Source organism: Melozone crissalis, unplaced genomic scaffold, assembly GCF_028551555.1.
Source record: "Melozone crissalis strain CALT ecotype California unplaced genomic scaffold, PUWL_Pcris_2 ptg000033l_1, whole genome shotgun sequence".
Taxonomy (NCBI): domain Eukaryota; kingdom Metazoa; phylum Chordata; class Aves; order Passeriformes; family Passerellidae; genus Melozone; species Melozone crissalis.
This window is the reverse complement of record NW_026535811.1, coordinates 6,986,455-7,241,170: the sequence shown is the minus strand read 5'-3', so window position 1 is coordinate 7,241,170 and position 254,716 is coordinate 6,986,455. Positions and strand designations below refer to the sequence as shown.

Genomic DNA, 254,716 nt, shown 5'->3' with positions numbered 1-254,716 from the left:
TTGTCCTGTTGTAGTTGACACTCTTCCAGTTGCTGAGGTGGAAACTTCAATCGTGAAGAAGGGGTGACATTAGAAATAAATTCACAAAGCAGTGAATTGAGAAAAATGAAATTCTGATGTAGATATTATGTTATGGTTTAAAGTGTGCTTGCAAAACTAAAGAGTTTTCTCGTGGTTTGAAACTGCATCATAAAAAAATATGTGCTGAGCCATTGACTGTGTGTTTTGTTCTTCTTACCTTCCTCCATTACATCACAACTGAAGAAAATAAAGAAAGAAACCCAAACCAGATCCCAAATCCCACCCACATAGATGGGTTTCACTTCATCTGCAGTGCTCCAGAGCCAGAGAACAAACATCTCTTCTTCTCATTCATGCACTTCTGAGATGGCATCACCTTTCTACACGTAGTGTTGCAATTATTGCCAGGGAAAATTAAGGAATTCTACATCTCCAAACATCAATTGAGTTTCCCAGAGCTCAGAGGGACACAGGCAGCTTTCTAGAAGGACTCCACAATTTCTGGAAGAATTGCAACAAAACTAGCCTTTTAAGAAAGCATTTGTAATTTTTGTTGTCATGTTCTAGCAGAAATAATTTTTCAATCGGCTTATTTTTAGGTTTTTTCATTTGCCAACTATTCTAGGGAGGAACAGCCACAATAATAGGTCTATGGTCTTATTGTGTACAATTTCCATAGCTTTCCTAGCACTAAAGACACCAGTTAGGAAGGAACATGAGAACTCATGTACAAAATCAAAAGGCTTTTCCCTCAGAGTGACAATTCTGGGTGACAGTTCTTAGATGCTGAACAACCCACTGTCAAAAAGGGCATTTTTCCTGGTTCTGTTTGAGTTCCCTTAATAGTCTCCAGCCCTATTCATTGTACAAATCACCAACCCTCAAGGCAGTCTGCTCTCAAGGAAGATAGAATAGAATTTTTGTAGCACCTCACTGCAATCTTCCATCGCTCTCAGATGATGCTGGAGGACATGGAATCCTTTGGAACATTCCATACACTGAAATGGCTTTCCAGGATGTGCATGGATAGAGACAAAAATCCAACTGTTCAGATTGTGCAAGTGAGAATTACTCCTCCAGGAAAGGCACAGCACCTTTCACACCCCAGCCATGTGTGTTGAATATAAGATTCACACAAATGTCACAGTCATACCTTAGGCTACAACGGAGTGTTCCTGCTCAAAGCAGGGCCTGCTTGCTTCTGACTCCTCTTTGTAATTGAAAACCTCTTAGAAATGGACAGGGGATGTACAGGAACACTACAGAGCAGTAGAGGTTTGGCTGAATGTGAGTTTCTCACATCAAAAATTCCACGTGCTGGCAGTAACTCTCCCTCACCCTCTTCCCCCGTGATCCAACTCCTCCAAGGCCTCTCTAAAAGTGACAGTGCTGGCAATCCTACATTTTCCACAGCTGGGAATACAAACTATGAAATGGGGGATGAAATGAAATGGGGGATGTGTGATTGTACCCTCAATCCCATTAGAAGTTCAACTTTCCACCTAAGTATACATTGATCATGCCAATAAAATATTGGGAACTTTTCTATTATTAGTCTCCTCATATTAAATATATTAAAGTTTATAAGGCTCTGAGAGATTTTGTGATGAATGCTGCTCAAGAATTGCAGCACACCCAGACAGATCATCTAAACACATGTAAGTGATATTCATTTATGGAAGTTTTTTGTAAGAACTGAAAAGGGCCCCCTTGGTTAATGACATTGTTCCATCTTCTTCTGTTTCTTCATAGATTCAGGGTAGAAAAGTATTCCTTTTCCCTTTTGGTGCTTGTTGCTAGAGGTGTCATGATAATCAGACTAATCTTGGGACCAATTTTCAATTCCTAGCAGCTCAGCAAACTAAAATGCCCAGGCAATTTATTCTCTATATATTGTCAGCTAGGTAACACTTGATTTCTCATTTCATGGCTGCATTTTATTGTTTTCCACTGAAATCCAGCATGTGTGTTTTCAACAGATTATCTCCACAATCACTTTCTTTTTGCTATGGAAATGATCTTAAAATTGTTCTTTGATAGGAGAGAAGAGTTCACAAGGCCACACTGTACAAAAGCTTGAATCGTGCAATTATCATTTGTAAAGAGAAACTGTTATCAAAGTAACTGCAGGGGACACCTCCAGGACTCCTCTTAGAGCCAGGAAATTTGAAACATAGATTTCTCTAACATGAATTTCACTCCAAAGCCTTCTGAATAATTCATGGGAGCTGATTTAATGCCACAGTTAAGTCTGGCACTGAGGATGGAGACTGGGGGGGTTCTGCCACAGATGGAGGATTTCACCAGTTCCTCCAGGGCTGGGGTCTCATCGCTGGGGTTTGTACCCAGGTGCCTTTGGTTTGGGAGAGTCCATCCCCTGAGATCCATTCCCTTGTAGGGGAAGGCTGGGGGAGAGGTGAGTCCTTCCCTGATTCCTGATTCCTGATTGTGCCCAGGCTGCTGGGGAGGCAAAGGGGAGCAGGAGCCCCCATCCCTCTGTCCCCATCCCAGCCAATGGCCATCAGAACCTGAGCCTCTGGCTTTCCTATGGAGCATGAAATGGCTGGGATAACAGGGGTTATCTGTTCTTTAAAGGAAAAGGTACCTTGGCATGAGAGAGCACCATTTTGTTCTTCACTCACTAAATGAGAGGAGATCTTAATTGCTAGGAAATGGTAATTTACACATCAGTAAGAGGAGGACCTGGTGTTTATCATGTGAGCAATACTGAAAGAGGGAGTCTGGCTTTAACTATAATCTCCAGAGTCCACAGACAGGAAAATCAGCTGAAGGGATATTTGCAGATTGTACTTTTCCTTTGTAAAAGTAAAGGATTCAGAGACAATTGTGTTCTGACAACTGCAGTTGGCAAATTCCTGCTGTCTCCCAACCTGGGATGAATGGGAGAACTAAATCTATGTGGGACCCCCCACCTACCTCTGGGGATGTTTTGAGCAAAGCTGACTTCCATGAACTCAGGATTTCAACCCACAGGGCTCTGGTCTCTTAGGGTGCTAAAGCTGTCCAGGCCTCCCATTCCCATTATGAGCCTGCAAAACAAATGCCATTTGGTGTTGGCTGGATTTTTAAAAAAGACTGTGAGGAAATAGTAAACAACCCTTTATAGGACTTGCCAGTATTTAATCCCAAGGAACTTTTCTAATGCCAGGTGCTCCTTTGTTTTTTTTTACAGACAGTGAAACTAACACATATGTATTTTGAACAAAGTCAGAAGGTGGCAAAATACTGTGGTTTTGTTCATTCCCAAGTTCTTCCCCTATCAAAACAGGGTGCTGATGTACAGAACAAAGTTGCTGAGCAATGAGCATAAGTATGTCTGAGTTTCAATACAACTAGGAGGGCTAGGAGGTTCTCACACAGATGTAAAGCTGATGAGGTGCAATACAAAACTATGATAGTTTTGTCCTTGGCAATCTCATTTTGCTGAAAAGTCTGAATTCTTGTTAATCATTCTCTGTGTAATATGCCAGATTTTATATTTAAATGGGAGTCATAGGTGGTTATGACTTACAGACATTCAAAAGCCACATGTTGTCTTTATGACACTTGAGGAACAGGAGAAAACACACAGCTGTGCCATCAGAAATTGGTCCTAACCCACCTTGTTCTAAAGCCTCTATTTTTCACATTTTAATCACTGCCTAATGCTGCAGATGACACCTACTGGGCAAAGGAAGGCCTGGCACAGCCAGCACTCCACAGCCCCTGAATATTTGGTTATTTCCTGAGACAAGAACAAATCCTCCTCACCCTCTGTGATTTTGTTGCACTCCTCACACAGGCTGGCAATGCCCAGCTGCCAAGAGGAAGGACAGGAGCACAACTCGCTAAACCTTGTGGGATAAATGTGATTGTGTTTAGGTTCTCCTGAGACTATTATTTCTACTGCAATCTAAATATTCCCTCTGTTTCATTTGCTCTGTACAGAAGCCCAGAGCATTAGGGAAAACTCCACTTATCTTTTTGAACACTGGCAAATTTTCTTTTGCTCTACAGGCAGATACGATGAAATGTGTTTAATACATGCCATTACCAAGCTGTTAAACAACAGTTAAACCTAAATAGCAGATTGTTGGAGTTCATGAAGCACAAGCAATATTCACAGCATAGTTAGAAAGAAAACTGAAAATTCTCCCCTTATGCTGGCTAATAATTCACATTGGGACTAATAACAGACTTCCAATGTATAAAAATATTTGGTGTATTATCCAAGTTGTTGTTCTTACTGCATTCCAAAGAAATCTGAAATTTCTATCAGCTGAATCTGCAAAAGCAATGCAGTCCAAACATTGGGGGTACTCAAAGCTAGTATATATTCTGCATTATGCACTCACCAATATAACTCCACTGATTAAAATTCCAAGAATTTGGAGGAAAATTCCAAGAACTTAGACAACTTATATACAATTATTTAGACAACTTATATACCTATTATTTAGACAACTTATATACAATTATAGTTTTCTACTTAAGCTTCTGGTACTCCAGACCTTCCCCAGCACCATTCTCTTCTCTGGACCTGGTTTAGGGGTGATTATGGTGATGCTGGGTTGATGGTGGGACTTGATCCTGAAGGTTTCTTCCAACCTTGATAATTCTGTGATTCATGGATATCCAAGGAGTGAAGCAGGCACTACACCACCTAATGAGCTTAAACTGCAAAATACAGAGGCTAAAACAGTCAATTACTGCTACATTTTCAAAATATAGCAACATCACCATCTCTTTGGTTTCTCAGTTAAAATGCTGAGAGGAACTCTGCAAAACACTTTCAAAAGAAAATTACTAGATATTAAAACACTCCCACAAACAGAGTGAAATTTGAGTTTCTACCACCCACTGCCAGCTACTTTGTGGATGTGCAAACTGCCTGTATCTGCTCTATGAGGCTGAATCATCTGATCCCATCCAACATCTCCAGCCACCTCCAAGCTTTACTGAAGGTAATTCCACTTTTCAATTGGACAAGTGGTTGAGACAAAACAATAACTCAGAGCAGTTCATTATAGCTTGCATTTGGTTTTAAATTTGCTCCTTTGGTTACAGATCTGGTGTCACTACAGGACACAAAACAACGTGAGTGCACACATTGCTGCTCTCAAGGTGAAAAGAGGAAATTTATTTTCTGACTCCAACACTTATAGTTTTCTAAAAGTCACAGTGGATTGGAGGGTGACAGTGCCACCTCTCCAATGACACTGGACTAACTAACAGTCTATCAAATTTCTCTTCTACTACAAAAGAATGCAAAACAATAATTTATTTACAGAAAGTGTGTGAGAAAGTTTGTTACAAGAATGTAAACATCAGAAGGCTTGGAAAAATCTTAAATAATCAGGATGACAGATCTAAAGCACAGCCCATGGGCCCCAGACCTAGTCCCTTTTCTAGTTGGTCCAGGTTTGACAATTTGAATTCAGCAAGTTCTTGCAATGGTTCTTCCAGGAAAGTCATCCATCCACATCAGGCATGACTTCAGGGACAGAACTAATCAGCAGGTAGGGAAAATTTAAGATTCTCTACAGATTTTCTTGCTTCTTTAGCCTTAAAGTGTCATGGAAAAATACAATTATAGTTTTCTACTAAATTGTTTTTGGCTTCAGACCTGGGTGCCTGTAGACCTCAGAGTGCTTTGCCAAGCCATCTTCTTTGCAAGGAGACTTCTTTGCTTTCCCTCTTGCTCCTGGATGCCCATTCCTGCCATGGCACCTCAGCCCACTCCAAGGAGCCCCTACGAACCTTCTCTAGCAGCTGGTGGCTGTAAAGCAGAGATGGGCTGGCTGATTTATACCTTTCACACTGGGCTCATTACTGGCAAAATCACTACTAATCCAAAGTGAAAGAACTTGGACCTATGTTTGAAATTCAAGTCTGTTACTTCTTACAAGTTGTGCTGTCTTGCTGGAGCACTCTTGGGCTAGAAGGAAGCAAAGTGGTTGAGACTGCAGAGAAAATAGAGATTTTTTTTCCTTCTTTCACAAGCCTGTATCACACTTGGAGTGTTTAAAACCTCTATCTAGTGATTACAATTCATCCCACTTCATCAAATTGCTACAAGTACCTCTTGCACTACTCAAGACTTAACTCATGGAAGAATTAAATTGCCTTTTATCTGTAAGGCAGGAGGTTGATGCCTGCAGGTAAAAACTGGGATTAGTGTTTAAGTATAAATTGTGGAAGCTTGTGTAGCACACCAATCTGCAATGAATAGAAATTTCTAGCTCTGAGAATGTTTCATGTTCCCTTGACCTTTCCAAATGCAAATATTCCCTGAGACATTAAGGAAGAAAACCTATGGATCAGCAAAAAATGCAGATGTGAGCACTAGCATCACTTGACATAATAAGGCCTACTCCAAAAGAATGCTAAATTCTGCTGCCCAATTACAGAAAATACTGTGTGCTACTTTTGCACACCTCATTAACATATCAAGTGCTCAGCTCTTAAGAAGTGCATTAAGATGATGTATCTATTACTGGAACAAAGTCTCTTACACAATCCATAACACTGAGGAGAGATATCAGTTGCTAAAATAATGGTAAATGACATGAGGATTTCCTTAATAGCTTTAGAGTTCAGCTAGTAAATGAACATGTGGGTATTATGGCAACTGCTGGTATATCAATGTGTTTATCCTTTAATCTTGCTATTTGTTAGTATTTAGACAGAAAAAGGGATTAAATGCACTTGTTTCTGAAATACACTGTTGGCTAAAATATGGCCAACATGGCTGTAGCCTAAGAAGAGCTGCTGAATGCCAATTACCTCACTGGATTCCTCACAGGAATATGGATATCATGATAATCATCAAAATTAACAGACTTGCCTAAAAGGAGAAGAAGCAGAATGGGTGTTCAATGATTTGTTTTCCTTTTTCTTCAAACTGCTCCTTGAAAACTGTTTCACACAACATTTTGAGCAGAAAGTCTCTTGGCCTTCTGCTGCTGGTAACTCCTGATATTTTAGTTTTGCATTTTTCATTTGCATAGAGTTTTATTAATTTTCCTAAAAGAGGTTCTCCCCATAAAGGCAGTTCATAAAATGACTTCACAATGCAGTCAGTGACTTTCAAAATTACTTCACAACATTTCATAAATTATTAGGTAAAATTATATTTCTTTGCCATAACCAGAGGCAAGACAACACAGGGACTCTGTAACTACAGTAAAGTGCATAGACTCAATAATTTTTAACATTTTAAAAATATATCTTGTAATATATATTAATAATAATATATTTTAATATATCTTTTTTGACTCAAACCTCATTAGCTGTTACAGATTTTTTACAGCTCTGGTGTGACATCCAGAGGTGATTTGCTATTCAGTGAGCATTAAGTGCCTATTGCTTTCTCTCAGGTTTCTCTACTAGTGCTCTTATTGTTTTATGTTAGACATGGCTTTGATTAATTAATTGTAAATTACATTTCTGCTTCACCAAAACCAGGATGAACAAAGCATTCACATTGCCACTGGCAATGGTGTGATCACAGCTTACCCTGACTGCAGATTTTCTGCACATCTTTGATATTCTGGATGCTGGCTGACCTCCTGAAGAGGCCCTCTACTAAAAGTCCTGAAAAATAATTTAAAAATTAAACAACTATAAAACAAATTTTTAAATTAATCTGTTTTAAGGTGTTCTGGTGCAGATCATTGCTCCTTCCACCTCTCTGGAAGCCTTTGGGACTCAACACTGCCTGTCCATGGTATTTTGAAATACCTGATTCTCGTCTTGAGGCAGTTCTGAATTATTTATCATTAATCTTCTGAAAAATGTCTATAACATTGTGGAACAACTGAAATCTGACTTCATCTAGAGAAGAAAAATGTTGAAAAAGGATCTCATTGGACCTCAGTTTTCAAGGTAAGTTATTTATCTCAATTATACAGAATCGGAGGGGGCAAAGAACTGCTACTTTTCTTGAGGCTTGTGGTATTTCTTGCTTTTTGAGTTTGGCAAACTCTCATTTGCCTCTCCCTTTCCTTCTTTCCAGTTTGTGCTGTTCCTCACAGCCAGCACATAATGTAATTTCACTCACATGTTGTCTGAATTGGAAATTCCGACTGGAAGCAGAGTAATCTAAAATATTAGCTTGTGCTGCTCTGACAAAACATAAAATTGCAGTTTTGAGAAGGTTGGCAAACTACCCACAGCCTTGGAGGCACTGCTGGATGTTTCTGTATATGAGTGAGGAAGACCAGATAGACTTTTATTATTTTCATGCAGGTAAATTGCCAGACTGGAATCTGAAACATTTGAATATTTCAACTAAAGCACACGTGGATTTGTTTGCACGATCAAGAATCTTTACTTTGTTCTAGAATAAATGAGTCATATATTAACGAAGGATACTCAGTCATTCTTGAAAATTCTCTCAGATGTATTTCATGCATGAAAAGTCAGTAAATTATAACAAAATTCCTTAATGAACCCATCATCTAGTATTGTTCACATGAATTTAGGTCAGTACACTGAAAGAACTGATAACATATCACTGAAATACATTTTCATAGACAAGTTTTGGGGACTTTTGCCAAGGACCCCAGGCTCTGTTTGAAAGCATCCACTGACTGGATTTAGAGCTTTGGCTGGAGTTCAGCTGAATTCAGCTCCCAGTTACTTCCCAGGAATATATCCCCTTGCCTGTTGAATTGAATGTTAAAATTTTAGCCCATGCACTCGCTTCTGGAAGGAGTTTGACATTTCAAACTACCATATCTAAGCTTCTTACCATGTGTGGTCACCAAAGGAACCAGGTATGATATATTTGACCCCCGGCTTTATTCTCCATCAGATTTTGTTTCACTTAAATAAATTTACAGCAAATAACATCGCTGTAGTGAAACTGTTCCATCAGATTTATAATACAGTCTGTCTAAAAAGACAGTTTGGGAAGCAGCAGCTGGGAACTGCTACCTTATCAAGGCTCTGTTCTCAGCAATTTTTTCCTGAGAATTTGCAGAATTTTATGCTGGTTGTCACTGGCTAGAGGTGTTCTTCACAAACAGCTCTTTCAGAAAACAGATATCCATAAACACTTCCAGTTTGCTTTCCAGGAACTGGGTTAATAATTAATGTTTTTATCTGATGTGAATCTCGCTGTAAGGAGTAATGTAATAAATATCAATTATTAACAGGTTTATACATTTATTGGCTAAGCTTTCTAGAGTCTTATTAAAGACATTTGTTTGTAGCACAGACAACAGCTGTACTTGTCTGGCTCTGCCTCCCATCAATGCTGCTGTAATGGCAAATAACACTGAGTTCTTGCTGGTTGTGTTTTGGGAGAGGGAAAAGCAACTTTTATCTTCATCTGCAAAAACTGGGACACAGCAATATCTGTGCTTCTTCCAGAGCTCAGGTGAAATTGAATCAGTGCACAGCAATTTGTTTGATCACAGGTGGCAACAAGCCAACAGCCAAAGTAAGTACACCCAGTGCTTTTTACATTTGTGGGCAACCCAGCCAAATGACAGGTCACACAATTAAGTGTAGCTTAGTGCAATTCTTAGGCAAAAAAAAGAAAATATTCTTCTCCAGTAAATGAACCACAACAGCAAGAGTTACATCTTTTTTTTTTTTTTGCCTTTCTGTGAGTACAAGATGCTCAGACCATAAATAAGAAATTAGAGCAAATCTTAAATCAATCTGTGGTTCTAACTTCAGTCTCTGTTAAACAGAAATAGGAGTCAACACCAATTGTGGCCTTGATGGGGGAAAACAATGAGCCTGGGCACGCTGATGAGCTGGGATGAACATGAAGGAATTTTGGAAGGAAGGAAGGAATTTTGGAAGGAATTTAGGAAGGAAGGAATTTAGGAATTTAGGAAGGAATTTAGGAAGGAATTTAGGAAGGAATTTAGGAATTTAGGAATTTAGGAAGGAATTTAGGAATTTAGGAAGGAAGGAAGGAAGGAATTTAGGAAGGGAAGGGAAGGGAAGGGAAGGGAAGGGAAGGGAAGGGAAGGGAAGGGAAGGGAAGGGGAGGGGGGAAGGAAGGAAGGAAGGAAGGAAGGAAAGGAAGGAAGGAAGGAAGGAAGGAAGGAAGGAAGGAAGGAAGGAAGGAAGGAAGGAAGGAAGGAAGGAAGGAAGGAAGGAAGGAAGGAAAGGAAGGAAAGGAAGGAAAGGAAGGAAAGGAAGGAAAGGAAGGGAAGGAAAGGAAGGAAAGGAAGGAAGGGACCTGATGCCTCTCCTTGGATATTCCACTGTGATGGGTCACTACACAGCCTGATAATCCTGGAAATACTTTCTCCAACCCTGAATCTGCCTTTTCAGACACTGGGGGGAAAACAACCCAGATCTTTGAACTACCAATAATTAAGCCAACATAACTTACACAGACTAAAATAAAATTAATCACGGTGTCCTCCTTTTTGCAGACAAAATGCATGCTAAAACCACCTGAGTCATAGGATGAGAAAACAAAATTGACTGAAGGCAATCCTGATCATTACAGCTCAAAGCACTCATTTTTGTCCTATCAAGAAATAATTTTGAAGCAGTCTATTTAATTTATGTTAGCAATGTTCTTCAATCAAATCCTGTTTTCAGCATGACTCCTTACAGCTGGCTACTGCCCCCTGCCCTTCACCAGAAAAACAGATATAGAGATCAATGGACTTTTACCACCCTGCACTAAACTCCTCAGACCAAAAGGAGTGACATTTTATTCTAAATATTAAGTGATAGACAGAAAAATGTAGCTCATGGCTTCCAAAGAAGCCACCTATATTCAATAAAAAGTGATGCTGCAATTGAGAATGCAACTGAGTAATTATTGAAGTGTCAGTAATCATCAATGACAACAAGCAGGCACTTCATTCCACACTGAAATAAGATGGCTTTCAGCAGAGCAGACAAAATTTCACAGTGCCATGACACAACTGTGCCACACTCAGCATTTATTCACTGGTGCTAAAAATGCTTAGCTCACCTTGCTAAGCATTTTTAGCAACAGTAAAATTGCTTTTTGCAATTTTACTTGCCCCCATCAGTTGTCCCACAAAAATGACACAGAAAATCAAAACTGATAAAGATAAATTAAAGCAATGCATGCTGGCACATTGCTGGAAACTTGTCAAAGAAAGGCAGACAAGAAAATTACATTATTTTTCTTTCAATCATCCTTGATTTGAGCGTTGCTGGCATCAAAAACCTTCGTTGATTCGTCTGCTTTCAGAAGAGAAATGGCAAAGAGGGAGCATCTGAATCCCTTCTGTCCCAAACTGGGTTTGGAAATGTTTCTTACAGTTGTAAGATTTAAGTAAGTAAGATGTAAGTAAGTTAAGTAAGATGTAAGATGTAATTTGGGGTCCTGCCAAGTCTTACAAAGTGTCCATCCTGATTTGGAAGTGGTTTTCATTCCCACTAATACATGTCTAAACCAAGACATCTTCTTTCAGATTTCCTAGTTCTAGTAAGGTTTTTTTTTTTTTTAATCAGAACTGATTTATTTTTAATACAAGGACTGCTGAGTTTATAGCATATTTTAATTGTCACTGTTTCTTCTTAAAAGTGGCATTAACTTTCCTGTTTAAGAAAAATTTGATTTTTTTTTTTCTAAGCTAGGATAGCAGCAGAAGTTTGAGGAGGAGATTGCACAGCCTCCCTTTTCCTTGCATTCTGTGCAATGAATGCAGAGCAAGAGGGTGGGATGTCTGCAGCCCATAAAGGTGATTTGCACTGCAAGAAAGTGCACAGCAGGGGCAGAGGGCAAGGAAAAAGAGCCCCAGCCCTGCTGAAAAGCTGAGCAGCAGCAAAATCCAAATTGTGTTTGTATTTGTGTCCTTGCAGCTTAGAAATGCACAGTCTATACTGCCTTTGCATGTAGGAATGAATGGTCTCAGTTCACACTTGGAATCTCTGCAAATAATTTACTTGTAATGCCTGATGTGTTGGTTTTGCATGGCTTGGTTATCAAATTTTAGAAATTTTAGTAATAATCTATGCTTTTAAATTTTTTAAAGCATGTTGTTTATACCTTTGAGAATACTCTCTAAAACTTGAAATACATTAATTATTATTATTATATAAATATATAATGTTATACATATATAAAATATAATCCAATATATTATACAATAATCTATATTATTATATATTATTATATAATATATTGAGTTATATATATTTATTATTATTATTATTATTATTATTATTATTATTATTACTACTACTACTATTATTCAACGTTTGCATACAAGCAGATACAAATGACAGTGTGTCAATGTTTGAAATAGTCTTGAGTGACATCCCTGGTTGTTGTAACCTATTTGACATCTTCATGCAGGTCTGAACAGTGCAGTTTATTCATGTATTCAATCAAATAAAAATCCCACAAAAGCAGATAGCTCACCTCCAGATGTTGGGGGGTTTGCAAACAAAATACAGATTTTGTTGTGCAGTTATATCCTCCATAGCATGGCTTTACCAAAACAGTTGGTCATGAAGAGCAGGAACAACACCAGGTCAGAAACACTTAAGAACTGTTCTGAAAAGGGAGTGGATGTTTAATGGAGCGATGTAATTTCTCAGGGCATTATAGGGATAAGATGGGTATGTAGCCATGATATTTTATGAAAAAATCCTTTTGCTAGGATTTTTTCTCCTGAGAAGCTGGGAGGCCTCAGGAACAAAATGTAAACAATAATTATCTGGTGCTGTGGAATGCAACAGGTGCATCTGTGATTGGCTCATGTGGTTGTTTCTAATTAATGGCCAATCACAGTCAGCTGGCTCGGACTCTCTGAGAGTCAGGAGCTTTTGTTATCTTTCCTTTCTATTCCTTTCCTTGCTAGCCTTCTGAAGAAATCCTGAAAAAAAAGAATAGAAGGAATCCTTTCTTCTATTGTTTTAGTATAAATATTGTATATATATCATAAAATAATAAATCAGCCTTCTGAAACATGGAGTCAACATTCTCGTCTCTTCCCTCATCCTGGGACCCCTGCAAATTTCCACAATGTTACATACAAAAAAATCATACTTAGTGCAAGTCAAGCCTTGCATTTATAAACCAGATGGTTTTGATGCTGTGCATGGAAAAAACCATGTCCTCTGGTGTGCTGGTTAATATCAAGATACAAATGTGCTTTCCTTACAAGGTAAACCTGTTTGGCCTAAGTCATCACATGGGTTCAGGATCATACCACACCCTTCTGTCTGAAATTAAGAGAACTACTCTGGTTTGGTGCAGAAGATGAACTTAATGAGATGATGATTTTCTTTCAGATACTCAGAACTCATTTAAGGATACCAATTCTTCTCTATGGAAGTTAAAAAACCTAAATAGGGAATTTTAAAATTCAGTATTAAAAGCATTTTTCACTCTAAAGTGAAGCTGGAATGAAAGTGGTGAAATGGCTATATTTTATTCCATTCTTGAAGAAAACAACCTGAAAATTACAGAAATTAAGAAATTTCAGCTTGTTGTGTTTATTGTAATACTGTCTGAGGCATGAGCTATAACAGTTATTGTTTCTAAACCACAAACTGATGTAGATGAATCTCTGCAAACAGGAAATTCTTTAGTGTCTGTAAAAGCACTGAGGGGTTTACTACTGAGATCCAATGAGAGCAATCTTGGTCAGAAAGGTCTAGCTATACAGTCAGATAATTATAAATGTCAGATAAATGTAAACTGGGTCCAAGCTGCTCAAGAAATACAAGTCTGAGTGGTGCAGAATGGACCCAAGGGATGCCACAGGGCCACTGATATTTCAAGAACTCCTAGCTCTGCTGATGAAGCAGGATTTTTGCAGAAGCTTCTGTGGTTTAACTCCGAGTTTCCAAAGCTGATTTCAAGCACACAGATGTGAAAATGTATCAATGGATAAAGAGTGGAACTACTGCACCTTGGGTGAAAACCAAATCCCACCTCCTGCCAACGCTGCAAGCCTGAAAACTCTGCCAAAATCAAAGGAAAGAGGGCAATGACAGTGAATTTCTGTCACTTTCAGACAAACTGAAGCTTTCACTGTGCTTGTGGCCACATCTGGAGTGCAAAGAATGCTGCCAGTCCCCCTGCCAGGGCTGTCAGCATCCCACAAGGTCAGCACTGGCTGGAGATGGCACAGCTGAGATATTCCAGATTCACAGGAAGAGTTAAAATCACAGCAGACAGCAGGCACAACAGATACCTGCACACCTATAATCAAGTGCAAAGAAATGCATGTCTGTCACCCACTGCTTGACAGCCCTGGCATGACAGGCACTTGGCTTTCAGCTGGCTGAGAATGTCAAAAAATGCTGCACCTGACAAGGAATCTCTCTGCAGAAATCTGGTTTGTGGAAAACTCTTTGTGATAGGGAATATCACAGCTCTGAGCAAACCTGGGCTTGGCTGGAAAATAACAACAGGAACAGAGCCCTGGGCCCTCCTTCCTGAGGGCACAGAAGGATTGAGAGCTGGGGAAAAGAATTAGATATTTCAGCTAAGAAGTGCTTGAACTGGAGTGTGTATGGGTGGCCAGCACTGCTATGCCACTGATTTCTGAAGATGCAGAAAGCAGGACAAGAAATCTCATCCCATCAGAGTCCATCCCTCCCAAGCTGTTACTGATACTACACTGAATGGATGAAATTTCAGCCAAAGGTTTGGAGAAAATTCAAGGATGATTGCTGCTTTCAGCATGGAACAACATTCCATTTCATCTAAACATTTCATCTGGGAGAAATTCTGCAGTGACAAAGATGAGCCAACCCTGGAGATTTTTAACCATAACCATCATGACTAGTTTAGGTTTTTTTTCCTCTACTGCACATTTGGTGTTGCTGCTTCAGAAAACTGTGAGTATCTGAGCTGAGTCAGCAATTGTTGAGGGAGAAGAATGAGAAATTTGTGCAGCAAAACTCCCAGAAAGAACAAAAGCAAGACACAGAGGTTTTATGTCAGATCAGTGCAAGAATAACTAGTTATTGGTCACTAACACAACATAATGATGGCCATAAACACTGCTGTACCTACAGGCAACATGAACTGTTTAGAAAAGGGGAGTTTTCTTTGTTGTAAACAAACACAGAAATTTTGCTTTAAAAACAGCCAAATTTCACAAACCATGTTCACAATGTGACTATCCCAGACATTTGACCAAATAAATTCTACAATGTATGCAATATATACAACCCACTTACAGAAAAGAAAAGACTAACAGCAAGGAATTCATTTAATTCAGATAATCCTAAAGTATGGCCTTTTATACATTAGAAATTATCATTATTTGTTGCTGCTTGCAAGTATAATCTTTAGATGAGGCCATCCAACATCTTGTTCTTACACATTGGCAAGGCACCATTAATTTCAGTACAAAACAGCTCTGGGCCTGCTGGAGCAATGATTCTCTGCAGCAGCATAATGACATGATAATGGCCAGAAGAAAAAAATATTTATTAGAAAGAAGATCTCTGCAGCAGCATAATGACATGGTAATGGCCAGGAGAAATATTTATGGCTTGACTTGTAAGACCAAGTCCCACTGCAATGTTCCCCATCATCACAGACCTCTGAGAGCTGAACCAAAGGCTTTGGGTACCCCATAAAAAAACCTCATGAGAGAAGCTTCTGCCACCAGGGCCAAGCTCATGACTTACCCAGAGAAGCAACACAGTGCAGCCCCATTAATAAACTAATATTACTAATAAACCACACCAGGAAGGAAGCTCTAGGGTCTCTTTGCACATCAAATCAACTTGAAATCCTCAGTGAAATTATATCTCCCAGTAAGGCACTGAAAAATTGCAGGGGATGGGAGATGAGGTCAGTTCCTGATGCCAGTCAGGAAAAGCCTGCAGAAAATCAAGGTGAGGGGAAAAAAACTGCACATTAATTTTAGCTTTTCTAAAAGGGGAGTTCTAACATATTCCTTGTGTGTCAAAGGATTTTATTTCACGTACTTAAACCCTAAACACTCAGAGCAGCTTTTATTAAAATTAGTCAAAAGCCTAACTCACTTAAATGGGAGCATCATCAAGACTTTAATGTGTTTGGAAGCTGTTACATCTTTATTATTGACAATTTAAGCTCATGGAACCCATTCTCAGCCTCTCTAAAGTTGCACTGATTGCATTTTCTTTCTTACAGCTGCTCACTCCAGAGGAACCAAACAGCAACCCAGCAGCTTTTTTAAAATGTTCTCTAATTATTATTGTTAGCCATAAATGTGTTTCCAGCTTCAGTGTATAAATAGCAAACTGATTATTTACAGCACTTGCTCCTGTTCAGAACTAGTATATCTGTCAGGGAGGTAAAACAAATAACTAGGCTATAATTTGTAATAATAAACCTTACACATCACTTTTTTCTGGGGGGAAAAAGGTACAGGTGTACAGTTTCTGCACTTCTACCATTTCCTACCATTCCATTTTCTATGGAATTCCAGTTTCCCTTGAAGGAAAGGTGGTGTTCTCAGTAAAATTAACAAGGTTGTCAAAAATAGAATAGGCTCTTCTCTGACAGTCACATGCAAAGGATTTGCTGCGTTTGTGCAGCACTGGGGTGAGCTGGGCTCTGTATTTTCAGAGCATTTCACATTGTGGGACACAGATTTCACTTTACCGGACCTCAAGTGACATAAAATGCTTGGAACATTACTTCAATTAATGCAAATCAGACCAGCTCAAAGATCAGTGAAATGAGACCTCTGTCCTCTGTTTTGGATCCTGCCAAGCAATCCATGTTTCTCCAGGAAATCCATGTGTTGCAGGATGGTGGGATGAGCTGCAGTGCCTTGTGATGGATACCACAAACTGCCACTGGGGATCAGGCAGTGCTCCAGGCCATTTCAAACATGATATTTTCTTATTCTTTCTGCTTAAGTGATGACCAGAACAGAGCATTTCTGCAGTGCTCAGTACAGGTGCTGGACACGATTCACAGATCTCGGTTGTATCGCGGCAATATCAGATTCCAGAGAGATCTGTCCAGGGAGAAGAACCTCTCACTGCAGGACTCATGATCAATTACAGCAGAATGTTACACACCCACAGACTCATTTCTAGACAGCAGTTACCCAGAAAAGGCCTTCACACACAGATTATCAGCCAATAATACCCAATGACATTTCAGTACTTCCTCTCTCTTCGCTTTTCCTCTCCCTTTCATTTTCTCCCTGCTGAGGCCCACGGAGGTTTGATTTAGAATGCATTCCTCCTCCCTGGTCATCCATACACAGAAAGATGATGACCAAAAAGAAAGCACTGAAATGTTTATGATAACAATTTAACAAGAAAAAGCTGCACAGTTGTGAAAATTTTGGATGTTTCCTCTTTTTCCCATCCATGGCATCAGACAGAAAAAGAAAACATTTCCTGTCTTCTTATAAAAGATATTTAATTTTAGATTTAAAAACTAATCAGTTTCTAATTATTATTATTATTATTATTAATGTTTTATTAATTATATATTATTATTTAATTATTATATATTTAACCAATATAATTTAATTAATTAATATTATTTATTTACTATTATTTAATTAACATAATTTATTATTTATTTAATAAAGATTTATTATTATTTATTATTTTAACAGTGTGAAATAATAGTATAAAATAATATTATTTATAATCTTATCTAGTATTATGATATTATAATATATAATATTTATATTATTATAATATATAATATTAATAAATATTATAATATATAATATATCATAATAAATATTATTTATTATTATTATTATTTTAATTAATGTCAACAGCTAGTCAAGGTCAACCCTGTGTGCTGTATTTGAGCTCAGCTGTGCCCTTCCTTGATGAGAGAGGCAATCAGGTGCAGCAATAAGGCTTTATTATTTTATTTTATCAGAGCTTGCTGAACATACAGCACAGGACAAGGTTTTGGCTTGGCTACCCATAATCTAAACATGTCCAAAATGCTTTCAGACTGTCAGCATCCACCAGCAACAGAAATCTCATATTTTAGGAATTTTATGGCTTACTATTGCAGGCTGACTCCAAATTGCTGGGTAGGCAGAGGTGGCCATGGTGGAGGAACCTTAACCACAGGTGGAAGTTTTCCCCTCTGTTTCCTCCAAAGATCTTCATCATGTCTGCAAAAATAAAAAACAAGATTTCAGTGATATTCTATGCACCTCAGATGACAGACTGTATATGTGAACAGCCACAGGTATTGCCCATGATGTGATCTCCTGACAATAGAGTATATGCTGCAGGTCTTACAGAACCTTGTCCTTCAGAATTTCAGCAGGAGAAATTTTTTAAGCAGTATTTGTGGTGGGATACTTATGCAAGACATAGAAGAGTCTCTTTGCTTCAGCCAGTGGAGTACAGTAATAAATGTGTCCAAAAAATAGAATCACACTATAATTTAACAGCAAAATCCAAACATTTTTGCTCCTCAAATTACAACTCCCTTTTCTTTGGCAACCATGCAATCCAATTTATTACCTCAGAGCTCTAAGGTATTTTCTGTTATCCCATATTTACACAAAAGGTGTGTAAAAAGCCACCAGGCATCAGTAACAGTCATAATCAAAGCTTCCAGTTACTTTCATTCAGCAGTGACATAAAATTACTTTCTGTCAGCACATCAAAGCATTTCCATGTAAAGCATCGTGTTAGAAAGAGTTATTGATACTAATACTGGTGCTTCACCATCCCAGCCCTGTGCAGCTCTTTTCATCTCCCATCCACTCAAATCCTTCCCTAACACACACAAATAAACTCCACATAAACATAATGGACCTACTAACAATAGATACACACAAAAAGTTTAAAATCAATCAACACTTTGCTGATTGGGAATGCTCTTCATAAAAGGAAGTCAATCTGTTACAATATGTAAGGAAAGAGGTCAGGATTTCAGTTTTTTCCCAAGAAAATTGTATGACGTATGGATTGGTTCTGCTAACACTCACACAGAAGTAGCAATTATATTAAGAAAATGCTCAATGACGGAGATGGATTTTTTTCCAAATTTTTTAGTAGAAAACTAAAACCTGATGCACTTCAGTATATCTCTGATGGCAATGCAGCTTTCAGAATTAATCCAACCCAGCACAAACAGGTAAATTACACTGAAGAAATAGATTCTTCTTGGAATACAGTGATCAGGATGCAACCCCACCTGAGAAAAAAGTGGGGCAATGTATATTAAATTTGCCACATACCAGATGGCTTCTTGAGGGATATTTAACTGGTCATATTTGAGATGCTGTCCAAGGTCACCTAAATAGTTCAAGTAGGTGATCTTTTTCCCAAACTTGTGGCTGAAAAAAAAAACAAATTAAAAAATCATGAAGTAGTATAAAAATTAGCATGGGAGGAACATTTATGAAAGGTTTCTCTTCTAAATCTACAGAAACACAAGTGCTGATGCAACTCAAAATTCAAAATTAGACTGTAATTGAAGCAGCAGGAGACCTAAGATATATTTCATTTCATATGATCAAACACATACAGTGCATGCCTGAGAGTCTGATTTGAATAAAAACAACTGACTTCCATCTGAATGTTTTGTGATTTGCACAGATATGAAAAACATTGCTTTAAAAGGCACTGGAAACTGGGTTTCACACAGCATTAGAAAGCTCACTAAAGGAACTGTTAACCTTCAAGAAAATGTTATCCAGCCAACAGAACAATGTGTTTGTACTATGTAGGTATTCCACTCTGCAAAAAGACAAAATAATGGGGATGTAGAGATAAACTACAGAATAGTTAAGCAACAAGGAAAATTTTCAAAGCATTGATAGTGCATAGCCTTGAAGTGCTGACCATCAGCTTTACCCATTTTGAAAAGGGCTGGATATCTTCTAGGAAACAACAAGAATACTATTTATTTTCTACAAGTTGTGCAAAATAGACTTCCAAATTAGTTAATTCTATTAATTCCATTAATTCCATTAGTTAGGTCTTGAGTTTCAGCCAGCATACACGACTACACGAGCCAAGGTGCTCAAACAAGGATCAGGGACATGTTTTACATATGATCTGAAATAATGTCTTATTTTTCCACAACACAAAATATCTGGACTGTAATGAAATATCAAGAAAAATAGTAGGTGCTGATGGTAAAAAGTGTACTTTGCTGCAATTTACTTTCATAATAAAATTGGGGGAAAGCTCTGGATGGATGAGTTTATCCCTGGATTGTCCAATCCTCGTGCACATCCTCCCTCTAGTGGCACATGGAACAAACAGTCCTGCCCTGAATTCAGCCAACAGGAATTTGGGGAATTTGAGGAATATTTGAGGAATATCAGTCTGTGCATGCGCAATTTCAGAGCTCTCCAGAGTGCCCCTTATCCAAAACAGCCCAAACTTCCAACATCTTTCCTAAGCCACAGCTGGGCACACAACTCTGTAACGAATCACCTCTGGTTATAGAGGACGTGTCACAGAACCCACAATGTGTAAAAAAGTTCATGGGCAATTAGGAATAAATGCTGCTCATCACTACTGCCACCTAAATGTATATTATTTTCATAGCAGGTTCTGCTAGCTCACAGAAATACGATCTTCCTACAGTTATCTTGCCCTTTGGAGAAAATGCTCTTGACTTAACACATTACCTTCTTGCCAGTTTCTTTTGGGACTGGAAAGAAGATCAATGAACTTCAGGAATTTGAAAAATTTCGATTATTTACATTTTCTTAAATACTCCCAAATAAAAGTATGTTAAATACTTCATTATATTCTTCTTGAATATATTTGTCTTTCCCTTGTTTGCATTATGAGGACTGAGTTTGTGAATAATTTTCCTTAAATTTAATTTGAATCCCTTAAAATTAATTTAAAGAACTACACTATGCATCCCATCTTGAAATAACACTGCATGTTTTATAAGCAGATTGCTGTGTGTTCATTCCTTTACAGTACAGTTTAAGATGATTTTCATTGCCTTTCTCCTACAATTGAGAACAGAGGATGGCCTATTACACAGCTCAATGACTCAAATAAAGCAATGATGGAGCAGTGCAATCTAGCTGCATTTCTTGCTGTGTCAGATTTCAAATTTCTCATGTTATTCTCAATGATATCTTCTTATTCTGCGCCAGCCCCAACTATTGCTCTTAATTGTGTGTAAGTGATTTCCATTCAATAGAGCAGATAGCTCCACGTGCCATTTACTGGGCTGTGACTATCTGCAAGCATGAAGAACACTTTGAATATTTTCCCTTTGCATAGAAAAGCCCTTCGATTCTCACTCTGTGCTCCCAGTCTCATTTATCTAATTCCCTCAGCATACTGTGAATCTTAGACTGCAAGTACCTTGCAAAAAGGATTGACACTGCAATTAATGTAATGCTGTTTTGATCCCTGATTTAAGTATTAGTGGCATTTTAATGGGAAAAAAGTAGTAGTGACAGTCAATCAAGACTCTTTTTAAAGAGTTTGAAATTAAAATATACCTAAACAGATATTGTTACAAACAGAGTGTCTTGGGGTTTATTTACAGCATGTAAATTCCTTGTTACATTACATCCAGAAAACATGTATTTTTAAAAATAACAGAGTGTTTTGGAGGCATATAATAACCAGTATTTTTCTACAGTCAATTACCTGTTCCAAGACCATAACAGAATTGCAGTGACATTACAAAAGCTTTACCAAATCAATTCTTTAAGTGACTTCATCACAAAATACCTAGCAATCAGGGCCTCCTGTTTTCCTGCAGCTTTTTCTCAGAATTCAACATCTGAATCTAATTCAGAAGGGACAGGGAAAGGGAGGCTGGGATTGAGCCAGGCTGGGCAGGATTTGGAAGAGCCTTGCTCTGGGCTTCAGCCTGGCATCTTCAAAAAATCAAGGGGGAAAAAAATATAAATGCATATCTTTCCAAACTGTGAGCCCCTGATGCCTTGGTTCACATTGCTCCACTCAATGAACACCTTCAGCAGTGCCATGCAATGCTCTGGGCTTCTCACAATCTCTGCTGCTCACAGTGACCCCAAGACGGGTTAGAAAGTCTCTATTCCCAGCCCAGTGCTCGAAGAAGGAGTCAGAACTATTCTGTTCTCATTCTCAGGGTTGTTTGTTGTATTTTATCTATAAAATCCTTTCTCTGACCTGCCAAGCTCTGTCTGGCAGGTTGGGTTGAAGCACTCTGCCCGTCCTTGGGGTGGTGTTATCTTTTTATACTAAAAACTACATGTACAATATTTACCCTAACTTTCCAATACCTATCACCTATGTTAGACAGTCTGTCTCTACTCTAAACCAATCCAAAAGTGCCAACATCACCCAGAGATGGAGGCCAAGAAGAAGAAAGAGAAAGGCTGGACATGCCCAGATTTCTCCATCTTGCCTCCCAAACTTCCATTCTAAATCCCCAAAAATCCATTTTTGCACCCTGTAATAAATTCACTGTCATTCTACTCAAGCTCTTTCGACTTGTAATTCTTCATACAAAGGTTGGTAATTGTTTTTCCATGGGTCAGGATCAAAGGTGCAGGGGTCTTGGGCTCTGTGCCAAGGTCTCTGAGCCCTGGGCAGGGGCTCGAGTCCCCCAGGGCATCCCGAGGAATTTCCTGGGTTCCAACGTGTGCCCATTCCACACTTGTGTGCTTGGAGAATGGCTCCCACTTGTGCCACAACATGTCATGATGGTGATGCTCCAACAGCCCAAACTTGCACAAGGAATATCCGGCAGTAATTCACAAAAGGTGCATGGATAAAATGAATTTCAACCCTAATGGCTTTAGGAGGGTTCGCATCAGTACGGGAGCTGTAACTCATACTGGATTGCTCCAACAAACATTACAGAATGTGGGTGAAACCTCTCATTTACTGAAGATGCTCTATGAAATCACTTGTAATGCTACACAGATACAATTTGAAATACTATCCAAATATTTACCTGTTTCAGCTAATTTCTCACAGTCTCAGACATGTTTCCCCTTAGGAACAAGTAATGCAAACCTTTGCAAACAGATTCTTGAGGGACTGAATGATCCTTGGGTCAGCCCTGTAAAAATAAACAGAGGAAGTTATCATGACAGTGTCGCACATTTTATGCACTACACAAACAGCAAAAGAAAACAAAAAACTCACCTCAGAAATCCAATAGTCCAGTTGTTGTAGAGGAAAAACCCCATTGATATTTGGCTACCATTTTCTTACTACAAGAGTGTTATAAAACTATTTTTAAACTGCAATTAAAAAAAAAATAAAAGCTATGAATTAATAATAAAAAGTTTGAATAAACAGAACTCTTTTTGTTTTGGAGGAGTTGTTCCTCAAAGTACTTATGTATTAGACACCTTTAATGACAAATATCAGAATTTCCAACTAATTCACTCCTGAAAACAACTTAAAACTTTTTTTTTTCATGTAGATGATGATATACACTCTGTACCCTCACACCAAGTCACTTCTCTATAGCAATTCAAAGCTTTATTACAGGAAACATTCTATACCTCATATTTCACATGAAAGAGCTTAATAAAATTTAAAGACAGCTTTAACACACAAAAAAACTAAAAAAACACCTGTTGCTGTGTTTAAATGCTGCTTTTCTTTGTCAAGGCTCTGTGCTTTGCAGACGGAGTACTAAGGAACACACTCAAAATTATAAGCAGTACCAAAAAACAAGATTTAGAGGATCTGTTTTCCCAAGCAGTTGCTCCAAAAAGCAAAATTAGTACTTCCAAGTACTTCCAAGTACTTCCCTTACACTAAAAACCCAGACTCAGGTGTGGAGGTGAGAAAGAAATGGAACTTTTATGCCTCTGCCAAAACATCAGATTTTGTATTGATCCCTCCAATCACTCAAACTGGGAAATTATTTTGGACCAAAAGAAGTCCAGGCAGTTTGCATTCTTGCTGCAGGTTCTACCACTTAGACAATTTTTATAAACTTACCAATAATTTTGTAACAATCTTACTTATTCCTTGTTGAAATTAATTAGCTCCACTTACAGGAAACTCAATTTAAAAGTCCATACACACAGGAGAAGATTCCACTGAGTAAAAAAAAAAAAATTCCATTTTCCACTGAGTAATTATATTTGTTTAAAAAAAGCAATTCCGGGTCACATTTGTATTGTTATTAAAAATGAATAGTGATTGATATTCCAATGAGTACTTAATTTTTATTATTGGTAGATATTGATATTTAGATATTTCTGACAGTTAGCAACTGGTGTGATAATGTATTTTTTTTTATTTAGCAACTAATCTGTAGCAGGTATTGTAGATGATTTAGTAAGTGAGATGGTTTGCTCATAAGTACTTGGTGTATTATCTGCTTATCTGCACCTGTGATGGCCAGGAATAAATGGTGCATAAATATCTACTTTGAATGAACAAATTTTAGAAGTGTTTATAAAGCCAAGCCACAAAATTAGGAAATAAGGATAAAATAAGGATAAAATAAGGAAATCTGACTTTTTCTATCTTATCTTAATATTTTCTCATTATATTTTTTCCTAAACAAAATGTTTACATTTGTCAGGAATTTAAGGACTTTGAGAAGCTTTCAAGGACCTGTGAATTTGTGCTATCAGAACAAACAAAACCAATGTCCAATATATCTGAGCTTCATGGACTTCATCCCAACCATTTCCAAAAGCTCTTGCAAGGAAATGAGCTTTACCTTCCTGTTTACACCAGGCCTTTCCAGTCTGTTGAATTTAAACCATAAATGCAATCATAAGTCATAAAAATTAGGCTATATCATTGCCACTAGGATGCTTGTCAGATAATGTGAGTAATTAAGGTTTCAATGAATTTAATTGGGGCAGCTTGGAAAAAAACCAAACAGAAACCACTGCTTCTTCCAGCAGGACCCATCTTTATACACAGATTGCAATATTTATGTGTTTGTACTATGGGAAAGTTTAAAGGAAGTTTTGGAACATGCAGGAGGAAAGACAAAACAAGGCACAGCACCAGGCACTCATTAGAGCAGAGTTTCTGCCCTTGTGGCCATCACTCAAACATGCCACCTCTCACATCTGGAAAGTAAATAAAAATCATTCACACATGGTTGTAGTCATTGCTCTGGTATGCAATGACTACAGTGATACTAAGGTCCTTAATTTGTAAAGCTTTACCTACACACAATCAATTTATAATACAAGGAAAAAAGCCATCTCCTTCAGCCCCTGCTTGAAGGGAAAAAAAATAAATACAATCCTTCAATACATAGCATGGGACAAAATACAATTTCTCCTTCATAACTGCTAATTCTATAGCTAGAAGTAGTGGCTCAGTCCAGAGAGAGCACATTTAAAAATCTGAAATCGGGTTTCCCCTGAAACCTGCTGGAAAACACCTGGCTTCTGAACAGCCCAGTTACTGCACAAGAGAGAGCAACTCTGAGAGTGTTTAAACATTAACAAATCTTTAGCACAAAAAGTTGCTATGCAGCTAGAAATTATTTACATGGAATCAAAGAATAAGGGAAGTGGGGAAGAAGCCATCTGCCTGGTTTTCAGCTTATTGCTCCCTTGGAACAACAATTAGAAAGTTTCCAGTTGGGAGGCAAACTTAGTGTAGTACCCTCAGACACTGATTTCCTGTTGACTGCAGCATTCTCTGAGACACAATATAATCTCCTTTACAGTCACATATCACATATCACTGTTTTATATATATATATACACACTTTTTTTTATATATATATATACACACACACCTTTTTATATATATATATATATATATATACACTGTTATATATGTATATGTGTGTATATACGTATATATATGTATGTGTGGATATAGATATAGATATAGATATAGATATAGATATAGATATAGATGTATGTGTGTATATATATATATATATATATATATATATATATATAAAACATATATTTCCATGCTACATATCACTGTTCTAGTAAAGGGATTTAGTGCCTTCCCCAGCCCCACCCTAACAGGAAAGTAATTGAAGGGAAAAAAAAAAAAGTCCAAAAAATAGAAATTTGGAAGTATTTTACAAAATCTTACAGAGTGTATTCCTCCTGAGGCAAGGTTCTTACTCCCTGACATCCCTAAAGGATTATTGCTTGAGCAAGCAGGAGCAGGCAGGCACACACAGAGCTGCCTGCTAATGAACTCCCATGCACAGAGGCTCCAAAGGCACGAGGAGATTCCTGCAGCATTTGTCAGGCACAGGCATCATTAATGCCAATTCTTTTTGTGCACTCAGCTGTCAGATATGCTCTTCATCACGTGTAAATAGTGTGGTTTCTCTTCATTTTTTCCCCCTTTTTTCCTTGCCTTTCACTGATATTCTTTGTTACCTTTAAACAGCTTGACACAGCTCACCAGTGTAACATCAGTCTGCAATTTACATTTTGATAGGACGAGAATTTTGTGTAAAGCCAGAGTCTGCTAAGGGGTATCAGATAAAAAACCAGGCAAATGGCTTTCAGGAGATTATTTTATTATTTATAATACTGCAGGAAATTTGCTATGGAATCTATAAACACAGCAACACATGAGCTGAGTGCATAATGTACTTGTGAAAATGTTTTGAAAACATTCTCCTTGTCTTCCCCCAGGCTGTCTGCCCTAAACAGTATTTTTCCTCAGTGCATTTCCTACACAATGTCTACCAAGCCCCAAGTCTAAATTTCTCATTATGACTTGGTTTCAGCTATTTGGCATAGTTTCTTTTCATGTTCTTTACTGATCTGCCATTCTTTGCTGGCAATGAATTGGTGAAAATCAGCAAATAGATACTGATACTGACAGCAAAAGCACACACAGGTTCTTTGGGCCTCTCTCTGCTGAAATAATTTGACAACTAGAAAAAAAAAAAAAACCAAAGAATTTGAATGCTGATGCCACACAGGTTGGGAAGTTGATGTTTGAAATTAAAGGATTGTTACTTTGAAAATTTCAATGCAATTTTACTGTTGGGGTTCAGGATTCTTCCTTTCCCTTTCTCTCAAGGAATTTTCCCCCATACATGATACTAGGAGACAATAAGTAGGTACTTAGAGAGACAAAAGGATTGGCACAGGTCAGGGGAGAAAAATATTTAGAAATATTCCTGCAACCATTTAGCATTTATCGTGTGCAGATGATATTTTCTTATCACCTACACTTGTTCATCTGGTACAGTACAAGCACATGAGGTTAAAAAAAAAAGTTCCTAATGTATAACTAGTTGACAAAAAGCCTTATGTAAGCTTGCTCTGTCAGTAGGACAAGATTACCTGGATAAGTGGTTGCAATAAATACACTGCACCATTTTTTGGATTCAGCAAAACTGGTCATTGACTAAACAAAAATTATTGTAATGTAATCATAATAAACACTAATGAACGGTCATCTATGGAACTTGCTCTCCAAATTAGTTCTGCACTACACACTAATGTGGCAGAATTACATTGGGCAGAACTCCTGTTTAACTAGCTTCCATCCCAAGGGATTACACACTTTCAGCTGCAGAAAAGTACATTTTTAAAAGTACATTGTGGGTTTTAATTAAATTCCTCTGACAAGTTACTGGACAAAGAGTTGGTGTATTGTGTTAAAAAGGGTTCTTTTAATGGCATAATTATTCACTGGGGATTCCTCTGGGTGGAATAAATGAGGGCTTTTAAAATAAATTCCTGTTCTTATATTTATGCAACACAGGTCAAGGTTTCTAGTTCTTGCCAAAATACCCAGGCTTACCATCCAAGCTGAAAAAACAAAACAGTTTTGTAAAGTACCAGAGTTCCAAAGCCATTCTATCTTTAAATACTGAACAGTAACAGGAAAGATATGTTGAGTCTGTGAACAAAAACACTTTAATCTTGCCTATTTCTCATACAACAGGTAATACATTATTTCATAATAATTCAATGCCTGATTAAAATTAAGAATGGACACATTAAATTAATATTCTGAATCTTTTCTAGTTCTTCTTAGGGATGTGTTAAAAGATACCATGGAGCATTTCAAGATGCAGCATCCAATCCACTGGATCCTCAGCATGCACATTACCCTGTGTCACAGCTGGTCTGTGGCTGGGCAATTAATTTGGTTGTAAATAAGAAACTCAGCCATAAACAGGCTCCATGAACAGGTCCCTGGGTGAACAATGATAGGATTGATTCAAACCTAAATAGGGATTTCACCCAATCATGTTCCATCCTAAGCTGCAGATATCCCACTGCTCAAAGAGCTGGGCTGATATGAGGTTTCCTTGGGCCAGGTCTCATCAGCTCCTGGAGATCCATTTCACACCCAAGATAGCTCAGCCACCTTAGAAGGCATAAAATCAGCAGGATGGCTTCTGTGGCAGTATTGGAGACAGAGAAGTTTTAATACGAGGCAAAATAACAAAACTCTTTACAGAGAAAACCTGAGCTAGGTGCAAGAGGTTCTTGCTCCTGGTGAAACACCTCACAAAAACAATTAGTTCCTTTGTTCTCTTCTTTTTCTAGTAAATTTATGGGACTTTTTGGCTTCTGTCCAATTGGCTATCCTTCAGTTTGAGGTGAAGTCCCCCCAGGTCTTACGAGGTGCCTTCTTTGCTAATTGAGGAGAGAAACTTCTGGGCTTTTTTCCTTTTTAAGGAGCCAAGGGACAGTTTTGTCACTCCATCAACAAGGGGCACATTCCTCTACTGGGCTGTGTTAAAGCCAGACCAATCAGTGATTTAAACTAAGGTGTTTCAAACCCCTGTATAAGCAAGACCTCCACACTAAACCATTGCTATCATGTAGATTTCTAAGAGTTTGTGTCATTTGTATGTCTCCAAAAATCAACCCCCACTGTAGCAATTGTGCATTTATAGACCTCACTTTGCATTTCTTCTAATAAATTTCATGTAGTTTCTCTTTCTGCAGACTCATCCAGTTCTTTCCATGAGGCATTCCAAACCTTTTCTGTTGTAACAGCAGGTCTAAAGTTTATGTTGTCAGCAAATTTCATTAGCTCACACACGTTTTTTGCCAAGGTCACTAGTAAAATTTTAGCCAAGATTAGTTCTGAGACTGGTCCCTGTGGAACCACATTAGTAACCTCCTCCCACCAAGACTCTCCCTTTCAGCACATGCTACTGTCCTCACTTTTCATTTCTTACATTCATCCACATCTCTCCATCTTAATTAATATTTTCTTGCATGGCAACCTCTCAAATGTTTTATTGAAGTCCAGATAGATTTCATCTACTGTATTTACATTGTCCAAGAGAATGATTTATCAGCCTTTATCATACTGGCTTAGCCTGGGATATTCTATCTTTGTGGGAGTACTGCTGCATTTTAACTAGGTTTTCATGTACTTCCACATCTTTAATTAGTTTTCCTTCAGTGTTTGTTCCAAAGCTTTGTGCACTAATGGAGTCAGATAAAGAGTCTGTAGCTGTTTGGATCAGTCCATTTTCTCACTACATGCAAATCCCACACAAAATCTCTGTACTTTTCAGTTTCTTGGGCCACTGTGGCACTAGGACTGACCTGAAATTAAAATAATTCACAGCATGGCTGTGGTTTATTTTAGACTAACCCCTCAGGCCCAAAAGTCAAATGTGTGGGTTTTATTTCAAAGTCTACCTCACAGGTTTCTTCTGTAAAACTACACATTGCCTGGTTCCCAGATTCCCTTACAATCACACCTTTGAGATTTTATGTATGCAATCTGAATGCTCTGGCCTTGCTTTGCACAGACCTTTTCCATTTTAAACACATTTCTTTATGCTTTCATTTTTATTGTATTAACATTTTGCAACTTAAAAAGAGCCACTGAAGAATGCTTGTTCTTCTTTCCTTCTCATGCATATGTCCAGTGAATGGACTTAGAATAAATCTCATTGATTTAAAACAAAACCATTTTGCTCATCTTCAGTTGCAGCCAGCTGCCACCTCAAAGCAAAATGTAGATGTGAAGTTCATGGCTAAATAAAGTGTTAAATTCATCCTACAGAACTCAGAGAGGGGTTTTTTCTAGCATTAGTTTGATTTTTAAAGAGATTTTTTTCCATGGACTTGGCCACTTCCTTAATTAGCTCCCAAATGACACAAGGCTGAATGGAGAAGATGGAGAAGACCATGGTGAGATCCTTGCTGAAAGTGACATTAAATTTCTCAAAGCAATAGCAAAAATGGGAGAGGTGGGGAAGCAAGTCCAGATTTTTTGCTGGACCAATGCACTTCTACAATCTTTAGGCAGCATCAAACTCTCCCCTTTGCACCTCATCCCCTTTGCATTTATTTGTATGTCTGAGTAAACAGCTTGTTCAGAGGTGACTTTATGTGAACCCCATACTGTGGCAGTGGCCTCTGTTTGTAAGAGGAGATTCTCCAGAAATTGGGAAGAGGAAGCTCCTGGTTTCATTCAATCAGGGCAGAGATGGCTCTGAGGACCACAGGATTGTTGCTGGAAGATCTCAGTGCCAACTCAGATGTTCACCTCAATGAACACAATGTCTGTGAAGGATGTGAGATGTGGGATATGGGGCAATAATTATTAGAGTCATTACAGATGGGTAATGAGATGATTGGTTCATGCCTTTAGGGGATGAATATTGTGTGGAAAATAAAAGAAAGGACATTATTAGTATCAGAACAGAACAGAGAACAAAATTTCCCAGATCAGTTTCCAATGCAAATACAACAGCAAACAGTAGAATCAGCACATATGGCTGTAGATTTTTATTAATTGGTTAATAGCTCCAATAACATAGTTGCCTACACATGAGAGTTATGTAGAGTTCAGTCACCATATGGAACTTGAACAAGATGATAATGGGCAACAAAGTGAGAACAATCTCATCCATTTTCCATATGGCTTCTGTTGACTTCTATCTATTACACTGAAACTTCTCTGTACACTATTATGGAATAATGTGTTTGGCTATTCAAAATTATGTATTTAATTAGGAGTCCAAGTTTGCACCAATGTCCCAGAAGACTTATAAAGAGAACTCAAACTGGATTTTCCTAATGTGGTTTTTTATTTCTATATCAGTGTCATAAGCGAAACCTTATTCCACTAACAGGAAAACCCTTCCACTTTAATGAAACAAGTTCTTTTGTTAGACTACAACTATTGCAGGATTGCATGTTTTCTTGCACAAAGGCTGATGGCACCAAATACAAACATATCTATTTACACATTCTTCTATCAGCACCATTGCAATTGCATATACAACATATATTATTTTCCTCTCTAGCAAGACAAATGGTATTAGATTCTTGTTCTACTGTGAAAGGGATAGAAAGACATAGATGCTTTGAGGAATTCACGTGAGAGAAGCAAACCATTATTGACAAAAGCCTGATACTTTTCTTGCTTTCAGCTTCAACATATGTATAATTTGGAGCCAATAATTAATGGTTTGGATTTTTCAGACAGATGTGCTAGGTACACCTTTAGGAAACCAGACAGAGAAGATGGTCCTTGCAGAGTGAATTGTTGATGTAAAGAAAGTGCTTTTCCAAGTGACACGGGGGTGCCATCAAAGCACAGTGGCTTTCAGGTCCCAGACTCGGTGAGGTGGGAGAAGAGCTGAGGAGCAAACAGAAAGAAGAGCCTTCCACCTAGTGGAAGCTGATATTTCAGCAGCTGATTCAGAGCTGCCTGCAGTTTTCACTGCGAGCTCTGTCTCACAAGCACCACGGACAGAGCCCCCCGTGCCCCTCAGTGCAGAGGGACAGGCTGGGATGCTGCACTGAGACACTCCAGCCCCAAACACCTTCCCACCTCCCCCGCCATGCTCAAAACTTCTGTTCAATAGTGTTCAAGTCTAAATTACTTCAGAAATGACGTGTGAGGAGCGTGGCATTGCCTTTGTATTTCATCCTAAAATAGGAAAGGGATTTGGACTGCAATGCCTGTTTGAGCTGGGAGCTTCCCTTAGGAACATGAGAAGAGCCCAGGGGCTGGATATTGAACCACATCTACATACACTAACAGAGACCTCTCATGACTGGTTTAATGCTGCTGCCCACTATTTTTCTCATTTTGGCTGGAGTGTTACTGGTTTTTTAGCTGGATCAAAGCCATTTTGATGTCCGACGTGCAAAGTTTGGGAAAGCAATAGAAAATAGGGCAGCAGGCTATTTTAGGATTTACTTACTATCTTGCAAAGGGGTTTTACATCCTCCTACCACTGAAAAATGAAGTAAGACAACAAAACTTCTTGGAGAATGGCCTGCAGTAGAGAATGAAGGAGGCATCACTGCTAGCACTGAATCCCATAAGTAATTTCCAACTTGAATGATTAGCACCAGTGCCCTTCACAGAATTAATTTTCACTCAGGTCTGTTGCCTCTCTTATTTTCATGTCAAAAGAAAGTAGGGGTGTGTAGCATTCATGCTCTCTGAAAAATCCCTTTACCCAGGATTTTTCTCCTGGGAAGCTGAGAAGCCTCAGAGAAAAAGGAAAACAATTCTTATCTCATTTGCTTCTGCTCTGTTTTGCTGCTTTGGAATGTGTTTGGAGATTGTTTACCCACAGGTGATTGTTTCATTGGATTCTGCTGTGAGTTGTTTTCACACATTGGCCAATCAGGGCCAAGCTGTGTCAGGACACTGGAAAGAGTCACAAGTTTTCATTGTTATCTTTTTAGCACTCTGCCTGTATCCTTTCTGTATTCTTTAGTATAGTTTAGTATTGCATTCTTTAATATAATATAGTATTATAAAGTAATAAATTAGCCTTCTGAGAACATGGAGTCAGATTCATCATTCCTTCCTGCCACGGGGCACCCTGCAAATACAATAGGGGTGCTTCTTTCCTCAGTGATCTTGTACACCTGAAGTGAGCACCTGCCAAGGATCATCTCCACCTGGAGAGGCAGGAAAAACAAACCTTGATCTACACCAAATCAAACATCACTGGGCCTTTTCCTCTCTCCCATCAATGTCAGTCTTCTGAACAAAAAACAGCAAAGGATTGAATGTTTCATCTCCCTAAACAGATTTGTAAACCACAGCAGCAAGCCCATCAGGTGCTGAGGTTTGAAGTCTCCCATTTGCCTTTTTTTCCTCCATTGAGTAGAGGTAGTTAGTGAACTCCAGGGAAATTGCAAACTTTTAAAGAAAGGGCTTATTTCACCATCTGAAATTCACAGAAGCATTAAGTCATTATTCAGATAAAAAGCTGCTCTTATCCATTAACATATTTTTGTTAACAACAAAAAAAGCAAGATACTGATATAAGGGAAGATACACACACTCTTATTTATATGGTAATAGAATGGTCAGGGAGCTTGCCTAAGATGTGGTCTAAGTCAATTAAACCATGATGTGACACTGGGAAATCTTCTCCTCTTCCTAAGATGTTATGGGCAAAGAGGCATTGAAAGAGACTTTATGACTGAAAATCATCTTTTATAGCCAAAGGGCTCATGAGGAAGAAGGAGCCTTTGGGGCAGCAAAATAATTGCAGTTACAGGGTCTGGCAGAGGGGTGGTGGGAGTCTGGGGTTGGTACGTTTCATTCATAGAAGGATTGAGAAATCAGTGAGAAATAACAGGGAGTCAGAGAAGATAAAATAATGTCATAAAAGAACTGAACACTGGAAAGGATGAGTTTATCTTTTTTCATGAACTTTTGCATTTTACATGCACATTCTTCCTCTAAGCCTTTGTAAGCAGCCCCAGACATCTGCCAAGACAGAAGAAAATGAAACTAACCTCTTTTTCCCACCTCAGCCATGTGAGAGAGATTTTTCTTTTTTTACCCCTCCTGATTTTACTCCAGGCTTTCCTGAACGACTTCCTTTTCTCATTCCTCATGTGTGCCCTGCTGCATTCCTCTTGTTCATTCGTGCATCTCATTGCACTGCACACCTTGCACCACACAGAGCTTGCCAAAGTGATGGTGCATATTTCAAGGGTGACAAAATAAGCCATTCATTTAAATAACACACGAAAGCTTGTGCTGAATATTCCCAAACACATCAGTGCTTGGCAGATAATCATTCTCCTCCACAGTCTCTTTGTAAGGATGTACCAAGTGAAAATTATTCCAAACAGACTGTAAATGCAAACAGAGTTGTGTTTGAAAGCCAGCAAAGTCAAGGCAGATGGATAACATATAGTTTGGAGCTCCTGTAGTTACAAGACCCTGTGGATCAATTTTTGGAATCCCTGGTTCCATTATGAATTCCACAAGCAACATTCTGCTCCTGGATGTTAACATGCTGAATGCAGCAAGGAATCAGTTTACACAAGTCCCTGTGGAGAGGGCAGTGATATTACAAGCATCTGTTACACTCCCAGCAGCTTTGTGCTGCCTTTTCTTTTAGGGGTTATTGCTATGAGCAATCACTGCACACGAAAAAGCCAAAAGCCATTGGAAATAAAGCTGGAAGAATTAAAAGAAAGGTGCATAGTGCTTAGAAAATCTTTGAAAATCTCTGTACTTATGCAGAAACTTTCTTCAGAAAGGCCCAAAACTACAAGGGGAATTCTACATATTCTTTAGATGATATTACTCAATCTCTGGGCTACAGTTTTTATTTCTTTATATGCATTGGAGGAACTCAAGCCTTCAGCTTTTTTCTGCTGGGATCTGTAGAAGAGAAGGAAACCAGGAGCCCAAGAAAGCACAATCCCAGAAACATGTAGAAATAAAGCAGCATGGCAGGGGCAGGTTAGGTTCTTTTACTAGAGGGTCTTGCAGAGAGTACAGGTCAAGTACTATTTTCTAGCTCATCCTAGCAAAAATCTCCAATTCAATACAGTTATGATCAAATAACTTATAAAAAGCTTTTTGGCTTAAAGGAAGGCTCATTTGTGTGTCATTAATATTCCTTATCCTGTATGTATGCCTGCATATTTCTGTATGATAGCAATTTATTTTTCTAAGGTATAAAATACGCACATTTCTGCTTGGGAAAAATCATTCTATCTGAGATGTCCAAAAATCCCCATTTCTAGAAATAGTGCTACAGCAGCTCCTGCCCAGGAGCTTTGTCAAAAGGAGAGCATTGATACATTGGCTATCTTGCCATCTCAAAGTGAACATCCAGTGCTGCTTGTGCTTTTACCCAGCAGCTGAAACCTTCAGAGAAGTGAATTCCCTTCTTGGAAACTTAGGTCAAAATCAGTAGTGCTTCCATTTTCCAGGAATTGCTGCTACCCCTGTAAACCACCTTGAGAAAACACTGAAACCTGAAGAACAGATCTAAAGCCTATTTAAGTAACTCATCATCACTTATATTTAGACAGAGCCCCCTGTACTGAGTTCACCCATCTTTCAAGTAATTAAGGTAACTATTAACAGAAAAGGCTTTGTAATTATTTAATCCTGAAGTGTATCTATTCTGCACAGGCCCATGTGAAATACTGGGTTTGTCCCATTCATTTATGCCAACATTTTGTCTCTCATTAATGGTTTTAAAAGACCAGGCTGTCTCTGAATCTCTTTTTCTGTGCTTAAGATGAAATGTGACTTGCTAAGGACTCCATAGCTTGTGGGAGAGGGCTGGGATGGTTTCAACACACAAAATTTTGCTATAGCATTTTGAGACAGATTTTTTTTTTTTTCTGTCTTCAGTAAAAATGCTTCTGTGCAAGATCCACTCAGTGAATGCAAAGTGAGCTGCTAGCAACCAACACCACACAGAGAGCACCTCTGTGGCTGGAAACATAACACAAAAATCCAAGATACAAATTTAGAAACACTACACAATTCTGTCCATGTTTTATGTCAAAGCAGCAATCTGGAAATCCAGAGCCTGACACACATTAAAGGCCTGTACTCTGTTTTTTTTGTTTTTTATTTCATGTATGTGGGTGAACTGTAATCACATCTACTTGCTTTGAGAACAACAAAACATAATCTGCTGCTCTCAGCACTGAAGCTCATTGAATTTCCTCTCATGCACATGCATTCACATACCCCAGCCTGACAAAGCAGAATTTACAGTGTTAAACAAAAAGATAAGGGCAATTGAACTGATCTCAGTGTTTAAATATGCCATAACATTTTGATGTCTGTAAACCTTGTAAAACAAAGCTGAAAAAAAATTAAGAGCACTGAATTCAGCAATATACACTGGGCTAAAAAAGGCTCAGCTGGTATTTCCTGAATGTAAGGCCACTGGGGCTGTGGTTGTGGAGGAGGAAAAAAACGTGTGGGAGTGAGTGGGAAGGAAGCATTATTTAGCTGCAAGACAAGAACATATAGGAAACTCTCTCAAGTGGTAGGAAACCATTCAAATTAAACTAATAATACCAATCTAGTTCATAAATATGTGACCCTGAGTCCTTCTGTCTTAATTTTCTTCGCATTTTTTTGCTGTTGCATTTTTAGCTTTCCTGTCTGTAGTCAGGTCCCAATACTGCAGTGAAATATATTGCAAATTCTATATTTATCTTTGTGCTTCCCATAAACTCAGCACAGATATTTTACCACATCTCTTTCAATTTAGAGAGTTTACCCATTTCCTTTTATGAGACAGAGAGATTACTTAGGACACAAATTTCTCTATATTACAAAATTGAGGCTGTGCACAGCTACTACTTTTTAAATTTTATGTTTCTTTGTTTACTTCATGTTATCTTAGCAGTTTCACTTTTTATGCCATGTAAGACAGATTTAATGTAAAGCTTGTAATTTAATGTAAAGTTCATCCTTGTCTATCCCTGTCACCACTGTTGCTCATTTCCAACAAGGTCTGAGACAAGATATGACTTGGTCCTAAGTGTAGGACACAGCAATCTTCTCCCATTCCCAGGACAATGGAGGACCTGTGATTCTGAGATCTTTCTAAGGGTTTCCTTCAATGGGTAGACACAGAGCCAATATTTCACTCAGCTGTGTCACTTAGCAGTGCAAAGGAAAGCAGCATCCCAGACTGACTCCACAGGGATGTTGCTTGGTGTGGAGAGAGCTGCCTTTGGCCCCTTCCTCCTCAGAGCCCTTGGTGGAATAGAAAACAAGAAAGCCTGCAGAAGGAAAGGTGAATAGGGGAGTCTCACTTCAGGGGTGGTCTCCTGAAAGCAAAAAAACACTGGAATTTAGCTTGAGTTTAGGGTAAAACCATCTTTTTCTGAGTGGAGATTCAGACAACCAGAGCTGGTTCTTGCAGAGTTCCCACTCTGCTTTTAGCAGCAAGTGCAGACTCCAGATGGCTTCACACAGTTTTACCTACAGGCATGTTCAGTGTTCAGAAAAGAAACAGCACTTCAGCCAAAGTTCCAAGAATCAGATCCTCTGATTTGTTGTGAGAGACAAGAGGAGGCTCTTACTATGAATATTTGTCCTGTGTGTTCCATAACAACATTTCAGAAGGAGATGTCAGCCATGTGCAAACCCCAGAACAAGGAGAGCACGGGACCAGCAGTTCCCTTGCAGGATGAAGCCTTCCTGCACTCGTAGAGCATCCCTTGTATATTTGTGTTTGTATATTCACATACATATTTTGAAAGAAAGTTCTTCTCTTAATGCTTTTGAGCAGGAGCACCTGCATTTAATGAAGATTGTCCCATGACATCCCTTGAATGACACAACACCATTAATGGTGAGCAAACAGTTTTTACAGGAGACAATGGTATCTTTTCAATACATTTACTTCCAAGAAGAGACCATCTTTTTCTTTGAATCCTGAGCAATGGCATTTCCCACGGCTCTGTTTCCCCATGCACTTGGAAGAGCTGGCTTTTCCCCTGTTGAGCTGTATCAGTTGGTTGGTGACCAAGACACATTGACGTTGTTCAGAGCCACCAGCAGCCTCGTGGCAACCCTCTGCAACTCTTCCTCCTTCGCTGCCTTCCCAACAGACATCAACAGCTTCATTGTCTGCAGTGAGGTCTGCACCTGGCTGTCCAGTATCCTCAGGAGCAGATCCTCGATGTCACTGTTGGGCAGGTGTCCCTGCTGATGGCCGCTGGCTGTCACCTCTGGGGCTTCTGTGCCCAAGGGCATTGGTTCTGTGCTCACAGGGAGGGACGTGGGGGTCACAGGTGCCTCTGTCTCGGGGCTGGGGTGAGCTGTGGGAGGCGTGGGGGGAGCTGGCAGGGGCTCAAAGCTGCTGGGTGGCATGGCACCACTGCTCACGATGGGGCTGGCTCCTGCTTGGATGCTTTGTGTCTCTGGGCGTCCTGGGCACACGATCCTCTGTGGGGGAGAAAACATTCCTCTGGAGAGCCTTAGGAGCAGGCACCCGTGCACAGCCCCATTCTGTGGGTTTAGCTCTCACTGCACAATCTCATCTTTCCCATTCCCTACTCAGATGAACCCAGGAAAGCAAAATAAACCTTCAAAAACTCTTGGGATTCACAGCTCTCTTTGCTCTCTTCTTCTGGCCTACATGAATCCCCCTTTCTTCTGGAGAAACCTAGATTGTCTCAACTTGTTTGGGAATGAGAGCTGGGGAAGAGGGTTGAGGTGGTCCTCAAAGGTTCATTTTCTTGAAGAATGCCTTCTGGGAAGTCTCCTTTATGGCAAGGGGCTGCAGGTGCCATCTGTGTCAGCTAATCAGCTTGGTGTGAGTGCCCACACACACACTCTTCTATCATCTTCCCTGTCTTTTAGCTTTTTGTCTTCCCACTTACTCATATTCAGGGCTCTCTCTTTTGCCCATAAATTGCCCAGAGCACACCACAGTGTTCAGGAAACAGCTAAATAACTCACCTTAAGGAAATATTGTTTCATAATACAGCGATAAAGAGAAAAGGTGCAGAAGTTGAGGAAGGAAGGATTTTCTGGCAGTTCAGAGCATATAGGCCCTAGAAAGAGGCAAATAAAGACACAGATCCAGTGACAGACTCCAGCGCTGGCATCCCCCTTTGCAATAAGCTCCTTGTGGGGTGACATCCCTCCATGAAAACCCCCCATATGGAGACCTTTTGAGAAACTCCACTGCTTCTTGGTCATCTTCATGACCCAAGGGATGAGAGGAGGTTGGTCCTAGGGATTGGTCCTAGGGAATCCATTGGATTCTTGTGGATCCAATGAAATGTGAGAGAGGCTGCCCATGAGCACGTGCCTTCTCCTCACTCCAGGACTGCTACCCACCTCTCTCCCCTCCCTTCTCCTCCCCAGATCCTGAGTGTTTCCCAGTGATGAGGGCCATGCAGGACTCCTGTCCTTGGGAATCATGGCTGGCTTTACCTGGAGGGATGGCTCCGTGGTTTTCATACTCATCCAGCCTCTGGACGAGTGAGTTCTTGCAGCCGTACAGCTCGCGGAGCTCGCAGGCGGTTCTGGCTTGGATGGTGATCCTCAGGAAGTGGAAGAACTGGTGGTATTCCTGGTCAGAGAGGGGTGTTCCTGGCTCCTGTGCCTTTGTGCCCCGAGGGCCAGCTATGCAGCCCCAGCCCAAGAGCACTGGTGGGAAACAGAGTGCAGGGAGTCAGAGGGAGAAGGAAACGATAACCACGACATGTTTGGAAGAGCTGGAGGACTGAATCCACATCTCTGTCGCCTTTTCTGGGTGCAGGATCCAGCACATAGAAAATGCATTTACAAGCTAGACATGGAAGATCCAGACCTGTGGAAAAGTTGCTTCACCCCTGTTGAAAGGAGTGACAGTACATGGCTGAGGGACCTTCACCAAAGCTCTGGAGATTCAAATCTTGAACTGGGAGAAATGTCTTGGAAGTCATGGCTGAAACTGAGACTATTGCTCTGTTGTTGGGGCTGAAGCAAGTACACAGTTTCCTTCCAAGATTTTTAGCCTCTGCAAACTCTCTTCCTCTGGCTAAAGAGGTCTTTAACCAAGGTCCTCTCTCAGACCTCTTTCTCCTGCTTCCCCTGTTGTTTTACTGGGCCGTCTTCCCTCTTAGCTTCGTGGGTTAGCTCCAGACCTGTGCCTTAGTGCTTTAATGCACCCAGCTGTCCCTGTCACAGCATCTCCACCTCTGCTCCAGCCTGTGCCCACCGCATCCAGATCTGACTCCTGTCTGGCTCTTGGGTCACTCTGTGGCCCTCTTTGATGAATAAATACCAACTCCAGGGTGAAAATTGACAAAATGATAAGACCATGGATCTTTGCGCCTGAGGCACTGGAGGATGCTTCATCCCTTCCTTTTGAGGAGTAATGGGGAGAGTGCAGAGCAGCTGGGTTGGCCGCCCTTCCCCACAGCTGGGTTTGGAGGAGGGACACGTCCTACTCACCAGACAAAGCCAGATAAGCCCACAAGGCCGTCATGGCACTGGGAGCAGTGCCTGTGACAGTTGGGGCCCACGTGCACGGCTGGAGCTGTCACCTGTGCTGCTCTGCCACTGATGTCACAGACACCTGCGTTCCGAACACTCCATCCTGCGCTGCTCCTGCTCCCTCCCTGCTGCCCCCTCCCCCAGGCACGGCTTGGGCATGGACAGGTGTGTGTGACTCTTTCCTTCTGCTCACTGCCAGCCCTGGAAAATCCATCTGGAAAGAGGCAGTCAAACAGCCATTTTTGTGAAGCACAGGGCAGGAAATTCTGCCTTTGGGCTGCTGTTGTTGATAATGTGTGAGCAGCTCAAAATCTTGTCTCTTGCCCAGATCTGTGTGTGCTTGGCTGATCCATTAAGACAGAATCCACAAAGGGCTCCAGACCATGGTAGAAAACACTAGGAAGAAAGGTGATGGAGAGAAAATGGTTTGAGGAATCGATAGTTTTCTTACACAAAACTCATCAGGAGGTGTTTTTGGTCTGGAAGAGCAGCAGGATGAACATCTAGATACCTGTGGGAAGGCAGTGAGCTGTCAGAGGACATCTGGTTGACCTGTGTGTGCCACCTGAGCTGGCCCTGGTTATTATGGCCCCAGTGTGCATGGCAGGACAGACAGTGACCCTGACTCATATTTCTGGGCATCATTTTCTAGTAACCTAGACCATTTTCATCATGGTCTAGGTTACTTTCAGCTCCTAAATACTTATCCTCCTGTAATCCCACCCTACAGCACTGCTGCCATGACAGGTATTTATTATGTCTGTTTTCCTTCCTCTGATCAGGACCTGCAGTCCCCAGCTTGGCTCTAACCTTTTGGATAAATGAAGAGAAGCAGGTTTGTGACCAGAAGCAGCCCAGCACTGAGCCAGTAGAGAAAATGCTCACAAGGTGAGAAATTGCATGGAGCATGTCTGGGAAGGGAAGAGCTGAATGCTGAAAATTTGGGGTGTACCATGCTGCTCACTCCACACTCACTCTGCCCCTTCACTAAACAGATTCTGCTTCCAGGAAGATCTGTAGAATATGGCAAAGTCCTGTGGTATCTCAATACCCTTTCAAAAAGACCCTGTCCAAAATGAAATCAATCTTGTGTATTTTTCAGCGAAGAATATACTCATAATGGTAAAAAACATAAACCAAAGTATGGCTTTTTCTTCTTTTTGTGCTGACAATATTTGAGAATACTTGAGTCAGTTTGCTGCTTTGAGGTGCTTTGTTTGTACTGCAAATGTTTTTCAGCCCTGAGTGTTGTGAACAAAACTTTGGGGATTGGTATAACCAGTGTAGTGGGGTCTTCCAAAATCTGTAGATCATCTGAAACAAGGGGGTTTGGTCTGCTGCATCACACCCTGTTCCATGTGACAGGATGATGCTCAGTGCTGTCCATTGTACCTCACACTCTAACATGAATTTCCAACATGTATCTCCAAATAAGTATACCTATGAAAAACCAGGAGCCTCCAAATGTTTCAGTCCAAAGGTTAATAAACTAGTTTATAATTTTACTCAGTTGTCTATCTGTTCTGTAGATAAAATCTAGATACGAATTGCTGCAGAGATTTCTTTTTAAGGAAAAGGGCTATGGCTGGAAGGAAGAAAGGGAATAAATAGTCTGAACATAAATCTGTTTGTCTTTCCTTTCTATTTTCGAAATCTTACATGAGACAAGGAATTCCTACCTCATGATAGCTAGGTAACACAAAACCAATGGCTGTTCCCAGAAATCCTGGATGCAGAAGTGCTTCCAGTTGAAGGGAAGTCTATAGCTTCTCCCAGATTTGTTGTTGCTGATTTGAAACTCCTTCCAACATCAGACATCAACAAAACTAGGACAAAAATATGGCCTTATATTATTTGACCCCCCCAAAAAGGACTTGCCCCAGATGGCCTAGTCTGAACCAGTACACGATGAGTTCTCACTGCTGGTCCAGAGACTGATTGCAGTTGTCTTGTTCTTTTTATGCTGCTCTTCCTTAGGTGGCTGCTGTTTCCAGAGTATGAACATACGCAGTTCAAATACAGGACTGAGTATTACATAAACCCCTTCTATATGGCAGTGTTTTATTACTGTGCACTTCCATCTGGGAAAAACGCCGATCACTTGTTTTTAAAATTTTAAAAGTTTAATAATAATATAATGGTTATAAAAATAGCAGTAAAATCAGAGTAATAATAATATGGACGATTTGGATTAGGACACTATGAGGCAATAAAAACAAAGAGTTACAGATGTCTGGGTACCTTTTTCTGGGCAAAATAAGCCTGAAAAAGGACACACATTAACAGAGGATTAACCCTTAATAGCAATAGCCTGTTGTATATTCATACACCTCATACATGATGCATAAATTCCATTCAAATACAGGATTCTGTCTGGTCAGTGTCAGCTTCTTCCTCTTAATCCTAATGGTGTCTTAAAGGCTGAGCGAGGTGGGAAGAAGTTCGTTTCTTCTGATAATGGAGCAATAAATTCTTTTTCTCTGAAAGATTTAGGTGTCCTGTGGCTGCTATCTTGCTGCAAGTCCTTTCCTTAAAAAAAAAAAAAAGTATCTTACATAGCATGGTTTTTATTTTAACACTCCGTTATAATCCAAAACCATATTTAACACACTATTCAAGAAAATTAACAGAGCATAACTTTCTAACATAACACACATAATATTCATTTTAATATTTGCGAAAAGCCAATCATAAAATACGCATTTTTCACACATCCTAAATAAAACCTTCTCGGGTTTTTTTTTTGGGGGGGGGGTTTATTTTTTTGGTTTTGGTTTTGGTTTTTTTCCTCTGAAATGTAATTTTGTGTCCGCGTGCGATGGGAGGGGATGGGGAAGGGGATGACAGCTCGGGGAGGGCTCTGTGCACAGAGGCAGGGCAGGGCGGTCCTTCCGCCGCGTCACGGGAAGGGGCGGCCGCGGCCGCGGCGCCCGGTTCGAAGCGGGCGGGATGGAGAGCGGGGCGGCGGCGGCAGTGGGCTCTGTGCCGGGCCGGTTCCCGTTCCCCTACACTCCGTACCGCATCCAGGAGCAGTTCATGGAGGCGCTGTACGCCGCGCTGGAGGCCGGCCGGGTCGGCATCTTCGAGAGCCCCACGGGCACGGTGAGGCGGCGGGGCCGGGCGGGGCCGCGGCGGCGGCGGCGGCAGCGCTGCTCACCTTGCCGGCTCTCCGTGACAGGGAAAATCGCTGAGCCTCATCTGCGGGGCCCTGGCCTGGCTGCGGGACTGGGAGGAGAAGCGGCGGCAGGAGGAGGAGCAGCTGCTGGCCCTCGGGCAGGACGGGCTGAGCCCGCAGCAGGCGCGGCCGGGCAGCGCGGACACGGCCGGGCAGCCGGACTGGGTCACGGCCTTCGTGCAGAGGAAGGAGGAGCGGGACAAGGTGGACAGACTGAAGGTGGGGATGCGCTCTGTGTAGAGGACGGGGTAAATAACGAGGAAAGGATCGGGAGGGCTGATATCACAAAGTCACGGCATGGCTGGGAGGAAGGGTCACCTAGAACATCCTCTCTGCTCGAGCAGAGTCCCTGGAGCGCGGTACCCAGTGTTCAGGCGGCTTTCTAGCATCTCCCGGGAGGGGAACTCCAGCAGCTCTCTGGGCAAACTGTTCCTGCATCCTGGATGGAGAGTGGAGAACACGTGCAGCAAATTTGGTGGTGTGTCTTTGCCTGCAGGTTGCCCAAGACAGGAAACTATTGCTTTGTGTTGCTTTGAGCAGAGTAACACTCGGTAGGTGAACACTGCTGGAGAACGGAACCTTGTCCTGTCCCTGTCTCAGAAATTTTGTTTCCCTTAGTATTTTTTCTATGCCCAGAGCATAATTAGTGATACCAAGGGTTGAGGACTAAATCCACTTAATCCTGCCTACACTCTCCTATTTTTGTAGGAAGAGCAGATCAGAAGGAAAAAGCGAGAAGAGCGTCTTGATAAAATTCGGCAAAATGTTCAGTTAAAATATGCAGCAAAGAGGAAGGTGAGTTACTCCACAGAGACCAAAACTTTCTGTTTTGGTTACCTTCAGTGTTGTTTATGCAGCAAAGAGGAAGGTGAGTTATTCCACAGAGATCAAAACTTTTGGTTTTGGTTACCTTCAGTGTTGTTCATATTTGCTTATGCGTGACTTCACACTGACTTTTCCAACCCACCTGTTTGAGGGGCTCTTTGTATGAGGTTTCTGAAATTGGTCATCCAAAATTATTTGTTAAATTTTCTTTTAAAAGACAGATGTGAAAAACAATTTGTGCACCAGTAATTTCCTGCTACAGTTTTTGTGTGTGGGCAGAAATGATGTGTGTTCTGATTGCCTTCTGGCTTTCTGCTTTTCTTTTAAAAGCTGTAATACTCAGAGGCTTTTTTTGCAAAGATCTCAGTTTTATGAACATGTTTGAACAGTACCTCTGGAATAAAAATTATATTAAAGTTCACAGATACATATTTCCTCTCATTTAGGTGCATGAACTGGCCTCAGTACTCTTGATGGTTTTTGATTATATGAGTTATCCTTCCCAGAAATACTCAGTTCAGGTCCCCAAATAGATTTATTAGGCTGCCAGGCTATTAATTTCTAGTGTGCTCTGTCTCAAATACTTTGTCATGTTTTGGTCAACTCCTGTCAAAAGGAAATGACAGAAATAGTAAAGAATAGCAAATAAAAACCAAATGGAACAAAGAACTTGTCTCTTAAAAGAGAATGAAGAGCATGTGAAATGAGAAGCATGATGAAAAGCAAGAAAGCAACTGAGAGAAATATTATGGAGATTTAGAAAAGTGACTGATTCATCTTTTCTGTAGTGCTTACTAACTGCATTTTCTGTTTATTCCATGGTAACAAAATGCTCATTGACATTGGAAGATACTGTTTTGAGATGGAAAAATGAACCTTTCTTTGTCATGACACAAAAGTTAATCAGAAAACTGTTCAACAGTTCAACTGGATTTTTTGTAGAGAGACTTGTGTTAGAGTAACAGTCATACAACTGGAGAAAAATCTGGAAGACAAATCTTGTTCTAAGCCAGATGCTGAGCTGATTCTAGCTTTGAGTTAAATGTGCACAGAGTGTTTGATTATGTCCTTACATGTTTGTTTGTTCAGGTTTATTTACACACTATTTTCTCTCAGGCAGGCATCTTTTATGGACCACTTTAAGCAACTAACACTGGATTACATGAACATTACATCCCCATTTCATTGAGGATCTGTTAGTTCAGCAGGCCTTTTGCAGAGAAGGTCCTTCATGTTTCCCCTTCATAACCATCTGTGTGGGCAGGTCTTTGGTTTTGGTAACAGCTGATTTCTGTAGGGCTGAACAGCTTCAGCCTTCTGTGAGGGACTGTGCTGTCTTCTGCCCTGTTCATGCCATAAAGCAGCCCCTGTGCCACTCTTTTTATATGGGAAATGCTGTGTCTTTGTGTTCTTCCAGAGATGTGAGGAGGATGAGGCAAAGCGCCTTCTTCAGCTCAGCAAGGAGGCTCTTTCTCAGGGAGCTGGAGAGGATGCTCTAGACCAGCTGGATCACAATGAAGAGGAGCTGATTCTTGCTGAATATGAGAGTGATGATGAAAAGAAAGTGGTATCTGGGTAAGGACAGGGAATGAGGGGATTCCATGCTAAGGACACATTTTCTATCTAATTTTTGTCTTGCCCTGATTAAAGAAGTTGGGCAGATTTTATTAAAAAGTGTTTCTCACCTTTTCAAACAGTGTAAGATGGTGGTTGTTCTGGGGTTTTATTTAATTGGTGGTTTGGGGGGGATTTTAGTTTGGTTTGTTTTGGTTTTTATAAACTTGTTAGACCGATGAGTGACTTGAAATGCTTTCTGAGAAAGTGCATCTTAAAATGTGTAGCAGTGCCCTGCCTTTATCCATGCCCAGCTTCCCAAAGAGTGCCTCTGGATGCTGAGTGAATGACTGGAGATCAAGTTCCTTGCATGAGAAAAGCAGAATAGAACTCAGGACACCAGAGGAAGCTGTCAGTTCTGCAGATTAGCACTGGCATTTTTTTGATACTCTAAAGGCAGAGATGTTCACATTTCTGAAGATGGAGCTTTGGCATGAAAATCCCCTGCACACTTTTCTCTCTCATGCATTTGCTTTATGCAGAAAGCCAGAAGCCATACTTCAGCACAAAAAATCAAACACATTTAAATTACAAATTTACTAATTCATGTCTAGACATATTCTTCTGCCTTAAAAATTGAAGAACACTTAACTACTTTTTTTATATGTAAGTAGTTTATCAAACATTGAACTGCTGTTATCTTTGAGGAGCTCAATGGTAGCTGAATGCTTTCCTGAAGCCCTTCTTTATGCAATATCTGGAGGGTGGTAAATTGCTTCTAATGGGAAAGCTTTACAAAAATAAATAAATAATGTCACCAAAGAATAGTATAGCACTGATTAGCTTATGCCTGAGGCTTAGAGCCCCTCAATCAAAAGAAAAAGAAATTCTTGGACTTGGAAAAAAGGCACAACCCAGGAGAGATTTTTCCTTTAAAGAGAAAGGCTTGACTTGACTATGCATACTTACACTGTTCTTAAAAAGTTTAAATTTTTACCAGATGAGATGAGTTCTGAGGCTCTTTTTGAGATGACTTAATCATCTCTCTTGAGACCTCACTCCTCTGGTGGAGCATAATTTGTTTCTTACTGTCAGAGGTCTGCTGAAAGGAAACTGAACTTTCTCTTTTCTTAGGCTGGAAGAAGATGATGATGATGATTTGGAAGAGGAGCATGTGACTAAGGTGAGAGGAGGAAATTAAATAGTGCCACTTCATAGGATAGTGTAGGAGTGAGCAGAATGATGGCTTCCTTGCACCTTTCCAACAGTCAGGCAGTACAGAAGGATTTAGGAGCTAGCTTCCAAAACCTGCCAGGTCTGTTGATAAAGACAGCTAGTTCTGCTGTGCTCATCTCCTTCTGGACTACACTGCCTGCCTAAGCAACTTGCTGTGCTAACACTGCTTCATTTTTTGCTGCAATAAATAGTTTTTTATTACTCTCCCATGGCGAGTCCTTGTTTTATAGAGATCTTGGAAAATTAAATGGCAACAAAAGCAAATGCAGAGGAGAAAAAAAAGATGGGGCTTTTGGCCTCAGCAGTTTTAAGCACGTGCCTTGTGCTTTTGAAGGCTTGAGCAAGGTGAACCCTGCTGAAGTGCTTGGCTGCTTCCTCATAGGATTGGTCATAGGTAGGGATTGGCTTTCACATTGTTCTTGTCTTCCCTTTGTTGTTGCTCACTGCAGATCTACTACTGCAGCCGCACCCACTCCCAGCTGTCCCAGTTTGTGCGGGAGGTGCAGAAAAGTCCTTTTGGCAAAGACACACGTCTGGTCTCCTTGGGATCCAGGCAGGTACGTGCTGCTGCTGTTCCCAGGGACCCAGAGCACACTGCCAGGAGCTGTGGGGATCTGCTGCCACAGAAGTCACCTTGGGGTCAGGCTGAGTTTCTTGTTGAAAAACTAAGGCAGTCATGGGTCGCAACACAGATCTGTGTGATGTGCATTTTTCTGTGAACTCTGTTTTGGTCATTTACCCTTTGATGTAAATACAAGAATGTTTTAACTTTTCCAATATGGAATGTTACAGATGTCTGAGTCTCTGAGAAGGTGCTCCTCTTAGTAAACTAGTACTTCTGACAGCATTTTTCAGAAGCTGTTGTGTAGCAGTGAGCCCTCTTTGTCTCGTTTTTTCCTCCTAAGTTTCTGTGAGTTTTGAACATATTTGTACAGTTAGTATGTACAATATCTAACTGTTAGACTTCATTTTTGGAATCTGGCCTGGGATTGCTTTAATGAAAAGCTTTCATTTTACAGCAGGGGTAATACAGGGGGCACTCAGCTGTGAATTTACTCCCTTCCTCTTCCTCTGTTTGCACGTGCCAGAATCTGTGTGTGAATGAGGAGGTGCGGCGCCTGGGCGCGCTCCAGCTCATCAATGACCGCTGCATGGAGATGCAGAAGAACAAACATGGTGAGGATGCTCCTGTCACTGTCATATTTTCTGAAAAATCCCTTCGCCAGGATTTCTTCTCCTGGGAAGCTGAGAAGCCTCAGAGAAAAAGGAAAATAATAATTATCTGATTCGCTTCTCCTGTTTTTTGCTGCTTTGGAATGTGTTTGGAGATTGTTTACCACCTGGTCATTGTGTGATTGGTTTCATGTGAATTGTTTTAACTTAAGGACACAGCCAGCTGTGTCGAGGCTCTGGAGAGAGTCACAAGTTCTTCAGTAGTATCTTGTTAAGCCTTTTGTAAGTATCCTTTCTCTATTCTTTAGGATAGTTTAGTATAGCATTCTTTAATATAACATAGTAACATAAAATAATAAATTAATCTTCTAAGAACATGGAGTCAGATTCATCTTTCCTCTGCATGATAGGGGACTCTGAAAATACCACATGCTCCCAGCCTGGGGAAGCAATTCCTTATAAAGGTGTTGTGAGAGTGTGGAGACAGTGGGCACTGCCAGTCAGTTCTAGCAAGAGTGCTAGAAGCTTGAAAGTGACAGGTTGGAGGAACAGGAATCCTTGGTGCTTTTCTTGACTTCCAGGCTATGCTGAGATCAGGATAAATTTTCTGAATGTCTTAAGCTGGTCAGGACTTCTGCACAGAAAGATACTTGTGTTTGTTAACTCAATGCTAGAAATGTTGGAAGATGTCACATGCTAAATGTAACTGGCAAGAGTAGTGTCCACTATGGAGATGGAAAAGTTACTGCTGAATAATTTTAAAATAGGTGATAGGTCAGGAATACACAGGATAGAGCTTGCTTTGAAATCCATGAGGTTCTGCAAAATGGTTATTTTAGGCTGTTGTGTGTGTTGCTCATAGCTTTCTTTTGATTTCTGCTGTTAGAAAAGAAGAGCAATGAGGAGAATGAGGGGAAGAAGAGACGTGTGAGTCGCACCGTGTGCCCGTTTTATTCCTTTGAGCAAATGCAGTTCCTCCGTGATGAAGTTCTGGTGGAAGTGAAGGATATTGAGCAGCTCGTGTCCTTGGGAAGGGAGGCCAAAGCCTGCCCATATTATGGGAGTCGATTTGCTATCCCTGCTGCTCAGGTAAGACATAACAGGCTTAGTGGCATTAATGCCAGGCACTCTATGAATGAACTGGTGGGCTGCTCCCTCTAGCACTGTTACTTAGATTGGGGGAGTCTGTAAACAGGCTGTGTTTCTGTCAGCTCTAGTTTTGCCCAGAAAGCAAAGGAAAATAAGAATTCCCATCAGAAGTTCATAAGGATGCTGTATGTCTCAGTACTTTGAAATACTTGAGCAGTTCAGCAAGTGTGAGGCAATACTGACATACAGGTGTACTCTTAGCTCTTACACCACTCTTCTTCCTTGCTGGGTTCTCTCTGAAGAGTTCCAGTGCTCCAAAGGAGATTTAGAAGGTAACCTGAGCCCGTATGCAATTGTAGCATAATCATTTCTCTTCAGCTCACATCCCAGTGCCCCTCTCAAGCATGTGCTCCTGGTTTTGTTCTTACTTTTCCCATAAGAAGAGTAAGTCACTTGGCTAAATGCTGCATGGCCCTCTAATACAGGCTGTTAATGAGTGGTTGTAGAATGCCTCAATTTTGTAAGGATGAGAGCTGGAATCAGGGCAGTGTGTGCCTCTCCTGTAGCTGGTGGTGCTGCCCTATCAGATGCTTCTGCATGAGCCTACCAGGAACGCTGCTGGCATCAAGCTGAAGGACCAGGTTGTGATCATTGACGAGGCTCACAACCTCATAGACACCATCACCTGCATCCACAGTGCCGAGGTCAGCGGCTCTCAGGTGAGTCACAGCCTGGCCTGCTCATGCTAATTGTGCTAAAGAGCACAATTCCAGAGTGCTCTTTCTTCTCTCCTTTATGACAGCAGCCTCTGCTTTCTGTTTGTGCAGCTGTGCTGTGCCCACTCCCAGCTGTCGCAGTACATGGAGCGGTACAGGTGAGGATTTTGGGGGAAAACAGCACAGGGAAGGGCTGGGGATGCCTTGGCTTGCCCCATGGCTGCAGGGCCTTGCTTGCTTTTCCCAAGTGGAAAGTTACTGCATTAAGAGTTCTGCAGGTGAAAAGACACTTGATTCATTATCTCTGTCTAGAATCCATCTAAGTCAGACTCCCAGGGCTGGGATAAAGCAGTGAGAAGGGGATATCCCGAGGATTCTGTTTTCCCCTTATACACTCAGTTCCTTTCCCAATAACTCCCTCCAATCACTTCTACTTTGTGATGCAGAGTTTCAAAAGATTCAGTCTTTCATGCCTCTCCCTTAGTCTTCCATTGTGAATTATGGTAGGAGCAGGAAGCTCTGAGGAGGAGGAAGCTGTGTGTGGGTTTTGGCTCTGCACCTCGCCATCCCTGCAGTGGCTGATTGTTGTGTTCAGTGATAATAACTCTGAATGTTTGGAGCATTATTGCAACAGGGTCTTAAGGCATCACTGCCATTTAATAAACCAGCTATAATTAATATGCAAGGAGAAGTGCAATGGTAGGAACAGTGGGGGGAGCATGGATAAATGCTTTGGGATGACCATGGCAGGATATCCAGATGACTGTGCCCTGTCACAAACAGGGAGAGTGAACTTGGAAGAAATCTTAGTTCCTGACTCTCCAAAATGAAGAAGAGTTGTTCCTGCAGCTCATCTGCTTTGGTTAGTCCCTGAAGAGGTTTTGGGGCTTAAATGTGTCTCATGTTTCATAGGAAACGTTTGAAGGCAAAGAACTTGATGTACATTAAGCAGATCCTGTATTTACTGGAGCAGTTTGTGGCTATGCTGGGAGGTAAGCAAACCTTTTGTGTCTCCAGGGATACTGATAAAGTCTGAGCTAGTTAGTACTTCCTCAGGACACTGTCCCCCTTCCTCCTCTGCAGAGACTGCAGGGAAGTGTTGCTTATGTATAGGTTCAGATGCCAGTAGTTTTATTTTGCAGGCTGTTTTGTACATGGGCAAGTTGACTGATGTCTGCTGGAACTCTTTGTTTCACTAGCTTAGGAGCAGCAGATAACATTGTGAGTTGGTAGAGGCAGTTTCCTTTGTGTGGTTTTGAGATCCAGTTGAAGTGAGGATGATGTAAAATGCCAAGTGAGGAATACAGCAGATTTATATATAACAGATTTATCACAGTGTAACACAAGAACTGCATGAAATAAATCTCCAGGTCATCTGGTAGCAAGGCCTCTGTGTGTCGGCATGCATCTGCAGAATGAATCTTTCCTGAGTGATGCCTTTCCTTTGTGAGAAAATATTTTGCTTTGATTTTAGGTCCACAGGAATTTGCAGGGCTTGCTCCTTTTCTCCAATGATCTGTTTCCTAGATCTTAGGAATGTGGGTGGTGTTCCTTAGGATGCAGCAGCACACTTGTTCTGCAGTGTAGGGTGACTCTAGGGCAAATTAAAACTGAGCGAGAGCTGCTGTTTTGTCTGCAAAGATACATTTTGCAGATGTGTAGTTACTTCTTGGGTTTTTTGTGCACTGTACCCATCAAGCTCAGTCTTTAGTTTCCTGCTTAATTTTGAGATAGATTCAAGCCTTCCTGAACTGGTTTCATGCTTTACAGGTAATGTGAACCAGAATCCTGGAAGTCAGGCAGTTCCCCAAACAGGTAAGACTGGAGTGAACTCCTGGGGTTTGCAGCTATCAGTCAGGGACATGGGTGTGGGCAGTAAGGGGTGCAGGCCCAGCAGCAGCCAATAATTTCTTTTCCCCTTCTCTCTCTTTTCTTTCAGGGACAGTACTAAAATCCATCAATGACTTTCTGTTTCAAAGCCAGATTGACAATATCAACCTCTTTAAGGTAATGCAAACATTGAGGCACAGGTGGTGGTGACTTGTTTGAGATTATTGTGTGAGAGCTGGAAGCAGAGGCAAAGCCCGTGCTTTCTAACTGTCTGTAAGGCAAAGCTACACTATAAGGGGTGTCATGCAGAAAATTTGCTACTCCAGTAACCTAACCTTCCCTCTTGAACCTCCAAACACAGCACTTTTAACAGTGTGTGTTTTCGCTCTGGAATGCCATTGTAATAATAATTTCTCACATTGTAATAAACTCTGGTCTGGCTGGTGGTGCCCACAAAGATCTGTGCAGCTCTCCCCAGAAGCACAGCAAGTGACAGCCTTGCTGGGCAGGGGTCAAGGACAGCAGGGTGGAGAAGGGGTGCTGAATGCCAGCTCATTTTCCTGTCCTCCTCCAACAGGTTCAGCGCTACTGTGAGAAGAGCCTCATCAGCAGGAAGGTACTTGCCCTGGGGTTTCATGGTCAGCAGTGCTCCAATGCTGCTTCACACCTGCACTTTGAGATGGAGGATGCAGCAGCTGGGTGGGAGCTTGTCTTCTCCATCCTGTTCTGCAAACAAACTGGTTCCTTTAAAAAATACTGTATGGGCAGGTTAACTCTTGCTTATCCAGAAAAGAAAAATACAGTGTGGTTTACCGCAGTCTTCCAGTGGGTGCCAATTCTGTGCTGCTTGGCCTCAAATTTGCCAGGCAGGCAGGCTGCATTGCACTGGAAGAACAGACATCAGAAACTTGTTTTGCTTTTCAGTGGGTGTAGGAAGGTAATGGGAGCTGATACATTCTGATTAGGCTGGTTTGTGAACACCTACTGAGGAATTTCATTTGTGGCAGACCAGCAAACCTGCCTTTATCTTCTCTGATTCCTGCTGTTGGTAGTCTTAAGTATTTCTGGCTTTTGTTTGGCAGCTTTTTGGGTTTGTGGAGCGATATGGGGGCCCTGCCTCAGCTGTGAAGACCAACAAGGAGAACCAGAAGGTGGCTGGTTTGCAGGACTTTCTTCTGACCCTTCAGCAGGGATCTATTAAGGAGGGTGAGTTCAGGCATCCTCTCCTTGTGCATCTGTGGGCAGAGTGAGGATGTGGAACCTGCATCTCTGCATGAGGAAAGGGAGGAGGCAGATGTGCAGAATGAGGGCCTGAAGAAGGTGTCCTGCATGGGTGTTTTTTAACAGGTCTCACTAGCTGACCTAGGCAACTGTACATTGGATTAGTGAGGTCCCTTTCAAGCTGCATGATGTAATTCCATGTTCACACCACATGCACTCAAGCTTTGCACTTCTGTGACCTGGCTCTGGGACCTGAGCTACTGTGTATAGTAGCTTTGCTTAGTGGTGCCATCCACAATAGTCAGATTTTTCTTTTTTTTTTTTTAATTTAGCAATGAGATGGAATTTGGATTTTCCCCTTGAATGGGTATTTATTCTCTGCCTGCATATATAGGCCAGGTATTGTGTTCCTGTAGAGCATATTTTGTGCTTAACCCTTGTCTTTACAAGTGTGGCCTAAGTTGCCTTGCCTGCCTCTCCTTTCTTTTTTGGGCCAGCAGGTACCCAGAGCCCTCCTGTGGAGGCTGAGCACGACCAGCTCAGAGCTGCCTCTCCACTGATGCAGATTGAAGGATTCCTCTCAGCCCTCACAAATGCAAACCAAGATGGCAGAGTCATTCTCAACAAGCAAGGTACTGGAAAGGGAGAGCTGGGGAGGGGTGGCATGAGTCAGTCACAAGCAGGGTGCTTCACTGGCACTGAGGGAGGAGATACGAGTCTCTGGGGAACCTGGAACCTGCATTTGTGCCATCTGTGATGCAGACTGGCAGGCTTGGTCTGTCTGAGGATGCTTATGATCCCAAGGGAATTTTTAGCCAAGGGCATTGGGGCCAGGGTTTGCAGAGGTCTGCTCCCACTTTGGATGTCAAGTTTTGTCCTGCAGTTTACTGCATCTGTTGTACAACTCCAGGGAGATTAGGAAGCAGAAGGTCACCTCCAGGCTGGCATTACCTGCTGCTGCCTCTGTCTGTGTTGAACAGCTAGTCTTTACTTTGAGAGGTGGGTACCTGCCAGAGTGCCCAGGTCAGGAGGGAGAATCTCTTATATCTCTGAGTATGTGTCACAGCTCGCTCCTGAATGCTCCCCTCTCCTTTTCCCAGGCACAGTTGCTCAGAGCAGCCTCAAATTCCTCTTGCTGAATCCAGCTGTCCACTTTGCCAGGGTTGTGGAAGAATGCCGTGCTGTCATCATTGCTGGGGGCACCATGCAGCCGGTGAGGGAATGGGGATGCTGTGCTGGGCTCTCGGCAGGTCGGGGGTGCTGTCTGCGAGCCGGGGTGGAAAGAGCAGCCCGGCTGAGCTGGTGTTAGGTTGGAGCTAGCACGGGGAGCAGTGGGAGGAGCTCGTGATCCATCCTGGCTCTGCAGGGCCAGGGATCCCACAGGGATGGTGCCACGGGAGCTTTGCAGAGTCGGCGCCGCTGTGTGCGGGCAGAGGGCGCTGCCGCTCCTCGGCTTGACCTGCGGTGCTGCTGCTGCTGGTGTAGAGGTTTTGGGACGCTGGTACTTCACTTGCCTTTGTTCTGTGGCTCTTAGGTGGCTGATTTCCGAGAGCAGCTGCTGTGCTGTGCTGGCGTGGACCCTGCCCGGATCGTGGAGTTCTCCTGTGGTGAGTGTGCCGGGCTGGCAGGGAGGGCTCAGCAGTGCCAGGGCTGCAGTTTGCTTTTAACACTATTCTGTCAGCACTCAGAGCAATGTGGCATCTTTCCTAAAAACCAGGGCAGCAAAGGGGTGTGAGTTCCCTTTCACTCTGAGCTTCCCCTGTGGTCTTGACTGGTATTAGGAGGCAGTGTGCCATGCTTTCCTCCCAGGGGCTGAGGGGATGGAAGTTGGAGCAGCTGAGTGACTTAGGCACTTTGGCTGAGCCAGGCAAATGTTTGCCTCTGTCACTAGAATGCAATTCAAGCTCTTCAGCTCGTGGGGTTTGTGCCAGCAGCAGTGATGTTGACTCTCCCTATTTGTTTTTGTCCCCAGGACATGTGATTCCTCCAGAAAATATTTTACCCATCATTCTCTGCAGTGGTCCTTCCAACCAGCAGCTGGAGTTCACTTACCAGACCAGAGACCTGCCTCAGATGGTCAGTTTGTCCTTTGTTCCCTTCCTTGGGATCTCTGTTTTGCTTCACATGCTTGTATTTCAGAGCAGGGTACACTCTGTGTTTAAGAGGGGGGCTGAGCCAAAGCCGTGGCAAAGGAAATCCCAAACCACAGAAGCAGCTGCAGGTGTTTTGGCACATCTGCCTTCTTCCTGTGGCAGGCCAGTGGGCACCCAAGGCTGGACACTAGGTCTGCTCTGCCCCTGCTCAATCTCAGGCAGATGTGCTAACCAGCTCTCAGTGTCTGTTCTAATGGGACAGCTTCCATGCACTGAGGCAAACCTTCCTTTCCTGAATGACCACGGCTCCACAGCCAGAACAGAAACCCTGGGCTAGGGAAGAAGGCCAAGCAGTGAAGAGCTTTTTAGTGATGCCCAGCTCCCCATGGGAGTTCTCACAGACCTGGCATATTTCCCACATTTTTTCCTCCCCTAAGGCATGTCATAAGGAAGGTGTGATCCCTGAGCAGAGAACTGGAGCAGCATTAGCTGGACTCCTGCCAGCTGCAATATGCTCTGGTCTCTCTTGCAGATGGATGAGACAGGTCGAATCCTTTGCAACCTGTGCAATGTGATCCCTGGAGGTGTGGTGTGCTTCTTCCCCTCCTATGAGTATGAGAAGCAGGTGTATGGACACTGGGAGAAGACAGGGCTGCTCTCCCGCCTGGCAGCCAGGAAAAAGGTGATGTGCAGCCAGGGCAGTTGGGACTTTCCATGGAGGTGTCAAAACCCAAATAATTCCAAATGCATTATGGACCTCTCTCTGAGTTGTTCCCATGGTGTGTGCACAGAGCAGAATGGATGTTTATCCAGCTAATCCCTCCAGGAATGAATAAATTACACTTCCTGGGTGGCTGAGCACTGAGCTGCAGTCTAAATGAGATTGATTGCAGCTATACATCCTTGAAGTGCACACTCTGTGCAGTGGCCATGGGGGCAGACAGTCTTTGCTATCCATAGCCAGCAGACTTGTTCTCTTGTGGCTGGGAGGGGCTGTTCAGGTTGAGCTCCTACAGGGAATTTGTTTTCCCCAGGCTCATCTGTGTGTCCCTTGAGCACAGACCAACACAGCCAAGGGCTAGGCAGAGTGAGATAACAGTGCAATTCATAAGACAAATGGCATTTTGCTGTCTGCCAGAAGTAGAGATGAGAACTGGAAGACAAGCAGTGGTGACTCCTGTTGAAGGAGCAATGAGAAACATTAAATAGGGAGATCACTGCAAATATAAAGTCTTTCCAATGACTCTCACAGGTATTTGACAGTTGAATACTGAAAGTCAGGCAGTTCAGGTTGTGGTGCAGGGATCTTGGATCATGTGCCAGGGGAAGGAAAAATTACATATACCCTGGCTGTGACTTGTGTGTACCAAAAGCTAAACAACTTACCACAGTCTCACAAATTTCACAGCCTTGGTGATTCTTGGCATTCTGGCACATGGGGCAGCTTGTAGCTTTTTGGTTGGAATCACTGTGCTTCATTTTCTCTGTTTGTAGAGTTACAAACTCTGTGTGCCTTTCAGCTGTGTCCTGTCAGGGTCCCAATGCTCTGCCTGGTTCCTCCAAGACTTTGGGCCACTCGCAGTTTGTTCCAAATTTCAACTCCAAATTGTTCTTATTTTGCCTTTGCAGTCTCCAGAAAATTGGATATGCATTAGCAAGGCCATTGGGTCTAAGTGCAGCAAGTGAGACTTTCAACTGCCCACACACAAGATCAAATCTTAGCAGGGGAAGGTTCAAGGCTTTCCTGAGGTTGCTGTGGTGAGATCACACTGAGATTATATACAAATCACACAGGGAAAGTTAATTTAAATCAAAAGCTTACACAGCTACCTTTCAATAAGTTAGTTTTGACTTATATTTGTAATTGACAGTTATTTTTCTACTGAAAGACTGATTTTGACTGGTAACATTTTATATTACTTCTTGCTAACCAAAGGAAAACACATTCTGTAGATTCTTTACTGTTACAGAGAAGACAGATGTTGGACCTCTTGTTTACTAGGAAAACTACTTGTTTTAGGCCAAGCACCTATAAAATACAGCTTAATTAACTGCAGAGGTTTTCAGTAACTAATTAGGTGTGCTAGAATAACATAAAGATATACTACTTTATTTATGCTTTGCATGAAAAGCTAATTTATTCACTCTGGGCAAGGGGAGTCCCTGCTTGGAATTAATTGATGATTCAAATTGATTGGTCCTGTCCCTGTCCTCCAAGGTCTTACAGCTTGACCCCAGAGGGTCTTGATTCAAAGGTGCAAGAGGTGCTCATTGCTTTTTTGCCTCTCAGCTCTAGGATGACTTGTAACTTCTTTCAGTATTGAACAAATCTCCCAAAGCTGAAAGGGAATGTTGGAGGGCCAGAAGCAGCTGCTGCTCCCTTCAGAGCCCAGCTGAAAAGAGCTGTACTGCATTTCCAGGGTGAAGGAAAGTTAGTTAAGTTAGTTTTTCAGGCAATTTCCCCTTGCATGACCTCAGTTCCATATGTTATTTAATGGCATGGGGGTAAAATTATTTGCTTTCTTTAAACTGTTTGCTTCCTGTTGCTGAACTGATGAACTGTGCCTGACAGATCTTTCAGGAGCCTAAGAAAGCCAACCAGGTGGAGCAGGTGCTGGTGGAATATGCCAAATGCATAAAGGTAAGCTGAGCAGGCAGGCTGGTGGGAGTGTGGCAGCCCAGCAGGTGTGGGAATGCTGCAAAGGAGGGCACTTTTAACAGGGAAAGAAGGCTCCAGCCTAGGTGTGGGAGTGTTTCTGAAGCACAGAAATGTTCCCTGCTCTGGTTTAAGTTGCTGTCCCTCTCCTGCAGCGCTGCAGCCAGGCAGGAGGACAGATGACAGGGGCCCTGCTGCTTTCTGTAGTTGGAGGCAAAATGAGTGAAGGGATCAATTTCTCTGATGACTTGGGAAGGTAAGGTGACTGCTCCTTGGAAAGCCACCTCTGGCTTGTGCTGGAGTGACTCCAGGCATGATGGGCACATCAGTACCTGCATGGATAGAAAATCCTGGGGAATGTGTGATTTAACTGATGCTTAAAGGAACAGGAGGGGCTGCTGGGTGGTGTAAAACCCTCCTGTCCAGGCCACTCTTCTGTGAGTAATGCAGTTAGGCTTGCTGTGCTGGATAATCCTTGTTCTGGCACCCTGAATCGCTCTGCAACTCTGTTCAGCACGTGCTTGTCGGACTGCTGTGCTTTATTGTTGCCTTTGGTTTGCAGGGCTGGCTGTCTTTCAGGGGTGCAGTGACCTCTAATTTATCAGTCTATTGGCAGAGTGCCCTAGGATGAAACATTAAGAATAATGCAGTCCTCCCCTGCAGGTGTGTGATTATGGTGGGAATGCCTTACCCCAACATTAAATCTCCAGAACTCCAGGAAAAAATGACCTGGCTTGATAAAACAATGGTAAGAGCCACTTACACCTCTGTCTCTTTCAATTCTGCTTTATAGTACTAATGTCCCAGCACATGAGCCCCAGAGCTGCCTTCAGAGGTTTTATTTTCCTTGAGCTTGCCCTCATTTCCCAGACAGTGTGGTACTGAGAGCACAGCCTTCTCCAGGCTGCTCCTGGACAGGTGGCCCTAAACACAGAGGAAGTTTGGTGGAGGGAAATGCCACCAGGACTTGCTGGCAGCTCTGAGCTCCAAGGGGAGCAAAGGCCCTTCAACCCACAGGGGGTGGCAGGGTGCTAGAAGCTGCTTGCAGGATCATTTGTCCTTTCTCATTGCTCACTGGAGGTGCTGTTCCTCGGGACAAGATCTCTGCCTTCAAGGGCACCTTGGTTTGGCTATTTGTGAACGCTCAGCACAGTTTTCTGACTGCAGCCTTTCTTCTCTTCCTCCTTACTCTCCACTTGGGGTCTGCCTGGCTACCTGCTCACCCTGCAGGGGTGAAAGTATTTACCTCACTTTCTCAGCAAAATTCCTCAATTTGATTTACATCTGCCTTGTGTTCAGACTCGCCTATTTCTTCTTTCCAGCCCAGAGCTGGTGGCCAGGCACCGAGCAGAGTGCTGATTGAAAACCTGTGCATGAAGGCAGTAAACCAGTCAATAGGTAATTCATCCTTCCTTGGACAGGCTGGGGGATACCAAACACACTGGAGGAGGAGGGTAGGAAAAAGGATGCATTACAGATGATGGGAACAAACAATTGAGTGGGCCATTCATTGTTTATTTTTATCCTGTGGACAGGCAGAGCCATTCGCCACCAGAAGGACTTTGCAAGCATCGTGCTCCTGGACCACAGGTACGCACGCCCTGCCATCTTCAACAAACTGCCCCAGTGGATCAGGGAGAGGACCCAGGTGAAACCTGCCTTTGGATCAGCGTTTGCTGAGCTAAGAAAGGTCAGAACTCCTTGTATTTTGTGTACTGTTCCCCATTGTCCTCATCTGGACCTTTTTAGAGCTTTCCCTTTAGAGTAAGGCTGAGGACAAACTGCCTGGTTCTGTGTGTTCCCAGTTCCATCGAAGCAAGCTGGATGCTTTGTGATGTGGAGCAGAGAACAGATGGTATTCATCATTATGACTTAAACCTCTGAAGACTAGGTAAAGTAACACAAGTTGCTGCTTTTCTGTACCATGGACTTCGTAAAATCTCTGCCTTCTGCCTCCTTTGTGGATATTTGCTGTTCAGTATCTGAATGCTATGATGGTGAGAGAGCCTTCAGCACCACAGTCAGGAGGGAAACTGCTTGTAAGTCTGAGGCAGGTGAAGAGAGTAGCAGCAGGCACCTACTTGTTTACAGCTGTTAAGGTTTTATTTAAATTGATTAAATACTTTCAGTAAAAACACTCAAGTATGGCGAGTATTATTTAAGTACACTTAAGTATGGGGAGTAATTATTTTGACTGAACACATGGTTTTATCCCATCAACCACCAAGTGTAGGAGGCCTGACTGACCAATGCCATCATTGAGCTTTTCACAGGAATTGTGAACTAGCAGGCCACTAATTTATGTCATATTGGAATAACGCAGAGTGGTAATGGAGCAGCTGTGGGTAAGATTTTTTCTCACCCTCTTTCTGCCTTGCTTCAAGCAGCCAATAGATTGAAGCAGTTCATTCTTACAAGGGGAATAAAGATATGGCCACAATACAGCACTTCTCCTCTGATCATGTTTAAGCACAGGATTGCTTTGCTCTTTTTAACCCCTAAGCTTCTAAATTCAAAGTAACTTCTTGAATTTAACTTTCCTGGGGGTCTTTTCAGGGTTATGGATCAGTGCTGGAGGGCAGCAATAACACCAGGGACAGCCACATAATCCCTCAGCTGTTCCCAGCTACCTCTGTCATCCTGAGCAAGTCTCATCCCAAGAGCCCTGTTTGCTTCTTTTCCAGTTTCAGCAGCTGGATGCCACCTCTCCAGGCTCTTCACAAGGAAGAAAATACTCATGGCACAGAGCTGTTACCCACTCCCTGTATGTTAATTAGCCCCACAGGGAAGGAAACAGCTGCCTCTGAGAAACTTCCATTGTGAGTCACCTGCCCCTTGAGCAGGTCCAAACCCTGTGGTCTGCACAAGCTCTGCCTTCAGGGAGGGGAGCACCTGCTTCTAGCAGCTGGTGCCCTCCAGCCTGTGGTGCTGGGCTGTGAGGCTGGACAGCTGGGCTTTCCTTTTACACACTCTTAATTAATGACACTTCCCACTTTTACCAAAGTGAAGGCAGTAAGGACCTCCTTCCTTCAACTTCATGGAAATTTTTCAGGCAGCAATAGTTCCACACTAATACTCAATGGAGCCCATCTATGACTCCCAGTCATCCTCATCCTCCTCACCCACGGGCTGCTGTGGGGGTGGCAGGGGTGGTATTGAGTCCGACATGCGAGCAAAGGCGCCGGCAGGACTGCCAGGAGCATCCGTGTTCCCAGAGGCTCCTGGGCCTTTCCCTGAAATACCTGGGAGGGAAGGAAACCACAGTGAGTCACACCTGGGGACTAGAGACCAAAGAGATTCAGCAAAGTGGGGGGAAAGCCATGCTCTCACCACCCAGGTAACCAGAAGAGCCAAGATGTTTAATGCCAAGGTTTAACTACAGCTCCCCTGAGCAAGTCCCTGCTGTTGACTGCCCAGCACTGAGGTATGACCTTTGATCTAAATGCCCCAGAAACCTCCCATGGCACCTCAAGTGCCCGTATGGGCAGTGGGCTCAGCTGCCCAAGCACTGGATTAGAAAAGACACTGCTGTCCCTTCTGCACAGGCTTTCTGGGTCCATCCTCTGAAACATATAAACCCCTCCAGTGCCTCCAGCTGGACTTGAGGTGGAAATTCCTCTGCTCATTCTCTGTAAAGACACTCCCAGCTGTATTGTGGTACCCTGCCCAGGAAAATCTCTGTTCCTGTGTCCAAGGCTGTGGCTGACACAGCCTGGGTACCAGGGAGTGCTCTCCCTGTTTCCTGGGGGAAGGAGCCCACACTGCAGGACAGTACCTTTGCGCCTCAGCACCAGCTTGTTGAACAGGTCTGACATCAAATCTCCACCTTGTCCCGTAGCTCTCACTGAAACAGAGCAGAACAAGTCAGTGAAGAAAGATTAGTCTGAGCTAAGCACTATGGCAAAAGCATTTCCCTGCAACACTGCCTTCAGATCAAAGAGAAAACTCCAAACCTCTAATTTTGTATGACACCCCAAAACTACAGTCCATTTTCAGGTCAGGAAAACACTAGGCACTGCTAGCAGGGTTAATGGCATCTCCTGGGGAAAACCAAGAGTGGAATTCATTGAGGAATGAATTGAATTAATTCCATTGAGTGGCATTCACCTCGGCCAAGGTTCCTTAACTGGTTCAGCCCTGTCCCCCAGGGTTTCATTTGTGTGCCTGCTCCTGTGCATCACATGTGAAACTTCCCCACAAGCCCTGGGACAGATGCCCTTTGGACCAGTGGGGTTTAGCAAGTGCACAGAGCTCTGGCTGAGTGGTGAACACCTGAGACCTCCATCAGCCTGTGAGGAGACAACTCCTTTCTGCTCTGTGAGTTCACTGTGCTCCTGCCTTGCCTGCTTGCCCCCAGACCCAACACCTCCCCACCTGGAGAATGAAAAGAAGTTCTGCCAAAGAGTCTCAGCACCTTGTTCTTGTTCCTTCTGCTTCTTTTTCTCCAGCTTCCTCTCCTTGACGCTGCGAAGGTTGGCCTTCCCAATGCCCCCGGCCTGGCGGATGGACTCCAAGAGACTGGCACGGCCAGTGGAGGGGTTCACCACCTCCTTTGGGGCTCCTTGGACTGAAGCTGCAGGGACAGGAAGGACAGACAGCATCAGGGTCAGTGCATCAGCTACAGGCCCAGCCAAATTCCCATGGCAAGGGCTACTCCAGTACCTTGACAGCATCTCATCCCACTGCACATCCTCCCCTGCTGGAATGCTGGGAAGGCCCCCAAGGACACAGGTGAAGGGAAGGAGGCTGTGCAGCTGTGGAGGAGCCCAGCCTTACCTGCAGGCACTGTGCTGCTGCTCTCCTCACTCCCTGCCTGAGCTGCTTCCAAGGGTGCCATGGGCTGGGGCAGGGGCGGTGGAGGAGGCACCGGAGTTGGCACAACAGGAGGCGGAGGGGGAGGTGGAGGGGGAGGAGGTGGCAAGAGCTTAGCGTCTTGGAGATCTGAAATATTAAAGAAATTGTATCTGAAGAGTCCCAGTTTCAGCTCAGAGCTTCACACACCTCAGCAGCAACAGATCAGAGTCCTCAGCACCTGCAGCAGAGCGCTCCTGCCCTGTGCTCCATCTTTTAACAGCAGGCAGGGCCAAGGCAAGAGTCTGAGATTCCCCTACTCTCCCTCCCCAGCTGCATCCCACTTGCACAAGGGCATCCCACCAGGCTCACACACACTGTGCTCTCTCCTCCCTAGCTATGCAGAGAGAGGGGGAGGGAGGTAAAGGGGCTACAGTCAGGCCAGAACTTGAGCAGGTTGCAGCTTTCCCTCAGGCCTAAACCAGAAGTGCAACGTCCATCATCCATCTTAAAATTTCTACCAAGGGACTTTCTGCCTCATTTCTACTTTCTAGCAATCCCTGCCTTCCTCCTACATGGGGTCCTGAGATCAGAGATTGAAAATACCTGGTTGCAAAGGCTCCACAGACTCAGTGTTGAAAGTGGGCAGCTCTGGAATTGCACTGCTGGGGGCAGAGGGTGCAATGCCAGGGCCCAGGTCAGCGCTGTACATGAGGTCTGCAGCAATGCCAGGCAGGTCTGGCAGGTAGGAGGGCACATCAATCTCAGGGACCTGGCCCAGATCTGGCACATAGAAGTAATTTTCAGCGACCTAAAGAAACCCAGAGCAACAAGGTAAGGCAGTGACTATGTGCTTGCAGCAAACAGGGGCACTGCAGGGAACAATTCGGGCAGCAGCCAGAGCTGGGCTGGGGTACCTGGGTACATCAGCTACCCCTACAGCTCTGTGCTTAGAGGTTACCTCCTGCAGACCAGGCTTGGGGAAGGCAGACTGCAGGAGGAGGAAGTGCAGGACCCTTCTTAGTTTCACAGTAACAAGTGAACTCTGAAGGGTTCACACACTAATTGCTGCAGTCTAAATAACCAGTCCCTTCTCCTCCAGAAGAGGGTGGTGTCTGAACCATTTCAAAGATTAAAATGCACAACCCAGTAGTTACAGGGGTCTGCTTTTGTGTTTAACACACAGGCAACACAGTAGTGATGGTGCACGGTGAATAAAGAGTTCACTATATACATTATATCATTATATACATTATATCCTCCAGTCCTACATGATGAGCAAATGATTCCCAGGCTCCTTTTCCCAGTCCCAGCAAAGCCGGTACAGCCCAGTTATGGCCTTTATAAGGTGCCAGGTACCAGTCACATGTTGGGGCAACTGGGTTGGTGCACTGCCTGCCCCTTGTGTACACCAAGCACAGCCCTTTGCTCAGTCTGGCTGGCCTTCTGTTTGCACCAGTGGGCACCCCTTCCCAGCAGGAATGATGGGGATCCCACTTCACCCCAGGGACCTTCTAGCAGTGGCACATCACCCTCAGACTCTGAGGCTCAGGAGGTGGCACAAGGGAGCTGATATCCCATCCCATTACTCTCCTTTCACCACTCAACAAAGGCTTGAGCAGAGAGAAATGCCTGCCAAGTGTGAGGCTTTTGTCTCACTCATCAAGCTCACACCAGGAGCTCAAGCACAAAACCAGGCAAGGTCCTTCTGATAAATGAATACTCTGCAGCCCTGTAAGGGGCTTTTGTCCTACCTGCTCACCACCCCATCAAAGTCCTTTCTTTTCAGAGAGCTGAGCACAACCCTCTGGAATGTAAGCAGCTGCCTCTCACCTGTCGGTCTAGCTGTCCCCTTTTGGTGATGGAGAGAGGTGCATCAAAGAGCTTCTCTTCTGTCTCTGTTTCTAGAGCCACATGGGTCTTGGTCACTGCTCCAGCCAGGGGATCCAGGAACACATACTTCTTGTACCTAAGGGCAGAAAACAAGGATTTTAGTGAGAGCCAAGGCCAGAAGAAACAATGTACACAAGAGGGCCTTGGAGGCAGAGACCTGACTTCACTCATAAAGATGGAACATGTTGGGCCTTTCAGGTTCCTTCTTTTAGCTCCATTTTCCTGCCTTTTCCCTCCACAACCAGGAGGCAAGCAGCTCCCCACCCTGCCAGTGCAGCCTCCAGACTAATTCTACAGCAAAGTCCCACTGTAGTGCCACCAGAACCAAGCTCTCCCCTTTTCACCACCTGGCCTGAAACCGTCCTACAGCCTGCAGCAGGACACCAGTGATTTTTCACTCAGGGTCCAGGGGACAGACAAAAAGGAGAAATGATCCATGGCTCAGGAGAAGAAAGACAAGGTCAGCAGCTGAAAGCTCAAGAAGAGCCTAAAGTAGTTCTTCAGTAAGAGCAGAAAGAAGAACCATGATGTGAGTGGAAAAGGGAACTGCAGTGAGGGAGGTGGTGGAGACATTAAAGCAGCAAAAGCAATAAAGTAATGCTGTGAGGAGTTGTCAGGAGAAGCAGCAGTACCTAAGCTGGCACACAGGGCAGAGAAGAGCAGGCATATCTCAAGGCTGGAAAGAAATTAGATTAACAACAGGAAGACCTAAGCAAAAGAAAGTGTAAAGTTCGGTTGAATCAGATGAGTAGAAGATCAGGTATGGACAAACTAACTGCTTCCACCCAAGGCAAAGAGCAGGGAAGGTTCCCAGCTGGAAGCCAGCAGAGATGTATCAAACCCTCTCCTATCAAGAGCCTGATAGGTACCATCCCCAGGAAAGCAAGCAGGTACTGCAATGCCTGAGGAAGGGAAAGCTCCTCTGAGGACAAGCAGGGGCAGGTGAGCAGCACAGCACTGCTCCAGCTCTCACAGGTTCTCGGTGGTATTGAAGAGTAGCAGGGAGCTGAGGGAGCTGATGTTCCTGGGAAGGCTGCCCAGGCCTTCTTCTGCATCGTCCTCCTCGTGAATTTTGGTGCTCACGCACACAGGGAAATACTTGAGCTTTTCCTGCAAGAAGACAGACAAAAGGTGGTGAGACACTAGAACCATGGCTGCTGAGGCAGCTCTCCCCAGCCACCACACCCCACACTGCTGGATGCACTGCATGGTCTGGGAACCCTGCTGCTCCCTCTCTATCTCCCTTTGAGCTAGGAAGTACATGGACAACATCGCAACCCCACAATCATGACAAGTGTTGGCAGTTCAGACTGGCAGCAAGTGCTTTTGGTGCTGTGGATGGGTCATGCTGAACACACTCTGGCAAATATCCACCAGAGTAAAACCACCTCTCTGGCTCTGTAGTCAGAGGCAGGGATCAAGCACCACAGCCTAAAAGGCTTTTGTTACAGTGTCTCCAATTACCACACATTTTCACGCAGGCAGAGTTCCCCACACATCTCTATTACCTCCCCTCTGTTGCCTTCACTTGATGTTTTAAGAGCTGTGATTGCACAGGTGGGGTAGGCAGGAAGGCAAAGGAAAAAGAGGTTAGGAAAGAACAGAGTGCCTGCACTAGGCAAGAGATCAGGCAGAAAGGAGTGCACAGGCTGGAACGTGTGCCAGATGGTTTTGCAAAGCCTGAGGGATTTGCAGGAGTTTTCAACTCTAATGAACTGAAATCTTCTCTCTCTCAGTTCTAAAACTTCATGCATAATATATGGAGCTCCCTTTCGAAAAGGACTTATTACATCTGAGCTGCCTGACTTTTATAGAGCACAGGGGTTGCCATCCCACATCAGAGCAGTGCTTCAGCTGCCGTGACAGTGCCCGCTGCCACATGCTCTGGGGATGAAGCTCAGTGCCCACAGCACTCTGCTCCAGAGGGAGCAAAGGCATCAGTTCCTGAACAGAGACACTTTGGGATGAACAAACCTCCACCTCAGACCCCTCTGCAGACCCCTCCTCAGCCCCTTCACAATTCTTTCTTCACAAGTAAGGCAAGCAGCAGCTACAAGGTAGTCAGTGTTCATACCAGGAGAAACCAGAGCACTCTGCCAGGTTAAGCAACTCGCCACACCTGTGGTTTTCTTCTGCCACCACTCCAGACACTGCCCACAGCTTCCTACTGCCTCACTGCTTCCAGCATCCCTGCACCACCCCATTCTCTGAGTCCCTTTCCCCTCCTTGTACTTGTATGGGAGAAATGGAGACCACTGGTGGTTCAGTTTTAAGACCACATCTCAGGGACAGAAGCAGTTCCTGTTGATTGAAATTTCAGTCTTGAATCTGGTAGCCAGAAATCCAAGGAAATGGCTTAGTCACAGTTCAGTTAATCCACTAAGAGTTTATATGATGCTCTGAGACTATAAAATGCTATAAGAAAGGACCTGTAAGGTTTTGATTTAATTCAGGTTCCAACTTGTGAAAAATACATTGAAGTTAACACCTTCTATTTTTTAATGGAAGCAAATAGGCAAAAAAATATAAATTCTTATTTAGAGATTGTAGAAGCAGAGACTCAAAAATGAAAGTTCTTTTGATCATTAATATTCATTTCCCAATGTTTAATTTTTTAAGCATGAGGGAGTACTGACTCTTTTTGCCAGAACTCTTCAGACACACTTAGCCTTCAAGTCATTTATATATCTTTTTAATTCTCTCTTTGTATACTTCAGTTGGCACTGGAAGATTGTGCATCACTTTAAGGGTGTAGTGAGAAAATAACCATTACCTACATTTACTTACAAACCTCATCTAAGGAATTTATAAAAGCACTAAGCATGAGTATTCTGAAATGTGAAATATAATCCTTTTAATTTAAATGCCATCAAAGTGCTGGTCTTACTCAAGTACCTAGATACGCTCTGAAATTTGGAACTTCCACACACTGCCAAAAATATCCTGCAACTGTGAATTCCACAAGTTAAGGTGCCATTTAAAAATTAGTTTTCTTATAGGAACATTAAGTTCTTAAGCCAAAGTTTGGCAACCTTGACATACTAAAGTCATGGAGGTTGCTTGAAAGTTCAAACATCCCAACCTGGGGTCTGGCACCTGGCAGGATCACACCCCCAAGGACATTTTCAGGCATTTTTCTTCTAAAGAACCTACAGTTAAAAATATTTAAAGTCATTCTGGTTCTTCATTTAATTAAACACACACTACTACAAATGGAATTCGTGGATGTACCAGAAATCCCATTCCCCTCACACCAATGGAGTGCTGAGGCCAGCTGGGAAAGTATTTCAAGATGAGCAAGTGACAAAAACCTGGTTTAGGCTCCACATGCCTATGGTGGCTCTGGGAGAGGCAGAATTCACAAGGACATGCCAAGTTACTGACACTTTTGAAGCTTAGCAAGGTTACTCCAGCAGTGGGTGGCAACTTTTGCTTGGACATCTTCCCATGTGCAGCACCCAGACACAGCTCCCACCACAAAGGGAAGCCCCACAGCCAGCTCCCTGCTGAGCCCTGCCTTGCTGCTACCCCTGCACTGTGCAAAGCAGAGGGATTTCCAGGCTTACCACTAGCACTGTGTTTCTGGCACTCTTACCCATCAGTGCTTACCTTACCTAAACAGCATCCTCTAAACAAATGAGTTTTCACTTGCTTGGGGTTGAGGGGGCAAGAAGAAAATCCAAGGGGGAAGCATTTAAAATCAACTGCAGACCCACACACATTTCCAACTCAGTTGCTTACCCCCCACAGCAAAAACCCTAAAGGCTGAGCACAGGCTGCCACCATTTCCCCTCAGACTGACATCAGCAGAGTTTGCTTTCCTGATGAGGTGCTGTGTGCACGTGGAGTTTAGCAAAGACCACTGTGACTGCTCACAGCAAAGAGGCTTCTCTTTCATCAGAACTGAAAACAGGCAGTGAGCCCCTGCTGAAAGCCCTGAATAATTGAGGAAAGCCTAAATGCAAACATTAGACTTCTCCCTGTCACATTTCATTACTGCAAGGCTCTGTGCTCAGCTATGGCTGAGAAGGGCCTGTCCCCCTGGAATGTGGTCAGAGCTTGGCCATGCTGAGCCTCACTCAGCACATCAGCCCCTCCATCCTTCACCACTGACAGCAGCATCCCCACCCCACAGAGGAGCTCGTGTGTGTGAGCTTGGCAAGAGTGAACACTGCTGCATGAGGCAGACTCAGCAAAGCCAGAGAAAGATGAACAGTTCCAAAAGAGGATCAAAAGATGGGTCACAGGAGGGGAGCAACAAACATCCCCCAGGGCCTGAAACAAAGCCCCTGTGGTGATGGCAGCTTTAGTCACAAGGGCAGAACATGGCAGTGGTACAGACTGACTGGGACTGGAAGAGATGGCATCCCAGGCACATGGCTGTGGGGAATGGCATGTGCACCATTTGCTCTTTGTGGGATACAGCATTTTAACAGCTGATGTTCTTCTCAACCCCTTCCCTGTGCAAGGGGCTGTACTTCAGCACCAGCCCTTCAGGGTGGGAGCCCATCTCCCTGCCTGCTCCCTGCCTTCCTCTGCTCCCCTCCACTCCAGAGGGATGTGGCCACCAGCCAGACAGACTCACTGGCCCTGGCAGACACCAGCCTGTCCCATGCAGCTCTGCCTGTGCCACTGCCAGGACTGGAAGGAAGCAGGAACCCTGCTCATGTTTGCCAGCTCTCCATTTGGCCAGCAATACTGCTTCCTTGGCCTGGCTGAAATATTCATAACTACCTCTCTGTGTGAAGTCTCAACTCCATTAACACTCAGGGAAGTTTAGCATGATAAATTATTCAGTGGCAGCTTTATTTTTGGCCAAGTCACACAAGGATGAGGAAGGAAGTCTCTTTAGGGGTGGAGAGCAGGGAAGTTGTCAAACTGATCCTTAACCTGCTAGGAACAGCACATCTGCTACTCCTGACACAGCACATACACAGCAACTTTTAAACTTTAAGCACAGCAGCTCTTCCTCCTGTCCTTCCAACCCAGGGACAATGCCCAAATGCAACGATTTCCTGGGGCAGAAAAATGTTCTAATGAATGTCTCCTTTTTCTCCTGACACACTCACAAGCCTTCTTACCTTCCTCCTCTCACCAGAAGTTATATCAGAGCCTTCAGAAACTATTTCTGAAACAACTCTGAGCTTGATCCCAGCTGCTCACTATGCACAGCCAAAGCCTTGAGCCCAGGCAGCAGCACCCACCAACACCACTGCAGGAAACAGCAGCATTTCAGGAAATGGAACTGCTCCAGACACTTGGCAGTGCACAGCCACCCAAACTCTTGTACTGACATGGCCCTCTCCAACTGGCACCTCCAGAAGCTTCCCAGTCTGACCTCACACCCTCCCCACTGACAGGCCAAATGAAAATATGTTCTACTCCTAGCTTATGTCCCAAAGCCCTGGCCCACTTTATCAAAGAGATTAACAGCCTCCAGGTTCTCTTTGCTTGTCCTTCCCAAGGTCTGTTCTCCTCCTTACCTGCAGAGCTTTTTCATCCAGCATTTGGTGTTTGCTCTGAATCTTGTGTCTTGGCCATTTCTGTTTAGCTGGGTCTTCTGCACCAGCAAAAATTGAACTGTACTCCTGCAGCCGTTCAGGGGCTGGATACTTGGCACTGGAAAACACCTATGGAGAAACAAGGAGGGACTAAAAAACCCCAACAAGTAGGCAATCCTACAAGGCAGACACACATGGAGAGGAGCAAACATGCAAACTGAGCTGCCAGTGGACAGCCTTGGAGTCAACAGGTTCCTAAGGGCTATGTGCATAGACCCAAATATGTACAGGCTGCCACTTCTGAAACTGGAATTCCAGAGCTTTTCTCTCTCTATAAAAGGACTAGGAGATCACTGGTAAAAAGGCTTCCACTGGCAGGAAAGGAGTTGGAAATACTGTATAAAATGGAGCAAGAATGGGGAAAGAAGGATTTTCACCAGTTTTACATGGCTCAATGGGATTAAGGTGCACTAAAGGGAGTCTCTCTGACAGCAGCTTTCATTCAAGTGTCTATGAGCCTGAACTGAAGGAGTTAGTTAGGCTTAGCTCAGCACATTCTTTTCTCTTTCTCAGGAAGCAGCTGGGACAGAAACCTATACAGGCTACATAAAGCCTGGAGCTGTGTGGCTCATGGGTCTAAAATTCATCCATGGGCCAATCAGGAATGGGATTCTCACCACAATCCTGCCCAGCAGTAAGGCATGGAGAGGTGAGTGGGCAGCAGCTGCAGCAGCTGAGCACCTTTTCTTCTCCAGAGCTTATATCAGGAGCAAAGAAAGAAGGAAGAGAAGAGGCCATGGAGCCTCCACTGCAGTCACTACCTTAATAGCCTTCTTGCTGCCCTTTATCTTCTCAATCTTGGCCTGGGCGAGGGTGACTCTCTCCCCAATCGCCCGCAGCTGTGCCCGGCTGGCCTCCACCCGCTGAGAGATCCTGGGAAGGAGGCAAGAACACTTGTTGAGCTGAACAATCAGTGGTTCTTTTCAAAACAGCACTTCCCAGCCCCTCAGAGAAGGCTGTGAATCTCAGGGGAGCGGGTTGTTTCACAGTGAAAACAGTGATGGTTGAGCCATGCTTGTATCCATCCCATTGAGAGCCTTAGGTACTCCAACATGAATAGGATTAATCCATGACTCACAGCGTGATGTTCCTGTGGCTGTTTGGGGCACAGAAAGATGGAAAACACAGGGATCGTTTAATTATTGCTAAGCAGATCTTAGAGTCAAGGCCTCTTCTGCCTCTCTTCCCACCACAGGGAGATGGGAGGGAATACAGTCAGGACACCTGATCCCAAGTGACCCAAAGGATGTTCCAGACCACATGGCATCATGCTCAGCCTATAAACTAGGGAGAAAATTGGCTGGGGTCTCCTGCTTGAGGACTAACAAGCTTCATCAAGCTGGTGGTGAGCAATTGTTTTTATTTGCATCACATGGCTTTCTTGTGTTGCATTTCTCTCTATCTTTCATTATTTTCCTTTACATCATCATCATTATTATTATTATATAATTTAACTGTTTTTATCTCAACCCATACCACTAGATCATCATCAGAATGCTTTGGGATGCTGGGAACAGGCATCAGCTACAGCTAATGATGGAGTCACCTTCTCAGAGGCCTCCTTCCCTATTCATAACCAGCAGATTCTCCTCAGCTACAAGGGTAAAAGCTGAAAAGTCTTCTGAACTTTTACCCCAGTTCCACTGGATCATTCTGTGCCTGTGAAAAGCAATCTCAAGCATTGTCTTTAAATTTCACTAAGAATCTCTCTTTGCTTTTGAGGAGAGAGCTCTCATGCTCTTTTCCTGCTCTAATTCCCTTCAGTAAAGAATTTGAGATCAGCAGTGATCCATGATTCCCAATTCCAAACCATTCCAAAACCATGTTTTCCAGTATTTTCACTTTAGGCAGCATATTCTCTATTATAGTATAGAAATATAACCTCCCCTCAATGCAGATAGTGAGAAACAGCAAGAACAAGCAGCCTGTTCTCCTTGTACCATTCTAAAAAACACCCCTCACTTTCTCTAAATTTGAAGTATTTCTGTTTGTTTATAGCCATGCTCTCCTCTTCCTGGAGGTATGAAAAATTCCTCCTTATGCATATGGCATGATAGCACACAGCCTGTTTCTACCTTATTCTGCTTGGAGTGGGAGATGAGCAAAATTGAACCTCATGAGATTCTCCCTCTCAGAATTACTCTCCATTACCCCATTTTATTTTAAACACAGTCTAACAGCTTGTATTTTGTACCAACACTGAGTACAAATCTGTTCATGATTTCCTTCCCACACCCTCCCTCTGCCTCAGTGGAGTAACTTCATATCAGTTTTACACTTGATAGGTTCTCAGAGTAGTTTCGGTTGTTCCTTTCAGTCTGCATTTCCTAGCACCTGTCTGCAGCAAATTTCATGTGTCACAGGGCTGTCCCATTGCCTCGTTTTGTTCAAGTGTGAGATGCCTCTGAAGGACCTAAATCTTTCCTAACTGCTCTCACCAGCAGATTTTTCCCACCTCACAGTTCACCTCTTTTCTAGAGGTTTCATAATAGTATTGACTGACACTATTTCCAGTACTGCTCTCTAGAGGTATCTGACTATTTTTGCTTCCTTCAAAGCTGAAAAAACTGAGTCATTTATTTCTGCTTTGCTGCTCTCCCTCAAATCAATGATGCAATTTTCTCTCTCACCTGAGAGTAGACCTCTCTCCTAGAAGAACTCCACAAAGCTTTCTTGAAGCTCCAAATAAAAGCGAGGTACCAATTGCCTTTTAGCCAGTACCCTGCTGACTTCCAGACACAATTTTCAGCATCTGACAAGGCACATGTTTCTCTCCCAGAAGGAAGTGCTAAGCAAATAGTTATGCAAGCTCAGGTCTGGAAACCAGTAAGTGTTCTTCTCCCTTTCACTTCAGGAATATGAGTGGGTCCAGTGAGGCAAACACCTCCCTCACTCCCTTTCCTGCCCCACATTATCTCCAGTGTTTTACCAGGTACCAACCTCTTCCCTTCCCTCACTCAAAGAAAAAGAAAAGAGAGGAGACATCCAACCCCACTGCCCACCAAATGCCTGTTCCCAGCATAAGCTGGGGAAATTGTCCAGTGCCAGCTTAGGGGTTTCATACCATGATGGATTTTCTCTGAGGCACCCTGTACATTCTCCTGTTATCTCCTCTCAAGGATTTGAGGCCAAATCCCACTGACCTTATAGGATCTGCAAAAAACCTTCACCTGAGGTGGTACAGATGCAGGCCCACAACACAGAAGGAATACATATCAGTCTACAGATTAATTTATTTGTTGCTGAACAAGATAACTTTGAAATAAAAATTAAACCCCCTCAGTCCAACCAATCCAAATTCCATGTACAGGCTCCTAGAAGTGCATGACTGTTAGCATGAACAGCTCAAGATACAGCTGTAGGTGTTAGTTAGAAGAGATCATACACCATATACCTTACCAGAAAAAATACATGGAGAAAACCTTCTCATGTTTGATCAACTATTTCTACTGCTGTGGAAACTGAATTTACTCAAGGGACACAACCAGTTTTTGTAAAGAAAGGGAACGGGAAGGAAGGGGTGAAGGGATATGGCTGAGGATTTCAGGGGCAGTGCTGGAGGAAAGGTGGCATTCAGATCTTAACTTCCATTAAAGGGAAGACAAGGACAATTAGGACAAGAGGGATTAAATGTTAATAAAATGGCCCAATACTGCCTCTCAAAACCACCATGAGCATCTGAACCCAGCCCATGCCTATTTCTTAGTCATTGCTGTGCTATTTTGCTCTCAGTGCTCTTTTCTGCTTGAGAAACACCTTCAGTTAAATTCAACATGACTCTGGAGTTGCTGAGGAGCAGGAGGCTGCAGCCCCTCCCTTTCAGCAGCATGTGCTTCATTCAGGACAAGTGAAAGGTCTGTGAAAAAGGACAATACATCACCTACCTTCAAATGCTGGGCATTGAGCCAAATGAACCTTCCCCTCCCAGTGTTTTTCTTTGGGGAAGCAATACACATGGCAGATTAAATCTATCTCCTGGATTATCTCTTAATCCATACAGACTTTTATTTTTTGATCTAAGCAGATATTAAAGCCAACCTTTCAGCTGCTTTGATTCAAGCTTTCACTTTCTCTTGTCCCTCTGAAATATTTTTGCCCTCAAGCCCTCTGCACTTCACCCCCAACTTAGCTCTTGTTTCTCCTTTGTCCTAAAATCCTCATCCTGCTGTGTTTAAGCCACTCTCCATTTTACAGGCAATTTTCTCCAACACCCACAGCAAGTTCCAGGAACACTTCCTCCCAGTTCTTGGGAATCTCTTGAGGGCCTCTCTTGCTGCCCCCCTATCCTCTGTCCCATCTGCAACCACAGAGCAGATCTTTCCTCTTACTCTGTTATAAGTCTTCTGATAAATCTCACATTCAGGTGGCTACTGAAAGACTTCCTCTGCTGTTTCTGTGTATTCATGACGGAAAATTCACTGTTTCCTTACTCCCACAGGAAAAAGATTTGAGGCATTAGGAATCTGGCATCCAGGACACTGGATACTGCCATTATTGCCAGCACTGGCAATAATGCTACATTTGTATGCAAGTCTCCAAGCACTTCACAGTGCCAACCAAAAAAATGGTGATTTTTATCATCTGTATCTGCTAAGGATCAGAGAGCAACAGAAAAAAAGTTTAAAATCCGAGAAGGTTTAAAGATAGGCCAACAGATTCCAAGACTGATGTCTGAGAAAGAATTCAGCTGCAAGGAAGCATCACAGCAGCCAGAGACCCTTTGCTTTCAATGTTGAACACCCATGTCACCCAAAAGTGACAGGGATGACAAAACTTCTGAAATGGCAGAGAGGACAGGCAAGCTGCACACCAAGGTGAACGAGAAAGGTTAGGCAACAGAGGCTGGAGCAAACCTCTCCAGAATACCAAAGAACTTCATTTTCATGTCTGAAGTATAAAAGTAAGTGATCAACCAAGGAGAAAGAACATTACAGAGCAGAATAAGAAATGAAGTTGCACAGGAGGATAAGGCAGACGAAGTATTAAATTACTTTTTCCTTAAATGAGGACTGTACACATCACAGAAAATCAGGCTTCTCATCACCTCCCAGCCCAAGCTCCAAGCCTTAGAGATAGCAGGGTGATGCTTGGCATTGCTGTTCTAAACTTCAGGGTACATATAGTAAATTTATTCTATAAAACCTTGGCTTCTCGCCTAAAAGTCAAGCTACTTTTTTTTTTTTTTTTTTTTGCTAAATGACGTATGCTTTTATTAAATTTCTCCCTTACTGCAGGAGGCATGAATAAGAAGGGATTGAGTTTATGGTTGTTGTATTTAATTTTGTTCTCAGACACTCCAAGCAGCAGGTACTGGAGCAGGGTAACAAGGAAAGAAAGTGTCAAAATGAACACTGTGAGAAGCCCACGCCAACTCAGTGCTTCTGCCCCTGCAGCTGGCAACATCTCAGGATCAAGATGGGGAGAGGGAAGGAAAGTCTGCTAAGACACTTATGGGTCACAGTGATCCAGGGGAGCATTCAAAATCAGCTCACAAAGCCAATTCACCTCGAAAGTTTGAAAGGCAAAAAGGAAAAATACATGCTCTTATGAAGAGCCAAGCACATTCAACCACTCACCGAAAGATCAACTTGTTTGCTTTCTGCTCTTCTCTCTCCATATTTAAGCAGTTTCTAAAGTCTTACTTCTTATCTGAGTAAGTGCAATCAGAAACTGTCATCACACACCATCTCTGACAGAAAGAAGTCCCAAGTGAGGCTGTGTAATCAACGTTCCTTCCTCCATTAAGGGTTTGGGTATTATACTAATTAATGTTTATCTCACTCTGATTGCTCCTCGAGCCTGATTTGCAGGTGTTCCAGCATTTGCATATTGCCCTGTTCCTGTGATGCTGAAAGGTCTTGCAGATTTGAGAGTGATCAAGGTTGCCAGGTTATCCTCAGCAGGATCCAGCATATATCACTCTCCACAGGTCATGTTCTCACACAAAAACCATTTTGATTTTTAATCTCTTATTTCAGAAGGCACTCCCACTACCGTGAAATAGGTTTATGTAAAAACTGGAAACTGAGGATTTTCACCTACCATCACAGCACCCTTCTCCCTCTCTTCCCCTGCAGCTTGCTCTCCTCTCCAGAAAAGCAGCTTCCCTTTTTTCCTTTGTAGAAAAAGGTCACAAACAAGTTCCTCTTTTAACCTTCCAAGCTTTTTACTTGTCTCATACCACTGACTGGTCTGAAAGCAGATGCACTTTTGTTTCTTTAGAAGAAATATATATTAAATAGAAAGTCAGTGTATACTATGCAGAAAATCTGTTTGCATATAAAGTACACCATTATATTTTTAAACTATACAGGCTACTTTTGGTCAATCTACTCCTCCATTAACAGTGTTGATATACATCTACAGCACAAGTTCTACCATCACAGTGACAACTTTGGAGAAAGATGACTTTAGGAACTCCATTTCTTCTAAAAGAAGCAATGGAGAAAACAGTTCTTTACCAGTGCTGCTGGAGTTTCACAGGTGACCTTCTGAGTTCCTCCACTGGCAGTGGAATTGCTTCCCAAAGCAGCAGCCACAGGAAGAGTCTTGAGATATCAGGCAGCTGATGATACTACAGAATCACAGAATCATAGAATAGCTTGGCTTGGAAGTGACCCACTCACCTTCAGATGATCAAGGTGGTCAGAGCCTTGGCCAACCTGGTCTTGAATATTCTGAGCAACCTGTTCTGGTGTTTCACCAGCCTCATCACAGAACATGTCTTCATTATTTTTAGTCTGAATCTAGCCTCTTAATTTAAAACCAGTACAAGCTAAGAAGTTTGTCCTCATCTTTCTTATGAGCCCCTCAGGTACTGACAGGCTGCAATGAGGTCTTCTCCAAGTCATCTCTTCTCCAGGCTGAACAACCCCAGCTCTCTCAGCCCTTCCTCAGAGGAGAGGAGTTGTAGTAACTGATCCTGGTACTGCAACCAGGAGAAGTTACTAGGGAAGTATAGTTTGTTATCTTTAGAGTTTCCACTCATCCTTGAAAAAATTTCTGAAGTATTTACTCACTGAAGCTTAATCTTTTGTAGTAATAGCCTTAAGTGTTTTCAGTTTTGTTCTTCCTTTTTTTTAATCACTTGTCAAAGGAGGGCTAATCCTGTTTGGACAGAATTTTACAAGACTGTCAAAAATAAATTTTGTTTCCATATTGCTTGAAGTAATAGATCATACTTGGCAGATAGCTTGAGAAGGTGTTTTGGCACCTTGTAACCTTAAATTAATCAACTGTGTGTACACAAAGATTAGGTTTCTCATTCTCCCATCAAAGCTCCATTCTCAGGCTAGCCAAAGATCTTCCTCCTTGTTCCCATTGAAAGGAAAATGTGCATCACTACAGAGTCACAGCAAACATAAGCAGTGGAGAAATGCCCAGGTGACCCTGTTGTGAACTATATCTGGGGTAGGGAGAGCAAATGTCTTTGAAAAGATCAGAGATTCCTCTGGATCACTGTGGGTACCATGTCTGATGCTACACAGACAATATTTCTGTTACACAGCTCACTCTTATTTGACATTATGCTCCAGTTTCCCTACCAGCAACAGTTACAGCAGGCAGATCAGCCTGTTCTGAAACTTCTGATCTGTGCCCTCTCTCAGGTGGGGCTGCAAGAGAAATTCATAAGCCACCATCCAGAAATACTTCTGTGTTTCTTTCCACAGAGCTTCACCCGAAGGCAGCAACAGCAGGAGAGGAGCACTGACAGCAGCCACCCCAGCCCTTTTAGGCTGTGCCTCACTTGACCAAAGATCCATCACCATCATCATGTGGCAGGAATGACATTTGCAGAGCCTTCCTCCCCCCTGGCCAGGCAGCCAGGAAGTTTCTCTTTATTCCTAGCTTTCCCCATACTTTCCAAATGATTTAAATCAGTTTTCTTAAGGTAAGTAGTACTCAGTTACACAAATGTAACAAAACACAAAGAAGAGATCGTCTCTAAAGGTCTTCCCCTGATGTAAGGCTGAAAATATCAGGAAAGCTGAGCTCCCACTCCTTTTTTGGGATGGAGGTTTCTCATACTGTGACAGCACACAGCACAAACACTGCTCTCAGTCTGTTCATCTCACCAAAACAAGTCATTGTCATCAAGAATAGGAATGCTGAGCAAAACATGCCTGCCTCCAGAGCAGAAAATGATTCCTGGTGATAGCAGTTCCCATTCTCACTGTTCTCCAAGAAAAGCACTGCTTTTCTTTGCATTTAATCAAATACCCTCAGAACTTCATAGCTTTTCACCCAAAGATCTCCAAGCAATTTCCAAGTGTTAATTAAGTCTTGGTTGCTTGTGAAACCAAGAGTGGAATAATTTGTTCCCTGGAACAAAAAAAAACCTAGGCAAATTCACAGTACAGTCTCAGCAGATCAGATTTTCAGTCCATTATTCACTAACTCCAACAATTTTGCATTAATTCACAGGACTTAACACATATTTTTCAGTAGCTGCTTAATTTTCCATTTTACTGAGTTTAAGGCCACCTGTGCAGGTTCATCTGCCCTTTTCAATGTCTTGCCATTGCCAAATCCATCCCACTGTTTCTCACCAGAATAAACTACAGCCAGCAAGAACTGACACAAAACACTGACAATTCTCTCACCACCACCATTTCTTTGTTGTGATCCAAAATCCAGCCTTTACCCACATTTAAGACAAATGTTTACAAGTAAAGGTTTTTGCATTGACTTGAAATTTTCTCCACCTCCAAGCAGCTGATGACAATCACATGAAATTTTACTTGCAGGTCACAAGTTGAACCCTTCAGTCTCCTTTTCAATAAAATATATCTAAAAGCTGTCATTTACAAGCTAGTGCTTACTCTATAAAAACTGCTGTCTTGCTCAACTGGACTTGAATATTCAGGAGAAGGAAAGCCCAACCAAGAAAAAGGACTTGCTACCATAAAATGTCTGTTTAAAGACAACTACACTTCATGTCTTCTCAGAACTCTTACTTCCTTTCTGACTTTGATCACATAATAAGGGTCTGCCTCTGTGGTCTTCCCTCACTGTGCAGACCTGTTGAAGTTGTAATCAGATACTTGGTAAATGACCAAACTGGCTTTTGAAGCATGACTTGGAATAAGCAGATCATTATTCTGTTTTGCACTAAGTTTCTGCTTATCACATTGCTGTGATCCCTGTAATTTTCAAGAGCTTATATCTCAGTGAAAATTCTTCTATTTCTTTGCACTCATTGCTTCTGCTCAGCAGTGACCCTCTTCAGCATCCTGCCAGAACTAGTGGGGATTCCCAAGATCCACCCAAAATTTTGCTACAATTAAAACAGTCCAACTTCATAAGACAGACTTTCTCACAAAAAGTTACCAGCCCTTTGCCAGTTATAAATTTTCCTCGCTAATTTAGCTTTTCCCTTTCTTACCTTTCCTTTCAAAGTGAACTTCTTTAACAGATCTTCCTTCCAAACAGGCCTCCTTCTCTTAAAGGAAAGATTTCTTCACATATTTTTTGTAAATGAAGTTTTTTATTTAATATTTACTCTTCAGAAACAGATATTGTTTAGTGTTACTTCTTCATTTTCCTACAATCAGTTGCAGTCACACTCAAATCTCAAAAGTCACCTTCTGTGATATGCCCATCAACAAGCTAATTTGAGTGTGCTTCTTTAACAAATTAGAACAATTCTTTGAGTTACACCTCATTTCCTCAGTGATAACAGCACTTTCTTACTTTCTTGAGGGATTTCTAGTTACTCTAGTTATTCTTTCCCCAAAAACTTTGGGCCACAAGCAGAGATGCTCCTTACAGCATCAAAAAGCAGAGATCTCTCTGCTTGCACTGACAGCTGCTCTGTATTTCAATGAAACAGTCTGAGGCACATCAGTGATCAGACACCTTTAGAATTGGTCTAGACACATGATATCATTTCCCCCATTGTCATTTTAAAAATCATCTTTCCCATGCACTAACTCACAATTAGTCATTAAGAATGGAAACACTATCTTCACAGTAATACCAGAACAAATTCATACAGTGTGCCTTCCAAACCTCCTTCCCCACCCCAAAACTGCCAGAACTGTAAATTCATACACTTTAATAGCTTAAGTCCAGGATGTCACTCTCAAAAGTATTGTTGAAGCAAAACCGAACTACCCAGTCACTGGGACAAAACAACAGAGAGAACTGCACTGTGGAGACACCATGAACTTTCCTTGATTTTTGGTACTGTACTACTGGAATGTTATATTTATATATGTGTATATATGTTGGAATGTTATATATATATATGGTCACAGATAACCAGAAGGCTATTCCTACTGCACTCACACAGAGCAGAAATGCAACAGCTTTACCTCCTCTTCTAAAAGGAATGTCTTGTTATGCCTCTTAGACCCCTCAAGCATGTTTGCAGATTCAGCTTTGCTGGTCAATCTAAAACAAGAGTCCTAGAAGTAAATTAAAATGCAAATACCTGGTTTTATAATGCACATTAATCCAGAATAAGGGTCATATTCTTGGATGAATTAAGAAAGGAATCCAATTCACCATGCTGTGCCAGGGAGAGTAGGGGATAAAAATTATTAATGGCACAGCATGCTGAACTCCTTCAATAAAATGTTTGTCTGGTGGATTTAGAGGAAGGGATGAAAGTTTCTGGAGCCTGAATTAAAGAATTTGGATGGTATAGTGTGTTAAAGAGAAACCCCAGGTGGGTAATTTAGGCTCTGGAAGATGTAGGTGGAAGAAAATCAGAAACTCCTTCATTAGCACCTACAAATAGGTGTCCTGTCTCCAAAAGCACTGCTCTGTCTCTGCTGTCAGTTGCATTTACACCTAAACCCTCACAACCTTCCCCATCTGCAAAACCCAACAGCACCACAGCCAGACAGAAAGAAGCACCATGGAAAGGGAATTTAATGCACCAGTCATGTGTGAAGAACAGACCTTTGGCACTGCTGTTCCTCCCCCAACTCCCCCTCAGTGTGCACACCCCCATAGAATGAGCCTGTAATACACATTTCAAGCCACTCAGCGTTATTTTCCAGACAGTTTTCTCCATGCTGGATCCCTAATGGAAGTCATGCCTGTAAAACAAAATTACTTCTTTGAATCTCTTCCTCCAGGGCTGACTGAGTACACAAAAGCCATCCATAGGAACAGAAAATTACTCCAGCATATGTGAATCTCCAGGGTCTGGAGTTGGTTGAGAAGGTAGAGCTATCACTTTGTGTAATAAAGGAATAACATGGCAGATGTTACTGTATCAAGAATACAACAATATTGCCAAAACCATGGGCTAAGAAATAAAGGAACACTTTATCACGTGCTTCTCCTTGCCTATTTCCAGAGAGGAACAGCCACAGCAGTCAGGGACTGAGGGGTAAAGGAATTACTCTCTGCATGGGGAAGTTCATAAGATCTTTGCCAAAACCCTTTTAATTAACAGAGACTTACTGCTGGACAAAATTAGCTCACAGGAACTTGAAAGCTGCTACTCAATATTGCATTTTCTCCAACCAGAAACAGAGCACAAACAAGAGACTTCCCTGTCAGCATTAAAAAAAAACCCCATGAACTAAAATAAATCAACAATTCATATGTACTGAAATTACCTTAGTTTCTCCTCACTGTTTGCCTTTCCTACTGCCCATGCCATCTGTTTTAAAGCAAACTGTCTCATATTTCCACAAGATATTCCACTTCTGCTGTAAGAGTAGAAAGAATGTTCTCAAGAGCTCCTTAAATTGTTGTGTGCCTCCTTTTGCTTGGCAGGTTTGAGACCAATTCCAGAAGTAGGAGAACACTCTCCTGCAGTTTGGCACAGGTCAGACTCCAGAAGATCTTAAGCTTAAGGATTTTAGCAGCATCCAGAAAGAGTTGTGACCTTGCCTCTTGCAGAACAGTCACACTCCCTTTGCCTCTTTCTGGGGGTGTGGGATGCCTGCTAGTGCCAGCTGTTGCCAGCCTCCCAAGCATGCTGATCACACCCCTGTGTCACCTCCTCTGTCGGATTCCCGGCTGTTTAGATGGTTTGGAAAGGCTCGGGGTGGCTTTGGACAGCCCGCGCTTCAAAGGACGAGAAGGGACTTTAGATCTTTTCTTGGTTTCGGTGTTTATTAATTGTTTATCTAAAAGATTTTCTCTTGGCCTGACAGAGGTCTGCTCAGCAGTCAGCTATGAGCACACTGAGAGCCTCTGGGGCGGTCACCTATCTTTATACTCGAAGTTATGTATACAATATTTATCATTTTTCTCTAATACTTTCTACTCTTATTAACTAGTGCACTTTTAGTAATAACCAATCTCAAAGTGCTAACATCACCACAGAAGATGGAGGCTAAGAAGAAGAAGAAGAAGAAGAACAGGACACGCTCCAATTCCTCTATCTTACTTCTTTAGACCCCCCTGTACAGAAATCTTAAACTCTGTGTTTCACTCTAACTAACTTATCCCTTCACCATTCAACCCAGTGAAATCCTCCTATCCTCATACAGATGTCGTCTCCTGTGTGGGATCAAAGTCCAGCCATCAGACACTTCTGGCAACATTCCAGGACTCCCGAGCCCCCCAAGGGTGGTCTCGGTCACTCTGCACCTCAGTCCTGAGGTGCTGAGATCCCACACTCCTCAAGTCTTCTTTCCACAGTCTAGGAACCTTTCTGAAGCTACATCCTCACAAGCTGTCAAAGTTATCTTCCAGAGGATCATGGCAGCCATAACAAATGAAAGGAGCCTTACAAAGTGTGTGCTACACTTAAAAAGAAAATAAATCCACGTTACTTGGACACATATCTACAAGAACAACAACTAGCTGCAGGCAAAATGTCCCTGTTCTCCATTTCCTCATCTCTGCAGGAGACTCCATTCACTCTTTACTCACTGCTGCTGCTTTATCTTCCTGGCAGCAAACAACTGCTCCTACAGCCTCTCAGGAGAGGGACCTGAAACAAAACTAGACCTGGCATCCTCTTTCAGATGACCTCTGGGACAACTCCAAAGTATCATGAGGCACCTTGTTGTTAAACAAGAGCCATAACACTCTCCAATTAACTGGAGAAAAATGGATTCCCTGTGCTGCAGTGTGTCTCTTGGTGCAAACTCACCTGCACAGTGAGCCATCCCAGTGGACAGCTCTGTTCCTAGAAAATCAACCCTTGCAGCCAGCAGAGGAACACACACGAGCAGTGTCCAAGCTCCAAGCTGCATCCCAGAGCTCCAGTGCACAACAAAGCACAGTGCAGCTTGCAGCAAGACCCCTCTTGGCAAGTTTCCATTCCACAGACCTCCTAAATTAAACACATTTACACTGATGTACTAATCCCCACTTCCATTATTGATGATCATGACTAATCAGAGTAGCAAGTTTAAAACAAGGAGGTCCTTAAAACACACAAATGTACCTCATGATTAAGATTTTGTTGGTATTTTCAATTTCAGAACTACTCACATCTCAGCTCTGCTCCTGTCATAAACATCCCTGAAGGCTCTGCAGCCCAGCCACCTACTCCTTACCTTCCTTATCTCAGCCTTACCAGATTTCTTCCCCACCCCAAGAGCATTTCCACAGTGCTTCTGTTTTCCAGCTATGGTTTTCAGAATGCAGCTCTCATTTAAACTTTTGCTTAATATTAAAGCCCTTTTCAAATATGTAATATGAAATTAGTTGGAATCCAGCTGGGGAGGAAACAGGATATAGTGGTTTAGCAAAGTATTATTCCAGACAAGCAAAGACACTGAATAAAGATTTTAAAGAATAACAACCAGAAATTTTAACTAAAAAAAAAAAAAAAAAAAAAAAAAAAAAAAAAAAAAAAAGGATGAGATATTTTGTATACAGGACAACTTGGGGTTGGATTACAGGCAAATCCCGGACCTTAATAACAACCTTCCAATCCCAAGCAATTGATTTCTTTCTACTACTGTAACACTCCATGAGATAACCTGCAAAAACAACTTTCCACACATCTGTTACTCAAATAGCAAATAGACAATATTAGAGATTATTAACATTTCCTGCCAACACAAACTCCTCAGAAACTGAGAAATGCTGAAGGACAAGCCTACCTAACAAGGAGGGAATATCAGGAAATCTAAACTCATCACTTATTTTAAGCACTTATCCCAAGAACATTCCTGTAAAATACTCCAAAGCACATGATTCCAACACAATCTCCCACCCAGAAAATACTAATGAGAAAAACTCATTAAATAGATGAGAAAGATAGAAATAGATAGGAAATAGATGAAAGACTACTGTTAATTTACAGTTTAAACTGGTCATCCCACTTCCTGTGACCTGTATCAAAAACCCTCCCTAAAAACCCAGGAGTTAAATTCAAAGAGATATTATGTCAGATTGGCTATGTTAGAATATTTATGTTTTAAGCAATATTAACATCTAAGTAACTACATGCAGTGAATCTGATTTTTACTGCAGCTTCCACAACAGATTCATGACTTGGATTCAGTTAACACACACAAGCTTAAAACTTCCATTACTTCAAAGCATAAAGTTGGGAAGGACATGCAGCCTCTTGGTCTTGTCACAGCACTGACATCAGCCCCAAGAGGACAGGACCTCCTCAGAGGATGGCACTGCTGGACAGCACTGCCCTAAGACATCAATCTCCATTGCACAGCAACCAAAGCTTTGATGCTGCCCATGTGAAAAAAGGCAGGTGGGTCTCTGCTGCTGAGAGTTAGGGATTTGATGGAGAGGGATGCTGAGCTGATATATCCTGCTCTAAGTGATTCCTGATTCAATCCAGGCCTGTTCTCCAAGGCTGGGGATGCTCTAGGTCTCAGCCATAACTTACCTGAGGTTTGGCACCCACACATCCCTCGACTGTCTATGAACTGATGAACTCTGCAGTCTCATTCACCAGGTACCTTGCCAGAGTTGATAGCAAGCAAGTTTCTTTGAGAATGATGGGAAGAAGAGTTGGCAGAGACTTGTCACATGGGTTATTTCCCAAGTTGCCCAAAAAGAGGGGAAGTGGAGGAAAGCTCCCTGTATTTTCTTCTAATTCCCTAAATGGAAAGGTATCTTCCTTGTGTCATCTCAACATGTTCATTTGAAGATTTCATACTCAATTATCATGTCAGCAACAATTTTGAGCAGAAACTTTGATTAGCTAAAATGGAAACAAACATCTGGGTGTGGAAATATTCCTTTTTTCATACAGAGTAGGAGACACTTTCACTCCACCTTCCACAAAGTACAGATTGGCTTGCCACTCTCAAAAGCACTGTACCAATCCACCTGTTCCCACAAAACCACCTCAGAACATCTGCATCTCTGCAGTACTGCAGTAAGGAGTTGGACACACTCAGCCAAGTCCCCCACAGTGAACAAGTTTCCTCTCCATCAGCACTGCAAGCTGCTGCTCTGCACATCAAACAGCCAGCTCCTCCAGGTAAGACAGCTCCTTCCTGGAAATGGAACACAGAGCTGCCTTGTCTCAGGAAAGGGAAGATAAAAGGTCACTAAGTAGCAAAGTTCTCGCCTTGAAAGCTTTGCCCCTTGATTGACATGGAAGAAGCAAGGTCATGGAACTTCTAATCAGATGCCTGCATAATTACTAAATCACTCTTAATTATATCAGAGAGCCAAGACTTCACTGGAAAGGCAAAGCAAACAAAGAAGCCAATGAAGCCTCCTCTGTTGTTGGAGAAAATTGGTAATTAAAAGTCATGAGTGCACCAAGGAGTGAGGGAACAGCATCACAGTCACTGCTCAGTTCTCAGGAGTGCCTTGCATACAAAGCAGCAGGTTTATCTCCCCAGGGAAATTACAGGGTACTGTGTTAGACAGCAGAGTGGAGAGGAGAAACAGGGAAAATAGAGACACAGAAAGAGCAGCTCCTGCATTATCAAGAGCTTCATGTACCCCACAGAGAGGGACAGCACTGCCAACCAGGCCCATGTCTGAGAAGGGTTTTCCACATGTTTATGGCAGCTCTAGAAAGCCTTCTCCCAGCCTTAGATCATGAAGTGTTCCCCTACTTTGGAGAGCACAAATGAAGCAGACCTTGTGTTCAACCTAATCCAACCCACACACAGCCCTTGCCCAAACAAGGACTATTCCAGTGGAAAACCTTAACCTCAATAACCTGAGCTCAGCCTTAGAGATTGCTCTTTCTCCAGAGGCTACCCTTCAAAACATCATTATCAGAAACCACAGAACTTCAATCTACCCTTAAAAAACCTTCCAAAACTCAAAGACAGAACGTCATGATCCTGCTCACACCATAAGAAATTAAACTAGACAGTCATGGGACCTGCTGAAACCAAAGCATGTGCTTTTACTGATTAGACTATCTGATTACTGATTAGACTACTAAGGTAAATGCTGATCTGTTTCCTTCAAAATGACAGTCCACACTATCTCAGAGCACTGAGATGCCAAAGATGGCACCACATTATCTACCATCATGTGCAAGCAAACACAAGAATCTCTCTGATCTGCCATACAGACAGCCTTAAAGATCCAATCCTAAAGATGATCATATGCAAGAGGAGCCAAGTCTGGCCCAAATCCTTGAAGAGATGGATTGTGATACTGTGGCTGTCTTACTCGGGGCACTCAGCCCTTCCAAGACACAAAAAGGGAAGTGTGAAACACCAGAAGCCCAAAGAGAACAGTTTGTACATTGCAGAGATCAGAACAAAGAGACATTTTCTACTTCACTGCTTCAAGTACAATAATTCAAAAAGACACATCTTCAAGATACTCCAAATTACAATGCCCCCCCTTCAAAGCATGAGCAAGAAGGAATAAGGGATAAATGCAGAAGAAGCAGTAATGCAATTTTTTAGTCATTAATAAAAATGAGTAAAAATTAATAACCAACAATCTCTGGCAAACTGCAGCCATTTCATTATGCTTAACTTTGACAGACTCAAATCTAATAAACTCACATTGAAGTGCATCTGGTCCTTTTCCATCTCTTTCCTGAACTTCCATTGCTTACCAACCCAATGCCCTTTCCCCTTCACTGCTGCACCCTGATTCCAGCACTGTGTTGTGTAATGCTGAATACTGAGCACCAACCCCCAGGAGAGCACTTTACCTGTTGAAAATATCAGCTGACACCTTCTGCAGATACTGCAGTGCATCTGCCACCTGCTGCACAGCCTCCTCCCTGCGCAGGTCTGGCTGGATCAGGGGCACTGAGTATGGCTGCCCTTCCAAAAAGTGCTTCTGGGCTACTGTGGCCATTGTGCCTAAGGGAAAGAACAAATAGGTCATCACACATGAAACACACTGCCATTTTATCACAGCAGTTATCCAGGGACTTCTACTTTCTGCTCCACTAATTATTTTAGGAAAGCGTTTGCAACAGAATTGGTAAGCTGAGGAGAAAGGCACAAGTGGTAAGGCTGACATATTGGATTTTTAATACATTCAAGGCAGCTACAGTGAGCTGAGACTCTCTTGCTTATTTGAATATTCTTAAAAATCATAATTTTACTTTAGCATGCTACTTAACAAATCTCTGCTCAGTATTGTGCTGAAAACAAAGACCAGAGTAAGAACAAAGAGTGGAAATAAGACTCATCACAAATCACCCTGTCCCCTCCTCCCTTTCCTCATATTCCACATGGATATATTTCAGGTCATCCAACCCTATTAGCAAAAGGCAGTATTTCATCTTACCCTTCTGCTCCAACAAACACACCAACAGGCCCTTCCAAGAACAGAAGCCATGAAATTACAAAGCATGCATGGGCACACAGCCCCTTGCTCCAAGTAGGTTAATGAGAGTTCTTCCATTCTGACACTCCCAGGAGCTCTTTGCTGCTTCTGGACTGGATTTTTCCTTAGGAACTATTTTAAAAGAAGGCTCCTTATTTTAGAATCCTTTCACATCTCTAGCCTAACCAGTCACCAGAATATTTCAGCTGTGTGCCACACTCCAGAGCTGTGTGCACACTTCTGGAAGCAGCTGGGTCAGCACCACTGCTCTACAGCTCAGCCAGGAGAAGGTCACCCACCATCCATGTTTCCATCCCGAGCTTTGCTCACCTCTCCCTCAGCAATTCCCAAAAAGTTGGGCTCCCATGTCTTAACTCACAAAAATAACAAAAAAGTTCCTGGGACTTGGAAGAACATAAAGAGAAAAAAATCCATGTCTCTGAGCACATTATAAATTGCAAACTCATAAATACATTTCTATTAGGACATTCTAAAGAATGAACAGAGTATCCATACAGTTTTCTAACCCAAACTCTACTGCTAGGTCAGCACAACTCCCTCCTAATTTGTTTTCTCTGTGTCTCTTCTCATTCAGGCTGTAAAAACCAGGTTTTACAGGTGCTCATTACAGGGTTTCACCACACAGAGCTCTGTATATCTGTATAAGAAAATATTCATTAAGCTGAGGAGAAGCAAAACAAAGGAGGATGAAAATCCAAGGTGTCAGAAACAGACAGGGACATCTCAGGATGCACCACATTCCCTGTGTGGTACTTGGAATTCTGCAGGAGCCAGCTCAGAGAGCAGTGCTGTGTGCAACCTGCATTCCTGGCTCCACAGCAGGGCAGGCTGAGAATGGCACAGAAACACAGCCCATACTGGAGAAATTCACAAATCAGGAGCCTGAAGAGAGACAGCCACAACACAAAAAAACAGTTTAATATGTGAAAATTAAAAGGGGTCTTCACACATTCCTTCAATTCCCTACCTTGCTTCACAAAACAAAGAGATAACAGATTAGACTTGCCTGCAGCCATTTCTGTGTATTTAACAAACACCACCCTCTCCAAATTTTTCCTTTAAGATGATACCACAGTAGGGGAGAAAAAGCTTTCTGTAAATGTGCTGTGGCTGTTATTTAAGGGTATTCTTTTGGGATGTGGGGTTTGCTGAGTTGTTTTGGGGTTTTTTTGTGGGGCTGTTTAATAATGAATCATATGAGATTTAAGAGTATGTAGAAGCCTTTCCACAGTTAACAAATTTGCAAGATCAAGCCCAGCCATTACAAAGCTGGCTCTGCTGCCAGTCTAGGAAGCCTAGACCTACTCTGTTTCATTTCATGCATCACTGGCAGCAAGACTCTGTATCTGCACTCTTTAGCAGCAATGTTTGCACACTGATTAGTCTTCTTGACTGGGGCTGCTCTGCAGACAGGAAATTATTATTTAGAGCTGTAAAGCATACAAGTTAATCTGAGATGAGTACAGCTAATTGTGAGACAGCAGTTTTTGATCTGCTGACCACAATCAAGCTTCAATATTTTTCCTTTCAGAGCTACTATTTGAGTGTCACCATGGAATAAAGGGGCCAGATAACACAGCAAGGACGTGGTTATGAGTTACTCTGGCTCCAGCAGCAAAAAGAGTTTATAATCCTCCCTGCCACTGGTCAAAACTCTGCTGTTGCATCAGTGCTCCTGATGTTTGGGATGCCTATTTTTAACTCAAATCAGCTCAATGACCCAATTTACCACCACAGCCAGATAAACAGCTGTAATTGCCCAGTCATGAAACACAGGGGGAAGCAGGGGCAAGAAGGAAACTTCTGAAACTTGTTTTATTATCAAAACCATTCCTGTGCAAAGGTAACCCTAAGAAAGCCAAGACTTTCACCTCTTGAGGCCAGATAAGATTATACAGCCCCAGTATGATGTCTCAGACTCTCACCAATCCTAATTCTCCTGGTGTCCTTCCTAAAACCAAGCTCAGTTCAGCTGCTGACTTGGGAGCAGGGCTCCTCTAGCTAATCCCAAAACATTTTTCCTTACAGTCAGAAGCTACAGACTCTCCTTCAGGTTCCCAGTGCTCCCTTGCAAAGAGAGGAGCCCCCAGTACTGGGCAAAGCAGGAAAACCCCTGGGTGCTCCTGCTCACACTGCCACAGTTTGTCTGCTGGCAAACATCACCTTCACAGGTTCTCCATGAAGACTCTCAAAGGAGCTTCAGATTCTCACATTTCCTAACACAAATTGTGGAGAAACATGGCAGACTCTGGAAATTACAGAGATAGATACAAGAGACAATTCTTTCTGTGCAAGAGAACAAGTTGGGGAGCCATAGCAAGGAGGAGGGAAAACAGCAACATAAATGACTGGACTTGGGCACAATCCCATGCTACAGCTGCTATTTGTTACCTCCTAGGACCAAATGAATTGGAGAAATAAACCAGTTTTACAAACAATCTGAGCAAGGGCCACCACGTGGTTAGAGTAAAAGGAGAATTACTTCACTTAACAGGAACAAAAACTGCAGGAATAAGGAATATTTTAAAAGGGAAATTCAAAATCTTCCCAGCAGAAGTCAGGAAGGAAAGCAAAAACTGAACATCACTCAGTAAGACCGACTCTTCCTTTATCTCAAACTCCAGTGCACTGAAAGGAAGCAGCACATTTTCTGGCCAAGCTTCACTATTAGAATGAAAAATAAAAAAGTGAGTTCTGGGTGTTAAAATATGTCAACTCTTCCACCCTATCCCATGGGTGCCAAGCCTTCATGTAACATGGACAGCAAAGGCACAAATAAACTGTTTATATCTCACACATAGAAGGGACTTCCAGCAAAGCAACAAACTGGTTCCAGAATCACTCCAGAATCCTACAGAGGGTGTGTTCCTGCAGGAAGTACAGCAATGCTGGAATTATGACAGTTGACATGAAATACTCTGATGCTACAGTGAGAAATGGACACATGTGCCCAAAGAAAGCATGAGTCACATACTCAGCATCCAAGAGATTGAATCATTAGTGGTGTGACCACCAACGGGTCACACAGAGCAGAAGAAACAGCAACACAGAGCTTTTCTTTTTTTCTTTCTTTTTTTTTTTCTCTTTTTTGTCATTTTTTTTCTTTTTTGTGATCAAAGAGGCTCTGGAAAAGAGCTGTAGCATCTGGGGGCTCCAGCCAGCTTTTATTCAATTATTTTTTCTATGTCAACTTTCATGATCAAGACAAATATGCTCTGGTGTTATATAATAACCTCATTTACCTTATTAAAGTGAAAAAGGTTGTTTTCTCACTGCAGCACCTGCTTCCAAGTGCTATGCTCTGATTTGGAAGTTCTGACTGAAGCTCCTGACTGCTTAGATTTGCACTTCTGCCTGTAGCTGTCTGTACCTCTCACCTCAGGCAGGCTGCTCCAAAGCTCCTCAGGGCTGGTGGCTGCTCCTCCTCTGCACCCAAAGCTGCTCTCCCCTCTCAGCTCCAACACTCACACTGGCAAAAGCTGAGGGAAACAGAGGAGTGGGAAACACAATCAGCCTCCACCAGACTGTCTGGCCTCTCCAGAACACCCAAACCAGGCTGAGCACTCCAGGGTTTCCAGGCAGTTGGAACCAACAACTGGGCTTGCTCCTCACTCGCCACAGCCAAGTCTAATGCCTGGAGGGACACGAGGAGCTCTGCCCCTGGAAAAGAAAGGATGTAATGCACTGCTCTGGATGGGCAGAGGAACACTCCACCTGCTTTCCTCACCTCTCTGCATAAGAATAATTACATTCTCATGTTAAGGCAAGCCCTAAAGAACTTGTCACAGAGCAAACAGAGTTTTTAAAAGAAGCAACACTTCCCTAAGTTCTTGAGAAAATAATGCTCTATGGAGGATTGACTACTGGGATGATTAGCTAAAAATAAAACAACCCCACAACCTTAAAATATTTTAGTTTTTCAAAGGAACATAAATAAAGGCAATATTAAAAAAATAGCATGGCTGCCCTTAACACAGAGAATGTAGAGCTGTATACAAGCACTTACCAGCTGAGTACTTTGCTGTGAAAATAAAGGGAGAATAAGGCAAGCCATCAACAATATCTGCTTCCTTAACATGCTTCAAGAAGCTAAAAAGAGCAGGCTCAGGGGAGAAGAGGGATTAAATACTTTGAAAAGAATCAGTGTGTATACTTCAAAGCTACAATGGCTGCTTTAGCAATTACTGTGCTGCTGCTTCTGTCACTGCACAGGAAAGGCAGCAAGAACCAGAGGCTTTAATTCCCACAGGCAGTCACATCCCCAAAAAGAAGTGACAGGCTCTCTCTCACCCTATGTCTCTCTTTTGTAGGATCCTCATAAAAGATCCTTGTTAGGACAGAGGGATCAGCAATATGCAATAAAACACCTCTGCATATCCCTCACTATTCCACTATCACCAGAATGGCTCCAAAGTGGGGACAGAACAAGCCACAAATGAACTGCAGTTAAAGATCAAACACACTCAACAGAGGGAGCAGACAGGCTCTGGGCAAGGCTTACCAGAAAGTGCAAAGTCACATCCATAACTTGGTTAATCACAAGAAGTCATCCCAAATTCCTCCCTGAGAGTAATTTCTTACATTATACTTTCTACATAATATACATAATACTTTCTACCATGTTTACCTGGACAAACATTTCCCCATGGTCATATCTGCTGCCATATTCAAGTCATACCTTGATTGCTCTGGAGGCTTGCCTACAGGCTATCTCAACAAAATATCAGAATTAAATCCTCTAAGGAAAAAATAAGAACAATATAAAAATTTAATTATGACACCTTGCCCTCCACAAATAAAGCACACTCCTGTGAGTTTACCAAACAGAGAACATTTTAAAAAGAGACTTGAAAAGCAAAATATGCCATTGCATATGAAATGCTGCTCAGGGCAGGAGAAGGCAGTGTGTGCACACAGATGTAAACACTGAAACAAAAGCTAGAAATTGCTCCAAGGCAGCACAGGAGCCCACATACAAATCCATTATTATGCAGCATACAATCATTCTGCCCTGTGCTGACATTCATGGGAGGAGATGGAATTCAGTCCCCCAGCAGAGCACACCAGAGGTGACTCTCCTGGATAGGAGAGCAGGATGCATTTCCAGCAGTGAGGTGAGAGGCTCACCACAGTCCCTGCACTAATCCAACTTCACCCTTTTTTTGGGGAAGCAAGGTGGGGGCAGGAGAGAAGCACTTTGGTAAGCTAAGAGGATGAAAGGTCTATTTATATTTTTTAATTAACCATCTTCTACAATGTTATTAAGCAGCAATCAAAGATGCAGATGCTACTGATTTGATTGGCAAGAAGCACAGGGTGCTGTATATTAAGGAACTCTGCCCCTATAAATAGGTCTAATCACATCTGAAGGCTGCAAGGCAGTGATGAAAGAAAGCATTAATGAGCCCTAATTAGGGCCTGTAGCAGGCTGTACTCCACCAGGGTGCTCATGCTACTCTCTCATAGTAGCACCCTCAAACTCCTTTGTAGATGTCACTGCTTTGGTGTTAAGACCTCTAGTAGCTCTTTTAGACAAGAAAGGGGTCTCACCATCCTTGGAGTGCTTGGCATTGGCTGTGATGTTGCCTCCCAGTGCTATTTCTGGAATTCTGTCCATTCCAGCTGTCCCACCCTGCCCACTAGCAAGGAGTGAATTAAACAGAGGAGCTGGAGTTCCCCAGACACAGAAACTGGCAATGGGTGCAGGAAAGTGAAAACTTGAGAAGGCATCATTCTCCCTCTCTCTCAGCAGCAGGAGCACACCACAGCCCAATCTACAGCACAAGGTTGCTTTAGTCACAGCTGTAAAAGCCATTTCTGCTCCTCCCCTCCAGCTTTGGAGGATACTTGCTCAACCTCAACCTTTGAGCCCATCCTTACAGCACAGCATTACCTCAGAACAACACCAGCAACAAAAACTCCATGTAGAAAATGAATCCTACAGGGCATCTCCTGCTCCCACAGCTGCTCATTGATATGGGACACCCTGAACAGCCCAACCCTTTCCTAAAGGAGCCAAACTCCCATCTCACCATGGCCCTGCAGAACCAGTAGAGGGTCACTGACATCTCTTAGGAAAAATCCTTTCCTTAGGATTTCTCCTCCTGAGAAGCTGAGAGGCCTCAGGAACAAAATGTAAACATTGATCATCTGCTTCTGTGGAATGCAACAGGTGCATCTGTGATTGGTCTCATGTGGTTGTTTCTAATTAATGGCCAATCACAGTCAGCTGGCTCAGACTCCCTGTCTGAGACAGAAGATTTTGTTATCATTCTTTCCCATTCTATTCTTAGCTGGCCTTCTGATGAAATCCTTTCTTCCATTCTTTTAGTATAGTTTTAATGTAATATATATAATAAAATAATAAATCAAGCCTTCTGAAACATAGGGTCAGATCTTCTTACCTCATCCAAGAACTCCTGTGAACAGCATCACAGCAGAGCCCTGAGACACCTGACAGTCAGCAGGACCACCTGGAGAAAAGCACTGGCCTGTCAAAAATCTGCTTCTGGAAGCAGGAGCCCAGCATTTAAGTCACCTCCTTCTCAAAAAGCCAGAGCCTGTTAAAAACACCTCTGGCTCAGACACTTAGCTTTGAAAGAAAGAGCTGTGGCAGCTATAGGTGAAATCTGGAGACCACCTTACCCAAAAAAGTACTCAGAGCCACTCAGATTTGCTGGTTTGCCACTACTGGCATATTCCACTTTGGCTAAAGAGAAAGAACCAAAATTTGAGATCTCAGAGCCCAGCTTTACAGCAGCATGTGGCGACTCCTTGGCAAAATACCCGACATTTAAAGATGGATTAGATACAACAAATTACATTGACTCTCCAGAGAGAGAATGCTATTACATTATTTTTCTTTTTTTAAGAGAATCTGGAAAGTAGAGACTTAAAAGAATTTAGAGGTGCACCTCAATCCTGTTAAGGCCCCCTCTAAGCCACTGCTGTCTTCAGGACAATCTTTCCCCACAACACAGAGAGGCAGCTTCCCTCACTGCATCACCTTGCTGAGAAAGCCCTGTCCTCTCAGCACAGCCTGAAATTCATTTCCTCCAGCTGGATACATAAAGCTCATTTTGGCAGACAGATGTTGATAAGTTAATCAGATAATCCCCTCTGCAACTGCCACCTCTGGCTCCCATCAGTCATGGAGACAAAGAGATGCTGGAATGAACAACTGATCTGATTCCAGGGCAGCACACACAGCTGACCACAAACACTGTGCTAATTGCCTATCACCATTTATTACAAAGGCAGCCTAAACAAACAGCTTAGCTACACCTACTCTGCCAACATCACAACTGAAGTTGAGAATCCCATCCCAAAAGTGCAGACAGGGCTCCTTCTTTGATGCCCTAAATGGGGGCACTTTGGTTTTGTGTGCCTGAAGTACACAGAAGGCACTGGCTGTGCAAAGCCCTCTGGAGAGGCATTTCTCTGCAATAAATTCTCTTAAACAATGGAATTCCAAAACCAGGCTAACCAGAATGCTGCTGAAGAGCTCCCTGCAGTGTCAGGAGCTTCTCATCCTCACTATCAGATCACAGCAATACTCACTTCCAGAAACACACTGTGCCCAAAATAAAAAAAGAAGAAAGAAGGGAAAGAAAGGAAAGAAAGAAAAGAAAGGAAAGAAAGGAAAGAAAGGAAAGAAAAAATCCTAGTTTTGCCCTCTAGTTTTCTGATGCAAAATGAGCTCCATCCTCCTGCAGAGAGACCTCAGCTGCAGATCCAACCACAACTGGCAGTGTCCTGGTTCTCACCTCCACATTCAGCACCCTCTGCTCCAAAGTTCTGGAGTTTTTCAGCCTCCAGGCTCCACGTACAGCATTCCAACAAAGCCTTAGACATTCAGTTAAGGAAACAACTAAATCAAACCAGGGCCTAGATCAGTTCCTGCCTGTTTTATGCACTCAAAAGCAAAGGCAATGGTTGCATTTCTAAGAGATGACAGGAGGACTCACTAAAGAGGGAAAGTCTTCAAGTGCATTCACGTTTGCTAGAAGGAATATCCCTACAGAGTGGCCTGAGTGACAGGAGCTGATGAAAAGCTGGGTCAAAAACATGACACCTGGATGAAGGATTTTCTGGGAAAGGTTATCCTGTGAGGGAGTCTAAGCAGAGCTGATTAGCTACAGAAATTGCTTTTCTGACTGATAAAAATGATTCCCTTCAATCTCTTACACCACAGCCATGGGAAACATAACAATTCCAGGCATAATCCTCTTCTTCCTCTGCACACTACCTTTAATCTAAAAAAATGTTATGAAAAAGAAATCTGCTCTGCTTTCAGGATTACCTCAATACTATTTTTCCCCAGCCCTCAATTTCTACCCTTCTCTTTCACTCCCCAGGCTGAGCCTGATGTGACCACAGCCACCTGGTATTCCCAGAAGCCAGATTGCAGAGTAGCTCCAGGAATCATCTGCTTTCAGTTTTCTGGCCCAAGAACCCCTGAGCTGAGAGAGCAGCACTTTGCATCTGAAGGAATGAAGATTTGAAACTCAGTTTCAATATCTGGAGTGATAGAAGAAGGACAGATGCTAAGAATAGCAGCCTGTGCTGCTCCAGGCATTCCTCAGGCACCCTCCTGCCTCAGGCTCTGGAGCTGTGGCTGTTTCCCCCCATCCAGAGCATCCCAGGAATACAGAGATATATCAGGCAGCCTCTACATCCCAGCTTTACTACTCAGACAAGGCAAGCATCATGAAATATCAGGAGAATTTACCAGCCAACCTTCCTAAAATAAGCAAGGCAAGTTGACTGGAGCACCTCTGGTTCCCAGAATGAAGAAAGGTCTCTACAAGGACATGCCAAAGCCACTTTGCTTCCAGGCCCTGCCTCTGGCAAGAGCAGCACTCTCACTCTTTGCTCTGCTTCCTTTCAGTGCTCCAGCAAGGCTCTGTACTGCAGGGAGCTGCCAAGGAATGGGGGCAGCTCTAACTTCCACTCCAGGATGGGTGAGAGGGCATTCCAAGCAAAGTGCCAGCTGACACTTGCCTCAGCCACTGAAATGCCACAGCCACAGCCAGCAGCACCCCACACTGCCTGCTGGAAGTTGCACTGTGACTTGCACAGAGTCAAGAATGAGCCTGCTCTGCACAGGCATGAAGAGCCTCCTCTTTGGAAAGAGGTCTTTGGGAAAATCCAGGTGCTATTCAACCATTCAATACCTGAATCTCATTTAATAACCAAAAAAGAAAAGGAAAAAAAAAACAAACAAAACACAACACCCCCAAATAAATAAAATAAAAAGGAGAGGGGAAACTTATCACAGGATTTCCTGTTGATTACTAAAATAAATACTATCAATGACCATCACCACTGGATATGAATTCACAACATTTCCTAAATCCATCAGCATCCTTTCTTCCTGTACACAGGTAGGTCTATCAGTTCTGTGGTCTCCTTATTGCTGGCCAACTCATTCTTTACTCTGAACATAGAAAAAGATTATTCCAATAAATGCATCAGCAATTTTGGTGAAACACTGACAATATGGTTTTATTTGACAAATCATTACAACCAGCACTACTACTGGCCTGGAAACAGTATAAAGTACTGCAAATAGTACAAAACACCCAAACCCCATCACAAGCCATCAGTCGACTTTGTGAGGAAAAATCACACAACAGAGAGTCCTGTGTCTCTCTCAGACACCTCCTTCTCTTTTTTTGTTCTTCCCTTCAGGCTGCAGCATGTCCCATCTGTCCCTGCAGGGTACCTGACCTTGCCCTCACCATTCCCTGAAACACTCAGGGAATGTGGAGTTCAGGAGTCCTGTATGCCACTGCCAACTTGAGAATTGCATGCTCCATTCCTGCCTGGCAGATCTCCCACCCCATGCCATGGCTCAGCACCGAAGCACCACATAACAATCACAGAATGGCTCAGGCTGGAAGGCACCTCCGTAGGCCATCTGGTCCAACTCCTTGCTCCAGCAGTCATCCTAGAGCACCTGGCACAGGACTGCACCCAAATGCTCCTTGAATACCCAGCGAGGGAGACTCCACAACCTGTCTGGAAAATATTTTTTTCCAGCTGAACAGACCCAGAAGCCTCAGCCTGCCCTCACAAGAGAGATGCTCCAGTGCCTCACCCAGCTTTGTCTCTCTCTGCTGGAGTTCCATGTGTCACACTCCCTTAAGGAGCCCAGAACTGGACACAGCACTAATAGTGTGCAGAAGGGCAGCATCACCTCCCTCGACCTGCAGGCAACGCTCTTCCGAAGGCACCCACCCAAGAGCACTGCCTGCAGAACCATTTTCAGATTCTCTGCAGAACCTGCAGAACCATTTTCAGGTTCTCAAGAGCACTGCCAAGAACCATTTCCAACCTTGCTGTCCCTCCCTCCCAGGCGCTGCCAAGCTCTCCTGCCCAAGAGCCGCCGGGGCTCCCACCGGGCAGCTCCAGTGGCTCCCAGACGTGACAGGCCGCGGCCCCGGCACAGCCGGAGGGCACCCACCGGGGCCCGGTCGCTCTCCGGAGCTATTCCCGGAGCTGTCCCCGACCCCGCCCGGGTCCCGGGGCTCTCCCGGGGCTCTGAGGGGGCCCGGGCCCGGCCCCGCCTCCGCGCGCGCTCCTCACCTGCCGCCCGCGGCCGCGCCCCCGCGCCCCGCGCAGCTTCCGCCCGCCCGTGGCGTCACTTCCGGGAGGACCGAGGTTCCTCAGGGCCGCCCGGGGGGGGGGGAACGTGAGGGAAGGGCGGGATGGCCCCCGCCGAAAAGACCCCGGCGTCACCGAGTGCAGTTCCTGGCCCTGCTGGGACATCCCCACAATCCCACCATGTGCCCCAGAGCGATGTCCGAATGCTCCGTGAGCCCTGGCAGGCTGTGCTGTGCCCACTGCCCTGAGGAGCTGTTAAATGCCCAGCCACCCTCTGGGGGAAAAAACATTTTCCTGATGTGAAAAAATGCGTGTTTTGTGATTGGCTTTTCGCAAATATTAAAATAAATGTTATGTGTGTTGTGTTAGAAAGTAACGCTGTATTAATTCTCTTAAGTAGTGTGTTAAATATAGTTTTAGGTTATAAAATAATGTTGAAATAGAGACTATGCTATGTAGGATACTTTTTTTAAAGAAAGGACTCGCAGCGACATAGCAGCCACAGGACACCTAAATCTTTCAGAGAAAAATAATTAATTGCCCTCTTATCAGAAGAAACGCTTCCCGCCTCGAAGGCGCTGTTAGGATTCAGAGGAAGAAATTGACACTGACCAGACAGAATCCTGTATTTGAATGGAATTTATGCATCATGTATGAGGTGTATGAATATGCAACAGGCTGTTGTTTTTAAGGGTTAATCCTTTGTTAATGGGGGTCCTTTTTCGGACGTCCTTAACTCTTTGTCTCTATTGTCTCATATTGTCCTAATTCAAATTGTCCAAATTATTAGTCCTCTGGTTGTATTACTATTTTTATACCCATTTTATTACTATTAAACTCATAAAATTTTAAAAGCAAGTGATTGGCGTTTTTCACACTGATACCAAGCTCAAACTGCCCTGGCACAGCCTCAGGCCGTTCCCTGGCGTCCTGTCACTGTCACCACAGAGAGGAGATCAGTGCTTGTCCCTCCTCTTCCTCTCTCAGGAAAGCTGAACCTTTTTTGCTTTGCTTCCAGGTTATCTGGTACAGAGTATGGCAAGCAAAAGGGGGCATCTCTGCCTCACACTCCACCGCTCATGTTTAGAGTTGGGCACTTAAAAAGCTGATTTAACAAACACAGAATTTTTAAGAAAGTAGCACTAGTTTGTCACCGTGTTGCTTTCACGCTTCCCTTTGTGCACACATTCCAGCAGCCGAGGTCTCCCAGCACAAACGCTCATGAAAAATGAATTGTACAAAACCCACACTTTAAAGGGCTATGTACTGCACATCACAGAGGTTTTTGAATGCTTTTCCACTTCAGGATCAGAAACAATTTCTCCAAACTTGTGTAAACAGTTGCAACTTCACGCCATCTGAATAGCAAACACCGGATTTTGGATGCACCAGGGAACACTCGTGATTGATATGTAGCATTAAAAGCAGTGCACAGGGGAGAAAAATAAGGCAAGCCTCTTCAAACAGGGAATGCACTTGAAGACATCAGCACCCACTCATGCATATTAGCTCAGGGAAAAGGGTAAATTCATTACATAAATTACCTGTTGCAGATTGTTTGCAGTGGGAAGTGCAAAGTGAAGGGGGGTAGTGATGCTGGACCCAGAGGAGTTGCAAAGGAGATCAGTGACCAGCAGCAGCTCCTGTTGTATTTCAGAGCCTGTAGGAGGTACAGTCCTTGCCTTTGTGATGTTTTAATGATGGGCCTGGTAAGACCCATAAATATGGAAAGTATAAGGGCAAAAGGCCTGAGCACTAAGGATGAGCATGGGAGCTATTGAAACTCTCTATGAGGAATAGAAAATGCTGTCAAAAACTCAAAGCAGATAAAAAATCAGATCTATCTGAGTCTGAGCAAAGAACGTGTGTGTGTGGGTGTCAGGACCTGTCAAAAATAAAATGGGGAAGTGGATGTAAGGAGCAACAATCCAATCTATTCTTATCCATTTTTATTTCTGTACTGCTGACAGAAAGCCCGCCAAATGCTTTTTGCTGCTTGGTGAAATCCAGTTCAAACCATTTACAAAGTTCAAGAGAAAGCAATTGGTGATGGATGGCAGGTTGACACATACCCTCCACATGCCCCCCTCCCAACCTGAGGAAGAGGAGCCAGCAGGTTTGCAAAATCCATCATTAAAGGACAAAAATAGAGCTAACAGAGAGAGAGAGGAAAGGAAGACTGGATCTCAGAATCCTGGGTGAGCAGCAATAGCAGGGCAGCACTGGACTGGATAAAGCCCTAGGGGAGACCCTGGTGGTGGGTGAGAGGCTGTAAAGGGTTGTGGACTCCTGGGTGATGTTGTCACATACCAAACTTCTTCCCTGTGCAGACAACATCTGTCTAACCAGGCACAAGCAGGTGTGGACAACAGCACAGAAAGAGTCTGGAGGCAAATCAGGGGAGCAGCTGCTTGACACAGTGCTCAGTTCAAGTGCAAAGGCACCAGCCTCCATCCAGCTGCATGGCTTGGCTCATTCCCAGCCTGTGGAATACTGCACACAGTTTCTTCTCTCTCCAGAGAAATGTTTGCTGGATACATTTCATAACCTTTCATTGGCTGTTTTTGGTGGTCCTGAGGACAGGACCCCTTTAGCTCACCAAGGAACACTCTGAGGGATCTGACTGGCACCTGTGACCACCAGGCTCATTCTGCATTGCCTTGCATTGGCAATTCCAGCCAACAAAAAGTCACACACAGTATCTTCCTCCTCCAGCAAAAGGAGCACTACTGTCTAGAGTCTTCTGTCTTTTACCTTTTCCACCACTACAATGTTCAAATGTTTCCACCCTGTCCAGAACTCTTGCATAAAAGCATTTTTTTCCTGCAGGCTAGACCCATTGCAATTATCTATACACAAACTGATCACCCATCTATTGTTGTGTCACAGGCACAAATTCATGAGCAGCAGCCAACCCTTTTAGATTCACATTGTATTTGAAGTCATTTTCACATTTCTGAAGCTGCATTTTCCCAACAGAAAATGCTTTTTCTGAAGTAATAGAAAAATAAAGGGCAAACCAAAACACTCAACCTTCAAAACATTAAATTAACTTGCTCTTTCTTTTGTTATCTTTTGCTGAGCAAAGTCACCTTGGGCAGGTAATTAGTGTCTCACTTTTCTTGCTAGAAGAAGGGAAACAATAATATTTTTCCATCTTTAATATTTTTAGGATGGAAAATGTTGCTGCTTAATATTTATCATTATTATATTTTACACCAAAATTTAATAACATAAAACTCAGAACCTGAAGGCAAAATATAAAAAGCAAAGGTGAGGAGATTACAGAACGCTGCTGTGGTCGTGTTTTGAAGGTGCTGGAAATTCTTGTAGTCTGTTGAACAGCATTTGTCAAACATTCAGGCAGAACTGTCTGAGTCACTTTTGCTCAAGGTCAGAACACAAATCAGCTCTTGCTCCAGACATCCCTCTTGTTTTGGGGGTTTTCAGATCTGAGGGATGTTTTGCTATTGCAGTTGGATGTAGGGTCGAACTCACCTAACCTTTAGAACTGTTTGGAGCTCAGATTTTGCTTCAGGGCTGAATCTAAAGCTTTGCTTGCAGCATTTCTTTAGAAGAACAGGCAGGAAGGAACTCTGTGCCTGGTGACAATTAGCACCTAGTCTGAGTGCACAGCAACAATCAGTGCATGCTCACAAGATGCTGAAACAAGACAAAACTAAAGTGTTTTGTCATTTGGGAGTGAAAAGCAAAAGGCAAAGTACCTTTATTTCCCCATGGCATATAGAGGCTCTAACTATAACATGAATACCTGCATTAGCTCTGAGGAATTCTTACTGCAGGGGGATAAAACAAGGGCCAAGTGCAGTCCCTTTTCCTTTTGCTCAAGCTTTCTTCTGACTCGGGTATCTGGAGACACTTTTCACACACTCTTCCTCACAAACATGTGGCTTTCCTCTTCTGTTATTGTCATATTTTATGAAAAATCTCTTTGCCAGGATTTTTTCTCATGACAAGCTGGGAAGCTTCAGCTTCTCCATGTTTTGCTCTTCTAGAATGTGATTTGGAGAATTGTTTACTTAGCATGTGAATTGTTTTTATTTAATGACCAATCTTAGTCCAGCTGTGTCGAGACTGGTCTATTACAAGTTTTTTATTATCATTCTTTGCTAGCCTTCTTTCTGTCTGTCTCCTTTTCTTTCTTTAGTATAGTTTTAGTATATAATTTTCTTTTAATATCATATCACATCATAAAATAATAAATCAGCCTTCTGAAAACTTGGAGTCAATTCTCATCTCTCACCTCCTCCTGGGGACCCTCACCACACCGCAACAATTGATAAACACACCTCTCCCCCAGAAGTGGGGCTTTGGCATAAAATGCACTGGAATGGAACAAACTAGAGTTTGTTGATAGAAGTACCATACTTGTACCCCTTCTCGACCATTTTTGTTTCTCCTTCTCCTCATTTCCTTCTGCTTCTACATTTTCTACACTGTCTACACTTTCTACAAGCCTACAGCTCAGCCCTGGAGTCTTTAAACATCACGCACCACCATCACATTACTTATTCCTTATGAGTGGCAGAGCCCTTCTGGTGCCCTGTGCCTGCCCTGCCCATCACACTGTCAGTTCTGCAGGGCACAGCGTGTCAGTGTTTCCCACAGGGCTCAGGCTGAAGCACTCAGGCAAGGCTGGGAACCACCCCCCAATAAACAATAAAAATTCAACTTCTTCAGTGCACACATGAGTATGAAATGACTCTTGTATTCCTGGCACAGGTAAGGATGGTACCTCTTTGTATGACTGCACTGAGCCAGGGTCTCTGACACACCTTGAACTGATTGGTAAGGAAAAGCTGGGGGGCAAAGTTCTCTCTGTCTTAGCTGTGAACTTCCAAGTGCCAGTCTTCACATTGGATCCACATAATTTTGCATGCTCACAGTAATAACTTTTTTTGACCTAAAGAAAAGCACGTTTCTGAAATAAAGGTATATCAGTGAAACAAAATAGACCACAAAGAGTAGAAAGTCTCTGGAGAGGTGCACAGATGAGGACAGCTTTCCATGCACATTGTTTTACTCTCTGGCTCCTTTCCACTCTGCCAGAGCACCCCCAGCCCTGAGAGAGCTGAGTGGCGCTGCCCTTGCTGCCCTGGGAGATGTGTGGGAGCACGGCACAGCAGCGTGGCTGCAGGCTAATGCTTTTATTTCTGCAGCGTGGATTCCTCAGAGCCTGCTCACAGGAGGTAGGGACCAAATCCATTCTTCTTGCATAACTGAACTCACCATTCCCACTGGGCTACCTGGCAAGAGATCAAACCTCCCATGCCAGACCTTTGTAAAAAAAATAAATGAAAGGGAGAAATAGTAAGAACAGCTGGCTAAGAGAAAAGCAACAGGTATTCTAAGGTCATCCATTTAGCCCTGCTCTTAAATGACTTGTTTACCATTAAAGTCAACACATACAAGACTCCCAGAACCTGCAACATTCTATTTCATATATTGTATGACAACCATGCAGTCTTATCCTCACATTCTGTAACACACAGCTATTTGCCATGCAGTCCTGGCTACTCTCAGGGCTTTTGCTGGTCAGAGTGACCCTGAGATAGTTTAGAAAGTCTCTTTTCCCAGCCTGGTGCTCAAAGAGGGAGTCAGAACTCTTAATTTCTCAGTCTCAAGGTGGTTTGTTGTTCCTTATCTATAAAATCCGTTCTCCTGACCTGCTGAGGTCTGTTCAGCAGGACAGACAGAGGCACTCTGCCTGCCCCTGAGGCAGTGTTATCTTTTTATACTAAAAACTATGTGTACAATATTTACAGTTACTTTCCAGTACCTATCACCTATGTTAGACATCTGTCTCTACTCTAAACCAATCCAAAAGTGCCAGCATCACCCAGAACGTGGAGGCCAAGAAGAAGAAAAAGGAGAAAGGCTGGATGTGCCCAGATTCCTCCATCTTGGCCCCTGAACCTCCATTCTAAAAACCCCAAAAATCTATTTTTTCACCCCATGACTAATTATTATTCTACTTATACGTTCATGGCTTGCAGATCTTCATATAAGGTTGGTAATTTGCTCCATGGGTCATAATCAAAACCACAGGTGTCTTGGGCTCTCTGAGCCCCCTGGGCAGGAGTCCTGGCACTCCAGGACATCCCTCTGGCTGTCCTGAATTCTGACAGGCTGCCATTTAATTTTCAAGCCAGAAACCAGCTACTCAAAGCTTCTCCCCTTTGCTGCAGCCATGAGCCCACTGCTGGCTGTGCTTCTGCTGCCATAACAAAGGCAGGAGTTGTCATGAATTCACGGATTGCCCTCTGCAGAGGGTGAACCCAAGCAGGAAGGAGCCAGCTACAACTCCCAGCTAGAATGTGAGTGAGTCATTGTGGAGATCACTCTTCTTTTGATTCTGACATCCATTAAGTTTATTTAGAACAGTGTGGGTGCTAAATATTAGATGTTGCTTCCAAAAAAATTGAAGATTGATTTTTTTTTTTTATCATCTTGAAAGTCTCAAATAAAAATCAGCGCACTGATGAAAATTCACTGCACTCCCTCCCCCAGCTTTGGACATTACTTTTTGTTTTGTTTTGTCCTTAATTCTTCTGGACTTTTAATTCCTAAAAGGAGAACAAAAAAGATGGAATTCCCAAAAACATTTCTTCCTTTTTATAAAAACAGCTCTTTTAAAAATTTGTATTTTTTAAATCACATCTATTTAAACTAGGAACTTTAATAGTATTTTATCAGTTTCCAGCACTAGCTTCAATGTTTTTAAATGTACATTTTAATGCTTCAATACAGAAGTCATTGCTGGATACAAATTAGGGGATTTCTGAATACATTTGGAAAGGTAATAAAAAGAGAAGCAAGAATGAAAAGAGATGCAAGACCCTACATTAAAGATTAGGACTAAAAGGAACTGGAGAGAAAGGTGCTCTATTAAAAGCCTACTGAAAATATTAGTGTGTATTAAGGCATTCTGACAAATGCTGTCTGAATACTGACAGCAGGACACTCAAATCATTTTAGGACAGTCTGTTTCCAAGCAGAATAATGAGAGGTAAAAGCAAGGGAAAAAAAAAAAAAGGAAAAAAAAAGCCTTTGGCAAATAATTCATTTTCATTATTGTCACCATCAATTAGGACTCAGTCCTGCACCATTTAATTGTACTTTTGACATTGCCTCCTAAAAACATATTTCAGAAAATTAAGTAATATGTGATTAAGAAAAATGTGTACTTAAATGAAATTTGCACTTTAATAAAAGGTTGTTCCTGCAGACTTAGTTTCAAGCTGGAAACAATTTTTCATATTTTCAAAAATAAAAACTAAATAACAGAAATCAATATTCCCTGGGAATAAAACTCACACCTGTGAGAAGTTCATCCAAACTCCTTGCTGTCAATAGCTAGCTCCTGTTTTAGGATTTAAGGGGATGTTCAAATTGGTTGGTTTATGCAAATAATTGATTATTTGATTTAGTTGTTGAACCAAAAAATTAAACTCTGCTTTTTTTCCAAAGACATGCCCAAACATTGTTTTCAGTGTATTTAGTAAATAATAAAATTTCCATAGTTTCAGGGTAAGTTATTTGCTATTTTTTGGTTGGAACCAACATTAGTTCTGTAACCTTTTTTTCCAGATATGTGCAATAAAAACAAAGGACTAGATTCACAGAAGAGCCTAGGCATTACATTCAGAGATTTTTTCCCAGTTTCTACTGAAATGGAAATTTAGTGAAAACCCAGAATTCCAACCTGAAATATTTGCTTTCTGAATGAGAAGTGAAATACATGTTAAACATTTCCAATGAAATTATTAGTTTTGCATTTCAATCTTTCAGATGCTTTGTATTGCTCTTCAGTATTCACATCAAGCTTACCTTATATGAGGCTATTATAATATTTCACATCAAAGCTTACTGTTTGAGGCTGTTATAATTCCTCTGTGCTGCAGGCCAAATGTCCTGGTGGCCATTAAAATTATTCCATATAAATGCTTTGTAATAGCTGTATGCCAAGCTGCCATGTTAATTCCACAGGATTTTTCTCTAGAAACATGGTGGGTTTTTTACATTTGTGTTATAACATCAGATTCCTACTTAATTCTAAGACCTACAGATGTAATTTTTCTTTTCATTTACAAAGCAGTAGGATACATATCTCCCACTTCAGCCTTTAATTCCCCTTCCCTTTTAGAGTGGTGTAAAGAGGCCAAAATAATAGTGTGCAACACAACATATATTTTAACAGCATTTTCTCATTGTTTCATAATAAAACCAGTGCATTTGTTTAGTAAGTACTTCTATTAGTATTTCTACATGCCAGTAAAACAGCATAGCTCAGTTTATAAAAAAGTAGTAGAGCTAAGCATCTATAGATGACTCCAGGCTTTAATTTATTCCTGTTCCTGGGAAAAGACAAAGGGCTTAGGGAAAAAAAAAAACAGTAAAATGTAGTCATCATTGTTTTAAATCTCAAAAATATTCAGTGAGCGCATCCCAAATTCACAAATAATTTTTCATTGTTCAGTTTGACAAATAAACATGCAGGGAAATAGGGAAGCACAGAGATGGCCAGGACAGGCCAGTGCAACAGCATTAGGAGCAAGAATCTGGCTTGTTAGGAAGAGTCAAAGGGCTCAGGACCTTCCCAGAACAACTGCTACAGGGGAGAAAAAACGATCTGAAAGGATCCAATCATATAAACATAAGGAAGAGAAAGATTTTTGAGTGTACCCTACTTATCAGAAGGAAAATAAAAATATAAACCAGCCACAAGAATATCCCTTAAAATTCAAATTGGTCTAGTAGTGGTGGTACTATATCCAGAGGACAGTTGGGGCGGCACCTACCTCTTATTGTGCTGACTGGGATTTACACTTGAGAGGTCCTGACTTTTATTTTGGGCTTAATTCACAGAATGACAGAATGGCTTGGGTTGATAGGACCTCTGGAGATCATCTAGCCCAACCTCCCTGCTAAAGCAGGTTGCACAGGATCACATCAAGCTGGGCTTTGAAACTGGTGTCCAATTCTGGGCCCCCCAGTTTGGGAAGGACATTGAGATGCTCGAGTGTGTCCAGAGGGGGCAGTGAGGCTGGAGAGGGGCTGGGAACACAAACCCTGTGAGGAACCACTGAGGGAGCTGGGGGTGCTCAGCCTGGAGAAAAGGAGACTCAGGGGTGCCCTTATCACTCTCCACAACCCCCTGAAAGGCGGCTGTAGCCAGGTGGGGTTGGGCTCTTTCTCCAGGCAGCACTGACAGAACCAGAGGACACAGTCTCAATCTGCATCAAGGGAAATACTGGTTGGATATTAGGAAAAAGTTTTTCACAGAAAGAGTTGATAAAATTCTGGAATGGTCTGCCCAGGGAGGTGGTGGAGTCACCATCCCTGGGTGTGTTTAAAAAAAGACTGGATGTGGCACTGGGTGCCAGCGTTTAGTTGAGGTGTCAGGAAATGGGTTGGACTCAATGATCTTGAAGGTCTCTTCCAACCCAGTGATTCTGTGATCTCCAGAGGAGACTCCACAGCCTCTCTGGACATCCTGTACCAGTGCTCTGTCACTCCCAAAGTAAATCAGTTTTTCCTCATATTCAGGTAGAACTCCCTGTGTTTCAGTTTGTGCCCTGTGCCTCTTATCCCATTGCTGAGCCCCTCTGAGGAGAGTCTGGCCCCATCCTCTTGCCTGTATTCCTGACAGTCATGCAAATGGTGGCACAGCATTCTACCTTGTCCTTTTCATTGCAGAGCACTCCATCTGGAGCAGCACTAGCAATAGCTTTGCTCCTTTTCCTCTCTGGAAATCCAACCAGGACAGGCAGACTATTACATTAAAGGTCCCTCCATTCCTTTGAATATAGGCAGCAGGACACATCATTAACTTCACAGAAGGGAAGGAAATACAAAAAAAATAATGCCAAGCCCAATATTGTTTCAGTCACATTTGGTACTTTATAGCCTGATTTGTTCAGTCTGGTACAGTACTGTTTATGTCCTGAAATCTATGGTCTGAAACACAGGAATGTATGTTATGGAAGAATCCCTCCTGCTGCAGAATATCAGCCTCTGCATTTCCAGGAGCTCAGGACAACATGACAAACTAATAATGCCAGGCTTGCATTAAGAACAACTGCTTTTATTTACATCCTCTTGAAAATTAATTTTGGTCTTTTAAAGCTGACTGGCTTCATTTCATAAGAAGAATTAAAGAATAAATATCATATTTTTTGCATGATATCAAAACTCAGACCATATCAATAAAGTGTTAGCTGCATCTAAAAGAGTGGCAGAAGGAGGTAAATGGAAGTTGGCAGCTGATGCTTTGGCCAGACAGACTTTTGTGCTTGGCTTGAACTCACTGATTTCAAAATGAGGCCTCATGCACCTGCTTGCCTGGAGCAGCTTATGGGATTGGGGTCAGAACTGCAGCTACCAGGGAAGCCTCTCCCTCAACCCTGCCTCCAGTTCTTTCTTATCATTGTCATGCTTATATCATGTTTAGCAGAACTAATGCAGCCTGATCTCTCTAAACTATGTCATACTAGTGGAAGAAAAAAGCAATGCTTGTCTTGTCTGCCCTCTCCTCTGCACTCTCTTTCTTTTTATTTATTATTATTGTTACTATTGTTTGTTTTTTTTTTCTTAATGATGACTCTGTGAGAATGCCAGATTTATTTTGGCAGATATGGCTGCTAATTCATATCTACTATCACTGAGAGACATGATCTGAATTTGTGATGTCTCTCTATTTATAATCCATTTGTTATCTTAATAAATATTTGTGATTTGTTTATCTGACACAGATAACATGTTTATTATTACAAATAAGCTTCTTGGTCATGATTCACATTGGTCTCTATTATTTTGGACTGTTTTCATTTATCTGTAGGCAGCTCATTCTGTTTTATATATTCTGTCACAGTTGGTTGTGTTTTGCCTTTTTGTGCTGATCTCCATAAAAAAAGCCCAAAGTATCACATAAAGTTAAAACCCAATGAGAATGTGTCCAAAATCACCACTCTATGACATCCATCCAGCAGTAATTTCAATGTCAAACAGAGCACAAACCTGAACAGATGGGAAGCTTTTAAACAAATCATAACTTAAGTCATCAGCAAATAGCTGTGACTCCTTTAGGATCCAGACCTACACACTCTTACAAAATGGACTTCAACCCAACTTCCAAGTTTTGATTCTTCCTTTTGACTGTACTCAGCATGTCTTTATAACAAATATTCAGCCATTCTCTTCAGCTTACTGAGAGCCCTTTAGGTCCATTTCTGCCTCTTTTTGCACATTCACTTTTCTTCCACAGCTTCCACAGCAGTCTTGCCTGCAGACCCAACATCAGCCTTCCCCCTGGCTCAGTTCTGCCCAGCCTGTGCATCCTCAGTCCCTTCTTCTATCACTTCCACCAGTCTCCCTGTGTGCCATGCTGCCCAATCCACATCAGATTTTGTGGCTCCTCAGCCCTCCCTCCCTCCAGGGACAGGACTCTTTGTCCTTTGCCACTTCTTTGCTTCCCAAGGTGAGCACTGCAGAGGGAATGAGTACCTGAACCGTTATCTCTGCAATGGATGGAACCACAAAGCAGTGCTGCTGTGAGCTGTGGGCATTGTTTTCTTTATTTCATCCTTTAAAAATGAGTGTAGGCTTGTTTTAGAACATACTTCTGCTCACTATCTGAAAAGATCTGCTAAGCTGCTCTTACTTGAGAGGTGTACAAATAAGGTGGCCAGAAAATAAGTGGGGAATTTCTCTCTGGACAAGGTAAATATTGTGAGTTTTCAGCTGCTTGCCTTATCACTAAATTGGCTTCAACCATTGCCAAAATCCCATCAGTTGTGAAGAAATTCACAAGACTGAATGGTTTGCACCAGAGCTTAACCTCACTTTAAGCTAATTCATGCAACACAAAAGCTAGACCTGTGATCTGCCACCATTTAACCTATCTCCTGCTCTTTATGGGTCTCCCAAAACAGAGGGGCCTTTTGTGTCCTCTGCATGAGGCAGAGATTCTACCCTGTGGAATGAATCTCTGAAACAATTCTGCAGAGTTCCTCAAAGAAAAGTCTGGAGCAAGTTCTTTCAGTTTTGAGTTTTGCCTGCTCATATGCTCCTTGAAATTCTTTCAGACACCAAAATAGAACACAGAAATACCTGTCACAAGACAGCCTGTCTGAGCAGAAGGGATCCTGTCTACAAGCAGATTTGAAGACAAAAGCTGACCTGAGCAAAAGCCTGACCCCATAAATAATGAGCAACAAGAGACAGCAGCACATCTCAGCAGCGACCCCCTCAGCAAACATTTGGGCTGCCTCTGGTTGGTCCATGCTGCAGAGCAGGAAGGCTGAGAGATTATCTCAAAAGCCAAAAAACCCCAAAGACTCAAGTTTTCATAAAATTACATCATTTAAAGAGAACAGTCCATTAGTCTTGCTAAAAATAATATCATCAGGTGATTTGATCAGTCACCTTCAAGAAAAGAACAAACTTTAGGACTAAGGAGCTCTTTACCCTGGTAGAGAATGGCATAATTACTCATATGTGGAAAATAAAAAGGATAACTTAATATAAGAAAAATATTCCAACTTGTCAACCATGACAGAGATTAACCACAGTGACAAAACATCATGGAATGAGACAAATTCCCTACCTTTCTCTATCTTTGCAGTAGTACCAGAAGCATTTCTGGGGATACATTTTTCTTAAACTCATGTTCCAAGCTGCATGAGGTTATACAGTATGGAGCACATCAGGCCAGATGTTTTATTGATTTTTCCTGGCCATAATTTCCCTGAGAAGTCAGCATCTGCTTCCCCCTGTTATGAAACCTGAGCCCAGACCAAACAAGTCACCCTGCCAAGGTGACCAGAACTGCACTGAGGCTCTGTGATCACAAAAGGCTCTTTGTGCTCCACATGAGGATTGAGAAAAGCCAGGAAGAGTCCTCTGGTGTCTTCTTCTTTAGCCCTGCAGCTTAAGCCAGGTGTTATGGTCTGCAGTCTTACCTGCTTTAAGCTGAATTCTGCAACAAGGTGAACACATAATTTCTTGTGTTGAGGCTGTTGAATTGTTAAGTCATACTGATAGCACAGAATTAGAAGCAAAGGAAAAATGTCTTCTATATACCAAAAAAAATGTGGTAGGGACAAATTCTGCTTCTCCTGTCAAGTATTTTTTTTCTCTTCAGTTAAGAGCTAAGCTGAAATAAATATTTTAAACAGCTGTTCATCAGAAAAATGCTGTATTGTAGCCTGAGCTGAAATGCATCCTGTTCATGAATGTTTGTTGTTCTCTTGACAGTATTTGATATCTGCCATTACAGAAAAAACTTCTAGTTGGAGTATGAATTACACTTAAGATAATTCAATTTCTTTTTATTTTTTATCTTTTTCTTTCCCCTGTGATCTTACACAAGATCAGATCACATGAACTTGTCCCTTCTGAAATCTGGAGGAGCTAGTCAGATAATATTGGGAGAATCAAGCTCATATTCAGGTTGGTTTTTTTTTCATTTTACTGCAGTATTTACAAAAGACTGAACAATTGTCAGCTCAAACAAAAACCTGACTGACTCTGAAGGAAATGCCTCTGTGAAGCTTTTGCTCTCTAGAATTAATCAATTAAGTGGTCAAAGCTTAATTTCATGAAAAAGGCAGAAGATAATGTAACATTTAGCAACATGAAAGGGGGAAGTGCAGTCTGAAGAGAGACCTTGATTCCTTTAAATTTGAAGTAAATAACAGAGGGCTGCAGTAGCACAGTTCAAACACAGTCAAGATTTTAAAATGTGTCAAAACCACACATCTCAACTAAGGCTACAATCCAGAATTTGTACTGTCTCCTGATGAGCAGCTGTTTTAAATACTTACATTGCAGTTTAGCTGTACTCAACTGAAGAGGAAAAATACCCAACCAAAACTGAAAGAAACTGAAATAATTCAACAGGCACAACACGAGAGACAGAGAGATTTCACCTTGTTGCAGGTGCCAGGACTGTAGAGCACAGCACCTGGCTTTTGGGTGCTGGGCTACAGGGTGCCAGAGAACCCAAAGAACACTTTTTCAGTGTTCACTGGAAGCACTGCTGTTGGTTCCAATGTTTTCTAATTGCAGGCACTGAGCAGTGTCCTGTGTGACTGTGGGCAGCACTCTTCTCTTGTGTTAGCTTCATTTTATCCATCTGTTTAATGGGTGTCAGCAGAGAGTGACTTGGCTTGGACTCAGGCTGGTGAAACATCTCATTGATCTGAACAGTTTTGGATGCAGACTCAAGTGAAAAAAGCCTGAGTGAAAGAAGCATTCAGAAGAAGCTTTTTGGGTTTTTTTCCTCTCCTATAAATTATGCATGAGAACATTATTATTGTCTTGATTCTCTCCTCTATTTTGAGATTATTAATCGAATTCCTGCAGAATTCTTTTTGGTCTGCAGCCTGTTTGCAAGCAGTTATGAGAATCTTCACTTGAGCAGCTGCTAACTTCCAGGTGAGAGTGAAAATGCCCCCATCTTCCCCCAGAAATCAGAATGAAAGATGGAAATACAGGACCATGATTCTTGCATCCCTTACCTCCCATCTTTTACTCTAGTTCTGTAGGGTTTTATATGGTTTGTGCTATGCTTCCTTGTGTGCTCTCCTTAAGAACTTAGATCTGAGGGGAAATATCAGCTGTGGGGATTTCACCTTTCTGACAGGAAGAAGGAGAGAAAATGTTTGATTAATTAAGGTGAGTTGGCCAACATTAAACGTGCCCTTCCTTAAAGATCAAGGACTAGGTCTTAAACACCAATAATCTTTGTTGTATTCCATGTCCTTGTACACACCTTCCTAAATTCTCTGTCTCCTCAAACAAAGACAATAGAGATGCAGGTCTTATAGAAGTATAAAAACCTTATCATAAGCTTATGATAATAAGTCCACAGAATCATAGCTGGGATAAGCAATATGCCCTGCTTCTCCAACTGGAAGCACTTTGGATACTGAATTACCAGGGGGAAGTTGTTAACCTTGCAAGCCTAAGGCATGGAGGGTGGGGGAAATTGGGATCAAATGCAAGAAATGAGGAAAAGACTGCCTGGGTTTGCTGTGATGACCTCCTGTCCAAGAAGAGATAGAGTGTAACTGAGAAGGGAATGCCTCAAACAGAATTTCAAATGGAAAAACACGGGAAGTCTCTACCTGTCAAAAAGGCTGAGTGATTTGCTTGCATCAGGTTTCAGTGAGCTGTTGAAAATTACAGTGAGATTAGGACCTCTCAGAAAATGTTACAAGAGCATTCTGCAGTGAAAGTTTTCCTGCAGTTGAAACACTTACTACCTTCCCTAGCTTCTTAGTATACCTTTATTTATGGATTAATTTTACTCTGAGTTAAATAGCTAAAGAAATATAAAATTAAATCATGTCGTATTAGACCTTTCCATTAAATCCTGGGGCTTGATTCATTTGCATTTTGTTGTGGATTTATAATGCATGCTTATTTTAATTACTACTGCTGCACTTTATTTGTAATTGTCTGTGCAATGCCCAAGCACCTTGCTAAGTGGATAAGGAAGCCACTTTATACCATAAGAACATAATTAATCCATTATTATTCATTATTATTTTTCCTGGAATGGACTGAAAATAATCAGTACTTTGAAAAATACAATACCAACAAATTATCTGTGGCAAAAATAATTTTAACAGAATTCAGGCTTTCCTTATCTTCACCATTGCTTCCTTCCAGATACTATCTCTCCTAGAGAGAGAAGCAGCAGCATTTAATGACCTGAAGTTTGTGCTAAATGCCAAAGATGTTTGAAATCAGAGATCTGTTGTGTTGTGTGTGCGTGGTGTCATCACAGGTTTCTCCCCCCTCATCCCTCCAGCTGCATCCTCTCTCCCCAGCTTCCTGCATGGCCTTGGACAAACCATTTAACCACTGTGTGTCTGCATTTCCCTTTTTCTGATGGCTACAATCCTGCCATTCCGTGTTCACCAGCCTGCAGAGCTGTGCAAATGCTGTGTGCAGGTATTGTGGCAGTGCAATCACACAGCCTCAGTGATGGCTGGATAAAAGGGGAGGCATTTTCCAGCCATGCAGGATCTTCCTCACAGACAGAAAGGAGACAGTCACTTTGTGGTGATGCGCTTGCAGATTCCTCCTGCACGAACACTCCATCTTCACTGAATTGTCTTAATACAGAGGATTATGCAACTCTCTTAACTCTTGAAGTTTTGTAAGGAAATCCTTGCAGAGTTCCTCATGTTAGGCACAAAAGCATTCTGCTGCATTTCCTTTGGCTCATCCTCTCTTTAGAAACCAGGAAGGTCAGGGCTGGTTGTAGCCTTTTTGTTCACCAGGTACAACATCTGCACAGAAAATAGGTTTCTTTCTTACTTTCCTACTAATCTGCTTGGTTTTAGCTTACCAATACATGGCTGTAGGTCTCTGCTTAACTTATGACAAAGATTTATCAGTACAAATTAGGCTAATAAGGCTGGCCAAGCAAATTAAAGGTGCAGAAACAGGGAGTGAATACATCAGGTTCACCCTGTGCAGTAAAAGTCACATCTGATAAGCACTGAAGCACCATGACACAAGACTTCCAGGCTGTTTTGTCCCAGCCCCAATCATCCAAATCAGGATTATTTTTTCTTTTTCATTAGTATTTCCTTAAGAATACATGCCATGACCTGGCTGGCTTTACCTGGATAGGCCAGTGTGATGTCTGTGACCCTTATTTCTTCATCTCTTTTATCCAGCTGACCTGCAAAGGAACATGATGTCCACTGCAAAACCAGAACTCTGCACAGGGCTTGCCTTAAGCTTTAAAAGAGCCTCCTCTGTTCTACCAAATAAGCAATCTGTGCCTGAAGTCTCTCCTAACAATGTTCCCTGTGTGCACATACAATTATGAGTGTGCACTAGTGTGCACCCTGTTTGTATCCCAGAATCTGCTAATGCCTAAAGCATGTTATTTCCAGTGCTATTTCAGTGCTGTCCCTGAACTCTGTTCCTGTAAGGCAAGACTGAAATTCTGCTGTTCAGTCCTGCCTTTGAAAGCAGACAGCATGCCAGCACAACTTCTCAAACCATCACTTCCACTCTGCCCCAAATATAGCTTAGGTGTTTTCACCTCCTGTCTTCCTGTGTGTGCCTTTTTTCACATTCCCCTGTAACCATCCCTCCCCTTGCTGAATAATGCCAGTTTCTGCTAAGTCAATCTCCTGTCATAAAACATTATTGACACACACTAGGCAATGAGATGGAGGAACTTTTCCCATTCAGTTTTCCAATAAAATTATAAATGTGTCAGATTTGAATGCTCATATCCTTAGAGTTCACTCTGGGGTCTTCCCCCAACACACAGGGGAAATGTGGCAATGTTGAATGATACTGCAAAGCCACCTCTAAGTGCTTGCAAGAGAGCTGTGAATAGCAGCTCTGGTTCAGGAGAAGTCTGTGAACAGTTTCTAATCCTGGTGATTCTGTTTGCACCCGTTTCCATTCCTAAGGCTGTCTGTGAACAGAAGGGACTGGAAATACACCTTCCAGCTCATCTGAAACAGAGATTCTCTTTCACATTTCTGCTTTCCTCACTTCATGAAATCCTTGCTACAGAGCAGGTCTGGCTGATCTGAAAAGGCAAAATGAGAGTAGCTCTACACTCCTTGTAGAGTGCTTGTACTATGAGTCAAACCTGCTGGCATGCTTGTCCAAAACCTGACTGCTCATGATGCCTCCTGGACCTTCTTCACTCACAGTGACTGGATAGGATTTTATCCATTATAGAAATAACCTCACGGACCTACACAGAGGTTACTGACAGTGATTTTATTACCTTTAACCAGGTTATTTACTGATGAATGTAATAGAAAGCACACAGATAGTCTCTCTGACTCAAGGCTTTAAGTTTGCAAATACTTATGGCTGTGGATAAAGAAGGGCAAGAGAAGGTATTTCTTGAGAAACAAAGAAAACCTGCATGGAGTCTAACAGCAAAGGCCCTGCCTGTCTGCTCTCACATCTACAGCACCTTCACCCCTAGCAAAACTCCACAATAAGCACTAGCTTCTTCCAAAATACCTAAAGGACACCAAAAATTCCAAGTTCCTTTAACATCCATTTTCCTCAGAGGCTGCTTCTGAGACATTTAATCCTGCATTCAGGTTACACGAAGGACATTGAGGTGCTGGAGCAAGTCCAGAGAAGGGCAGTGAAGCTGGAGAAGGGTCTGGAGCTAAAGTCATGTGAGGAATGGCTGAGGGAGCTGGGGGAGTTCAGCCTGGAGGGGAGGAGGCTCAGGGGAGACCTTGTCACTCCCTACAACTCCCTGAGAGGAGGCTGTAGTGGGATGGGGATCAGGACCTTCTCCCAGGAGACCAGCGACACCGCAAGGGAAAATGACCTCAAGTTGCTCCAGGGGAGCTTTAGGTTGGATATTGCAAAAAATTTCTTCACTGCAAGAGTAGTTAAGCATTGGCACAGGCTGCCCAGGGAAGTGTGGAAGTCCCAAATAGAAGCAGACTCAGAGCATGGCTCTTTGTGCAATGCTTTAGGGGGCATAATGCTTTTCAGCCAAAGGTTGGATTCATGATCCTGGAGAACATTTCCAACCTCAATGATTCTGTTTCTAATCAGGTGAGCTAAAACCAGGGACGTTATCAACACGGCAGCCTAAACTAGACACAATAACTTAAATCACTTTAGAAAAAAAAAATTTAAAAAAAAGAAAGAAAGAAAGAGATCGCCAAGGCACCCTGGATAAGGAAAGCAGAGCAAGACTCAGAAACGCCACTCAGGGAGACAGAGACCGGGTCCTGGAGGGTTGCGAAGGACTCCGCAGAGGGCTCGCCCCGCACCGGCCGCTCCGCTCGGCAGCGCAGCCGGGCGGCACCGGCACCGGGGCGCGGCCGGGTGGGCGGGGGGCGGCGGCGGGCGGGGCTGCCGAGGGACGGACGGGACGGGACCGAGGGTCGGACGGGACCGAGGGTCGGCCGGGACCCGGTTCCCAATTCCCGGTTCCCGGCACTCGCGCGTGCGCGGCGCGGCCGGGGGCGGGCTCGCGCGGGGGCCCCTCCCGCCCGCTCCCGTTCCCGTTCCCGTTCGGCCGCGGGAGCGCGCGGCGGCGCGGGTGCGCGTTCCCGTGCCCGCGCTCGTGCCCGCATCCCGCGCCGCCGCTGCCGCCGCCGGAGCGCCGGCGGGCGGGCGGGCGGGCGGGCGTGCGGGCGGCGGGGCCCGCGCCGGCGGCCGGGGCATGGAGAGCCTGCTGGAGAACCCGGTGCGCGCCGTGCTCTACCTGAAGGAGCTCACCGCCATCGTGCAGAACCAGCAGAGCCTCATCCATACCCAGCGGCAGCGCATCGACGAGCTGGAGCGGCGGCTGGACGAGCTGAGCACCGAGAACCGCAGCCTCCGCGGGCAGCAGCAGCAGCAGCAGCCGGCGGCCCCCGCCGAGCCGCCCGCGGCCCCCGCCGAGCCGCCCGCGGCTCCCCCGGCCGAGCAGCCCCCGCCGCCGCCCGCGGGCCAGCCCGAGCCGCTTCAGCACCACCAACAGCTCCCGGCTCAGCCCGCGGGCAAAGCGGCACCGGCGGGGCCCGGCGGCGGCGGCAGGGCTGCCGGCCACCAGCACCCCGCGGCGCAGCCCCACCAGCACCCCGGCGAGAAGGACGGCAGGGACAAGGGCTGCTGTGCCGCGCTGCTCCAGCACAAGACCCCCCAGGCCATCGGCAAAGGCGTCCTGAGCCGGAGAGCGGAGTAAGTGCACGGGGGAGAGGGGGCGGGCAGCGGTGGCGGCTCCCCCCGGGCCCGCATCCAGCCGGGAACTGGGTTATACCCCCTGCAGCCTCGCAGGGAGGGACAGGCAGTGTGTGGGTGGGTGGGGAATCCCTCCCTCGATGCGTTCTCGGGGAGAGCGGTGCAAAGAGGAGCGAGGATGCTGCTTCCAAGAGGCATCAGCCTCCCGCTCCACTGCGCTCATCCCCTTGCAGAAGTGTCTGTACCCCTTGGGCAGCGCACCCGCGGTGCTCACACACGGCAGCGTGCCCTCATTGTCTGACAGAAATAAATAACTCCGTGATCGACCGTGAGTGCGGCTTAGCCTCGCAAAGCGCAGCAGCGCTGTGGGCGCTTCTGCTTGCCTTAAGTTGCTGGTATCTGTGTAAAAAACCCCATCCTCCCTGGAGTGAGCTGGGGTTTTCCTGCCCTCGCTGATGTAAGGGGTGCATTTCATTGCACGTGATGTATACAGATGCAGTGCTTAGGTTTGACATTTAGGGTGCTTATCGCCCTCGCGTGTGGGTTGTCTTTTTTTTTTCTGGTGGTTTGTTGGGTTTGGGGTTTTTTTGGTGCGTGGCATCTGACACTGATCCAGCTCTCCAAAAGGACAAAGTATTTTTTGCTGGTGTCTCGTCTTCAGTGAAGAAAGCTTGACTACTAGTACTGGGTACTGAAATGTATTGGGTGTGCATGAATGTATAGTAAACAAGGATGAGCATTCCAGCACTATAGGTGGAAAGGGCTACTATTGAAGAGCAACACTCTCTTGGATTATGTATTCAGGATATGCCATCAGTTCACCAGCTGGTAATTACAGCTGCAGTCAGTATTGTAATTTCCTTTGTTTAGGCACTTGGAAAGCAGGGGGATGTTTTCTGGTTGAAAGCCAGAGTTAGTAAAGTTAGAAGGAGAAGGAGCATAGTTTCTGCTGTAGCTTCTTTTAGATAAGAAGGAAACTAACATAAGTAGTAAAACTAGATCAAATGTCTTTCCTAGAATTGTCTTTGTCATAGTGATGTCAAAACAATTGAAGTGCACAACACACAAGTACATATGAAGCACACAAATGAAGTACACAAGCCTTTTGACAATTTAAATAAAGGGACCCTTCTCTCTCGTGTTTGTTTTGAATACACAAGCAGAACTACAACATCGAGTTGGATTTTCCATTGGTGTAAGTAGAGTTACACCACTTCATAACAGCTCAGCATCTATCATGTGATTCTGTGAAAATCAGTGAAGGTATTGCTATTGAAAGAAAGGCTGTTAAAGGAATAGGTACGGTCAAGGCATGCTTGAATCCCAAAAAGCATCTGCTTGCCTCTAAAACACTGCACCGTAAGACTCAATTTTTCAATCACAACTTAGAGGAAGTGAGTGGGCTCCTCAGAGTATTAATGCAGGTAGTAAGCCTTTGCAGGATCTGGCTCTTATTCATCATGAAATAGCTGGAGTTTAAAACAAGAAGTAGGGCCAGATCCTGAACTCACGCCAATTGGTGTAAATCCAGAACAGCATCGTTTGAATCCCTCAAGTCAAACCACAAAGAAACCCAAATGAAAATGGATAATCAACCTCATTGTTTTTTAAGGAGTGACTCCCTGCAGTGAAGGCTCTGTAAGAAGCATCATCTCGGCAAGGGCTTTCCTTGCTTCTGCACAGAGTTTCTAACATACGTCATTTCACAGACTGAGGAATCAATTTCTCTGCATAAGACTAAAGACTTCCTCCTTTTCTGAGCTCTTTTTGCAGTGGGGTTTGACTAGGGGAAGAATTGTAGGGTTTTTTCCTTCATGCCAAAATGCACAAAGAGAAGTGCATTAAGAACCCAGCTGATTGCTGGTATATCATATGATGATATTTCTGTTTCAGAGAGGTAGATAGAAGGTTGGATGGAGCCTTTTTTTGTGGAAAGTCAGGGCTGCTGCTGCTGGGGATAACAGAGCAATCCCTGCAGCGTTCTTCGCTCAGGAAGATTAAAATAGACTGCTTCTGTTTCCTTCTATAGCTTAGGCAAACCAAAATCTTTGTATAGAAAAGGAAATATGAGAGATGCCAAACAGTCCACATTTCTCATTTCTGCAGGTTCTTCTTTTCCCCCCACTGATTGTGTACACTGAGTTTCGTACTCTCTCGTCTCTGACTGTTAGAGGGAAATCAGAGAGACTGCAAATCTAACTTAAAGGCAGCTTGGATGGAGGGTGATGAGTCCTTCACCACCAATTGACAGGATGCCCAATATACCTTATCATTCAGCTCCCAATCTGTGAATTGTATTTTTGCTTTTGTGTGACAGCCGGGGACATACATGTTAATATCTGCACAGACCAGGTATCTGCTCTCTCTTCCTTCCTCCCCCCATGTCCAAACATGTTTTTCCCTGTTATAAACTCTGAAATTCAATGTTATCTATTTTTTTTCTCTTTAGCCAAGAGTAGAGGACTGACTGCTCACAACAGAAAATGGCCACTCTAAACATGACAAAAAGGATATTTTAGCATGTTGGGACACAGGGGCTGAAAGCAGGGGTTAAAGCAGCACCCAGGCAGTGCCCTGCTGCCTCTGCCCAGTAATGGAATTTCCTCTGCCTTCACAAAACAGGACATTCTGGCAATGTGTTTAAGGGTGGACTTGTGCTGGTCCTTCTCTCCTCAGACACAGCCCACAGATTTTGCTCATTTTGTGTCAGGTTTGAGGTTTTTTTGCAGCCCAGCTTACCTCAGTCTCTGGATAGAAGTGAAGATCTGAGTTTTTGGACACGTGTGACTATTCATGTCAGCTGGAACAGTCTTCTGCAAGGGATGTCTTCTGCAAAAGAAGCATCTCTCTTATTTTAAAGAAAACTTCAGGCTTATTTTTGCTGTTAGTTTTTGTAAAAACTGACAACTTTTTTTTCTTTAAAGCTTAAAAAAACCAAACCCAACCAAACCCTACATTTTAAAACGGAACAAAACCAAGATTATCTCTGTAAATGGAAGCATTCCTGACCTATGCAGAGACCCCTAATTGTTGCTGCATTTCTTTGTGTGGGAAAGGTGGTACTCAGCGTTCCTATGAAAGAAGAGGAAAAGAAGAAAGATTTTTGCAGAGATTTTCAGCAAGAATTAGGCTGATTATTATTCCACAGCATCTGTCTCTTTCTACCTTAGGAGGCTATTGCATAAGCACCTCACAGTTTTAAAAACAAAAAAATAAGGTCATTCGTCATGGAATGTTTTACTTCAAAAAAATACAGGTTGCCAAATTAGCATAGCTCAGATCACCCTTGCCAGGCAGCCTCTTGTCTAAAGGGACCTTCCCAAAGTGTCGGCAAATTCTGTGAATATAAATTTTCCATCTCTTTTTATCGGAACATAACCTTCCTTGCCAATCCCCAGTACCCCTCACTGAGTATCAGGGAAATGCCACAGGGTTGAATTTAGCAGATTAAGTCTAAATGACCCAAATCCTGCTGGTTTTTATCAGAGAAACTCTGAGTAGGAGCTGTCTATGAAGGACTCCTGTTCTGAGCCCAGGAATTAGCAGGAAAACTCACTCTGATAAATACAATTAGAATAATAGCTAATAATCCTTTGTAGTTCCTTCTATCAAAATACATGGCTGCAATTCACAAACATTCTGTAATAAAGTGGCATTAAAGTCTTCCTTTAACCATGTCATCAGCAGTGAAAAGAAGACATAGAAACAGTCTTTGTCTAGCATGACATAATGGATCTAAGTATTGTCTCTAAATTATTAGCCTGTGTTTGGTCTACAAGATAACTCCTCATGTAAAACAAACTCCATGAACTCTTAGAAGAATTTTTCCAAAGTCACGTTTTCCCAGAGGTCTTAAAGCTCATTTTGGTTTTGCCTTGGACTGAAATCTATATTATTTTATTTTGTACTGAATTAGGATAGAATTTTTTATCTCAGTAAAGAGGCAAGTTTTAAAAGATGATGTTGAAGTCACTTATTCTTCTTGTGTTCTGAGACTGCTGGGGTTTTTTGTTAATTTCAAAAACTCAATTATGTAACTATAAAATAAAGATATTGCATATGCAGAGGTGCTGTTTTCCATAATTTTTCTTTTTAACTATGCATTGATGTTCTATTCTATGGATTATCTCCAGGGTAAAGACATTAGAAAAAAATCCTACTGATTTCAATGGGAGCTAACAACAACTGTAAATATTATGGTGTACCATTAACATATTTTGCTATATTTGCGCATTGCACCAGCACAAAAAAACCTGCAGCAATTAAAAAAGAAGATCAGAACAATTCCAAATGGCTCATGTACCCCAGATATCCATTATTTTTTCACTTTGGGCACAAAAGAAATGCTACTTTTGCCCTCTTCTTTCAGTGCCTCAGATTTCCTCCAGCATATTTCAGGGTTTAACTCCCCTGAGCTTTCACACACCAGAAATAGTTGCATTGGTGCTGCCCTGGCTTCTGCAAATCCCTGCTAGCAACGTTCTATCTCAGCATCAGAAGTTATTTGGAGTGGAGTGCTGTAAGCAGGTTTCAAATGACAGAGGTCTGCATTGGCACAGCTTCACAGATGCTCAAGTCCTGCTTAGATGATTTTGGCATAAAGAGCACACTGAGAGGAAAACAGAAAGTAGATTCTCCTTGACTACATCTAATTTAAAGATATATCCATGCTGCTTCCATTGCAGTCAGCTAAGACATACTTTATAACATATAACATATACTCACAATCAGCTAAGACATACTTTATAACTTCCATTTCAATAAGCTAAGACATACTTTATAACATATACTTTATAACTTGCATTTTACCTACAGCAGGGCCTGTAAAATCCTGGGCAGAGGAGTATGGAGTTAGTGATTCATGAGAATATTTAAGAAATAATAGATGAAGTGAGAGATGGAAAAGGATTTAGCTTAGGAAGGGTTCAGGATGAAGTTTAGCTATAAAATTGCTGAGTAAGGACAGCACAAGGAGTTCCACAGGGATAAGACTTCAGTAGGATGCTGTATAAAGTCCCAGCCAGAGCAATACAGTGTCAAGGCTGAAATTTCTATTATGGGAAATCAAGGAAGGAATTTTTGTGAAACAATGTCTAGCAGGCTTTGGAATAGCAAAGACTTGTACTCATAATTTAGCAAGAGGAGGTGGGGGCTGAAAACAACATCAAAAAGCTGAAATTTAAAATACCTGAACAAGAAGGGATGCAAATGCATTATTTTTTGGGGTTTTTGGGGGTTTTTTTTAGTAAGATGGTGATATTTTTATGTCACTCAATCTTTCTTCCATTATGCTTTGTATCACCCCATTTGCTGTCACCTCCCAGGCAGATCCAAGTTAAAGCTCTGTGAGAAGATTTCAGGACCAGGGGACTCACATGGCAACACTGTTAGCATTCCAAATAATATACACAGGGCTGGTTGGGAGAGTATTAAAGGGGAAAACGTCCCAGCTGAGTTTGTGTTAACAATGTCCTTGAGAATTTCTGCCAGGGCCTCAGTGCCAGGTGGCTCTTGGGCTGCCTGTCCCACTCTTGGCAGCAACTTCCACATCCCTCATTAAATGACGTGCACAGGAACATAATACAGTTTAGGCATGGTTCAGACAGTTTATGCATGCAGCAGGTGAGATCTACTTATCTACTTTTATGAGAGAGACTGCACACATTCCCACCAACGCCATATTTAAAATTATTTACACTTTTAGTCAGAACAAATCAGAGAAATCTCACGTCAGGATGCTCATATACTCCTTAGATAGTGCCAGAACAGAGCCTGTCAGCTGGAATTTGGGTCTTCTAGTAATTATGGCATCTACTTACTCTTTAAAAAAAGTTCACATGATAAAATGATGTGCACTTCTGCAAGCAAAAATACCTCTACACAAATATATAAATTAGACTGTAGAAATTTCTCAGCTGTAGTCTTTTCCTTTTGCCTTGGAAATCAGGTTGAAACAGGAAAAAAGAGCTACTGCCTGTCATTCATAATCTTTCTGTATATAGGGTTTATTCATCTTCTGCTTTCTCTGTTATTTTCCCTATAAATGCCATTTTAGATTGCTTGTTTTCTTCTTTCTTTCCTAGTTCAGCAGTGGTTTATTTCCCTTTTCCAGTCTCAGTTATGAAACCTTTTATTTCTCTCCCTTAGGAAAACATTATAGAAAGCCAGAAATAATTCTCTGTTTAAGAGATGGAATATATTTTATTTGCTTTAGAATTACTTGTAGCCTGCGCTTGTTACTTGGTCCACATTCCATGAAAGTAAATAAGAAAAAAATAAAAGTAATTTATAAAGACAGAGTCTGAAAATTTTCTCATTTTTTCCTATTTTTTAAACATTATATATATATATATATATATATATACACATATATATACACATATATATATACACACATATATATATATACACTCACACACATATATATATATACATATACACACACACACACACACACACATATATATATATATATATATATATATATATATTATATATATATATTCCTTTTTTCCCCCTCAAAGAGATGTACCTTGAAACAAACTGGTATTGTTCTTATATTCATCTATTCTGGAATATGTAATTTCATTTAGTTAAGCCCTAGGTGAGAATATGATAGTCTTGACTGTTGGATTTGTTCTGCCCAATGGCTCTATTTAACATCTCAGTTCAAGCATTAGACTAGCAGTCCTAAAATCAAACTTTAATGCCTCCTAAATTTATTTTTAACAGACTTGTGATGCTGGACTGACCCTTTCATCTCTATGTATTTTAAGATCTGTGACAAAGCAGTTGGAGATCTCTTGTTATAGACAGGAGTAGGCAGGTAGATCAGGAACAATCCTTTTCTAAATTCCAGCATAGGAAGCAGCCTAAAGCTGCTGTCCTTTCTTGCAATGTGTACTGCAAGGCAATATGTATATTTGCACATAAAAAGAATGTATTTGCATGAGCATTTGTCCACAGCAGTGTCTCAGAGCCAAGCTGAAACAGCACCTAGTTTCTGTGCTTTTTACATACAGAAAAGCAAATCATCTGCTGGAGGAAATCTGTGCATCTTTACTGATGTCAGTACAGCCCTGACAATTTGCATCACCTGAGGATCTGAAGCAGATTTTGTGTATCTTTCCTCACACAGAAATGCACATCCCTCCACTGGTGTAAATGAGTGCTGATAATAGCAATGGATAGCAATGCACAGAGATGATGGTGAACAATGAGAAAACCATTAAGCAGCATTCTCATTCTCCCTGTAATAGGTTTGTGATGTTCTCTTACAGTATTTTAATACAAGGTGGTAGGAGCTTTGTTGCTTCAGGGTTATAAAGACATATTTGCTCTTTAGATAACGATTTTTTTTTTTTTTTATTTCCTCTGTGCTGTGTTTGCACAGCCTTCTCCTCACACAGGTATTATTGTATTATTTTATGCTCATTGCTCAGCCCTTATTTTCATGTGGTCTAAAGTTGCAGTTTCTGAGAGAAATAGAAGTGGATCAATATCTTCCATGATTAATCACATCTAAGAGAGACCATTTTGATGAAATTGAAGTGATTTTAAATACAAAATTAAATCTTATCCTTCCTGCCCTCTTCTAGCTGAAAACAAGGGGATCTGTGATCTGCAGAGCTAATGAAGCTTGCCTTCCAGAAGATTTGTGTCACAGTTACATTTTCTGATGCATAACAAGATGTGAGTTCTGATCTGAGCTTCTCCTGGTGTTGAGGCTTTTATAACATCTCACTCCAACATGGAGACTCCTCTGTGGAGAAATGGCTTCAGTTCACTCAGCAGCAGCCTTTTCCTCACAGGAGAACCTACAAAGTTCTCTCTATTACACCCTGCCAGCTACTTTTATGGAACTTGCTAGAGGTTAGTATCTCTGAAATCACTGTAACTGACTCAAACTTGGTTGAAACTCTCTGTGGGATTTGCAGTTACAAAGCAGAAACCAACACAGACACATACACACAGAGAGAAAGAGAGACACACAGGCATAGGAGGAAAAAAGGAAAATATTATATGGTCACAGAATTCACATTTTGCTTAGGAACCCAGGGAATAAAGACCAAGTCCTAGATCAATGAGGCAATGTGCATCAGATGGCTGAACAGTCCACTCCAAATCTGTGACCCTGTCTTGGAGCTGGTGTTCTGTTTTAATAGCTGCTTAAAACTCTTGGAATATTAAAGGTAATGAAGATTTGGGGAATTACTGTAGGAATTCAGGAGACACACAGTAGAGGTTTACCACTGGCAATGGAATCTGTTGCTCCTCCTGGCTTTCCATATCAAGTTGGTGGATTATCTTGTTCCACCTGCCAACATTGGCATGGGCATGGGCTGCTGCTGAGGAAGTTACTGCTAGAGAGTTTATATTTGTTCACTAAAGCATCTATGTCATTCTCAAGAGAAGTAGAAAATTGACACAGAAATTAATATAGATCTTAAGGAGGCTTGGGATATCCTTCAGGTTTTGCTGAACTTTGGATGTTTCTTCAAATTCTGACCTTTCTATTAAAATTCAGGACACTGCTGTCAGTCTGTTTGCCATGTTGGTTTCTAGGCACTCCTCTGAAGTGGTCCACATTATCCTGCTCCAGTGTGAGAATTGCTCTTACACTGTTTCTTCTTCAACCTCAACATCCAGCATCTTGGTATTGCAGTGCCTGTGTGGACCCTGCCTCCATGGAGCATCCTTCCATCTGCCTCCTGGAGCAGTGTTGTTTGGCCTTAAGGTTCTTCACACACTTTTTAAGTGATAGCATTTTTGAAAATGGAAGGTATCTCTCCATATTTATAGAGATTATTTCCTTTCTTTTTACCTTAGTTAAGGAACCCAGCTCAGCCCTCTTTTCTTGATTTTTCCCCCATTGTGAGGAATCTTGATTCTGCCTCTTTTGGGCAGTTCAGCTCTTCAGTCAGTTCAGAATTCTCACAGATGTCCTTGTCTTTAATTTGCTGGTTTTTAATTTGCAAATCCATTCCCTGTAGGGCACCAGTAAATTGCCTGTGTCTGCCTAGGTACTCACATGGCCCCCTTCACCATAGCAGGTGAGTATCTGGATTTGTCCTGATATCCAGGGATGCTGGACAACTGCCCTTCATCTGAACTAGCTGGGAATCTGGGGAATCTCCTACCTTTGCTCTGAGGATTCACTGATTCCCATGCCAAAGACCTCTCTGCAAGTTATTTTCTTCTATAATCTTCTGTGCTAATAAATCTATGTCCAGTCAAACTTCTGAAGCAGATAGACTGCATGGCTCAGTAGTTCATGCTATTTCACAATCTAGGTAGGTCTGAGATCCAGATTCTGTCACCACTTAAATGCAAATCTGCTTGGCTGAATTCACTTAACTAGGTGGCTTTGAATTGGAAGAGACATGAGATAACATCATACACATCTGATGTTACAGATGTTCTTGAGCTGACTTCATCCCACCACTGGAACTGGTGAGAGTTAGCTCTGCATACTGTCAGATTCTCTGCATACTTGCCATGACATCCATTTGGGATGGCACAGCCAACAACTGCTGTAAAGCTTCCCCCAAGAATTATTTATTACTCCTATGGGGACTGTGATCCCCATGTTAGCTTCAGGAACATCCAGTGCTGTTTCCTTGTTTCTGCTGAGGAAGGGGTGAGTTTCTCCATTTTGTTAAACTGAATACAGAAATATTTTCCTCACCAGACATGCTCTGACTGGAACTATTACACCACCTTTATCACCTCATTTACCATGGCTCCTACAGCCATGTGTACAAGCTGATAGGGAATACCAGATTGTATCCTCGTTGGAAGAAAAGTGTTGGCAAAAAGTTTGAGTCTCAGACATTTAAAGGTTTTATTTAAAGGCATTTATCCCTAAAATGGAAGAAACAATCTACTAGTTTTTAAGGCAGGGATCAGACTTCTGCCAAACTGTTTGCTTTCAGCAAGTTATTTTACAGGCAGGCAGAAGAAAGGAAGTTCTGTGGCAGGGGAAGAGGAGGAGAAGAGGATGAGAGGCATCTGCAGTGTGTCTCTGCTTTCTGCTAAGGGCAACCCTCAGGCTGGCTTTGAGTCTATATTAACTCAGTGTTCAAATCCCAAGCCTGGCAGCATGGCAAGAGCATTGCCTCAAGAGTGCATCCCAGCAGAGTGCACATCTGCCTGCTCCCTGCAGCCTCTGCAGCACTCAGAGGTGGGATATCTCCATAAAGAGATATCTCCATATCTCCAAAATTATGCCATAATTTGGGCTTCAGCAGAGGATGTCTGTGCAGGAGGCTAGGAGGTGATGGAAGAGTGGGCAGCAGTGGGGAGGAGTTACAAGGGTAAGGGGAGAAGACCCAGTGAAACTGTGGAATGGAGAAGGGCCAGGAGCCCCAGCAGAGGCTCCTGTGAAGTTTTTGAATGTGTGGTTCATTTACACGTGCAACTGTAATGACAGGGGTTTATGTTCTATTTTTATGAAGCCTCTCACACAGGAGAAATTAATAATAAACAGCAAACACTAAACATTATCCTTAACAGGTACCAACTGGTTGAAGCCCAGTGGGCAACTTTTAGGCATAAGGCAGGAGCCCACTGCTGCATGCCCAGAGTTTATGTGACTAGCTCCCATCACTGTGGGGTGAGATGTTTATCAGACCTCATAAAGCAATGCAGTTTAACCTGGCTGGACAATGCTTGGGAGATCTCCAAGAAAAACCCAGAGTACCAAGAGAGGACAGTGGAGTATGTTTGCAGGTAGCACAATTTTTGGGATGTCTCTGCCTGCCATTAATACCTCTGTTTTTCAGGTTAAATGTTGGGGGTGCCCTCACAGGATACACACACACAGAACAAAAGTGTTTTCCCTGTTCACATGCCAGAGTAAATTCATCCTCACACACCTTTCACTATTCTGTCTCATTGACAACAGGCCTCCTTCTTCATTGTCTTCATCTTGTGAACTTGTTTTCTTTTGTGTGATGTAGGTTTGAGATGCTGACAAATCCTCACTAGGCAATTTACATCCTGCTACCTCAAGCACAAATAGTAATATAAAATAAAAGGAATCAAAGCCCATGTTTTTGCTGCTGTTCTTTACAAGGCTTCATTGCAGTTTTCTATGAAAGAAACTGCAGTCTGCTACTTGAAACCTTTGCATTTAAGAGATGAACACAAATACACATTATTGTTACACTTTAAAGTGCTTTAGGAAGTAATGCACTTACTCACATGTGGAATATTGCTAGTAAATGTCCCTACCAATATCTAAAAGTGCACCAAGTAGCAAGCAGGTAAGCTCTAGTATACCTCTAACCATGGCAAGATCTTGTGGCAGGATGAATAATAAAAATACCACGCAAATGTAAGTAATAATAATAACAATAATAATAATGTCTCTTCTGCATTACTGTCTAGCAGTAAACCCTTCAGTCCTTACAAAGGCAGTTCTCATTTGACAGGAGGGAATGAAGACATGGAAAATGTTTTGCTAGGGTTCACCCAAGCAGTCAAAGCTGAGAGTAAAACCTGGGTCCCAGGGCTCTGATCTGTCAAGCAGGCACAGTGCCTTGAAAGGAAGAGACAAACGGGACAGGAAGCGTTAAATATTATCAGGTCACTTCTGTGGCACAAATAATGTTCCTTTAAATCATGAAATTCGATTTTCTCCCTGGACAGCTTGATTACAGAAAAAATTTTGGCCAATTAAAGATCTGTAATTTGGTCAAAAGTCCTTAGCAGACATTCATGATAGGTGTCAGTTATGTACACTAAAAAGAATGAGCAGTGGAGGCTGGAAACAAAACTGAATATTGAATTTGAGGAGGAACTGAGACACGTGGTTTCAGGTTGGCAGGGCTGTGAATGTTCATTACATGCAAGTCCAGCAAGGTTTCTTGCAGCAACGAACCATTTATGAGTTGCACTGAATGATGAGGGATAGAGAGAAAAGGTAGGTTAAGAATCTGTTTTCTGCTGTTTCAGTCTGCTTTGATGGCAGAAAACCTCCTTAGCACATGGAAGACACCAGAAATATTCCTATCATGGAGGCCAAAGGAAAAGCCTCTTACAGAGGCAGGCACTGCATGCAGGCAGGGGAAGCAAAAAGTAATTATCACACACAGAAGTGCATGTCAGTAAGTTGACAGAGAACCTTCTTCAAAAAACCCTGCCTAGCATGACACACTTTCTTCTTCCCACTGCTGTATTTCCTCCCCCTGTTCTCCTGTTAAGTATGGAGCCATAGAGGGGTCTGTGCCCTTGTCCCCTCATCACCTGGCACTATCACAGCAGTGCATGCAATCACCAAGTCATGCAAACAAAGCCTTGTGCTGTAAGATCTTTCCTGCCTCACCCAAGAAAAGCTCTTGTGTGATGGATATGTCTGGCTTAATTGGATTCTGGGCTGAATTTTAATGTCCAGTAATAAGAAGAGCATTTGTGTTTGCTCATCCCTCCTGGTTGTGGCACAGGGTTTGATGGTAACAAGTTTCATTATCTCATCCTGATTAGCTTTTACCAGGGACATCGCTCTGAAATGGATCCTCCATCCTGCCTGGTTTCCCATTCTATGCTGGGGCACACCCAGTGGTTCACAGACCCACTCTGGTGCATGGAGGAGAGCAGGAACACTCAGGGAATTCTTACAGACCTGGCACCACCCGCAGTGGGTGTATTCAGTGTAGCCTAGGCTGCATTTGTTAGCAGCAGAGTGGCAAGGGAGAGGGCAAGCATGCCTTCAGGATGTGAATGTGCCTTGGATGTTTTTGGAGTTTCTTTCTCCTACCAGGAGGGGTTATTTGTGTTGGTTACTTTCTCCTCTCAGCTTGTACTGTAGGACAATACTGATTTCTTCAATTTGAAAAGACTGAGGACCTTGGAGTACCACGATCTCACTCTCTTGCCATTATCTTCCAGGTCTATTTTTTTATTTCTCCATTCTGGTGTTATTTGCTGCTGTTGAATTCCCTGAGGTGAGCACTGACCAGAGGCAAAATTGGTAACTGTTCTCCAGGGATCCAGTGTGGCACTGGTTGGAGATATTTCACAAAAAATAGTTAAAATATGACCAATTTAATGACATTTCTCTATTACTAATCCTTCTGTTAAAGTCACAAAGTGCCTTTTTGTAGTACAGTGGCTTTTGCAAAGATAGCAAGAATGATACTGGCCTTCAAGAAAAGACCTTAGAGCCTCTCTCCAAACTTTGCTGGCTTCTTCCAGACAGCACCTCCAGTTTGTTCTTACTGAGTTCACCTTTATTCCTCTTCCTCACTTGCTGTTTTAACTTCTTCTTGCCCCAAACCTCCGTTCTACAGCTCTGCTTTGAGAGCAGAGGGTGAGAGCTACACTGAAAGTGGCTTTGTTTGAAACCAGCAGTGCTGAGGACAGGGAGCATGGCATGCCAGCATGAACTGAACAGCAGGATAGGTAGGATGATACACCTGTATCCTGATTAGAATATCAGAATATATTAGAATATCCTGATTAGAATATATATAGCCATATATGGTCTCTACTGTCTCTGAATTGTCTAAGTGAGATGTGCTTTATGTCACCTCTACTCAGTTTTTATAGCTGGTGACTTACATGGGTTTCAGAAACCCACTAAATTAATAAAATAATCAGTAAGTAAAGATGGAAGGGAATATTTTCTCAATGCTTTTTTAAAAAGAACTTCCCATTTAATTGTTTGATTTAGTGGTGCAGTGATGAATACAGAAAAAAGTCAGCTCTTTTGGCCTGTGTTTTCTGCATCAAAATTAACTGAGCACATTCTGAACCTGGGACTAAAAATTCCACAGAGACAGCTTAGGAGAAAGCAAAAAAGAAGTCATGCTACAAGAATGAAAAACTAAGCAAGAGGAGCCAAGCTTGGAAAACTTCTGACAGAGCATGAAAAACCAGAGGTGGGAGTTCTCAGTAGGAAAGCAAAATACAGACTGAAGCAAGCAAAATGCTGTCTACCTGTCACCAGTTCCTGCCCTCCCTGAAACCGAGAGCCACAGTTACATGTGCAACTCAAATCAAGCGTGGCCTTCCTCAGTATCAACCTTCAGACCACAGTCTGTGGGGCTAAAAGATTCCTCTTTTAGGAGGAGTCTCTCTCTGTCACTCTTGTAGACATCCTCTTTTGCCCCTCCATTCCTGAGCTGTTGTGGCAGGTGCTGTGGGGTGAGCAGCGGCCGTGGCTTTGCTTTGGCACCAACTTCAGAGATGTTTTTATCAATACTAATGCTGCAATGGAGGATTCTCCTGTTTAAGCTAAAATAGGTGTTGTCTACTACCACTACCCTCTGCTAGCTGGGGAGATCTATGGCAGGCCATGGAGTGGCTACCATCCCATGAGGCTGCTGTTGGGAAGGATGAAAGTTTGACAAGAAAGTCTCATGTATGCTTAGGAGAAAGATTTTTAAATGTAGATTCTGATGAAAGAATAGAGATGGAAGCAAGTTTTGATGTAGAAGAAAAGAATTGCTGAGCCAGTCTTACTAGATAACCAAGGAGGCAAAGGGTAGATTGGTTAGAAGGGGTTTTTATGACTTAGAGCAAAGGATAAACCCACCTCAAACAAGATGATGTTTTTACCAAGCAGGAAGATAGCACAGGCAAACAAGTCAGCAGATGATGCAAGTAGAAAAAAGGTCTCAGAATTTTCCACTGCAAGAAAACTGAATAACAACTTCTAGCTTAAACTGTAATGTACTTTTAGTGATTGGAGAACAGTAACATGAATATGGTAATTATAGTAGTTATGATAGGCTATAGATAAAAGTTAAGGTATAGATTGGTACTACTGTATTAAGATGCTCAGCAAAGTAGATAATGCAATGTAACCAAAACCCCAAAGGGTCTCCAGGCCTGCCTGCAGCTGGAGCTGACAGCTGTAGGCACAGCTCTGTCACCCACCACCCTGGACTGCATCTCTCATTTAGGCTCTTACAGGCTACCATGTGTTTGAATTAAGATAAACTAAAGTGAGCTTAGTGGTGTTTGTGTATCCTTTATGATGATATTTCTGTGGGTGACAAATCCAAGTTTGCTCAGCAAGGATGCTGTGAAAATCCAGAACTCCATTTGTGAGGTTGGGGTTGCTGGGCAGGATTGAGGTGAATGCAAGAGGTCTGCATTGTAAGGAAGAGATGTGGGGAACTGGAGGAAGTGATGCTGCAGGGCTCAGATGAAGACTGAGTTGTGCAAAGGACTGGCAGATGCTGCATTGGCAAGCTGGGTGAAGGAGAAGGACTGGAATAGCACGAGAAAGAGCAGGACAGGGTTCTCATGCACCTAATCCACACTGGAAGAACAAGCAGTAACTTACACACCTCTCTGCATGAGCAGCAGAGCTCTGTGGATGAGCAGGGCTGGGCTAGCAGGGTTGGGGCACTGGCAGCAATCTGGGTGCTCAGGACTAAGCTAAAGCAGGTGCTGCAGGTGAGGAGAGCTGCACAAAGGAAACCTGCCTGCACTCTGCTTGCCACAGGCAGTTGCTATTAATCTTTTGCTTCCCCAAGCGCTGATATTTATATAAATTATGAAGGAAAAAGAGAAGTTCCTCAAATGAAGAGGGAAAGGCTCTGTAGCTTCATATTTATGGACTTAGATAAAAGAGAACTTGATAGGGGTCTGGGAAAGTGACATCTCAATTTTATCCTGCCTGTCACAATGATGAGTGCAAGCCTTGGCTGATTACTTGCCACTGACCCCTCCCTTTCCCTTGTCCTCTGTAAAGTTCTGTTTCTCAGGGGCTCCTTTTCTCTGAACAGCTCAGGTTGCTCTTTGTCCTTACAGCCTTGTGACCTCTGCTAGTACCAAGCCAGAAATCACCTCATTTGCTGACGGGTATTCTAGTTCATAATAGCAAATCCATCCACTGAGGATATTCCTGGGCTGCTTTGCAAGAGAGGAATGCTGTTCCAAAGGCACAATGCTGGCATACATGGGGGGATGCTTGCACGCATCTGTGTCACCCCTGAGAACTTGGGATGTCCCATGATGCTCACCAAGCTGTATTTACAATGGTGGAAAGAGCATGACAATTCCATAGTTGGCTGAAAATCTCCTGGGTAGAAAGCCTTGCTGAATTCCCATGCACAGGATTTCTCTGTGTGTGTATATGACTGTTTGGGGATTTGACTATGAAGAATCTAAACCGATTTTCTCCATCAGTCTTTTGATGTTGTTGTTTTAATTATTAATTACATAAGAATAGGTTTTTTAAAAAAAGATAGATGAAGCTATCTCCCAAACAGCATTCAAACCAGTCTCCAAAATAAAGATTTTCCACAGAATAAACTGTGGACCAAAAAAGAAAATTACTCATATATTTTGTCTGTTTCCAGTGTCTTCCAGATGCTTAGTGTGACATTCCTGTGGGGATACCTTGGCATAAATGGAGAGTAACCATGGAGGGCAATGAAGCCAATCCAGTGGAAGTCCCCAGCCATGAACAGGCAGAAGTGAGGAGAGAGTAGGGTCCCTTGATGTTCTAGTGGACCTGCAGGCAACAGATTCTGATTTAATTAAACTTTTAGTGGCTGGATTGAGCAGTTAATAGCAAAAGCTATTTCAGCCTTGGTAGAAGCACAGGCTGCATTGGTAACTGAAAAACAGATCTTGAATAAGCAAACAAGAAAGGCAGCACTGTCCCAGAAAAGGCTGTTGTCTGTGTGAGTACAACTAGCTGTAGGAATGGACATGCCATGTGACCCAGTGCCACAGGTGATTTCAGTGCACTGCTGCATATTTCAAGGTTCATGCCCATCCTGGGTCTAGCACAGGTGAGACAAAGATGCATGGGTAAATAATTTTTTTCCTTTGACTTGTGTTTTAACTTTTAGCCCAAACAGATTTCTATTTTCTAAACATGATGAGTATGAAGCCTTTGTTACCCTATTTCCTATTGTTTAATTCAGTCAAGGATACTGGAGAATCACACATAGGAATGTCAACACACTTCTTTCCTTCCACACTCCAGTATTTAAATAGAAAAACCTCAAAGAAACTCATCATCACCAAGACCCTCAAAGAATGGAATGGAATGGAAGCTACTCTGCCTTTATCCCTCTTCCCCTACTTCTTCCCTGACACACACTGTTGAGAAGAGCCCCAGGTTCCTTTCAGTAAGGATCTGACACAAAAGAAGGTAAATCTGAATAAAAACTGTGAGAGGAAAGGAGATATGAAATAAAAAGACAGTGTCATATGAAGGTATCCTTTATAAATGCTAAAGAAGCAAAAACCAAAACACTCTATTGTACCTTGCATTTCCTTGCCGATTATTTAGAGGGACACAGGAGAGCACCAGCCAGTCTGTTGTACAACATGCATACTTAATCAGTTGCCTCTGTTTAGCCTCCTTTAACAGACTGAGGGTCTTGAGACAGACAGCAAGCCTTCCCAGGGAGAGATAATAAAGACAACACTGATACAAGAACTTATTAGGAAAAATTAGTTTCAGGAGAGTGATTTATGTACAGGATCTGGTAATCACCCCAGCCCCAATGCTGCCTGACAAGAGTGGTTTTTATGAAGGAATTAAACACCAGAATCACTGCTGCATGGCCCTGTCCTTCAGAAGGCTGGCCTAATTAAACAAAGCAAAGCAAAACATCAAACAGCTGGAAGGAGATGAGGCAGTAGCTAATGCTATCAGCTGCTGCATTTCAGAGGACAAAGCTGCAGCACGTTGTGCACCATGACTCTTAGTCAGCCAAAGTTTCTGCTCCTGCATCAGACAGACTTTCTGCTGTGCATGTTGAGCAGTCCATTCTCACATCCTGCATTGTTGTTTTGAGGAGGGCTACAGGTGAGGTGCTGAGTTTCCCATTTTCAAATGTGCGAGTATTGCTTGATCCCAGAGGTTCACAATTACCTCACAGTTTATGGAATTTCAAATGGAGCATATTAGTGGAGGAGCCTCTGGATTTGTCTTTGAGGACCAACCTGCAGATGCATTTGAATTTCAGTTTGGTAAGATTGTACAATTTCATTTCTTTCTGTCTTCTTGCCTGTATTCTCCATTTCCTTCCATTGATAAAAATTCTTCATCTTACCTTTCATATGCGTGCTCCTTGGATTTATGTAAAAGCCCTAACTTTATTAGTTGCCAAGGCAGAATTGGGATGCCCAAACCCCATTTTAACACTCCCCATCCACCTCTGGTACTTCCATCACACTGTTTCCTTTTTTTGTCTTGCTCCCTGAAGATTTTTCTTCCTATAAACCTTCCATTGGTCAAAACCATCATAGAGCTAGAAAGACAGAGGAATTTGATTTCATCTGAGGTCAAACAGTAAATGTAAGTGTCATTCCCTTGATCTTTTTGAGAAGCAGAGGCTACCACAGTCTTTCTGAACCATTAGAAGCAAGAGAAAGGCTGAGGAAGGTGAAGGAAATGCTGGCATCTCCTAATTTCATCCTGACACTTGGAGCTCTCAGTACCAGCTGTAAAAAAGTCCCTGGCTCTAGTTCCTTGCAGACAAAAGCAGCTGTGCTGTAGATGTCTAGTGGCAAAAATCCACAGCACTTTTATTCTGTGTGCACTGCAGGCAGCAAAAGCCTTTCCAACAAACTTGGAGCCTCCAGCAAAAGAGCAAAAGAAGAGAAGCCAGAACTAGAAAATGTCACAGAAAGAGAGCAAAGGAAAGCAAGAATATTACACAAGTCTTAATTACTGTAAAAACAAAGTGTGAAAGCTCAAACTCAATGACCCTGGAAAGCAAGCCAAGCTGTCTGCGGGAGAGAGTGAGGATTAAAAAAGACAGATCAGCTGAGGAGCACTGATAAAGAATGCAGCAAATGTTTTGGTTTAGAATCTCCCAGAAACAAATGGAAGAAAGGCACAGACTTACATATGCACAATCAAAGCATTCCCTCCCCAAACATAACACCCCAGCAGCCCACAGGAACCTGCCTATTCCTAGGCATCCACAGAATTTTTTTCATGGCACTTTGCACATGAAAAGATCAACCTATTGAGTTGGACTTGGATGGTCTGCATATTTCATATCTACATAGAGATTATTAAATATTGACTAGTATATAAAAGAAAAAAACCCAACACCATAAAGATTCAAAACACCATTACTCCTTCTCTGCTTGCTAACATCTCATGGGCACCTCCTGGCCTCAGCTGGGGTTTAGCTTCTAAAAGTTGAGTCAGTCTAGTTGCAGACACCTTCAGAGGTGTAAGAGTTCAGCTGTGGATTATGGAGAAGAGAGTGATAGGAAAGTCACAAATAATTGTCTTTCCCATTTTAAGGATCATGACAGAAAATTTCAGGCTACGGCACTGAACTGTCGAGTGAAGAACATCAAAGAATATCCTTCCAACCTCTAATATCTTATCCATTCTGGCTAGCCACTGTTAGATTTCCAGAATCAGTGTAGTACACAGATGTGAATGTTCAATTCACCCTTAGTCACTTTGCTATTTAATATTCCTAAGGATAATCAGACATGCATTTCCTTTCTTCATGGCCCTCAGCAGTCCCCAGCCCCACAGGTCATCCCCAGAGCATCCCTTTGGTACAACCAGGCAACACCACCTACTCCAAGCATGCTCTCAAGGTGCCCATGACCACTCCAATGGATTCTACTTCTCTTCCTCTATGATCCCAGATCCATGGTCTGCTAGAGGCTTTGGTTTGCTCTTTGCAGGGGCTCCTACACAGTAGTGCAATTAGATTTCCATGTGTTTCCAATAGTTGTGTGAACTTTATCAGGGTGATTCTTAGCATTCCTAGCTTGCACTGAAACAGTTAAGAAATTCTCTCCCTCTATAACCTTAACAAGGTTTTTCAGAAGCACTATTCCCCTTAGAAAAAAGAGTTTGTGAAGTAAGGAGTTCAGAGCATATGTAATTGGAAACAGTTCCATCAAAAAATGGCTGTGGACTGGAATTCCCCTCTTGCCCTGAGGGACATAGTACTTTTTTTTGCAACACAGAAGAATATGAATTTCCATTTACAGAATCCTTTTTCTTTCTGAGCACTCAGACTGACCATTATTTGCCACTGAGACATGGCAAATAATCAGAATTGCCATTTACTCCACAAAATCTGTTGTACACGTGTACAGGGGCTGGTGAGCTGGGACCAGGCTGTTACTGGTGCCCTGGTGATTTTTGTTAACCAAATGGAATTTGACAGAAGACTCCATGTTTAGACACACAAGCATGGAACAACAATAAAAACAACAAAAATCCATTTAGTCTTACCAGGAGTTCAAGTGGCTTCAGCATTCCTTGTTGCTGGGGGCACTGAGCCTTACAGCACCATGCCATGGCTCAGGTGCAGGGTGCCTCAGAAGGAAAGGTATCACTCATTGCAGCATCCCCTTCAGTTTTTGTTGGAAGTCTTCAATCCAGCAGCATGCTCAGAATGACTCATCTATAACAGCCAAGGGAGTTTCTTCACCTGTTTCTTCAACAGCTAAACAGATCTTTCCAACCCGATGAAGGAGGTCTAACAGCTGCAGTAAAAACTTGACTGTGGTATTTTCAGGGGCCCCCATGGCAGGAAGGAAAGGATGAATCTAGCTGCATGTTCTTAAAAAGCTAATTTACTATTTTATGTCACTATGTTATATAAAAGAATACTGTACTAAAATTATACTAAAGAATAGAGAAAGGATACTTAAAGAAGGCTGAACAAGATACTAATGAAAAACTTGTGACTTTCTCCTCAGAGTCTGACACAGCTTGACAGTGATTGGTCATTAAGTTAAAACAATTCACATGAAACCAATCAAACAATGACCAGGTGGTAAACAATGTCCAAACCACATTCCAAAGCAGCAAAACACAGGAGAAGCAAATCAGATAATTGTTGTTTTCATTTTTCTCTGAGGCTTCTCACCTTCCCAGGAGAAGAATCCTGGGCAAAGGGATTTTCCAGAAAATATGACAGTGACACTTGACACAGTCTTTCTGCTTTGGACTCTGAATATGACCCTGCTGTGAATTTTGTCATTCTAAACACAAGGATCTAACTCCAGTTCTTTCCAAAGGAGAGAAGCATGCCTTTGAACATGGCAAGGATATAACACAAGTAATGCCCAGTCTTATCCTTAAAACATTTCTAAGTGCCAGTCATGAACTAGCTGAGCCTCAATCTGTGCCTGTTTTCATATTTTTTTCTTATATAAAGGCTCCTCATGCTGCAGTTGCCACTCATGAAAGGAAACAAAGCTATCAAACACAAATAAAAGGATAATTTCCCTTTTTCTAGTCCAGTCAGCTGCAACAACATAGTCAGAAGTGCACAAAGGCTAGTGCAAAGTGATGAAGAATCACAGAGAAGCTTATGGAGGTCTGAAAGCAGTAGAATGGCATACTCTTGTGGGAGCTCACAAAATCCAGTCTGTACACTTGCTTTAGGACAGTGAAATAATTTTAAGGAAACCAGACATCTTTCAAGGAACATTGGTTTCTGAGGATTTGCTGCAGTCATGTGTGGTATCTTTAGCTTACCTACAATGTACAGTGAAGCAGGGCAGCTCTTAGTTCCTATCCAAAATGGCTTACTGATCTGAGCATTTATTTGCAAAGAGAGTTCTGTTCAAAGGCAAAGAAACTGTCTTCTCAGGGGCTCACAGTGCAGCAGCACATCTCAGATTTGGAGTCTGAACAGCAGTGTTCCCATCTGCTCTGACTGGCTTTAAAATGCTCAAGTCTTCCAAAGTCACCAGGACATTTCAGGTGCTCAGTTTTCATTAACACTCATGCAAAAAGAGCAGTTAGATCTTCCCAGAATGACTTAAGTCCTTAAATAATCTTCCAGTATATTTTGCAAGAGAAAGTGTTTAGATATTCCTGGCTCAAAGCTCCTCCTCATAGGGCTCTGCAGCATCCTGACTGCCAGATCACACCTAAGAGATGGGTGGGCATTCAGTGGCATTCCCTCTGTTTTTCTCTCCCCACTAACTGCCTCATAAAGCACTTAGGGGATTGCTGGGAGTATTTTAAAAGTTGCCTTTATTTCTTATTCCAAACAGCTGCTCTACCTGAATTTTATGAAATATGTTAGTAGTGCCACAGAGGAAAAGGTGGTTTCACTGCTTTCTTTGACCAGCCATATCCCTCACACTGTCTGAAGACTCAAGACACTCAAGTTTGGCATCCAGACATTAATTTTATCTCTTTCACATCTTCTCCAGCAATAGGGTTTCTAATACCTCCACCTCCTCAATACCAAAGCAGTCACATTTGTATCCATGGTCACCACTGCTGAACGAGGAAGACCATGTTACACCCCAGATCAGTGAATCATTTTCCAATGTCTTTCCCATATCTGTGGCATGGGAACAGACATCAGAATGCCAGCAGATGGGATGGGTGTGGGAGAGAAGGTGAGTGTCTTCACAGGCAGTTCTGAACTGCACTAACACCCTTTTACAGGAAAGTACACTTCATTTCTCAGGTGAGGTTCAGCCACCCTAAGCCCAGCTGGATCATGCTGCTAAATGAGGGAGAAAACACTGCACTCAGTCTGGGATGATGGGACTGTGCTACTGGAATAACAGCATCTGGTGGCTAGTCTCCAAGAAGATAAGTTAGAATTCAGAATCCCTTTCTACGGAGCACAAGCATAAGTTTTTGTAATCTCCCTCTGGCAACATTTGAGAATATTTATGGGCACTAAAACTGGCTAAGATACCACCCACACATTTTCAATGTATGATAAGGTCTCATGAGAACCTGTATCTTTCAATAAAATGCAATGCTTTAGAATTAGCAAACTGGTTTTTGTTCCTAGATTGTTCATTGGAAGGTCATTAAAAAAACCCAATACTTAAAAGTCTTTTAGTGCTCCTTCTGAGCCAAACAAACACTTCTTGTCAGGAGGCTGTTTGGATTCTAGCAATTTTTGACTAGTTGTTGCTTAATGAATCGTCATTTAGACAATACCCTGAATACTTTGACTCCTTTTGCTTCACCCAGAAGTGATAATGGGTCATGGCATCCTTGGAGCAAGCTGTCAGAAAGCAACTCAACAATTTCGCCTCTAATTGGACCCCTTAACAGAGCAAGGAAACTTCCTACTCATTATTCCAAGAATAGCAACAGTGCCTTTTGAAAGAGGATTAGCAGAGTGTTCAAGTGTGCCAGTACTGCTCAATCTGAAAGCTCCTCCACTGATGCCAAGCAGCCAGATTAGTCTGCAGGAGGAGGGAGCCTGCCCAGCCTGGTGTGTGGTGTTCAGCATGGGTGACACAAGTTGAAATGGGGTGAAAACTCAGAGTCACTCCATGTGAGCAAGCACAGTTATAGCAATTCCTACTGGCAGGCTCAGCAGAAGAATTCCCATCTGCAAAAGCTGGCAATTTCCTTGATCCTAAAACCAAAGACAAGGCAAAATGCTAGAACAACATGGAAGGAGGGAGAAAAGCTGCTTTCCATTCCATGTGCATGGTACAACCTATTGCTTTCATGTTCCTTCATACTGTGAGTTCCACATAAAGGAATATGTGTTGGGATCAAGCACAGAAGAGGATAAACTTCATTATTTGAGGGCTGTATTTTGTTTGTATGAATTGCTTTACAAGGAGAAAATGTCTCAAATGCTTATGTGGAAATTTGTTGGTATTTGCTCCTGTTGGCTGGCTGAAATTTCCATGTTGCTGGCTCTCCATTTTATTTTTCCCTTTGCTTGCAGTAGCTTTTAGGGAAGGTAAGTTAGTAAAAGAGATTTGGTGTTGCCTATTAGGGCATGCTGCAACTTTTCAGTTTGATCATTTTATTCTATCAACCCAAATTAAGTATATTACTTATGCTGTACCTCCTTCCTCCTGAGATACTCTCTGCCTGAATGGAAGCAGGCAAGGTGTGAGATTCAAAGCATGTTAATGTGTGCCTTGGGAAAGGTAACATTTTTTAGGATACCATGAAATGGACTCAAGTTCTAGACAAACCCTTTATCTCTGGTTTTCTTTGAGCACATGGGCCATCTGCTTTTTTGCAGTATAGTAGAATTGATGGAGAATGTTTGGTTTAAGTAAACTGGAAACTGGAAGAGCTAATCCTAATGACACCTATGCATTCTCAAAGAGATCTTCTTTTATCTCAATCAGGAAAAGGGTTTTTCTCCATAAGAAGACATTAGGGCTTCCACTGCTATACTCTCAAGCTACAAGTTTAGCCTTGTGCTGCTGCAAGACTTCCATGAGCTTTAGGGGTGATTCCAACAGAAAGGTGTTGCTTGCTTTGTGTGCTGAGGAATCACTGGAGGTTCTCACTGCATTATTGAGGTTCTTTGTTATCTTCTGGAAAGGAGGAGGCTGGTAGAAAGTCAGTGAAGCTGCTGTTAGTAACAAGTGAGCAGCACAGGTCAGCTTCATTCCTGTCCTTGTGCTTTATTAGTGAGGTGAACCCTTTCATTCCAGTTCATTTTGTGTTGCCCTTGCTGCTTGCAGTGAATGGCTTGCTTTGCTCAGCCTGTAAGCCCAGGTTTACACTGCTCAGGTTCAAGGCTTTTCAATGTGAGCAGGTTACATAGCATCTGCAGCCCTGGCAGAGCAAGAATAACACCTAATCCACAGACACAGCATAAAGCTTTTGAGACAGACATACTCTGCTTGAACCACAGTTTGGGTTATGTAGTACAGCACGAGGACTCAGATGCCATTCTTGTCACAGAGAGGTGCCCAGTTCTGTTCCCTGTGCTGACTACCCAGTAAAGTAACTTTAGGGAAACCTATGGGGAGCTGCTGGGCAGAAGCGATTTGCACTCTGTTCTATGGGAAGTTTCTTCCTTATTTAAAGAGTCTTTTTGGTCTGCAAAGTATCACAAATCAGGGCAGAGGAAGGAGCATGGGAGGGCTAGATTTGAAAACGACAAGCTTTAGCAGTTAAGTGTAGGTTGTTTCTGTCTTTTAACCAGCACACAGCTTTTTCACCCCCTGACTTGTTTAATTCTTTGTGCTGGTTTCTTTCTCTCCTGTGAAATGAATTCTTTTGGCTCCTGTTCAATATGGTGTTAAGTGCCTACTTAATCCTTTGCAGTAGTTTAAGTTGCTGAATAGAGAGGAAGCTTGGGTTATTGCTTAGAAACCAGGACTGAGCTGATGGAAAGTAGGAACTTCATGCCACAGCCAGGCTTGCAGTGTGGCACAGGACAAATTGCATTCCTGGTTTTACTTCAGCATCCCTGTGTGCACAGATGAGGGTCACTCATTCCCCTTGCAGGGGCACATGAGGTTCTGCCAGTGGGGTTTGAGAATGCTGCCTTTGAAGGATGAACATTGTGGCTGCTGGATGGCTGGGCACGTTTGACAGCACTCTGTGGAGCAAAAAAAATGAGTGGGACTGTGCTTTGTAACAAAGGGAAGACAGTCTCTGAGACAGCTTTTGAAGCCAATTTCTATACATAATTGTAATATAATTTAATTTAGACACAATACAAGGTGCCACAACTTCAGAAGTGAGAGTAGGGGCTGAATCAGGCACATGTACTGGAACATTCCCAGTGCTGTCCCAAAGCCAGCACTGAGATGTGGAACTGAGAGCCTCAGATGGAGAGAATCACATACTGTGCTTAGCAACCCCATTTTCTCTTTGAGGCAGTTTAGGTGGAGCAGTTTGACTTACGAGCACTGTTTGGTAAGAGAACTCTCAGGAGGGCAGTTTTAAATTGCTTACACATAATTCCTGTTTTTCCAGCAGCTCAAAGCAGCAAATATGGGTGACAAAACAACTTCCTCTCCCAACAGGTGGAAGATGGAGCCTGAAAAGAGGCAAGGCTTGTAAGAGAAAGGCCAAGGAAAACAAAAGCAGAAAGAGCATTTTTCTTGTCTCTGACAAAGACTGATATTATTTTTGGTGTTTTCTATGTTTTGATGATTAGATCTGTAGAGATGTATGACACTCCAAATGCAATGGTACAATTTGCCAGTGGGAATACTAAGAAAAAGATGTGGAGGCTTAAATTCAGATCCAGCTTAGCACTTTTTGCAGTTAAGTTTTTTTTATTTAGAGCTAATTTGGGAAGGGAGAGAGGCACAGGTTCAAGTTCCCACTGATTCAGAGCAAAGATTTTCCTCTCCAGTCACTCAGAATTAGGCAGAAGAGGAATACAGGTCACACAGTCTTCCACATCATATATCAACGATTGGAATAGCCTGTTATGCAGGTCATTTATACAACCATCAGAGGTCTCCTTTTGGCCTTCTGCACACTCCTGAGAGGGTGATGTAAGACAAGATATGAGATAACTAAACACAGAGATCATCCCTAGTGCTCTTTTCCTTTCAAATGGAATTTAGCCCTGCTGAGAAGTTCAGAGCTGACATCACTGTGGTCTGAGATTTCCTGTTTACCTCAGAAAACAAGCACACACAGGCTGTGGTGGCTCAGGCTTCCATGGAGTGCCTCAGCAAATCATCATCACCTCTCACCCAAAGGGATGCACCACAGGAGCATGGGGCTGTGCTCCTGCATCCACCATCCCTTCCCTCTTTCAAAGTGACTTCAACCCAAGAATCAAAGGTCTTTCCAGACACTCCTAAATAATGCTCCTGCCACCCACAAGAGGTTCACTGATCTCAGTGAGGAAGTGGGCAAGTAAATATTTTTTTCCCCTGAAAGTGATGTACTCACCCACCACCTGCCACTGCCAACTGTGCCTGCTCTCAGCATCAACTTTGTAGGACACAGAAAGTCAGGTAGGACATGGTAACACTAGCACACAGACTGAAGAGAGATCAAGTGGGACAGATGACACCTCTCTTGGTTGTGTTTCAGTCCTTTTGAGGCTCATACTGGATGAGATTGGCTCAGTTGGTTGGAGCATGGTGTTTGTAACACCAACTCCCACATGGGCCATTCACTTAAGAGTTGGACTCGATGATCCTTGTGGGTCCCTTCCAACTCAGGGTTCTATCACCTGGAAATAAATATTATGTATTGTGCATTGTATGTGAGCCATGCATTTTTCAGAACTGTATGCCTTTCACACAAAATCTGTCTCTAAACCCATGCTCTAGAAATATTCAGGATAAAATCATTACCAGCACTTAAGATCAGGCTGTCAACTCTGTCTGCGTAAAATATTTCCATTTGAAAGTGTTTTGTTACAAATGTAAAAAGATTGAAGTCAGGGAGGACAACATAGGCACTGCTATGAGAGGTTACTGTGTGAGAAACCATATTGTTTATTGATTCTCCCACTTGCAATGGCAATAAATGACATTTCTCATGCTACAGACAGAAGAATAAGATCTGTTCATAAGTAAGAAGAGCCTTCATTTGCATGCAGATAGTTAGCATTTGAGTCAGGACAACCCTTAAGAGCTGAATTGGCTGGGATTCACTGCATGAGACTTGAAATCAGATTATATACAAACTCAGTGGAAATACTGTTTTAGTGGGAGCTGGAGGAGATCCCAGATGAATAACAATCAGATTCCCTTTCAACCCTTGCTCTTGGACAGCTGCTTCTTTTGTATGTGCTGGGAAAGATTAAAAAGTTTGGAAACAGTGTCCATATGGTGCCTCATCACAGTTCTGGGGCGTTCTCTGTCCTTCTCCCTGCACAGAGGTGCTGGCAGTTTAGTGAGGCCAAGCTTTGGCATTCAGGAGTGCGATGTTAAAGGATTGTGTATAGGCAGCCAGGGTACATTCTGTTTCAATCAAACCCGCTCTGCCTTGGAAAAACTTAAAGGACAAAGGATGATTAGATGTAGAATCGATGCCTACACAAGCAAGTAGGTGGTCAAAGACACTGCAAGCTTTATTTACCCTTCTTTGGCTGGCATATTGACAGCAGTTATTATATGTTTCCTCTGGAAAGAGTAGGAATTCCACAGAGGCCTCCAAACCTCTCCCTTGGATTCTGTACCTTGGACTCTACATTGAGGTCTTGCTGTGTGTCATGGGAAAATTTTCAATCCTCTGGAATCCTTACAGGTTTGTTTGGTAATGGGGAATCTCTCAGTAGATCTCTGATCCTGTGAAAAGCCAGCTGCTCCATGCAGCACCTTAACAGTGGTACTGAAACATGCAGTGGAGTCATGGCCAACAGATACCCCCCATGGCTGATGCAGCAAAAAATCCCTATTTTTTCCTCTACTGATGCCTTTTATACAATTCAGCACTGCTTTGCCAAGAGAGTTGAGCTGTCCTATGGCAATAATAACTATGTGATCTCAATAAATGCTAAAACAGTGTGGTCCATTCAAGTGCAGCCTAACCACAAAAATCCAATCTGTAATGCAACCTGTTCAACAAGATGGGAAATTCTGTCTCCATCCAACTGAGAGTGGGTCACTGTTTGGAAGTGAGCATGGGAATAGAATCCAAGTCCTGCTATCATAAGACCTAATGAGATAGAGCCTCGTACTTAAGTTATTTCAAGAGCATAACTTTGGCAAGGAAAAATAATTGCTATTCTAAGATCTTGCAGGTTCCAAAATAACATCCTGCTAGAACATCACAACGTGCTCTTTCACTGAGCCTTGTCTGTGCTGGATCAAAAGTGGCAATATGATCTTCACTGCCTTAGTACTGTATTAGAGTAGAGACACTAGAATAAAATTGTTATGGCAGTGGTTGTTCCTAGAGATAAAGGAATTAAAGTAGCTAGTTATGAGAACATAAGAACAGGGTCTGAAATCTCTTATGTATTCCAATTATTCTGACAAATTACTTTGGGGAAAAAAAAATATGGTGGTCTTCAACAAGCCTAAAAGAGTCAGATTGTTTTGCTCAAAGGCATAAAGCCAGATGACCCCAGGTTGGGTGGGAGTGTTGATCTGCTGGAGGGTAGGAGGGCTCTGTACAGGGATCTGTACAGGCTGGATCAATGGCCAAGACCAATGGTGTGAGGTTCAATAAGGCTAAGTCCTTGCTGGGTCCCCTCCGTGGGTAACAGCAACCTCTGGAGTGCTACAGGCCAGGGGAGGAGAGGTTGGAAAGCTGCCCATTGGAAAAGGTCCTGGGGGTGCTGCACCAGCTGTTGAACACGAGCCAGTGTGCTCCCAGGTGGCCAAGAAGTTTATTATTTTATTAAAAACTTATTTTGATGATGTTCTTTTTCATGGGAGAAGCTTCACTCTCTCTTTTGCCCAGCTCTGGGATCTCTTCATGCACCACACACCTTTTATACCACACAGCTGCTGCCAAAACTGGAATTTCCCCCATCACACAGGTTCCAAGGCTAAACCAGAGTCTAGGCAGAATGTGTTCACCACAAGAATCAAGAGTTCAACAGCTCCAAGTGCTAAAGCAACCACAGATGCAGATACAGCCACTGCTGCTGCCTTTTCCCAAGATGGGAAATACCATCAGATCCCAGCGTGCAGGGTCTGGAACCATCACTGATGTGGCTTCACAGCTGAAGTGTGAAAGCACAAATAGCACTGCCAGCTTCTGCTGAGCCTCATGGTGTCAGCTTATGCTACAGCCCTGCTGGCACCAGGGTACTGAAGCAAACTTGTTGAATCTCAGTTGTTAGAGGAGATTGCCCAGCTGTAAGTACTGCAAAGTTCAAAAAGTCTGCATCAGCCATCTTGTTTCAGGAGCAGAAGCATAATTAATCCCACAGCTTCTCACTCTGAATTCTAGTAATTGTTTATGAAACTTACCTGAAATATCTCTACAGAAATCAGGCTCTTGCAATAGAGGAAGATCTCTTATGTTTATGTTTCCAGAACCACACCTTAGAGGTAATTTTTTTCCTCCAAATACAAAGGGCTTCAGCACACAGTATGAAGTTCCAAACTTCATTAAATAGAGAACAGTTGTGGTTTTGGGTGTGAAATGCTGAGCAAGTTCAGAGTCCCCACAAGGCACAAGTCAGCTGGAATAAGGCACTACAGAGATATCCAGGAGTGCAGTACAGTACAGTAGCCCACCTAATTCCAGGTGATCTGTACATGTGGTTGCAGGTGCAGGCTGCGTAGGTTCCCATAATCATCACTGACTGAAGCACTGCTCCTTTGGCCAGATGTATATCCATATCTATATATGGGTGTTAACCAACATTGGTATCTTGCTCTGAGATAGGGCATGGATGAACAATTACTGTATACAAGGCTAAGAAGAGGTGCCTTCTCCATCTTTGTGGTAATTTTTCCCCCGTTTTGCTGAACCAGAAAGAGTATAAAATAATCCAACTCCTGCGACTAAGACCAACCTAAACTGTCATTGTCTTGATAAATTGACTTGACAGAACACTGTATGTCCTACTAGTTATAAATCTCAGGAATTATTGAACAGTTAAGATGAGCAAAGGGAACAACTTTCATACATTTTCCAAATCTTAGAACACCTCATTAATTCCATCTGTTCTTCTGCAACTCTAGCAAGGTCACAATTTTATGAAGCTGTGAAATCTCATCTTATCTAAAACCCAAGTATCTGTGATGGCAATGTGCTGAGCATTCAAGTTGTGTCCTCTCCCTGTTTGCACTGGTGCCTAATGGTACTTTCTTTCCAGGGCAGCTACTTATGCAAATACAGCTGCTCTTGGTGTCAGCCAGCTGCTATGTCCACAGCCAGCCTCAAACACTGCCTGCTTTCCATATGCCAAGGCCCTGGTGGAAGCATGTGGGTATGTGTGGAAGGGAGATGGGCAAATTGAATTTCCTCTGAAGCACTGGTGACTATTGCTATCTGTCCCCTGAGGCATTGGAGTCACCTCTGCAACTGGGCCTGCACTTTTCCTCTGCTCTTCTCTTTCCCACAGCACAAGCAACTCAGCTCTCCATCATTAGGGAACAGCACCATTTTGCTTGGGTATGCCAGCAAGCAACCTGTGTCCAGTTCAGGAATTAGGAATTCTCCTTGTGGTCGTTCCCCATTAGGAAATCACTTTCAGTTTTGAGGTCACTGATGCAGCAGCCCCAGCTACCTGTAGGTGTGGTAGTAATTGGGTTTCCAGAGCCAAGATCCCAAACCAGAGCTCTAAAGCCTTCTGCAAGCCAAGCCCTGACCTTCCTCACGACGTTCAATCGCAGGATTGTGTTAGTGTTTTGTGTCAAGCCTCAACAGCAGAGCTGGGGCAGCTCAGCCTTTGCCAGCAGGACTTGCTGCTCAGAACAATCCTGAAAATCCTTGGTGAGTGAGCAGAATAATATCAGCACTGACATTTAGTGCAGCAGCCCATCGTGGTAGGAACGAGCTTTTCAGCTTGTCTTTAGCTGCAATTCACTGTCCTGCTGTGCTGGTATCAAGGGTGGGGACACAGAGCTGCCTGTGGGGGTCAGGGCTGCAGGGGTGCCAGCAGCACATCTGGCCATGCAGTGCCAGCCAGGGACAGCTCTGCAGCAGACAGAGCTGCCAAGGGGCACAGAGAGCTCAGAGGTGAGCTGTGGATGGAGATAATTTGCATGTTTATGAGATTCTGCATTACTGAACAGCGCTCCTTCATTTACTTTTGTGTCATTCTCCCGTGCTAGGGACACTTGGATTTGAGCCTCTGGAAAATTCCAGGGCTTTCTTCCCATACTAAGGGGTTAAGCAGGAGTGAGAAGCCAGTAAAAAGTGTAAGCTTGATTAAAAACAGATCAAATACTCAGTCATAATAAAAATCCTTTTACTGAGTCCAATTCTGACATATTCAAAAAGTAAAAATAATTTATTCTTACTGAGCAAGAGACCTAAATTCCGTTTATATCTCACAGTCCCAGTAATTATGAAAGGGGTTGCCAATTCCACAAACACAAGCCTTTTGCTTTTTTTTTAGTGTTCATACATATTGGCCCAAAATAGGAGAGAAGAAGAAAGGTGTTTGCTCTGCTAGCAGAGCATTCAGGCAGAGTGCTGGTTCTGGATCTCTTCAGAAGAACCACAAACTCATTGGTATGAGGCTGACAAACTATAATTATTCTATGAAGTACTGGAGGGGATTTGGAGCATGCTTATCAGTGTAATTAAAAGTGAGCTTTTGCCAGCTATTTCCTTTTTATGTAGTTATAAATCTGTTATTTGAACAAAGGACCTTTGCATAGTACAAAATAGAAGAGGTATGAAAAGATGTTTCAAACTGTAGAAGATCTCTATCAGCATGCATTTGCTGACATGTAATTATTCCATTATGTATATATATAACCTTTAAAAAATGATGAAATAGTAGTTGGAAGTGAGAGATGTTGTCTTGGAAAAGGTCACATGTTATCTTGGAAAAATAGCTTTCGATTAAGGAATTATTTGACACAGTTTCTGTTTATGGTAATTATTTAACTGAAATTATTTCAGGAACTTACACAAACTCCCCCTCACACATGCTTTGGATTTTTAGCAGCTTCCTAGTTGTGATATCTGAAGTATAGTTTTGGCTACAACTTATGAAACCCCTGCTCACTGCAGTGAGTGCTGCGTGTGTCACCAGAGGATCCCTGCACAGGGTCAGATGCACACACACACACAAAATATCAGACTGCTCTTTATACAGGAGCTGCTTTTCCTGAGTGCCACCACTCAGCCTGTGAGCAAGCCAAAGAAAATGATGTTGTGGCTTGTCTAGCACAAAAAGCCATCAATGGTTTCCACCACTGAGAGGATCTGAAGGGGCTGAGGGTGCACATTGCACTGCACAGCCCTACATACAGTGCTTTCTCCTCCCATGGCCACTTTGCCCTCTTCCTGTTTGTGCTTACAGGCACCAATCCAATTAGCAGACAGCCATGCCAATTTAAATGGAGTGAATGCACTCCCAATTGACATGTGATTCAACAATATTTCAGGAGATGCAGGCCCCCAATCCCTCTAGCAGCTAACGACAAACCCTCCTCTCCCCAGGAAGGTTTTTTCCTGAAAATTGATTATCAAGTACTGTCATCTTCCTCATTCCTATTCCTACTGTCTCTCAGGAAAGAATAGCAAGAAAATAAACTTCTGAGTGAATCACTTCCACTGGGCACATAGGAGAGGGAACCTAAGGAGCATCTCTCATAAACCTAAAGAGTATTTCATCAAGTAATTCTGTAAGAGACACCAACAGAGCAGCATCAGAGATATGAGTACCCCTCTACAGAGAGCTAGCTAGCTTTTCCCAGGCCATCCAAATGTCCCAAATTGGAATGTTTTGTTCCATCCAATATAAGTACTATTTCCAAATCCCTTCAAGCTGCTATCTTTTATGAAGGCACTGCATGTGCATGCAATACATTACATTTAATTACTTTAGGGATCTAACTTTATACAGTAGATATTTGATCTTGAGTTTCCTCCTATGGATAATTTCTCTCATCTGTCTCTGGTTATAACAGAATTGGTCCACAGATAAATTGAGAGTGAGTTGATCCTCCTTAGTTCACCTTGGTATTTAATCCCATCATAGCTGAAGCATCAAGAGCCACAAAACTGCAAAATTAATGCCCTAGCTAGCATGAGAAATGCTGAAAGTGGGTCCAAAACCTGGCCCCAGACTTTGCTTCTGGCTGTCACAAGGAGATATCAGTCAGACAGGACCCAGAAACCAGTCTGGACTCTCTCCCTGCAGTTGATTCCTGAGCACATCCCGTTCCTTTTCCCACTCTTGCCCATTTCCAGCATGTAGGAAAACCTGGCAGTTAACCCAGCCACACCTGGTAGATTTAACAAATGGATGAGATTTCCTTCAAGTGTTTCTGGGTAGCAAAATGGACTTAGCAACAATTTTCATTGAATACAGTGACAAGTGACATCTTTATGTCAAGTAGCCTGTCACAAAGAGAGAACCATGTCTTCAGGTCCATGGCAGAGGAGCAGACCCTGCTGAGCCATAATCTGAGTTCATTTTCACCATTTACCAGGCATATTGTTGACTTTGATCCCAACAGTGCCACCTTACATTAAGAGGGTCTATCACTTTGTGCTCAGACCCTCTTTGTACACACCCACCTGTCTATTGGTCATGTTCTTTGTACTGAAAGTGGTGCAAAACACCACAATTTCTCTCTTAAATCCATGCACCCATCTGCCAGTCATGCCACATTTTTCCCTAAGAATATCTTCAAGGTAAAAGTGAAGACGAACAGGAGAAATCCCTGCCACTTATATGGGCTAAAGTAAGCTGAGAAACCAACTGTTCAGGAAGATATGGCATTAATCTCCCCATCCCTAGAAGCAGATGGTGATAAATGAATGGCGCATGTGACATATCAGTTGCAGTCACCCAATGAGTTAACCAAAAAGAGATCAGTTCACAGCAGCACTGGCTCAGCCCCTCTTCCTCCAACACAGGAAATTCCATTTCCCCAGCACGGTGCTCTGTGCTTATCCTTGCAAGCTGTGCTGTTCTGAAAGCCCCACAATAGCTCAGAGACACACATTTGCGTCACAGCGTCACACTGGATTGTCACTTTCCCAACAGGACTGTCTGCATATGGTGTTTTATACTAGCAAGGGCAAGTTCTTTTAAGATATTCTATAGGGTCTCTAAAATCGACATATTCTAGTGAGAAACTGTAAACACTCTAGCAATGGAAATGCCATCTTCATCCCATCCCCAAGCACTAAAAAAAGAAATTTATAGTAATGCTGTGCAAAGGATGTATGACTTAAAATCAATTTTTGTACCAAAAAAAGAAGATGATTAAGCAGGTGCTAGGTAAGTTTTAGAGGATGAGTGCTGATCTTTCAATAATCAAATTTATAGAGAAACATAATGGAAGAAGACATTTTCTCCAACACTCATGAGATGATCAAAGCAAGCCAAGTTCCAGACTACAAAACATATTTGATTTTTCATTTTTGGCAGGCAAGCAGAGAGAATAGATGCTCCTGGCAAGTTCCCCCCACTCTTCCTCCCTCCTACCATGACTTTGAGTGGTGGAGAGAAGGAAGAACAGCTTTGAGAATTGTGAAGAGCTGTAGAATGACAGACACTCAGGTGAACTGAAAGAGGGGCTACTGATCATCCTGGCTAGGCTGGGCATGTCTCTGTGTGTTGTACATTTATCCATTGTGCTATTTTACAGTGGGGTTCCTTCATCAGTTGGCTTTTGTTAGGCAGGACTGTGTTCTGGAATTTACACAGCCTCAAGACACATCTTCATTTTTGCCATGCAATTAACTAGATATGGAAGCCTGTGGAGGGTTATAGGCAGAACTAGACAGGCACTGGTCTGAAATAAGTTATGAAAATGTTGATCCCTGAAACCCAGTGACACTCAGGTTGGAATTGTAGTAGTTGCTGGGAATGTAAAATAAAATGATAGCGATGCCTAAAGATTTTTAGCTTTTTGTATTTTTCATATATTTGTAGCTTTGTAGATTGCTAATGCATGGCTGTAGCTCCTATTACTTTTACCTTACATTTTGGAACAGTAAGCTAACCTAACTACATTCCTGAAATACTATGTAGCCTAATTCCAAGAAGAGACCCAACTACAAGGACGTTCTGTTTTCCAACCAGAATCTGGAAAAACAAAACAAAGTGGGGAAAAGAAGCCCCTGGACCAATTCCAAAGGGGCAGTACCCAAGGAAATATTACCTAACCAACTACTCTCCTAATTGGACAATATATATACTAATCAACTAACCTTATAAAAATGGTAGAATTACTGTACCACATGCAGGTTTTGCCATATTGTGTATCTGAAGGCTTTCAAGTAAAGGTTTGCTTTTATATTATCATTCTAACATTGTTTGGGAAGGTTTGTTCTATTTCCAGGCAACAATAGCTTCGGGCTTGTTGCACTGCTACACTTCAATATCTTGGTTACTAAGGCCCATGCCCCTTAACACAGAATTTTCTCAGTCAATCACTTTTGTGGTTCTGGTTTGTTTTTCTGAGATAGCCAACATCAAATGTTCAAGAGGAAAGAATAAAAATGAGCTATGGGCTTTCTAATGCTGATAAGTTTGAGTCCTACACATTTGCTTTGGGAAGGATCTGCATTAAGTACTTTAATAGAATAATCTTTGAAGTGTCCGGTTCCTGTCTGAATCTTATAAAATTCTTGCTGTCAACAGTATCCCATAAGAATGAGAAGGCCATCAGATTTACAGGAACGCAATGAACTTAAATTCCAGAAATTACTTTGAATTTCTTTTTAATCACGTATGTTTCCTTTCAGTACGAACCCTGCCCATACTCAGCTGCCTCCAGAACACTAGTCTAATGCCCTACAACTGAGATGATAGCTAAAAAATTTTGTGATATTCTGCAGTGAAGAGTGAAGAAATGGGAAGAAGCAGCTAGCTGTTAGACAGTACTTTTGGAAACAGTGTCTTTGGAGATCTCATTTCAACTCTCAGTATCAGGTTGAGTGGAGTCAAAAATAGATCTGTCACAGGAGGCAGGTGATAGAAGGAGTAAGGTCTGCAGCTAACCTTAGCCAGGTTTTGTCACAACTCCATTGGTAGAAGCAGCATTAAGCTACATTTTGGGAGAGTCAGAGGACTGCAACTGGCCTGTCATTAACTTAGCAATGCCAAACAGTTGCTGTTTATGGTTTTCCAGTGCTCATCTTAAGATAACAGCCAGTAAAACTTATCTGAGATGACTTCAATTCTCCTTTGACTCTTCCTGCCTTTAATCTTCCCCTCCTAGGCCATGATTTTCTGAGACTCCATCTGTTCTCTTGGCAGCTATCTCAAAAAAGGCAAGATAGAGACAAGTGGCAAAAGACTCCAGGAAAGCTGAGATTTCCAGCACTAAAACCAGTGACTTTTGGTCAAAGTCCCTTGCTTTTCTTCAAAATGTGGAGTTTTAAAGAGAAATAAGAAAGGCTGCATGAGCTGGATGAGTTATTTACTGACAGAGCATTCCTTGATTCAGCATCGTCAGATTTCTAAGAACTGCTGTGTGCTTGGGCCAAGGGCAAGGCTGCTGGGTATGCAGTAGGGCCCAAGGATCAGAATCCAGAGGCTGGTAGCTCCAGGCAGTGGGGTAACCCAGAGGTCTTCATTCATGGAGCATGCCAGCAGTCCTACAAAACTTGCCAGAGCAATGGGATGGATGAAGGGGCATTGCACCATGGTAGAGAGAAGTGCACTCTGTGTACTCGCAGTGGGAAGAATTTTCATTCTGTCTTGTTTTGGCATTTCTTGTAGTCTAAAATCATTCATGCAGAAAAACACAGAGCTTCTCCTTATCTTTGGGAACAGGCCACACAGGATATATGTTTAATTCAAGCTGACTGCTGGAGAGCAGGGAGCCCAACCATTTTCCATATGGTCTCTGGGGGTTTGCTTTTGTGGGGGTGCAGGAGAACAAAAAGAAGATAGGTAGGTTTGCTTACCATAATACAGCTCTCAGCAGATGGGCATCTCTATTTTAAGACAGCTCTGATCAGAGCCAAACTAGTGGGCACTGATGTTTAGGGGGCAACAATGACTGAGCAGAAAGCCTCAGGCACTTACTTGTCCAAAGGGAAGATACAGGATTAAGGGAATTTTACGAAAGTTTTCTCCATTTGGCCCTGTGATGTGCAAGCTACAGAGACTTTACATTTTTGGACCTCAGTTGTTTTTCCCCTCTACAACGCCAGTTTTTAAGAAAGAGGAAAAAAAGCTTTTCTCCTTGAGATCCATGGATGAAAGACCAAGGCAGCATCAGTCATGGAGCCCCTTTTCTGCACAGTCCAACTTTCTGAGAAGCCAGAAAGGTAGAGCTAACTCCTGAGCTCACTAAACAGCTTGTGTTAGCCAGGAGGTTTGGCACAAGCCTCTCTAAAGTTCATCACAGAGCAGGAATTGCTGTGGCTGGACAGTTCATTCACAGATACCCCTATCGAGGCTGCAGGCAGCTGGCTGCATGACACCTCTTGTCAGGAGCAATGTTAAAGACAACTGAATAAAATTCAGTCAGCTGTTTTCTCTCAGAGGAGAGAGGGCTAATGTTTCAATTGACAGCATGGGTAACTTCTTAGCCAAGCTATCTCTGCATTTAAGATAGGTCTGGGCTGTCAAATCCTTGCCTCCGGAGCTTGCATCCCAGCTAGATGGAGCAAGGCACTGACAGGCTCAGGCTGTTCTCAGTCCTGCCTTTGCATCTATGCTCACCCTTATCCTCTGCTGCTCCTCCACACTGGCCTCAGTGCTGGCAGCAATTACCCCAGCATGCCTGCTTCTCCTCTTTCTGAGCCCTTTCCTCTTTTGTGCCGCCCAACTCACCCAGAACACCCCAGCATGCCTCCTCCTCCTCCTCTCCCTAAGCCCCTTCCTCTTTTGTGCCACCCAACTCATCCAGAACACCTTTTCTTCTCTCTGGTTTTCCCTTCCAAGCTTTCATCAGGATGCAGCCCAAGAGACAATAATTTGTTTATTTTTAAAGCAATAAATTGGAAAAGAACAGTTCAACAGTATCCTGGTTGATGGGGAGGAATTATCTCCACAATCACCTGCCTGATCAGCCTACAACAGTGTGTGCTTAATTTCAGTCTTTGCAGTGGTTTGAGGAAGGCAAAGCAGAGGATGTACAGAAAGATGTGGGCAACATTTTTCAGTACATCCTCTGCTGAACCCACCCTCTTAATTGGTTGACCATTGCCACCTACCAGAAGTACTTAAAAAGAAACAAAATTACAGATCCACACTCCGAAGTAGTGAGTGAAGTTACATTGCCTCTCTCTATTTTTCAAAGGCAAAAACAAGACTCATGCTTTCTAGGTTTCATCTCCTCAGAGGCCACATGTTCAAGTTATGTAGCCTTTCTGGCTTATGAAGTAAGACTTGTTTTAAAACACTACAAAAAGACAGCATAGAAAGGAAAAGAAAAAAAAAAAAAACAAACAACAAACCACCATCAAAAGTATTACCTTGACTTATGACAGACACTAAACATCTCAAGGCTCACTTCAAACATCAAACTTGCAAAAGCTGACAACACCACAGGGTGATAAAATCCAGGTAGCCACCAGACACTACAACCCTGGCAGGGCCTCTTGAATCACAGCAACAAAAATAACATCTTACCTGAAGACTTCACAGCATTAGGAACACAGTTGCTTTCCTGGAGCACTTCCTTGAAGCTTAGAAGTGGCAGTGAGGCTCTAGGACACTTGCCTTTTCCACCCAGATGAGAGCTGCTTTCTCCTGATAACAATTAACACACAACCTCTTAAGGTGGGAATGGGTCACCTTTTTCCACAGGTTAACCCTCTCCCTGCTCCTGTCTGGGTGCTGTGATGCAAAAGTGAGGGCTTGGATTAGAAAAATGTCAGATATGAGCAGGATCAAGAGATGGCAAGAAAGAGGAAAATGAACAGGAGCAGTCTCCAAGGTGGAACCCAGTCCCTGTGGTGTATGCCTGGGGATCACAAAAGAGAAAGAGAAGCTTATAGTGGTTGGATAGAACTACTGTCAATGTGCTTTTGCTTTGTGTGATTGGTCAAAAAACTTATAAATTAAGTTGTAACATTAAGTTCTTGGTCTGCTGCCTGAGATGTGAGCTGCTGGCATCTTCCCATTGTCATAACCATGTAATGAGACTGATGCTGGAAAATAAAACAGCTCAGGACTTGTTCCTAGCAGTCCTGTCCCATTCATGATTTGTACAGAGCCCCTGGCCAGTGATAGATATGGAGATTAAAAAGTGGCAACCACCTGCTAACAAAACACCAAACCAATGAAGAGCAAGGAGACCCCAGACCCCAATAATGCTGTTGATCTGTCACATGAGGTATGGGAAGCTTAGATCATTAGGGTATAATTGTCCAGGGATTTCTTTTTTTGAGGTCCCTCTTTTGAGGCACTAAGCACCATAACTGATTTCTTGCAATAAACTGATCTAATGGAAGTGAGAGCCCAGTGTCTGAAATCTCTGTAACACTAGGATTTCTAACTTTGGATTAAATCTTTTGTCTTTCTTATCTAATAAACACATTTTTAGTGTTTTGTTTTCCTGTTTTGCTCAAGTAGATTTTTTTTTTTTTGTTTTGCTTTTCTCTTCTATGGTCTCTTTCTCTTGTCATGGTCTCAGTCCTCCTACTTGTGGTCATCCTGTCAGTTCTCAACTATTATTCCTGGTAATCCCCAGTAGTGATGTGCTAAGGACATTTCTGTGCTCTAGGGAGGCTTCACAAGAAATATCTGCTGAGGTAATTTAGCCACTGGTAAAAAAAAAAAAATTAACTACTTTGCAATGTATAGGAAACATACACAAGAAAACACATTTAAGGACATATTTCTGTCCCAAAAGAAATAGAATTGTAGACAGACAAAACTGTTTTTCATGAGAGGTATGGGATTGTGAAACAAATGCTGTGAGAAGGAAAACTTTTGGTTTGTGCACTTTTGACCCATTCTCCACAGGCTGATATCAGAAACAGAACAGGTAAGGAAATAGAACTATCAGCCCCCTTCTCTCTGCTCCCCTCCACCTTGGAGTAAAAAATGTTCATGTAATAATAATTAGACTACTCTTTCAGCATCACTGGGAGTCACTGTCCCCTTGGAACAGCTCTAAAAATAGCATTCTCCCTTGAGCTTTCTGCTGAGTGAAGGGAACACTGACCCACTATGGTTTGTTTTCTCTTACAGGAATGAAACTGTTTTACACCAGTTCTGTTGCCCAGCAGCTGACACAGAGCAGAAGCCTTCATCTCCAGACTCCTCACCAAGGTGGGAAATTGTTGTCAGCAAGACCTTTATTTTTTCTACTTCTTTATCATCCATCACTGATCTTCCTGCCCCAGACAAAACTCACCTATTAAATATGCCAACCTTCCTTCATCCTCCCCTTCATCCCATGTTCCCAGCATTGCTGTCCCTCTCTTTTCCCTCCCAGAGATTGTTGTTTGTACTGTAGTGTAATTGCCTGCAAACCCCCTCAATCCCCACTCACACACAAAATGTTTTTTCAGCCTCTCTTCAAACATACACTTCTGTTGACCCACATTCATGCTTGTATGTCTTCTTACTTTATGTGACACTGACACACACATGCTTCTCTCTTCTCCTACAAATTATTTATCTCATGCTATGAGGTTCCTGGACACACACATTGTAACATTTAAAGTACAGCAAAAGTCACCCAAAAAACTCAGGGTTCTGTCACACACCCTGAGATTTTACCAGTGTCAAATGGTGTGAGCTTGCCACAAAGAACAGCTATAGACAGGTACTATTAACTTTCACCAGCTTGTATCCAGTGCAGCCAGGTGTGGGGACACCAGCAGTTCTCAGCTCTTCCTCATCAGGGAAAGATGTCAGTGCCAAGACCAGGAGTCCAAAGAGCTTCAAAGGTACTTGAGATGCATATGCTGCATTTAGATTCCACACTTGGCCTTGTCCCTCTGTTCTTGCCATCTCCTTCCCCTCTCATGACTTCCCACCCTTACCTCTTACACACCTACTCTGTTTTCCCAGGCCTCATCACCCTTCTGACAATAGCAAAGAGGTTTCTCTTTAAAGATGTCTCTCATTACACTGCTAGATTTTACCTCTGACCTTTGGCACCTGTGTAAAGGTCCTGAGTTACTCTGAACAGAACTGGGAAGCTGAATTGCAGTAGTGAGGCTACTGCATTTTTATAATTGTATTTGTCTTGTTCTACTCACTGGAGCAGACTGTGGTTTCTGGTTTCCTTACAAGCAAAAGTGTGAATGCTGGGCAATGTGAAGAGAGCAGGGATGGGTAGGTGTGTATGCTCACAGGTGGGGTTTGGCCACACTTGGAGACAGGGTAAAGAAGGAGCTCTCTTGCCCTTTTGTGTGTGAAGATGGAAGGGTTAACACCCATGATCACTCTGTGCTGGGGGCTCTCAGGCACTGGGGAAGTTTACATGGCAGCCCTGCCATGGGGAGATGCTGGCAAGGAAAAGGAGACAGCAGAGGAGGAGACCATGGAGATTTCTGTGCTAGGGAAAGCCACCCCTCCCTTACATTTCCAGAGTGAGAGGGTTTTGTTTAAGTGCTCTAGTTTGTCTAGAACTAAGGATCAATTTTGCCATAGTGTTCTATCTTTATACCCTCATCCTTGACCCTGCCCCATTCTTGTCCCAGCCTCCATCTTATTTCTGATCAGATCCCTTGGTTTCTAGAATGTTCTTATTCTACAAGGCTGTCAGTCACACAATCTAAAGTTCTAGCATCATTTTTGTCATGTTCTTTGTCAGGCTTTCCTTTTTTCCTGCTGACTCCCAAAGGCCCTGCCTATCCCTTGAGCCTGAGTTTTCCTGCCCTCCCTCTGCTGGGATTTGACAGATAAATTGAAGAAGAAATGATCACCTATTTCAGTAATTTAACAGCTTTGGCAAGTTGCATCTGAAGATGAGTCTGAGCCAGGAAATCCTGAACTGGGGATGAATGACAATGATCCCTCTAGCATTTTGCATCTGGGCTTCTCCTACTGATCTATGCCTGTCCATTGATGCCTTTTGTAGTTTGCCCTACACTGCAGGCCTCATGCATTCCCTAATTTTTTTCCCCCAGTCTTTCTTGTGTCCTTGCCATTTCTAATGCCTCTAGATCTCAACAGCAGTCCTGAATCTGTCTCTGTGTGACACAATACTCTATACAGAGATAAAGATGGTTGAAGCCACCATGGCTATTTGAAGGTGAGAAACAGGCAGAGAGTTATTAAACTCACTGTTTAGCTTTATGATAGCCATAAAACACCTCCTAGTCTGCCAGGTCTTGCAGTCAGCCATGGGCCTCCTTCATGTCCAAAGTTACACATACAATGCAGTGAGGAAGGCAAAAGAATGTCAGAGAGGGAAAAACACAGAGTCAGCATGGAGCTGATATCCATATGGTGTTCTGGAATGGCTCAGTAGGCTTCTAGGAGAAGCACATCCTATCATTTACAGAGTCTGTCACCCTGCTCAAATCATGAACCGGTTCCCCATTGAACCAAGGCAGAACAAAAGTCAGTCAAGACTGAAATATGTGGGTCAGACAGCCTGAATAGGCAATCACTTCCTGGGTAAGCCAAGCATATCCCTAAATAAGCTCATCAGGGCTCCTGGTGGGAGAGCCTGGTACACAGGGGCTCCCTGTGCAGGAGGGGAGCCCCTGTGTCCCTCCTCTTCTGTGTCCCACTGAATGGACAGCGAGTCACAAGTGGTGCTGCTGTGAATTCTGATAAACCAGTTCGGGTTTATTCTCTTTTCCCCTTCTGATGATTTCCCTAAATGAGATAAATCCTGTCAGAACTGATGCCACTAATAACCATCAGCCATCTAGTTTTAATTAGAGTTTGCTTCATTAATGCCCCAACTCCTCTCAGCACAGCAGATTAAATAATGTACTTGCAGCTCATTTACACAAACCCCCAAACTGCAAGGCTGAGCTGCAATCCTTTAATTAAACAGCCTGGCTGATCCCTACTGCTGCCTTGGCTCATCAGTCTAAGCCGATTAAAGAGAATAGGGACTAATAAAGAGCATAAACAGGGAAGTGACTCTCAGCTCTTCAAGGGACTTGGAGATTCCAGTGGTGATCAGCTGCCTCCTCCTCCTCTAGCAGGAGCTGTACCTCAGCCCACATCCCTTCTGTCTGGGACCTGCAAGAATGGTTCTGTTCTCAGCAGAAACTCAGACTCATCTTGTGGGACAGGAGTCCTTTGGGAGACTGAGGAAAAACACAGCAGAGAAGGCGAATAAAGGGACATCAAAACAGTGAGATGAGTGGCTGCATGACTGCAGGAGATACCAGCAGGAGTGGCCATACAGCTCAAGAGAGGGACAGGAGGAGAAGTAAATGCAGAGAATTGTTGTCATCTTATTTCAAAAGTTCCATACCTTCTCGGTGATTTCTCATGGCCATCTCCTCACAGCACTGACTCCTTCTTCTGCACAGCCAACAAACTGCAGCTCTCTTCACAGCACAAGCAACAAACTCCAACTCGCCCACTCTTTTATAGCTCTCATCCTCATTGGACACAGCTGTGGCCCGTTAAGGGCAGGCCTGTTCCTAATCTTTGGTAATTAGCACAGCTGCAACTCCTCAGAGGTGAGATTACCTTCTGCACTACATTTTCTTATGTTCTATCCCTCCACAGAGAGTAACAGTTGGAGGTTGAATGCCAGGAACAATCTGGGACAAAAGTTTGTCTCTGCTTGTGGTTTGTGATGGTCATTGTTGTTCTTGTGTAGTCTTCCCTAACATTTATCTGCAGGATTTCTCTCTCTTTCTTTGCTACCAGATAAAACTGCCTTGGCTTCACATGGATGGGAGTGATTAGGAACATGTCAGTGTCTAACCACTCAACAGAAGCCAGCTCAATGAGGTGGTTCAGATTATTCCCACTCATCTTGTTCTGCTTTGCTTCACTGACTGCCACAAGCAGAGCTAGCCCCCTTCTCTCCTCCCAAGTGTGGATTCCTTGTGGGGAAGTTGCATCTCCACGAGTTTAGCAATGCAAATTTCCCACCTGGCTGCTTAGCTGGGTTGCACCAGCAATTAGCAAAACTGGTGCTGTAGGCCATGAATATTAAGAGACAGATTTGATCCCAGATTCTGCCAAAAAGCTCAAAGCCAAAGTACTGGATGAGGTGATGGCAGCAGCAGGCGGATTTCTGTTCCTGAACTCTAAGGGCTTTCCCATATCAAAGGACAGGATAAATCCTTCACCATTGTCTCCACTGGACTTGTACAGCACCAGCTTCATGACCATAAGCCATCTTGCAGGTTGGCTTTCCATAGGGGATGCCAAATATCTGGTTGAGTGACATGAAGAAACTCCAGGGATGGCAGTAGGACCTAACCCTGCTCCTTTACTGAGGTGCTGATTAGACTCTAATTTAGCCAAACCCTGTAATTTCATAAAGCAACGGCTCTTTTTCTCAGTGGCTTTTGCCTATTAATGGCAGGGTTTCATTCTAGGGACTTGAATAGCCTGGTAATTGCATTTCCCACTTCTCCCAGTCACATAGAGTGAAGGCTGGCATCCCAGAACAATGACCTTAAAATGTGTCCAGCAGCAGCCCAGTTCTAACGGGATTACAGACCATTTTCCTTTGTGTGAGGTAATAGAGCTGAGATTAGAAAGATTTGTTTCTATTAGAGTAATGAGAGGAAATTATGGAGTCACAATTGGAGGGAACAGTATATTCATTCAGTTGCCTCTCAAAGGCTTTTCGGAGTCTGCCTCTGTGATGCTGAATAGGAAATCAGCAGAAAATCACCTCTCCTCCTGTGATGGGAAAAGTTCTACAGAAAACTTTAAGCATCAGGGGCAGGTCTGCTTTGGCAATGGACTTGGGAATAGCACTAGAGTGCTGAAGCATTGTGGAAGAATTGCAGATGAGACCTGACCTGCTTTTAAGGCAAAGGAGACAGTTCTCTCAGGAAGAGAGAGCAATCTTCTGGAAGGGCTTGGGTGTGTACTTGGAAGAAGGGCTAGGATCTGAAATACCTTTGGAAAAGCTGGCTCTTTTTTTCATATTTTCCATACTTTCCAATAGGGAGATGCTGCTTAGATCAGGGTTAAAACATAATTAGTGCCACTAATTTACAAAATGTTTACCTCATGATCATGGACCAATGAAATTATAATTTAATATAGTTTAAACTTTGAACCCCTGTGGACTAATTTCTGAAGTGCCTGCTGGATTTGTCACCATTGGCTGCTTCCTGGCACCAGTTAGTGGTAAGGAGATGTGAACCATTGGCTACTTCTCCAAGCCATCTTTCCTTGCATTTCTGGAGAAATTCCTTCTTGCCCCACTTGTCACTTGCCAAAGTTCAGAAATGGAAATGTGAATTCCACCATTCTTGCTGGAGGAAGCCCTTGGTGCTGTTGCTCCATTTTTATATGTGGGAGGCTGATAAGTGGATGGGCAGATTTTGGACAGTTTGTCCAAACCAAACCTTCAAACACCTTTCTTGATAGCTCTCTGAGCTGCATGAGTATGCTGCACCTTCAGCAGCACATGCTTAAAGCCAAAAATCTGATTTCATTTACTTCTGGACAACTCTGACTCTTCATGTCTCTTTACCTGAACTCTGTTTCCACTGAACGTGCACTTGTTCTTTGTCCTGTGAAGTCACGTTGGAAGACGCTGGCACAAAGGAGCCATGAATTTTATCCACTGCAGAGTCACAGCATCACATCCCTCTTTGACTCCTCACTGCTGCAGCCCAGGGGCATCTTCCTTCTGCTACAGCTCTCCCTTTGCCCTTGGGTCACTTTAGGTTCTCTAACAGTTAGATCCTCCTGAGAAATCCCAAGACCTTGTTTGGGTTGTGATTGCTATGTCCCTTAAGGCTGAGGCCCATGAAGCTGTTGAGAACTGAACCACTCACCAACTGGATGCTTACTCTGGACATTACTGAAGCACCTTGATAAACAGGTGGATGGATGGTGGCTCTTTAAGCATTGCAGTTAAACAACTGAACTACTCAACATTTTATCTGAACCTGTGAAAGATTGACTTTGCCTGACAGGACAAATGCAAATCTAATTAATGAAATGGGAAATTATAATTTCTGATTTAGGATTGCTGGCAGGATATTGTATATAGAACCTGGAGGTCAGTGCTTCATCTCAGCTCAGAGCTGTTCCATGGCTTTGGCTCAGGTGTGAAGCATGATGATGATTTTAGTCTGTATCAGATCAGATCTATAATCTTCCACTTAAAGAAGCCTAACAACTTTGCCTAATTGGCCCCCAGCTGGCAGTGTCAAGTGCATATTCATAGAATTAATACACCATGGAGGCTGAATTCTTCTCTGATTCTTAATGAGGAAGACTCCAGGTCAATCTGAACAGGATGTGGACATGCCAGAGCAAAGCAAGCCTCTACATTCAAGGTCTTGTGTACTCTAAGGACAAATGACCATACACAAAGCTCACAGTCTGGCTTCTTCCACTCCCCCAAAGTCCTCCAGAGCACTGCTTTTGAAAACACACATAAGTTGGAGCAACATTTTTGCTTAGCTAGCACATCCTGTTTGTGCTTCTCATTTCTTTTTCTTATTGAGGTCATGGGCACAAAGGGAAGATTTTTTTTTTTATTGCTTCTTAACAGCTCATCACTTATTCTTCCATCCCCGTAGACTTAATAACCCTGTTCCAGACAGCACCATTGGAGATTGCAGGAAGCTGCAAACAGGCAGACATGGGTCAACAAAGTTCACATAAATATTCCCCCAGCTCACAGCTTTCAGAGTTTTGATTTCAGTCTGACACAAAGATGTGAGCCAAGAGTAATGTCTAGACCCAGATTTGAACTCAGAAAAAGCTTGGGAGTGAGCAGACTCCTCACTTTTTATGGGTGTTTTGTACAGTGAGGACTAGCAGCTTCAGTTGCTTTGCAGGAACCTAAGATGTTTAGAATCACAAAGATGTTTAGTGAATGTAGATTTAGGGCAAATATGGAACCATTTACAATTATATGCAAAAAATATTTTAGAAAACATCCTTAACATCATAGTTACCAACAACCTTGGGAATCTCTTGCAGAGAGGTATAGTTGGGAAATCTTCTGGTACTATGACCTGGGAGGAATGGCTCTTTCTGGAAGCATCCAAAGAAACAGGAGGCCAATTTCAGATGCATTGTCCCAGTCCTGTAAAGCAGCTCCACCAGGACATTTTGGCACTCTCTCCCACACAGGTATTTCCCTACTCCTCTCCAACAGCTGGTACAGCTACTTTCAGGCAAGTGTGGAGAAGTAAAGTGAGGAATAGACTGGCTCTTCAACAGGAAAAAAAATACTTCTGGTGGAATCTGGAGGAGTCTCCCTGTCACAGTAGTTGCTTTCCTTGCTGCTATCAACACCTTTCTTTAGGAAGGTGGAAGATGCTAGGAGAGACAGGCTGAAGAAAACACTCTTGAAGTATCCTATTTTGAAACTGCAAAGATGCCCATCAGACACATTTTCTGAGAGCCTGAAGCTGTATCCAGCCATTGCCTGGCCACATGTTCTTCCAGGTCTTTATTCTCCCCTTTTGCTTCTGTTGCTTATGTGGGTCCTGCCCTTGAGGAATTTAGACTTGGATTCAAGTGCTTTTCTCCCACATGTGCCAGTACCTGCTGTTTCGTGTGCCATGGTGATATGTGTGCAAGGAGATCAGTCATAGCCAACTTCACAGCTGTGGGAGCCACATTCCTCAGCTGTTGAGATCAGGTAGTGGCTTTAATACTGAGCAATTCACTCTGGCTTGCAGATGGTCCTCACATTCTCTCTCCTATACTGCAAAGAATTTCTTTTCCGTACCACAGCAACTTTTTGGTACGAGGGGAGTGCAATATAAACACCTGCTCTATCCTGTGTTTTCTGTGTGATAATGCTGCAGACATGCATGGGAAGAAGCTGTGCCAGCCTTGGAAATCGCCCTGTATCTAACACTAGAAAATGGGCACAGATGCTTTGTAAAATAACGGCAGATGGACGATGGTGGAGCTCACACCATTCATCCTAATCTGCTGCTAATATCATCTGACCCGATCTGCATCAGTCAAGATGCACCCACCCCCAAAATGGAGCCATTCCAGACCTTTGGTACACCAAGGTGTGCTCTGTTGAACTTGACAGGTGTTTTCTGTGGACCCTCCTTCCACATGCTTGTTAATGGCTTTCAAGACAGAGACACAGAGGAAAGAGATGGAAAAAAAAGGGAGAGAGACTCATCCCAACAAATGTAACAGTGCTACTGTAAGAAAAATGGATGGCAAACATACTATACAGAGAAGAAGAATAACAAGAGAGAAGGAGCAGGAAAAGCAGAAAGATAAAAAATAGTGTAAATGAAAGAAGGAACTGCAGGGAACAAGAAAATATGAGCAGAAGATAAATGAGCAGGTCCCTTGTCTGGAATAATCCTGTTCACACCAGCATTCTTTGGCTGTGACACCATGAGACTGTGGGCTTTCATTACACATTTTCTTATAGTGTGATGCCAATCCAAAGGCCTTTGTCCTTTTGGTGCTCTGCAATACTAACTCACTCCTATGAAGGTTCATATTCTGGTCACCCCTATGGAACAGGCTCTGTGCTTGGATACACTTAACTCTCCCTTTGGAAAAACACCCCTGTGCACTAGAGTTCCTTCTCCTGCATGTGGCCCTGGAAGATTTTAACATGCTTCAGTGTTGCTATTATATTACAAAGGTTCTATTATTAATACATTGTAAAGGTTCTATATTGCTATAATTTCATACCTCCTTGGTATTTCTTGTAGGCAGCTCCTCTAGGCACTGGCTCTTCCTTGTCCTCACAGCAACCAACTGACTCCAGTTCCCACCAATCCACTCTTTTATAACACTCTTCTTATTGGCTACAGCTGCAGCCTGTTAAAGTCAGGCCTATTCCCAATCTCTAATAATTGGCTCAGCTGCAACTCCTTGATGGGGTAAGATTACTTTCTGTACTACCTTTATTTTCTTATATTGTATTCCCCTACACTTCAGGAAGAATTGAAGGGTCTGAAATGCTGAAGAGGAGCACACTGTATAACTGCTCAGGCCACTTTGAGTAGTTCTGCAAGCAGAAGTAGATAGCTGAAGGAGTGCTTGTAAACAAGTTGGGAGTTATTTTGGACTGCCGTCTCACCTGATCAAAAACTGCAGAACAGCTGAAGATTACTCCATTTTCTGTGAGAAAACATCATCCTAAATAAAAGTGTCATAAACAAGATCTGAGTTCAGTGAGATTTTTCTTGTGAGACTGTGAAACCTAATTCTGGCCACGTCACTTGGAAGTGTGTTCCACTAACTTTTAACAACTTCTGCTTGGCACATCGATTCTGTAGACACACACCTTTAGATTGTAGCATCATCCCCCTGGAAATGAATTGCCTGGTGACTAGAGCTGTGTGTCACCTCTGTTGTGTCCCACACTGGTATGGTGCTGCTTCCCTGTAAGCAGGTTATGATGCTGTTATTGTTGTCTCTATGTCTGGGTTGACTGCAATCTATTTAATTCCCTCTTTTTCAGAAAGAGGGAAGATGGAGATAGATAGGCTACCCTGTGTATACACTGCTAGTGCTTTTTTCCACATGCCTCCAGAGATCATTGGCAAAATATAAGCAATATATAACTAAAATACAACCAATTCTTGTAATTTCCCAGAATGCACTGATGTGAGAGTGTAAGTGGAGATGCACAAACCAGAACGGTGCAGAATGGTGTTGTGAAAAATATTGCTGTGCTGTTACAGCACAACTGAATCTGATAAGGATTATACAGAATGTGCTAAAATAGAGCATATTGGGCTAGATCCTCCACTGGAACAAAGCCACTTAAAGCACCAGCCAGGATACAGCTCAACAACACAGAGTCTAGGAAAACTTGATGGGTTTTTTATGATCTTGCCCCAAAAGTTCCATGTCTGAGTACAGAGAATGGGGGTAGGAAAAAATTTCCATTCCTCATAGGTAAGAAGAGTTGAGGTGCCATGGGGAAACATGAGCTTGTGTGGCCAAATGTGTAAGTTGCTAAGTCATCCTGTTTTCCAAATGGGAATTTTAAAAAGACAGAAAAAGAAATGGGGCCTCAGGGAAGAAATGTGACATGAAGTGGATCAGAGTGTAAGGAAGCAGCAGAGAAAAAATAGGTTAAAAACTGGAAAAGTAGAGCTTTGTGCCTACTGCATAAGGCTGTGGGGGTGGTCACTGCACTGGGGAAAGGAGGAGGGAATGCTAACCATGCTGTTTCTATCTTGGTCTGCAGCCAAAGGGCAATGCAGGCCTCTAGATCTGAGCACAGTGGCAAAGCTAAAATCTGGATAAAGCTGGTGAATGCTGTTTGCATTGTCTGTATTGAGGGGGATGGTGATTTATGGCTGTGTTCCTATTTATGTTGAAGAGAAGAAGGCTTCTTTCTGTTTGGTTAGACACAAGCAGTGACCTTCTACTGGGCTGCAGCACTCACAAGAGATGAAATAGCTGAGATACTTGAGAATAGAAACAAAATTTATCTGAGTTACACCAAGACCTACCTGTGAAGTGGCTCACTCTCTGCCTTGACAAATCCATTACCCTGATCCCTTAGGAAGGAGCCCAGAGGTGCAGCCCAACCTAGAGTCCACCACAGCAGGTAGAAAAAGAAGACTACAGAAGCCCTTGCCCAGGTCTATAAATGCCAAGAGCCATGTCCCTCACCCAGCTCATTGCTGGACTGGGAGAGCAATGGGCTGAGGGATATGCAAGCTTTCTTTGCCTTGTAGAGGCTCTGCTGCCTCCCAGCCCTGAATTCATCTCATTTTAGCAGTGAAATTCTATCTTCTGCATGATTGCACCGGCAGGCTTTTGTCAGCGAATTTGGTGATGTTCAAACCTGCCTCAGGGATGAGAAGCCAAGAGATCTGACTCAAAGTGGCAGAAAGACTGCTGCTGAGAAGCCAAGTTTCTCTTTCCTGGGGTGCTGAGCGGGCAGTAACACTAATGCAGGGTGCCATCTGTTCTTTCTTTCTCTAAAAGGTCGTGTTTACCAAACATTGCAGAAGCAAGAGAGGTCTGGGGTTAAAATAAAAGTAATTAAACCCTGCAGAGGAGGACCTCCTGTGCCTTCAGTGTCCACTTGGTGCTCTTCACACCTCAGTGAAGCACAAGAGCCCTGTTCAAAGCAGTCACAAGTAACCTTGTCTGCAGTGCCAGGCTGTGGGACTTGTGTCTAAGCTGCAGAGACAGCACAGCAACCAGCCCGGGGTGCCAAGCCCCAAGGTGTGACAGGCAGCTCAGAAAGGGACTCCACTTCCTAAGCTGAGCCTTGTGCTTGCAGCTGGTGATGCATGGATGGGAAGAGGAAAGAGGGGAGTGCCAGAGAGGTGGCCCAAGGGCCATTCTGAGGTGTCATCCAGACACATGTAGGAACTACAAGAAAAAAACTATGACAGCCACCCACACCACCCAGCCTTGCACCATGAACACCACTTCTCACAGAGTGAGAGCTGCCTTAGCTATTCCAAGCCACCCTCTGGAGGAGCCTGTCTGTCCTCTTGGAAAAGCATTACTCCTCTGGTAGATGAAATTTGTCATGCAGACCCAGGCCCTCAGACTGGTGGCCAGCCCATCTGACCCCTGGACAATCATCTTTGCACCAGGATGGCATGGGGTACTTCAGAAATATTCAGTTCCTGTAGTGCTGCTCTGTAGCAAAAGGCACAACAACACAACACTGTGGGAATTACACAGCACATGGGGATCAACTTTAAAGACTAAATCTGAAATGAAGGCACTGGCTTTAGCATGTTGGTCCTTGTGGGACAGGAGGGTCTTGCTAGTATTATTGCATTCTCTGCTTAATGTACATCTCACCAAAAAAACTTCAAGTGATGCTGAAAAGATGTTGCCTGGTTCAGTCCATGCTAAAGGATGTTAAATTTAATTGATTTCCAATATATTCACTGTACCATACTGTCAAATCTGTTTTACAGGTGTGTGTGTGCCAGACCTTTTATGAAATAAGTAATATATTCTGGGATGGGTAATGAGTTTGGCTAATTACCATTAATTCCTCCTGGGTAAAACTAGTGTGAGAAGATGGCTTGATGCCACTGCTTTGCAAGGTGTTAAATGAATGTAGACAAAATCAGAATCTTGTTCCTGCATTTGTCTTTGTTGGGGGAGACTGTCTGAGAAAGCTGCAGCTTGGCTGGCAGGGGATGATTTGCCAAGATCAAGTTCCAAGTTCCCTGCCTTTCTGGCAGGAGAGACTTTTGCCTTCCGTCAGTTTCAGCAGGCTCCCACAGAGCCTTGCCTCCAAATCACCCTAAAACTTCAACTTCTAAGCAAATCAGAAGCAATTCTTTTGCACTCAGGCCCCCTGCATGTCAGAAATCTCTGAACCTTGAAAAGATCCCATAATATATTACCAAGCCTGTCTCAGCCATTTTTTTTTCCCATTGAATTCTGATGAACCCATTCACCACATGTCATGGGTATCCTCAGGGAACACTGAAGTGAAATAAACTGAAAAGGCACTTTGGACCCTGCTAAGTCAGCAGTTGTTTTTTTGTTGTTGGGTTTTTTTAGGGTTTGGTTTTGTTTTTCTTTTTCCTGAGCAGGGAAGCTTAGGAAAGACAGAGGAAGAGGTTTTTACAGACTTGGGGTCTGGACTTCATTCTACTGGCATCAGCTAGTGAACTCTTTTTCTAATTCTCTGTATGGTGTTTTGTAGGGTTTTTTTTTATTCTGACATCTCTGAAGAATTGAAGTCTCATATAAGTCTAAGGCCATGAGAGGCAATGAATCAGGCTATTAATCACTTACAGCAATTTAAGAACTGTATATGTACTATAACCAACCAATCCTCATAAGGAGCACTGAGAAATGGATGCAGAAAATTTGTGGTCTTTCACAACTAGTCCAGGTAGTCTTTGCCTCAGTTACAGGTCACAATCCTGCTCTCTGACCTTGAATACTATGAAGAAGGCATTTGGTAAGTTATATATGGGAAACAGAAATATGGTCTTCTCCTGGAGTGACACAGAGATACAAAGAAGAGCTAAGATCAGCCTCTGCAGTACTTTTGTAACACCTCACAGCCCTAGCTTCCTTCTGTATGATTAGCTAGACCTTTTTGCATAACCATTGTACCTGGCAACAAGAACATTCTCTTCTTCAGTGACTGGTTTCTTAAACCTCCCACCAAATCCAGTGGAAACATTGTTATTTGTTGTTACTCTGTTATTGCTCTTATTTATGTGCAAATTTTGTTCTTCTTGGAAAAGGACAGAAGGCACAGAGAGATGAGTTTTATGTGGTGATCACATGGGAGCTCTGGAGTGATCAGTGACAAAGCTCAGTTTTAATTTCTTACAGGACTAACATTATCGTCCTTGAGAAGAGTGGCTCTTCTGGTCCTTGAGCCCTGTTTAGTCAGTCAGCCACCCTGCAAACACTTTTCTGAGAGCTCTGAAAATTCCTCTCAGACCATGAATGGATTCTGGTATTTGACAGTGGTGCAATGGAATGTCTGCAGCATCCAACTTGTGTGTGTTCCTGCCTGCAGGCCTGCCTTGAAATGGCCTTGAGATGTTTGAGGGGAAGGGGCTGCGTGCTGTTTCTCAAGTAATTAAGTATGGGAATGTCTAAGCCTGACAGTCAAGATCCAATAGATAACCATGGTTCATCTCCACAGTTGTCAATTAGAATGGCACTTCTCCTTTCCCAGCTGGAAACAGCTCCTTTCCCAGCTGGAAACATGTATTTCCAGCAGCAAAGAGGTGGTGAGGAGAGTGCGAGGAAGTGCAACATCCTGATGCTCTAGCAGGTGCAAAGCAGTCGTATCTCTCCCAGGACAGACAGTGACACAACAGCTCTGTGCACACATGTGGAGTTGATACAGCTAGAAATGGGCATATGGCTTCTCTGGCTTGGTAATTTAGTGTCACTGATTTTGTCTTTAGCTTCCATAAGAGCAGGGAGAGAGAAAAAAGAGAGTAATAAAAAAACCTCACTATTATAACATTTCTCCTCCATCTTCTCCCTTCATCCTTCCCTTACTCTAATCCTTATATAAAACCTTCCCAAGAAACCTGCACATAAAAGCTAAGTATCCGAAGTCTGATTTACTTGTGCTAAATAAAAGTATTTATGGGTGCCAGCTGAATTGTCTCAGTGAGAGCTTTGTCACCATCCTGCCTTCTTGAAACAAGCACTGGGATTCAACTCATAACCCTGATATCCCTGTTTTGAAATGCTGGACTGGGGATAGTACTTTATATAAGCCCTGAGCCAGATTGTCTGTAGTAACCATTTCTGTTCACAAAGCTGTCTGCAGCAGGCATATACAAGTGAACTGTGCAAATGAGCAGGACATACCTGAAACATGAGAGATGTTTTCCACAGCAGATGGAATCTGTTTGTAACAGTGACTAGGCTCGTTGTGGGTCATAAAAGTCATGTAGAAACATCTAGGAAGAAGAGAACAGCTGAATTTGTAGTTTTCCTTTGATTGCAAGTGATTTACATTAATATTGCAACTTTGAATCAAACAGAATTTAAAGAAATTCCAAACCTTCTCTACCTGATTATATGACTGTAAAAGCTGTGCATAATGGTGGGATGTGATACTTGAGGACAGCAAGTAAAGAACACTTACTACAGCTGAAACTGCAGGGGTGATGCTGGAATTCAAACTAATTGACCTAGTTGGAGTTTGGCTGGGACTTTGGCATTCACATCTTAGACTCTGCATGGGACTCTTAATTATTACAGGTGGTTAGAGCAATTTTTTCATTCAAGAAACAGAACATGCAATAGCTCCATTCTCCTTCATCCCACAGCCAGGGAGTCTGCTTACTGGCCAAGGGAAAGCAAGTGAATCCCCCTAATTTGCTCAATAACATTTTTTCCCCAGAGATCTTTCATATACTTTCTATCCTTCCCCTCCTTACTTTTCCCTCTGTTTGGCTTTTTTGTTACTGTGACCATAATAGCTCATGAACCTTCTTTTGTTAAAAACCCTGTGTCCTACCAATGCAAATCAACTGTGTCACTCACGACAGAGGAAAACTGTCAGGCTTGTTAAGTTTTTATTTATTTCACTGTAGCAATGCATTTTATTTCTTTAGCAATGTATTTTATTTCCTATTTGTGGCTTCATCAGTCATTGCCATTGGAAAACCAAGAATAGGCCTTCCCAAAACACTTCCTCAGAAACAGGTTCAAGATGAGAGTCAAGCTGGGAGAAATACAGGTTTGGCAAGTGGAACCATAGGGCTGTAATGGTAATATTCAGACTGCTAATCAAAGCCAGATTTTACCCCTTTTTTCCACTGCTTAAAAGTCACTGAAGTTCACTGCTGAAGCTGAAATTTCCCAGTTAATTCACAGGTGAAATAAGTCTGCTTTGTTGTTGTTGTTGTTGTTGCCTGATTTTTTTCACGCTTAAAGAACTTAAAAATGGTTCAATGGTTCAGCCATTTTATGATTTTTTCCCCCCACAACAGAACATGTAGAAACTCCCACTTCAGCAGGAGTGTTTGCCATCATGTCCTGGATAGCACCACAGCCAAACCATCATGGGGTTAAAATTTTATATTTAGCATAAAAACATCTAGCTGAAAAATGCTTTTGAGTGCTCCAATGGAATCTGAGTTTGACTTGACCGAATTTTGACCCTGAGGAAATTCCATGCATAAGCACAATTCCTTCTGTATGGCTGTGTCCACTGGGCTCAGAGCGTGCATGGAGGAGGAAGGCAAGGGTAACGTGGATGTGTGCTTAGCTGATGTCCTTATCCCAGCACAGTCTCCAGGGACCTCAGTAATGCCCTGGGGGATGGTGCTACTCACACATCTGTGGCTGAATACTTCTCCAGTCTTAGGGCCCTCCTGTGTCTTGAAGAATAACCTAAGTGCCTAATGAGGCTTCTTGAGCAGTTTGGGTTGGTCCAGCACCTTGTGCCTCATTGTCCAGGGTCAGAATTGGGTGTGGTGGGGGTACCTGGGGTCAGACAGAGCCCATTATCAGCAAGTCCGCGGTGTTATGGCAAGTCCAAGGTCAAGTTAAGGAGTCAGTCTTTGGGGTCCAGATCTTGTATGTCCATGGCCATATAAAGGGGAAAGCTGTGGCAGGGCTGGGGACCAGCACTCTTACAGTGCTGCTGGATCAGGGACTGGGAAGAGAGCCTGGGGAAACTTAATGTCTGGAAAGAGTTGAGAGCTGCCTGGAAAAGGCCCAGATTAACTTTATCTGCCTCTGAAAATGGCCCTTCTTTGAGCAGGGAGTTGGAGGAGACACCTCCAGCCTTCCCTCCCAGTCTAGGTTAGTCTGATTCTACAAAGCCTGCTGATTTTACTCTTATCTTGCCAGTGGATGCAGGATACCCTGTGAATGTTACTCAGGCTCTGCACTGTGTGTGACAGAAGACCAAGCAGAGTTGTACCCACGAGAGGTGATATCCTCCCTACAGAGCAGCAGGACCGAGTGCTGCAAACTCTTACACACACTCCGTGTTCCACCCAGACCAGCCAGTGGAGTCCTCAGGAAAACAGAGCTAAGCACGTGTGCCAGTGCTCAGAGGACCATGGTGTCAGGGAATATTTGCTGGCATTTAGAGTCCATTCAGGCTCCAAGGGGAGTCAGGGGAAGGCGAGCTCTCCATCTGACTGCCTCAGGCCTGACCTGCCCTAAAGAAGGTCACACTGGGCGCTGTGGCCTTGACTCAGCTGAGCAATTTGGAGTGTGTGTCTTGCTGAATGAGAGCTCATGCATCTGGCTGAAAGTGCTTCATAGGGCATAGTCCAAATCCCACTGAAATGCTTGGGAAGCTTTTGCCATGCACTTCAATGAAAATGTGATCAAATCTATGTCACCTGATTTTCCCTTAGGCTGAGGATAAAAACTGATGCTCTGCTGGTTAAAATCAGACTGGATAGTACAGGGGCTGCCAATAAAAATGTTACAGTGAGATATGTAAGGGAAAAATCCTTTAGTAAGACCTCCTGCTATGTGAATAGACATATAAGAGAAAGAATTAAAAATAAAGAGTTAAAAATATCTTTAGGTGTAGGAAAAATTGTAGCATCAGGAATAGAACAATGCAAACTTTGATAAGGTGTTCAACCTAAAAGAACAGTTTTAAGCTTCATTTTAATGTATTTCCTGACTGATGATTATGCAAAGATGTCATTTTAATACTCTTTGACAAAGTTGGCTATATAGCATTTATGTATGAGCATTTACGTAAGAGACTGATTTCTTCTGTGAATTTATTTTTTAAGTCTAACTGGTGACTATAAGCATGTGCATAAAAGAAGAAACTTTCTAAATTTATATCCTTCATCTTTCTTAATTCTGAAGTTGTGGTAGTGTCTGGCTCATCACATTTGGAGCCTTCTTAGAAACTGTGGGAATGTTTCTAAATTTGATTGTTAATCTATTGAACAGAAAAGCTGCCATTGGAGAGAATAAACTTCCTTTTAAAGTACTAGTAAATGTGCAAAAATGCTCAGAGGCTTAGGAGGCAAAGTCTATTTACAGCTAGAAGATTTGGACTCTTAAGGGCATACAGCATTTTTGAAAATGAGACTTAAATGCTTCTAAGTAATTTGTGCACTACATAAAATCATATCTAATTTCCCTCTTTTTGCTCTGACATCAACACCAATCATAAAATGATTTATTATCTAGTTGATTGCACAACTGGTTTTCTGTGGAGCAAATCCAAGAGAAAGAGATATGTTTCAGAAGAATTAAATCATTTAATAGCATTTAAGTACGTGAGGCAATACACATCCTTGGTGTCAGTGAAATTAAATGCATTGGTTCCGTAGTAATTATATCCAAACTGGATATTGTTCTCAGCTGAATGCTCATCCCTTGGAACAGTGTCTGATGGACTTGGTGCAGTAGCAGCCAGAGTCCATGTAGGCTTGCACACTTTTGAAAATCATAAATTATTCCTCTGTAGCTACAAGAAGGAGGCTAAGGTAACAACAAACAAACACTCTCATGGTTCAAATAGAACAGCAGAACAACAAAATCTTGTTTGAAATTGGATGGTTTTGGAATATACTTGGCAAGAGGGGTTAAGTACAGAGTTCCTCATCACTTCGATGGATCAGACACACTGATCCCATCCTGCCTGGAGCAAGATGTCCCATCTCTTAGGGTGCACTGTTGTCAGGCCCTGGTTTCACACAGCTGCTGCTGTGGCTGACAGGAGAAAAGGGAACTTTCCTTTCTCCACAAGGTCTCAGTGGCACAGCAATTTGTGGGTGAGGAAGAGGCACCTTCTTTCACGGAAGCTCCGCAGTCTGCTATGGCTGTATTGGAGACACCCTTTAAAGGGTCAGGATCTCAGGGCTGGCTGGCTCTGTAGCCCCTTTATATTCTCAGCTCTCCAAGAGTTTCTCTGGAAACGCAGCAACATTCATTTCCCACATGCCCTAAGGAACTCCAAGGGGAAACTGGTTCCTTGGGATCCAGGCTCCATGCCAGATGGGACTCGGGATGTGCAGAGGTGCTGAGCAGTAGGTGGCAATTGCACAGGAGTGAGGAGAGGTGTCCACAGGCCATGACACCCTCCTTGGCTCTCCACCTTCTCCAACTACAGCAGCTGGAACAGAGGCAACTAGGCAGTTTGAGGAGTCATAGGATTGGTTCATACAGGGGAGCCTGCCCTTAGAGAGGGAGGCATCAGAGCTTTGGATGGATCAATCTCCAATCTTGATCCATCACTGGAGGAGACCCCTGACAGCCCAGGCTCCCTAGACATTTAAAACGCAGCTCAGGGAACGAGTATAGCGAACAGCAACAAACATGGTCATAAATCCAATATAATATAAACAAATAAAAAAGCAAAACATTGCGTTTTGTTCACAGTGACGATCCCAGCGGTTCCACAAGCAAGAAAGCCGGGTGTGAAACGGAGGATCCGAAGGAGGCCGGCAGACAGAGTGGCCAGGAAGGCAGGTCCGAGCCGCTAAGAGCGCAGCATGAGGAGCTCCAAGAAGAGCAGGCAGCGGGGTGTTCCCCTCTGGTGCAGAAGGCGAGCCTCCACCACACGGGCTCCCCAGTGAGAGTGCAGCGCAGCAAAGGGACGGCCTCGTGTTCCCATGCAGCTGCCTCCGATTATGAGCTCTCCCTTGACCTAAAGAATAAACAGGTACCAAGGCTTCCTCCTCAGGCTGTGGGAGAAGGGGATGGGGAGGGTGGGACTGCATTTGCACTGTGGTGGAATGACTTTCAGCAAATACATTAGCCTTTTGTTCACCTGGAGCTTTTGCTCTGCCTAACCTCCACGTGAAGCTGATGGAGGAAATAGATTCCCCACCTGTGACTGAGTCACTCTTTCACCCAAACTTGCTGGCATCTGCTTCTCATTGCCTGGATTCAGTGGTCCAGAATGGACCCAGAAACCCAGCTGTGAGTGTAGGCTTAGAGGTGGGTTGCAGGCAGCCAAAAGCAGCAGCATCCAAGGGTAGTGCCTGGCTCTCAAGTGTACAGTGTCAACAGGGCTCCCGGCAACTGGTTGTTCCAAATTACCTCCCTCGTGGGTGAGCCTCCAAGAACCATCTTGCCATCTTGGATCATGCAGGGCAGGCCCCCAGCACACTTCTGCATTAGAATGAGCTTTCAAGAGGAAGCAGGGTTTATTCAATGAGTGTCCTGCACAGCATCTACCACGATGTTTGTGCACTGCTGCCACCACTGCCCTCAGTCCAGAGGAGGATGCTGAAGAGATGGGCAAGTTTACCAGGCTAAGAGAAAATTATTCAGTCCTAGGAGTTACATTCTGTGCCTGGGGCTACAGCCTAGCTCCAGAGCACAAGCATGCCCATGTCCAGCTGTGTGTCCCAGTGGACTCCCAGCAGGAGACAGTGGGACAGGGGCTAATGGCAGCTGGCCTCCTCCTTACAGGTGGAAAGCATCCTCTCCCTCCTCATCTCTGCAGATTACAGTCCAGGAGAGATGTTGTGCAAAACAGAACCTAAAGCACAATTTGTGCCTTTTCCCTGTGAAGGCAGCTCAGTCAGAGGCTGTAGGATAGGCAGACCCTGCAGTCTGTTAGCTGAGGAGGATAAGTGACAGGGGGAGAGTTCAGTGGAAGCTGTGCTATTGCAGCTGAAGGGTCTCAGCTAATGAGGTTTGCACAGAAGAAGCTGCTACTTCTGGGATATCTCTCTACCACTTCCCTCAAGGCACAGATGCTGTCCCTAACATACATGTCAGATCAATGACCAATAGGTTTCTGAGCAAAAGAGACACCTTTGCTCTCTAGCCCTGTCTTTCTCAAAATACTGCATACTCAGGCAGAATTCTTGCTTCACACCAGGAAAAAATAAGAGAGACTAATTAACTGGCTTCACAAGATAATGTGAATATGTTCAGGGTGGGTCACATCTTGACTGCATGTTCTTACCCTACAGCTGCTCTGGTTTGTCCGAGGAGTGTCTGTCCTCTGTTATTTTAGCTTTAAGGTCATGTTGCCATATCATTGTTCTTGCAGCAGAGGCCAAATCTGCCCTGGATTAATGTGAACAAGAGAGACATGTTCAGCTGATTGTTTATGAATGTCTGGTGCCTCACAGAACTGACCTTGCAGGGACTGAGCCTACCTCCTTGGTGAAACCGCTTTTCTCACACCAAAGGGGCCTTACAATTTGTGTGTCTCTCCAGACCCATGGGTGTCTTCAGTGAATTGCCTGCAGCTCTGGAAGGGGGGTTTTTCAGGCAGTGAAGAGTACTATTTCTTCCACTGTAGTATGTGTTTTTATAGGTATTCCTCTCAGTTTACTCATCAGGTAGTTTTCTTAAATGGGAATAACAGTGATAGGACCTGCACAGTGCTGTCCCAGTAGAACACTACTCATAGCAGAACTTGTAATACAGAAATGGAACATACAGGAATAGAACTCACAGTAAAAGAGGAAGGTGCAAGGAGACATTTTTAGTTTCATTGCACAGTTGAAGTCACATTTACCTTTAGAGAGAGGACTCAGTGCTAGTAAGGAAGAAGGGTAAAGTGCAGCCTCCTCTGCAAGACTTGGACCAGTCATAGCCCCTCAGCATCATCCTAGAGAGTTGGTGAGTGGCTTCATGGCTCTCCTTGCTCCCTACCCTGTTGTCATTATAGTGCAACAGTTCTATTGTCATTACATTGCAAAGGTTCCATATTGCCAGTTTCACACCTCCTTGATGTTTCTTGTAGGCAGCTCCTCCAGGCACTAACTCTTCCTTGTCCCCTCCCTTCCTTCCTCAGCAGCCAACTGACTCCAGTTCCCCTCAGCCAGCCAATCCACTCTTTTATAACATTCTTCTTATTGGCTACAGCTGTGGCCTGTTTAAGTCAGGCCTGCTTCTAATCTTTAGTAATTGGCTCAGCTGCAACTCTTTAGGGGATAAGATTACATTCTATATTATCTTTATTTACTTATATTCTATTCCCCTACACTACCCCATGAAGCAGAGAATTCTGACAGTGCATAGAGCAGAAGTACTCTGTGCTGGGAGGCTGGAACAGAGACTCAAGTACTAAAGTTCATCTGTGCTTAGACTCTGTTGTAATGTAGGGAAAATGCTTTCAGTCATACTTACACTTGGGCTGTGCTGAAGGGCAGCACGTGTCCCATGGATGAAGGAAAACACTCCATTAACAAATACCCCTTATAGCAATGTCCTCCATTGTGAGAGGCTGGAGGGAAGGAGAAGTATTAGGAATGAGTGACATGTATGCTTTGTATGTCTTTTTTTTCCTAATTTTTTTTACGATGCATGCATTACCTTGAGGGACTCAGATTCTGTCCCTGAGCCTCATTCTTTCCTGGTTATAACATGGTGGCAACCTGGGTAGAAAACCAGTGCTGACTGAGAGTAAGATCAGATCATGGTCTCTCCTTGCAGATTTATAAATTTATGCCTATGGGCACCAAAGCCATGGGGTGTGCACCTCAAATGTTTGGCCATCTCCAGGGCTGCAGTTTGGCTTGCCTTGACCTTGTTAAATCTCCCTTCATATGCAATCCCTCATGGCAGTGGATATTTCACAGCCATTTCTAATTCAGCCACAATTGCTCAGAATGAGTGTTCATACTGAGGCCCAGAAATGTATTAAGCTAATTATTCTTTGAAATCCCCCCCTGATCCCCCTCCTGCTCTTCCCCTCCTTTGGCGCCGGCTGTCGGATCATTCCCCAGAGAGGAGTAGCTTTAAGCAGGCAATTACTTGTAATTCATGGGGTTTATTAGGAGCAAGAGAAGGCCAATCATGTCTGGCCTTTCTCAGCTCTCAGATGAGAACAGAAGGTTCCTCCAGCCATCCAGACTTATATCTCCATTACCCATGACTGCTGTGGTGCTAACAGACGCCCTTCCCTCCTCTGCAGGGGAAGAACACAGGCTTCAGCTGTGTGAAATCCTTAATTCCTTTGGACTGTCAGTTGGCTCTATCTGACAGCAAATGAGCATGTCTCAGACATCCATAAGCAGCAATATCTGGGTTACAGCAAAGAAAAAGAGACAGAGACCCACTGCTAGCAAACAAGGGTGGGGAGGGCACTTCTCTCAATGGGGATGCTGCATATAGCTCTGCCAGTCTTCTCAAGCATCCCTTGGAACACTCCCTGCCCCTGTTATGCCTGCTGAAAGATACTGTAGGATTCCCCTTGCTTTGGACAGTGCCAGTAGGCAGTGGATCACAGGCAGAACCCAGCCTTGCACCCCTGGTATGAACTAGAAAACAGACTAGTTGATGAGGAGTCCTCTCACTTCAGATCTAGGAGTCCTCTCACTTCATATCTTGTTCTGCTCCTTAATGCCTTATTCCTTTGGGAGGGCCGACATTATGGACTGCAAAAAGCTGGTGATGTTTTTTATCGAGGTACTGACAGCTTGCTCTGTTCCTTTGGACTTTTAGAAGGATCTCTCCTCACTAGCTATTAAAGTCTGCCATTTTTGGCACTGTCCTTGCATGAGATAAACTGGCCTTTTACTTCAGATCAGCAATGACATCTTGTCTTGGCCTCTAATAAGATCAGAGCATATGAATTTCTTGTTTTCAGAATGGCTGTCACCTCCTTGGAAACCTCAGATAATTCTTAGGCTCTTGCTTCTGCTTTATTTTGCATTTTACTGTTATTCTGTCCCTCTCATTTGTTCCTCTTTTTCTTCTAACACAATTAGCTCTACATTTTCATTAACCAGATCATTATTATTTCATTAACCAGATCATTATTTCAATGGTCAGTTGTCAGTAATAACTGTCTGGGTTGGGCCTTTGCAGGTTACTGGTGTAATTTACATTTATTTGCATGAGCCTTCATCCTGAAGGAATGGATCAAGGGATAGTTCAGTCTCTTTCCAGGCAGGCCAACTTTAAAGACGTGTCAGGAGTCTTGGTTTTATGGTGGGATTTAAGATGTCCTTGTTTATCCAAAAGGCCTGCTGCCAAATCTTGTGGTAAATGACACTGTACCCATGATTATTGGGGGGGGTGATTTTTAGCAACATTTATGCAGACCATTTCTGGGAGGGCAGCAGTGAAGGTATTAGGCAAATGTTCTTTAAATCAGGGGTAATCAGAGCTCTGAGCCAGCTACCTCTGCAGCTGCAGTGGCCAACCCCATCACTAAGAAAATTGCTGGTAATTTTTAGTGCTGGGCTTTGATGTTCACCTTGGAGAGACCATGAACTCAAGGGCAGAGCAGACAGAAAACAGAATCACCTGATCACCTGATGTTTGAGCACAAGGCAAAGGCCCCTGCTTCACGTCCAGAGAGGGAAATATGAAAGATGTGCTCCCCATCCCACTCTCTTCCATAAATGTCAGCCTCCCAGTGCTTGCTCCACAGCCAGGACACCAGTGCAGGCACAAAATGGCTGGGCTTAGCTTATTTCTCTCAGCCTGTCATCTCCCAGGGTCACATTATCTTCCTCTACTTCCAGAGGAGTCAGTATTGGAAAGATTCCAGAGGTCATTTACACTTCTCATAGCTGTCAGACCGGGTCTTTACGTGTACCTACATCACTCACTGGTGGTTTTATCTCTAACTTACATCATGCTATGAAAAAGAAGAAGGAAGCAGGAGGTGACACGACATGACTCTGTGAGCTGAGGCTCATGCCTCAGTCTCACTTGGACTGTGAAAGCAATTTGCCCTTAAACTCATATCTTGTGGAGCTCAGCTTTTCAAACTGTGAGTACTGGGCCAAAAAGGCATGGTGAGGGACAAGTGCTGTGTCTGGGGATGAGGATGCAGTCAGAAAAACTCATCCTTTGGTTCTGCTTATGAGCTCATATTCACCACATGACTGATGCAGTGAATCCTCTGCTAATTCAGGACTGACTTCACCAGCACTCTCAGTCCTGCCTTTCACCTTTTTTTGGTTTTTCTACATGTGTGCAGACACATATTAACGCTACAGTCTGCCCCTGCACTCTGCCCTGTGAAGTGCCAATGATAGCTTGTAGTTCAGCCTAAACTTCAGTGAAGGTAGTTTGAGTTCATTCTCCTTTTTTTTTAAACCCCATCTTCCACCTTCATCTTCACACTGTCCCTCTCGTCTCTGTCAGTCACTCACTGGAACCAAATCATCTGTCATTCTCCTGGAACTTGTTAGTGAAAACCCAGCTGCAGAGGAAGGGTGGGGGGATTTCCAGGAAGTTTAAATCCTAGACTACAGGAACAGCCATACATACCTGCTTTGCTGAAGCCAGTTGAGATGGTGTGTGTAGATGTATTTACATGTGTTTGTCATTACCAGCTCAGGTAAATCCTCCTTCTGCTTTTTTTATTATCTTGTCTCAACATTTAAAATTCAGACTTTTTTCCTTTCAAAACGGAGAGTCTTTCTTTTTCTGGGTATTTTTCCTTTCATTGCTGGCTGACACCTGAAAAATTCAGATATCAAAAAGGAATACACTTTGGGATTCAGAATACATTTTAAAAGACACAACTCAGAACAAACCCAGCCTTCACTAACTTATATCGAATTTTATGTTTCTTGCTAGAGAATGCTAGATCAAGCCAGCATTCTCTGCATTTAAAAATTAAATTTTCTTCCCTTTTTCTGAATAATTTCTCCTTTTGCTGAGAGTATTTCCTAAGGTTGCTAAGGAGGGGAGAAGCATTAGTAACACTCTGAGACAAGAGATAATGCTTAACATTACCAGAGCACCGCTGAGCAGGAAGACATATTGTATTTGCAGTGATGAACTTGCCCTCAAGGTCATCAGAAGTGAGTCTGCAAGGGAAGGGCACCTGCAGGCTCCAGCTTTTGTGGCTGGCACTCTGGGAAGAAGCAGGATCCCGTTACAGCTGTGAGGAAGCTCATGGTGCTGATGATTTAGCCAGTCATGCTCAAATGGGAACCTTCTGTTGAAATCAGGGGCATGGCATTGCAGGGAAAAGCTAATTCGGTGTCAGAAGTTCCTTTGACAGTCATTGAAGACTAATCAGTGTAGAAAGTTGGGCAATAAGAAGCCATCGGGAGGCAATCAGCAAGAACTAACGTATCTGCTCTCTGTTTTTCAGATCGAAATGCTAGAACACAAATACGGCGGCCACCTGGTGTCCCGCCGGGCAGCCTGTACCATCCAGACCGCGTTCCGGCAGTACCAGCTCAGCAAGAACTTTGAGAAGATCCGCAACTCCCTGCTGGAGAGCCGCATGCCGCGCCGCATCTCCCTGAGGAAGGTCCGCGTGCAGAACTCGGAGAGCTTCTCCGCGGAGAAGGCCCTGGTGGAGGGGTACAACTTCGTGGGCATCCCGCTGGTGAGGTCCCCGTCCCTGCCAGCCACCATCAGTGGGGCACTAACCGAGCTGGAGGACTCCTTCACTGAACAAGTTCAGTCCCTGGCAAAATCCATCGATGACGCCCTCAGCACCTGGAGCCTCAAGACCATGTGCTCCCTGCAAGATGGGGGCTCCTACCAGATCAGGGAGACCTTCAGCGCTAGCTCCATGCAGCCAAACCAAGACTTAGAGGCTGAGCTACAGGATCAGGAGAAGGAGGAAGGTCTCCTGCCAGATACTCTACCCAAGAGCAGCAGCACTCTCATGATGGCTTTTCGAGATGTCACAGTTCAGATCGACAACAAGAACATCTCTGTCTCATCATCTACCTCGGTGTCCATGGCAAACTGTCTCAGCAGCAACGACCAGGCTGGGCTCTCTCCAGCTACCAAGGCTGAAGAAAGCCCAGGAGAAGGGGAGGGAGAAGCCAGTGAACTACTGTCTGCCCCAGAGAGCTTACCTGAGAACAGCCTCACTTCCACCGAGGTGGAGGTCAGTACCAATGGCACAGGGGACAGCAGCGCTGAGCCCGATCAGATGGCGGTGCAGAAGCTCCAGTTTGATGCAAGCAACGAGGCAGGACAAAGCAAAGGCTTGGAGTCTGAGAATGCAGACAACTCAGAGCAGCTGAGCAGCAGCAGCACCTCCACCTCAGCTAAGTCAGCCTCTGAGGTGTCCTCAAAAGAAGCCCTGCAGGCCATGATCCTCAGTCTGCCGAGGTACCACTGCGAGAACCCAGCCAGCTGCAAGTCGCCCACACTGTCCACAGACACCATGAGGAAACGCCTCTACCGCATTGGGCTGAACCTCTTTAATATGTAAGTGACTCTTCCTCCATTTCCCAGCCTCTATTCCCATGCCTCACAGGAACAGATGATGGCAGGCTCTTGGTCTAGATCCATCTCCAGGGAAGTTCATTGATATTCAAGGGCATGACCATCTGGGTATGCAGTGCACAACACCGGTTGGCTTCCCATCAGCTCTTTCCCTAAATTCTCCCAAGTACTGTCTTTCTCTTCTGTCTGACAGAGGAACAAGCCCATGAGCAGTGCCCATGCTCTCACAATTTACTGAACCTTCAGTTCCAGTGCTGTCCAATGCTGTCCATTTGGCATCCACCAGCTGAGCCTGGGATCACTCTGCTCCACTATATTGTAAAGGAACAAACATAGCTCGGACTGTAAACCCAGCTCTGGTTACTTAACATGGGGCAATTCCAAGTAAAGAGAGAGGGAGACAGAGGTAGAGCTGAGCTTAGCTAGCCCAGTATGAGTCATAATGGTAAAATTGTATCTCTGGCTGTCATTTTCCTTCAGATACTTGGGTATATTTTCACCTGACAGACCAGGTTTAGTCACCTGTCTCTCACATTTCTGAGTTTGATATCCTATGAGAAGGCTGTAGGTGTGAAAGCAAAAGCAGAGCAGAGGTCACCATCAGAAGAGGTTAACTCACAGGGTCACACGTGGATAGGCAGAAAGGAGCTGAGCTCCCTTAAGATTTAGATTTGCTCATTGCCTTTTGATGAGATTTTTCTCATCTAAGCAAGCCACGAGAAGTACTGGGTTTTGCTTTATCATCACACTCTCATATCTCTGTCTTTGTTTCCATTTGAGTCCCCTAATAATGAAGATGTAATGTACCCATACTAGGAGAACGTTTCTCCACACATTAGTGTGGGCATTTTAGTCAAAGCAAGGACTGATCATTATGCAGCCCTAGGCAGAAGTTTTTCAGAGACAAAAGGGCAATGCACAGGATTTATATATGTGTACCATGTAGGCTCCAGGAGGCAGGGACCAGGAGGAGAGGTTTTTAGGGTTGATCTCAGAGCACACATAGAAGTGAAGTGATGTTAGGTCAGACAGATTGGGGACTCTTACAGAACTGAGAGGGACATATTTCCAGTTCTGAGTACATGTTGGAGGACAGGAGTGAGGAAAATAACTTGTTAGCTCTGGGGAATGATGTGTTTCTTCAATCTCTGAGCAGTATCCAGGGGACATGTTGCTCCCCTTGTGGCTTCTTATCCAAGGGGCTGGGAGGGCCATTAAGCTTTCTGCAGTTATTTGGTTGTGGCTTTCCCTGTCTATTTCCAGGAAGAAGCCTGGAAGTAATTTACCTGGAAATAATTTCACCCCACAAGTTTACTCTTGTGGGGTTTGGGATGGGGGCACTGATCCGTAGGCCATGGAGCTGAGGCTGTGTGTGCTCGCATCCTTTTTCCTGGCTTTCCCTGGAGCAGGAGCTGAAAGCCTGCAGTTTCTAGTTTCTAGTTTCCAGTCTCTCTGGCCTTGCCCTGCATTTTTGGAAGGCAGTGCTCTGGCTTGGAGCAGGCCTCTGGAAACACATCTATGCAGTGGCACTTTCCCCATCCCCACTGCACCGTGAGGGGGTGAAATCCCTGGAATGGTGAGTGCTTCATTATGCAGCACCGCTGTGATAGCTCAGTGTGTGTGGGCAGCTGGCTGCGTGGGCAGAGGGAAAGACAGCAGGACTGAGGAATCCCGCAGCATTTGCTGGCTCTGCCTAACACCCCTGCAGCACCAAAAAGGAATAGCAGGGACCAGGCTCAGGAGAGAGAGGAGTAGAGTTGTCTGCTGCACCTCTGGGTAAAAGCTTCGTGCTGCACTAGGTGGGATACATCTGCAGGTGTTCAGTGGCAGAGATGCTGTATTGCTATCAGGATTTTGTGCAGAACAAATTGAATCCTGGGAAAAACTGCTGTTAGTGAAAGAATTTTTGAGTTATAGTCCAGGCAGAGCAGGAGCGCTGTCACAGCTGGATTGTTTTATCCTGCATCCTTTGATGGCATTGTGTGTACCATCTCTGCTAAAACCTGCACATCCATGCTAGTGCATGCATTTTTTCTGGCCATATTAAACTCTCAGCTCTTCTGGAGTGGATCCAAAGTCAGTCCAGTGACTTTGGAGTCACACAGGTGTAACTGAGTTCATCCTTGTGTTGTGAACACCATACTGTCCCTTGCCAAATACCACAGTGTGCAGGTGGATGTGCATTTTATGTATCTCTGGTGCTTAGTTTGACTTGTGTCCCAACCATATCACCTTTGCACTTAGCAGGGAACTTTACCTGTACTCTTCAGCAGTGAGCCAGTTTGTCTGTATGACAATAAAGAAGGTGTATTGTTGCTTTTCCCTGAAGAAGGCCTGGGGTTTTCACTATCAGATCTTGCCCCTTTCCTATTTATAAATTTAATGGGCTGATTGTTCTTGCAACCCCATCGCCAGCAGTGCCACACTGCCCAGGATATTTTGTTTTGACCTTACAGAGTAAGCAGAACTATTTCAAGCCCATCTAGTTTTTCCATGTCCATGAGGCCCCTGCAAGGAGCAGGCCATTCTGCTGGATGCAGCTCCCCTTATAGCTAGACATATGTTGCTCACCCACATACTTCACCACCTGACACTGTCACAGTCTGTGCCTGTGCATATCATGCATTCACGTGCTCTGACATCTCATCCTATTCTTCCCTCACCCCAGGAAACTGCCTGAGCAAACTCATTCCTTGACAAGGAACCCTGAATTTGGGTTAATGATGGAAGCATGACATCATATAATGAAGTCACTCTCTTACCTGTCTCAAAGAACCAAAGAAATGTGGCAATCCTCCTGCCATTACAGTGATTTACCTCAGCACAGAGCACCATGACAAAGACCCTTCAGTGGGGCAGACTGAAATATGGGAGGAAAACCTCCTGCACAATACACACGTACTGTTTGTTCTTGTCTGCAAGACAAGGCACCTCAGAAGCTCACAGCACTCCCACACACACAGGGGCTTATAAACCAGGACAGAAAGATGGGGACTGATGTTTTATCAGGGCCTCTGGCAATAGAACCAGGGGTAATGCTGTTAAACTGAAGGAGGGCTGGTTTAGATTAGATGGAAGGAAGAAGATTTTTACAATGAAGGTGGTGAAACACTGGCACAGGTTGCCCAGAGAGGTGGTGGATGCCTCATCCTTGGAGATAAACAATATCAGGTAGGAGGGTTCTCTGAGCAACCTTATCTAGTTGAAAATGTCCCCACTCCCTGAAGGAGGGTTGGAGTAGATGGCCTTTAAAGGTCACTCCCAACACAAACCACTCTGCTTCTGTAAGAGCTGTGTGTGCAGGCACAGACACTGGCACATTAAGAAGCAGAAAATCACTCCCACAGCCAGGCAATCAGGCCCACTCAGCACCAGACCTGCTCTCAGGGAGATGCTCACAGGCGCAGAGGGAGAAAAGCCCTCTGTCTGGGAGCTGCTCACTGCTCCCTCCCTTCCTCTGACAAAGCATTCTCTGGGTGCCTTCTCTCACACACAGAGATTTCTGCCTGAGGGCGTGAATCAATAGAGAAGGGAAGAAAATCACAGCTAAGGGATGTGGGGAGTGAAGGAGGGATAAACAAATCTGAGTATGGGATTTCTGTTCAGGCAGCCAACATCAAGCTCAGGTGAGGAAGGTAAAAAAGTATCACTCTACAATGAGTGTTGAAAATCTATGAAAAACAAAATTTTTTGTTTAACAGAAAAAATGCCCACTTTTGGTTATCCCCTTGGAACCTTGAGCCTTGTTTGCCCATAGACCATGGCAGCAATGTCTCCTAAGTCTCTTCACAGAGGGAAGAGTCTCTGACTGTGGAGCAGATGGATGGCAGGAGTCACTTATGAGGCGTGGTACAATGCAGTAGGATCTGTTGTGGCAGTGGGATGCCACTTGTGATTACCAGGTGACAGCAGGAGCTGCAAGTGACACAGCAGGTCCTATGACATATTTTTGTCCTCAGCAGCAGCTAGGGAGGCACACAGCAAGTCACTTTTCCTCACCCCAACCAGTCCCATTCCTGACACACTGTGAATGCATAGGAGCCCACAAGGGCTGCACTGATGCAGCCATGGGGTGAGCCAGAGGCAACAATGCCTCCAAGAGCTCCTGCAAACTCACCATGTCTCTGTCCTTCCGTTGCAGAAACCCAGACAAAGGGATCCAGTTCCTGATCTCGCGAGGCTTCATCCCGGACACCCCCATTGGGGTGGCACACTTCCTGCTGCAGCGCAAGGGCCTCAGCCGCCAGATGATCGGGGAGTTCCTGGGCAACAGCAAGAAGCAGTTCAACAGAGATGTTCTGGAGTAAGTGTGGAAATCTCTTTCCCTCCTCCCTCCACTCGAAAGGAGTTGCCTGCTCTGCCCCTGGCTGCACTAGCAAGCACTCCATGCCCCTTTGTCCCCACTCTGCAGGCACTCCACCATTGCCAGTGCCTATCTGGTGTCCCTCGACACATTTCCCAGCTATGTGTGTCACCCTTCATATCATTCATCACTTCTTTCATTTCAGTCCTTCCTCAGCAGGCCTGTGGTCACCTAGCAGGAGCTCAGCACTGCCAGGTGGTAGAACAAGTGCTGCTGGCAGGTTTGGGGGCTGGGGAACTCTTTGGCTGAGGTTTCATCCCATCCATATAAAGTACCTCTGATGCCTTCTGGGAAGTACTGAGAGGCAGAGGAGGAAAAATACCTGCTTCTTGCTGTGAGACCAGCAGGGAGAAGTGAATGTTGGCTACATACTCAGTTCTCTTTCTGTCCAGGTTGGAAATTGGTGGCCCTTTGAGTTTGTCCAACTGCATTATGAGGATAATTACAAGGAACTGTTTGTGGTGATGAGGAGGCCTGCATATGAAAACATGCTACTAAGGGCTTGTCATTGCCACAGCAGCCATGGAGCACTGAGGAACATCCCCACTCCAAAATCTCCAACCAGCTGAGCTGCCCCTTTTCAGAACAAACTTTGAGTTTGCCTTTATTCTTCTGTTCAGTGGCTGCCTTTGCTGGACTGTTTCCTTCAGTTCTCACACCATGACCCTTTCCTGGTCACAAGTCATGCATCTCTCAGCCTGCACATCTCTCCTCTTTCAAGTCTAGTTCATTCTGAGACCCATTTCAAGGCATAACCAGCACTCAGCTGTGCCTTTCTTTATTATGCAGAAGCACAACTCTTAGTGAGAGCTGCCTTTCCATTAGGCAGGAAGTCCTTTGCACTGGGTCCTTTATTAATTCTCCATTCTCCAAAATGTTCTCTATTTCCCTTGAATTTTGCAGTGGTTTCTCTTGAATCAAACCATAAAGAAACTCCAAATCCCATCCACATACCACTTCTATTCCAGAGAAAAACTGGAGGATGCCAAAGTTCAAGAGCCAAATCTAGGCCTAAATTTTAAAATTAATTCCAGCTGCAATTGCTGCTTATTATTGCTGCAGGTACCCGCCTGACCTTTGGGCCATCTCTTTTTTTAATATACTGTAGGAGTATTGATTTGTCCAGCAACAATACACATGTGCTGTCCAGTCTCTTCATACTGAAAACTACAATTAAAAGTAATTGCCTCTTTTCCTCCAGTAAGCATTGTGTGGGCTGCTTCCCCTCACAGATAATCTGCTCGGGTCCAAACCTAGCCTCTGCACACACAGGGGAATATTGCAACAACAACAGGCTGACACTTCCCTGTAATTGTAAATTTGGCATCATGTTCCTCTGCCTCACATGGGACCACAAACTCAGTGTCAGCAGCTCTTGGGAGCAGTGGGGTTGCCTGTCCTTTTCCTGTTCCTGCAGGACACACACCTGGGGGCCATTGGAGCAGGTGGCCCTACTCCATCATGCTCATTACTCAGATTTCCACTGCCCTTTTCATGGTAACACTCCAAATATTCAGTGAAGGAGTGACCTTGCCCATCCTGTTAACATCTGTAGAAAACAGGGCTCAAAGATGGGGACTGAGACGTTGAGGTTGTATGTGCATGGATACATCTGGGGCAGGGACAGTGTGTACTTGAGCAGGTATCAAACAACTGGGTCTGAGTTCAGGGTCCAAACCTGTGTCTGATCTTGCCAGGCCACAGATTATTTCTTGCACTGACAATCAGTGCTGCCATCCCCTCTTCACAATAAATGCCTGATTAGTCTTCCATAAAGGCAAAGATAAAAGTAGACTTAAAATACATGTAGAATATTCTAAAACAGGAAGGAAAAAACATGCACATTCAGCTGGCTGTAGCTGTGCCATTTGAAGGTACTTTCTTCCTGTGCCAGTTCTGAGCTTGGGGATATGCTTGAGCATAGTTGGTGGGTTTTGCAAGCAAATTTTTCATCAGCTGCTCATGAGAGCTGTATGGGCAATGGCTGCACACCCAGCAGTGTGCCATGCATGGAAATAAGGCATTGAAAGGAGAAATCATGGCCCAGAATTATAATCCTGGATATTTTTCCTGTCCATGCTGCAGGAAGAAGAGGGCTGGCAGTGTAGTGTAGTGTCCTGGCATTTTCAGTGCACCGTATCTCAAGGGCTGGTCACAACTTAATAGTTGTTTCTATGGGAGCAAGAGGCAGATCAGAGACCTTTTGGCATTTCAGAACTGTCTAAGACCTTGTCTGGTTCTCATTCCCCATCCAACTCCCATCAAACTGGCACAGGTTGGGAGAATAGACTCTGCAAGGGCTGTCTTGCTGTCCCCACATCCACCCACCCTCAGTAAAGGTACATGGCATTCCCTGGAGAGCATGCAGCAGACAGGAGAGCTCACACAGCAGCTTTTGCACGATTTACCCAACACCACAGTCATTTCTGTGGCCCAAACGGGCAGAAGAGGAACAGGCACTTAGTCCTGCTGGGGTCAAATGGCCAGGCAGGGTGGCCATGAGCAGGCAGCAGTGCTTGGACAGGCTGTGATCACCTGCAGTGAGGAAACCTGTATGCAGGCAAAGATGTCTGTGCTCTTTCACATCCCAAACCTGACCTTGGGGCCTCCTCTACCTCCCAAAAGCAAGTTCAATTATTGATGCTGCTTGCTGTGTTAGTTTAGCTTTTGCTTGATGTGAAAACTTATGTTGCAATTGTGTATGGTGAGCAATGTTTCAATTGCATCCAGGTCGAATTAACTCAGCTGCATGAATAAATAATAGCACAGCTTTTAAAACATCTGCAAAAGTGTCAGCCTCCCTTGTGCATTCTGAGGCGGGGCAGAGCTGCCCAGGTTACAAACTCCAGACTCAGCTGTAATGTCCAGATTCAGGTCTGTACTCTGCAGAGTTCTCTTGGCTTCTGCAGATTTGGAAGCTGTGCTGGCTGACAGAAAAGGCTGTTCCTGCTGTCAGACAGCAGAGCTCAGGAGTGCAGAGTGCTGTTTGGCACTGCAAAGATGATCCCACTTTACTGCCACCAGTGAATGTAAAAGTCCAGAGAAGTGCTATGCTGGTTGCAAAGCCTTTTATGTGAAAGGGCAGGGGTTTAGGTAAGGAAAGCATTTTATGAGGATTGAACACTTTGGTGTGCTATTTTGCCTTCCCACACCTTCATGCCCAGCCCCTAAATGCCCTGAAATTCTAATCTCCCTTCCATCTTCCTGCTCTTATCTTTCAACCTTAAACTGATTTTCTTGGAACTCAAAAAAGATGTCTGGATAATTCACAAGTAGTTCTACATGCTAGCCAGAGGAACAGCAGAGAGAGCAGGAGATTTTCAACAGTTTCTGACTATAATTGACACACACACATTGATAACACTGAACCACTCAGGTCTGTCTCTTTAGGAAGATGCAGTGTGTAATTTTCTTGTATAGAAAAGACTTGAGTCTTTAAAATTAGGATTTATCTCACTTGTTGTTGGCCACCACCAAGTTTAGTGTCTTCTAGAAATTTATGAATTCCTTTTGTTAATGGAGAGACATGGGGCCCTCAAGAGTGTTGTTCTTCTCAGTGTGCTAGTTTAGTCTGGATGTGCAGCTTTTAGGCATTTTGTGTTGCAGGGCATAAAATCCCATTTATAACCTATTTTAAGCACCTCAGAAAATAACCACTCACTGTGATCAGCATCCAGAAGAATCTAAGAAGATCCACTAAGATCCAAGAATCTCCTGGAGTCACTGGAGACCTGCCCCAGGGTTTCAGTGTCTACCAGTCCAGGGAACACAGCTGGAGAGAGGTAGCCTGGCCCATTCAAGGACCTATGTGGTACTGAGCAGTTTTAATCAAATCTATTTGTCTATACTGCAGAAAAATAATTCTGTTGCTTTGAAAAAGTCAGGCCCAAGGCATTTAAACATAGTTTTAATATGAGACACGTCATCATTCTTGCATCCTTTCTTCATTTTGTGTTTATTTGTTGCTTTTATTCTCCTTTCTTCATACTTTCCTTCACTTTAGTCCATTCTTCCCCTCCACCTGTTCCTGACTCAGGAATTACTTCCATTCATAGTTCATTCATGAACAAGATAATGTGAGTGATTTCATGAATGGAATCAGCTGTGCTGGTACTGGATGGTTTGTGTTCAGCTTGTGGGATTTGGGAGTGCAGATGTGGCTGTCCTGGTGCACTTGTTGCCAGAGGAGGAATGGGCAGAGATTCCAGCAGAGGAGGCATTGTGCTGGGTTGGGGTCTGGCTGGTGTTAAGAGTGGAAGTTGCTGTTGGAGACATTCTTGGGGTCTGGCTGGTGTTAAGAGTGGAAGTTGCTGTTGGAGACATTCTCCCTGGGATTGAGGAGGTTTCCTGTCTGTCAAGCCTGTGTTGTCTTGTCTTTCTGTCATGGAAAAGCTGTCATGGAGAGAAAAGCTGCTCTCAGAACAGGCAGAGCTGGGAGCCCAGCAAAGGCATTGCCTCTCAGAGGAGAATTAAGTTCCTCTTGGACAGACAGATGGACGTGTCAGGTTAGCCCAAACTAGCCCTCTTTCCCCTTCTTACTGAGGATGCTACAGAGGGTCAGTAGGGCACTTTCATCACAGGAGGGTTTGAGCAGGAGCAATAGACAAGGATGGGATGGAAACAGGACAGAGGGAAGATCGTGTTAGGCAGTTCTGACCTCCAGCTGCAAGCAGGGCTGTGGCACACACCAAATGTAAGCACAGCCTTCCCATGCCAGGCCTACAGGCTGAATGTGCAGCTTGAGCCTGCCCAGTTCCCAGAGAAACTCAGGAAGGAGAAGATTCCCAAGCAAGTAGGCATGTGAGCTACCAACAACCATGGGAGGGTGAGCAGGCATGGCAGCCCAGGGCAAAACCAGGCAATGCAGCAATCCTGTAGCATTCCCCAGAAAGGGAAACTAGTGTGGGCATGGTCTCCATTGTAGAGACTGTCCTTCCCAAGAGGATGGGGAGGGCAGGACTGGGACACACACCTGTGCCCACTGGTGCATGGAATCAGGGAGTCCTCTTAACTTTTCTTTCTGTTCTGCCTGCACATGCAGGGCAATTTCCTTCCAGGGAGCTGAGCTCTTCTACAATTCACCCAAATTCTGACTCACCTTCAGAAATCCTGTAGAATTAGGAGGGCTGAGAAAAGGGATGGTTTTTATTAAATATCTTTGTGCCTTGTGATTTTAAACTTTCCACCTGGCTGCCTCCCCCCTTGCTCCCTCCCTGAGTGGAGGCTGCAGGTTCATTACAGATGCTTTTAGCTGCATCCCAGCCCCTGCTGCATTGTCACCTGAGCGGAAAAGCTGGAAAATAGGTCATTACACTTGGCTGAGCAGATCCCAGCCCCACATGGTACAGCTGCTTCCTGTCTTCACTGAACCCTTTTGCCACAGGCTCTTTTGCCATGCTTGGCCCTGTGCTAAATCCTCACAGCTCTTCTGCCATTCTGTCCACGCACTTTTAGGGGGATCTTTTCCCTGTAGCCTAGGAGGCTACAACAGAGAGAACAGCTAAGCAGAATAATCCATCCAGGAGCCCAGTCTTTGGTCCTGGAACCTGGTGTGGAATTCTCTGCTTGTTGTTGTGAGGTGCATTAGGGCAGACCAAACTCCTCATGTACACAGGTGGTCCTCAACCTCCACCCCCTTGTTCATGAGGCTTTTCCTGCTCACTTCAACATGATCCAAATATCCAAAGTCATATCCTTGCAGATAGTGTGCTAAACGAATCTCTGGATGCACTGTGAGTTCAATTTGTGTGGCTTGTTGCAAGTTCCTGGAGAAGAAGGAGTTGAAACATGAGATTTTATAAGGTGATTACTGTGTCCCTGTATCATCATCTCTCAAGCCTCCTGGAGGTTCTGGAATAGGCATCTCACAGGTGTCCAGGTGTTTGTGGGAAAATGAGCTCAGCACTGGTTTTGGCATGTGCACATAAGGTTTTGGATGATTCCTTGGATGCAGAGAGCCACCCACTCTCGTATACTGTGTCAATTTCCATGGTCTCTAGCTTGGAAACAAAAGATCTTCTTGGTCTGGTTTCATGAAGAAAAGTTGTGCTGCACTTCAGGGGATGTCTGACAGAGTGCTTTTGGAAAGTTAATGCAAGTCTGTGCAGGAATCTGAAGGTTGCAAAACTTCCAGCTGTCTAGAGGAAAAGGAGGAACATGGCAGACCCACAGCACAAGGAAGAGGAGGAGGAACATGGCAGACCCATAGCACAAGGCTGTTTGGCTCTTTGGACTTTGCTGTGTCAAATTTGCACAGAAAGTAACAGACAAGTCTGACCCATCTTTTTTTCTGCCTGTCTAACAGCAGAAATACCAGCTTGGTGCCTGATGGCTCCTCTAGGAGCTGTTCTTCAGACCTTTGGCACAGGATTTGTCAGATAAATCAAATCCAAGCACAGGCTGACTTTGCTTGAATCAAACATTCTTCCTAACCTGTCCTTTCTGCCTGGTCAACTTTTCTCAGTAAGCAGGACAGGGGACACTGTTCTTTGGGCTGAGAGACAAATGGAAGAGACTCCCAGGAATTGGAATTTACAAAGGAAACCTGCATCAGTCAGTCTGTGAGAGAAACCCTCCTAGGAGAACCTGAGCATAACTCCAGCAGCAATTTGAAAAGAGCTGTGAACAGCTGCCTTGTCCTACTCGTCCTAATGAAAGCTCCATGCTTTCTGTAATATGGGTATTGACTTTATTACTCAAGATTTGTACACAAAGAGTAGGATGTTTTAGGGCAGCCTGTGTGGAGGGGGAAAGACTGATCAAAGAGGGAAGGAGTAAGCAAAAGATAGATGATTTAATGCTGGTGGATTGGGGCAACTAGGGTGACCTCAGTGGGTGTCCCTGGGGCATGCAAGCACTCAGTGTTCACATGTCTGGAAGCAGACAATAGCAGCAAAATCATCGGGGTCAGTGCTGAGAAACACTTGCACACTGGAAAGGATTAAAAAATAATAACAAAAGCTCAAGTGCAGAGGTGGTTGCAGCTGTGAACACAATAACAACTAACAGGAGGAAAACTGTTTTTACTATCAACGATAAATTCCAAGAAGCAGAATGCCTTGATGTTAACCCAGGGGACTGAGTGTAAGTATGAGAAAAATAAAAATAAAAAAGGAAGGATGCAGTGAAGGGAGTTTTTCTTATTGCCAAGTGCTCCTGCAGTCCACCTCTTGGAGAGATAAAAAAATATTTCATAGAAGATTTCCTATGAGAGCAGTCCCTTTGATTCTCTTTCCTTGCTTCCTATTTGTTTCTGAATTTCGATTATATGGACTTTGTGCAGAGAAAGAGCCCACAGTTCCTAGCTGAGGTTGTAACAAGTCCAACCTCAGGAGATACAAAACACTTTATGTTCAGTCAGAGCTCTTGGTAAGTTATTCTGCAGGTGTCACCCCAGCTAAATGATGACAACTCCTGAATTAATAAGGCAGTGGAGGAATGCAGTGACATTTCTGAGTTCAGATCTCTGTCCCTCACCCATTTGAGGGATTGTGCAACAGATTTTTATTCTAGCAAGGCTGCATGTGGCACTCAACAGCTTAGATCACAAACCACTTTCCAACAACCCACAGCAAAGTGCAGCACTTGGAAATGACCAACAGACACAGCCCCAGTTTATCTCAGAAAGGAAGAAACTGGTAACAGCATATCCCTTTATTAGTAGAGGTTTCTTTCACCAAATTTCCAGCTAATCCTAGGAAACAGAAGGATCCAGAAGAGAGGTAATACTTTCCCCCTCTTTTTTTCCCTATACCACTCCTCATAAAGTCCCAGACAACCTGCCTTGGGGAAAATTTCCTCCTTAAAAACCTTCAATGTGGGATCAGTTTATCCTTTAGCACATGACATATCCTTTACCCCAAACACAATGCAAAGAATTAAATAAAGGGGTTAAGGGGCTAATAGAAGTAACCTCCAAGGTAAAAAGCAGCAGAAAATATGAAGTTCTTGAATTTTTAATGCACTTCTAATGTCAAAGTGGTCCCATTAGCAAATTAGTGACTTTGTGTTCAATGAAGGTTTAAAGAAAATGGGATTTTGGCACCTGTGATTTTCTTCATCTGTCAGATAGAATTTCAGTTTTTAAAATTTATTTTTAGGTAAGAATAATGACAAGCAGAAAGGTAAATTGTACATACCAAAGTCCGTGGAAAATAGAGTAATTTAATGTCTGTGTTTGTTAGAATAACTAGTTTTCTAGAGAGGAGACATGCAGAACATAAATCTAGACTTCAGCAAAGCTTTGGACATGAGAAATTTTTTGTTGAGAGTGGAAGAGAGAGAAATTAGCAGAGGAATAATAAACAGGGGAGCAAATTGGCTGATACAGACATTAGTGCCTACATACTCTGCTGAAATGGGAAGTTGGGCCTGAGGGACATTATGAACAGGGGTTTCTTCTGATTAATGCTGCAGTAATGACCTGAGCACAAAAGGTAGGAATATGCTAACAGAATGTGCTGAAGTCACATGAGAAAGGTGTTGTCATTACAAGTGACTGAAATATCATGCAGTAAGAAAAAGAACAAGTAGATGATTTGACTAATACAGAGATCAAGTACTGCAGTGATACGCTTTGGAGACTAACAGCAGGGCCTTTATAAGATGAGAATGTTTAGTGGGAAATAAGATGAGAATGCTTTAGTGGGAAATAAGAGAGGTGTCATGCCCTTCTTGGGGTATCTAAATTGGCCATGAATTTCCAGTGGGCAGTGAATCACGCCGAAATGCAAAGTGCCACCAGATGAGCAGGTAATGTTGCATGTTATTTCTGTACAACAGCTTCCATTTCCTACTTTCTCTGGGCTGATTCTGGTCTTATTAATATTGATACAGATGTCTAAATATCTATGTCAATAAAGATGTCTATGTATCTGTATCTATATAGATACAGGTAAGTATCAATACATATATATGTACACGTACTTTCTCTGTATATGCCCATGTGAATGTATATGCTGTCTATGGTGTGATCTCAGAATCTCTGCTGGTCAGAGTGACCCCAAGATGTGTTAGAAAATCTCTTTTCCCAGCCCAGCAGTTGAAGAAGGACTCTTCTGGTCTCGTTCACAAGGTTGTTTATTGTTTCTTATCTATAAAATTCTTTCTCTGGCCTGCTGAGGTCTGTTCAGCAGGTCAGACAGAAGCACACTGACCGCCCCCAGGGCAATGTTATCTTTTTATACTAAAAACTACGTGTACTTTATTTACAATACCTTCCCAAAACCTATCTCCTATGTTAAACAGTGAGCTTCCACCTTAAACCAATTCAAAAGTGCCAGCATCACCCGGAACATGGAGGCTAGGAAGAAGAAGGAAAAAGGACAAGGCATGCCCAAATTCCTCCATCTTGGGGCCCCGAGCCCCCATTCTAAAAACCTCAAAAATCTATTTTTTTCACTCTGTGACAAACTAACTATTATTCTACTTAAACTCCCTTGACTTGTAATTCTTTGTATAAAGGTGGTAATTTGCTCCATGGGTCAAGATCAAAGGTGCAGGGGTCTTGGGCTCTGTGCCAAGGTCTCTGAGCTCCCTGGGCAGGGGCTCGAGTCCTCCAGGGCAGCCAGAAGAATTTCCTGGGTTCTGACAGTGTGATATGTATATATGATGGTGTACACACACACATACACACACATATATATGTATAAAAATATATAGTAAAGCACAATTGCTCAACAGCTGTAGAATGCAGGAATCACTTGAGTGAAATCACTGCCTGTGGTAAGCAGGATCCAGGAAGCCATAGCGATGTCTCAGGGCCTTTCCCTTGGGGACCAGGCCTCAGTGCCACAGTGGAGGAGCCTGCCTGGTGTCATCCACAGGAGGGTGTTCTGATGAAGGCTGTGTCCCCCTCTCACAGCTGCGTGGTGGACGAGATGGATTTCTCAGGCATGGAGCTGGACGAAGCCCTGCGGAAATTCCAGGCCCACATCCGCGTGCAGGGGGAGGCGCAGAAGGTGGAGCGGCTCATCGAGGCCTTCAGGTAAGAGCAGGAGCCCTGCAGCCCCACTGCTGCAACCAGGGCAAGCAGGGAACTCAACACACCCAAGGCAAAAAAAACAGCAGTCATGGAGAAATGTCCACAGAGTTCCCTTCCAGAGAGGGGGATCGTGGAGAGGCTCCTGAGGGATGGAGTCCCCTGAGGGATGGAGGCCTCTATGCCGCGTCACAGCCGCGGCCTTGTCAGAGCTTCAGTGGCATGAAGGGCACCAGGGCCAGAGGGAGGCCAGTCCTGATGTGGCTTCCAGCAAGGGCTTCCCTGTTCACTGGTGACTCACAGGAAGAGAAGCAGAGGGGCTTGCAGGGCTGCTTGGCTCTCCTTTGGTGCATCCAGAGGAGCGCTGAGCAAGGCAGGCTGGAGCACACACCACTTGTGTACTGACACACTCTGAGTAGCCCACTCCAGCCTCACTTGCTTTTTTGGTCCTGAGGACAAGAAGGCTGAAGTTTCAGTGGCCTACTTCAGCCCTTGGTGGGGAAATCTGCCTTCAGAGGGCAGTGGGTTCCTTCTCTTATGTGTGAAAGGAATGTGATCTGCTTGTGGTAAACCATTGCCCAGCTGGAGCAGAGGGCTCCCATGTTCCATGCTGAGTGTGTGCATCCCTCCTGCTGCAGCCAGAGGTACTGCATGTGCAACCCAGATGTGGTCCAGCAGTTCCACAACCCGGACACCATCTTCATCTTGGCCTTTGCAATCATCCTCCTCAACACAGACATGTACAGCCCCAACATCAAGCCTGACAGGAAGATGATGCTGGAGGACTTCATTCGCAATCTGAGAGGTGAGGGTTCTGCCTTGGTGGTTTTTTTTTTTTTCCCCTCTTGCTTTTCTAAATTCTGCCTAGATGAAGGCAGGAAAAACCTAGTGGAACTGCCTTTCCTCAGGTCTTCTGCTGCCTGTCTGTGAGCCAGACATGGAAGGCTCTTTGAGATGCCTTCTAGGGTGCTGGGGAAGGGAAATTCTAATTAACTTTGTTTTCTGCAGAAAGATGTCCAGCCTTCTCAGAAACCAACCATTTTCCTTTGAGAGATGGCTTCATCTTTTAAGATATCTCATTTCTTGGAAACAGTCCATTGTATTACATTTTGCTATTGTTCAGCTCCATCCTTCTTAGATCCTGCTGGGTTGTGCTAAACAAACCCTACTTGCTGCTTTGAATATATGAACACATTTTGCTTTTATTCAGGCTAAATCTTTCCCTTCTTAATTGCCTGCAATTACTTATAGTAACTGTAGGCGTGACAGAGTTCATGCATACATTATTTCTTTGCAATTTCTGATACATCAATCCCCCAAATCAATTTTCTTCTATTTTCAAGGTCAGTCTTTTCCATCCTGGTAATATATTGTTAAAAGCACTTTTTCAGATGTGGTCACAACATACTCATATATAGAGCTACTGCCTTGTTCTTATTTTCAGATCTACTAACTCAGCTCAGTATTGTTTGGCCTTTTTGACATCATGTCTAGACAAATTATTGTCTAATTTCCCAGCCATATTCATTCCTAGGTCATCCTAGGGCAGCCATTTTCCAAGTTTCTCTTACTGCACATCTGCAATTCATATAAAGCTCCCTCAAAGTTTTTCCAGCATAAATTCCTGTCTTTTCTAAAGATTTTGCATTTTTCTGGGTTCCTTTGACTTGTTTCTTTGTCCTGATTTCTGTTCAGAAAGTGTCATCTGAGCCTCCCACACCTTCCACAATTTGTCACCTGGTTCAGACTGGTATAATGTGGCACTGAGGCCCTCTTTCAAGTGAATTCCACAGATACTGAATGGGTCTGCTGCCTGCCATCACCCCCTTTAGTATTACAATTGGTAGCACTAACAAAAGGGGTTTTTTTTAATGTTAACTTACACTTAGAGTTGCCTTAAAAACTGTCAGTTCACACCACAAGGAATTAAATCAGCATGAGGGTCACTCATCTCCAGTGTGCAACACACCCCAACTCATTAGAGCAAGTGAGTGTGACCCCATCACAGACAGGCAGAGACACTTCAGTCCAGACTCACCTGCAGGCCAATGCAGCTTCAGCAGCCTGTGTTGGAATTGTTATTTGGGATACATTTGCAAGGATGTAGGTAAGGGAGCAGGACAAATCTCAATGCCTTTCCATTTCTCAGCAGGTCCTCACCTGCATCACTCAGGATAGTACATCTCAGACCAGGGAGCTGCAGGGAATGCAGAGAAAAATCAATATTAAATGACTGGAGGAATTCAGTTTGCAGGAAAGACTGGAAACTTGGTTTTTAGTGTTTGGCTCAGGGAAGGGTGAAAAAAACCTTTTCTGCCAGGCTCTGAAGGGTCAGACAGCAAAATCTAGACAATTATCTAAGGAGATGTAAAAGAGGAAAGGGGCAGGGTCAAGGCAGAGATACCACAAACAGAATAGCAGAAAAGCATTATTCCTAGGAGACAACACAGAAGGAAAATGGTGGAGGTCACCAAGCAGACAGGGAGAGATGATGCTTGCATTGGCAGGAAGAGCTGCTGAATCCCATCATAGGCCTTTCCCACATCTAGCACTTCTGATGATACAAAATCAATGCAGGGGTTACTGCTGAGCGGCCCAAGATAAATGAATGTGAAATTGTGGCTATAAAACCTTAGGGAACACATGGAAAGGAGCCACCATGCAGAGCAACGGAATAATGAAATCAACTGCACTGGCCTTAGAGATGTCAGTCTCTCCTGCTGGTGCATTAGATGCATTAGAGAAACAAAGGAGACAGCCTAAAGTGAAGTATTGCTATTCCCCTTCACTTCCCAGCACTGCACAGTGCAGAGGCAGCAGTGACCTGCCAGGGACCACTGGTTCTTCCATTTCCTTCTCTCTCTGGCTGGCCTGCCCAACATTTTCTGTGCTTGGCAGGGGTGGACGACGGTGCTGACATCCCTCGGGAGCTGGTGGTGGGGATCTATGAGAGGATCCAGCAGAAGGAGCTAAAATCTAATGAGGACCATGTCACTTATGTCACCAAAGTGGAGAAGTCCATAGTTGGAATGAAAACGGTGAGCACTCAGAACCCTCTGTCCCCCACCCCTCTCCCTGCCCTCTTTTCTGTGTTTTTCCTCTATGCCTTTCTTCTCTTATGTAATACTTCCCTTGCTTGTCTCTACAATTTTTTTTTTGTCTCTACTCCCTTTTTTTGGTCTCTACTCCTTTTTTTCCAAACTCTTTATTTCTTGCTATCTCGTTCTTTCCTAATTTTGAGGGATCTCCTTGGCCAGAGTTTACAGTATCTAGTGCTGTAATTGTTTGCCCATGAATTTTACTGCAGGTCCTGGCTGGCTCAACTGATAGCTCTGCAGTGTTTCAAACTTTCAGGCCTTTTAAGGGTGTGATAGAGATAGTGATAGAAAACAATTTTATCTGTCTGCCTCTAACGAGTTCCCTAAAAATTGCTGGGGTTAAGAGATGCCCAAAGTACAGACATCTTCTTTGGCAGTTATCAGTCTGTAGTGCAAGAACACACATACTGTTATCCAAAATAAAGCAGAATGACTTCTCAAAGCCCAAGAAACCTGTGGGGTGAGAGAGGACGAGCAGTGACCCAAGGATTGGAAGCCATAGATAGGATGTGTGAGCGAGAAGGTTGCATTTAGTCTGCCCTCTGATTGACCCAGATCAGAAAGGCTTTCTCTGTTACTGCACCAACAGGAGAGTTGATGGCAAGGAGCGGTGGTGGGAGGTGATTTGTCTGGGCAGAGCAGGTGGAATTGTGTCACTGGGCAGGGCTGTGCAGCCTCAGGGTGGGGGACACCCCCAGTGGCCCCTCCTTGAGGCCCTGCCTGGCCTGTGTGCTCCCTGCAGGTGCTGTCGGTGCCCCACCGCCGGCTGGTGTGCTGCAGCCGCCTCTTCGAGGTGACCGACGTCAACAAAGTGCAGAAGCAGGCAGCTCACCAAAGAGAAGTCTTCCTCTTCAATGACCTGCTGGTGGTGAGTGTGCCTTGGCAATTAGGCACTGCAGTAATAAAAGCTGCCCTGGTTTCTGTAAGGAAGTCTGAAACCAGCCCACAATATCCATTTTCCCTCTGTTCTGAGGGCAGCTCCCAGTTCAGCAACATTGTAAGACACAGCTCTGGACCCTTCACCGTTAAAAACCTCCTAAATCTAGAACTTCAGTAAAAAAACACAAGCTGTCACATCCCACAGCCATCCAAGCAATGTTATTGCTCTCTCTCATGCCTTTGCCAGCAGGGAGGTTCATTTCATGAAAGGGAGGTTCATTTCTTTGTCTGTTTCTACTACAGTACACAGAGCCCTCTCGCGCCCTTTAAATCTTTCCTGCCTGACACTTTAAAATCACTGCCTTCTAACACAGAAAAGGCTGTAGCAGACTAGATAGTACTTCTCAGACCCCAGGATGTGCAGAGTATTTTTGAAAGTGTCCTGCCCCAACAATGGAATTATGCAGGTACAGGAGAGCAGAGCTACACTGAGACTGGAAGGAGGCCAAACAAAATGGAAGTTTGCTGAATTTAATGGTGAAGTAAAACTGTGGTGGCAGCAGATGCAAGGCTAAACCCAAACCCTTTTGTAGAAGGAGAGGATAAGAGTTTTACCCAGCTATTCCTCTGCAGCCATTTGCACAGTTAGGAACCTGGGGAGAGGGTCTGTTCCCTGCTATCCCTCTACTCCATGGGATGAACCAGATCCATAAGAACTGGAAGAACAAGGTCCATAAGTGCTGAGGTATAAGGGCAGCACAGCATTCTCATACACTCTTGTTCCCAGCTCTAAGGTATTTATGACAGGCTTCCCTTTGCCTTTTGATCTGTTCCTTGGTGAAGAGAATTCCCCTTTCAAAGTCAAAATGTGGTGATCAAGCCCCTCTGGGAGAGAGCTGAGTGGGCCCAGGGCGATGCCTGCAGGATTCCAGAATTGCTGTTACAAGTGCAGCATTCCAGGCAGCTCTCCTGCAAAGACCCAGTCATTCAGCAAACACTGCTCCCATGTACATTTACCAGAGCTTTTTTGCTTTGAGCAGTTTGTATTGTTCCTGCCTCACTGTTCCCCAGCACCAATAATGCTTCTCTCCCCCCAACAGATCCTCAAGCTCTGCCCCAAGAAGAAAAGCTCCTCAACATACACATTCTGCAAGTCAGTCGGCCTGCTAGGGATGCAGTTCCACCTCTTTGAGAATGAGTGTAAGTTCACTGCTCCTGGGTTTCCTGGAGGGGTTTGGCAGGGAAAAGGAGAAGGAGGGAGGAGGCTGTGTGAATTTGTATTAAGAGAGAGATTCTGTCAGAGTTAAAAGTGGAGGAGAGAAAACTGAGGCTTGTGCCAAGGAGATCACTCTTTGGGTACACTGTGATGAGAAGAAGCTCCTGGTATCTGTCCTAGGTCTGAGCATCTGCAGAAGGGCCTCATTGAAGGATCTGGCCTGTTATGGTGGCAGGGACAACACCAGTGGTGAAGACTGGGGGAAATAATCCCCATATCCACCTCACTGATCTCCCAGAGCCAGCTGTTGGTGCAGAACCTTGTTTACAAAACTGCTGCTGCCAGCTTGAGCCCCTCTCCCCTCATGTCCAAAGTCACAGCCCCACTGCTGCCTTTGATGCTGGCAGAGGCAGAGGTGCTGCTGCCACCTCCCTGCACTGTGCCATGCTGTGCTGAGAGCTTCCCAAGGCAGAGGCAGAGCCCTTGGAACAGTACCCACCAAAGCATGGCAGGAGGCCAGCCCTAGTCAGCCTGACCTTGATGGTCTGGGAATGGAGCCATGATGTGTCATGATTGGGGCTGGTTGTGCTGTGCAGGAGCTCTAGAAACAGGCAGGATTCCTGCTGGCACAGGCACAGGGGCAGCACAGCACTCCCAGGCTAGCAGGGCTGATGCCCCTGGGATCAGGGGCACAATCCCCTGGGATCACAGTGCTCTCCATTTTTGAAGAACATGCTGCAAGGAAGGCAAAATGTAGCAGCACTGTGGCTATACTAAGTTTTTTCTATCCCTCCTCTACTTTACTAGCAGCATGAGTCACTCTCCCAACACCCTACCCTGCAGCAAGCAGAGGCTCCCACATCCCTGTGAGCTAAGGGACCATTCATACCTGAGCATCCCAGGAGGCACCATCAGAGCTGGCATCAGCTTTCAGGGGTGGCATGACCATCCTGGGAGTGCCCAAATCTTCTGGCAAAGGTGCCCTGTTGTGTATCCCCTGCAGAGACAGTAAAGCAAATGTCACAGAGATCTTGTGATCTGAACAGATGAGAGAGACGGTGGGAAAAGAGCTTGGCATGCAAACAGGGGGAGCAGAGGGCTGGCTGAAAATAACAGGTTAGGCTTAGGCCTAGAGGAAGTCTAGTCAGAAGCGTGGCAAGTTCTCTGCATCCTTGTGTTCTCCTGATTCTGTTGGCTGAATCTCCAGTCATCACCTCCCCGCACACAAACCTAATGTTTAAAGCGTAAGGCTTTATGCTGTTTATTTTCACTCTCTGGGCATGGCCCCTCATTTACATTCCTGGGTGTTTTGCCTGTGAGGAGCACTAAGCAGAGACCTCAAATACACATCTTTACCATTCTCTCTGCAGAGTGCAATGAGCTCCCCACCTGCACTATGCCAACACCCCTCCTGTTCTCTGCAGGTGAAAGGAGACTGGGGACAAGTCCTGCCACTGTGGATGCAGTGGCTCTAGCCTCAGAAGACAACCTCTCCTGCTGCATCTCCCACAGGAGAAAAAGTGTTGTTGGCTCATAAACACTGTTTACCCTTCCACAGATTGAGAAGGGCTTTACAGACTTACCTCTGTGCCCAGGTTACTAAGAGCTGGAGTTCTCTGGTTTTGGCAGCACTGTGGTGCTGGTGGCATTTGCCTTGCTGCTGCAGCTTGGTCCTTCTGTTCTCTTGGAGGGCTGCAGTGCTGCAGGTTCCCCACAGTTGGCAGTGTGACAAACTCTGGGTGTGCAATTCCATTGAAAACTCTCTGTCCTGATGTACCAAAACAACCAACTACTCCATCAAGAATGCCTAACACCTCTTTATTTTGCTGGCACATCTTTTTTCAGATTACCCCCATGGCATTACACTGGTGACTCCAGTTTCAGGCTCAGAGAAAAAACAGGTACTACACTTCTGTGCTCTGGGTGCTGAGGAAATGCAGAAGTTTGTGGAAGACCTGAAAGAGTCAATAGCAGAAGTGACAGAACTGGAACAGATACGAATTGAATGTAAGGGTCTCTCATACAATTCCCACTCCAATGCTATCACACTGCATGGGACTACAAGGCAAAAAGGGGAAAGGAAGTGTTCTTCATGAACAGGGGCAAAGAGGATGAGCAGCACAAGTCTGCACAGGCTGTTCCTGGGCTCACTGATGGGGTGAAAAAGCACTCTGTGACCACTGGCCAGCAGGAGAAATGGAAGGACTTAACTCCTTAAAATGCTTATGAGACAGGGAGTGTGATGCAGCAGCCTGGAATAGGGAAGCTTAGACTGTCACACCTAGGACATTCTTTTCTGTCCCATACTCCTTTGACTATGCAAATATGACCTGTAAATAGCTGGGGTAGATCTGTACCTTTAACAGAATTGTCCTGAGGGCAAGCAGTCACTGTCTTGAGGGCAAGGTCACTCCATGGCCTTACACAGACAAGATGTCCATGTGGCCTTTGATGGCCTTTCCATGTACAGACTGATGAGCCAGAGTAGCTCAGCTTCAGTGGTCCCCTCTCTGCAGCACCAGCCAAGCCTGTATAATGTAGGTCATTTGTAGAAGGTCCTATAGAGATTTATCAGTTTCTTCATATATCATATCCTCTCCAGTTTCTGTTTTTTCTTGGCTGTTCCTCTCTCTCTTTTTGACACTCGCTTGTGATTTCCTTGCATTAATTCTCCTTGCTGATTTCCCATTTTGTTCCTTCAGTATGCTGGTGACCTTCCCTCCATCCCTCCCCTCATTCATTTCCACATGTGTGTTTTGCAGGGGAACTGGAGAAACAGCAAGGGACAAAGACTCTCTCCTTAAGGACCAATGGAGCCCAGATGGAGCTGCAGTCTAAGCAAGGCTCTCCAACAGGTAAGAGGGCACCCAGCACCCAACTTTTTTTTGGTCTAGAAGTGCTGCCTTTGCAAATGTGTTCTCACTGGTTCCTGTGAGAATAATTGCAAAAAGAAGTGTTTAGTTTTGTACTCTTTATCCTTGGCCAAATAGTGGAAAAACAAGAGCACAAAGGATCTTCAAATACCCTAGAAAAACCCCTGAAGTCTCATTGCCCAGTCTGTAGCTGTAATACCTGGTAAAGAGCTGTTACTGACAGAGAATGGGTAACTTCTGAAGAACCTGGCCCAATTTTCTTCCCTGAACGGATAAAACTTATCCCACTAAGCAAGAGGGTCTGGATTGGCCTTGCACCTCTCCCTTTAACTCTCCAGTCCACTCTCCACTATGAGGGCCAGCTCTTGACTAGAGGGGCAGATCTCATGAGTGAGATATTTTGTTTTATTTCAAAGGCAAGAAGGATTTGGCGGAGAAGGTCTCGGACAGCACAGTGGAGGTAAGTAGAGTGCAGAGCAGCTGAGGTAAGTAATTCTCTCTCACTTCAGCACTTCTCACATTCTCTGTTGTTTCTTTTCTCAGGTTTTAATCAATGCCTCCCCAGCCAGACTGACAATTTTACCAATTTCCAGAGATACAATTAAAAGTTACTGCTAGGACGGGTAATACAACTTTCAAATCCAAACTAAACTTCAAAGCATTTTCAATCCGTTTCTATAACTGTAACATCCTTCATGGACCAAGCTCCCAAACGCTGTAGACTAACCCACCCCACTGCTTCTGGGGAGACTGAAAAACCCCACTAAGGACCTCCCTGACATGCTAACTCCATGCAGCATCACATGCAAATTCCCCACAGCCCAGCTTTCCTGCACTATCTCTGCAGCTCTGTCTCTCCATCCCCCTGAAGGGGATTAAGCATGGCCTTTGTACACCAGACCTTCCTTAGAGCTTCACCTTCCTAGGCAGGGAGCTTGGCTGTCCTGTGTACATCTATCTTTGCAGGAATGTCTAGCATCCAGTGGGTTGCCTGTTTCTTCACGTATACCCATACTCTCACTGCCTGTGAGGAAACAGGAAAATGCAATCTTCACACTGAAAATCTTATCAACTCCTTCCTACTCTCTCTCTGTCTGAAATATCTCCATCGTCCTGAACCTTCCCTTTTCCAGGGTAGTTCTTTCCCCTCTTGTCAACATATATTGACTTAAAGAATTCAGCTTCTCTGTGGGGAGTAGGTGCTGCTTCTTTTCCCTGTAGAGCACCATATTTCTCTGCAGACACCTTTTCCTTCCTGGGAAAGTTGCCTCTGCCAGCCAGTTTCCTACTCCTGTTGGGAGAAGTGTCTCCCTGTGTAGAACAGCTTCCATGTATCCTAATGTCATTGGCACTTCATGGCCCAGCAACCAGTTTTTCCTGTGGGATGTTCCAACACCTGAATAAATATTGACACAATATTGTGTCCTGCTGTGTTGTGAGTCTGAGCAGCCTCCATGTCTGGATAGGGACAGACAGCTCATCCTTGTTCCAGCATGGTGGGGATCTTGGTCACTTCACAGCTTCTCCTTCCCAGTTGCTGGTGCAGCTGCTGCCTCTGCCAGAGCCTCAGGGCAGCTCCACTGTCCCACCTGTACCCCTGCCTGGCTGGAGGTGCCACGCCAGCCTGAGAGCACTTGTTTCCCACCCAGGGCTTGTCACTTGACTGACATTCTGTTTTAAGCCAGCAACTTAGCTCTGCTTTGGGGTCTCCATCAGCCCATGGCCTTGCCAGGAGGAACTAGAACATCATCCATCATTTGGGAAGCATTACTTCCCTGCTGCACTTCTCCTGCTAAGGACCTCCCATCCAGGCCAGCTCATCCTTTTCAGACTGGTCTGAGTGAGCTCCCTTATTTGATTCCATTATCAGCACCTCGATGTGGAAACCCTGATGACCTCCTGCTTTCCTACCTGCTTTCAGCTGACCAAGTATTACTCTGCCAGCAGAGGAGCATTTCCATTTCTCTGAGATTATCTAATCTGCTGCCATTTCATCATGAATTTCTTTTATCATTGTATGAGCTAGATGGGCATTTTTTTTCTTTTTTCCTTTTGAAAATCATTTCCTTTCACTGGCAAACCATCAAATGGAGCAGAGGGAGCTGCCTTTTGCTAGACTATGTCAGGTTTCTGCTTTTTCCTTTGTAAACAGATTAGCCAGTCATGTGGTGCACCTTCCTACTTAGAAAGGCAGGGAGCTGGGAAAGGCTTGAGTTTCTCTGTCGCTCTCTATCTCAGACTCAGCTGCTGTCATTGCTGAAACGTATGGCCTCGATTATCTGAAACCTTGTGGCCTGGTGCCCCTCTCCTTTTCGCTGCTGGGGGCAAAGTCATGGCCTCGAGGTCTGTTCATTTCCATGAGAATTCACAGACACTTCCACTCTTGGAATCGATTTGTGTTCCCTGTGCTGTTTGCTAATCAAATCTGCACTGCCTTGGGAACGCCGGCTCTGCTGCCTTTGACCTGATGGAAAGGACAGGGACACTTAGGCTGGATGGGGACATTGGGGCTGTTGAGGGGGACTGTGCAGCCAGGGTCGTACCTATTCTGGATTTCTGGGGGAGGGAGGGTTGAATGCATGTGAGGCCGTCCGGTGGCGGGGGTTCAGGGCAGCCAGTAGCAGCGGATGGGAAAAGTCTTGTAACATTTAATGCTTCTTTGGCTGTTTCTAAACTAGGTGTCAATTCACAACAGGCTTCAAACGTACCAGCACAACTCCGCCCTGGGGCCCGAGAGTGGAATGCAGCCCAGCATGCGTCTTAACATGCCACGGGAGCAGCTGGAGACAGCACTGGTGCCCTCGCACCCCGCCTCGGCGGGGACACTTGTACAGTGCCAGCAGATTGTCAAAGTCATTGTCCTGGACAAGCCGTGCCTCGCTCGGATGGAGCCGGCCCTCAACCAGACTCTGACGCGCTACGTCACCTCCGACTCGTGCACCTCCACGCCGTGGCGCGGTGTGGGCAGTGGGCTCCCTGGGACCCCCATGAAGCTGGTCCATCAGCCCCCCCTGCCACCCCCACCCCCTCCCTACAACCACCCCCACCAGTACTGCCCCCCCAGCTCGCTGCTTCAGAGGCGCAGGTATTCCAGTGGCTCACGCAGCCTCGTGTAGCCATAGCACCAGCACCAAACAGCACAGACTTCCTGGCATCCCTTCCCCAGCACCTCCCAGGGACCCTTTCTGCCTACAGAGATCTAGTTTGTGATTTATTTTTTAGTAAAATGAGAACAAAAGAAAAAAAAAAAGCCAACTGACCTAACTCTTACCCCGTGTCCCCTCAAGATGATGCTATTTGTGAGGAGCCATCTGTAGAAACTGCCAGCCTACATGCTCACACATCCTCACACCCTGCCAGCCCAGCTGGCCTCTGTGCTCGTGTGGTCCCCATGTAGCACTTTGCTGCCGTGTTCCTCAGAGGCTTGATGACCTGCTGCTTTCTAGGCACCGTGTCTTCCGTTTCCTACTCCTCACCTTCCTTCCCTGCACTGCATTTACCTGGCCACAGGTTCGTACCCACCCTGAAATTTTGCCAGCCTCACAGAGAAATGGACTCACCTGTGCCATACCCTGGGGCATTCCTGGGGGTGGAGTTCTCCCTGCCACCATCACTGCCACCTGCTAAGCTGGAGTGAGAACTTGCACCACTTGCCACGCTTCCTCCTCATCGCTCTCCAGGTTTTATCTCCTTGCAGCAACCGGCTCCAAAGGAAGGAGTGCACGAGTGGAAGAGAGCTTGAGAGGAGGAGAGACTGTCCTGAGCTGCAGTACAATACACAGAGATGGCCTCACTGAACACCAAAACTTTTTCTGTTGTTATGTTGGAGCATTGTACCAGAGACCTCTGCTGAGACCTAGCAGACCTCACTACGTGTAAATACACCTGTATGGTAGCATATGTATGAGCATGCTTACTAAGGAAACACCAAGCAGTTCTGAGGGGGCAGGAGGGAGGGCTTCAGTCCAGGGATCTTCCTGGAATGAATGGATGTGTGCTTTTCCAAAGAGACAGCACCGAGAGGTGCCCTCCCAACTCAACACACACCCCCCCACACACACACAGAGGAGATTGTCTTCTCTAAAACAGACCCACCTCTGCTTTCCTTCTTCTGGCTGGTTTTGTGTTTCCTGCCCACCTGCATTTTTGTATTCTGATAGCAAAGCTGAGTGTTCTGTTCACCCTTTGGGGTGGGTGTTCCATTCACTTGGGCTCTTCCACCTGTGTTAGAGGGAAGGGATTTTTTGGAGACCACTCATGTGAGGTCCCATCTGTATCTCTTGCCTGTTATCTCTTACCCCTATATTCTTACCTCCATCAGCCTTTCCTCTAGCAAAGCTGCTCAGATACCAGACTCCAAGGCCTCTTCTCTCTCCCTCTCTATCCCAGCTTCAAAGTGAGAGGAGGGGCAGATCCTGAGATAGAGATGACAGCTCAGCTCCTCTGCTTTATTGGGGACATTGATGTGAAGGAAGACAGCTTTAAAAATGGGCTGTGGATGTATTTTTAGAAAAAAATATCTGTGCAGTAGGGAGGGGAAGGTATTAATTAGCTTAAAGGCTTTGGTCTCAGTCACTCATTCTATCTCCCTTCGAGGTTTAAGAAGATCAACTTTAGGATTCTAAAATAGGACAGAATGCCTTTTAGGGCCTTTATTTTTATTTTATGTTATGAGGGAAAGACAGAAACACTCTTCCTCCCCATGCAAGGCTGAGACATGAGCACTGGGTGCTGATGATGCAATGGTAGGGTAAGGAATGGCAGGAGTTCTTGCCAGTGGTGGGGATGTGCAAAATGTCAGGACAAGAGAGACAGCAAAGATAGATGCAGAAAACTTTTTGTAACCTTGTGGGGTAACAGCCACACAGCAATTTCCTTAGGGATTGTGCCAGTGTGCTGATCTCTGGGGCCATTGCCAGTAAGAGAAGGCACTGGCAGTGCATCAGGGACAGGCTTGGCTCCCTCAGTGCTCCCTGGATGCTTCCTGGCTGTGCTGGAATGTTCAGGGAGAGGCTCACACATCTGACCTGGGCAGAGGCCCAGCTGGAGTTAGGGAAGCAGACAGGGGCTGGGGTGACAGGTCTCCTGCACTTGGCCAGCCCTGCAGGGCAGGAGCCTGCTCACTGCCAGGGCCCCTCAGTCTGAGCATGGCCCATGGACCCAGCTGTGCCAAGAGCTCTGACCTGTTTGCTCAGCTGGGCACCAGGCTGCACTTCTGTCTGCAATAGCAAATGTACCAACTGGGAGCCCACAAGCAGAGCCCCAGGGAAGACTGCAGAAGCAGATGACAGAAAAGATTGTAAGAAAACCCTGACTAGAAGCCCAATGTCCCTCCAGAGCAGAGAAGCTTTCTCCTAGCCAGCCCCCCAGGGCAGTTGGGATGCTCTGCATCCTGAACTGGGTGCTGGAAGAGGTCCTCACCCCTGGCCAGGGCTCAGCCCCTCATCCCCAGCCAGCTGTGAGGCACAGCTGGCCTGGGCTGCTGCTGACTCCCTCCAGGGTGACAGCCTGCTGCCTCACAGCAGCCAGAGCCTCATCTGAGCTGCCCATAGCTCCCAAGAAAGCATGTGTGCCATCTGCCTTTTCTGGTCATGCCGTGTGTGGCTGCTGCTGGTTTTGCTCACTGCTGCAGTGGAATGGGTGTGCAGGAGGCAGTGGCACTGTCCCCCCTTCCCAGTAGTTATTTCACTGTCTGAGAGGAGTGGCAGTACTAGTTCAGGTTTTTTTCCAGAGTGCAGTGTGCCAATGAAGCTCTGTGTGTGTGTTAAAATAAATAAATTAGATTTTACTTGACATTTAACACAAAGTGACAACAGCAAAAAACCTTAAGATACTTGAGGAAATAATTTTTTTAGATAAAATATTTATAACAATGCCTACGAAGTTCCTACACAAGATGTTTGCTGCTTTAATAATTGATTGGGGGAGCTACAAGGATCTAAAGAAGAAATAAGGAAGCTGCTTGAGACTCCCTTCTCCATGCTGGATGCAGGGTAGAAGTGAGTGAACTGAAGTGCTGAGGTACCTGAGGCAAAGTGTTTTCTCAGGGCAAGCTGGTTTTGTTTCCCTGACCTTGCAAAGGCTACTGCTGGCCTTGAGCTTTGGACAGAGAAGCAAATGTAGATAACTCTTGCTGTCTTCTGGCCTGCTGGCTACCACATCTTCTGTTGGGTTTGGCTGGAGAGGCATAAAACTGCTCTGTTCCAGGTTGTCATGGAACAGGTTGGTCAAAATTCCACCGTGGAGCTGAGCCCTTCAGACTTCACTCCAAAATACAGATTTGTTTTGTTTTTTTGAAGGTTGGTTCAAAGGATGACAAGCACTTTAAAACATATCTGCACCTCGTCTGATCTATTGTTTTGTCTGCTCCTGCAGTCCTCCCACATGCCAGCCAGACACACAGACTCGGTGTAGCCCCGCAGCTGTGAGCAGCCACCCTTGCACACAGACACACAGACACACAGGGACACCTCAATGACAGCCCAATGAAGGACAAAACGTGCACCTCAGCCCACCTGGAGGGACCAGCCCAAAGACAAATCACCAGCTCTTGACAGCAGGGATTCTGATCATGAACCTAGCACAATCTTTCAGGTGGAGGAGTCAGGCAGGGAGCTGCTGCAGAGATTAGCTCGACCCAAATGAACCAATGTCTTTTTGCTGCCAAATTCATGTCCTATTAAAAAGGAGTGGGGGGGAGAGAGAGAACAGAAACCTTGTGAAAAGTGTTCTGCAGTGAGTGTTGGGTAGTCAGTGGCCAAATGAGAAGGTGGCTTTTCTGGGCAGCAGGAGAGACTGAGCTGGGTTACATCAGGCTCCATCCTGATGCTTGCTCATGCTGGTGCAGGCCCAGTGAAATGAATCTGTTTGCACCAGCAGCAAAGGGATGGGAAAATGTGACAGGAGAGTTGAGCCTTGCAAACAATTTGGGTTTAATGCAGTGGTTTTCTGCTGCCACAGTAATTTTTAATGACATAGTCTTGGCTGCTGGGTTAGCAGTGCTTTCACAAGGCTTTCAAAGCATCCCACTGTTCACATTTTCTCTCCTTCCTGTAGATGAAAGGTGAGGGTATGGTCCACAACCCGAATTTCATCAACACTCATATTGAAAGGTACCACCAGATTTGGATGCACTTGAGGGCCTCCAAGCCATAAGGCTTTGAGTTTTGTTACCTGTTTCTCAGAAGGCTCAACCTGCAACCATGTGCACATATTTCTGAGGTTTCCAAAACCAATCTGAGCCCTAAACCAAGGATGCTGCTGCTTGGCAGAGCCTCTGCTTTGAAATGCAAGTTGCTGAGCAAACTCCCCCCCGTCTCCCACTCCACCAGCTGCCTCACTGTGCTAGTGTAGGCTCCAGGGACTGCTGGCAGTGTTTTGTGAGCTAGAGCTGTCCTTGTCCTGCCCTCTCGTTCGCAGCCACGCCTGGGACAGCAGCTTTGAAGTCACCCAGCTCTTCAACACTAGTCACAACCCCATCTGAATGTGTCTTTTTAAAATCTAACAACAGAAGTGTTACCTATGCGTAGGCTCTTGAAAGCACCTGTCTGTCTGTACCTGTCTCCTGCTGTAAATATCACCAACAAAAGCTTCCTTTGGGAAAAGTGGTGTGGTCACACCTAGCAAAAGAGTCCAAATGGCTAATATTTTGTAACAAAAATAACAAAAAATAGATCAGAGGTATTTTATCTGTTCGATCAATAGAGTTTTAGAAATTATATTGAGATAATGTCACTTGTGCTCCAATGTCTTCTTTGCCTCAGCCCCCGGTGTCCCTGGGCTCCGGGCACACAAGCACACACCAAGGGTGCTCCATGGAGTGCTGAGCATCCTGGCCTCCTACTGGCCCCAGGGGCAGCCTGCCCCAGCTACTGCTGTTCTCTTCTCAAAAGCAGCAGGAGCCAGCTCAGTGCTCAGGCTCTCTGAGGATCAGATCCAGAGGAAAACAGGAAGCAATAAACTTGTTCAGGAGGTGGCAACTTAACTGTGAAATTCACCCCTGCAGGGAGGTGGAGAGGAAAACAGTGAGGGGGAAGGCAGAGCCCTTCTGTGCCACAGCTCAGTGCTGGATGCTCTTGGCTGTGCAGGCTGCACCTCTGGGGAGGGAGGCCCACACAGCCTTGCAGAGCAGAGCACTCACTGCTGCCTGTGCGCTGTGGGACGTGTGGGCACACAGGAACCTGTGCCCCAGAGAGCAGCACACACCGTGGGGCAGTGCTCACAGCACACAGGAATGCCCCTCAGAGAGCAGCACACACCGTGGGGCAGTGCTCACAGCACACAGGAATGCCCCTCAGAGAGCAGCACACACCGTGGGGCAGTGCTCACAGCACACAGGAATGCCCCTCAGAGAGCAGCACACACCGTGGGGCAGTGCTCACAGCACACAGGAATGCCCCTCAGAGAGCAGCACACACCGTGGGGCAGTGCTCACAGCACACAGGAATGCCCCTCAGAGAGCAGCACACACCGTGGGGCAGTGCTCACAGCACACAGGAATGCCCCTCAGAGAGCAGCACACACCGTGGGGCAGTGCTCACAGCACACAGGAATGCCCCTCAGAGAGCATGGAGGTACATCCACAGAATGTGCTGGACAAAATTGTGGAGCACAGGCAGCATGAACTGCCTGAGCAGGACAGCTTTGCTGAGCATCACCATTGCAGCACATCTCACCAGCCACACACACTTGGGGAACATTTGGATGGGAGACACGTGAGGGAAATCACATTTCCTGAGCAGATCAGATCTAAGTGCATATTTACACAGAGCATAACCCCAAGGTTAATGAAGCTGACCTGTGAGGGAGAATCAAGCACGTGCACACAAAGCGAGCTCTCCTCTGCAATGAGTGGGGGAAGGCAACTCCATCTCTGCAGCTGGATCCAGTGATGCTGGATTCACATTGCACCTGCTAAAAAAACCCTGCCCATGGGTTGCAAATTCTTTGCTGGCTTCAAAGAATCCCTTGGATCCCCAGGCCCACCATGAAATACTTGGGGGGACAGAAATCCCTCCCAGAAACAGACAGAATATTTCCCAGGCATTCAGAGGCTTCCATTTATGTTTTTGTGTGCCATGGATATATTATAAATCAGCCCATCCTAAACAGGCATTTTCTAAGATGTTTTGAAACAGAAGATTATTAAAGTTCCTGGCTGATGTTCAGATCACACACCTGGCTGTAAAGTGAAGATGAAAGCAATAAAACTAGATTGTCCATATGTGAAATACTCCTCACTTGCTCCAATGTACAGATACTGTTGTTAATCAGAAGATGGCAAGTGTCTCTGGGAAGGAAACTATGTAGACATATATATAGGCAGTGCTGGTATAGAGGATTACAACCCAAAAAGCAAATACCACAATTGTCACAGTGCATCTGTACCCTGTTATATCTATACAGCATCCATTATGTGCAACAACTGATACATAGTGTGGTTGGAATGGATCAAAATACACTGCTCTTTTCCACACAGAATCTTGAGATGCAATTTTTCTCTGAAACTTTTCAGATGGGCTTTTACAAAGCACATCCCTCAAATGCTTTGCTGTAGGTGGGCTCAATACACAAAATGCAATCCACAAAATGCAGACTCACCTCTGAACTCAGCTCTTCACAGCCTGCTGTCTCCTGCACAGCTGATCAGAGTCAGGCTCCACCTTCCCCACAGACTGAGGTTTGTTGTCATCCCCAGCTGCTGGGGAAGAGGTGCCCCTATAAAGTCACTGCCCACATCCTTAATTCAGCAGCCTGGAGTCATGCACATACACCTGCCTGGCCTGGGGAAAGTGGCTGAAAATAAGCAGGTGCCTCAAGGATGATGAGGCATGGTTAGCAGGGCTCTGGGATTTAACCAATTTAGGAGCTCTGCCACACTTGGTGGGTCTTGAAGCAACTTTTCTGCAGCTAATGAGTGCAGCAGAGGTTAAAAGCTGGCTGGGGAGTTGTTTTCTATCTTAAACCATACAATCCATGAGCTGGGAATGTTCTTAGGTATGCAGGGCAAGATCATATTTTATACAGCACCCATACTCCAGTCTTGGGATCTTACAGTGTGGCACAGTTACCAATGAATGTTTTGAAAACAAGAATCCTGTCTTCCTAATCCTTCCTCCTCATTAAGGTAGGGTGTCCCAAACAATATCAAGTTCATCAAAAACAAACAAACAAGAAACAACAGAAGGATCTTCTTCCACAGGAGTGTAGGACCAAGGCTACAGTGGCAGTAAAAACACTTAGAGTGATATATACCCATCCTGATATTCTATGTACACACTTCTATTCCCTCCCATTATGGAAGGTTTGACTTTTGAGTATATTTTCTTTATCTTGTGGATTAATCCCAGCCAGCAACTAAGTACCTTGCAGCTGCTCCCTCTCTTCCCCTTCCACATTTGGTGGAATAAGGATGAGATCAGAAAAAGGTAAAACTTGGAGGTTGAGATAAGAATTGTTTAATAACAACAACACCAACAATAATAACAATGAAAATGAGGGAAAGATGCACAATGCAATTGTTCACCACCTACTGACCAATGCCCAGCCCATCCCCAGCAGCTCCCAGCCAGCTCCCCCCAGTTTATGCATGGAATATGAAGTGCTATGGCCTGGAATATCCCTTTGGCCAGTTCAGATCAGCTGTTCTGGCCATGCTCCCTCCCAGCTTCTTGTGCCTCTCCTCACTGGCAGAGAATGGGACCCTTAATTTAGGGTAAGCACTACTTAGCAATAACTAAAACATCAGGGTGTAATCAACATTATTCTCATGCTAAATCCAAACCACAGCACTCTATGAGGCCACATGAAGCAGGGCAGAATGATCTTCCCTTTCTAAAAGGAAAGGAAAGAACCCATCTCCTGGGATCTGACCTCAGCCTTCAGTCTCAACTCACACCTTCTGTCATCCCTAGTGAAAAGGACAGCCCATCCAGCAGCTCAGGACATGCAGTCAGGAAAGAAGTGTGCAAGGCAAAAGCCAGAGCCCTATTTAAATAGCTTGTTCAAAGATAAAACCCCAGCCATCTGTCAACTTGCCCTAGAAGAGGCACGGCTATAATAATTAGCAGAGGGAAAGGCTGCAGAGATGCCAGTGAAAAAAAACAGCACTTTGTTAACAATTTACACAGGTCTGCCATGAATGCAGTGGGAAGGAGAAAGAGTTAACAAATACAAAAGGAGAGAGATCAGTGCATTTCTCCAAAGCAGACACGGCTGGCAGTGTGGGACAGAAGCTTTCCAAGGGCTGCAGGGTGCTTTGGGCTGGTGCAATTTGGCACTCAGCATCCCAAGGGCAGATGCTGCCATGGGGGATCCCTCAGATCCTGAGGCTCTGCATGGCAGAGGAGTCCTCAGAGCTGGAGGATCATCCTGGGGTCTATAGTGCTGCCAGGGATGGGGGCAGTCCCCACGGGGCTGGGCTGCCACCTGGATAAATCCCATTTAAACAGTGCTAGCCAATAGAGACCTGCCCTCCATTGCCAAAGGAAGAGCCCTTTCTTTGGGAAAAAGCTTCTTTTCAGAGCTCAAAACATCTGGGAACCTCTGTAAATCCAGGTGCAACCTGACAGTAGTACCTACACGGTGCTCGGGTGCACTCCCTGGTGCCAAGGCGAGTTCCTGGTGGTGGGATGTCGCCTGTACCCTGGGTTTGCAGAGCCCCCTGCACACCCACTCGCACTCCCTGCAGAAATGCCTCTCCCACAGCCTGGAGCACCGCAGTGCCACCGAGCCTCGGCTGCCACCGCCCAGGCAGCTGCGGTGACCGGGCTGTGACAGCTGCTCTGCCACCGCCTCCCCCAGGAGCACCACGCTCAAGTTCCCCTCACAGAGCTGGAAAGCCGCTTTAAAATAAGAATCTTGGATTATAACTCCTAATCCCTTCATTTGCAGTAAGTGCAGAGAGGGAGCAGAGATGTCAGCTCTCTCTCTCCCCCCTGCAGGACCGAATGCGCTTCAAAACCACATCAAAGCATTTGTGTCGCGTTTGTGTCACGGGCGGCTGCTTGGCCGGGACAGTGCGACACCACCGGCAGGGCGGGGAGAGGCAAACGGGGATGTTGTCCCTCTTCATCCCCCTCCATCTCTTGCCCTCCTTCACGCCTAGGAGTTATTTTTAAAGGCGTGTCAGGCAGCTCTGGCATGTGCTGGAGGGGATGCACAGAAAAGAAGGCGGCAGGAGCACTCAGACAGCTGCAAACTGTGTCCAGAAGGAACACGGGCTCCCTGAGGATGGCAGAGAGCAGGGCAGGGAGCTGGCACTCTGCTGAGACAGGGGCACAGTGCCACCATGTCCTGTCCGGGTCACCCTGGGGGCTGCTGTGCCCCCAGATCGGTGCCAGAGCCCCTGAGCAGTGGGCAGTGCTCTTTGGGTTGATGGCAAGGGATGAGTTTACACCATAGAACCTTTTATCTGGAGAGATAAAATGGAGCAGGTTTTTTCTGGATCTGGGTCAGCAGCATCAGCACAAAACTAGCAGTGCTTTTCTTTATGGGGTCAGTGCAGGGATATCTGTATTTTCCTGAACAGCATGATGCGATACAAACTGGCCAAGAGCCTTCTCCCAGTCACACAGCCTTCAAAGTGAGAAAAACATCCAGCTGTGCCACCAAGCCCTGCTCTGGCAGTGGGCCCTGGGGCTGTGGGAGATGCAGGGATCAGGCAGCAGTGCCCCCCAGCACTGCCCCTGTGTTCTGCTGTGGGACCCTCAGTGCCAGCCTGCTCCCCATACCATTACAGCTGGGATTCAGACAAGCCTCTTCCTCATGAGTTGTTTTCTTCATCTGGAAGCAGAAATACCTCAATTGCCCAGGATAAATCCCTCCATGAGCTCTCTGCACAGGGCTGTGGGGGTGAGGGCTGCTTGTCCCCAGGAGCTGTGCTGGGGACACGTGCCACCCCACGAGGGCCCGTGGCTGGTCCCTGGGGCTGCAGTGAATGCTGGTGCCACTCTCCTGGCAGCACAGTGGCATCATGCCAGGCTGTCAGGAGGCATCTCCGTCACATCCTGGCTGTCAGGTATCAGCACAGGGAGCACTAACCTCTCCTGAGCTTCTCCAGACACGGACACTTCCCGGCTGATGGCATCACAGGGATGATGGGCACACACTTGTCAGGGCCTGTGGCAGCTTTCCCTCAGCCAGGGCTGCAGTGGGGGTGTGGGATGCACCCCATCCATCCCTGCTGTGTTTTATGGGACACCATGTGGCCTCCAGCAGACAACCAGAGCTGAACACTGGCTCAGTGGTCTCAGCTGCTGAGGAAGGCAGGCAGTGCTTGGTAAGAGCTGTACCCTCAGCACAAGCCAAACCACAGTGGATATATCCCAGCAGTGATGCAGACCCCCTCCCCATCTGGCCATCACCACCAAACCACAGCCAGGATCCTCCAGTCATGAGAGAAACCCCCTGGAAGAGGCAATGGATGAGGACAATTGCCCATCCAGAATGACACCAGCTTTAAGGGCACCCCTGAGGCACAACACAACTCCTCTCAACACACCATTTAATAGAGCTGTGGAGAGACTGCAAGCTGCACAGTGGCTGCACAAAGCCTTCCAGTGCCACACAGCACCACATCCTGCCATGGACATGGCACAAGGGTTTTGTAACCAGCTGCCAGCTGTTGGAACACATCTGCTAGAACAGCAGCAGCAAGAGCTCCCCTCTCCCAGGAGAGAGGATCTCACCTGGGTCTCCAGGGGAAGCAGCCCTTGAGCAGCAGAAGAACAGTCCTGCCTTTCCCATGGCCCGTGTCACCCCCTGCTGCAGCAGAGGATGGGGGCAGGGGCATTTATTTTATATTTTGCAGGCCTCAGGAAAAAGAGGATTTCAGAGGGATTTGAACACAGGTCCCTAAATAGCTTCTTAGAATTAAGAGATTTCATAAAGGATTATTTCAAGCAGCTGCCTGTGGTGCGGAAGTGAGGGGACAGAGAAAAGGCAGGAGTGCTGTACATGAGCACAGGGGAGCACAATCCCCTTCTGAACTAGAGCAGTGAGGAGAGGAGAGCAATCCACACCCTGGCCATGTACCCTCTCTTCTGGGTGAGTCAGAAGGAATGAGGAGCAGAGGGGTGGTCAGCAGATGTGGTGGGAACAGGACAAAAGCAGTTCCTGCAGCCAGTGAACAGACATGGCTGCTTTGACAGGCCCACCCACAGTGGCATTTCAGAGGTGTGGGATCAGCTAAAGGGGGTCCATCAACACCCCTGACTTCTCACTAGATGGAAAACCTTCTCACTAGATGGAAAACCTGTGTGTGGAGGTGGGAGGGCTCTTCCAGCTAAGGATGGGATGAGTCTGAAATGCTGGAGAAGGGGATCAGTCCATCAGACAGGGCAAATTCCTACCTGCAAGGTCATGGGTGCCAGACTTCACAGATCCAAATATTCGCGGTGGAAATAACATAGTGCAAAAACAGGAAAGGCCACAAAACCTTTCAGAACGGGCACAGCTCTGTGCACACTGGTGGAATGTGGGCTGGAATGTCTTTCTAGTAACACCAGGAGATAATATCCCTTGGCACAGCATTTTTTGGTGCAAAGAGGAAGAGAAACACCTGGAACTTCATGATAACTTAGGTATTGGGATGGAAATTGGGATGGAATTTGGTTCTTAGGGACTGGATTCTGTGAAAAGCTGGGCTCCTCTGTGGGATCCTGGGATCCAGCTTTCCAGCTTTCATGGGTTGAGCATGCACACAGTGAGAGGCTAAGCCACAGGCATGCAGGAAGGAGCTCTAGGGTGGAAGGAAAGCACATGAGAGAAACAGGGAAGAGAGGCTGGTGATAATAGAAAGAGATAAAAATGAGGAAAGAATAGAAAGGAGGAGAGAAAGGAGAGAGAGTTGCAATTTTACAGTAGTGGAACTAAGAAAGCAGGAGGAAGATAATCTTCTGAGGAAGATAAAGCTGAGGTAGATAATTTCCACTGGACAAATGATACCAGGGAAGGACAGAGGCAAGAGAACAAAAAGGAGCAGGGTAGGAGAGAGAGAGAAAAGGAGAAGGTCACAAGCAGAAAATGGAGCAAATGGTTAAATCTCATCAAATATTGTTATTATGAGCAGCCCCTGCTACCACATCTGGAACAATGTGCCACAGGCAAGGCCACAGGTCAGAGAGATGCTGGGCTAAAATTGTAGCAAACAGGAATTGGGGGTTTAGAGATTTCCTCTGCAACCAGGGAAAGAATTTTGATTTCTGGACCCTTCCTTCTCCACTCCCCTGGAGGAAACAAACTTTGAGCAGCTCTGCCAGTAACCAAGCTCGTTGGCCAAGAGACAAAAAAATTACCACTAACACTGATTTGTTCCTCCTCAGACCTGAGGTGTCCCAATGAAGTTTGAAGAAACAAAGTCTTCCATGGTTTTATGGCCTCACTCAAAAATTGAGTCCATTGCCCACCACCCACCTGTGCAACCCTCAGTCTGCATTTGAGGGAAGGGAGGTTAAGGGACCTGGATGCACAGGCAAAAGCAGGTCTCTTGTAAGGGTAATTACTGCAAAGTTTAGAGCTTAAACATATTTTTTGTGCACAGATGTCCCTCTTTAAGGACATACATGTTTATAAAGAGTGGTTTCCTTAGTGCCCCAGTTCATAAAAATAGGTGAAATTGGAATAGAAATGTTCAGCTAAGTGGCACAGACAATTAAGGGCAAGGAAAGATGACATGTCTGTAACTGGCTGAGATTAATAGTGATGAGCTATGATTGCAGCTTTCAGTGTTTGGCTTTTGGCTTTACAAGACTAAGCCTATAAATACAGCATTTCCTCATGTCTATTTAACAGCTGCAATTTTTTTGACACAAACACTGCAACAATTACAGGTGGGACAGGGCGTGATCTCAGCCCAGGGTGCTGGAGACCACAAAACATGCACTTAATGGCCACAGCCATAACTGCTGAGAACCATGCACACAAATACAGACTGGTTACACTTCTGAAGCAACATTAATCAAGATGCACTGATGAGTTGGCAGAGGACCCACTCCCAAAGGGGTCTGAGCTCAGCTTTCACCAGAAAACTTCTTTCTTCCTTCTGCTACTGATCCACAAGCTGGAAGGCTGGCAAAGAGTAGGTTGGCCCCATGCTCTGGTGAGTCACAGGGGCAAGCAGCACAGGGCCAGCCTGCAGCATTCTGAAGCTGCTATTGGAGAGCAGAACAATTGTGCAGAGGCTCATCACGCATCTGTCACCTGCAGGAGGACACCTGGGGCACTGCAGTGTGTCACTTCTGAGACCAGACTCTTTGGCAGGAAAGATGGGTGTGATGCACCTTTTCTTGAATGCTCATTTATGAGTTTGTTGATTCTGATCTAAAGCTGGGAGTGTCAGCAGGCCTGGCAATGCTGTGCCAGGGGAGGAGAGAGACTAATCAGCACTAAGCCACAGCAAGCGTGCTCATCAAACACTCTATGTACGAGGATGTCTCTGCGTGGGGTCACTGGCACAACTGGGAGTGTCACTGTCACACCTACACGTGGTGCTGTGACAAGCCACCTCCTTTCACAAAGCTTTACCACCAAGAAATGTGCTGCTGTTTTAGGATGGCTCTGAAACACTTCACAGCCTTCTCCAAGGTGCTGCACTCTTCCAGCACCATCTACAAGAGCTCCCAGCCCTCTGTGGTTTGTGTGTTGGGAGCTGGGATGTGCCAGTGACTGATCTGGCTGAACAAGGGAAGGCAGCACTGCTTCACAGGGGTGGGTTTAACATGGTGGTCACATCCTGCCAACTGCCTCAGGAATTCCTGCATTCCACCAGCTGGGGTTTAGGAGTGGCCGCTTCCTGAAAAAGCTATAAACTGAACCACCCATGGGCGCCATGCTCCATCTGATTGTTTCCCATCCAGGGACACAGCCAGGGAGGGTGCTTGGCAGGAGCTACCCTGGTTTATCCTGGATGGAGATTTTCACAGTGCTGGAAAATCTCTTTGTGACACAGCCTTGCCTCTGCACCAAGCTTGTTGTGATCAGTGTGGGAGACTTGAACAGCCTGTAGCAAAGAGCCCTCCATTTACCCTTTTAGCTGCTTGTTAGGGTCAGGGTGTGGCTACTGCATGCAGCTAGAGAGGGCAGGATGCTCCAGAAAAGAAAGGTTGACTGCTCTGCTGGGCTCTGGCTCACAGTGCCAGCCCCAGTGGATGCAGCAAACATGTCTGGAGACTGTGCAGGGATGAAACATGGCACTGTGAGCAGCACACACTGTCCCCAAGCCCTTCTCCAGGTGTGGGGTGATGTCCTACAGCTACCAACAAGCAGGACTTCTCACTAGAATCCCTTGTTCTGCACTAGAACCCTTTGCTCTGCACATCCCCTCCAGTTATGTATTTGCTGGTGTTTTATGCTCCATCAGCCAGCAGCCATCTGGGATTTGAACCTAGTGATAGCAATCTCTCTGGGGTGAAACACAGCTGTGTGCTGGGGGATGCTCTGTGGAGCTTCACATGGAAAGGCAAGAAAAACAGAGAAGTGGATAACAACCAGTCTAAGCTCTCCAGAGACACCACCTCTCCTCAGCAGGAGGATGATGTGGGCACCAGCTGCTTCTCCCTGAGGGCCTGGACCAGGATGTTGCAGGATGGAGGTGGCCACCATACAATGCCCTGGACAAGGATGAAGGTGGTCACCACACAATGCCCTGGACAAGGATGGTGCAGGATGGAGGTGGCCACCACACAATGCCCTGGACCAGGAGGTTGCAGGATGGAGGTGGCCACCACACAATGCCCTGGACAAGGATGGTGCAGGATGGAGGTGGCCACCACACAATGCCCTGGTGGCAGCTGGTTCAGGGCCTTGTTCAGCCATGCCAGGAGGAAGAGCCACGAGCAGGTTCCTCCACCAGGTCCACCGGGACAAAGGAAAGCCACCGCAGAGCCAGGGACAGCCAGGTGTGCCAGAGGAGCTTGAGGGACAATGTGGAGCTTTGAGCAACTACAGGGCAGAGCGAGGAGCTGGGGCTTTCCTCCTACACGGCGGCGTCCGAGATCTTCCCATTCAAGGATGTCTTGGGCTGGAGGCCGTTGTTGTGAGCGTGCCCCTCTGGCCTGGGCTGGGTCATCTGCTGCAAACGCTGCCCAGGAATGAAAGGAGAGACTGTGTCAGCCAGGGCTGGGACAGCCAGGGCATGCATGGCAGCAGTGAGGGGTGGGATCCTCGCCACATGGCTCAGAGGTGACCCTGATTGCAGGGCAAGGGGATGGTGCATGCAGTGACTCCTCCAGCAGCATTTGGTAGTACCCCAAAAGCCTCTGAGAGTCACCTTTGCTTGGATGCTGCACACAGCACAGCAGCTCCTCCTTTTATCTGAAACATCCTGATAAGAGGCAAACTGTTACCAGGCAAGACCGGCTGCAAGGAGGAAGGAGAGCTGCAATGCCACAGGCTTCAGAGAAAACCTATTTTTCAATTAGGGTTGATTACAGAGCATTACTAAGTAACTACAGCAGGTTAACAAGGTTAGAGTCTGTGCCTTTGATGTTGATCAGAACATCCACCTGCACAAACCTTTGCACAGCAGCAACTCCTGCCGCCCTGAGCTGATCAAATGGAAATTGGAGAGTCAAGTAAAGTGAAGCAAGGACCCATGAAAATATGGAGGGGCCAATCATTACTGGAGGCATGTGGATTGAGCATCGGGAGTGATGAAAAAGAATGAATCACTTTTGCCAGTCAGGGAGGGACTGGTGCTGTGCACTGCAGAAGAGAATGCAGAGGGGGATTAAGCCTGACCTGAACAGACATCACTAAGAGAAGTAGAACCTCTTTCCAGTAAAGGGGAACAAACTCCTACCCTCCAATACCACTGAAGTGCCTGCTTCTGGGTGAATTCCCTGAAATGTTCACTGAACTGCTTCTGCCATTCATTGTATTTTTTCCCCTTTAACATTCAGGCTCAGTAGGATCAAAATGACTTGTAATCTTTCCTGTCTGTCAAAACCACTTTATTCAGGATTGGCATCTAATTTCCCTCCAGCTCCAGCTCTATTACAAATTAATCCAGGATCTGTGTATATAAGAGGCCAAAAATTCTCTCTGTCTCTCTGATATCAACACACGCACACACAGATTAGCCTACTTTCTTCCTGCTGCCATCTGCTGCCCGCTCCTAGGTCTATGAATGATTGAGAGGGGGTCTGGGTCTCGTGATGTTCATGAAGAGTCAGACAGGGAGGGTGCACATCAGCCACTCATGCTGCTTACTGGTGCTGATGGTTTGCACAAGGTGCTGAAGGGAGGGGTGGAAACACACTCAAGACCTTCCTTCCAAGCTCCTGGGGCAGCACAGGAATACACAGCACTTTGGAAGGACTGTGGATATAATTGGCACAAGCCTTTGGTCAGGAGGAGTCGAGGTCCCAGAGCAGTTTGGGCTCCCCCAGATGCTGCAGTGTGCTTTCCCCATCTCCAGTGAAACAGGGCTGGCACCAGGCAAAGGGTTGAACCTGTACTTTCAGGCTTCCCTTCCCTCCTTTTGCAGCTTACACGATGAGTGAATAGGGAGCCCTGTAAATGTCTGAGAAAGGGCCTACAGTTGGAATTCAGTTGGCCTTCAACCCAAAGTCAACAAAGTGGCTTGACATAATACCCTGGCTTGAGTTCTGCAGGAAGGACAAGTACCTAAACCCAGCTTCAGATGAGAAACCAGAAACTGAAAGCAGATCTGAGATCCCTAACCCACCCAGTTCACCCACATCAGAGCCTATCCAAATGGAATGCTGGGAGGAAGAAAACTCAAATCCACCTGCAACTTCACCTCAAAGGTAGGGAACCTGAAGCTGACCTCAGCCCAGTAATTCCAGCCACAACTTCTTTGAGTCAAAGTTTGTTAAAAATACAGCATTCCTAAAATAAACTCATGTGATTTAGATGGCATCTGGTTGCTGTTCCAGCTGGGCTGGGAAAGCCATAAATCAACACTCCTGGTGTGGTTTCTTACAACTGTAAGCACTGAAGACAGGGATTTGGGGCACAGTGCTCTCTAGACTGAATGTCAACACTGTACATAAAATCTTAGTAGTAAGTACTGGGTATGACATGGAGGCTCACTGCATTCACTGCTTCAAAAAATCCTGCTCAAATTACTAAAGAAAATGTTTTAAACAAGACTAAGGTGGTGGGTATTGTAGGTCTTTCTTGCTTTCTAATGCCTCAGTCACTGAGTGTTCTCTGAAAGGCACATGACAAAGCACCCCTGGGCTTGTTTCTGCTGCTAGCAGAATGCCTGAGACATTTCAGGATTCAGGCTTGGAGGTGCTGATCTCCCTGCTGAGGAGTGCCAAGTAAAAATGCTCATAGCCAGGAATCCTCAGGAACTGGGATTTCTCTGGGTCAAGAAACCTCAAGGATTTCTTCCCAAACTCTTCCCTGGCTCCAGTACCCCATGCCAAAGAGATACTCAAGAGATGTTCAGTGCACTGGGGCTGATCTGAGCCCTCCCTCTCTCTCCTGGCGGAGATGGTGCACAGAGCTCCTGCAGCACCAACCTGGTGCACTCTGATAACTCTGTCAGAGCAGAGTTATCAGTTCAGGGAGGAGCTCAGCCTGGGCAGAGGGAGATGAAGCTGTTCCTACCTGCCGGAGGGTCCCTGTTGAGGTGAAGAAGGAGTAGAGCATGTACCCTGGAATCAGAAACATGGAGGACAGGGCCATGAGCCACCCGATGCCTTGGCCCCACACGGGGTAGACGTACTTGCCCAGAGTCAGAGGGGTCATTTCCACCACACTAAAGAAGAACACACCCTAGAAAAGAACACCAGCCATTGCAGGGGAAAGTGCAAAATCAGCACCCCACCATTCTTTCCTTCATTACCTTCTTAGCTCCCAACAGCTCTTCTCATTAGTCTGATTCTTTCAGCCCACCAACTCATATCTCTTAATTTCATATCTCTTCTTATCCTAAGCTGGGTAAGATAACCTAAGCTTTCCAAAAAGATGGAATTGGAATACCCCATATTTCCTTCTTCCCTAGACTACTCAGACAAGCAGTGCCTCCACAGAGGTCCTATGCAAGCAAACAGCATCCTCACAGCTGGTATCAGGAGTCTTCATATCACACCACTCCCTGCACTGCTTCTGCTGGGAGGGCAGGAGCCTGCAGAGGCCAAACTGCTCTGCAGCCAGTTATCCTGCATTTGGTCATGGCTTTTGTTCTCATAAGCCTGCCAGAGGCTGAAGCTGGCGTAGCTGAAAGCCAGAGCTGATAATAGCTTTTTGAAACATCACATTATTTTACTTATCATCTCATATCTCAAAAAAAAAAAAAAAAAAGAAAAAAGAACCGATGGCCTCATTTAGATTAAAAGCAATCATCTAGAACTTTTTTATGGGTGATTTCCAGCAGGCAGAGTGAAAGAGCCTCTTCTATCACTTTACCCATCTCCAGCCTGCCTGGGACCCCCTTGCACCAGACCTGCCCTGGGCTGAGAACAGAATGTTTCCCTACTGCCCATCTAGAGACCTTTCTAGACCCACTCCTGCACAGAGGATTCCCCAGGTCTTACCAGGCAGACAAGAGGGGTGAAGAAGGCCCAGCAGATCTTCCACCAGATGCAAGGCTTGTAGCCAATCATTTCTTCAATGTTCCTGTAAAACCTGTTCACACCTACAAGAAGAAATGAGTACTGAAAGAAAACCCCAACTCTGCACCATGGTATTCATCTCTTCTCCTGGCAGAGCACGGGCCAGGCACAGCAAGAGGGTGACAGGGTGGCATGAGAAGAATTAGCTGGAAGGGATGGGGTAGTGGGACACAAATTCATGCTAACATCTTCCATGTTCCTGATGTCCTCTTGTGCTGAGGTTTTGTGAGGGCCTGGAGAAGTGAGATTACACCCTTCCACTCCTGATTTTCTGAAGTTATCAATCTAAGCCATTTTTGGCTGCAAAGTTGTCATTGTCTTCACTGGTTTTGGCTTTTTCAGTAAGTCACCATGCCCACAGAGAAAACAAAGGAACAAGGTGTTTTGTGCTTACCATAACACCAAGAAATTGAGATGGTTTCAAAGAAGACAAGAAAAAGAAGACACATGCCACTGGCTGAGTAGTAATCAAACAGCTTGAAGACATAAATGCCACCCTGAAAAGACAAAAACGGGGTCAAGGAGTTCAATTGTAGATTATGATCAACAATATCAGCCAGCAGCTTGGATTGCTACTGTCCATGTCTGTTGGTTGAATGTCTATTTCCTTGGACAGCAGAGCCACTATTGCAATGCTTCCAGTGGAAAGCAAAACCCTTGCAGACAACTCGCCAGCCTGCTCAGGCATACCCCAGGGTGAGGAGAAACCAAATTCACTAGGATCTCTTCTATTTCTCTGCTTTAAAAGGAGTCATTTTAGTCTGCTTTGCCTCTCCCTGGAGTTTTGCCTTGCCTCCTCGTGAACCCACACAGCTCCACAAATGGTCTCCAGACCACTCAGCCCTCACCTCCCATCACAAGAACTTCAGCTTCAGCTCCAGAGGTTCAAGCCCACAACAGACAGGCTTTCTTTGTGTTATCTTAATTATTTGAAGTAAGAATTCCCTAAATTTGGGCTCTGTTGGCTTGAGTCCTCAGTGCAAACAGCAGAACAACAGGCCAGACTGACAATAGGATGATGGTAAAAATTACGGAGGCATCCTAAGTCACTTGAGATGTAGCAGTGATGAGCAAACTACTTCACCCAGAATAGGGGAAATGCTGTCACTTCTCCAAAGCTTTGGTGGGGCTGTGAGATGCCAAGTGGCCAGAAAGGAGTCAGGAATGGAGGTACAAGCACAGCCTGTGCCATCTGTACCTGGGTGATGTTGGAGAATCCGATGAGATAAGAGATGAAGCAGACTACTGCGATGAAGATCTTCTTCCTGGCTCTTAGGACTCGAGGGTACTCATCCATCAGGGCTGTAATGAACCCTTCCACAGTGCAGAACTGTGGGAAAAGGCATACACTGAGGATATATATATATACACTTATATATATACACACATATATATATACTTATATATATATAAGCATGATATGCTTATATATATATAAGTATATATATGTGTATATATATACTTATATATATATGTGTGTGTGTATAGGTATATATAAGTATATATATACACACTTATATATATATATCTGAGGATATATATATATAAGTAACTTAACCTGCACACATTTACTTCAATGTTGAGAACCTTATGGACTCTGCAGACTCTAGAAAAGAAAGAGTCATCTCTGCACAAAGTTGGTCTGAACCATCTTCTGAAAATTTATCTCTCTCCCCACTGAATATAGATTGAGCTAGGAGCTAGGAGCACCAACTGTAAATATTAAGTTAAATACTTAAAAATAGCTCAGCTAAATCTCTGCCTTTTGCTTCTCATGCAAAGCCTCCTCTCTCCTCTCACAAACTCTCTAGGGCCTCCCTATGACTGCCCTGCTCCCCACACTGCCAGGCCCTGTGCCACACTTGTGTGTCTGGCTGCTGCTGGCACACGTGCAGGACCTTTATTGCTCTTCTCTTCTTGCTCTTCCCAGCCTCTGGCAGCAGCCCTTGTGCTGTTCAATGATGTAAATGCTCCATAAGGACCTGTATTACCCAGTCCTTTGTGCATGTAAATAACAACATCTCTGATTACCCTGTCTTTGACTGCATTTCACTTTTTCGAGCACATAGCATTAAATGCATGTAGCACACCAAAAGTCCATCTTCACAGCACATCATCTTTCCAGAAGTGGAAATCTCTGGATGCTTTGTGCAGAGCTGCACCAGCCACAGCATAATAATGTTGTCTGCACCATAACACACAATGAAATCGCCATGAGTTTTGCCTTCCAGTTTTCCTTCTACTTCTGCCTTCTGGCACAAGGGCAGTTTGACTGCCCTTGTGAAGTGCATTCTTCTCTATATCCCTTGATAAATTGTGAGATTTACTTTTATATCTTGCTCCCAGAAACTACAGGTAACATACCCTCTCTCTGAGAGAGCACATCTTGCCTCTAGCAATAACCCAGGGAATTTATGAGGGCAGCAAACTGGCTTCCCTGGTCATGCTGAGCAAATGTACAAGCCAGTGCAATGAAAATTAAAGTGGTTTCATCACTTCCCGATGTCAGGGACTTCCCTGTCCCTGGGAAGAAGAAAATCCCCTAGAGTGGAGGTGGAGGTATAGATCAAAAAGAGCAGCAGAGGGTTGGGAAGATGTGCGGGGAAAAATTGGAGTGCCTGAGCCTATGATAGTAAAATTAGGGACCTTGATGCAGGGAAATGATTGGTATGTGATTTTATGGTTTTGGAATGTTGAATATTTGTTTTATTAAAACTGTACTATATTACATTATAACTGTATTAAAGAGGGATATTATACTATACTATAGGATATAATATAGATACTATAGTATAATATAGATACTATACTATACTATCTATACTACAAAGAATACTAAAGAAATACTTACTACTAACTAACAACTCATGACTGTCTCTTGACAGTCAGGACACAGTTTTGAGTGACTGGCTAAGGAAACAAAATAATTTTTAGTAGAATTTAATTACTAAACTTTTTTAGGTAAATAATTCTCTAACACATTCTACGTGTGTCAAACAAGAGGAGTAGAAGAATTGTTTTCCCTTCTTCTCTGCTTCTCTCACAGCTTGTCTCTGATCAGAGGGCAGGTGAATACCACAGCCTGTAGCTGGGCAGGGATGGTGGAAGAGCTTGCACACTGCTGACTGTGTGCACACTGCTCTGTGGGCAGAGCATGGCAAAGGGAGATGTGCTTGCCCAGGGCTTTATATCCACATGGAAAGCCAGTATTCCCACAGCATCAAAGCTCAACTGCTTACACTTGAATTTTGAATGAGCTAAGCTTTTTATGTTGGACACAAGTGCCATTAAAGCATCTCTTGCTGTTCATGCATGGATTAAGCTGCCTTTAAAGTCATTGACAGTGAGTGTTTCACCCCATCCCACCTGGCTTCTTGTCTGGGAGAGTCAGGACTGAGCTGGCACCACAGAGTGAAGAGACAGCATGACTAAAAAAACCTCTGCTGAAAGCTATTCCTTCCACATGGATACATGGCCAGGCACTGCCAGAGCCACGGCAGGGCCAGGGGACCTCAGACCAGAAAGGCAAATGCATTTGGAGGGGAGCAGCCCTGGTCATGGGCACAGAGTGGTGTCCAGCAGAAAAGGAGCAAAGGAAATGATGCCTTGGAAAACCGGATGGAGCAACGCTGACAGCAGAAAGAATGAGCAAAATCAGGGAATGCTGAAAGGGAAAGACAGAGATATGGATGGTGAGGAACAGGGCTACAAAATGAGTTGAATTCTCTTTGTCTCCTATCAAAATTAAGCTCCTGTATAATGGATAAGGTGGAGAAACAAATGGTTGTACATTGCTTTTTCTACCCATGGAACAGACAATGGCCTTCATACCATTTACTGAAAATTGCCTCAAGACAGCCTCAGACTTCATAGGGGATGCAGCCTGGAGGAGGTTTACCTTTCCACCCCAGGGACTGCAAGTGCATGGGGCTCACTTCTCCCAGCTTACAGACCAGACCTTGGCTGCTTGCACATGCAGGCACCTGAATGAAAGCATGCTGCTTTCAGAGTGGCATGGAGCTGAGCACTGGTGCCTCCTGTTCTTGCCACTGCAATCGGCTTTCCAAAAAATTCTCCTTTTCCCACCAACCCTCCCCAGCCACAACTTTTAGCATGCATTCTTCTCTTCTTCATGCCTCACCCCATGATATTATTTCTTTCCTAAGCATTTTATTTCCATTAACTTCTCTCTTTTGCTCCTTTTCCTCTTTAGGGGCCTAATCATTACACAAGCTGCTGAGACCAGAAATCTGGGCTTGGGAGCCACGAGAGTGGTCTCACTGCTGGCAGCTGGAAATCCTCATGACCAATGTGTGCCAGGCAGCCTCACATGGGACAGACACAGGGCTGGCAGTCACAAGGCTTGCCAGCTCCCCTGAGCAATAAATGCCTGACCTGGAAACTGGTAGGTCAAAAGGAAGCACTAGGATATTATGAAAGAGGTTCTGGATGGGAGAGAGCTGAAGCCTGGATGGATCAGAGCAGAGGGAACACCAAGGCACAGGAGGGAGGTGTCTGTCAGCACAGGTCACTCATCCCACAGGAGCAGCCAGGCAGGAAGAGCAGCTGGAGCTGTGCTGCACCTGCAGGACACAATGCTTGCTCCCCATCTGCAAATGCCACAAAGGATATGCAATCAGCACGTAGAAAAACCTTTTTTTGTTGTTTTTTTGTTTTGTTTTTTTTAACTGAATGCTCCAAAATGCATGTGGAACTGCAGCCATTGCAGCAGCCTGTGCTCACTGGTTTGCATGCAGAAGCTGCCATGCTGTTGCTGGTGTGTTTGAATGAGGCAGAGCTCCAGCATGCAGACAGAAAGCTGCTTCACATGTATTTAGCTGTGCTGTTTAAAAGCTTGTTTTCCTTTTGATGCTTCATTCCCCCACTCCAGCCTCTTCCTCCAGGCAATGAGAGCCTCCCAACAGACTGTCTGCCCTCTGAAACTGGCTGTCAGAAGGGACGTGGAGAATTTCAAGGGGTATTTCAGAAGCAAATGCAGCAAATAAATTCCACACAGAGTGCTTAGAGGGCTTATTGTCATGTCTCCATTTACCAGCACTGAGGGAATAATCCATGCAGATAATTTTTTTTTCTGTAAATGTAGTTTCTTTCAGAACATTCAGGTATTATTTTAATTTTTTTCCTATATAATGTCTGTGGTAATGCATTCATGAGCTTTATAAAATGCATATAAGAGTGTGACATGATTGAAAACCAGGTTTGGTTGATTAGATTTTCCTGGAAACCAGGTGTGGCATTTCAGGAATAGGTTTGAGTCTGATTGTGAAGTAGGCTTGGGTTTATGAACACTGCCTGTAATCCAAGAGAGCATCCATTTTGTGCTGATGGTTTGTGCTGCAAGAGAAGAGCACGGGCACAAGGGTGGATGTGACAGACCAAGTGCACATTTTTGTAGGAAACTTTGATTTTTATACACTCAAAAGGAAGGCATGCTGCAATTCACTGCTTTACTGGGTAGCTACTTTTATGCTGAATTATCAGAAAAAAACCCTATCACCACTTGTAAAAATTCAGAGATAATGTTTTTTTGTTTGTTTTGTGAGGGCTCTGAGGTGGCAGGGTAGAGACCTTTTGCTATATCTAACTCCTTCCCCCTCAAGTATCTTGTAAAGCTTTGCCACCAGATAAGATGGCAAAGCAGTCAGGGTACCCAGGCACAGCCTTTTCCAAGGCATGACTCCTTCCTTCTGCCAGGATCTATCCCTGATAATCTATGCACCAGGCCAGGGAGCTGCAGCTCTGCTCAGGGTTGCATTGTTGCTGGCATCAACAGCAATGCCAAAATACTGAGGAAAGCACAGCCCTCACACCAAGAGAGAAAAAAAACCCACTCAGCTCAGCACTGTCCCAAGTGCAGAAGGGGACACCACAATTGTACCTGAAGACATTTTTGCATCTTCCTCCACTTTGTCCCTGAGTTGTCTCACCTGACTGTCCAGACCCAGCATCATCAGCATGGAGAAGAAGAGGATTGACCACAGTGGGGACAAGGGCAGCTGTGTGACAACCTGTGGGTAGGCCAGGAAAGCCAGTCCAGGGCCTGCAGTAAGGAAAAGGGGGATGAGCCCATGTTCACAAAGCATTTGATGGTAAGTCTGAGCTAAGTGCCACCATTAAATAGAGAGACAAAAATTACAGCCAAGGATTCAGGGGTTTTTATACAGGAGCTAGGAACACCTGTTCCTTTGTGGCTGTGACACACCACCTTGGTGGGGGGCATGGGGGCAAGATGGGGAGACAGGATTGGAGAAACAACTCCTGCAAACAAGTAATCAAATTATTGCAACCAAATGGAGCTGGAGCACTGTGCTAGAAAAATAAACTGATATTCAGAGCTGGCTATAACTTTCCTGGTGTTTTTTTTTTTCTCCCCATCACAAAAGGCTGTTTCTTGAGATAAAAGCTTTCTCTGGAAAGACAGCAATTTCAAAATATGTCTTCGTGCAGAAAGACACAGTCCTATCTTGGTTAAAACATTATTCTGAGATCACAGTCTCAAGATCTTGCATGCAAAAGGGACTCCAAATTTTGATCACATCTACTGAAAACTTAGGTAGTATCTATTCTCCATAAGAAGGTTTCAGAAAGCAAATGGCCTAAATATTTCACTACAGCAAAATAAAACTTCAGCACACTTAGTCAGGAAAGAACAAGAGCAGCCCACACAAATGGTGCTCACAGGTTGCTGTTGCATTTGAACCTTGGTTTCTGCTTACCTGAGGAGGCCAGCTCTGACACCGACTTCTTCGTGATGTGTGACATGAAGCCAATGATAGAGAAAATAACAAACCCTGCAAATATGCTTGTGGTGGAGTTTATACAACAGACAATAATGGAGTCTCTGGAAGAGAGAAAGAGAGAAAAAACCCCACCTGCAGGTCCCACCAAGAGCAGAGGGTGGGGTAAACAAAAGACCAAGCCCTGTGGATAGCTGGTCCTGTGCCTTGGACAGGTAGCACAGGTGACACACTGAGTGTCCTGTAGGCAGGGAGCCCCTCTGAAGAGATCACAGTGTGTCCCCATGGCTGCATGGTGCCAGCAAGGGGACAGCAGAGATCAGGCAGGTTCACCACAACCCCCTGCCTCACCCATGAGGAGTCCCAGCCACACAGGAGGGTGGAAAAAACCCACTGACCTGTAGACGTTGTTGTGGAAAGTGTTGTAGCTGCCCAGAGCAATGAGGGAGCCCAGCCCCAGGCCGTAGGAGAAGAAGATCTGAGTGGCTGCATCCATCCAGACCTGTAGAGAAGGAGCCAGAGGAGGAGTGCAGCAGAAGGGGACTCCATGCTGCAGGTGCATGTCCTGCAGCAGCACAGGGCAGGGCTAGCAGGGGGACTGGGTGCAGACTGTGGAGCTGAGTGCTTGGATGTACAGGGGGACTGGGGTGGCCAGGACCTGAGGGAACCCTGTCAGTAGGGCCCAGTCAAGAGTTTCTTACTAACATCTAATCTAAAGCTATTCTCTTTCAGTTTAAAGCCATTCTTCCTGTCCTGTCACTACATGGCCTTGTCAAAAGTCCCTCTCCAGGGCTTTTCTGTAGGGCCCTTTATGTACTGGAAGGTAGGGAATCTGCATCCTTCCCATGTGTCAAGTGTATCAAAGTGCATCCTGGCCCAGCACCAGACATGCCCTCCAGTGGGATGATGTAGATGCAGGAAAAGTCATGCATTTCTGAACAGGGTCCTGTGCAGATCAGAAGGGTCTCTTGCATTGTCTGAGTGTGTGTGTGTGTGTGTGTGTGTTTGCTTTCTCACATGTGGCCCCAAGGGATGCTGCTCCACTCAGAGACCCACATCCTTCTCTCACACCCTCCATTTCTCTTCCACTAGTGTGTCTTTGATTTTCCAACATGGAAACAGTATGTGCAAACAACTGCAGATGACAGCTTGCAAAGCTGGTCCCCATGCCTTAAGATGTTAAAGCTTAGAAAGTTCAAGAAAAAGAGACAGACTGTTTCTTAATTGCATAGTATTTACACAACTCTTCTGGTCTTGAGAACCCTGTTTCCTGCATTAGAGCCAATGCAGTTGGTAGTATGGTTACAGAGAGTGTCCTGAAAGCGGGATCATTGGGACCCTCACTGCAAAGTGACAAATCTCCAGCTGTCCCCACTCACACATGACTGGTGGCTTTGGAACCATGGGAGTATTGCTGCTGAAAAACACAGAGTCTGTGTATCCTGAAAAAGTTCATTTTTGCAAGAATCCCTGCTCCTCCTGGGTCTCCTCTCTGCTGCCAGTGACCAAGAACACATTAAGAACACATTAACTCATCACTTAAGCACTTTCAAAACCTGCTGCTGTGTGTGCTGCTGTGCTTGTGGTCCTTGTGAGGCCCCCATGCCAGCAGCACATCATCCTTTCTCTGGGACCACCAGGACAGTCACTGAAATGAGACATTCCCAGCCCAGAGGGCAGGTGCCTTTGTCAGGATAACTTCTGACTCCCCATACCCTGTGGATAACTCTGCCTGGTACAGCAGAGCTGCTGCACAGATTTCCACCCATGAAGGAACTTTTTGTCAGTTTTGTCTCAGCCTATGGGACATGGGTCATGAATACTTGTAAAGGGTTATTCTAGAGTTATTTTAAGTACTTACAATATTCATGGGAAGTGCCTGAGGAAGCCTAAAGCAGAGACAGCTGGGAGATAAGAGCTTTCCTCACTAGGCTACTAACCTCAGAGTCAGAGAGCTTCCTGAAGTCAGGTGTGAGGTAGAAGAGGATCCCCTCCTTGGCTCCTGGCAGCGTGACTCCCCGGAACAAGAGGATGAAAAGCATGAAGTAGGGGTAGGTGGCTGAGAAATACACCACCTGAAAAAGACCCCAGGGGAGAGAAAACATCAGCCCACCAGTGCCCAGGACCTTTCCTGCCCATGGTGCCATTGAGTCTGGCATGTTCTCCTGTGAGGGGGACAGGCTCCCAAGCACAGCCACTTTCAGCAGCATTTCCTTGCATTTTCTGTCTCCCATTCCCATGCTAGTAACGCTTCTGGCTGTTTGAGGTTTCTCCCTGCCAATGATACACAAGGACACACTAATCACAAAAGTAGCATGCTGAAGTCTGGATGAAATGCCCAAAGACAAGGGAATTGCACAGGGATAATTTTACCCCACAGAAGTAATCCCCTTAAGTCATCATATCCTTATTTTCAGAGCTAAAGCTGGTGTTTCTCTAGACCAGTGCATGAAGCAAAACAAGTTGTCTTGATTCCACTGCTTTCTTTTCAGCACTGTTTCAGTATCTTACGGGTATGTGCCATCCCTCATCACAGAGCCCACACCAGTAATCACCAGGGCTTTTCTGTGGCTGTGTAGCTAAAGCCTGTTTGAGAGCCACTGGGGAAGTTATCAGCTTAGGTGACCTACCCCTGAAGTGCTTCTTTCTGATCTCTCCTCTAGATTATTCCTTTCATAATAGTGTCTGGTTGCACCATGCTGTGCTCTAAATAACACATCCCAGCATCTCAGCACTGCTGTTTCACTAAACAAAGCAATTACCTTTCTGCTGTGCTAGCCTGGAACACTGCACAGGGAATAACAACGGGCTTCTCATCTGAACGTCTCCCACCAATATCAAAAGGGCAGCAGGAAATTGTCAAAGGAGATGGGGAGATTTTTTTCCACCAGAGGCAATTTAAGAGACTGTGATTGTCAGAAGTGGGAGGCCACAAGAAGCTTTGCTCTCTCAAAGGGCTGTCCCAAAGTGGGAAATATAAGTAATTTCTGAAAATGCCTCTTCCCAAAAAGAATGCATGCTCAGACCCATGACCCTACAGGCAAGAGCTATTCTCTACACTTAGAATGAAAATTACCATAAACATCATAGCAATTTTCACAGCCATGAAAGGTAAATGTCAGGAATTTAATAGCATCTATTGTGATTTTGCCTCTAAACACCGTAACCTTAGTTATAGACACTTAAATAAAATTGAGTCTGGAGGACATTTTGACGGCACAGCAATGAGAGGCAGCACCAAAAGACCCAGCCCTCACACTGTACCTTGCCTGTCCACTCCACACCCTTCCAGATGGAGAAGTAGACCAGCAGCCAGGCCAGGGCCAGCGTGCCAGCCAGGGGCCAGCGGACGGCGCCAGGCTCCCCCAGGCCTCCGGACATCTGGTGCATGTTCCTCCTAAGGGTGGGAGACGCTGTGTCAGGAGATCATCTAATAATCAAGGGCAGAGGAATTTGGAGCTCCCAGAGGTGGCTGGAGGGTGAAGGGCCAGGTGCAGACAGGTGTGAGAACCCACAAATCCCTAGAGGGAATGAGGATCATTGTGATGGGACAAAGGGAGGTGAAGAGAGGTGGAGAGACTGTTTGCCTGCAGGTCCATCTGACCTGCATCTGCACAGTGCACCCCATGCCCACCATGGCTGTAACGCCCTTCTGCCAAGGCTGCCCAGGGAGCAGAGCCCACAGGCACAGCCACGGCCCTGGTGGGCAGGCACAGTGACCACAGGGAGGGAGAAACCTGGTGTGGGCAGCTGGGGACGTACTCCCAGAACTCGGTGACGGCGCTGGTGAGGTTGGTGGTGTCGTTCAGGGAGTAGTTGGAGAAGCAGCGCTCGGTGTTCCAGGCGTTCCCACAGCTCTGCCACGGCAGCTCCTGCACCAGAACAAGGACACCAGGGTCACCATTCATGGGATATCTCCCAATGAAATCTGGCTTCTTCTAAACTGAAGCCCCTTAATATTTTTTTTTGCAAAGATAATGGGCAGCTCCACTGGATGGGCATGCCCTTGTATCTAAAATAATGGAACTATTTTCAAAAATATGATAAATTGTAAAAGGATTTTTGGGGAAAAAATATCATTATATGATTAGGGCAATACTGTAGCTCCAATAAAATTCCCCACATAGAAAGCCACTTCCAATTAACTGTTGATAATTAATACCTACAAATTAAAATACTATCAAGGGATACTGTGCTTATAACCATTACAGCTTTTTGCTGTCTTCACTCAACAAGTGATTGGAATTTACTGCACAAAGAATAAGCAGGGATTTGTTTCTTATGTTTAATTTACACCAACTTCAATGTTTAAAAAGCAACATGGCCCTGAGAATGGAGGCAACGGGTTGTCTACACAAACAGACTTTTATAACACAAGCACAGGAGTAAATTGTGCAGGACAGTAGCTGCTTGATGCTGTCCACTGCCCTGATTATAAGCAGCACAAAGGGATTCCTGGGAAAGGTTTACACTGTGGGTAGCAGTGAGACAGCAGCACAACACTACAGAGTTACTGCAGTCAGCTCTAGCACTGCAGGCAGTAAAGCAGCAGTGCCAGGGGCTGTCTGAGCATGCAGGACAACTCACCCAGGCCATGCAGTGCCACAGCTGAGCCAGCCCAAGGAAGCAGCTCAGATATGTCTCCATGGGCAGCTAGCTCTTTTCCCAAGCACAGTGTGTGTAGACAAATGCAGAGCAGCTATTCTGGGTGATTTTCTTCTGCAGATAAGACCTGAGGCTCCAGCTCAACAAAGCTTTAAGAAGAAGTTTGTATCCATCCCTATTCCTCCAGCAATGTAGACCTCTTTATTGTAAAAGCAGATCCACCAATGAGGGGAGAGAATGATGCATCTGACTCCATCTTATCAGAAGGCTAATTTATTACTTTATGATACTATATTATATTAAAGAATACTATACTATACTAAAGAATACACAAAAGATACTTACTGAATACTAAAGAGATAATGAAAACTCGTGACTCTTTCCAGAGCCCTGACACAGTTTGGCCTAGATTGGCCAAAGAGTGAAAACAACTCACACCAGAAACCAATGAAACAGTCACCTGTGGGTAAAAAAATCTCCAAACACATTCCACATGAGCACAACACAGGAGAAGCAAATGAGATAAGAATTGTTTTCCTTTTCTCTGAGGCCTCTCTCGCTGCTTTTCAGCTTCCCAGGAGAAAATCCCTGGGTAAAGGAATTTTTTCAGACAATGTAAATGCCACACTCTTCAAAAATATTACCTGTATTTTAAGTGCTTTTAAGTGCTGCCTTCACTGCTCCATCTAAATCAGTTCACTCCAGCAGATGATACCTTCAAACATGGTATCCTGGCAGAATGGTGACTATTGCAGGGGTGGAGGTGACATTCCAGTGGCCACCCAGACCACTGCACCCCCCTCAGTGGTGATTTCATGACGACTTGCTAACTGCACTGAAGAAAAGGCAGCGGCTTGAGCAGTGCTGCACAGCAGCTCTTCAATTCTGCATGTTAGAGAAGCTGCACAGCTCTCACAAGGAGGAGCAGGCTGGGGGCAGTTTGTTGCTGCTCCATTTCCTCTGAATTTTAGAAGACAGAAACTGCAGAAGGCAGGCTGGGCTCTTATTATAGTTCAAAATACTCTTAGTTAAATTTAGGAGGCACAGGGGACAGACATCAGCCTGGCTTTTTCATTTGCACCTCGGGTCCTTTTGGGAATTTGGAATTCTCTCTGGTAAAAGAAAAGGTTTTGAGCCAAACATCTGGATCTGCCTGTGCACATACAAGCACTGTCTCTACCTGGGTCTGTAACACCTGAAGGTACCAAAGCCTTATCCTAAAAAACATCCTGCCCAGGGTGGAGTTGGGACAGGTTACTTTGAGGAAGACCTCTGTTTATTTGGGAATCCCTGAGGGTGCATCTAATCACCCACAGCCAATAAAGCTGTTCTAGATCCAGGACCCTACAGTGATAGGTGGTGTTGGTGGTAGAAACACAGTTGGGAATGACAAATGAAATGATTCAGCAAAAGTGTTGACAGATACTTGAAAGTTTTGCTGGAACAAAAAGGAAAAGTGGTTGTACAGTGTCCACAATAGCATTTCAGGGTTATATCTAAATGACATTTAAAAAGATCCCATCTGAACCATGGGGTTGATGTCTTTAAGGCTTCAGGTTGCTCAGAGACTTACATTAAGGAAACTCTTACCAGTTTCTCAGTTGAAATAAATAATTCAGCTACCAAGAAATTAATATGGGGTGTGATTCTAACATTGTATGGTAGAAGGCCCTGCTATGGAAGAGGAACCCATTACAAATTATAACACCAAAGCACACACTAAGGGACAGTCACAAGCAGATGTCTAGATACTTTCTGAATCATTTTTCCCAGCAGAAAAAAAAATGCCTTGGAGATAATTTATCAAGAGAGGAGTGAACAAGAACTAATTAAGATAAGGAGCAAGTCCTGAGAAATGAGATCATGATGTAACAAAGCCTGACAAAACCAGTTCTGGAAATGTGCAGCTCAGATTCGAGCAGCACTAGAAATAAAACAGAAACACAGGGTAAGTTTTAAAGACTGAAGTGAGTGGGGAGCACTTCCTGTAGAGGAGATAGGACCATCATCTCCAGAGGACAAGCATCACTACCCATCAGCACCACAAAACTGCCTCCAGGGCTGATGAACCTCCTCAGGAAGGGTGTAGCACGATGCTGACAAGGGCTCTTTGCACAAATGGCAAGCAGCTAGTGACTGCTGTGGGTCATGAACAAACCACTGCCCATAAGGGGGAGTGAGGACCCAGAGCACAGCCAAAGCCACGCTGCAGACACGCCCAGGACTCACCGAAGTGAAGGAGTTGAAGAGATAGTAGAGAGCCCAGGCAATGATGACAATGTAGTAGATGTTCAGCCAGAAGGACAGAACCATGGCTGCCAGGCCCACACCTGCAAATGAAGGCAGAGAGCAGCATCAGTCCATGTGGGGATACCAGGCATTGGTTTCTCTGGGTCTGGATTGAAGGCACTTGAGACAGTAGTTCATGTTTGGACTCAGGTGTTGATTATTTCTTATCAGTAAAACAGTCTCACTGCTGTGGGTTCAGCAGCACAAAATGGCCAACTATCTCTGGTTACAAGGTCTTTAAAGACCAAACTATCCAATTGAGAACTGGCACCTGGATTATTTTCCCTTTTAACCAAATAACTGATTCCACAGAGCCCCCAGTGCAGACTTTTCTGCCCAATTACAAAATGCCACACAAAGCCATGGAGAAGAAGGAAGAAAAAGCATGAAGAAGAAACTCAGGACAACATCCTGTGCCCTCCATCTTGCTTCCATCCACAACATACTAAAAATCCCAAAACCTAAATTTCTCACCAAGTGATACATCTACACTACTTTCTATAATCCATTTCACACTTTTGTGGATTCCAGTCTATCTTAAAGTCTGGGAAACTTTCTCCATGATGAGGGTCAGAGTCAGTGCTCCCCTGGGGGTCAGGGCACCCCAGAGCAGACAGAGAAATATTCCCAGTGCCCTGGGTTTCCACAAATCCAGGTCTCCAGTACCCAAGGGAGTTCATGGGCTTCACAGCAAGGGTTTTTTTTGAAAACCAAAAAAAGGGAACCAGCTCATCAACACAGAGTGTGCTGTAGCTGCAGAATGAGCTGGTCAGCAAGGGAGGCTCATTCCCTTATGTCTCTCAGCCACCCATTTCCACTGGGGGAACAATGCTTTCAGTGTGCTACTGGTACTTTATGGACAGAGCTCCATGAAAACAAGACCTTGTCACTTCCCTGGCAGAAGTGTACTTTTCAACATCCAAGGCATTTCTAAATCACCATTGGCTTCTAGAAAACAGTCACTTCAAGCATGGTAACAGGTTGCATTCCCATGCAATTAAAGTAAGCACATGTTGGGAAAACAAAGGGTCTTCTACAACCAGAGCCCTTCTGTCACAGTCCCTTGTCCCATAAAGTCCCTTGTCATCACACAGAACTGCTTGAACAGAGCACAGTGATGTTAGTGACTGCAGACAGAGGTCAAGGACAGTTTGATAAAGACAGAGGGGAACCCACACACCCCCACCCCTGCCACCCCATCCCAGCCCCCAGGGATTGGCTGATTTACCTTCAAACCATTAGTGGGGTTTTGCCTCTAGTGATGTGCCATTTCTGTCACAAACATACAGCACAGTACCTTTGAACATGGGTGCTAATCTCCAGACTCCTAGTCCACCAATAGAGGTATACTGGCCCAGAGCAGTTTCCAGCAGGAAGAGAGGAATCCCAGCAAACACCAGCGTCAGGAAATAGGGGATGAGGAAGGCCCCTGAAAGAAGGAGCAATGTTATCAGGCAGTTCCCTCTTTGATCAAGAAGGAAATGCCTCCAGCTGCAGTTCCTTGCTCTGCAGCACCCATGTGATGAGGAGCAGCCTCTCCCAGAGGTGACAGCTTGCAGCTGGAGTTGATGTGTTTGGTGAGTCTCCCACTGAGGTCACAGCTCCTTCCCCGTATCACTGTGGGTATGTGTGCACCATGTGTACAAATACACTGGCATCACTAGCTGTGCAATGCCAGGCTCACTTTGTTACTGCTTAGGCAATGCTAAACCAAATCTGACAACAACCCCAAAAGCTTGGACACTGACATTGGTAACTTGTTGATGCTTTCTGTCTTACCTGCAGAAGCTTTCAATTCTTCTTCTTCTTCTTCTTCTTCTTCTTCTTCTTCTTCTTGAGGGAATAGTGCACAGGAATATCTGGCATTGGCCACTGCTTTCTTTTTTTATAGCTGTTTCAATCTTTTTAAAAAACTGTGACCAAAACTGTACTGGCTCTTGTAACAGTGCTACGTACCACCCTACCTGTGTTTTAGGTTTTACCTTAAAATTCCTCGTGAAAATATTATTTTTCCCCATGGCCCCATGGAAATCATCTCATCACTAGAAAGGAGGTAGAACACTCATTCACTAGAGATATTACTGGCACCCAGTTTTGAGAAGAGCAATTAGAATAGGAGAGCCTTGCTGTGTGATTGGAAGGCTGTACAAGTTCAGGTCATCCTGACTTCTGGGATGGGGGACAAAACCCAGTTTTATCTTTCTCATGCCTGTACTGGAGTGGGCCCTCATTTCTGAGGAGGATAAACTTTTGCAGAAGATGCTCACTGGGGACAGAGGGGGGACACTCAGTGTGCCCAGAAGTGGCTGGCTGTGTTCAGGACAGCACTGACTCCTGCACCAGCCTTAGGGCTGAGCTGTCAGTCTGAGTCTTCCTCTCCAGATAATTGTAGGGAAGCAAACACGGAGCCAGCGAGCAAAGCCACTCTGGAGAGCTGTGGCCCAGCTTGCACCCAGCAGAGCCAGGCTCCAGCAGCTGCTCTCTGAGGGCAGGGAAGCAGCCAGGGATGCTGGCTCAGGGGACACCCAGCTGGGGACATCTGCCTGCCAAGCAGGGAGCTGAACCCAGCTGGGAGAGGCAGGTGCCAGCACTCGGCATGAGAGTCCATGGGAGGCAGCGTGCAAGAGGAGCTGGCAGTGGGTGGTGGGCAGAAAACACTCCCTGTGCCAGCAGCTCAGTGACCATGAACCTGAATCACAAGCTGGCATGGAAGCACAGGCTCTTGGCTTCACCAGCAGCCTGGTGCACAGCAGAGAACAGCTCTGGGCATCACTGTGCCTGCTCAGCAGCCTCCCTCCCCTGTGTGCTCACCAGACACCACAGCCTGCAAGGTCCAGCCCCTGAGAGCCCTGTGGGAAGCCAGGGTCTGCTCCAGGGCTGCTGCCACCCTGCTGCTGTGCTGTTCGGAGGCTGAGCTTAGCAGCAGTGCAAGTCTCCTCCTCGCTTCTGTGCAAGCAATTAATGAAATTTGGCTGCAGCTCTGATGATCCTGCACTTCTCATCTACAGCAGGTCAGGAAGGCTTGTAGGTGAAAGATCTTATTAGACTGTTTGGGAAGAAAAAAGAAAACAAAAAACAAACAAATAAACTGTTGGACACAAGTCTTTTATCCTGACTTGATTCTCAAGAATAGTGGAAAATCTACAAACCAGACCACCTCCTTGAGCTGAGGGCTGTTGGCGATGCCACTGCCAGTCTGGAGGCCAGGTCCCCAAGCAGGCATGGATAATATCCCCAGGTCCTGTACAGCCAGATGGGAAATCAGTTCTGGAATTTGTATCTAAATTTTGCAGGCCAGTACAAAATACAGTTGTGTGTGACCTTGGGAAAGTGCCAGCTTCTCTCCAGATCCATGGGTGTCAGAGGTGATGACACTGGTCCTGCTCAGAGCTCTGACCCTTAGAGGCAAGGAGGGATCGATAGTGCCTGGTGCTCACTGTGCAGCCCCAAATCTGCCTGCTCCTAATGCTGCACAGCAGAGAACAACAATTAATCCTTAAAACAGGGAACACTGCCCACGAATCAAAAACTGAGCATTACAAGCTGTTACACTGTGTTGTTTTGAGTCTCAGTGTGCAAATGAGGAGTGGAGGATGCTTATTTAAAGGATTGTTTTTCTCTCAAGTTATTCAAGCTTAGGATCTCACAGGCAATTTTTAGCATGTACTGAGCTGCATTTAGAGTGAATTTGGAGTCTGGTACAATTCTGTTGAGATCAGAGGGACTGTATAAGGTTAGAGATCGGTGTAGAGGCCGGGGGCACAGCTGGGCACATCCAGCTGCGTGCAGGGCCAGCAGGGAGCCCGGGCATCACTTTGGGTGAAGCCTGCTCCCCGCAGCGGCCGGGCCGAGCGCTGTGCTGCCGTGCCCGGGGCTCCCCGCGCCGAGCAAGCCAGCCGTGAGCCGATGCAATGCGACAGCGGTAAGTGAGACGACAATATTTCCATTCAGTTCAATTTGCCTGTGCGTAATGGAAGCAGCCCACACGGCCGCGCTCTGAGCAGGGCACATGCGGGACGCTAAAATTAGCGTTCCACCCACGGTCTGCGGCGCTCCGCGGAGGCTGAGCCGGGGCCGTGCCCGCCCGCTTGCGAAGGAGCCGCGTCCCGGTGATGCTCCCGTGCGTCAGCTCCGGCTCAGGCAGCGCTCCCTCCTTGGTGCTGCCGGCTGCGGGAGCGGCAGGGCCGGGGGAAGGAGCCATCCAGGCTGCCATGAACAGCACGGAGCGGCAGGGCATGGGAAGGAGCCATCCAGGCTGCCATGAGCGGCACAGAGCGGCAGGGCCGGGGGAAGGAGCCATCCAGGCTGCCATGAGCGGCACAGAGCGGCAGGGCCGGGGGAAGGAGCCATCCAGGCTGCCATGAGCGGCACAGAGCGGCAGGGCATGGGAAGGAGCCATCCAGGCTGCCATGAGCGGCACGGAGCGGCAGGGCCGGGGGAAGGAGCCATCCAGGCTGCCATGAACAGCACGGAGCGGCAGGGCATGGGAAGGAGCCATCCAGGCTGCCATGAACAGCACGGAGCACCAGGGTGCTGGGAGCAGGAACCAATTCCTGCCTTGCATCTGCCTGCTCACAGCCGGCTGCTCCCTCTGCGTGCCCGCGGCTGTCAGGGCAGAGAGTGCCCCGTGTACCATGGCTGGTGCTAAAAATAGAGCTCCGCACCTCCACAGCACCCTCTGAGTTTATATGTAGGAGTTTAGCTTCACTACACCCCTCATCTAATTACATCACTGTCATCTCCACCTTTATGTGTGAGGAGACAGTCACAGGCAGCACAGAGCTGTGTGAGACTTGGGATGACACAGCAAGCACAGGGCTAACAACCAGTGCTGGACCCAGCCATGGGGAAATGTTCTGGGAGGAGAGCTAGCAGCCAGAGAGTGGCCACACAAAGATGACAGACCTGCACTGGTGGCACAGGCCTGGATGTTCCCACAAAACCTCCCCTGGGCAGGCCTGGGTGTTCCCACAAACCTCACTCAGCTCAGCTGCACATTTCCACCTCTCCACAAAACCCAAAGAAGCTGTGGATGCCCCATCCCTGAAAGTGTTCATGGCCAGGTTGGATGTGGCTTTGAGCAACTTAGTGGAAGGTGTCCCTGCCCTTGGTAGTGGGTTTGGAACTGGCTGATCTTTTAGGTCCTTTCCAACCCTGACCATCCTATGATTCTACAATTCTATGAAAACAGCATAATCAGTTAGAAATCTTCTTGTCAAAATTGCAAACTTTCTGATCTCCTGCTAGGATTCACTCCATGATTCAGAGAAAGGGCCTAGATACCCTTAAATGCCATGAAGTTAAATGGACATTTCTTCAGGGAAGAAGACCCTTCTCCTCTTTTCCAGGGTTGGAGAAAAAGAGCATCCTACACTGCCTGCAACTGCAGAAATGGGCTGGTGATACGAGAAGTTATGAGAGCCAAAGGTAAAAGGAAAATTTGAAAGACATGGAGAAGAAACATGAGAAGACACCCTCAGAGCAGCATGAATGAGTGTGGCACTTGGGATGGGGACTCCAGGCCAGGAGGAGCTAAAAGGAAAGCAAAGAGCAATGTGGGAAGACTAGCAGGCAAAACTAAAATTATATATAGGGATTTAAAGGTGAGGAAAATGGGTTTGGACTTGTGTGGGAAGTCTGTAAAATGGTTCAAGGAAGTGAGCAGCTCTTCAAAGGGGAGAAGGAAGGCTGTTTTAGTAACAGGCACAAGCAATGGGAGAGCTCAGCATGGAGTGAGAAGAAAGAGCCTCTGCTCTACTGACACCTGCCTGTACTCCCCTCCATAAAAGCATCTCCCTGACAAGGCAGAAGAAAGAGCACCATTTGAGAGGGGAGCTGAGGCACAGAAGTGTGTTTTCTGAGTTGATCCAAGATGTGCAGAAATTCTGTACCTGAGCAGGGAGAATTTCCTTGAGAATACCCCAGACTGAGGAGAACCCAACCTTTAACAGATGCAAACTGGTTTCTCTGGAGGTGCCCCAGAATCCAACTGGGTGCCTGTTTGTGCATAGCCCTCCCTGTAAGTAAATGAGGTCCCACATGCCTGGTTTGGAGTTTTTTTGTAGTAAATTTGAACTTCACAAGCATGACAGAACTCAAACTGCTTGTTATATTCCTTTGGACTGCTTCTTCCCAGCCTGCACTTGCTAGTAAAGCCCACAGATCATGGAAACTTGTCTCTGGACAACTTAATAACTCCCACCATGTGGGAGAGCTCTCAGCTGGAGAACCACCCATTTGCCCAGACCCACACCAAGCCAAAACCTGCTCAGGTACAAGGCTGCTCATTGTGCATTTCTCTCACCTCCTCCATTTTTGCCACAGAGATAAGGGAAGCGCCAGACGTTACCCAGACCAATAGCATAGCCCACACAGGACAGCAAGAAGTCAAATTTCCCCTTCCAGGAACCTCTGTCTGGGATCTCCTTCTTCTTCTTCTTGGTGCTCACGACCTCAGGGCTGATGGGCTCTGGCTCCTCCAGGGCTGCCTGCTTCACCTCAGAGGGAGAGCTCAGCTCCACAGAGGTGTTGTCCATCTTGCCCATGGTGGCTCAGAGGTGAATCCACTCTTGCTGAGGGGCTGGAGGAGCAGGAAAGGCAGTTTCTGCTGGCCACGAGAAGACAGGATGGGAAGCACTGTGCAAAGCTCCTGGTGAGAAAGGAGAGAAGGAAGGTGTCCTGTGTCAATGTGTGTGTGTCAGACTTGGTTGTTACCATTATAGAACAAATCCCTGAACTCTCATCTTACCTGCTTCTCATGCCAGTGCTCTGCAGGAAGAGCTTTGGGACCAGTAGGCCTGCAGCAAAACCACAGGTTGTGGGTGACCCACCACACAGCACAGAAATACATCTGTCCTGTCTGAGTGACAGTGGAGGAGGGCACGATGGAGGTGCCTGAGCTCCCAGGCCTGGGGTCCTAAACTGAGTGCAGCAGTCACAGAGCCATCTGAGAGTTTGTGTGGCCCAGCCAGCCAAGCACTGCTGTGGATGTGCTCCCCTTGGAAATCCCATGCATTTATCCCTCACCGCAGCAGCAACACAGCCTGTTCACAGCTGTGCACCTGCAGCATCTGGCAAGGCAATCACTGCTTGCTCAGCCCCTCCCTGTGCTTCATGCTGGTTCTGTAATCCCCAGGTGTGTTCAGCTTGTGCTCACTGTGACTAGAGCCAGCCTGTGAACCACTGAAATCCCATTAAGTCAGGACTTCAAAGTCCTGATGATTAATTGCGTGAGTCCAACTAAAAAATTTAGTTAATACTTGCATTGATTTTAGTTCTTAAGAAGTATATAACCATCACACCAAAACAATTTGGAAAGAGAGAGAGCAGGCTATGTTACTACACCTGTGTCTAACCCAATATTGCACTCATGTCTTGAAAAATAAGTGCAGTTCTCCCTGTCACACAGGCTATTGCAAAGTCAGAAAAAGGCATGGAAGAGAGCCAAAAGGCTGCTTGAAAGAGTGGAGTAACTTCCATGTGAAGAGAGTATAAATGAAACAGGATCCATCGTTCTGTGGAAGAGGTAGCTGGCAGGGGCCTATAAATTTATCAGTGTCATAGAATACAAGTATTCACCATTTCTGACACAAGAACTGCAAGGGATTAAACCAGGATCAGCAGGTGGTAGGTTCAAAAAGAGCAAGGGGTGAAAATGTAGTCCAGAAAATGTGTAGCTATAGAGCAAGACTCCCCACTGCAGGACATGCTGGATGCCAAGAGTTTATATGACTTTAGAAAAGAAAAATAAGGGGATAAATAATGGAAGGAAAATCCACCAGAATCTACTACTGCAATTCTGCAGTAAACCTTGAGCTGGAAGTTGTTGGAGGTTGAGGGACTCTTCCAAGGAAATAGCACTCTCTACTTTTCCTGGTTTTGTCCTCCCCCCTCAGCCAGCACAGAAGGCAGGACTGGCATGGGGTTTGCTCTCACCCACTTCTCAGCCCATTTCACAGAGACAAATTTAATCCTCACCAGGGGTCCTGAGGGTGATCAGTGCTACAATCTCCCAGAGAAGTCTGTTGACAAAAACATTCATAGATGCAAACATCAGAAAACAAACAATCAAAAACAAAATGGGTATATCAGGAAATATCAGGAAACAAATCAATGCTGTAAAGAGGTGTCATGCTCTAGTACTTAAAGCTGACCTTGCTTGAGCTTCCTTCTAGACCTGGCAGTCTATTCTCATAAAGAAACAGTACCCATTTGTCCCATGGGATGTTTGGGAGACTCATTAATTAACATTTCTAAAGTGTACTGGACAGAGATGGTCTCCTAAATCCAGGCTCAATGGCAGTGTGACTCCTGTTTACCACAGCAGGCCTCCCATGATTACAGCAGGTGGATTTTGTTCCCCCACAGAATTCATCACTGAGGTCATAAAAAGTCTTTCAGCTGTGAAGGGAATGGCTGAACCAGGAAATACCTGTAATTCCTTCTGAAAAGTCAGTGGAGAAATCCCCTTGCTGTGGGACAAAGTCTGTAGCCAGGCTCCCTGAGCTATGGAGCCCACACCAAGCCTCAACTCACTCCTCCAGCCCCAGGATGGCTGCAGCAAGCCCAGCAGCAAGAGGCAGCATGGAAATGGTTTCTGGGGAGAAGAGACCATTTCACATAGTCCATGAGGCAGATGCCAGAAAAAACCATTGCAGGACACTCAGAGCAAATGCTTTGGTTGACAGATCCCATTTCTGTCCTACACCTTGTGATAGCACTGTCACACCAGCTCCTGGCTCCTCACTGGGAGAAAAAGATTTTACAGAACATGTAGGAGGAAAGTAAAATCAAGAAAATTTATAAATCAAAATAGAAGAAATAGCACCAAAACCCTTGGGAAGAACTCAGAGCTGGGCTAAGTCAGGGTAATAAGCTATGCCTAGAGACATAACAAATTTGACTCAGTAGGAGCCATTTAGACTCACTTATTTTTTTTTTTCTGTAGACAAAAAACAGAAGGTAAGATGCTGTCTTTGAAAATTATTTATATATCCTGCTCTCCCTGTGCTCTTTTCCCTGTTCCTGTTGCCACAGTTCTGGGGTGATACTGCAGCTAGAGGGTCACACCTCATATTTCCTGGACTTGGGATAAGATGATAAAGGAACAGCAGACCACACTGGCAATTTCATCTTACCTGAAAAGTCAGGTCCTTCATCTCCAGCTCAGAAAGAGTAAGCTAGATTTATAGAGGTTTCTTCACAGTCAAGAAATAGAGAAACAGGCAAGAGGATCCCACTGAGGATCCATCCCAGCTACTGTCCTGTCTCTCTGCAGTGATGGATGATAGGACAGAAGGGCTTGAGCATGTCCCACAGCCCAGCTGTGCCATGTCCTTCCCCAGACACACAGCCTGACCAGCAAAACCACAGGCATCAGTCCCCCCAGGCCAAGTGTTTGGCTCCTGTGTTGCTCACATGCTGAACAAATCCCACTGGGACAAAATGTCAGCCCCTCCACTCATCCACATGAGTCTCCTGCGGCAGGAGCACAAAGCTTTGTCCTGTGCTGACAGCAGAGAGAGAGCAGAGTCAGTTCAGCAGCTCTCTGTCATGTCAGATTATTTGTTCTGAAAAGCACACGGTGCTTTGGGCAGAACAAAATGCCTGAAGGACTCAAAATGATAATCAATAAGAGCAGAGCTACAAGATGGAGGTGGCTCTGCTTTGCAAGGACTTGAAAACAAGGTCAAAGTTTCAACATGACACTACAGCAAGTTTCTCATTCAACTTCTTCCAAATGCACCATGTTCTGAAGCCAGAACTTTCCAAGCAATCCATGAAAGCTAATGCCATAAATTCCTGGTAGTAAAGGAGTGACCTGTGTTTCACCAAGTTGCATAGAAGGCCTGGTCTTCTGCTACCCAAGTCAATAAAAACAATTGCCGTGTCCCCAGTGGATGCAGAGCCAGGCTGATCCACATTCTGGCAAACAGACTGTCTTCTTTTTTTTTTTTGAGGGATTTTGCTTCAAATAAGAAAATAGCATTGAGAAAGTATTGCTGCCACTTGAAACTCTGCCTCCTGAAACACTGTTGCTAACAACAGTGACCTTTTTACTTTCCCCTGCTTCAACATCAAATATTAACAATCTCCTCAAATTTGACAGATACCAAAAATTTCAAGGGCATAAAATTGCCTGAAATGAAACAGCAAAATGAGCAAAATGACCCATGGAAACACATGTAAGAAATACTTTCACACACCTCTCCACCTCTTATCTGTCAGTGATTTAACAGCCACACAAATTACTTCTGACCCATGCAGGTAGAGCCACAATTAGTTTAATTACACAGTGCAGGCTGTTGTTTAGTCAATTAGACTTTTCCTTCCATCCACAGCATTTTAATGACAGCCAAGTAGCCCCAAGGCTGGTGTGTCTTGTTCAGAGCTGTGACCAGCCCATCAGGGCACAGCAGACTCTGGGCTGGTTTTCTGTTGGAGCTTCCTGCATCCATGAGGATTGGAGGGTCTGGGGAAATGCTCCCTGTGGGAGCCTGGGGATTCTGGCAGAGTGCTGTCCCCACGTGGAGCCCACTCAGGGCTGGAGCATCACTGTCCTGTCCAGCTGGGTCAGGCTCATGCTTCACAGCCCTCTCTGCATGCTGCCCAAGGGGTGACACTGCAGTCACTCAATATTTTATGTCCTTTCCCCTGAAGACAGGTAATTGCTTCGTTGGAGAAGTCAGCACTCACAGAGGATTTGAGGAAAAAATTTAATTACCTCTCCAGATGAGGGAGCTGCTGGGTGATCTGCAATTCCACGCCCTTTTCCATCCTCTTGCATAAGGTTTGTGTTGATGATACCTGGGTCTGACCTGCAGCTGCTGTGCAATGTGCCTCTTCCACCAGCAGCTCACATCACTGTTAATAATGTGGCAGGTGAGGCTGGCACAACACCACAACCTCATCCAGATGAGAAGAAGGGGCATGAGCCAAATTCATAAACCATCACATAAATGGGACTTTCACATGAGGCAAGGACACATCTTTCAGCCCCCAGCCATGATTCCAGGAGGGCTATGGCAGTACCTCAGAACCCTGAAAAATTTTTGGACCTGCTGGGATCTGGTTGCATCTTTCCATGCAATTGCTTTGCCAAGGAGCACCTTCATTTTGTGTTATACATGCAGGAGGAATGGGACCAACTAGTGCAACAACCTATCTCCAGATGCCCACTTGGATTTTCTGTGGCTCCTCACCCCATGGGAGAAGGCAGGGTCAATGCTCCTGGCCACAGGCTGTGCCTCACTCACCACTTCTGCCATCACCTTAAGATTGTCCCTAAGGAAAGCAGGAGTCCGTGCCTCTCTTGAAAAATGCTAATGATGCAGCCTCTGAACCATTTTAATGCTCTCACTTAAAACCCATCCTGGTCCCTGAGAAGCTTCCCCAGGAAGAAGAGAGATGGCAGGACTCTTTTTTGGCCCTAGCAGACTGTCCTGACCCAGTCTGAGCCACCACAGCAGCATGAGGTTCAAGGCCAGGCCACATCCCACTCCCTCATGGCAGTGTCTGAGCAGACTGCACATTTCCAGACTGGGATGCATCCCTGTCTCCATCCTCCTCAGTGAAAGTACAGCATTAAAAAGATTAAAGGCCTATTTCTGCTTATTTTAAATGTGTTGATTAAATTTAAAAGTGTTTTTCTTTTCTTGTATAGTGCAACCTGTCACGCTGGGATGCCAGTTTCGTGATGTTGGTAGGTTGTGCTGCATTATTCTTTTGCCCTGCCTGAAGCAACATGAACATTTTTTTGCCCAGCTTCATTCTGCAAAGACCCATCTGTCTGATCTCAGCCCCAGTTACTTTTTGAGTTCACTGGTGAGTTTCACCTGTGCATGAAAAAAGAGCACAGCTCTCAAAGAAGTTCCTCAAGAAGCAGGGAATGGAGGGAGAGAAGAGATGCAGGTTGGTGCTTCTCCAGAATAAGGGTGATGGGGTGACCTGCTCTGTTCCTTGGTAAGGAATAGTCCCACTCCAGGGAAGCTAAAGGAAAAAACCTTCCCAGTGTCTTCAATGAGAACATTAGTGGGGCAGAAGTGTCTAGAGTGGACACAGATGGAATTTCTCACTTGGTTTATACCTCCTGTGCCTGTTTGTGACAGCCCAGAGTGGTGTCCAGGCACTGCCGCCAGGATGGGGACAGGCATCCACACTGAACCCTTCTCTCTTTTCTCCAGAGAGGCTGCACTGTCACAGCTCAGTCACTGCAGCCTGAGTTACAGCTCACTGGCCACTGCCTCACCAAAACTCTGCCTCTGAACCAAGATTTTAGCTTAAGTCCTGATCTGAAGCTACATCCTGGGTGAGACTTTGGCATTCCCATGGGTAAATTGCCCTGTCTTACAAGGACTCACCAGTCCTGTGC

General features: G+C 44.5%; 4 protein-coding genes across 10 annotated transcripts; 2 read left to right on the top strand and 2 right to left on the bottom strand.

Moving 5' to 3' along the window:
* Positions 1-43,064: 43,064 nt before the first annotated feature.
* DDX11 (DEAD/H-box helicase 11) lies at positions 43,065-59,600 on the top strand. Its single transcript, XM_054282088.1, has 26 exons — positions 43,065-43,173; positions 43,250-43,465; positions 43,955-44,041; positions 45,489-45,646; positions 46,760-46,808; positions 47,311-47,418; positions 47,950-48,037; positions 48,921-49,123; positions 49,690-49,842; positions 49,951-49,997; positions 50,752-50,831; positions 51,610-51,654; positions 51,779-51,846; positions 52,247-52,285; positions 52,752-52,875; positions 53,388-53,522; positions 53,991-54,103; positions 54,425-54,497; positions 54,863-54,966; positions 55,516-55,665; positions 57,556-57,624; positions 57,795-57,895; positions 58,303-58,387; positions 58,962-59,037; positions 59,175-59,329; positions 59,445-59,600. Exons 1-26 carry the CDS (start codon positions 43,108-43,110, stop codon positions 59,472-59,474), a joined length of 2,622 nt encoding a protein of 873 aa, XP_054138063.1. The 5' UTR covers positions 43,065-43,107; the 3' UTR covers positions 59,475-59,600.
* Positions 59,601-59,739: 139 nt separating this feature from the next.
* Positions 59,740-117,554, bottom strand: WASHC1 (WASH complex subunit 1). 5 transcript variants are annotated; one of them, XM_054282077.1, is made up of 11 exons: positions 117,444-117,554; positions 86,920-87,073; positions 70,646-70,757; positions 69,807-69,953; positions 65,297-65,433; positions 64,264-64,399; positions 63,037-63,241; positions 62,416-62,580; positions 62,054-62,212; positions 61,415-61,483; positions 59,740-60,881 (listed from the first exon to the last, which is right to left on the bottom strand). In XM_054282077.1, the coding sequence occupies exons 1-11, from the start codon at positions 117,475-117,477 to the stop codon at positions 60,730-60,732; spliced, it is 1,470 nt and encodes a 489-aa protein (XP_054138052.1). In that variant the 5' UTR covers positions 117,478-117,554; the 3' UTR covers positions 59,740-60,729. The 5 variants fall into 5 exon arrangements, with proteins under 5 accessions (XP_054138052.1, XP_054138055.1, XP_054138056.1 ...); XM_054282080.1 differs by having other exon boundaries at positions 59,742-60,881; positions 117,430-117,453; XM_054282081.1 differs by lacking the exon at positions 117,444-117,554 and adding an exon at positions 93,460-93,483 and having other exon boundaries at positions 59,742-60,881.
* On the top strand, positions 117,359-212,081 carry IQSEC3 (IQ motif and Sec7 domain ArfGEF 3). 3 transcript variants are annotated; one of them, XM_054282073.1, is made up of 14 exons: positions 117,359-117,887; positions 158,273-158,353; positions 176,954-177,236; positions 183,603-184,681; positions 188,841-189,002; positions 198,925-199,047; positions 199,680-199,846; positions 201,940-202,079; positions 202,882-203,007; positions 204,119-204,218; positions 206,080-206,241; positions 206,997-207,089; positions 207,524-207,567; positions 209,786-212,081. In XM_054282073.1, exons 1-14 carry the CDS (start codon positions 117,388-117,390, stop codon positions 210,221-210,223), a joined length of 3,498 nt encoding a protein of 1,165 aa, XP_054138048.1. In that variant the 5' UTR covers positions 117,359-117,387; the 3' UTR covers positions 210,224-212,081. The 3 variants fall into 3 exon arrangements, with proteins under 3 accessions (XP_054138048.1, XP_054138049.1, XP_054138050.1); XM_054282074.1 differs by lacking the exons at positions 117,359-117,887; positions 158,273-158,353 and adding an exon at positions 207,651-207,730 and having other exon boundaries at positions 177,151-177,236; positions 209,803-209,893; XM_054282075.1 differs by lacking the exons at positions 117,359-117,887; positions 158,273-158,353 and adding an exon at positions 207,651-207,730 and having other exon boundaries at positions 177,151-177,236; positions 209,786-209,863.
* Positions 212,082-225,081: 13,000 nt separating this feature from the next.
* Positions 225,082-248,891, bottom strand: LOC128940453 (sodium- and chloride-dependent GABA transporter 1-like). The gene is made up of 14 exons (XM_054281860.1): positions 248,651-248,891; positions 243,644-243,775; positions 242,287-242,387; positions 239,215-239,324; positions 238,717-238,849; positions 237,393-237,527; positions 235,851-235,954; positions 235,432-235,556; positions 234,643-234,755; positions 229,893-230,024; positions 229,089-229,191; positions 228,617-228,717; positions 227,688-227,855; positions 225,082-225,186 (listed from the first exon to the last, which is right to left on the bottom strand). The coding sequence occupies exons 1-14, from the start codon at positions 248,889-248,891 to the stop codon at positions 225,082-225,084; spliced, it is 1,803 nt and encodes a 600-aa protein (XP_054137835.1).
* Between the last annotated feature and the right edge of the window lie 5,825 nt (positions 248,892-254,716).

What these genes read in the sequence shown, in the direction of transcription:
- DDX11 (XM_054282088.1), top strand. Translation starts at nt 43,108, where the DNA reads ATGGAGGCGCTGTACGCCGCGCTGGAGGCCGGCCGGGTCGGCATCTTC. An exon ending in AAGAGGAGCATGTGACTAAG is followed by an intron (nt 46,809 to 47,310) that starts GTGAGAGGAGGA and finishes TGCTCACTGCAG; the next exon opens with ATCTACTACTGCAGCCGCAC. An exon ending in AGAGCCTCATCAGCAGGAAG is followed by an intron (nt 52,286 to 52,751) that starts GTACTTGCCCTG and finishes TTTGTTTGGCAG; the next exon opens with CTTTTTGGGTTTGTGGAGCG.
- IQSEC3 (XM_054282073.1), top strand. Translation starts at nt 117,388, where the DNA reads ATGGAGAGCCTGCTGGAGAACCCGGTGCGCGCCGTGCTCTACCTGAAG. An exon ending in TTGACCTAAAGAATAAACAG is followed by an intron (nt 177,237 to 183,602) that starts GTACCAAGGCTT and finishes TCTGTTTTTCAG; the next exon opens with ATCGAAATGCTAGAACACAA. An exon ending in TCTTCAATGACCTGCTGGTG is followed by an intron (nt 203,008 to 204,118) that starts GTGAGTGTGCCT and finishes TCCCCCCAACAG; the next exon opens with ATCCTCAAGCTCTGCCCCAA.
- WASHC1 (XM_054282077.1), bottom strand. Translation starts at nt 117,477, where the DNA reads ATGGATGAGGCTCTGCTGGTTCTGCACGATGGCG. An exon ending in TGGATGAAAAAGCTCTGCAG is followed by an intron (nt 65,434 to 69,806) that starts GTAAGGAGGAGA and finishes GTCTTCTTGCAG; the next exon opens with GAAAAGCTCAAGTATTTCCC. An exon ending in TGTGGAGCCTTTGCAACCAG is followed by an intron (nt 62,581 to 63,036) that starts GTATTTTCAATC and finishes TTAATATTTCAG; the next exon opens with ATCTCCAAGACGCTAAGCTC.
- LOC128940453 (XM_054281860.1), bottom strand. Translation starts at nt 248,891, where the DNA reads ATGGGCAAGATGGACAACACCTCTGTGGAGCTGAGCTCTCCCTCTGAG. An exon ending in TCTTCAACTCCTTCACTTCG is followed by an intron (nt 239,325 to 242,286) that starts GTGAGTCCTGGG and finishes GTTCTGGTGCAG; the next exon opens with GAGCTGCCGTGGCAGAGCTG. An exon ending in TCACCCCTCTTGTCTGCCTG is followed by an intron (nt 227,856 to 228,616) that starts GTAAGACCTGGG and finishes GTTCTTTTCTAG; the next exon opens with GGTGTGTTCTTCTTTAGTGT.